At 41.1% G+C, this 280,677-nt stretch overlaps 28 protein-coding genes and 1 non-coding gene across 40 annotated transcripts; 14 read left to right on the forward strand and 15 right to left on the reverse strand.

Annotated features, from left to right (window-relative positions):
- The first annotated feature begins 239 nt into the window (after positions 1-239).
- Positions 240-4,849, forward strand: LOC103717495 (protein trichome birefringence-like 33). The gene is made up of 6 exons (XM_008805919.4): positions 240-594; positions 678-891; positions 2,210-2,381; positions 2,465-2,664; positions 2,747-2,905; positions 4,347-4,849. The coding sequence occupies exons 1-6, from the start codon at positions 327-329 to the stop codon at positions 4,687-4,689; spliced, it is 1,356 nt and encodes a 451-aa protein (XP_008804141.2). The 5' UTR covers positions 240-326; the 3' UTR covers positions 4,690-4,849.
- Positions 4,850-12,968: 8,119 nt separating this feature from the next.
- On the reverse strand, positions 12,969-14,452 carry LOC103717496 (abscisic acid receptor PYL4-like). The gene has a single exon (XM_008805920.4). The coding sequence runs from the start codon at positions 14,285-14,287 to the stop codon at positions 13,613-13,615; it is 675 nt and encodes a 224-aa protein (XP_008804142.2). The 5' UTR covers positions 14,288-14,452; the 3' UTR covers positions 12,969-13,612.
- A 14,004-nt stretch (positions 14,453-28,456) lies between these two features.
- LOC103717516 lies at positions 28,457-31,938 on the forward strand. 2 transcript variants are annotated; one of them, XM_017845283.3, is made up of 2 exons: positions 28,457-28,788; positions 29,683-31,938. In XM_017845283.3, the coding sequence occupies exon 2, from the start codon at positions 29,718-29,720 to the stop codon at positions 31,428-31,430; it is 1,713 nt and encodes a 570-aa protein (XP_017700772.2). In that variant the 5' UTR covers positions 28,457-28,788; positions 29,683-29,717; the 3' UTR covers positions 31,431-31,938. The 2 variants fall into 2 exon arrangements, with proteins under 2 accessions (XP_017700772.2, XP_026664414.2); XM_026808613.2 differs by lacking the exon at positions 28,457-28,788 and having other exon boundaries at positions 28,799-31,477; positions 31,589-31,938.
- Positions 31,939-35,251: 3,313 nt separating this feature from the next.
- On the forward strand, positions 35,252-40,141 carry LOC103717497 (protein trichome birefringence-like 35). 2 transcript variants are annotated; one of them, XM_008805921.4, is made up of 6 exons: positions 35,252-35,609; positions 36,375-36,645; positions 37,901-38,072; positions 38,575-38,774; positions 38,870-39,019; positions 39,504-40,141. In XM_008805921.4, the coding sequence occupies exons 1-6, from the start codon at positions 35,405-35,407 to the stop codon at positions 39,832-39,834; spliced, it is 1,329 nt and encodes a 442-aa protein (XP_008804143.1). In that variant the 5' UTR covers positions 35,252-35,404; the 3' UTR covers positions 39,835-40,141. The 2 variants fall into 2 exon arrangements, with proteins under 2 accessions (XP_008804143.1, XP_026664416.1); XM_026808615.2 differs by having other exon boundaries at positions 36,384-36,645.
- Positions 40,142-45,284: 5,143 nt separating this feature from the next.
- LOC103717498 (dehydration-responsive element-binding protein 2B-like) lies at positions 45,285-50,180 on the forward strand. 2 transcript variants are annotated; one of them, XM_008805923.4, is made up of 3 exons: positions 45,285-45,543; positions 48,024-48,071; positions 48,830-50,180. In XM_008805923.4, the coding sequence occupies exon 3, from the start codon at positions 48,981-48,983 to the stop codon at positions 49,779-49,781; it is 801 nt and encodes a 266-aa protein (XP_008804145.2). In that variant the 5' UTR covers positions 45,285-45,543; positions 48,024-48,071; positions 48,830-48,980; the 3' UTR covers positions 49,782-50,180. The 2 variants fall into 2 exon arrangements, with proteins under 2 accessions (XP_008804145.2, XP_008804144.2); XM_008805922.4 differs by lacking the exon at positions 48,024-48,071.
- A 1,618-nt stretch (positions 50,181-51,798) lies between these two features.
- Positions 51,799-53,195, reverse strand: LOC103717499. The gene has a single exon (XM_039124331.1). The coding sequence runs from the start codon at positions 52,995-52,997 to the stop codon at positions 52,224-52,226; it is 774 nt and encodes a 257-aa protein (XP_038980259.1). The 5' UTR covers positions 52,998-53,195; the 3' UTR covers positions 51,799-52,223.
- A 3,458-nt stretch (positions 53,196-56,653) lies between these two features.
- On the reverse strand, positions 56,654-57,077 carry LOC120110070 (auxin-responsive protein SAUR32-like). The gene has a single exon (XM_039124016.1). It carries the CDS (start codon positions 56,981-56,983, stop codon positions 56,696-56,698), a length of 288 nt encoding a protein of 95 aa, XP_038979944.1. The 5' UTR covers positions 56,984-57,077; the 3' UTR covers positions 56,654-56,695.
- A 2,553-nt stretch (positions 57,078-59,630) lies between these two features.
- Positions 59,631-60,023, reverse strand: LOC120110329 (auxin-responsive protein SAUR32-like). The gene has a single exon (XM_039125150.1). The coding sequence runs from the start codon at positions 60,021-60,023 to the stop codon at positions 59,631-59,633; it is 393 nt and encodes a 130-aa protein (XP_038981078.1).
- A 767-nt stretch (positions 60,024-60,790) lies between these two features.
- Positions 60,791-60,892, forward strand: LOC113463411. Its single transcript, XR_003387589.2, has one exon. It is a non-coding gene; the product is annotated as a U6 spliceosomal RNA (small nuclear RNA).
- Positions 60,893-64,629: 3,737 nt separating this feature from the next.
- On the reverse strand, positions 64,630-65,364 carry LOC120110071 (auxin-responsive protein SAUR32-like). Its single transcript, XM_039124017.1, has one exon. The coding sequence runs from the start codon at positions 65,034-65,036 to the stop codon at positions 64,719-64,721; it is 318 nt and encodes a 105-aa protein (XP_038979945.1). The 5' UTR covers positions 65,037-65,364; the 3' UTR covers positions 64,630-64,718.
- Positions 65,365-69,929: 4,565 nt separating this feature from the next.
- On the forward strand, positions 69,930-72,048 carry LOC103717501 (macrophage migration inhibitory factor homolog). Of its 2 annotated transcripts, XM_008805925.3 has the most exons (4): positions 69,930-70,169; positions 71,280-71,480; positions 71,567-71,625; positions 71,765-72,048. In XM_008805925.3, the coding sequence occupies exons 1-3, from the start codon at positions 70,059-70,061 to the stop codon at positions 71,618-71,620; spliced, it is 366 nt and encodes a 121-aa protein (XP_008804147.1). In that variant the 5' UTR covers positions 69,930-70,058; the 3' UTR covers positions 71,621-71,625; positions 71,765-72,048. The 2 variants fall into 2 exon arrangements, with proteins under 2 accessions (XP_008804147.1, XP_008804148.1); XM_008805926.3 differs by lacking the exon at positions 71,567-71,625 and having other exon boundaries at positions 69,931-70,169.
- A 967-nt stretch (positions 72,049-73,015) lies between these two features.
- Positions 73,016-77,162, reverse strand: LOC103717503. The gene is made up of 2 exons (XM_008805928.4): positions 74,066-77,162; positions 73,016-73,801 (listed from the first exon to the last, which is right to left on the reverse strand). The coding sequence occupies exons 1-2, from the start codon at positions 74,914-74,916 to the stop codon at positions 73,153-73,155; spliced, it is 1,500 nt and encodes a 499-aa protein (XP_008804150.1). The 5' UTR covers positions 74,917-77,162; the 3' UTR covers positions 73,016-73,152.
- A 130-nt stretch (positions 77,163-77,292) lies between these two features.
- On the forward strand, positions 77,293-78,347 carry LOC103717504 (PRA1 family protein B3). Its single transcript, XM_008805929.4, has one exon. The coding sequence runs from the start codon at positions 77,396-77,398 to the stop codon at positions 78,053-78,055; it is 660 nt and encodes a 219-aa protein (XP_008804151.2). The 5' UTR covers positions 77,293-77,395; the 3' UTR covers positions 78,056-78,347.
- Positions 78,348-84,571: 6,224 nt separating this feature from the next.
- On the reverse strand, positions 84,572-92,273 carry LOC103717505 (sorting nexin 2B-like). Of its 3 annotated transcripts, none has more exons than XM_008805930.2 (5): positions 91,048-92,269; positions 90,005-90,214; positions 89,648-89,908; positions 86,281-86,367; positions 84,572-84,882 (listed from the first exon to the last, which is right to left on the reverse strand). In XM_008805930.2, the coding sequence occupies exons 1-5, from the start codon at positions 92,005-92,007 to the stop codon at positions 84,796-84,798; spliced, it is 1,605 nt and encodes a 534-aa protein (XP_008804152.2). In that variant the 5' UTR covers positions 92,008-92,269; the 3' UTR covers positions 84,572-84,795. The 3 variants fall into 3 exon arrangements, 2 of the variants coding, with proteins under 2 accessions (XP_008804152.2, XP_038980260.1); XR_005510935.1 differs by lacking the exon at positions 84,572-84,882 and adding an exon at positions 87,501-87,628 and having other exon boundaries at positions 91,048-92,273; XM_039124332.1 differs by lacking the exons at positions 84,572-84,882; positions 86,281-86,367 and adding an exon at positions 87,500-87,628 and having other exon boundaries at positions 91,048-92,273.
- A 2,545-nt stretch (positions 92,274-94,818) lies between these two features.
- On the forward strand, positions 94,819-102,955 carry LOC103717506 (N-terminal acetyltransferase B complex auxiliary subunit NAA25-like). Its single transcript, XM_008805931.4, has 3 exons — positions 94,819-95,160; positions 100,518-100,784; positions 102,003-102,955. Exons 1-3 carry the CDS (start codon positions 95,014-95,016, stop codon positions 102,069-102,071), a joined length of 483 nt encoding a protein of 160 aa, XP_008804153.1. The 5' UTR covers positions 94,819-95,013; the 3' UTR covers positions 102,072-102,955.
- Positions 102,956-104,547: 1,592 nt separating this feature from the next.
- On the forward strand, positions 104,548-107,994 carry LOC103717518 (laccase-3-like). The gene is made up of 5 exons (XM_008805945.4): positions 104,548-104,699; positions 104,787-104,938; positions 105,173-105,417; positions 106,246-106,374; positions 106,737-107,994. Exons 1-5 carry the CDS (start codon positions 104,589-104,591, stop codon positions 107,828-107,830), a joined length of 1,731 nt encoding a protein of 576 aa, XP_008804167.2. The 5' UTR covers positions 104,548-104,588; the 3' UTR covers positions 107,831-107,994.
- Positions 107,995-117,925: 9,931 nt separating this feature from the next.
- LOC103717508 lies at positions 117,926-128,128 on the reverse strand. 2 transcript variants are annotated; one of them, XM_039124334.1, is made up of 11 exons: positions 127,676-128,128; positions 126,106-126,286; positions 125,222-125,403; positions 124,320-125,054; positions 124,119-124,175; positions 123,138-123,501; positions 122,841-123,040; positions 121,722-121,798; positions 118,748-118,849; positions 118,427-118,613; positions 117,926-118,334 (listed from the first exon to the last, which is right to left on the reverse strand). In XM_039124334.1, the coding sequence occupies exons 2-11, from the start codon at positions 126,278-126,280 to the stop codon at positions 118,245-118,247; spliced, it is 2,169 nt and encodes a 722-aa protein (XP_038980262.1). In that variant the 5' UTR covers positions 126,281-126,286; positions 127,676-128,128; the 3' UTR covers positions 117,926-118,244. The 2 variants fall into 2 exon arrangements, with proteins under 2 accessions (XP_038980262.1, XP_008804154.1); XM_008805932.4 differs by having other exon boundaries at positions 126,106-126,281; positions 127,676-128,127.
- A 5,783-nt stretch (positions 128,129-133,911) lies between these two features.
- On the forward strand, positions 133,912-136,012 carry LOC103717509 (patellin-6-like). The gene is made up of 4 exons (XM_008805933.3): positions 133,912-134,894; positions 134,986-135,110; positions 135,220-135,361; positions 135,572-136,012. The coding sequence occupies exons 1-4, from the start codon at positions 134,169-134,171 to the stop codon at positions 135,830-135,832; spliced, it is 1,254 nt and encodes a 417-aa protein (XP_008804155.2). The 5' UTR covers positions 133,912-134,168; the 3' UTR covers positions 135,833-136,012.
- A 12,372-nt stretch (positions 136,013-148,384) lies between these two features.
- On the forward strand, positions 148,385-149,456 carry LOC108511663. The gene has a single exon (XM_017845284.3). It carries the CDS (start codon positions 148,451-148,453, stop codon positions 148,895-148,897), a length of 447 nt encoding a protein of 148 aa, XP_017700773.2. The 5' UTR covers positions 148,385-148,450; the 3' UTR covers positions 148,898-149,456.
- Positions 149,457-156,420: 6,964 nt separating this feature from the next.
- On the reverse strand, positions 156,421-160,764 carry LOC103717510. 3 transcript variants are annotated; one of them, XR_005510936.1, is made up of 3 exons: positions 158,859-160,764; positions 158,205-158,244; positions 156,421-156,921 (listed from the first exon to the last, which is right to left on the reverse strand). XR_005510936.1 is itself a non-coding variant. In XM_039124335.1 (2 exons), exon 1 carries the CDS (start codon positions 160,456-160,458, stop codon positions 158,887-158,889), a length of 1,572 nt encoding a protein of 523 aa, XP_038980263.1. In that variant the 5' UTR covers positions 160,459-160,764; the 3' UTR covers positions 156,421-156,921; positions 158,859-158,886. The 3 variants fall into 3 exon arrangements, 2 of the variants coding, with proteins under 2 accessions (XP_038980263.1, XP_038980264.1); XM_039124335.1 differs by lacking the exon at positions 158,205-158,244; XM_039124336.1 differs by lacking the exon at positions 158,205-158,244 and having other exon boundaries at positions 156,421-156,961.
- Positions 160,765-169,180: 8,416 nt separating this feature from the next.
- LOC103717511 (CASP-like protein 4B1) lies at positions 169,181-171,881 on the forward strand. The gene is made up of 3 exons (XM_008805937.4): positions 169,181-169,619; positions 169,706-169,841; positions 171,487-171,881. Exons 1-3 carry the CDS (start codon positions 169,330-169,332, stop codon positions 171,676-171,678), a joined length of 618 nt encoding a protein of 205 aa, XP_008804159.2. The 5' UTR covers positions 169,181-169,329; the 3' UTR covers positions 171,679-171,881.
- Positions 171,882-177,109: 5,228 nt separating this feature from the next.
- Positions 177,110-180,201, reverse strand: LOC103717512 (WRKY transcription factor WRKY24-like). The gene is made up of 5 exons (XM_008805938.4): positions 179,728-180,201; positions 179,101-179,289; positions 178,305-178,948; positions 178,049-178,210; positions 177,110-177,828 (listed from the first exon to the last, which is right to left on the reverse strand). Exons 1-5 carry the CDS (start codon positions 180,055-180,057, stop codon positions 177,351-177,353), a joined length of 1,803 nt encoding a protein of 600 aa, XP_008804160.2. The 5' UTR covers positions 180,058-180,201; the 3' UTR covers positions 177,110-177,350.
- Positions 180,202-200,212: 20,011 nt separating this feature from the next.
- On the reverse strand, positions 200,213-211,884 carry LOC103702074 (solute carrier family 40 member 1). 2 transcript variants are annotated; one of them, XM_008784362.4, is made up of 9 exons: positions 211,378-211,883; positions 206,997-207,147; positions 206,703-206,899; positions 205,179-205,661; positions 204,537-204,708; positions 202,446-202,583; positions 201,080-201,190; positions 200,850-200,977; positions 200,213-200,719 (listed from the first exon to the last, which is right to left on the reverse strand). In XM_008784362.4, coding segments are annotated over exons 1-9 (1,494 nt in total). In that variant the 5' UTR covers positions 211,491-211,883; the 3' UTR covers positions 200,213-200,718. The 2 variants fall into 2 exon arrangements, with proteins under 2 accessions (XP_008782584.1, XP_008782583.1); XM_008784361.4 differs by having other exon boundaries at positions 200,213-200,977; positions 211,378-211,884.
- A 3,096-nt stretch (positions 211,885-214,980) lies between these two features.
- On the forward strand, positions 214,981-217,713 carry LOC103702076 (probable staphylococcal-like nuclease CAN1). Its single transcript, XM_008784363.3, has 9 exons — positions 214,981-215,257; positions 215,422-215,477; positions 215,989-216,103; positions 216,256-216,363; positions 216,460-216,647; positions 216,727-216,786; positions 216,860-217,019; positions 217,117-217,185; positions 217,285-217,713. Exons 1-9 carry the CDS (start codon positions 215,123-215,125, stop codon positions 217,381-217,383), a joined length of 990 nt encoding a protein of 329 aa, XP_008782585.2. The 5' UTR covers positions 214,981-215,122; the 3' UTR covers positions 217,384-217,713.
- Positions 217,714-218,813: 1,100 nt separating this feature from the next.
- Positions 218,814-227,580, reverse strand: LOC103702077. 2 transcript variants are annotated; one of them, XM_008784364.4, is made up of 4 exons: positions 227,048-227,558; positions 226,021-226,090; positions 225,741-225,832; positions 218,814-219,070 (listed from the first exon to the last, which is right to left on the reverse strand). In XM_008784364.4, exons 1-3 carry the CDS (start codon positions 227,390-227,392, stop codon positions 225,780-225,782), a joined length of 468 nt encoding a protein of 155 aa, XP_008782586.1. In that variant the 5' UTR covers positions 227,393-227,558; the 3' UTR covers positions 218,814-219,070; positions 225,741-225,779. The 2 variants fall into 2 exon arrangements, with proteins under 2 accessions (XP_008782586.1, XP_026658426.1); XM_026802625.2 differs by lacking the exon at positions 225,741-225,832 and having other exon boundaries at positions 227,048-227,580.
- A 7,550-nt stretch (positions 227,581-235,130) lies between these two features.
- Positions 235,131-243,239, reverse strand: LOC103702078 (U2 small nuclear ribonucleoprotein B''). Its single transcript, XM_008784365.4, has 5 exons — positions 243,083-243,239; positions 239,761-239,933; positions 239,400-239,493; positions 238,388-238,476; positions 235,131-235,602 (listed from the first exon to the last, which is right to left on the reverse strand). Exons 1-5 carry the CDS (start codon positions 243,162-243,164, stop codon positions 235,318-235,320), a joined length of 723 nt encoding a protein of 240 aa, XP_008782587.1. The 5' UTR covers positions 243,165-243,239; the 3' UTR covers positions 235,131-235,317.
- Positions 243,240-248,039: 4,800 nt separating this feature from the next.
- LOC120110073 (sex determination protein tasselseed-2-like) lies at positions 248,040-249,594 on the reverse strand. Its single transcript, XM_039124019.1, has 2 exons — positions 249,487-249,594; positions 248,040-248,994 (listed from the first exon to the last, which is right to left on the reverse strand). Exons 1-2 carry the CDS (start codon positions 249,570-249,572, stop codon positions 248,175-248,177), a joined length of 906 nt encoding a protein of 301 aa, XP_038979947.1. The 5' UTR covers positions 249,573-249,594; the 3' UTR covers positions 248,040-248,174.
- A 10,602-nt stretch (positions 249,595-260,196) lies between these two features.
- On the forward strand, positions 260,197-262,697 carry LOC120110074. Its single transcript, XM_039124020.1, has 2 exons — positions 260,197-260,861; positions 262,453-262,697. The coding sequence occupies exons 1-2, from the start codon at positions 260,578-260,580 to the stop codon at positions 262,661-262,663; spliced, it is 495 nt and encodes a 164-aa protein (XP_038979948.1). The 5' UTR covers positions 260,197-260,577; the 3' UTR covers positions 262,664-262,697.
- Positions 262,698-268,883: 6,186 nt separating this feature from the next.
- On the reverse strand, positions 268,884-269,885 carry LOC120110164 (wound-induced protein 1-like). The gene has a single exon (XM_039124337.1). It carries the CDS (start codon positions 269,550-269,552, stop codon positions 269,223-269,225), a length of 330 nt encoding a protein of 109 aa, XP_038980265.1. The 5' UTR covers positions 269,553-269,885; the 3' UTR covers positions 268,884-269,222.
- Positions 269,886-280,677: the final 10,792 nt, after the last annotated feature.

Raw genomic sequence — 280,677 nt, forward strand, 5'->3', positions numbered from 1 at the left:
CTATGCTCTTTCAAAATGCTCCCTTCCAATTTACTGTCAACTGTAGCAAGCTTTTTATACAGTAATGATACGTTAGGTAATGTTATGATAATCTCAAGAGACCTGATGTGGCCAGAAAGTCTGGTGAGAAAAAAGAGGGAATTCCCTCAAAAGAGGAAAACATGAGGAAAAAGGAACCACAATAACAAGGAAAAGGCCTCAGGCCACCAACCATACCAAGAACAATCAGCTAAATCTAGGTCCCACACACAGCAAAAAAATGTTACGATATAATTCACAGATTTAATATCTGACCCAACCTATGATTTAACTACATATTCTAGTTGATGATGGAGGAAACTTTGTATTCAAATTCTAGGAACAAGGTCCAACCGTCCAAGCTAAGGCGTATTTTCCGCTCATTAGCTCAAATGAAGCCCACCTCCTCTCCCCAGAGAAAGAGCTCCTTCTCCTTCTATGCCCTTACTCTATCATTCGTCGTCTTCGTGACCGTCCTCTATGGTGAAGACTTCAGCTGCATCTTAAGGCAACCGTTTCTGAAATCCCTACAGCTCCAAGGCGCAGAAAAACAAGAAGAATCCATAGCAACACAAGGTAAGGAAGCCAAATTTTTTGATGAACGAGATCCAGGGAGGAGTGTCTTCTTGCTTAGTATACTAACTCAATATTGGCCTTAGAGGAGGATGCTGTCTTACCATTTGCCATCGGAAGGACGGAGAAGAGGTGCGACGTGTTCAACGGTACATGGGTCTATGACAATGTAACAAGGCCTTACTACGCTGAGCCAGATTGCCCTTTCATCCAGCCTCAGCTGAAGTGCCAAGCTTATGGGAGGAAAGACAGGGCATACCAGAACTGGAGATGGCAACCTCATGGATGCTCTCTGCCAAGGTTTGTGTCGCCCACTCATAAGCACTTTGTTGTGGAAAAGAGAACTGCGTTCTTCTCTCGGTCACAATTTTGAGATGGTATAATTAAATTTAGCATGCTTTTTGCTGATCACTACAAAACTGCAGTCGAACTGCTCTCCTGACAGAAAATTTTTATTTGTCGAATGATTTGAAGAATTAATCTTGAAAAATGATATATTTACAAGTTATTCAATATTTTCCACTCAATAAGAGGAAATCAATTAATCTACTAGATATGTCTGGTTTATGAAATAGTAGAGAATTAGCCTTTTTAGCAAAGAATTGTAACTGCTAATATTAATTTTTTCACTTTTTCTCGCCTTCTTTTCGTCGCGAATGTGAGTCACTCCAAATTGCAAATTAATATCCTCATCAACCAAGGAAGCTATAGTCAGGATAAATGATAATTACTAACTGATAATATAATTAGTGTATTTTTTCAGTTTTCTAGACCGTATTATATGTATAATCCTATTATAAAGCATGATATCTTAGTTTATTGACTCATAAAGACATGCATTTTCTTGTGGCTGAATACTGCTCTGATAGTATTGCTTTCTTTCACAGGAAATTAATTAAGCAGAGAGTTAGAAGGACAAAACGAGAGCTTATTTCAAAAAAAGGAGGAGAAGAAGAAAATAAAAATAACATGGATTCTTATAGTTGACTGAGAACAAATGATTACTTTAATTTGTTTTTTCTAACCAATATACTGGCACCACTAAAAGCTTGCTAAAGCTTTTTTTCTTAAAGTCACTTGCTCTTATATGTTTATCTTCAAAAAACCCAGCTGCAAGCTCTTGTTTATAAGAATCTATCCCTGATTTTCGTTGTTCAATTTCCTATCTCAGAATTCATGGAATTTATCACTGAAGGCTTACACTAACAAATTAGCTTTTGAAAGTTTCAGAAATAAACCGTCTTATCCTCTTTTCTGATTATTCTAATATTAGAAACTAAGACTAACTGTGTGCTATATACTGTTTTCGATTTGATTCAATTGCATTTGATCAAAAAAATCAAGATGTATAGCCTCTTCTCAAAAATATATATATATATATATTTGCTTCCAACACTAGCTGAGGCAAATGGTAATGAACCAAGTTTAAACTAATTTCTCCGCTAATTTCCTCAAGAACACTAATCAACATGAAATAGCTTGATATAATGTTAAAAAAAAAAAAAATCAAATTTTATTAAAAAAAGTAAAACTTTTTCGTCAGTAATGGCAAATTCTTAGTTAATTCCAGGAACAATCCGCTGCCTCTGACTATATAAGCTCTCTGCACGGGTTACAGCTTTAATGCCACCTTTATGCTTGAAATGCTCCGAGGGAAGCGAATGATGTTCGTCGGAGACTCCTTAAATCGGGGTCAGTTCCTCTCCATGGTATGTCTCCTACAGCGTGCTGTTCCAAAGGGCTTCAAATCTATTCAAATCGTTGGATCACTTACCGTCTTTAAAGCTGAGGTAATCAACAGTCCATTCTCCGAAAGGTGTATTCTTACTACAATGTCTTGAGTTGGATTTTTCTCCTTGCTCTTAAAATGTAGAACTACAATGCTACGCTCATGTTCTACTGGGCTCCTTTTCTGGTGGAATCAAACTCTGATAATGCCATCGTGCACCGGGTGAAGGATAGAATAGTTCGTGCCAGGTCCATTGACAAGCACGCCCAACACTGGAAGGGAGTCGATATCATGGTCTTCAACACCTATATGTGGTGGATGACAGGCCAAAAGATGAAGATATTGTAACGTCCTCCTCCTATCATCTCTCTGCAACATTGTTTGGTTTGTTGTTTTACTCTTGGTCTTGACAGCTGCGCTTTGTAGGCGTGGGTCTTTCGACGGGGATTTAAAGGATATTAAGGAGATGGAAACAGAGGAAGCGTATCGTTTGGCGTTGAGGAGTATGGTGAGATGGGTAGAGAAGAACATGAATCCAGGGAAGACCAGGGTCTTCTTCACGAGCATGTCGCCTGCTCATGAGAGGTATTCCGCTTCTACCATCCGCAGTCTTTGGAACGCAGTTTTTAGAGGGAAGAATGATGGTTAGGTCGACCGTAAGCAGGTCGGGTTGAATTGGATACACAGGCACGAATCAAACCAAATCTATTTTGTGAATCAGATCAAAGAATTAAATCCAAACCTAATCTAGTTCTCTTTGAGTTAGATTAGACCGGATTTCATTTTAATTTTATCAATCTATCATTTTTTTTGGATTGAATCTGATAAAAGATAATTCCAAACAAAAATCATAGTAATCATATATAAATTGATTATCTAGTTATATCATGAGTATCGGATGCAAAAAATAATAGTATGCATTCTACATAGAATTTGATTGATAACCATGCATGATTATAATGGATAATGTAAATTATTGGCAGATTATATCATAAAAAGAAGTCTAATTTCTTATATTCAAGGAGGGTTTTGACATATATTGTATCTTAGTTTTGAATCGATGCATATTGCTTTCAATTTGGATTCTGAATTTAAGGATCCAAATCCAATCTATATCCAAGATAGATCATATTTTTGACTCTAATTTGGATTGGACTAGATTAATATTAGATCATTTTCGAATCAAAAGCTGGTCAATCCGATCTGCTTATGGCCCTAATGATGGTGAGAGCGAACAACATGACTATCAATGCTTTTAGGTGCCCAAGTCTAGGGCTAGTGGATAGCTTAAGCTTCAGTCTCAACCTAGGTTGCTCGGTCCAAGGTATGGACATCCTAGCCCAACCCAGTCTAGCCAACCAACCCTCTTCAATATTTAGGCCTATAGTTTTGTTTTGGGACTAGAATGCCATTTTGAAAGCTCTCATTTCCTTGACATTTACTATAACCAAAATATTGTTGTCTATGGATATCCGAGCCCAACATGATGTTGCCTTGCCGACCAAACCCCTCCTACATATGCTCTATGGTTTTGATGTAGCTTGGACCAGAATATCCAAATAGGCCCTTATAATTTTTTATTTTTTTCCTTGCAGCCCAAATGCTAGAATCTAGGCTAGGTTTGGAAAGGCTCTTAAAAAAGATAAAATAGATGGGCCGATAGAATCTAATTCCTATAAAATTTTCAGCCCAATCATGTAGAATATCCAAATAGGTCCTAAATGACAATTAAAACAAGAGGAATATTGATATATCTTGCACTTATTTGTCGTATATATTTATCAAAATATGATATATTTTCATCATTCACAATACCTCGACATCATCCTCACATGTAATTTTTTAGTATCAGCATCTGTTTCCCCTTTTGTGATATATCCGTTACATTTTTGCAACTTGGTATGAATTTTTGAGTAAGACCAAAACATAAAATTTTTCCAAATAATCTTCTTTATTATTAAGAATTTAAGAGCATGACTGGCTTCTACCACTAGTGGCTCGACGTGTAACTCGAAAGACTTTGCAGGAGCATGGAATGGGGAGGTGAGCCAGATGGTAATTGTCACAACGAAACAACTCCAATTCTCGACAACCCAGCATACTGGGGATTTGCTTCTAGTAAAAGCATAATGCAAGTTGTCAAGAAAGTTTTAAGCAAATCAAAAGTTCCCATCATGGTTCTGAACATCACCCAACTCTCAGAGTATCGCAAGGATGCACATACCTCGATTTACAAGAAGCAGTGGAATAAGTTGACACCTGAGCAATTGGCAAACCCTAGAAGCTATGCTGATTGTGTCCACTGGTGTTTGCCTGGCCTACAAGATACTTGGAATGAGCTTTTGTACACCAAGCTCTTTTTTCCTTAAGAGCAAACATTTATGTATGAAGGGTTATATTTTAATGACCATAACCCAAGTTCCCTTTTCTTCTAAACTGATCATTCTTTTTCTTTCTTTCTTATATCCTATGTTAACATCCATAATCTTGTGCTCAATGTTAATTTGATAGTCATAAATTGTTGATAAATCGAAAAAGAAACTGCAGAACTGATCAACCCTGCCTTCGACCTGTGCCTCAATTGCAATCAACCTCTTCAATGACTGAGGGATTGCAACTTTGTTTCCTTCGGCTACAACTCGTATTCAACCTCTGCTTACTATCATCTGCTAAGTCTCGAGCTTCAGCCATTATCAAGAAACTATATAGTGTTGCTGAGTTGAGAGAATGAAAGAATATTTCTTAATAGAAATTTCTTAGCAGAATAGGCTTTTCTTATGTTGGTGGTAGCGGTGTTGCTTGGAGAAAAAAAACTCTTACTCGACGGAAGAAAAGGGACTTTGCAAGATAATGCATAACTCTAGAATGTTCCTTAACAAAAACTTAATGGAACAAAAGGTGTTTTGAAGTTGGCTTGCTTTTCAAAAAATGACAATCTTTTTTTTTTTTTTTGTTCTGGCTTATACACAACTAACATATTGTTATCTTCTTTGCTTTCTCATGGGTTTGTTTGGTTACAACTGACATCTGCAGTTCTGATCTGACAAACTCTCTACTTCCTGTAACTCATCCTCTCTGTAATTACCAATTTTTTTAATAAAGTCTTGGGTGGCTTTTGCCTCCCTTAGTGTCCAAAAAGATAAATCAAGAAAATTATAGATGTTATGTGGAAGCTTTTTCTCTAGCATAAATCATTATAATGCCTTTGTAACAACAAGTTCTTTCTCCAATCAATTTGCACAACTAGAAACGAAAGATATTAGTGAAGCAAGTTAAGTCTAAATTGATGTAAATTTAAATTTAAAATATTTATTTTTATGAAAATAACTAAATTTAAATGAAAAATATTTGATTGTTGTATCATCAGCATATTAAATAGATGAATTTAAAAACTCCGCGCAAAATTTTTAATCAATATGATTGTAATTTCTGACCTTGTCCTTCTTTCTGTTTTCCAATCCCTTACTTCTCTTGGCTCTTCTATGAAACTTTAAAATAGGGCCTGGTTGGCAATTAGACAACTGCTTCAGGTTTTCTGAGCAATTATCTCGTAACATGTAACGTAAGTTGGAAGGTTTTGCCAACTTACAAATTTGGGATTGCAAGATGATTACATGTTCCTTGAGGGGTCTTTAGTAATTTTTTGTGATATACGGGAGTCCCTAGCGCTACCGCTAGCACCAGCCGGTTTCATTTGAAACATGTAAATTTAGAACTGATAGATGACTAAAATACTATTTAGGTGCTTCCAAGCAATTCCCTCATAAGTCGCCGCAACCTGCCGACTTTTCTGGGTACTTGTAGAGTTTGCCGCTTTACATAGCACTTGTAAATGTCGGACTTCAATGTAATTATAATTCTGATTAGGGTCTCTAAATAATTTTCCCATAACTTTTCCGTTTCGCACCCAAGAAGAAAATGGTCTCCCCTAGTTCTCCTTCATTTTCTTCTCCTCCAGTCCGTGAGCCTTATCCATTAACTCCTTCCTTTCCACAAACCCTAGCCTCTGGCTTTTCCACAAATCACCGAGCTCTGCCTCTTCTAAAATGGTCTAGTGTCCGATGAGATATCGCTTGTCGCTTTCGAAGCCACCGTGTTCTTTGGATCTTCTACTCACTCCCTTCGAATTAAACAAGATATTTACTCTTGATGCTCCAAATTCTCTTTCTTTGCAATCTAAAAGGAAAAAAGTTTTTTTTTTTTTCTTCATCAACTTCTTGCTATTTTTTATAGAGTTTGATATTTGAACTTATCGAAGCTTTCAATTTAGAGTGCTTCCGTAGGCTTCTTTCCTCGAAGAGTTGCCGTATAGCATTGATAAGCCATATCCTTAAATATCTTGACCAAATGCTGGTTAGTAGCTCCAGCATTCTTTAATCGGTATGATCTTGTAGCAGTATAACCCTTTATTAGAACTGATGTCAATGTAAGGACCCACATTTTTTGGTGGGCTTGGGCCGGCCCGACACATGAAACGGGAGGGAGACTCCCGAACAGAGTCTTCCCTCCCCTATTTCAATTGCTTCCTGAATCCACCGGAAGAGGAAAAAAAAAACAGAGGAAAAGGGAGATCAAATCCTACCTAATTTGCATCAATCTCTATCTATACAAGAATCTATTCCTCTCCTCCTAGGGCATCAAGCGAGAGCTCTTTCAAAAAAAAGAGAGAGAGAGAGAGATCTGTGAGAAGCTTGGGTTATTCGCCGTCGCGCTTGCTGGAGGAGCTCGCTGGAGGTGAGATGAGGTCTCTCTCCTTCCTCTCTCTTAGCCGCAGGCCACTATTCTTTGGGAATATGGCCGGTAAGCCGCCGGATTGAGGAAACCCGAACCTGCTCTCGGTGGCTTGGTCCCTTCTTCCGTTCAGCCGGCCGTCGTCGGGCATGGCGCACCGCCACGGTCCGACGACCATGGGGCATCGCCGGCCGTGGGCTGCTTGCTGCCGAGCATCTTCGCCCTTTCCATCGGGAAGAATGAAGAAGGGAGAGAGAGAAAGGGAGATTTCTTCTCTTCCCTTTCCCTTTTCTTATTATATGTTTTTCTTCTTCTCTCTCTAGTTGGGGGTTCTCTCCCTAACCTTGGATCTGGGAAGATCATTGTTTTGAGGGTTCTGGATTATCATCTATCTTGGATGATTTTTTTTAATGATGACTTGGTTATGTAGGGGAACAATCTGTTGGACAAGAGGACATTGAGTGGAGTTCTGCGCATTCCAGTCCCTAGATCGCCGTGAGGGCGAGTGAATAGTTTGTCTGAGTTTTTCAATAAGGGTAGGAATTCTTGTACGCCAACCTACATGATATAAATACTTTTGTACCATATATGTATGATATGCTATGATCCAGATAAGTTAGAAGTATAAATAGTTTTATATTAAATTGTATTTTGATCGTATGGACTTGTGATTGGTATTATGATGGATGCATGTATGCGTATAACCTATACCTACATAATTGGATTTATGGATGTGGTGGTATGGACTAACCATGTTATATTGATTGCCCTATCATGGGCTGGAAACGTGACCAGAGGTCAGAAATGTGATATTATCGATTGCCCCATCATAGGCTGGAAATGTGATACTATCGATTGCCCCGTCACATGCTGGAAACGTGATACTATCGATTGCCCCGTCACGGGCCGGAAATATGATACTATCGATTGCCCCGTCACGGGCTGGAAATGTGATACTATCGATTGCCCTGTCACAGGCTGGAAATGTGATACTATCGATTGCCCCGTCACAGGCTGGAAATGTGATACTATCGATTGCCCCGTCACGGGCCAGAAACGTGACCGGGATATAGCCCAAAGTCAGAAAGATAATTGATCCAGATCAAGTTAACATAGAATGGAAAGAAAAGGCATTGAAAATAGTAATAAAGATTTATGAGCTATCATATGCTATATCATTCATGTGTGGCTGGACTTTCATTGATGTTTGACGTACATACTTATATTGATTATTTGAGCATTTTGGAAACCGTTTATGATTTCATGAAATGTGCATCGATTTGTCGTGGTTTTTCGAATTCATATTACTATTGTGTTGGTATGGATGTGTGGGGTTCTTACTGGGTTGTAAAGCTCACCCCCCTTCTTCTTTTTCTTTTCAGAGTTGCAGGATGCATAGATATGGATAGGTTGGGCACGGAGCGCGAGTATCAAAATCATTAGCTTGTTAGTTAGTTTATCTTTTTTTGATGTCAATAAATATTTGAAGATCTTGTAATTGAACCAAATTGATTATCTGGATATGTTGGATTTGTCAATTTGAATAAATTAATTAGTTGTGAACTTATTGGATTTTTGTTTATCTTAGGCCTTGCATGATCTTTAGGATACTACTCTAGGGTCCATGCGGCCGGTCGCGTACCGATCTCAGGTTCTGAGTTCGGGACGTGACAGTCAATGAGTTGTTGGCCGTTTTTTGTATGGTCATCAATTCACTGTATAAGTGTTAGTCTCTTTTTGTTACAAGACTCCCAAAGTATTTCAATTGAATGCTCTTTAATATCTCTATGAAAGTGCTGACATGATAGACATTATCATTTGGCTAGGGAGGGGTTTAGGTAAGAGATTAAAACTTACTATTGTTTCATAAAGCAGAGCGTTTTGGAGTGAAAAAAATAATGTTCATTGCTTAGCGCTTTCGAACCTAAAAATCTAAACTAGCTTAATTGTTTAAACCCCACTGTTTAACCGTCCTTGCCTCTGGGAGATGAGCTCTGAATCCATTATCTATTGTAAATTAGCAATGAGCACAAACCACCACGTGAAATTTTTTTAATGCATATTGGTTTGAAGCATTAACTTTATTTTGGGAACACCAAAAGTGAAGCCACTCAAAAAGAGCTGCACCATGCCATTCTATTGTAAATGATTCAAAGCATGTGGCTAAAGGATGGTAGTGATAGGTTTTTATTTGTTGCAAGTTTTACGTACATGGTCAAAAGAGATCAAGTTGCTGTCTCGTGGGTGCAGAGATCCTTTTGGTGCATCTATATTGATAGATCTAAGGTGGGACAACTTCCTTGAAACTAGTCGTAGATCCCCAGTTGTAGTTGTCCTGGTGCTCGTCAACGTTGGCAGATGCAACCAAGAGTGGGCGCCAAGCTTGACTAAAGAGAGCAGAGCAGGGCATCCAAGCAGATCAAAAGCAGGGACCATAACTTAGCCATTTCCTTCTCCAATAAAGTTGCACTTAAAGTGGAAACAGGAAAAGATCAAGTGGAGCCACCATATGTCTCTTAGATTTTGATCTATCCTGGAATTTTAAGCCTTTTTCCTTGACATTATAAATGTATAAGTTTTATCCTATGCTATGATGCTAGGTAGGCTACATATATATATATATATATATATATATATATATAGAGAGAGAGAGAGAGAGAGAGAGAGAGAGAGAGACCTCTAAGTTCATTGGATATGAAATGGGAAACAGAAATACAAAGCAGTTACATGGCTACAAGCCTACAAGTCTGAATTGGTCCCAATGGACCATGCAATTCTTTAATCCATAGTTCAACTACAATTAGCAGTTTGTTTGCTTATAGATGATTAATTTGATAAGCATTTACTTGAGCCTCCATCATTGTGGACAACCTAATATTGCTTGATGGAGTACCTAGAAGGTTGGCGCTTCTATTTTTTGAGAAAAAGGAAAGAGAAAAATGAGGTTCACACTTCACCCAAAAAAAATTCATGCTAGCATGGCAATAATGTCTGAATGCGGATGCTATGCCAGGATATTCAGGAGAGGTTGACAGAGAAAATCTTCCTCTCAGAATAGTATAAGTCTACTAGAAAATTCAAGGGGGAAATAAAGTTCTTAACCTTATGCAGCAAATCCAATAATCATGGGATTGCATTTCTTGAAGTACATAACATACCAATATCTTACCGTTGATTTCTTCTTTTGTCTTCGCTCGAGCATCTCCATGACCTAATTTACATCAAATCCTATGCAACATATCAGATGTTGAATCTAAAAAGTGTGCAGCTGACCAGTTATCATGTTCGACAAGACCAAGTTTGTTCTTTCTTCTACTCATTGATCATCTATTTGTGCTCCTCAAGGAGGGCTCTTCTAGTTAAGTGTTTGTAGTAGGCCACCAGTGGTTTGCTCTGACTAACCTTGTATCAATGGCAAACCCAAAACAGAATATTTATGTACTTTAGCATAGGCTAAGATAATGTTAGAAGATGTTAATTAACTGAAAATAAGAAACTCCATTTTAGATGACTTCAGCACATAAGATCTGATTTTTTGGAGAACAATGGTAAGAGCTATCACTGATCAGCTCAAAGATATGACGTGTTGCTTCAGCATATAGTTCATTATAGTGAAATTATTACACATTGAATTACCACCGGTTGACCCTCATTTATATTCTCGAGAAAGTGCACTAGAATATGAGGTATGTTGACTTTTTTTTGGATGTATCCGTACCCGATTTGTATGAACCATCCGTTTAGCAAACGAAAAAAATATGAGGTATGTTCAGCAAGAAAAGCCATGTAATTGATGCCTCTGAGCTCCATTTCTAAGACCGACTACTTCATTGCATTTGTGCTCATAAAGCATGAGAGATACAGCTGATCTTAGCCTAATTGTAATGTGATGGCTACAATTTGCTAGCGTCTTTGTACATATTGTTGTTACCATCATTTGATGCAACACTTCAGAAGGTTCTGTTCCTGAATACATTGAAGTTTTTAGTAATTTCAGAGAACCAATCAATAGTTATATCTCATAATCAGCCATAGAGAAGTTCAGACTTGGATATATCAGCAGTTGTTTATGTGTGTTTATTATTGGAGAATGGTTTCACCTTCACAGCAATGGGCAAAATGGGTATTCTAAAATAGCAAATGGAGAGGGTGGGGCTACAGGAGTTGCTATCAGCAGTTGTCCACGTCAAAGATTGAATACTTCAAGATTGTTAAGAGTCGCTGTAAAACTCAAAATTTGACAAAGAGAATCTGACTTGATCAAAGGATTTTAATAACTCTTTAATCGCATGGATCACGGTAAGCTTGGAAACTTGGTGCTGACTGAGACCAAGTTAAATTGGTGTTGAATGATCTCCAGTCAATGCAACTTATCTGATAATGTATTGAATTATGCAATTTTTACTGCATTAGTTTGGTTAAATAAACAGAACAATCAATAGCATCATAAGACCGAAAGCAGCATTGGTTTCTTCATCAGTTCTCCTCCTTTGAGACTGAATCCACTCTTCACCTACCCTGGCAATCCCCATGTTGCTCCTTCTAAGTAGCAAAAATATCATTTCCAGGTAAGGCACCTTGAATTTTCTTTTGAATGCAACAAATAGCAGACAAATGAGTAATTTTTATGTGAGACAGACCATTAGTTCTCTTCTTTCAGAGCATCCATCCATTGTCTAAGTTGATCTGAGAATTTCTCTGTCTTTGGATCAAATTGCGCACCTATGTTTTCCACTGAGGACTGACACTTGGATTCCCTTTCTTTTTAGAGGACACTAGAGTTGATCCTCCCTCTCGATCTCTAGCCTTAATTTATGCTCAAGTCCGCTGATAAACTGAAGTTTGCGTAGGATGAACCGGGGGCCAGTGATAGCCAAGAATATTTTTGGCGGTGAATGACTGTGCGGTCAATTTGAAGAGAGGGCTTGGAACGTGACCCACGGAGAGGGTTGTGGCGAGAAAAATGGGTGGGACGAGAGAAGGTTTTATGATAAACAGGAGACCACGGGGATCTATTAAAGGCTGCCTTACCAACTTGCAGCGCAACTTGCAAACCATGCCAGCCATTATTCAAATTGAAACAGTACGCAAGGGAAGAAAAAATAAGAAGAGAGAGACGGGAACTTAAGCTTGTCAATAGAAAAGGCCCCCAACTTGCCTTTCTTTTAAGAAAGTAGGGGACAAGTTGGGAGTTATCAAGAACAAGTTGCACGGCCAGCATCGCCGATCTCCCATCGATAGAAAGATGCACTTATGGTGGTTCATGCGTCTCCATGCATAACATTGACAGGGGAGAATGTCATATATATATATATACACACACACACACATATATGCATATATGCATATATACATATATATATTTATGTATAGAGAGAGGCACAGAGAGTTTTCTGACCTTCAAATTTTATTACTTGGAAACTTTATTCAGAACAATACGGGTAAACATTCATACGTATATGATCAGGACTATCATTTGGTCACAAACGGGCAGTGATTATATATATATATTGGGAGGGGGGGGGGGCAATATTTATATTAATAAACAACCACCAGACATATTTGCTGATGATCATTAAAAATTATTTTCCAGCCATTCTTTCTCTATCAAATGCACTGGCAAGGTTGCATTTGTATGACATCATTGATTTGATAATAGCTCAAGGATCACGAAGACCTGCATAAAAAAGGCCTATTTGTTGGAGAATCCAGAGATGTGATTTAGTTTTATAGCCAATATTCGTCCAAGTAATAATAAATTTAGTCGATTCTTGTATTAGAGATGATGAGAAAAAGGAGAAAAAGATGGTGGTAGAGTATTAAACTCATGCATATATATTATGTAGAACCAGAGAGGCCAGCAAAGCAATCAAACCAATTGAGAAGCCAACTTTAGCACCCTGACTAATTTACTAACATAGGCTCCTTGGAGTAAAAGGTTTAATGCTCTCCAAAACAGCTGCCATCTTTGAGCCAAAAGAGAGGACGTTCTATAACATTTTTTCATGGTTCAATGTAACCAGGCAGCCCCCTTCAAGTTCTGGCAGTTTTCAGCCACAGTTTTATTCTAATGCAACTCCATGGCTCTAATAGGCCACTATCTTCACACTCTCATTTGTAAATCTTAGTAAAAAAAGTTGTTATAATCGAATGCAGCATCCATCGCATGTTGCACCTTGGATCACACATATAATCAAAAAGATAACCTTGCTTTAAAAGACAAGTATGAACAAATTAGAGATTGTACCAAAAAAAAAAAAAAAATTAGAGAGAGAAAGAGAGTGAGTGGGGACATTATTCACAATAGTCTATAGTACTTGTATCCTTAAAAAAGAGAGAAAAATAAAAATCAAAGAGAGAAAAAGGGGAAGAAGAACGGGAAAAAAAAGAAAGGAAAGAAGGAGAGGGAGAAACGAAGGGCATGGCTATGCGGTACAACGTAGTCGTCGTCCCATTCCAAGTGGGTGGGCGCGGTGGTCCCCGCGCCCGGGGACGAGCCCCAGGAGACGAGGAAAAACCAAACGATCCAGCTTGCAAAAAAAGAAGCCCCCGCACCCGGACTTAATTACGAGTCTGCCCACCGTCGGCGGCGCCGCGCCGGGCGAGGCTCTCGGCGGTGCGAGCCAGCGACTGGAGGTTGCACTTGACGATGGTGTCCACGAAGACCTGCGTGTCCTCCGTCGTGTTCCCCGCCGGCACGTCGACCACGTACGATTCCACCACCACGGTCCCCCCGCCGGCCGCGTGGAGGGTGGTCACAGACCGGTAGTTCGCCAGCCTGTGCTCGCCGCCGACGACCCGGAAGCTGAGAACGTGGCTCTCGTCGTCGAGGATCTCGAGGCGCTCGGTGCTGGTCACCGCCGGGAGGCCGGAGATCACCTGGACCTCGCGGAGGGTGCCGACGTCGCCGTCGCCGACGAGGACGTGGCAGCTCTTGACGAAGTGCTTGTAGACCTGGGGCTTGTCGAAGCGGCGGACCACCGACCACACCGTCGGCACGGGGGCGGCGATGGCCTGTACCACGGCGGAGCAGCACTGCCGCGGCCCCACCGCGTGCTCGTGATGCCTCGCCACCTCCTCCGGCACCGCGTGCGCCGTGCACCGCTCCCCCGCAACCGTCTTGCCGCCGGCAATCGCCCCCTGGGTCATGTTGCTTCCGTTGGTGACACCGCCGCCGGGTGTGGTGCTGAGCCTCTGGTGTTGGACGCAGGACTTCGGAAGAGGAGCGCAAGGCATTACTCGGTACGACGGAGAGATGGTTATCGAGTTTGCTTGGGGAGGTTTGTATACATAGTGATGCGTTGGAAAAGTATGGGGTTAGACGATATTAATTTATCTAATGATTTTTTTATTGGATTCAAGGTTTATTATTGTTGGTTGCAGTGCAAATTGAGCAATTGGGGGGGGAGGGGGGGATTTTGGCCGGGTTTCCAAGGGGGTTTTTGTAATGCGGAAAGTGGGGAGGAAGGGGAAGAGGGGGGTGGTTGGATTAATTAAAATTAAAGAGATTGATGTTTGTGAGTGATAAAATAAAGGAGCAAGTTGTTGGTTGGACGCTAGCATAACTTACCATTTCACCTTTGATTATTTTTTTTTATCTTTTTTGAATTCTGAATTTTGTTTTTTATTATGTTGAAATTATGGCTCTACTTATCTGGAAATTTATTTTATTTGGTATAAGCATTGTTCGTTCTATCTGTTAGGCTTTAATTGTAAATAGAGGTTTTTTTCAGCAAAAAAAATAATAGAGAGAGGTTTTGGATATGGATGAATTATTATAGCATCTTTCTTGAACATGTGGACTTGATGAAAAATGCTAGGTTATGAATACATCAGATATCTCAATACTGGTTATTACTGAGATGATAGTTGCCTATATTCTTGTCATATACAAATTTAGTTAGTGCTTCAGTTGTTGTCCTACGTGGGTTATGGCTCGTCCACGTAGAAAAGTCTCATAATGGATAATGTAAATATCTAATAAGCTCATCTCTGTCCTTTCTTGTATGGCTTGTCACTAAAATATATCTAGTAAAGTTCTGTCCTTCTCGATATCAACTATCCAAAGATAAAAAATTATAGTGCTAATTGTTATCTCAATTTGTCTATGATATGCATAATAAAGCTACTCCTTTTTTGAAAAATATGAAGCCTATGGATCGAGGATCGTAAATATGCCAGATTGATCAAGTCAACCAAATACATATGGTCAATCAAGAAAAAAAAATAGATTCTTTAGTGGAAGAACTTAATTAATTTTTTAATAAGATACAAATATTGCAAAAAGGAGAAAACACTAAAAGGGAATTAATAACTCACAAGTAAAGAAACACAGCAAAGAGATTAAAGCTGTTTGACTCTTTGGTGGCTGAATCATAATTTTTTTAGTTAAAGATTAGTCATACTCTGCCTCATTCTCATATAGATTCAAAATTACTCCCGAAAATGTAGCAAAACATTGTATCATAAATCATTTGCACATTTTAATATTCCTCTTAGTACCGATCTTGGTTTAGACAGACTAGAGCAATGTAGGTTCTTTTTTAGCCTCAAAGAAAAGGACTTAATATTGCTAAATGATTATTATAAAGAAAATAGAGAGAGAGAGAGTAAATGGGTTTGATCGATATGATTTTGATTCAATATATATGTAGACAAACTAAAGATCTAACCATGACAATATAGAGTAACTCGGTTCATTTGCTTGTAAGCAAGACTCAAGACGCTTTCTTGACGATGAGTGACTTATTTACCATCGAGGAAGATTTTGAACCTTGAAATTTAGAACAAGGCACAGTATACTCTATAGGATATTGGATTGAGGTATAGCGATGCATGGGATTGATAGAAGTGTTGTTGTATTGTTGAAGTTGAGAAAGAGCCTCCATGAAATCTTCTTACTTCCTTTTATCATGAAAGAGGAAGTTATTTCCGGCTATAACTTTTCCTCAAGTGACTAAATATAGTCTTTCCAAGTATTATGTAAAAATTAATTAATTAGACTTTACTCGATCTAATAATTTTTATCATTTTTTCAGTTGGTAGATGCCCGATTAATTTATGAGTGTAAACAAATATTACAATACAAACGCTAGGTGCATGTCCACCCTAAAGTTTGACCCTTCTCTCCTCGAATGTCCATTGTAAACATACAATATCCCTTAAGAAGCAGAGTCTATTTTGGAGTTGTTTGGGTGCTCAACATGCATCTTAGCACAACATGAGCTACATCTAAGGTTGATGAGATTCTCTAGCTGGCCGGGCATCATCTGACTATCTAGCAACGTGCGGCCACTAGGGATTGCAGCGGATTAGGTACGGGTCAGATAGGCTATTATCCATATCATTTCGGTGCAAAGTGGGGCAGGTAGAGTTATACAGGATAAGTTGGACAATATGGATCAAATAAAGCTGCAAATTTTTTTTACATATTAATCAAATAAATAAATAAAATAAAAATAAACTTTGATGCTTCATATAATATTAGATAAAATAAAAATTAAATACATAAAACATAACAAACTAAATTTTTAACAATAATAGAAACATAGCAAATAAAATTATTTGAGAAGTCAAATATCTCATGAACTAAGAAAGCAAATAACTAAAATAATAAGCAGCTAAGCATCATGGCATATAACCTTTTATATGTTCATTTTTTTCCTCCTGAGTGGAGCGACTAGAGAAAACAATGAAGAAAAAATTTGTGAAGAGTAATTTATATCTGAGTCGGGATTGGAACAGATTTTAGCATTTTCCACACCCATCACAGATCCACTGTGAGTTAGATAAAACTCATTCGATTAGGATCAGGTTAGGTCTGAGTACCCAACAAGGTGAAGTAAATTGCCATCCCTAATGGCCACAAGCTTACTGTGGACGGCTAGGGCCAGAGAACCCGTCAATCAATTAGCTGGCCAAAACCATGCATAAAAAGCTTCGACTTTCTAAGGATCCAGGCTAATACAACTAATTAGCCAAGGCCTAGCTTGGAACTTTCTGATTCCTCTATAGTGTTCCATTTGTTGTGTAAAACGACCGAATAAAGATACACCTTTACAATGCAGGTGAAATGCCAATCGAAGGCATCCTCTGCAGTCACTGATCGACAAAAGATCCCAAGCCAAAAGAGGAATTATTGGATGGACTAGGTCCAATGGACCAGTCCAAATCTAGAGGCATGTGTATGATGATAATAGAATGAATTGTCATCCCAATTTTGATTTTGATCTTATTTTTTATTTTTTTTTGGTACAATGGCGGCTCACACATAACGAGTGTGGATGCGACCAACAAAATCAGAAAACAAAAGGCTACATAAAGGTCCTGGTACGGACCCACTGTCCAACCAGACAAACCTACAAAAGTGATAAGCTGCAAAGGAGACAATCCAAAATTTTGAACTGTTTAAATACAAGAGGGGGTAACATGGTGAGTGCCTATTGAACTGGTTCACTTAGCCTAGTCCATCTAATAATTTCTCGCCACAGCCACACGTGATGAAAGGAACATTCTAAGAAGGAGATGCACATGACCAACAATTCAGAAAATAGAAAATTTGCTTCTTGTGATCACCAACGGGTTGACAACTATTACTTAATTAGACTTTACTCAATCTAATATTTCGCATCATATTTTCAGTTGGTAGATGACCAATTAATTTATGAGTGTAAACAAATTTTACAATACAAACGCTAGGTACATGTCCACCCTAAAGTTTGACCCCTCTCTCCTCGAATGTCCATTGTAAGCATACAACATACCTTGAGAAGCAGAGTCTGTTTTGGAGTTGTTTGGGTGCTCAACGTGCATCTTAGCACAACATGGGCCACATCTAAAGTTGATGAGATTCTTTAGCTGGCCGGGCTTCATCTGAACATCTAGCAACGTGTGGCCACTAAGGATTACAGTAGATCAGGTATGGATCAGATAGGCCATTATTCATATCAGCTTTGTGCTCATCTCGGTGCAGTGTGGGACAGGTAGAGTTATACAGGGTAGGTTGGATAAAATGGATCAAATAAAACTGCAAAATTTTTTTTTTTACATATAAACCAAACAAATAAAAATATAAAAATAAACTTTAGTGCTTTATAAAATATTAGACAAAATAAAAATCAAACACATAAAACATAACAAACTAAATTTTCAATAATAATATAAACATAGCAAATAAAATTATTTGAAAAATTAAATATTCCATAAACTAAGAAAAGCAAACAACTAAAAAAATGAACAGCTAAGCATCATGTCGTGCAACTTTTTATATACTCAATTTTTCTTGCGAGTAGAGTGACTAGAGAAAACAATGAAGAGAAAATTTAGAAAAAGTAGTGTATATCTGAATCAGAATTGGAGCAGATTTTATCACTATCCACACCCACCACAGATCTACTGCGAGTTGGATAAAACTCATTCTATTAGGATCAGGTTAGATCTGAGTACTCAACAAAGTGAAGTATGGCCACAAGCTTACTGTGGATGGCTAGGGCCAGGGAACCGTCAATCAATTCGCTCGCCAAAGCCATGCATAAAAAGATTCGACTTTCCAAGGATCCAGGCTAATACAACTAATTAAGCAAGGCCTAGCTTGGAACGTTCCGATTCCTCTATAGTGTCCCATTTGTCGTGTAAAACGACCTAATTAGGATACACTTTCGCAATGCGGGTGAAATGCCGATCCAAGGCATCCTCTGTAGTCACTAATCGACAAAAGATGGACCGGTCCAAATCTCGAGGCATGTATATGATGATAATAGAATGAAATTCTCACTCCTGTTTTGATTTTGAATTGTTTAAATACAAGAGGTGTGACATGGTGAGTGACTATTGGACTGGTCCACTTGGCCTGGTCCATCCAATAATTTCCCGAGCCACGGCCACACGTGATGAAAGGAACGTCCTGAGATGGAGATGGACATGGACCAGCAATTCAGAAAAAAGAAATTTGCTTCTTGTGATCACCAACGGGTTGACAACAACATGATCATTGACAACCCTTGGGAGACGCGGGCTAGCTCCAAATAAGTAGCCTTTCTCGAGATATTGAATTTGCGTGCATTTCATGGCAGGCTGCTGCTGCTTCTTCTTCTTTTCTTCTTTTTTTTTTCTTTTTTTCTTTTTTTTTTTTTTTTGTGCACCGGCGTCTAACTATATTCAGCCATGAGTACATCCGAATCTCTCTCAAGAAAAACTCGTCGAGCACTCAGATACATTCTAGCCTGAATGAGGCCCTCTATGGCGGGCTTTTAAGATGCCTATTTCAGTTAAAGTTATTTTTGCTTGTAGTTTGAACGATTTTCATGAATCGAGTTTCTATTAGATAACGATGGGTTCGCCGTGCCCACCCCCTCTTCTTCTCAAGATGGAAATTTCTAGTAGGCACAAGGAGGTGACTCAAACTCTTTTACAATTCTAATTGTAAGACATCCTTATTAACAAAGTATTTGTTGTCAGCAGGAAGAAGCTCTAAGAAAATTGGCTGCGAAATCTGTCACATACCCATTTTATTTCCTATGACTTGTGTTGCTGGAAATTGGACCCGAGGGCCGCCGTGAAGCCGGGGAAGGAGGAGCTCCGCTGCTGCAGGGGGCGGACGGCGGTGCGCCGGCTGGCTGCATCCTTCGCTGCGGGGGGGGTGTGCAAGTCCTGCAAGGAAAACCGGTGGCCGGGCTCCCCGGCGCCGGCCCTCCGATGCCTAAGTCAGAGGGGGCAAGTATGTGGAGAGAGCAGGGAAGAGAGTATATGGAGAAGACAGCAAGGACATTTGGATAAGATAAAGAAGACGAAGAGGATGATGTCCTCAATTGTGTCTGTGCTTCCCGGCGGGTTCAGTCCCGGGGATCTGTTTCCGTTTTTGTCGTCCTCCTCCCCTTGGTTCTCCCAGGTTCCCTTTTATAGAAGGGGATTACGTTACCTGGGAGGTAACCGGGGGATTTGTCCCTGTCTGTGATAATTGGGCACGATTTGGCCCATTTATGGCGTAGTGGAGAACGGGGCCGAATCAGACCGGAACCAGGGAGTTGTCACGGTCGATCGGACCTGTTGGAGTGGTTGAACCGCCGGCCGTAGCAGGCCTGGGGTCTGTGGATGGTAAGTGCATTTATTACCGAATGAACCGGCGGCCAGGTAGAGCCATACGCTCTGATGGTTCAGTGATCCGGAGATCGTCTTGGGCCGTGTTCATTAAATACCTGAGTGCATCGGAGACTTGAGAGAGTCTCATGCATTAATGGTAGGTCGTGCCGAACGCCTGCGAAGATCTTATGCCTTGATGGCTTGGAGATAGTGGCAGGTCGCAAGCCGTAGGAGTTGTCAAGTCCCTTGGACTTTAGGCGGAGGTTGAACATTTGGTTAAGGCATCGGCTCGGCAAGGGTGCCGAGCCGAGCTGGTCGCCCAATGGGGCGCCCTGTGGCGGGGCTGCTTTGAGTACTCCTGGTCAGCGCCCTTTAGGCGAGCACCTTCTAGCAGAGCGCCTTGGCGCTGTCTTTGGTCGGCACTTTCTAACCGAGCAGCTTATTTTGGGTGGGGCACCTCTTGGCGCGCGCTCTGGTCGGCGCCCTCTAGTCGAGCGCCTTCCTGGTCGGCATCCTTTGGCCGAGCAGCTTTCCGGTCGGCACTCCTTGGCCGAGCAGCTTTCCGGTCGGCGCTCTTCGGCCGAGCGCCTCCGTGGATGTATGACTTGGGGTTTTTCCCCTAACACTACCCTCCGACTTCCGAGCTCCAGTTGGCTATCAGCTGGAGCGCGGGAAGTAGCTTTAATTGGATTATTACGAATTCCGAAAATTTCGATTTACTGCGCGTTTTGAGCTATCGAACGCTTCGAGGTGCCTTTAATAGGCGGCGTCTCTTCTTTTCCGAAGAGCCTCATTATTGGGACACCTTTTGCGAAGCGTCCTCGCGTTGTGGGCTCATGATGGGGCCGCACGATCTTCGATTGCGGACGCCTTTCCGCGCGATCCAATGGGGCGCTTCGACGTTCGAAGCGCTAGCCCTAATTAAATGCGTCGTTCTGTTTTTTAGATCGACACGTGTTATCATCTAACCAGGACGCAGCGCTTTCTTCGCTGATCCGGGCCGTTGGGGAGGTCTATATAAATTCTCCCCCGGCCCCCTGTTCTCTTTCCATTGCTTTCTGCTTCCAGCTTCCTATTCTCCCAGTCTTCCTCAGACCGAAGTCCCTTCTCTCCGGCTTCCTTCCCAGGTCCCCCTTCTTTTTGATTTCCCTCTCTTGCAATGGGTTCTTTGCCTAGCGAAGTAGTGTCCACCATGAGTGTCCTGGAGGTCGAGATGGCCGAAGAGTGGTTTTTCCCTCTTCACGGGTTCCGTTTGGAACCCGCCAGGCGAAGGGATCGGGTAACCGATCCTCCGGTAGGCCGGATCGGAGTGCACTCGGAGTCACTCTGGGCCGGCCTCCGATTTCCTCTCCACAGCTTTGTGAATGAGTTGCTGGCGGTATGCCAGTTGGTTCCGGCGCAACTCACTCCAAACGCTTGGAGGACAGTGATGGGTTTCCTGTCACTGTGTTTACTACAGGGGATTCCTACCTCTGTCAACGTCTTCCGGCGACTTTTTATTTTCAAGTCGAACCCGGGAGACGGGGAGTGGCTCTACATCGCCCTCCGGGCGGGTCGGCCACTTTTTCATGGTGCCCCCTCATCCATTCATGGTTGGAAGGAGAAATTCTTCTTCCTGGAGGCCGGCCCAGCTTAAATCCATCAACAGGCTCCCCCAGCTTTCTCCGCGTGAGCAGGAGATCTTTGACACCATCCGCAGCCTTGGGGACGGGATTTTGCTGAACGGCCTCATTAGCGAGGACGCTCTGGTGAACGTGGGCTTGAGCTCGGCACGTCCTCAGGGTAAGGATAGTTACAGCAACTTTTTATTTCCTTATTGTTCTAATGTTCTAATTTTGCTTATCTTTGCAGACATCGCAAAAATGGTGACCAAGAGCGAAGTCCTTTACGCCCGCTTCCAGAAGAGGGCAGCCGAGCTCTCGGGGGAGCCCGCGGAGCCGAGAAAGAAGCAGAAGGTCTCGGTAACCTCGACTCCCTCGGCGGCGGTGGTGGCCGAGGCGGGTCCTTCCCGCCCTGCGCATCCCGAGGCGGGGCCTTCTCGCCCCGCTATCTCCGAGGCGGGGCCTTCTCAGCCCGCGCGCCCTGAGGCTGATCGGAGAGAGGGCGCGGGCTCCGGGGGCTCGGGCTCCAGAACCCCGATGGCGCCCCCATGCCCGGCGCCCTTGATGCAGGTCCCTGGTCGGCAGGACGCTCCAGTTGCCGACCAGGGGAGGAGTTCAGCGGGTCCCGTGCTTGCACGCCCCGCTATAGTTGTGCGGCGGTTAGACCAGCCGCTCGCCCGACCCCAGCCCCTTAGCTCCCAGCCGGGGAGCAGTCAAGGAGCCTCGGGGTCGGCTCCACCTAGGCCAGATGGCGCTGGCCTCCCGGGCCCTTTGAGCTCGGAAGAACGAGTGCCCTTCGCACCCACCTGGTCGGTGTTCGAGGGCGATTCGGCCCTCGAAAACCCGCGAGTGGCGCGCGAAGTTTTTCGGCTCGCCCTGCTCCCGGCCGACCGGGCCATAATGCAGTCCATGAGCTACAACGCTTTTATGGACGCTACGCGCTGCAACTCCGTCCGGGTAAGCAAAATTTTTCGCCTGAGTAATCTGTATTGTTTTTCTACTAGCGGCGCCTTATGTTTTCCTTTTCGTCTTCTTTACAGTATTTGCACGAGACGGAGATGCTGATGCACCTGGTTCAAGAATACCGGGAGAAAGCCCGGAGGTGCCAGCGCGGCTATGAGGAGGCCCAGAGAAGGTACATGGCCGCCGAGGCAAAGTACCAAGCCTCCGAAGAGAAGTACCAGGCCTCTGAGGCCGAACAACGGGTGCTCCAAGAGAAGGTCGGAGCATCCGATGAAAGGATTCGAGCTCTGACCGCCGAGCTCGATGAAGAGAAGGGCGCGCACGCATTGGCAAGGTCCGAGCTGCGCGCCGCGGAGGCTCGATTGGCTAAGGCCGAGCAGGCGTTGGCCTCCCGCGAGCAGGAGGTGGGAAATGCCCGCCTCCGACATTCGGAGCTCGAGCAGGAGCTGAGGGGCCTCGAGCGGAGAGCCGCTTACCACGAGGCCCGGGAGATAGAGGCCCGGGAGAACGCCCAAAACGCAGTGAAGCTCTTCCGTGAGTCGGAAGAGTTTCACGAACTCATGGCTGAGGAGGGCGTGAACGGGCTGATCCAAGGCTTTCGGGATTTCCGCAATCAGCTGCGGCGGCTTCTCCCGGATTTTGATGTTAACCTGCTCCAGCCGGGAGCAGGGAGGGCGGAAACAGAGGCAGAAACTCCGGAGGCGGAGGCAGAAACTCCGGGGGCCGAGGCGGCCGTAGCTGTCCCCGAAGTGACCGAGGTCGCCCCCGAGGCTACTCCTATTGCTACCGAGGCCATCGAAGAGGTACCGGCAGCCGAGCCAACCACTCCTGGTACTGCCGAGGCCGAGGTGGTCGAGCTCGAGCCTCCGATGTAATTTTGTCATTTCTTGTAAAGTCGGGATGGCTTCCCATACTTGTCAGGGCCAAACCCGGATTTTGTACTTAGCCTACGGGCCTTTTTGAAATGAATATACATTTCCTTTTTGAAAACTCGTCTGTCGTAGCCTAAGTTTTTCTGCTCGGATCCATTTTAGGTTCCGAGGATATGGGCTCTAGGGCCTCAGCTTTTTCCGCCACAGGGTTTGAGTTTGAGTTTGGCTTGCCGAGCTCCATTGTTCGGTTCTTCGACTAGTGGTATAACAACGCTTGTGCTTATACCAAGGATTTGGGCTCGGAAAGTTTTTCCGAGCCTAGTCCAGAATTCGACCAAGCCCTAGGGCGGTCGTTAGGACTTAAGACTTCTTAATGCGGCGAATTTCGAATCCGGGCCTCGAGTTGCCGGGGCGAACCGGATTCTTCTCTTGCAAATGGATTGGATACTCGTCAGCTCGTGACGGGGATTCACCGGACTTAGTACAATAATATGTCGGTGTCATGAGCACTCCTTCGCCGAGGCGATTGAAGACGCTCCTCTGCTCGGTGTCCGTTCTTTGAGGACATCGGCAGAGAAATAGATAAAATGATGTAGAAACATTAAATACATGGGTACCTTGTACCGTGTGCGTCCTGGCGCCGAGGCGACTGAAGACGCTTCTCTGCTCGGACTCCGTTTTTGGAGGGCGTCGACAGAAATCCAATAATAGGTAATGTAAAGACATTAAATAAATCGGTACCTTGCACCGTGTGCGTCCTGGCGCCGAGGCGACTGAAGACGCTTCTCTGCTCGGACTCCATTTTTGGAGGGCATCGGCAGAGAAATAGATAAAATGATGTAGAAACATTAAATACATGGGTACCTTGTACCGTGTGCGTCCTGGCGCCGAGGCGACTGAAGACGCTTCTCTGCTCGGACTCCGTTCTTGTACCGTGTGCGTCCTGGCGCCGAGGCGACTGAAGACGCTTCTCTGTTCGGACTCCGTTCTTGGAGGGCGTCGACAGAGAAATTCAATGACGAAGAGCGGGCCGGACTCGTTGGCTGAAGCCGATGGAGCACGAGCCGAGCTCGTCCGGTCAGAGAGGACCGCTAACTCATCTCGATGTCTCGAGCATCCCTATAGTTGGGGCATCCCGACGTCTCGGGGCATCCTGACCGTGGTCAGGGTAGGAGCACGAGCCGAGCTCGTCCGGTCGGACCGCTAACTCATAGCCGATGGAGCACGAGCCGAGCTCGTCCGGTCAGAGAGGACCGCTAACTCATCTCCCGACGTCTCGGGCATCCCTATAGCCGGGGCATCCCGACGTCTCGGGGCATCCCGACGGATCGAGGCATCCCGACGTCTCGGGGCATCCTGACCGTGGTCAGGGTAGGAGCACGAGCCGAGCTCGTCCGGTCAGAGAGGACCGCTAACTCATAGCCGATGGAGCACGAGCCGAGCTCGTCCGGTCAGAGAGGACCGCTAACTCATCTCCCGACGTCTCGGGCCATCCCGACAGATCGGGGCATCCCGTTGCGGCAGGGCATCCTAATATATTGGGGCATCCTGACGTCTCAGGGTAGGAGCACGAGCCGAGCTCGTCCGGTCAGAGAGGACCGCTAACTCATGGCCGATGGAGCACGAGCCGAGCTCGTCCGGTCAGAGAGGACCGCTAACTCATGGCCGATGGAGCACGAGCCGAGCTCGTCCGGTCAGAGAGGACCGCTAACTCATAGCCGATGGAGCACGAGCCGAGCTCGTCCGGTCAGAGAGGATCGCTAACTCATATCCCGACGTCTCGGGCGTCCCTATAGCCGGGGCATCCCGTTGTGGCAGGGCATCCCAATATATTGGGGCATCCTGACGTCTCAGGGCATCCTGACCGTGGTCAGGGTAGGAGAACAAGCCGAGCTCGTTGGCTAACCTGAAAATAGATAAAATATTGAATTTATTTGAAGCCAAAGTGGCGTCCTGTACCTTTTGGAGATATTTTGATAGCTCTCGAGCTTCGAAGTCCCTCAGGACTTGGTTCGGCACCGGCCTTCTTTGGCTTGATTTTTTAGGTGTTTTGCGCTCGGGTTTCTGAGCTCGGTCTGCATGAGCTCGGCGGGGGCTTCAGTGATGGCGACGCTCTGAAAGGGGAGCAATGTCGCGGGCGCCGTCCCAAGGACTTACGCCCGTAAGGAGGGAGTACATGCTGGTTTCTTGCTTGCTGCCGGAAGACAGAAGACTTGGAAGGATAATGAGATTTAATGGGGCTGTACCCTTTGTCACAGAGGCTTACAATCCCATTTTAAAGCTCCATAACTTCTCCAGACCTCAGCTTTTATTTCTCTTTCCCCCCAACTCGTTGACGTGAGACTTGGACTACTACTTCTCACTGGTTGCCCCCACATACGTCGTTGCAACGGGAGCCATGCCTGATTCGAGATGGCTCGGGAGTCAGGAGAAAGTTTCTTCCTCTGCTTCACATGATTCCGTGGAGGCGGCACAGGAGGGGCCTCCACTTGTTGCAGGCTTTGGGCTGCAAATAGCTAGCGCTTGGACTTGCTGCACAAGCACATCGAAGTGCTCGAGTTAGACTTGTGGAACTTGATCTACCGGAGATCTTGATGGTGAATTTTGGACTGAGCGTTTGGGACTTGGAGCATGATACTCGAAGGGGAAACCCGCTTGTAGGGGGCTCCGGTTGAACTGGAGCTGGAGGAGGCGGTGCCATTGGGATGCCCCTGGGTTGCAGGCTTTGGACAGCGGTAGCCAGGGCCTGCACTTGTTGTACCAGGGCATCGAACTGCTCCGGCCGAACTTGATGAACTGACTCGGTCGGAGGTGATGAGTTCCGGACGGAACGCTCCGGACTAGGTGGAGGTCGTTGAGAGGCATTGGAAGCCCCTTTGCTTCTTAGCTTCATGGCAGCGAACTCGGGCCCTTCCTCTAGCGCCAACTGTTGCTGGAAATTGGACCCGGGGGCCGCCGTGAAGCCGGGGAAGGAGGAGCTCCGCTGCTGCAGGGGGCGGACGGCGGTGCGCCGGCTAGCTGCGTCTTCCGCTGCGGGGGGGTGTGCAAGTCCTGCAAGGAAAACCGGTGGCCGGGCTCCCCGGCGCCGGCCCTCCGATGCCTAAGTCAGAGGGGGCAAGTATGTGGAGAGAGCAGGGAAGAGAGTATATGGAGAAGACAGCAAGGACATTTGGATAAGATAAAGAAGACGAAGAGGATGATGTCCTCAATTGTGTCTGTGCTTCCCGGCGGGTTCAGTCCCGGGGATCTGTTTCCGTTTTTGTCGTCCTCCTCCCCTTGGTTCTCCCAGGTTCCCTTTTATAGGAGGGGATTACGTTACCTGGGAGGTAACCGGGGGATTTGTCCCTGTCTGTGATAATTGGGCACGATTTGGCCCATTTATGGCGTAGTGGAGAACGGGGCCGAATCAGACCGGAACCAGGGAGTTGTCACGGTCGATCGGACCTGTTGGAGTGGTTGAACCGCCGGCCGTAGCAGGCCTGGGGTCTGTGGATGGTAAGTGCATTTATTACCGAATGAACCGGCGGCCAGGTAGAGCCATACGCTCTGATGGTTCAGTGATCCGGAGATCGTCTTGGGCCGTGTTCATTAAATGCCTGAGTGCATCGAAGACTTGAGAGAGTCTCATGCATTAATGGCAGGTCGTGCCGAACGCCTGCGAAGATCTTATGCCTTGATGGCTTGGAGATAGTGGCAGGTCGCAAGCCGTAGGAGTTGTCAAGTCCCTTGGACTTTAGGCGGAGGTTGAACATTTGGTTAAGGCATCGGCTCGGCAAGGGTGCCGAGCCGAGCTGGTCGCCCAATGGGGCGCCCTGTGACGGGGCTGCTTTGAGTACTCCTGGTCGGCGCCCTTTAGGCGAGCACCTTCTAGCAGAGCGCCTTGGCGCTGTCTTTGGTCGGCACTTTCTAACCGAGCAGCTTATTTTGGGTGGGGCACCTCTTGGCGCGCGCTCTGGTCGGCGCCCTCTAGTCGAGCGCCTTCCTGGTCGGCATCCTTTGCCGAGCAGCTTTCCGGTCGGCACTCCTTGGCCGAGCAGCTTTCCGGTCGGCGCTCTTCGGCCGAGCGCCTCCGTGGATGTATGACTTGGGGTTTTTCCCCTAACAACTTGGGATCCACTCTTGGAGGTGACCCGTTCCCCTTTAGCTATAGAAGTTTGAAACTGACCTTGGGCCAAACTCCGCTTGAATCGGCCCACAGCGTTGTTGCACGAGACTCTGGAACAACCTAGACCAGGCCGGCACTACAAAAAATGGCAAGCCCAATAGTCACCAACTTAGCCAGATTCTCATGAAGCGTTGATCTGGTAATGAAGTGGTATCCCTTGTATAGCCGATATCCTTCTTTGTATCAATTAGCAGTATTGGGAAATGGGAACCCTAATACGATACATGATGAATCTTGGTCCTCAATAATTTGGTTAAAAAACAAGAAAGAAGAGTATCAAAGTATTAAGCAATATGATATACAATAACATCAGTTGATATATTCAATTACCCTTTTTATTTTTAAGTATAATTTTAATTAAAACATTTATATCAACATCTTCGTACATAGTTGCTAATCTTGGAATTGCCATATCATCTCAGACTTTGATAAATTATCCTGAAATATCTGCCAAGGTCTTATTCCTTTCGACTTGTCCGATGTTCCATATTGGCCAAGATAAACCAAGTATTAGATTCATATTGATTTTGGGGGCATCCATAATACCTCTAATCCATGGCCTTATATTATAAACAAGCACAAATACCATTACATCCTCCTTAATTTAAGTATAAAAAGCCAATACTTGAGCACACCCAGAATATATAGGCTGGACCCGGAAGCCCTTAGAGCCGGGATATCCTGGGATGGAGGAAGATATCCACGTGATCCATGCTCCTTAGAGCCGGAAGGAATTTGGAATTCCAGTTTTGTCTCCGGGGCAGGAGATAGAAAAGGCGCGTTTTATGGAGGAGGCAGTGTTTATTTATTACCATGGGAGGGAAGCTCCGAACCTGCGGTTCGCGCGGCGCGTTTGCCGGTTTCGCCTCGCCCTCTCTCTCTTCTCTCAGAACCTGGCGAAAGGGGAACCGTGGGATTTTACGGGAGCTTTTTTTCGGGGGGCTTAGGGATCCCCATTCGCCCATTCTCCTTCCCCTTCTTTAGATTTTGCTCTCTGTCTTCGAAGCACAAAAACATGAGAAATTAGGGAGAAGAAGAGCTAGATTCGGTTGTCTTTCTGTGAGAAATCTCTCTCTCTCTCTCTCTCTCTCTCTCTCTCTTCTGCCTCTTTTCCATGTGAGTATCCCACCTATGTCGTTTCAGTACGCTCGTCTATTTCTTATATTTGATGATGTGGGTGCGTTTTTATATAAAAGATTCGATTTTGACATCGATTTTGACATCTGTTTATCACGTGGGAGTTTTTTTCACCAAAAGTTTTGATTTTGATCGGTTTTCTGAGGTGAGGGGGCTTGTAGATTGTTTTTCTGGATGGCATTCATCCTTTGGTTCTGTAGTTCTCCTCGGTTTGTTGAGTGAGACTAGCTTTCTTATGCGGAAGAAAGCTAATTATTTGGTCTAATGTTCGAATTTTTTCCCCTAATTTTTTGAATGGTTTGTTGGCCTGGCATTTATTGAGATTAGATCCAAACGCTTCACCCATTGCGTCAATGTTCATAGATAGAATCATAGAAGTAATTGAGAAGATCTTAGGATGAGGCTGCTTGCTTTTATACTTCAATCTCGTTTGTTGGTAAATGTATCAAATTCTTTTGTTAATGGTGATGATTTTCTGTAAACAAATGTTTCATTCATTATTCTTGAACTTTGATAAAAAAAAAAAACATGGTATAAAGGAGGATAAAACTGTTATTATTGGTTATGACATGAAATTGCTTGTGTCTTTATCTCTTTATTTAATTATTGTGTGTGGTATTTGATTGCGAGTGGTTGATTTAGGTTGGCCTTCAGCATGTTTGTTAGAGTAATAGAAGTTTGTTTTCTTAAGTGAATTTAGTTTGACCTGAGTCAGTACTTCACATCTTATTTCCTAGAAGAGAATTGACTTAATTTTCTCTATTCTCTTTTTTTTTTGGCTGGAAGCGTTAATCTTAATGTTCTACTTCTTGCCAGGATATTATTAAAGAAGAAACTATAGAAAAAAGGATATGGCATTTGGGGCGAAGGAAAACATTTTATATATCAGAAGACCTAATTACAGATTGTTTTGCAATCATCTGTTCATTATCAGTTTTTTCATCGTTATACTTTACAAATTTTTTCCTACTCTATTTGCTCTTCTTGTCACTTCCTCTCCCATCACTATCTGCACTGCCCTTCTTCTTGGAATCATTCTCACTTGTGGTGATAAAAAAACCCCTAAAATTGATGAGGATAGGAAGACTCAGATATTTTCTTCTCATAAGACTAGGGTTTTTCCCAATGTGGAAAGTAGAAGAAAGGTTAAAAAAATGACAGTCAGAGAAGCAGTTTCTCATGATGAAAGGGCTACTGATAATAACAAGGCAAAGGCACAAAATGATAGATATGGCTCGTATGAAAATTGTATGGCTGCAAACTCTTCAGTCAAGCAAGACAAGAGAGGGGCTTATCGTGATAAGAAGGTGACTGAAGAGAGGAAAATTCATGATTGCGGGTTTGCTAAGAAGAAAGAGGTTTCTGCAGAGGGGCTAGCTAAAGGTGTATTGAAAACAAGAGAGGATATTGGTAGTCTAACCACCTCGGACCAAAAGAATTCTGAGGGTCTTAAGTTGGAAGGTGAGAAGTCCACTTTGAACACTCGCCGTCATTCTACTTTGCGTGAAGCTTGGGATCATCTTGACCGCTATGATGCTTCTTCAAGTTCTGAATCCGATCAGGCAGAGTGTTCATCGCCAGATGCTGCTTCTATGGCTGACATCATGCCAATGCTAGATGAGCTTCACCTGCTTTTAGACTCTGAACCTCCTCAACCTGCTCTTGTATCCAAAGAAAACTCAGATGTTGCTTCCATACAGTCCTCAGATGTTGGTAGTGTGGAGGAAGAAGCCGAAAACGTGGAGGATGAAGATGATGAAGAAGTGCAGGATGAGAAAGATGACAAGACCAAATCTGTGGTATCTTGGACAGCAGATGATCAGAAGAATCTTGTGGAGCTTGGAAAATCTGAGATGGAAAGGAATCAGAGGTTGGAGAGCTTAATTGCAAGACGAAGAGCAAGAAAATTTCTAGAGAAAAATTTAATATGCTTGGATAATAACGACTCACTGCCAAGCATAGAAGATCTATCGCGCTTTCAAATAGAGATTCCATCTGTTTTTCCACCAAGACGAAACCCTTTTGATCTTCCCCATGATTTAGATGAAATTCCTCTTTCAGCTCCTCCTAGACTGGTGCCAGGACGAAACCCTTTTGATCTTCCTCTTGACCAAGCATATGAAAGTAATAGCCCTCCAATGGAGAACTTGAGCCATCAAGAGGTTGTCACAGATCCGCAAAGGGATATGTTATTAAGAAGGCATGACAGCTTCACTTCAGGAGCATCATTTCTTGGGGATCTTAGAGAAGAGAGGCGTGCCTCTAGGTTGAAGCCCTTTTTTGTTGCAGAGAAGAAGGATGAAGAGGAGACAGATTTCAATGTCCCAAGACAATCAAGTGAAGGGAGTGATTCAACAGTGATCTCTCCAAAATCTTATACAATTCAAGATCCTCTTGCTAACCATGACACCAGTCCTGCTGAGCGAGGAAGTCAATCCTCTGAGGGTGTTGATGAGGTGGATGTCAAACAAGTAGAAAGCAAGAAAGCAAAACAAGCTGTTGATAGTCATATTACATATCCCGTCTATGATTCCAGTTCATCAGCAACTGAGAAAACCAACTGATTTTTTAGCACTTGATGAAGTTTCCTTTAATACATGTACCAGGCTTAGTTATGTTGAGCAAACAATAGCTGCAAACTCCCTTTATTATCAAACTTTCTATTATGCAGGTAAAAAAGGTTTCAGTTCTAATTATTCTTCAACATTCCACATGCTAACAGATATCTCAGAAGTGGGTTCACCTCCAAGGACAGCTGAGAGGAATGTTCTTGGGGAGAGGAAGCGCAAGAGGGGATCTGGCATCTGCTGAAGTTTGGGCTGCATTGAGTTTAGCTTCCATAGAGGAAAATAATTCAGGACCAGTGGAGGAATTCTGAGATCAGATAGCATGATTCTAGGTCATCCAGTTGTACCAATATTACTAGAGGCAGCTGCATGTACTTCATATCTTGTTAGATGTTCATCCGAAGATTTGTTGACAGAATGTAACTATGGCTGATTCAGATTAATTTCTTTTGTATAATCAGATTTTGATACTTCAATTTTGTAATTAAGAAGTCTTCCTTCGTTATGATCATGACCTTTAGAAAACAATTTAGGAAATATGATAACAAACATTTTCACTAATTTAGGCCGTAGACAAAAGTAAATCTATAACACTTGAAGATATCACAAGCCCTGACTTCAAATCAAATAAAAAAGAAAAAGGGAGGGATAAATAAGAATCAGAGGGAAGTGGCTTTGATTGTTTTGGTTATTTCTTTTGATTGTCATTCTTCGGAACATGCAAACTCCTATCAGAACAAGAGAAACCAAAATGATACGCAGTTCAGCATTTTTAAATTTTTGTATTTGTCTTTATTTGCTCTCTCAATCAAACAAGAGCCTCATTATGGTTGGGTGAAACAATGAACTTGTTGCAATGGCATTTATACATTGTCTATCAGATTCATATTGCTAGCTTCATTCACCCACCCATTTGTAAGATTCTTGGACTCGAGCATATATTACAAAGCCAAATCTTAGTGTCGGTATGTGAGAAAACGGATAGAATTAAGGCAAGCTTTCTAACTGCAAATCAAGGAATTGCCGAAACAACATTAGTAAACCTTAATTATCTGAAGATATGGAGATTATAGAAATACAAATGTCGACAGTGACTGCATTTGAGTTGGACTAGAAGAGTCTGTCTCCTTCAGGTTTTGTATGGAAGTCTACTAATTTTCACCTGCAAATGTTTGCTTCACAAACCAGCGTAGACTGTTCATGATATCTCAAAGGATAAAGGTTGTTTTTCACATTGAAGTGGTTGTCCTGTAGCCATATGCTAACTTGTTTTGTTATTTTCAGATTTTGCCATTTCATTAATCAAAGATGGTCAGTATCTGATTTAGTTTTCTGTAATAGTAGATAAGTATTAATTACTTGATATATTTATCTGCCATCAAAGAGACTACGGGTTACTTCGTTGTCCATCTGTAGTTTACCAAATCACTGCAAACACTCATTAATAAAAGAAATGCTATCATGTGCATGACATTACAAATATCAGACAACCTCTCGTCCTAACCAAGAAAAATTCCGAGTTTTAAAGCTTTTCACTCAAACCCATCTCCCAAGCATGAATTAGTTTGGTTTTAAATAATATCTAGTCCGAGGATAGGTCGTATTCGTCGTGTCATTACTAATCAATGTGGTCTTTAGTAATTCATTGCATGATGAAACCAGAGTTAGCATAGATGAAAGGTGTTTCCAAATCTCGGGACACCACAAAAGGTTTCAGAATTCAGACGCATATCTGGGTTCCATCCCAAAAATCCTGCTCTTAAACAAAGCACGAAAGCTTAAGGAAAACATTTGCAATACATGTTCCAAATCTTAGTTACGAATAATTAAGTGGAGGTTTTGCGTAGCAAAGAAATGGGCACTGAGACAGGAGCGGCTCACTGCATTTGGGGGCCTAAGGCAAACTCACTAAGAGAGGTTTTTTTTTCTCTTTTGTCTTTAAGACCTTCTCTGCAGTGGACTGGTCTAAGACAAATTCACTAAGAGAGACTTTTTTCCTTCCTATTTTATCCTTAAAGCCTTTACTGCGATAGACCTTCTTTAGGCCGGGGCTTTAGGCAACCTCCTCAATCGCTTAAGGATTGGGTTGGCCCTGCACTGAGAGACAGACTGAGGACCAAGTAGGGGGGAGTTTCTCACTCCCTCCATTTTCCATCAAAAGAAAGGGATGACAAAGCAGCAAAAGAGGGAGCAGCCCTCTCTTCAGGGCGAAATTGTTGTACCTGCCTTCATGCCGGACTTTGCGACGCTTGGTTTCTTCTATGGAGACTACATGACCCCACATGAAACCTAAACCAGATTTTTATAGCCACAATCATAGATAATTTGAAGATTTATACTTTATTCGCCTAAGTCTGATCATACCCATCGGCATCCTCCCACCGACACGCAGGTTTTCTCCGCTTGTGCTTTCCATATGTTGGCGGAAAGTGGGTGCACTTACACTTTAGATACTAGAATAATGATATGACAAAGAGTAAGTAGTTCGCAATGACACTTATAAAGAATTTTTAAAAATGAAAAGGAAGGATAAGAAGAATGGTGCTGGAAAATTTTGAATTTTTTGTTTTGAGATTGTGATCTTTGCATATGAGAGGAAAGAAAAGAAATTTTTTTTTTTTTTGCATGAATATTCTTCTAAATATCGAATTTTATATTAATATCTTTTCAAAATTGATATTTATATGTATACCATCGTAAAATACTTATTTTGCTATTGTATTTTTTTTTATTCTTATTTTTGCATATGTACCTACACCATCTAACGCCGTTAAACGGTTTCAAATTAAAATGACTAAAATATTTTTAATAGGTACACGTGTAAAAAGAAACATTTATAAGATAGTGGAAGAAAAAAAAAATGCAATTTCAAAATTTTATTTTATTTTTAATTAAAACAAATATGGTTTTTATTAACTATGTTATAAGAATTGTTATATTTGAGTCATTTGTAGAAACTAATGTTTTATGCAGATATAGTAATAAATATAAACTTGAAGAAAATATTCATATAAATTTAAATTGTTAGAAAGGTATTTATGAAAAAAATCAAAAAAAAAAAACAGCAGAGAGGAAACAGCATGGGTGGATCTTCATGTAACTGAAGCTGAGAATTAAGCGTATGAAAGTACGATAGACCAATGAATTCTTTTTAACGGGTGCAAGTGTAACAAGACTTTAACATGATGAAATTAATGAAGCTGATGTGCAACTTTCAACCTAACTTGGCTCGTATTGTCGTACATGACACGCTTTTATTAGTGACAGTGGCGCGGTCTTGCAAGCAGGAAGAGGACAAATTTTGAATAGATCCGGTCGGCTGGCTCGGTCCAAAACAACATGAAAACAATATTCTAAATCAAAATAAATTTCGGAGTTGTTAAGCACCAGGAGGTATCAGCCATGGGCCCATTGTTGGAACTAATGGAGGTCAACCACGCCTAGCTTCCAAGTCAACATCCAATCTAAGCGGTCTCGAATCAAGCAGACTCAATCATCCCAACTAAAGATACAAAAAACTGGATCACAAAATATTATAAACTACTAAGAATCTCAGTGGATAATTTTCTTTAAAAAAGATAAAAAGAGAGAGCTTGACACGGGCTTAGATTTTAGAATGCGAACGGTCGGGCCAGGGTGGGGGACCTTCCAATGAACTAAAATGTTGAGGCTCCGGAGCATGCGAACGGTCGTTGGTCCACGTCAGCCAACAAATACCGTTCCATTGTCTCATGGGTGGACAGCGGGGTCCACGGCAACCGAGTGACTTTTTATATTATTTTATTTATCTGGATTCTCTCAAGTCTCAATCTCCCCGCAGAGCGTCTGTAAGAAAGAGCCTGAAGAGCGCCTGGCCCTTTTGCTGATCCCAGACTACCGCCATTAAACCCCTTTCCAAAACCCAGGAAACCTTGCTCAAATAGTAAGGAACGACTCTTCTCTCTCTCTCTCTCTCTCTCACGGTATCCAGAATGAAGAAATGGAGCAGGAAGAAGACCCAACTCTCCCTGTTCTTGGCCTTCTTCTCCTTCTTTATGTTCTCCTCTTTTCTCAACGATCACCGCCAGAGCACAACTAGAAAACTGCCGGACTCGAAGCACTCCTCCGTCCAGCCTTCTTTTCCTACATACTTCACCATCAACACCTCCAACCCCGGAACCAAGAAGCCGGTCTTAGGTAGGCCGGTTCCTTTGGAAAAGCTTTACTATTTTCTTGGTTTCTGTGCTTTTTTATTAAAAAAAATGGTTTCCTTGGCTGCGATGTCGATATGAGTTTTGGGGGTGTGGGTGCTTCGATTGATTCACGTTGTGATTGATCTATTTTTTAGAGCTCTTTTTTTTTTTCCTTTTGTTTTTCCGATCTTCTGTGATGAAACTCTGAAATAGATTTGAGTTAGTATGGAATATCTAATAAAGATTTGAAATTTTTTGATTTCTTTTTTTTTCCGCGGAAATGGGTTTCGAAATTTTGGGTATCACTGGTGGTCCCCTGAATTGATGCTTCCAATCTCGTTTGATTTCGCTGGTTTTGACGTTATTGGATTGGTACGTGGATTGATGCTTCGAGTCTTGTTGATTTATTTCGTTTCGAAACTCGTTGGAATGAAATGCTAAAATAAGATTTGGGTTTAGATGTGCTTTGGGTTGGTAATATAATCATCTGGTTTCTATTTGCATCTTTAGTTTTCTACTCTGAAATGGTCAAATTGGATCTCGGGGTTTGACGTGCCTCGAAGTGGTCCATGTATTCATGCATCGGTTATGTTTATTTCCTTGGTTTTCAGATGTCTTTGGGCTGGAAACTTCGATGCTAAAACAGCTATTGGGTTTAAGTGTGCTTTTGATTGGATGCGGAATTACTTGTTAATGCATCAAAATTACGTTGCTTTCTTTAGTTTTTGATCTATTTCCACTCAAATTCTGAAGTGAGTTTGTCATTTAGGTGCTTCAGATTGGTCCAAGGCCTGTGCTTCTGCCCGGAGCTACAAAGGCAAGTCGAATTCAGTGATGGAAAACCAATGGCAGCGTGAGAGCTGGTCAGATGGGTGTGATGTCTTCTCAGGAAGATGGATCTATGATAATATCTCGTACCCTCTGTACGATGAGGGCACATGCCCTTATATGTCTGATCAGCTGGCATGCGGGAAGCATGGCAGGCCGGATAAGGAGTACCAGAAGTGGCGGTGGCAGCCCCATGATTGCAACTTGAAGAGGTATAATTCATAAGAAAGGTGTCTTTTATGTGCTCAGACTGTCATATTCACTGCTGAGGCATGCACAGATTCTTCTTCCAGACAGAGATATGTGTGGTTGGTTTTAGTCACTGCGGTCACAATCTGTATAAGTTGATTAGTGGGTGTTGGTTGGTGATGGGGATACTGCCTTACTAGAACATGCACAATTTGAAATAATGATACTGATATTTTTAATTTAAAATGAAAGGAAATGGAGGAGCTTATCTGTTTTCGTAAATGGGATTGATGAATTTATGAGAAAACTCCATGGCTTCTGGAGGGAGAAACAGGAAGATATGCCAAACAAATCTGTCTTGACAAGATCTGACAGAGAGTGTTAGACACAACCATGATGGATAAGTTGGGTATTTAATGTTGTGATCATTATTGATGCACCTGTCTGAGGATAGATGCTCTTAACTACCGAATCATTATAGTATTGTTGTTTATTCAGATAAATCAGCTAGAATTATAAAGTACTGACTATTGAGTTGTTACTGGTGTAATTTTTGTGTTTTACATTGTGTACTTGTTTGATTCAAGCTTCTTGGGAAACATGTTTGTTCTTTTAGAAATTTATAAAGACACTTGTTCGTGCTTCCTGTTTCATGCATTTGTTTTTGCTTTTAGGTAACTTGCTGTTCACAGAAGTCATCAATGTACTGTCTCTCACTCTCATATAACCATGTTTTAGCTCCAGTTTAGAATGGCTGTTTTGGGTTAAGTATTTTCTTTGCAAATGATTTGTGCTGAGAATGGATGTTCTGTAGATCCACAAAGTTTACGCATTGTATTATTCATCATCAAATGAATAAACTATAAATATGCGAGAGTAACTGCTAGATAATTTTGTTATATGTATATATAGGTTAAATTAATAGGTTGTTTAACTGCTTCTTTCTTATGTGATATAATATTTTGGTCTTTTCTGTTTTATGAAACAATTCCCCATGTGGTTATATATTCTTTTGAGAGGCCTTAGATATTAGATGAAGTGGAACTTTTAACCATGAAGAATCGATATCTATCTACCTTATATTGTTGGCTTATTTTCAACCATTCCTCATGATTTAAAGACTCTTTTAATTCCAGAAGGAACATATCAATTTTAATGTTTGTGGTCCATGTAATAGACACTGCTTACCATGTAATATCATTTTCCTGTTTTAATTAAGGCATGTAAGCAAGGAATGTGTAGGAACAGTTACCAAGATCTATCTTATGTTTTATGAAGGTGGAATGCAACAGAAACGCTGGAGAAGCTGCGAGGCAAGAGGCTGATGTTTGTTGGTGATTCTCTAAACAGAGGCCAATGGATATCCATGGTATGCCTCATACAATCTGTGGTTCTGGCTGACAAGAAATCAATGTCACCCAATGCTGCCTTAACCATATTCAGGGCAGAGGTGAGCTGAATTATTTGTAATTGTAGTCCCTTCTTTTTTAGATGAGATGACATAAGCATACGACAATGTTTATGATCTGAAAAGATAGAATAGCTCCATGATGATCCTTCATTACACAACTGTCTGAAGCAGGGAGGGGTTCACTTTATGTGACAACAGTATCATGATTTGCATGCCATGAAGCATTGAGTAATTTTCAATGATTAACTGGCATATTTCTCTGTTCATACAGAATAAGCTATGTTGATATAGAGAGGTACTGCATAATTATCAATTACTTTCATTACAGTATTATGTTCATACCTATCTGTTGCTCTATTTATAGAGCAAATATTTTGTTTTTCCTATTGGTCTCACAAGCTCGCAAGCTGAAGTTTGCATAATAACGCACTCTTTAGTTCTCTCATATTTGGGGCGCATGTGTTTGATGAACAGGCAATGATTGGGTCTGAAGTGGAAATTGGCAGTCATAGTATCCTAATTGTGATTGTTTGTTGTGCAGGAATACAATGCTTCAGTTGAGTTTTACTGGGCACCGCTGGTTGTAGAATCAAATTCTGATGACCCAGTTAACCACAGATTTGATGACCGGATCATCCAACCAGATTCAATTCTCAAACATGCATCTCAGTGGGAGAAAGCAGATATTCTTGTTTTTAATTCATACTTATGGTGGAGAAGTGGTTCAAAGATAAAGTTACTGTAAGCTTAATTCCAGAACTTGCTCATATATTAAATTACAAAAAAAGGATGTAAGATGGCATAGTTTTTGATGTTTGTTCATAGTTTTAACGCAGATGGAATAGGGATGATGTGATTTGTGAAGAAGCCAATGGACTGGATGCTATGAAGTTGGCCTTAGAGACATGGGCAGATTGGGTTGCATCCAGTGTTGATCCCCTGAGACAGAAAGTATTCTTTGTTACCATGTCACCTACCCATCTCTGGTGAGTTCATAGATTGTATTTGCAGATAGCATGTCATATAGTGTTACTTATGATACTTAAGAAGATTACTAATGATATTAAGATTGGCAAAGTATGCTATCTTATATTTGGAACTAGACCATTAAATTACAAATTTATGAACCACGGGCATTATGAATATCATAGGACAATATGGTACTCCACTATATCATTTTAAAAGATTAACCCATTTTACCAATCTTTCACATGTCCTGTTTTATAGAATGATATAATCATTAATGCTTGTTGCAGCTGTATAGAGAACTTTTGAATCCTTATTCGGCCATCAGTCCTGTGAAGGGCAGCCTCTGGTTATACTCTTTAGCTTTTCTAAATACTCTCTGACTGCTTTAGTTGATCTTTAATCAGTCTATAAAATGATATTATTACCTATGTGGGTTTTGGGATATTTAGTTTGCCAAGGATTTTGAAACTGCATGCTTAACCTCAATCTCATCTTTTCCAGGAGCCAGGAATGGAATCGAGGAAGCGAAGGTAACTGCTTTCACGAGAAAACTCTAATTGAATCAGAAGGTTACTGGGGAAGTGGGTCTGACCTTGATACCATGCGAATGGTAGAGAGCATATTGGACAGGTTGGGGCCAAAGGTTTTGGTTATCAACATTACTCGGCTTTCGGAGTACCGAAAAGATGGGCATCCATCAATCTATAGGAAGTTCTGGGAGACGTTGACCCCCCAGCAACTGGCGAATCCTGTTAGTTATGCTGACTGCATACACTGGTGTTTGCCTGGCGTACCTGATATTTGGAATGAGTTGTTGTTTAATTTTTTGTGAGCTTTGCATACAATATGATTGGTATCTACCTTTGCGAACAATCACGTTAGGGAGTATAATTTCTACATCAATGGAAATGCTGCAATGAGTTGCCATGTGAGGGTCACTTGATGATGCATTCTGAAGGTTAGTATATCGAACATATATACTTAATGTTCTTTTAGTGGCTGCATGTGTTCCGGACATGTGGTATACTGCTAAATACAATTAGCACTCAGTTGTCTTCATGCTGTGATACAAAAAAACATGAATACTGATTGGTTCCTTAGAGTTGGTTTGGCGATTTTAACATGTTCATTAGGGTTGCATATTCTGGTTGTATCTAATGCATGCTTAGAGTCGATTTGTTATTTGAAAACAACAAAAAAGAAAAATCTGTAGAATGGATGAATATTGTCTCCATAAATATCTGTTTATACTAGTACATGATCTCTTGTTGATACCATCGGCTTCTATCTCCTTGCATCTGAATCAAGCAACTGCACCTTCACTCATTTGTATTCGTAGGTGCAAAGACCATGCATCAATTCTTTGTGCCACCACCGACGGCAAAATGTCCAAAAGGTTGTTTGCCTCAAAATTCAGTTCCACTGCCAGTGAAGTAATGTGATCAGATCCTATGTGTAAACTGGCTTCCTGCCCCACATGAGATGTCGACCATAAGACCTCTTATTGTATAAAGGATCTGCTCATCAAACTGGGGAAAAATATCCTGCCTTGGGATCAAGTAAATGTAAAATATATGAAGTCAGCAGGTTGGAAGCAAGAGCTTGGAGTACCTTACTGGTCATCTCTAGGTCAAACAGGAAGACAAAACCAAGACCATTAATTCCTTCAGGATTGAAAACTGAAGGATATGAATGTTTCATATCTTTCATTTTCTTTGCTGCAAGAACTTGGGAACCCAAGCAGGAAGTGGGTGTGAGTGGGTTTGCATGTGGTAAGAGAGGGAGCAAACTTCCAAATAACATAGTTTATGGAAATGCCTTCTGTAATGATATAATAGGAACATATCAATTTGATTATTGCTAGATCAACTTTGATGAGATAGAGAAGGCACATGCAAAGGAAAAGGTGAGATAGAGATTTAAATAGTTAGAAAATAAATGACATTGCTAGATCAACTTTGATGAAATAGAAGTAAAATCGAAGACGTTTGTTCTCTCGAGTCTCGATCATGGGCACAATGAAACAGGAGACAGTGGGAGCAAGATTCTTGAGAGGGTCTGGCAGCTAATTAGGAAGTCCCAGATACCTATGTTTGACTAGAAAATCCTGCTGTATTGAACTTTTTTTTTCTTTCAAACTGAAGTAATGTTAAATAAACTATGATCGTGAAATTGTTAACACATGCATACAGATCCTTGCATCCACTTTTGGTGTTTGGTGAACATGACATCCTATAGCCACTCGTCCATTTTCCATGAATTTATACTGCATAAAAGACAATATGTTAAAGAGGAGAAAACCGAAACGCTGCCTCATATTCTGATGATAAGTAAAATGAGACTATGATGGCCATGGAAAAATTTGCATGATCACAGAGCAGGATGATATGGACAATCTCTTAGTTATATAATTATGATGCAATGAGATTCCATAATAGATATATATGAATGTGGAAGCAAAAAAATAACTCGCTTGTTATAATAGTTAGCTATTTCAATATCCTTGTTTTCCATGACCACCAAGGATACATATACATAAAACCCTCTCCTGAAGCTTCTAAATAGCCTGCATAAGAGCAAAATATATTACAGAGAAATTATATATATTACAAGCAACCCCATGCAAAATTAAGATAGTCTTTCTGAAAATTCTAGTTCTCACCGAATATGATATTTTTGCCCTTTTCTGAGCAGAATCTGCTGCCTCCTTGAGATGAAAACTACTGGGAAGGTTGTGGAAAACACTATATAGAATTTTCTATTGCGTCTCCTGCCAAAAAATGATTAATTTGGTCTCTTGCTCACTTGACAAGATTACAGAAGCCGAACCTCTGGAGGAAGCATATGGCTTATGTTACATAAGAAGATATTCAGTGGCGGTCAAGTCAGTAGTCTTGCTAATTTGAAGGGGAAAAATATTCATACAAATGGATATTGTCGAAAGCTTCATGTAAAGAGCCACCAAGGTGGTAGCACGGTTGGAACGGGACTAAAATTCTACCGGAGTGGCCCAGGTTCGAAATGCATGGGCATCGATTAAATGTGGGGACCGGATGTCCCTTGTTTGGTCAGTCTGGTGGAGTCGCCATCTGGTCCGCCGGTACTGAGATGGCGCTGAGGTGACGTACTCACATGTGGGGCAACCCATATGTTGAGGAGGGTTTGAGTAAGAATGGCCATTCTGTCTACTCACATCGAACATTTTCTGCTGGAAGAGGGGCCAGTAGAAGCCGCTACGCCAGCGGAATTTCACCTCCCCCCTCCTATCTTTTAGTGGAAAAAAAAAAAAAAAGCTTCTTGTAAAGTATCCTTAAGATACTTGAATAACCTGTGACTTTCTAACCCGTAGCATCAAGATGATTGGAAATATTTTAAATCTATGCATTACTTGAAGAAATAATTGGATGAAACAACAAAGAGGAGTACCCACAGTCATCATGTATTCAGTGTTTTAGAATCATCCAATTCTAGTTTTAAGAGCAATGCTGATATATATTTATGTGTTTGAAAATATGATAAATCTTCTATACAAACAAATGGCCCATTACATACTGTGGTTCCTGAAAAGGTATGGCTGAACAGTGTAGGTGAATCATTGTCAATAATGGGTGAAAAGAAGCTGACAGCAAGCGGACAATCATATTGTCCTTCAGGTAGAGACTCCAAACAGCATGTGAATCCATCAGTCATCAAAATCCCCTGCTTTTTCTGGCATCCAGATATATAAACCTCTCCCAGATGCAAGATTATAGCTGCAATATCGAAGTCACTGGAAGGAATAATAAGACAAATTTATGAAGGGATCCTAGCAAGGGAAGAAAAAAGAAAGCCAAATTGCACACGCCACATCTTAAGCTGATAACAAATCACATTTGTCCCTATCTTCCATTTAAAATTTATAAATAGGTTCTTAGAACAAAAGCAAATGTATGAAAAGACTGTCATCATTAATCTCTGTGAGCTCTATATTATACTAGTTGTGGTGTAGGTATAATTGCATGTGGCCGCTAAAGAATTTAGATGTAGGATAGATCAAAGAATCTAGACATGGGATGGATTTTTGAAGGGATATAGATCATGTTAGAGACCAGTAACCGACTATTGAAATGAAGTGAATTGGGATCAAGAATTCAAGCATAATATAGAATTGGGAGCTGACGCCATAGTCAATTTCAGCAATAGTGCATATAAATCAATAACCATTTTCATAAGGAGAAAATCCGACAACAAGAACTCATAGGCATATTGTGAGGATCCATATAGGCGTGTGTTTAGTCCCACATCGGTTATTCGCTCGGCAGATCTTAGGTACTTATACAGGATCATGGAACCCGAATAATACCTTCCGGCTAGCTTTTTTGATTAAGGTCTTGGATTGTTATAAATGATATCAGAGCGGACCCGACCCATAACCTATGTGGACTAGGGGATACTACAACACGGATCCATTGAGGCTGACCACGGGTCGATCGTGGTGTTTGTGATTAGATTTGAATGGATTTAAACTCTTAGCCTGATAAGAACATCAGGACTTGAACAGGAAGAGTGTACGATGACCTGTGTGGGCGTGTGTTTAGTCCCACATCGGTTATTCGCTGGGTAGATCTTGGGTACTTATACAGGATCAAGAAATCCAAATAATACCTTCCGGATAGCCATTTTGGGTAAAATTCTGGGTTGTTACACATATGATCATAGGGATATTATGTCTGAACTAAAGGGCAAGAATCCAACGACACCGGACACCATTTAGTTTCAGCAACAGCACTGGAAGTGTCTAATCTTGCTCCCACAAAGTAAGTAGACTACTATAACCAACATCAGAGTTTATGTATGACTAACCTCTGAAAGATTATCAGCTAAAAAGCTTTGGATTAGGATGGTAAAACAAAAGAGGAGGAAAAAGGAGGCAAAAAGTGTGGCATGAGGGACCCAATTGGTGCCCCTTCTCGAGCCTGTCGTAATCAGCACCATATGAGATGTCAATAGTTTTATAATTCTGTCACACTATTTAATTATCCCAAAATTTAAATCTTTCTGATCCGTCAAAATATGCGGTCAAGTAAAATCTAGTATCACCGTAAAAAATGAAAAGGTCAACTAGCACTTATGTTCACACAACCAAATTCCGGAAATATGTCTCCATCTGAATCTATATCAGGGAAGAATATAAAACTAATGAGGATATGTTTGGAAAATTCAGTAAAATTAGGCTGGATTTTCTATTGGATCATGAATTAGATAGTTTATTTGATAGAGGCTCATATCAACTCCATACCTCCAACCCAAATCCTATAAGAAAAAATTTATTACTGTAGTCCAACGAGCTCATAAATAGAATTTAGGCTAAGATTAGGATATGCCTTTAAAAGAAAATGGGCAGAGCAAACTGACAAGCTCAAATTTTGTAAAAAAATTAGTCTAATTCTACTAAATTTTCAAATCCTAACTTCTTGTCCAAAAGATTTTCTCGTTTCTACTACACCTCAAAACAATTTCTAATAATATGCATAAGACAATACAATCATAGTGGTTTCTAATATAAACAATTAAATATATTTTTATATAAATTTATTTTCGATGATGGTTAACTAGTTTAGAATTAGTTGTTTAGTTTTACTCAAAAAAATTAATATGTCTAGCTACAATGCATAAAACCAGATTCGATTACCATGGTTCAGTGTAATGCATTTCAGACTAAAATGCATGTCCATAGTTTTAAAGCTCAAAATCGTATCACCATTAAAAAAAAAGCATTTCTACCTTTTTGTATTTTTTTCCTTTTTCTTTTTATAAACAAGTGTACTTTTTTTTTGTGTGGATGGTAACGCACTTTCTAGATTCAAATTCAATACTTTTCCATCCGCAATTCAATCCACCGGCAACCATGTTGACCAAGGGGACCCACAGGAGACCGGGCCATCTCCATCTTAGCTTGACCCGTCCCCTTTCCTCGCATCAATTCCTGTTCAAATATTAAAAATAAATATAAAAATTTCAAGCCTTCCTTGGCAAACGGATAGGGTTGCTGACCACCGCACCCGTGCGACGTGTTATTCTTACTCGCTCCTCGCGTTACTCGATGCTTCGGGGTCAAGAAAGCGATACGTAGCAGCGGCTCGTCGCGCTTCCGGAATGTTCGGCGTACACGTGCCAACGGCTACGGCTGGTTCCTGGACACGGCACGGCCCACGTCACCCCGATATTTCCTGCGGCGTGAACCAGGCAATTCCCTTTCGGAACCATCCGGATCGGCGAGTCCTATAAATAGAGGTGGCGCCCTCGGGTTCTCGATGTTTCCTTCGTCGCCAAGCACCCAAGCACCCCAACTGTCTTCAGAAGAGCCGGGGAAAAATTATTAAAAAAGAAAAGAAAAAAAAACTCTGCCGAGAAGCCCTATAAGAAACCCTAGAAGAATACCGCAGCCGCCAAGAAAGGAAGACGCCCTAGAAGAATATCACAGAGATAGAAGAAAAGACTAAGGGGATCTAGAAGAAGATCACAAGACGGGGAGAAGAGTAGAGATGGCCGAGCCAGAGAGGTGAGAAATCTTGTTCTAATTTCTGTGATTTGTTTTAGCAAACTAATTCTAGTGATTTGGATTCTGTCTTTCTTTGCTCAATCTGTTTTCGCTTGGCTTGCTATTTCTTTTCTGTTTTTTTTTTTTTTTTTTTTTGATCTGCGACGAGGGTTTGAGTTATTTTGCTCCCTTCTTCCGTTACATAGTGTTTAATTTGATAGGTTTTGTCGGGGATTTGGGGGGTTTTAAGGTTGTTCTTTGATCTGGGACCAGGGTTTGAGTTATTTTCGTCCTTTCTTTACGTCCCATAGTGATCAATTTGATAGTCTTTGTCTGGGATTTGGGGGTTTTTTAAGCCTTTACTTGTTTCGCGTGGATCCTGGGGGCCTTGGGGTTTAAGCTTCGAGTTTGATTTGGTTTTCATGTCATCAAGTTAGCTGGATGCGGATGTTCTTTTGAGGACCGGAGTTCTGGTCTTACTGAAGAGGGAAAACTAATTCCAGATTACCGAGTTGGGAATGTTTCTTGAAACTGAGTAGAACCAGGCCTCCATCTTAAGTGGTAATCTAGACCGGTGTGTCAGATTGCTGGTTCTGAAACTTTTAGGTATTCGATAGTTTTCTGCCCTCTGATTGCCTGTGGTAGTTATCATCATTTTAAAGAAAGTACACGAGGAAGATGATGAGGACGTAGCAGTTAAACTTTATGCTGTGAGAGGTAGTAAAAGTTGTTAATTCCTTGAAAACCTAAAAATAAGAGGAAGGCTATCATATGGAGAAAGTTGTAAAGTTCATTGAAGATGGGTTATTGTTCGTGCCATTGATCCAACCTCCTCCCCCTTACGTTGGGGTGAGATTGGGGAGTTGCAAGTTCACTGACATTTGGTAGTTTGTCTCTTTTTCAAGAAGGCCCGTTATGCTCATCAATCTAGGTAGAATTTGCCAACCAGGTGTTCTTGCTTGTAGTTTACTTTATAGTGCAGATAGGTGTGGTTTTGAGAGACGAGGTTATAGAGTTACATGCTGTCCAGCCATGGATGATTTGGGACTGTTTTGAGATTCGAAAGAAACTGTGTTGAATTTTCACTTTGCAGAGATGCACGTTAATATGCATTTTATGCTGGTGGAGAGTGGCTGTCTATTGGCTTAGAAGGAAGGGTTGAGATACATGTATGACACATGTTTGATAAAGAAAAATAATCAGTTTGTGATGATTGACTTTCTAGTTTTGGTGACTCAATCATGCTCAATGCTGTGTGTTATATCAAAATGATTATGAAGAGATGGAAGTACACGAGATGTATATGAGTTGAATTTCTATGGTGACTTTCTTTAAACATTCATAATAAGCATTTGTGACTTGACTTTTTTTCCTAAAGGGTTCTGGGACTGCATGAAAACATTTGTGATGAGATTTGACATGGGAACATATTTGTATTTTGATAGTAAGATCGACTTCTCATTTCCAAAACAGTCTAAAAGTTGTGCAATTGAAGTAGTGATCAATGAAATCATTTTGCTACATATGATTCTAGGGATGAGTGCTGATTTAGAGAGACTTATTGTCCAAAGGCATGCTGATGAACAATCAAGGACTAACTTCAAAAATAAAGTTGTGTGTGTAAAGGTCAAAGAAAGTTTCCAGGATCGAAGGAGGAGTTGGAATAGGTAATTCATCAAGGTTTTAGAATGTTGGGATTGTGTAAAATGAATATAGATATCCTCCTAATCTCAGCGAATGCAAGATTGAGTGTACTCCTAGCATGATGAATCTGCTTGTAGGTGAGGGAACAGTGCATGTGCAGTGTCCTTTTTATTTTTTTATTTTTTGCCCCCATTACTTAATGGTTGGTAGCATATGTTTACTTAAGAAGAATGTGCCATAGAAAAGACAGTAAGAAGTAAAGAATGTTAATGGAACACAATTTCCTATGATCCAGCAATTTACCTACTCTTCTGTTCAATCTAATAAGTTATAACAAAGAGGTGCTGAACCTTGTCTCATTGTCTTACAATCCAAGTGGATGACTTTCCTCTGACGTCCCTGAAGCCCTATTTAGAGGGAATGTTGAAGGGTATGAAGGCATAAGATATTTAACAATGTTTTTGTGCTCTTGGATGGTCACCGTATGCTTTTCTATGATTTACCGTGCTTTTCTCTCATCACTCTAGTTAAATTGCTGATTTGCGGAGGTCTGCAGATTTTTGCTCATCATTTTTTTACTTTGCACTTGTTTTTCCATGGCATATTCATATTGGTTTATGGGGTTTATCCAGAGTCGGAGGACGAATGGAGATGAGAGGGAGGAAAGGGGAGAGGGAGAGGGTTGGGCTTTTAAAGTCTGTCCTTTTTTTTTCCTTTTTTCTTTCTTTTCTCTCTAATTTTCCAATTATTTTAAATTTTTTATAGTAATTTAAGCTGCACAATTATACTTTTTTATTCTGATTGATCACATGCTTTACTATTGTATTGCATCTGTGCTGTGATATCCGTGGAAATAGAGTTTGGAGCAACAAGGGCTGGGTGTATTGATTGCATCAGGTCACTAGGTATGGACATTGATAAACTTAATTCTCCAGTCTTTCTCTCTCCTTTTTTTTTGTGGATTCATGTGGAACTTCCCTCCAGATCAATAACTTCTTATAGTTGTGCCCCAAGGAAATGTGTCAAGGACATGGAAATGGATTGAGGCCTCCAGTTGAGAGAAACATTGGTTAAAACAAAATATGTTGTTTAGGTGTGCTCAAACCATTAAAAAGAACCTGGCCTTCTGCAACCAAAATCAGGTAGTGGTAATTGTCTCCTTGAACCAGGGAACTAGCTTTCCAACAAATGCAGAGGTCTTGGTGTTGTATGCTCGGTACGCGTGAAGATTTTTCTATCCATGCTACCCAGGCTTTGTTCTAGTTGCAAATGACACCCAGAGATGGTGACCAGAGAGTGTCATTCAGATGTGAATTTTGAAGACATTAAGAACATCTATATAATATACCCAGGTTTATTGGAGAAAGGATTGATAGTTGAATGCCCTATTTTGGTCTGTTGTCCTTTGGATAACTTCATCATCATGGGCGCCTTGCAATGCAGATTCTTTTTGATACAGTTACCAAGTAGATGTGTGTGTGTGTGTGTGTGTGTGTGAGAGAGAGAGAGAGATAAATTTGGGAATTTATTTCTGAGGTTGGTGCCTTCTGCTCTCTCTGTTGCTTTTCTCATGATCATACCTTGTTGTCAAAGGTTATTTCCAAGTGATGTGCTTTTGTTTCATGTCAGCGTACTGAACATTTTCTGTTTTTTTTTTTCCCAGGAAGAAGAGAGTCCGAAGGAGTCATAAGGGGCCTAATTCCGTTGCAGAAACTATTGCCCGGTGGAGAGAGCAGAACAGCCAGCTGGAATGCTCTTTCAATGGCGAGAAACGAGCACGGAGAGCGCCTGCAAAGGGTTCAAAGAAGGGTTGCATGAAAGGCAAAGGAGGGCCAGACAATGCACACTGCAAGTATCGTGGTGTAAGGCAGCGTACGTGGGGCAAGTGGGTTGCTGAAATCCGAGAACCCAATCGAGGCAGTCGCCTGTGGCTAGGGACTTTCCCTACTGCCCTGGAAGCTGCTCTTGCTTATGATGAAGCTGCAAAGGCTATGTATGGCCCCTATGCCCGTCTCAATCTTCCGCAGTTCAATGGTGCTGCCAACGCTCAGGTGACAACTTCAGGATCGTGCGAATCTACCACCACATCACATCACTCTGATGTCTCTCATGATTGGAGCCCTCGGTCACCTGAGGTCAAAGTGCCCAAGAAAGAACTAGAGGAGGAGATTAGAAATGATAGCCTGCCACCTGCACCAGTGGGTGCTGCTGCAAAGGTGGAGCAGCCTGGTGAGGAGTTGTTTGGGCCCCGGGATCAGCTGGAGGATCTTCCGGAAGATATGTTCGACATTGGAGACATGTTGAGGATGATGGATGCTGACCCGACAAATAGGGGCGTTGGCGGCGAGCATACGGACGGGAGAACAGGCCATTCTGGTGATGTTGATGCTGACATCAACTGGCAACTTAGCAGCCCTTCTGCTCTCTCGTTCCAGTTGCAGAATCCGGATGCTAAGCTGCTGGGAAGTCTGCATCATATGGAACAAAACCCCATTGCCATGGATTATGGTTATGATGATTTTGTCAGCCAGCTGGAGCAGGATTGGAAGTATGGGCTGCCTGACGATGATCCGGGGATGTGGGAGATGGGATATCCTGAGTCGGACTTGTTTTAACATGATTCTGATGGAGGCAAAGTCCGGCTGTTCTGTCACACCCAAGTGCTACTGAAGTAGTTTGGAGTTCTGATATCTGACCGTTCTTTTATTCATGAAAACTGACGGGCTTCAGCTAGTTCGCGCTGTTTTTTTTAAAGTATGGGGACTGAGCTTGCGGCACTGTCAGTATAGCTTTGTCTATTATCCGTTTTGCTTTATTTTGATATTATGTTTCAGGGACGATACTAGATCATTCACCTAGTTCATTTTGTATGTTGGAGCTTTCTAAGCATCGAGTTAATCAACTCTGTATATAACGGAATGGAACGAGGTTTACAAGAAAAGCAAGTAGTAGCTTGATGTTTTCGTGTAGAATCAGGTGCCTGATGAAAATACAAATTTTGTGCGTTTGCACCATATCCTGCTTGAACTCTATTTGACTTTGACAGCACCATATCCTGCTTAAACTCAAATAGCCTTTGACAGCGTCCACTTCTATGATGACTTGCCTATGGCAGTCGGATATTGGTGCCAAACATGGTGGGTTCGATGGCATCAAGTTTGGAAAAATTAATTTTTATATAAATATGATAGAATAAAATTTGAATATCGCAATAAGAGTTAGAATTAGATTTTGGAAAATTGAGACATCACCCTTCTTGTTTGGGGGAAGGGGCAAGGGGCAATCACTCGTTCCCATTATAATTCCCGCGTTGAGAGATACCGGTAGCGGGAGATTAGGAGTTAAACCTGCTTCCAGCTAAAAATTGGTTTTTCCAACTTTTGATAGTAGAGACCTTATCATAAAATAATAACTTGGCTGTGAGCCTGTGATATTCGCACCAATTTGAGCATGGACGTCAACCAAAAAGAGAGTCCAAATCCATATCTCTTCTACCAAGCAAATAGGAAGACTGGATAAGAACCATCTTACCTTTGAAACTAGAAAGCAAAACAAAGTTGCGGTGACTATATTTGAACTTGGAAGATTTCTCATGCTAATTTGTTCAACATGTGTGATGGTATCCACTCAAAGACTGCAATGGATCTATTGGTGAAAAGTAGTTGGATATTGCTACCTGCTATCCAACTGGAGAGACAGGGGAAACCGCTAACCATGTCAGTGTTGGATAATTTGACAAGAAAGGCAACAAATAAGTAGATTCTGCAGAAATATTGGTGTTGCTCAGTCCATGAGCTGAGGAATTGTGTACTATAATATATATCAACGAGAAGTTAAGGAATCTGCAGCACATTTTCTCAGCAACCACTCTGAGAGGAAAAAAAAAAAAACACTGAACTTGGGAATGTTAATTATGTTGATAATATTAGCAAGGATGAAGAAAACCAGTCTGAATAAAACCACAGATTTTTTCCACACCATTAACCAATTAAGATTTTGTCTGTGAAACAAGGATTATGAAAGAAACAATTTCTGTTCACCATCTACATGTTTCTTCTTTTCAACCATTCACTCAATTACACTATGAATATTTTCATATTTACGTTTTTTTTTTCTTCTTTTTACTCCTTTCTTCTTCCTCTTCATTGTTTTTGCCTCACTTTTCCAAATATGAAAATGTCATCTTCTTAATGTTCTTTTAGCAGTCAGAGCATCAACCTACAGCCATCCTTCTCTTTCGAACTCAACTGATTTTTACTTTTTAGAAGAATCAAATCTGAATTTTGCATCTCTCCATATTTTTGCCTTCAATACTTTCTGTCATCCATTGAAACATAAAGCCAGTCCAATTTGCATCTATTTTTATGACTTTTGATGATTAAGTCTGTATTTGCTCCAAAACACTTTCAGGGCAATGCAGCCTGACGATTGGTTACACCAAAACACCCCCCTTTATATGCATAAAACGCCTCTAAACTCCTAAAGTAAACCACATCCATCTACATGAACGAAACATACCATGTAGAAATAATTACACAGTAAGTGCTCTGCCTCTAAATTTGATTAAATGATCACAGGTAAGTACAAGTCTTTTTTTGTTCCTCAGAAAAAAAGTATAAAAGTCTATGAAAATCCATAAAATAGGAATCCCTTTCCAGAATTCTAAGTTGAAACTTTCCACCATCAAAGCCAGTGATGTTGCGAAACATGCATCTAATCACATTTTCACATCGATGCAGAGACACAAGATATTTACACCAGTTATTTGACCATGACATCTTGTATTCAACTTGTAACACCTAAGACATAACCGATATCCAAGTTGTAGGAGTTGCAAAAGGTTTAACATCTTATTAATTAATGAAATTCCAAAAGAGAACCCATTTCGAGATTTATGCAGCATCGTGCTTCAAAATCCTTCAACTAAAACATCAGAATGCAAGAGAATAGATTAAGGAACTCCAACCATTCATCAGAGATCAAATATTAAAAAGAAATCCATAATCTCTGAGCTCAAGAAACCTCGTTTGTTTCGAGAAAAAGAAGAACTCGTTTCTTCACCGTAGCTTCTCCTTCACAGTGTACTTCTTGGCAGCCTCCCTGACCTTCTCGATGTAGCCCTCAATCGGCGGCGTTAGCGTGGCCATGTACCGGTTCGCCGGGAAGGGCGTGAAGTCCGGGACCAGCGCCGCCTCCCGGAGGTGGTCCGGCAGGGCGGCGATGGCCTCCTTCTTGAGCCGGAGGAGCGTCGTCTCCGCCGCCTGCCGGGCCCGGTGCTTCCGCATCAGCACCCGGCTGTATTCCTTGGCGAGCCGGCGACCATCCTCCACCGTAAGCTCGTACTTTGGGATGGTCTCCTTGTCGACGAGGCCCAGGGTGATGAGATCCAGCCCTGGGGTCCCCATGATGATGGGCTCCTCCTCGGGGGCGGCGCTGCGGCCCTTAGCGCGCGCCTTCTGCTGGTCGATCTCGCGCTGGCGCTCTTTGGAGATGAGGCCGAGCCTCTCGCGCTCGGCCTCGCGGGCGCGCTCCTTGGCGGTGAGGTGGCGGACCGGGGTGGGGGCGTTGAGGCAGGAGTCGACCATGCGGTTGAGGCGCTCGATGGCCTCGTTCCGCGCGCGGCCGCCTCCACGGGAAGGGGAGGAGTCGCCGCCGCCAGGCTGCTTCCTGCGGACGGTGGAGCGCTTCAGGGGCTGGCCGGACTTGAGCTTGCCCTTGCCCTTGGCAGTGCCGCTCACCGGAGAGCGCTGAAGGAGCTGGTGGCTGGAGGACGGGATCAGGGTTTTGAGGGAGGCGATCAGGCTCGAGGAGGAACTAGGGTTTCGCAGCATCTTCTCCCCCGATGGAAATGGCTAGGGTTTGGCGAGATGGAAAGATGGGGGTTAGGGGTTTTCCTTCATCTTCGATTAATTAAAGAATTGTTTTTACAAATAAGACCCTGTAAGATATGGATTTTGCCAAATTTCTAACGCTCGATCCACGTGACTGTGAAATTGGAGGCCAATCATGTCTCCCACAACTCCCTTTGCTCCTCCTAATGACAGATAGATAGTCCGCGTCGCTTCAGGCCTTACCATGGCGACGAGCCATTGAAGGGCGTAAAACGAACCATTTTGGCCACGTGATAGCAGCCTCTGGGTTACGCGAACTTCTTGGGAGCATGTAACCGGCTTCTTAGCGCGTTACTAGATGGGATTCGGTCATGAGGTTCCGGTTTCTTGAGCTTGATCTTCTTGGGCTTGGTATAGAACTTCTTCCGCGGGCTTGGCCTTCTTTTTCTATAACGGAGTCTGCCCAGTGATTTGGGCCTTTTGTAATGAGATCTTCTCGGCCATGCAAAATGGTCTGTTTGGATCCTAAGCTGTCTTGCTTTGTAATCAGATATTTAAATATTAAAATAATGAACTTTTTCACTCATATCTTATTTTTTTTGTGATGCTTAAGTGTTTAATTTTTCAATCAAGTGTTTGAGGTCGTCTTTCAGACGTCGAGATCGGCTGAATGAGGCCGAAGCACTTTTGCAAATAGATTCAAGTATTTAAGGTCGTCTAGTGGATGCCGAGGTCGATCGAATAAGGCCGAAGTCCGTTTGCAAATAGGCTCAAGTATTTAAGGTCATCTAGCGAACATCAAGGTTGGTTGAATGATGTCGAAGCAGTGGACTCCAGTCCTTTGTGGGCCTCCTCCAAGCCTTTGACTCTAGTTCTCGACGTTGTCAGACTAAGGTAATAGACTAGAATTCTTTTGGAGTTGACTTTCGGAGAGGCTTGTCGTATCTACAATTTTCTACGGCCAAGGTGGTGGACTTCAATCCTTCATGGCCTTCAAGCCTCTGCCTCCAGATTTCAAGGATTAGACTACGATCCTTGGTAGCCAACGGGCCTCTGCCCCCAGTCTCAGAGTTTGGACTATGGTCCTTGGTGGCTAACGAGCCTCTGTTCCTCGATCTTAAGGGTTGGACTACTATCCTTGGTGGCTGACGGATCTCTAACACCTAGGTATTAGGTTGTCATGCCTCCTCCCATCCGAGCCTAGGTTGTACTAGGACTTTTGAATGAAGGTCTTAGTTAGGATGTCTCTACCTTCAAAGTCGCTTTTATGAAAAACATACGACTTGTTACACTTTGATTTTTTGGGCCAACCCTTGGAGAAGAATTGAAACATAATTTTATTGATTGTCTGTAATAAAAGGTACAAAATCTAGTAATATGACTATTATTGGTTGTGTGCCCTAAGATTGTCAAGGTTTTACTTTCAAGATATGGGCACCCCTCCGAGTTTCTCGAGCTCGGTTACTCGATGTGGACAGTCCTTGCTCTATGGATTTCTTCCGCTTGGATAGCTTGATCATTGGCCTCTTAATTTGAAGCACCCAATTCTTCAGCTATAAATCCTCCAGAGATTATAGTGATTACCCCGGTATGTGGCCGATCATCACTTCACCTTTCACAAGTCTCGTTATCTTGCCGGTCTCACTCTTTTCAATAGAAGCCTTCATCCTTCGAGCCCAGCATAGATAATGCAGGTCTCTGATCTCAATCAAGATTTGAGCCCTTAGGATGTGAAGAGGAATATACTTTTTCTCCCTTAGGATGGGAGAAAAAAAGAGTTTGGAAGAATGGAGAGTAGTGTTCTATTAGAGAATGATTACAACTTCTTACTCAGTTGTTTAGCCAATAAAATACATTCTCACTCTTTCCATAAAATTCTAAAAAAACACCTACTTACTTTCCAAATATATAGTCCCCTAAAAATTTAGTTCATCTCTGGCTCTTTAGGGTCCTTTTAATAAGGGAAATATGCATCAAGTATTCGATGGAATTGCATGAAATGCTCGGTATGTGACAAATGTGGTGTAATTAATGCAGCTTAAGCCAAACCTAAAGTCTCATCCTTTTGACCAGTTCATTGAGAAATGTGGTGTAATGCAGCTTAAGTCAAACCTGAAGTCTTGCCCTTTTGACCAGTCCATTGACATCCTAGTCGTCATTTTGTATCAGTATCACTCTCATTGATATGATATATAAAAGAGCAATGATATCGTGAATCAAAAAGACCCAGCTCTCGTTACCTTGTTCAATAGATCTATATAAATTGATATATAGCAAGAAATTTGTTTATATAATATTGACAGGGTTGGAAATGGACCAAGACTAGTCATGTTTCTATATGGCCTAGACCCGACTTGGAGAACCCAAGCTTCTTCCTCGCATGGTGCAAGGAGAGATATGGAGATGGCAAGATCTCAATGGCGGCGATGGAGCCTGAGCATGGAGCCCAAGCACAATAGAGGTGGAGGGAGATACAAGGGAAGGAGGATCTCTGCAAAGAGCATTGGACGCAGGTTGAAAAATTTTTCATTGAGCAAGAAAAATAGAACAAGAAAAAGAAAGAAAAAGAAAAAACTAAGATACGATCTTTCTGTCTCAATCTTGGTCGCAACAAATTCTGGAGCTTACCAGCTTCACTTTGAACATCGACGCCACCTCCAACCAAGGTACAACAACCACTCATTCCTTCTCTTAACTTTCTCTCCTCTCTCTGTCCCTAAGAAGTGGCTCCAAATCGGAGGTTTTTGAAGACTTGGATTGGCCTAGATCTAGCATTTGAGGAATAAGAGTAGTGTGTTTGGGGATTGCTCTGTGTCTCCATGGGTTTGCGGGGGAAGAGGAGGTGAATGAGGAGAGAGTGCGTGGATTGCGGGAAGGGGAGGAAGAGAGAGAGAGAGAGAGAGGGGGGGACGTGCAGGCCATCGAGGGAATTGGATGTTTGTGGGTAAATTGGATGGCATTTGGATCTAATTTTGACCATCTAACTAATAACTTTGTCCATATTTTTGAGAGAAAAAAACATTTTTGTTTTATTTACAATCTTAATTAATTTGATATGATACTTACTAACTTTTACAAGAAATAAAAAATTATATTAGTGTAGTATTAAATTTGGCTTATGCCCATATCTATATCTATTTAAAATAAATATAGATTTTTAATTTAAATTTTTGCATTTGACAAATACCAATCTCCACAAACGTATTGGCCAAATAAAAAAAAATATGGATATGAATAAATTAATTTTTTATTAGATGTTTTCTTAAAAATCTAGACCTATCCGACGGCCCAGTTCCCACAATATTTTCAATCTTTTTATTTCCTTAAACTAACTTTCTAATCAATAAATTTCAGAATAACTACAGAAAAAGTTGCTAACTGGGATATTTACCATGGGGGCCAAGATTTTTAATTAGATCTTAAATTTAACCGATCAATGAATTTCACAACAAAAAAAAAAGTCTGTTCATCAGAAAAGGAGAACAATAAAAAGAAAGAAAGAGAAAATAAAACGAGGCACGCAGTTTCAATCTCAACTGTCCATTCATAATATATTGCTCACCAACTATTCATAACATGGCAATCAGAACACCTTTCAATTTCCAGAAAAAAAAAAAGAAGAAGAAAAGAAAAAAAAAATAACTAAGCCCTTGTTCTATGTTTTGCCGTCAAGCCCTAAAGCAACCGGCGAAGTAGGCCTAGCCGTGGTGTTGGCGGTGCTGGGCTCGTCGACCGGCACTGCTCTCGCGGTCGATGATGCCCTGGACGTAGCGGAAGCGGTCGACACGGCATGGGATGGTGACGGCCCCCGGGTTGTCGAACCCATACTCCCTCTCCGCCTCGTTGAGAAGCCCCACGAAGAGCGGATGCTTCAAGTACTCCACCGGCACCATGAATCGCTGCTGCTCTTCCTCCCCTTCTATCCCCACCTTTACTCCCACGAACCCTTTGGGCGGCTTCCTCGAAGCCCCCTTCTCGCTTCCCATGTGGACGCGGAAGCTAATTAAACAGCCGGTTTTGATGGTGGTGGTGATCCTTGCCTTCAGTCCTTATCCCCAAGGAAGGAAACAAACAGCACGATAAGAAGAAAACTAGAAGACAGAGATCAGAGAGAGACTAACTTATGGACTAAAGCGAGAAGGGCCACGGATCGGAACTCGATATTGCGAGGCAGAAAAGGGTGAGCGAGGACTCGCAGAGAGATGTTGGGACGTTCGACATGATGGAAATTTTAACAAGCGTATTAGAGGCGATGCAAGATGATATATAGAGAGAGAGAGTTGGAGGCCTTTGGAGGAAAGCAACAGAATTATAGAGATATACTCGTATCAGGTAAACCAGGATTTGCCGTCTCAGGTTGGTTTATTCTCTCTGTATCGCGTCACCCGGAAGTCTCCCGAAAAAGAAGGATTCACCTTTCTCTCGCGAATCCTACGCGTGATTTGAGATATGTGCAGTCGTGATCCAACGGTTGATGTTCTGAAAGAAGTCGTGATGCAACCCGAAGTCCGCTCGGAAGCTGCGGGTTCCGGCCCTGCGAATCCGCTATATCCGTTGAATTCACAACCATGGTGGAGTCGGAATTTGAGTAGGATTCCTCCAGGATTCCTCCGGCGACGCCGCCAGGCGTTAAGGAAGGTAAACGATTACAACGCGGAACAGCTTATTCCCCAACGAGAGCCTGACGCGTAAGTGCTAAGATGCAGGTACAACGTTAAATTAGAGCTTTTTTTTTTTTTTTTTTGCTAAAAAAAAGGGGAAGGGGGAGGCAGGGACAAGTGCACCCCCGCGTAGCAGCCCCCATTGGGCTATCGCCCCGCCATGGCAGTATGTTGGGCACCCCAACCAGTTTTACTCATACCCTTCCCACTCATAGGTCCGGCACGGCTACCGCTCTGGGCTCCGGCTCGAATCCCACATGTGAGTACGTCACACCTGGTACCACCAAAGCTACTAGAGGTCCAATAAATATTTATAAGCCCCATGTTCAAGCAGTGGCCAAAGCCATATTTTAATCGACGCCGCAGCGGCTCGAATTTGGAACCATGAGGATAGAAAATACGCCCAGTACCACTAGGCTACACCTTGGTGGCAATTAGAGCTTCTTTTCACTGGAACGGTGTGTGAGGACCGAATTGTGTAGATTTTCTCTAGGTAGGCGCGTAGTCGTCTCTATGTTCCCGTCCGCTTAGAAACTCAAGCAGAGCATTACGTTGATTCGATTTCCAAAAGGTTCCAACTGGATTCACCATAACCGCAGGTGCTCAAAGCAATATCTGCCAGAGATTCGCGTATTAGAAAGGGTTCGGAAGGATCTTGGATCATAAATAATAAAATTTTGAATGTTCCGAGATCTCGGAATTATTAAAATCAAAAAATTGAATCTTGGCCGCTATACAATCATTTTTTATTTTAAGCTATTAATTTATATAAATTATTTAAGATTATTTAAGGTTTCATATGAGCAACTACAAATTCTCAAATTCATATATTAATGGAGAAATCTACGGGAGAAGGTGTGACGCAGTGTGGATGCTGTCATCCCTTTACACTCATCATTCGTTTGCTTGCATAGATATCAAAGCAAGCAATAGATGATCCAATGGTGGATAATTCTTTTTTTGTGCGCAGGATATACCTAAGATCCGAAGAAGAAAGATTTTTGAGATTGATGATATTGCTTATACTTTTCATATGCATGATATTAAGATACATGTGTATTTGATAATATTATCTTTAATCTATTCCATAGTGCTTGCTGATGAGCATTTTCTACCTTAATACTCTATTGGCTAATATCTTGAGATACATGGTTTATATTGATTGAGATCACAAAGAACAGTATCTGCACTATATATTATTGAATAAGAAAGAAATATGCTATTTAGATTCTATAGAATATGATTAGCATTTCTCTTCATGAATATTTGTATATAATCCATGTGCAGCTCTGTGTATTCTTGAGACTTTCTTAGATATTCCAAACTATTTTAACTCTGTTTTGTTAAAAAAAAGAAATCTGTATCCATCTCTAAGCATATTCCCAACTTGTTAAAGTTTTTTTAAAAAATAAAAATTAAACAAAAGCATTAACAAAAACAACATCCACATATTTTATTTCTCTTATCCATTAATTCTTAGAGCTTTTTATATTTTTCAAAATATAGTGCCTAGTTGCTAGAGTCAAGTTATATTAATCTTGTTATCTTTTTTTTCTAAAGATGTATTGCACCTGTCTGGTTGCTAATCTCAAATTATACTGCCTAATATTGATTAAAAACTAGTATTTTGATAGAGATGAGCCTACCGAGCTCAAGCCAAGGCATTGATTAAAAATCTGGTTTTTTTTTTTTTTTTTTGGTCGCACGGCAACAGGGCATTGATGCTTTATATTATGGCCCCGGGGCTCTTAGGAGTGCTTTTTGTTCCTTTTATTTTTGTTTCAAATTTTGATCCCCTGGTTTTTGGACCGCCGGATTCACTCTCTCATGCTCTCCGGCTCCCTCCCCTGGTGTTCTCTCTCTAACTGATCTTGCCTAATCTGGTAGGCATGAATTTCACTATCAATTTCAAGAACAATAGTAAAAACAAATAAACCCCGATTAGTTATCTACCCTTGTACGATTCATGCCGTCAAGCCCTGAAGCACCCGGAGAAGTGGGCCAGGCGGTGGTGGCGGCGGCTGCGGTGGTAATGCTGGCGATGGGCTTGAACGGCAGCACTGTGCTCACGATCGATGATGCCTCGAACATACCGGAAGTGTTCGACGCGGCAGGGGATGGTGATGGCCCCCAGCTGGTCGAATCCGTACTCCCTCTCCGCCTCCTTGAGAAGCCCTACGAAGAGCGGATGCTTCAAGTATTCCACCGGCACCACGAACCGTTGCTTCTCCTCCTCCCCTTCCGTCCCCACCCTTATCCCCATCCACCCCTTCGGCGGCTTCAGCGGAGGCCCCTTGTCATGTCGAGTGTGAGAGTAGAAGTTGAGCGGTCTATCGAGGTGGTACTGCTTGTCTACAGGCCTCATCGACGAAACGGGAAACAAAGAACAGTACAAGAAGAGAACTAGAAGTAGAGATGGAAAGAGAGAGAGATAAAGGAACCTCAAGGACCGGAGCTCGAGATGGTGAGGAGGAAAAGAGAGAGAGAAGAGTGGCAGAGAGACTCCGGCACGTTCGACATGGTGGAGAGAGCTAGAGTTATGGAGACGAGGGAGGGAGGGAGGGTTATATATAGATAGAGAGCGTAGGAGCCTTGGGAGTGGAGGAAGGGAACCGATAGGAACAGAGATGTAGCCGCATTAGGGAAGGCGGTAGGCACCGAGACGTGAATATCCATCCCAAACAAAATTTTTGGAGTGGTAAGCCGCAAAGGATGCCACCTAATCTACCGTACTATTTGCTTTACGGAAAACATAGGTAGAAGACAGGAGGCGCGAGTCACGGCCCTTCGAAACCGCCATATGGTCTAGGCTCACGACTGGGATCGGATCGTTATGCGATTAGGATTCCTTTCAGTTTCAGCCCGTGCTGGTGGCTTTATCCAACGGCCACGTCCTCGCAATGCCGTTGGGGACACTTGGGAGCTGGCGATTGGAAGAGGACTGCGGGTCCCAGCTACATTCGCGGAGGACACGTGTCAGAAGTAGGGATGAAGCATTTTTGATGTAAAAATGTGCAACTCTTTTTCTCTTTTTCTGATCAGATATCTAAAGATGTCAGAAGTAGGTATTTTTACTAATTTGAAGACGAACAACAAACAAGAAGATGGTAATGGCGCCGATTAAGCTCAAAAGTCTATTCGGAGACATCCGATAAAATTAGAACGGTACATAGAAGAATAGCATACCCTTGCGCAAGGATGACATGCATAAATCGAGAAATGATCCAAATTTTTTCGTTATTTTAACGCCCAGATTTGCTTTTTTTTCATGGGTGCCTCCATCCTTAGTCATCTCAAAGATAATTTCAATGACGACATGTCGGCGGATGGAATATATGGAGAAGTGGAATTTATGATCGGAGACCACCACGGCAGAGATGGCGGTAGGTGGTCGGCGCACCCTCGGTCGGACTGTTATTGAGGCAGAGCTTCAAGCAGCATGGAAAGGCATCTCCTATGCGAGGAGGGTACCTGGTGCAGATAGGATATGTCTCGAGGGGGATTCCACTACGGTGATCGATTGGATACGGAGAGCTGATCGATACGGGGATGGTCACCCACTGATTTGTGAGACTAGTGGACTGGTCAAGGGTTTAGCTTCTTTTCAGATAGTGCACATATATCGGAAGACGAACAGAACTGCAGACTGGATCGATCGCCTTCTACGTGGCTCGGCACGCTGAAGAGATCTTTTGGACTAGTGTCACCGAGACTCCCTCTCCCCTTATCATTTTGTCGCTTTTAATTTGGCGGATTGTACTCATGTAAAAGCCATATGAATGTCGTTTTTTATAAAAAAAAAAAATAATAATAATAATAAGCCAAAGCATTTCAGTAAAAATACTATGTAAGGGTTCAGACGTCCCACCAAAAAAAAACAAAAAGGCATTCACCTCCTCATACGAAAGTGCGGCTTGCATTAGGATTGGGAACTATGATTGCTGCAGAGATTGGCTCGATGTGAACAGTGGACATAGTAGAGATTATGAGAATGCGAAAAGTGTGTATGGTCTCCAAAGTTGGATAAAAGGCTGGACAGTAAAACGAGAGGATGGATGATGGATCCCCCTTCCCCAACCCAAAAAAAAAAAAAAAGTAAAAAAGAAAAATAGACTTCACATTATTATTGAAATATGGGGACTTTGAGGTGATACCAACGCTTAATAAATCATCCTGCCTTTCTTATACGGTTGGTATTATTCTGTTTCTTTTCTTTTCCCGGTTGCAATAATTGCATGTTTCCAAATTACTCTCCTTTGCACCCTCTTTTTGTATTCATATTCATTAATATATTACATAATTTTTTACAATACATGCACAATTGTCAATTTTGAAGAACGGCATTAGCCTTTTTCATATTTGTGTAATCATTAAGCAATTAGTTGACAATCATGACTTTATTGCAGATTTGCAGTGATGACAGCTTGATAGGTTGCAACATAGTAAAATAGTTGTTCTAATGAAAATGGTAGTATAAATATGTAAGATTTATGTTCAATAGAAAAATATTATGTACTTACAAGTTGGACGAAAGTTGAGTTTTGTTAGATTAATCAAATTTAAATAAAAAATTTTAAGCATTCGTTTCTCATTATAGATACCTACAATTTCATGTAATAACTATCAAGTTTGAAAGTTCCACCGCTTAACCTTAGGTTCAATTAATTTCGGCATGTCTTGGATACAATCCATGGGCCTTATGTATTTCATTGGGGTGAAATGTGTCGTGGACTAATAGTTCAAAAGCATAAGTAGCTAGGGGGAAGACCTATCCAGGCTAATAACCATGTGGAAGTCCTTTTATTAGTTGATATGGGACTATGACCATCTCTCCCACTCAACCTCACGATGCCTCTATCACGATTGGCTCCTACTCCAAGGAGAAGGGGTCCGCTTATGGCGTGCAGGTTTTACTCTATCCATCGCATCCTTCTTGATCCTAGTATCTCCCAATTAGGGGCCTTCATAACTAATAAGAGTTGTGATGCATATAAAGCCCGGCTCTGATGTTGCTTATCATAGATTTATTTCTTTAAGTATCTGTGCAACACTTAGAAGCTTTGCTTGCCTGCAACCACCTCTAAGTCAACATATCACTTGGCCCCTTCAAGCTAGAACTTTTAAAAGAAAAAGAGCACGTAGGAGAAAAAGAGAGAGTTTGGAAGAATGGAGAGTACTGTTCTATTAGAGAATTATTAGAACTTCTTGCCTGGCCGTTTGGCTAATAAGATACATTCTCACTCCATAAAATTCTAGAAAAACATCTACTTACTTTTCAAATATATAGTCTCCTAAAAATTTAGTTCATCTCTGGCTCTTTAGGGTCCTTTTAAGAAGGAAAATATGCATCAAGTATTCGATGGAATTGCATGAAATGCTCGGTCCGCGACAAATGTGGTGTAATTAATGCAACTTAAGCCAAACCTAAAGTCTCACCCTTTTGACCAGTCCATTGACAAATGTGGTGTAATGCAGCTTAAGTCAAACCTGAAGTCTCACCCTTTTAACCAGTCCATTGACATCCTAGTCATCATTTTGTATCAATATCACTCTCATTGATATGATATATAAAAGAGCAATGATATTGTGAATCAAAAAGACCCAGGTCTCATTACCTTGTTCAATAGATCTATATAAATTGATATATAGCAAGAAATTTACTAATATATTATTGACAGGGTTGGAAATGGATTGAGTCTAGTCAGATTTCTATATAGCCTAGACCCAACTTGGAGAGCTCGAGCTAGGTTCATATCAGGCTCAAACTGAGCTCGTTCCTGGCATGGTGCAAGGAGAGATATGGAGATGGCAAGATCTCAATGGCGGCAGTGGAGCCTGAGCATGGAGCCCAAGCACCATAGAGGTTGAGAGAGATACAAGGGAAGGAGGATCTCGACAAGAAGCATTGGAAGCAAGTTGAGAAATTTTTCATTGAGCAAGGGAAACAGGGAAAAAAAAAGAGGAGAAGAAAAAACTAAGATACGATCTTTCTGTCCCAATCCTGGTCGCAACAAATTCTGGAGCTCACCAACTTCACTTTGAACATCAACACCTCCACCTCCAACTAAGGTACAACAACCACTCATTCCTCCTCTCTCTCTCTCTCTCTTCTCTCTCCATTCCTAATAAGTAGCCTTCAAATTGGAGGTTTTTGAAGGCATGGATTGCCTAGATCTAGCATTTGAGGAATAAAGGTAGCGTGTTTGGGGATTGTTCCGTGTCTCCATGGGTTTGTAGGGGAGGAGGAGGTGAATAAGGGGATGATGATAGCTTACAACTACCATAGTTGTTGGCTAACTCAAAGACACAGGCATATTGGATGTTTGTGGGTGAATTGGATGGTGTTTCGGATGTTATTTTGACCATCTAACTAATAATTTTGTCTATATTTATTCTATTTATAATTTTATTTAATTTGATATGATACTTACGAACTTTTAAGAGAAATAAAAAAATTATATTAGTATGGTATTAAATTTGGCTTATGTCCATATCTATATCTATTTAAAATAAATATAGATTTCAAAATTTGAATTCTTGCACTTGACAAATATCAATCTCTACATATTGGCCAAATAAAAAAATATGGATATAGATATATTAATTTTCTATTAGATGTTTTTCTAAAAACCTAAATCTTTTCAAGCCTAACTGAAATCTGATGGCCCAGTTCCAACAATATTTTCAATCTTTTTATTTCCTTAAACTAACTTTCTAATCAATAAATTTCAGAATAACTACGGAAAATGTTGCTAACTGGGATATTTACCATGGGGGCAAGATTTTTAATTAGATCTTAAATTTAACCGATCAATGAATTTCACAACAACAAAAAAAAAAGAAGAGTCTGTTCATCAGAAAAGTAGGAAGAAAAAAAAAAGAAAGAGAAAATAAAACGAAGCACGCAGTTTCAATCTCAACTGTCCATTATTCATAATATATTGCTCACCAACTATTCGCAACATAGCAATCAGAACACCTTTCAATTTCCAGAAAAAAAAAGAAGAAAAAAAGAAGAAAAAAAAAAACAATAACTAAGCTCTTGTTCTATGTTTTGCCGTCAAGCCCTAAAACAACCGGCGAAGTAGGCCAAGCCGCGGTGTTGGCGGTGCTGGGCTCGTCGACCGGCACTGCTGTCGCGGTCGATGATGCCCTGGACGTAGCGGAAGCGGTCGACACGGCATGGGATGGTGACGGCCCCCGGGTGGTCGAACCCATACTCCCTCTCCGCCTCGTTGAGAAGCCCCACGAAGAGCGGATGCTTCAAGTACTCCACCGGCACCATGAATCGCTGCTGCTCTTCCTCCCCTTCTATCCCCACCTTTACTCCCACGAACCCTTTGGGCGGCTTCCTCGAAGCCCCCTTCTCGCTTCCCATGTGGACGCGGAAGCTAAACAGCCGGTTTTGATGGTGGTGGTGATCCTTGCCTTCAGTCCTTATCCCCAAGGAAGGTAACAAACAGCACGATAAGAAGAAAACTAGAAGAAAGGGATCAGAGAGAGACTAACTTATGGACTAAAGCGAGAAGGGCCACGGATCGGAACTCGATATTGCGAGGCAGAAAAGGGTGAAAGAGGACTCGCAAAGAGATGTTGGGACGTTCGACATGATGGAAATTTTAACAAGCGTATTAGAGGCGATGCAAGATGATATATATAGGGAGAGAGTTGTAGGCCTTTGGAGGAAAGAAACGGAATTATAGAGATATACTCGTATTAGCTTGGTTTATTCTCTCTGTATCGCGTCACCCGGAAGTCTCCCGAAAAAGAAGGATTCACCTTCCTCTCGCGAATCCTACGCGTGATTTGAGATATGTGCAGTCGTGATCCAACGGTTGATGTTCTGAAAGAAGTTGTGATACAACCCGAAGTCCGCTCGGAAGCTACGGGTTGCGGCCCTGCGAATCCGCTATATTGGTTGAATTCACAACCATGGTGGAGTCGGAATTTGAGTAGGATTCCTCCGGCGACGCCGCCAGGCGTTAAGGAAGGTAAACGATTACAACGCGGAACAGCTTATTCACCAACGAGAGCCTGACGCGTAAGTGCTAAGATGCGGGTCCCACGTTAAATTAGAGCTTCCTTTCACTGGAAGGATGTGTGACGACCGAATTGTGTAGATTTTCTCTACGTAGCCGCCTCCATGTCCCCGTCCGTTTAGAAAATCAAGCAGAGCATTACGTTGATTCGATTTCCAAAAGATTCCAACAGCATAACCTCAGGTGCTCGAACCAATATCTACGAGAGATTCGTGTATTAGGAAGAGTCGCAGCCGGAAGGATCTTGGATCATAAATAATAAAATTTGAAAATTTTTGAATGTTCCGAGATCTTCTCGGGATTATTAAAATCAAAAAATTGAATCTTGGCTGTTATACAATTATTTTTTATTTTAAGCTATTAATTTATATAAATTATTTAAGATTTCAGATAAGGCACTACAAAATTTCAAATTCATATATTCATGGTCTACCGGAGAAGATGTGACGCAGTTGCATTTTTTGCTCGCAGAAAGTCATCCACTTGTGGGTATCAAAGCAAGCAATAGATGATCCATGATGGATAATCCTTTTTTTGCGCGTAGGATATATCTAAGATCCAAAAAAGAAAGATTTTTAAGATTGATGATATTGCTTATACTTTTCATATGCATGATATTAACATACATGTGTATTTGATAATAATCTCTTTAATCTATTCCATAGTGCTTGCTGATGAGCATTTTCTACCTTAATACTCTATTGGCTAATTTCTTGAGATACATGGTTTATATTGATTGAGATCACAAAGAACAATATCTGTACTATATATATATTATTGGATAAGAAAGAAATATGCTATTTAGATTCTATAGAATATGATTAGCATTTCTCTTCATGAACATTTGTAAAAATATATAATTAGGAAATTGTATATAATCCATGTGCAACTCTGTGTATTCTTGAGACTTTCTTAGATATTCCTAACTATTTTAACTCTATTTTGTTAAAAAAAAGTAATCTGTATCCATCTCTATGCATATTCCCAACTTGTTAAACTTTTTTTTAAAAAAATAAAAATTAAACAAAAACATTAACAAAAACAACATCCACATATTTTATTTCTCTTATCCATTAATTCTTAGAGCTTTTTATATTTTTCAAAATATAGTGCCTAGTTGCTAGAGTCAAGTTATATTAATCTTGTTGTTTTTTTTTTTAAAGATGTATTGCACCTGTCTGGTTGCTAATCTCAAATTATACTGCCTAATATTGATTAAAAACTAGTATTTTGATGGAGATGAGTCTGCCGAGCTCAAGCCCAAGGCATTGATTAAAAATCTGGGTTTTTCTTTTTTGCCGCACGTCAACAAGGCATTGATGCTTTATATTATGGCCTTGGGGCTCTTAGGAGTGCTTTTTGCTTCTTTTATTTTTGTTTCAAATTTTGATCCCCTGGCTTTGGACCGCCGGATTCACTCTCTCATGCTTTCCGGCTCCCTCCCCTGGTGTTCTTTCTCTCTAACTGATCTTGCCTAACCTGGTAGAAGTTTCCAAGACGAGCCCTTAATCTTAATTTCAACTAATATAAAAAGCACCAATAATTTCTATCCACAAGCCCTTATAATCCTTGGATTTAGCTTAGATCATCACAAGCATTCAAATTAAAACCCCAAATTTTTCTTATAGAGATATGCTCACTTGACTTTTTTTTCGACAGGAAAGATGGGAAGGACCCAACAATTTATTTCATGTTCTTGCTTGAATTTTTCGTTTCCAACTCAAATTACAGTCCAGAAAAATTTCCAACAGCAGATGGACTCTGGATTAGATCTCTCCCACTCGTATCGCAATCCTCCAACCTCCCGACCCAAATGTTTCTTTGTATGTCTATGAAATATGATGAGTTCTCGGAGGACTTGGAGAGTAGTCCAATCACCTTTCCAAGGCCATATTTCGGAGTTTGAAAGAGAAAAAGGGAATAAGTGGCTTTCATTCTAGCCGTTTGGTTAAGAAAAATTTTACTTCTATTTTAATTTTAGAAATAATAAGAATTATATCCCAATTTTTAATGACCAAATCTCGACTCTCTTCTGATATTCAAATCTTATCACGATTGAGAATATATGGCCATGCTAATTTTTACACCGAATCTGATTTCGATCGTGAACTAGATGCATCATATGAGTCAACCACACCCCAACAAAGTTGGAAAAAGAAAAGCATTAAAAAGACGGTAATTATTTTTGAAAATGTTCTGCTAGAATCCAATCATTTCATTTAAATTGACCCAAACAACGCCATGAAGTTACTTCTGCGACTTTGTGCCTAGAGGAACCGGATTCCCTTGACGTAGCATCTGAGGCCAGCTCCCATGTCGCCATCCTTGGAGCCACTCGCGGGCCAGATTTCTCTAGATCTGAGCCATAGATCGGTCGACCTTATCCCGTGTCATGTCATCAATGGCTCTGATCAGAGGACCACGGGTAGCAACCGATAGACGAAATGCATCGCAGACGAGTGCATTAGTGCATCGATTAGACTGCGAATTGGCTTCTATCGTTGCCTTCGGTTTGGCGAATTTTGCCTCCCTTGGGTCGCACCAGATCGCTTTCGCCCCGCTAACTACCAACCAGGATTCGGGATGAATGCTTCAAAGACACATATTTTTATAATATTGTCTGCTTATCTGTTACGATATCATTTTCCTAGTTATTTTTTTTCTTCTTACTTTCAGTTTGAGTAAACATCGCTCATACATCTCCTTGTGTAAGCCAGATTGTGACCATCACGTGCCTTTATTTTCTTCCAAAATAGTCTTGGCTGAGAGGATCGTGTTCTCATCGGTTGACCTTTTTCTGCAGGTGTAGACTTTAGAATATGCAAAGGCAAAGTTTCATTATGAGTGGGTCGTGTTTCCCTCTCATATCAGCATCGGTACAACTTAAAATCAGCTGTTGGGTCAAATTGGGCTACCAGAAAACCCAACACACTCTTTTTTCTTAGGCTCGTTTGGCTCGCAAAAAAAAAAAGAAGGGAAGAAAGTGTGGTTAACTTAAAAGTAATGAGATGCTTCTCGATTAGTTGGAGTTTTCAAATGAGAGAGACGAAAAAATTGTATTCCTATAAGAATATGATTCCCACATTTTATGAAAAAGTCTTTTTTATAAGAAACATGGAAAAGTTACTTTCCCATGAGTTGAGAATCACTCCATTTTTGTTTTCTTCCAAAAAAGCTCTTCAGCATGAAAGAGGCATTAAAGACCTAATTTTTATTAAGGGTATAACAGAAATTACACATAACTTATCCAGAAAAGTGAATAATCAACCAAACATGCCAAAAGTACTTTTTCAGGCATCCTCTTCCTAGAAATCTGTTTTTCAGGAATCATTTTTCTAGGCAAAAAAATGTTTCCCGCGAACCAAATGAGCCCTTATTGTATCCTTGTCATCCGGGGAGTACACATAACGGAGAGCCCTCAATCAAGCTAGCCTAGTGACCATGTATACATTAAGTTCATCTTTTTTTATGATAATTTCTCATTTAGATAGTATATATCATTATTTTGTCAATGTTATGCACAAAACCATATGCTTGGATTTTCAAAAGGGTTCATTCTATAAATTTCTTCTTTAATTGAATACTAATAAGTCGATTAAATGTTGCTCATATATATTTTTTACAGGATATTTAAATTTAAAATATCTTTAAAGCAAACTTCATTTTTCCGTATGTTCATTTGTGCGCACATCTCTATCTAGTTTTGCGAACATCCTGTGTTTTATGACCAATCTCTTGCATGTCAGTCCCCTCGTAGGCAAAATCTTCAGAAGAAGCAGTCAAAATGAATGAAAAGGAGAGTGGGCAAAGAGTTAGAAGAATGCTCCCGTTATGAAACAAGAAGAGTATAATCCTGCTTCTGTTACAGAAAGATTTCTACCATGGAGAGTTAGGTTAAAAATATGAATCTCTTATTTTTATATAGATTTAAGCACAGAGCTAAAAAATTTTCTGCCTACCATAAATTAAACGATACAAAATAGCTATCAAGAGTGTATGCAAAATTAAATTATACAAAATATTACTGAAATATTTGCAAGAGTTCTAGAAGACTCGTAAAGCTTTTCAAGTTTCATAAGTTTTTTTACTAAAATAAATAATTTATGTAGTTCTGATACAAATACATCAAATAAAACCAGAATACAATGACTTTTATAGACTCGCCACGCCACACCATCTCTCTAACCTTCCTTAGAAAGGCACGTGTATAGCACGTGCAGTATACTAGTTTCTTATAAGCGCGGCTAGGTCCAGGCTGTCGAGGGTGCAGGCTAACCAGAAAAGCGGCTGGGTTTCGAAGAATATCGCGGTGGGGACTCGAGAAGAAGCGACGAAGAAGAGAGTGGAGAGGAGAATCGGAGATGCCGTGCCTCAATCTCTCCACGAACGTGAGCTTGGATGGGGTCGACACCTCGGCCATCCTCTCCGAGGCCACCAAGACTCTGGCCAAGCTCATCGGCAAGCCCGAAGCCGTCGGTGCCCCTCCTCTAAACCCCTCCCTCCGCTCTCATCTCCTCCTAATATCATATCTTTTCCTTCCCATATCTCCGGATTCTTTTGTGCTTTTTCCTTGTCTTGATGCATTTGAGCTGCTTTGATGTGAAAGACGATATCTTGCTTGAGATTGGAAACGAATTTTTCCTATTCTCTCGTCTTATCCTGTCAATGAGTCCTTCAGTATACGTCTTGGTCTAATTCTTGTTTGGTGTCTTTTTTTCACCATTTAGAAGTCACATGGTTTCGATTAATATAAGAATGATCCGGTTTCTCTATGAAATGGAACCACTGCATCGGGTTCTTATCTGCGTTGGGTTACTGCCCTATTTCTGTGCGGTGAAGACAGAGGTCTTGTTTCTTCAGAAAGTGATCCTTTTATTCGTGCTAGTTGATTCGGTTTGGTTAATGTGCTTCCCTTTTGCTATTCAGTGTTTTTAATGCATTCTCCGATAGATTTATGTGCGTACTGGAGAATATTATATATGATCGAAGAAGTTCAATTTATTATCTGGGGAGGTTTATCTTCACTTCTCTTATGCAACCTAACTGGTTGTTACCAGTTAGGAGTATAGCTTTGGTAACTTATAATGGCAGGTCAAGGAAGCATGGATTGACACCAAAAGGAAAGGTATTTTCTATAAAGCTATACCACGGTACTTCAGAAATATCACTCAAAAAAAGTCAGGGAACACTTTGCTTCACTCAATGACACCCTTCACGATGCCAATTTAAAGGGACAAGCTGTTTGACTTTTGGAGTGGCCTCTATAAGTTAATTGAGCATTTTCATCTTTTATATGTTGAGTTAAATACTAATCTGACGCCCCATGGAAACTTGATTCCTTATTTAAATACTAATTTCCTTTTCTTTTTTCATAAAAATTTGAAATATTGTTGCTTCAAACTAATTTGCTCCATTTTTTCCCATCCTAAATTCTTTTATTGCATGTGGTTGCCTTGATTTGACATATTTTAGGTTAAGATTTAGTTGAGTTTTGAATTTAAGTTGCCTGAAGAAACTAGTTCTTTTGGACACCATAGTTACATATTCTGAGTGTTTTACTTTTATGTTCCCTCTGTTGACAGTACGTAATGATAGTGCTCAAAGGGTCAGTACCGATGTCATTTGGAGGGACTGAACAGCCAGCTGCATATGGTGAATTGGTTTCCATTGGAGGCCTGAATCCCGATGTAAACAAGAAACTGAGTGGTGCTATAGCTTCAATTTTGGAAACTAAGTTGTCCGTTCCCAAGTCACGATTCTTTCTCAAGTTTTATGACACAAAGGCAAGCCATCCGAACTTCTCTAGCTGACCCTAAAATGGGTCATTACTGGTTAATTGTTTTTCTCATTGCAGTTTCCTGTCTTTTAGGTCCACCAAACTCAAGAATATGCACAATGTTTGCATGCTTTGCATCAGCAATAAATCATGTAAATAACCACTCACTGTTTAGATATTCCTAGTATTGTGACCCATGTTTATCACCATTAGTTCTAGTTTTGAGGATTTTTTTTTTCCTTACTTACCTAAAACATAGGTATTCATGGATTTACTTTTTCTGCTTTGCAGGGCTCAAACTTTGGGTGGAATGGTTCTACTTTCTAGGTTCAGTGCTTGCCTGGTCTGTTGCATGACATGTTGGAACATATGCAATAAGCAAAATGACTATTATTAACTTGAGATTTTATTTGGTTTGGTCTAACTGTGGTATTTTGTTTTGAGCTTATCTACATAACCATATCATGGCGAAACATTAAGCTGATAGTATAATGATCATCTTTGTCTGAACCAATGGTGTTGACAAGTACTAGATTCTGCAAGATTTCTATTTCAATTGATTGTGTCTTTGATTATGATAAAGTATCATATTTTGATGATTTGATTTCATTACTCACACCTCAGGTAGTTGAATCCTATGAAAAATGTCTAGTTGCAGGGCAATTTTTTAACTTATGGTCATAGTGTTGCTTTATTTTATTAGTCACTGTTAATATTGAAAACCCTCCAGAAAATGACCAGGTCATAGCGCGAGTCGAAAAAACAGGGGGACTGCATTTTATGCATTGGTCAACTTGAATGTTGTGTCATGATGCTGGCTCCATGTAATCTGTATACGTCTTGTTGTTGCTAAAGAATATCACTAGCTATAGCAAGAGGCATGAGTGGTCAAAACATTTACATAAACTCTCTAGCTAGAATTTTTGTTTTAAAATGTTTCTATTAGCAGCCTCACAGTGGTTTAGTTGAGTATTTTTCTGATGGTTCTTGTGCTCACATTACGAAAAGCTTGTAAGAAATGGTTAATTGTTCCCCAATACTTGTTCATGCATTTTTGTTGACTAGAGCATGATGTGTGTGATGCATGCAACGTGCAGTTGTGGAAGGAGGGAGCTTCATGAACAACCATTAGAAAAATTTGAATTAAGTAGTAGAATAAACTCTGTTTCCAATCTCATAGTAGCACAACCCATCCAATTCTGTGTCCTTTTGTGCCCACTTTCTTATCTGGACGGTTGTCACCAGTTCTATAGATGTTATATGATCTAGGAGAACAAAAGAATAAGCTTCCTGGCTGGAGAAACAGATGCGTTTGTAATACAGAAATAAGGGCTGTCTCTTTGACAGTGCATTCTTCTTTAAATGTTTAGCAGAATATGATTCGCCTGTTTACTCTAGCTTATAGAATGAGGCAACTCCTCTCACCTATCTTTAGGCTAAAATATTTAGGACTGATGTATGTTAGTGCTAGTGGAGCAATAGGATCACCCATCACCATTACATATTTGGGAATTTGTTTATCCTAGCATGGATAATTAGGTGTTTAACAAGTATAATGGTGATGCGTAATTTCATAGTTCATGCATTACAACCATACAGATCATTGTCTAAGCACAAATATACATGATAGCAACACACTCTTGCTGTTTAGACACAGATGAGTGTCATGGATCGTGATCCTATGCTACTTTTGGAAGGGGAAGATAGAGCATTTCTCTGAACTCCAACCTCCTTGTTTCGCTGTAGAAGGTTCTTTGTCTGTTGGGCCAGTAGGTTAACCAAATCCAGCCTTTGATTTCCCACTCCATTTTCTTCCCTAAGGCTCCTCCACACACCTTCCACCACACACTCTCTCCATACTCATCTCCTGCAAAGATTACTCCTCCTCGTTTTGTAAAGGGCCTGTAGGCACTAGAGTAGCGGTCTCTAAACCATGTCCTTGGTTGAAGTAATGACAATTTTGAAGGCTTGGAAGAGAAAACCTCTCTGCCGTGCACCCCATCGCGAAGAAACCAATTCAAAATTGCACTACCACCATGTGCTGATTGTTCAAATTTCCATGGTTTCATGCTCATAGTGACAGTTTCTGTGGCTGAAACTTTGAAACCCAAATAAGAATTTGGGGGATCAAATGAGCCTTCAAGGGTCTTCTCGAGGCCAACTTCATGAATTGGATTGTCAGAAGATTTGCTTACTGAAACTGACATCACATCAGACTGCAGGGTTGGTGTGAGTCGCAAAGATATACGAGATGGAAAGTGTTTCTCCTCAGTCCCATAGCCTCGTTCAGCCATTAGAGTTTCAGATACCAGTGGGTTCACATCGCATCTGGCAGAAGTGAAATGAGTAAGGGTGCATCTAATTGGATTATCACTTATTAGATAACTAAATTCTACAGAGACGTGCAGTTCAGCTGGATACGATGCATGCCTGACATTATAGTATAGATACGGACTATTAGGGTGCTCAGGATAGATTCTCAGGATTGTCCTATTGTTTACTATCTGCAACTGGGTTATTTAGAGCTAGATGATGCACGCCAGTTCATTCATAGATACATGTAGGATTTGAATTGATAAGTAGTGCACTAACCTTACGTTGTCCACATTCACCACCACATCAATCCAGTTTTCCCGTATGATGACCTTGTAAGCGAGTTGGATCACCCCTTCAAGCTGTTGGTACTTCAAAGAAAAGAGCAGACGTTCATCCTGAGTTGCAGCAGTAGGATTTTCAATGCTCATGGCAATGATTGGGCAATATAACTGCACTTTCCATAGCCCACTAGCGGAGAAAGCATATGAAAACAGAGGTGAAGGTGTTTTGAATGAGTGATTGAAAGGTTGAAACTCTTGAATCCAGTTTGTTATGGCAAGGTTTAAGGATCTCATCCACTGCTCTTCGAGGTTGGATCCGAGGACCCGCACGAGAAGCTTTGATGCTTCTCTGCACCTTGAGGAGGTTAATTGAATCCGCAAAGTGTCCAGGCATCCCTGGCGAAGGTTGTTAGGGGCTTCATAGATGCAGATGAGGAAAGCAAGTGTGAGGAATGCTAGATTGAACACATCTCTGAAATCTTCTGTGGTTTCTACTGCAGGGAATCTGAATGAAGTTTTCTTAACGGGACCATACATAAGAACGCCATTGATGATATCAAAGAAGAGATGGAGGACATCTTCTTCTTCTATAGAAGGCTGAGTTTTGTTTTTCAGGTGAATAGGACTGGATGTCCAGAGGGGGATCGGCATATTAAAATCTGCATAGATAGAGAAGGAGACATATGGGTTTTGGCTTTGGGAGCTTCTGGTGACTGAGAGATTCATAGAGGGATGTGTTGATCCTATGGTACAGATGCAAAGAGACATGACATTTGTGTTCCATTGGGTGATTGCGGGAAGGTTACTGATCCATCCCCATACATCAGGAACAAAACTAGAAGCCATGGAAATGAGTTTGTAGTCTTAGAAATCCCTCCGTCTGATACATCCAAAACTTAGGCAAGGGATTATATAGCTGCAAACTAGATATCCACTGAGACAAAGAAGTCAAAAGGTAACTCAACACTGATTCCACCACGTGAGAGTTTGCTATCGTGATAAAGTAGATTCTTGATGTGCGAGAGGGGAACTAAATATTTAGTGCAGTATTAACTTTTTCTTCTTTTCTTCTCTTCGGAATGTATAACAGAGAAGTGGTATTTTGAATGACGACGACTATCTGTTTCTAATACCATCTTCTCTGGCTTCAAATTCCCTTTGACAAAATCATCAAACTTATTCATGTGTCTCGGATATTGCATATGGGAAAACTTAAAAGTATTCTCTAATACTGATAGTTTAAATCTATCCATGATGTTATCCTATAAGTTAGGCAAAAGAGATAACTTTGTACTTTAATTGGTGGATGAGGAACAATGTGCTGTTCCATACATGCTCAGAAATATTCGATTTAGATAGGAAAGTGAATTTGGTCCATACCCATTGCACAATGGCTTCCCTTTTCATGGAATCGATTCTGTTCCACTCTTTGTGAGCACAGCACATGTATCTTCCTCATTAAGCTTGAACAAGCTTTTTCTTTGAAGTGAGCCTAACTTATGCATTATTAGACAAGTTAGGATTATATTCTTGACTTTTAGTACTTCTCTTGTTGATTTTGAGTCTTAACAGATTTATGAACCAAGGCTTGAAAAGGGACTCATTTATTGATGTGGATTACCATTCTGAGCAGCAGCTTTTCTTGTTATCTTGTAAGTACCCTTTCTGAGGGAGCAACCGTTTGCTTTACTGATAAGAGCTCATTAAGGTCATGCTGGAGAAAGTGCAAAAATCCACCAAATGGACAAAGTTGGGGGATTTAGAGTATCTGTGTTTTTCTGCTCTCAATCAAGGTCTTGTACCGGATAGGTCCAACCCCATATATTCTCTCTCAAATATTTCTCGTACTAGTATTTGTGAAGTACGTCCATAAAGAGATTTTTTTTTTTTTGCAGTTTCCTGTAGTTTTGATTCGATTAACAAGTTCTTCAGCTGGTTTTGCGCAATATGATTAAAATGAATTGATATCATTTACTGCTTTCTTGGTCTTTCTCAATAGAAGCTTGGAATCCAGCAGTTTCCATCCTCTCCCTCTTTATTTCGGGTGAGCGGCTGAAGGTCTGGATGGTGGATGTAACTGCAGCCCCTCTACCGCTGCCATAGCTGGCCCGTGAATTTTTTGACAAAAAGCTCGCCAGATACCAGTGATGACATCAGCCCAGAGTGATTGAAAACGCTTTGATCTATGGTGGTCTTATGCTGTATCGCAATCAGATTATGGGGCATACCAGAACATCACATGACTGCAAGATTAAAATCGAAATTATAGTCATGAATGTGAAAACTAGAACAACTTGCAATAGATGAACACAGAATAGGAAATATCATGAAAAACTATGAACCGGACAAATTGACACAAATTCGAGCTTGATTCAAACTATTCAAAATCCATGAATGTGTCTGTATAATAGATTGTATTTGCTCTATGACTTGTTGAGGGATTAGCTGGGTTGGTCAAATGAATCTGCTTAAGGTTGATTTGGTTGTCTGTAACTGATATATGAACCTACTTCATGTCAGGAGGAGCCTATTTTGAGTATTTGATTGGCCTGGAGTGGAGCTACAGCAAGTTTCCGCAGCACTCCAATTTAGATAAAAATGTCTCAAGTGGCGGATAGGGCTCACGAATCCACCGTTGAATCACGCATCTCATAGATTTTAAAGCATTCTGAACTTTATCATTCACCCGCTTGCACATGTCCAAAGCAGCCGATGGGTAATCCAATGGTGGATTTGCATGAAGAAAGGTGGATCCTTTCGTGAAAGATACAATCCCCTATGCCAAAGTGGCTTCGATGTAGGGAGAGATTCGAAGCTATTTTAGTGATGCGGGAGCCAGTTTAGTTTACTTGGAACAAGCCAAATGGTGCTTATGACTTGAGTTGTACTTCGTTTCAAACCCAAAATTATGTGCCCTACTTGCACCCTCGGGTGAAGTGAAAAATAAAACAAAAGCGCCGAATGGAGATGAACTAAAGGAAAGAATGCTTCCAAAGGTCAAGGGCATGGCACTTGACGCTGGCTGTGCCGCCTCGTAACAAAAGAACAACTTGTTTGGTCTGCAAGTTACGAACTTACGATGCCTCTCATCTCCGATCCGGTTGTATTGCAGGATGCAAAACATTCTATTATTTTTCGACAGGGTGGAGCCGATTGGACTCCAATTTGTTAGAATTCGGAAACCATCAGGTCTCGTTATATTTTAACGTACAAACCACCAACTAAAGCATTAGACCAGCGAAGCCGAGCACAAGTCCAAAACCACTTCCCCTCCGTCTCCTCCTTTCTCTCTCGGAAGTCAAAACCGCAGAGACATTCTAGTCTCATGGACTCCAACGCCTCGCCGCCCATCCTCCCCCTCTCCGCCGGCCAGCCCGCCGCCTCTTCCGCCGCCGGCGCCGCCTCCACCGCCCCGATCTCAACCCCAGCCTTCCGCCGCGTCATCTCCCGCCTCTCCGACTCCACCCGCCGCTCCCTCTCCAACCGCCGTCCCTGGTCGGAGCTCATCGACCGCTCCGCCTTCTCCCGGCCGGACTCGGTCTCCGAGGCCACTTCCCGCGTCCGCAAGAATCTGTCCTACTTCCGTGTCAACTACCTCACACTCCTCGCCGCCGTCCTCGCCCTCTCCCTCCTTTCCCACCCCTTCTCCCTCCTCGTCCTCCTCTCCCTGCTCGGCGCCTGGTGCTTCCTCTACCTCTTCCGCCCCGCCGATCCCCCGCTTGTCATCCTCGGCCGCACCTTTTCTGACCGCGAGACCCTCGGCGCCCTCGTCCTCCTCACCGTCTTCGTCGTCTTTCTCACCTCCGTCGGATCTCTCCTCATCTCCGCCCTCATGGTCGGCGCTGCCATCGTGGCCGTCCACGGTGCCTTCCGCGTGCCGGAGGACCTCTTCCTTGACGACCAGGAGCCAGGCGGTGCCGGCTCAGGCTTGCTGTCCTTCCTTGGCGGAGCCGCCGTCTCCGCCGGCCCTGCTGTTGGCGTCTGATCTGGATCTGACGGTTGTCTCCGTTGCGATCGTTGAGGTTTGTAACTTAGGTTATCCCCTTCTCTTCCCCTTACCTTCTATTGATGCTTTGGTAGGTAGGAGAAGATATTCTTGGATAACTAGGGTTTAATTAATATTATAAATTAGATCGGGAGAGATTTACGACTCTGGATTCATGTAACTATTTTTGGATGATCAATGCTTACAAGTTGTTCTCTCAATGTATCAGTGGCTTTGTTTCAGATCTATGGAAGAATCTTTGCTGATTTTAATTGCATTTATTCTTTTGTTATATTTCTTATCAAGAAATTATCTTTCCTTATGCTGATTTAATGTGGTTGTTCTGTGGGAATTGAGATTAGATCTAGCTGTTTTGTGTCTCTTACTCCTCTCAGATTCATCTTTTAATACTTAGCATTTATTTTATATGAAGATCTAATGATTAATAACTGGCAATTTCAGATCTGGGAACAGTGATAGGAATTTTAATTATAGCTTCTGGGACTTGAATTCTAGATCTTGATGTATCTGGTGTACAGGCTGTTGTGTTTTGCTTAGAGATGAAAATGATTTTGGAATTTATATAATTTCCAAAATTTTCATGGTATATGCTCAAGTTTTCGAGTTACCACAGACACTTTTTCTGCTGGCTGTTTGACATGTGACCAATAGGGCCTTGTCTTTTATTATTGTGTTTGGTAATCATGATCTTTTTGTTGGCATAATTTTTTAGTGCAAGGGATTTATTTTTACCTGTGGGTTGTAAAATCAGAAGATTCTTATGAAATTCGCTTCACAAACATTGCTGTTTGTATTATAACTACTGTTGTGTTGTCACTTTTACTGTGATGCAAATGACTGAGGACATCTTAGATACCTTGATGCTCATATAGGGTTTATCAGTCATAAGACATCTAGCGAACATAGGCTTGGAAACTTATGTCAGGGAGTTGTAAAAATGATCTGTTTTGGTAGGGAAGTTCGAGTAAGTTTTTCCAGTACATTATGATGTCCTGTGATTGTCAAGGAAAAAGGATTCCAAATTATGATGCATCAGTGACTAATTATTTAGAGCTTCTTAGGTATAATTTGTTCTGCTTGTTCTGCTATTCTGTTTTGACTATATTGTAACTTATTTTGACTTTGATATGGATACATGTGGTGGAAACTGCTGCATGGATGCTTTTGTTGAAAACATGATATGCATTTTTTGTTAGTTAACTAGGGCTCTTCCTGTAAGTTTCTTACAAGAGCTGATGCTGATTGATACTCTTTAATATTGATTTTATAAAGAAGCTGTTGAGCCGATCAGTGATCTCTTATAGACTTTTTTACAAGGCTTCCATTTCCAAAAGTATAGATAGTTTATATGCAGGGAGAAAATTTTGGATTTTATACAGAAAATTCTGTTACAGCAGTGTAAGGGGTGCGTGCCCTCATTGCTTCTTTGGACAGGAGATTACAAATCACCTATTGACTGGAGAACTTTGATATGCCTACAAGCACATCAAAGAAGTGGTACAGGGTAAGTGGCTGTCCTATATCCTTTTTGGTCTCGGAAGCAGTACCTCCTAACAATCAGCACCTTGTGGGCCTATTGCTCCTTGTCAGTTTGGTAGGGGCTGTTTGGTTGACAGATTTTAGTAAAACAAGTTTACAAAAAAATTCAAAATGAATTAGTTTACAAAAATGATAATTTATTTTTTATCTATAAAATCTGTTTTGCCAAAATTGTTGAGTCATAAGACCTGAAAACTGAGTTTTATATAGGTCTCTCCCTATATTTTTAAAAGCTATTTTAGAGAAAGTCATATTTGGTGATTGTCTTTTTAGAAAAACCCACAGGCACCAAACAGCCCCTTAATGTTATAGCATAATTGAAATTGCTACTCCAGAAAAATCTGTCAAGTTTACAAGAGATTGTGCCGGATATTGCCCAAAAGAAAATCTTACAATGAACTGGTGGAATGAGGGACCCAAGTAGAAAAAGAAAACTGCTGCAATGAAAGTTTATCCACTGCAATTATCTCTTTTTCAGGTTCCAGAAAGGCATCTCTATCTTCTAGTTTATTGACTTTTGAGTTTATGATTTAGGTCTTTTTTGCTATATTAGGTAAATTCTGTAGCTAGTGATCTTGAACCAGATACTTTGTTTCTTGGACTTGCTTTTGGTGCTTCGTTCTCCTTTTTGATAATCTTTTGGATGATGGTCTGACTGGACTCATGCTTCGGTCCTTGTTTAGCTGTGAGGTGACCTCTCGCCTTCATTTTCCTCTTATCTTTTTTTCTCAAAAAAATAAGCTCCATCTTTTTTTTTAATGAAGGATTGGTGTTGAAGGGCACCCTCACCAATAGAAAATGAAGTGGAGTGTGTGGAAATAAAGAAAGGGAAAATCCAGAAAATGATATTTTTTGAGGTTTTTCCAGCACTAAGATACCTAAGGCAGTGGTGGCGAAAGGATGAATGAAGCGGATATGCTCTTCTACGGTGCTGTGAGTCAAAGAATGGCAGTATAGTTAACAGCACCAAGCATAACTGAGGTTATGATTATCTTAAGCCTTGGAATGTCTGGTAATTTACATAGATGAGGATGCAAGAGAGATGATATTAAGATGATGGATGTGGCCATGTGGTGGTGGTGTTCAAATCTCTAGAGAACAAGAGGGGGAGACCGGCTATCTATGCTGAAGTCATATGAGTAAAATGGAATCCATATGCATCAGAGCAGACTAAGATTGGATTTTAGTTTATCGATTCTTATCTAACATGTTACAGGTTTCTAGTTGGTATTATGTCTCCAGTCTCGTTCAGTTGTTTGTTTTAAAAAAAGGAATTGGCGCTTTCATGATGTGGAATGACCCTTTCTAAGTCCATATTCCATATATGATATAGGTTTAAGCCATACTTTTCACATCATCATTCTGTTCCTGATTAGTCGAGGAAAAAGAACTGGTCGCCCATTATTTGTGTACATAATGGATAGTTATGTCTTTCATGCATATGACTGTGGTCGCTTTACTCAGGATCTTGAAAAGCCAGAAGTTAGGTCATGACTATCCTTTAAACTTAACTCAAAAAGAGAGCCTACAACTGAAAAGTCTTCAGCATGGTAAAGTTAGTATGGAATTTCAAAGTCAGTTGTGCCTGCTATAATTGAATATAGACTGCAGGTCAAAATTTACAGAAAGCCACACTGGGAATGATGCTTTTTATTTGTATATGGTATCTGGACGAAGGGTGACAACGCGATATTTTTTTTAGTTCTTTCCCGTAAAGTCAAGGTCCGGTGAATAAATGTTCGGTTTATTGTCATCGTATCCGGTACCTCTTTTTTGGGTTAACATGATATGCGGTACTTTCCCTTGTGTTCTTTGTACAATTATATGAATGACTTCTTTCTTCTTTCTTTCTTTTTTGCTTTTTAATGGGAAGTCCAGCAACGATTTTTTGGAATAAGTGAGAAGAGGTAAAAAGGTCAAAAAGTCTTATATGGTGGGTACTCATTTGATCTTCTAGTTGAAAGGGAATCTTCCTGTTGGGTTTAAAATGGAATAAAACCTATTCACCAAGCTCATTTAGAATTTTGTCCCATTACGTAACATATGTAATGATATGGTGGTTGCTTTTGTTTATATCACAGCTAGTAGAAATGTGGTGAATAAAATTACATACATGATCGAGATAATGAATTATTTGGAAGTAGAGGGCGAGCTTCTTTAGTTCTCTGTCCTTAAGGTGGGGGATTAAATTTGTTGAAGTTTTTGATAAAGGAATGTTTATCTGAATGTAGTTGAATTTTAAGCAAGGCCATAGTTCTTGAGTTTTGACATTGGTCTTGTAGATAATCGATTTCTGACTTATTATTTTGGATCCTTTTTCATTTAGTTGAGTGATACACTCAAATGGTTGCAAGTAGGTGGATAACTTGCAGCCTGTTTGGTATTGTTGTTTTGTGATTTGTTTATCTATAAATTAGTGAAATAACATGGAGATTGATGTTGAAGATAGCTTTACACAAGATTTCTGCCATCCCTTGTTTTTACTTCACTTTTTTTAAAGTAATAAATCTTTGCTCTCAAAAGTTCTAGACATTTTACAAATATTTTTAAAAAATAAAAAGTTTTCATCATGCATATTCAATCTAGCTTGTTTTTCATCTAGTGCTGTCAAAAACGAAAACAGGACAAAAGCAATACCAATCTAGCTCTCATGGATTGATTTGTAACTTGAAGCTTCTAAGCTATTTAACATTATTACAGCTACGACCATGCAATGTTTTAAACAATTGGTGGTCATGACATACTTAGGGCGATGGTAGAACATGTTTGATCTATTGTTGACCCATGGGCTTGTGGTATGGTTTCCTCCGTTTTTGAGAGAGAGTGTAACGTGGACTCCAGCTGAAGATAGGCCTACCAAAAGAACCAAAAAAAAATCATTGCTCGTCTACTATATCTATCTCAAATGGAGGCTAGCTTGTGCTGAGCTTTCCATATTAAAAAGATAATGTCATTAATACCCTTTTAATATTTGAGTAAGACTCTTACAGCTGATATAGGCGAAAGATAGGCATATAATGATACTTGTTTATTATCCATCTATTATTTATTATTTATACATATATCAAAAATGGAGGCTCGATTTGAGATGGGCTCTCTATCACCATGTGGATGCGCATACTAATAATATTAGTAGTATAGTTTTTTAGTTTAAATGATAAACAAGACTCAAGAGAAAAATAGATATATAATAGTCATTTATAAATCTGTTGTAAGTGAGTATTATATTATATATTTTTTAAATGATATGGCAGTGTAAGTGGTAGTTTACCATTTGTAAAATTAAATATCAACCATACTTATATAATTGATATAAGAATATTATTTGGTAAAAATAGATAAGTATTATAGTTATCTAAAACAATATTGCCATATTTGATGGAAGTTTCAGCCCCATCAACATTAAAATTACTTACTTAATATACAATAAAAAAAATTAGCTATTTAAGTTTTTTTATTTATTATAATTTATCATATTATTGTATTATATTTTGAGAATAGTTAAAAAAAGGAAAAGAATTATATCTCGATGCATCTTAGGATTTGTATTGGTGATTACTAATATTAATGATGATAGATTTTTCATGAAGGTAGCCTATTTTTGGTTCGGTATGTAGATGATGGTATCGATGACCGAAGTTTCTGCTCAACAATTATGAGACATTGCGGCGAAGGCCGGAAGGCTGGAGCTTTGGGATGATGAGGGTGGGGCAGTTTCGACAAGGTGTTACTATACGTGGAGGGCATTGGTTGGGAGATAGGAATGGGGCTACGCCTCCCCAGGCGCTGGTGACCAAACAGCCGGGATCCCATCGATCTTGTCAAGATGCTGACCTCCACGATGACAAGCATGGAGGCTCTACGAGGTAGAGAAGATGCCAAAAGAGGGAGGGACATAGCCTTATGTCATGGACTCAGCTGAGTAAAGGTTTAGCTGGCAGGATAGTTGGCCTAGACTAATAAATTCAATATGATATTTTTTTTATTTAATTTTTTAATATATTTTAATATATTTTTTATTTTAATATATTTGTCACGGTTTGACTTTTTCTCGAAAGGGCTCACCTATGGCTCGAGTCCTCTTCGACCCAATTAGGCCCTTCTTGACCTTAGTGAATAATCTACCTGGCTAATAAAATTTGCAACACATAATAAACCCAACTCCGATTCTTCTTGTTATGGATTCACATTCCAAAATGATCATATGGCCCCGCTCCCTCTATCCGTGGCCCACATCTTCCCTTTTTTTGCTCTCTTTTCTTTTTCTTTCTTTACTTTTGTTAACATAGGAAAGGAGCCCATCAGAAGGCGTTAGGAGATGGGCTGGTGGGTCCAAATAATATCCACGTGGATTGAGCCGGACCAATATAGAGCTTGTAACTGAGAAACGGGCACACAGAATTGGTACTCCTTCGAATCAAATCATTCCTATCAAGGTATGCCGTACCGGCTCCGCCCTGAACCGGTATCGAATCAGCATAGAATCTGATATCGGAAGCTTATCGGGAATGCGGAACCCTAAAACTCGGCCGAGAGTGGTACAAGTTGGTACAAAATCGGTACAGTGCCGATATCGTACCAGTTTGGGCCGCCATCAGTAGCTGATCGATACCGGTATGGTGAACCTTACTTTCAACTTTACGTTTCCCGATGCTAGATTCCATCTGATGATAATTTTCATTCATATGTAAATTCTTCATGATGCTCTGACCGCAGGGGTTTTCCAGTGTGAAGCAGTTCTCATGCGCAGATAGCTTCTGCAGATAGATTTTCAGCACACTAACAATTCTTGTAACCTATTGGTAGGAGGGTATCTCGCACCAAAACGCAGGTACAAAGACACGGTTAAGACTGGAAGAGACAGGGTTAGGACTGGGAGCCACAAAGAACGAACCTATCACCACTTAAATGTTACAACAGAAACACACCAAAACATGGCGCTCGGACACCACGGAATTTTGTAGGTCAACAATAACTCCTTCCAACTGTTAAAATATGCATTCACAATCATTTCTTGTAACAGCACCCTCCCCCTAAAGAAAAAAAGAGGGCTAAAGAACCATATACCCAAAGTAACGGAATGAAGTAAAATAAAATAAAATAAAAAACTTCACCAAAATCTGTTTAAGAGTAGTTGGTTCGGCTAGAAAAACACTTCGATTTACATTTTAAGTCACATTTTAAGTCTTGTTATTCTCTCGAGCGTACCCCCTTGTTTCTTCCGCCACCGCTGCCCAAACATTCGCACCTTTCTCTGCATAACCAACCTGTTTAAAATGCAATATGTAAGTGCTTACAAATGGCCAAGTTCCATACCGAATAAGCAATAACAAATGAAACAAATTTATGATCAAACGAGAGCTTCCTAATAGCAAATGTCAACTAGATGGTTGATTGTTCCATTTCATGTTCAATACCAATTGTGAGCCAGCCCAGGTAAGGACGTAGAAAGATCATGTGCTCAGTGCAGCTTCATTGAGGCATAAAGTGATAGTGCGCATGATGACCCTTGCAGCCCCCATGCCAGTCAAATCATGAATACACTATGTAATTCTGACAAGGTATCATGTATCATGTGGGGAAAACTGTCATTTAAGCGTTACTGAAAGAGGTGGTAAATGTCCTAGATTTGCTTAATTCCTTCAGCTAAACAAACAGTCATCCAGTTTATGCTTCCATAATAATTCCAAAGCATTAACAGCGTCAGCTGCCCTAAAAGTAGATCTCCGTTACATTATTCATGAAAAAGAGGGATGAGACAAAAACATAAGGGGTTGTAGAACTGTAACCTTAAAACAAAACCATTATGTTCTGTTCAGAAACCTTCTAAACTGCAATCAATATGTCAAGTTTCGCATTAGTTTTATTTAATAGAATTACAGCACTTGTATTCAATATTAAATCTTAAATTTCTTCCAAAGGATCATTGTTCAAGGAAGATTAGTGTCCTGAAATATAACATCCCTATGCACCCAATAAATACCAAAAAAGTACAGATTAGATGATACTAAACAAGGGCATGAAAGAAGAGATTTAGGATATCTAGGAAGATTATAGTTTTCGATCCTAGTAATGTTTGTTCGATGACCCTCAGAAGATAGAAGAGAAAGGACCACCTTAAAATGAACTTCTACATCTTATAATTTAAAAGTTTCATGCTAACACTAATGAGCAACATATTCAAACAAAGAAGGAAACCTTCAACCAAAGTACATTGACAAGCATAGTCTCTCAATAAAAGGATGAATTAACCTTTTGTGAGTTTCTGTCAATTCTTTTAACTAACGCCCTGCCATCAGTCATCAGTTTTCATTTTGCAACTCAAATAAGAGTTTCCTACCGTCCTCAGTAACCATCAAACACTTGGAGACTGGTCCATATGAAACTGATGAATTACTTCACAGACATAGAGCCTTACATTTTTACTTCCTTTTTTAGAGAGTAAAGGTAAAGCATTTTCGATTTCCCAATGGCTATTCTATATATTGTTCTTGAAATGTTTGGAGACTAGAAACTTAGGCATAATTGAGTGAACAGAAACTAAAACTTGATTCTATGCACTATCCGACAATCATCAGGGTTAAAAGAGAATGGAACATACTTCACTGAATATAATTGATAGTCAAACATCTAATATTTTGAAGCCATTCAGCAAAAAGTAGTACCTGATTTATTACAAAACCCTTCAGCATGCTCAGAAAATCATCATGCCTTTCTCTGTCTAATCTCTCAAGTTCACTCCGGTTATTTTCCTGCATTACATTAAAAACTGAATCAGAGATGTGCATCTCCAAGTTGAATCATAATCCTAAAATCAAACATTCTAATTCGTAGAAATACATGCATCAGATATCTCAATGTGGGTCCATTTTGGAGGAATCATATCAGGCAAGAAGCAACAGGAGAGGGGGATCAACAAAGACAAAGCAAATAAGCATATTGTTTATGTTGAAATATAAAAAGTAACATAAAAAAATGAAGTACAGAAGATCCCAGATTTCAGATTTGTCAACAAATTTACAAGCAAAATATATGCATTTTTAGATGTTAAATATATTAAAATAATGAATGAAAACATGCTCCTATTGAACTATCTTACACAATATTCTGAAAGAATTTTTATTTTATATAAAAGGCCAGCCTCAATAGTCCATTCAGCTGAAACAAATATCATTTCTTAGCATATATAACAGGAACTCTTGAGCACCTATCGATTATCCATTATACATTCCATGGTTTCCTCACATATCACATGAGAAAAGAAACATGATCTCTTTTAGCATATCTTTGTTGGAATTCCAATGCTACATAATCTCTATTTCTAGAAAATGGTTGCTGCATAACTCTCCCAATTCCACCTCTCCTTTCTCTCTTAGCATATTAAAAAGTTTCTATTTTTAGAATAAACAAGAAAAAACTTTAGTTACAGCCAACCATGTATGCATGAGTAAAATTGTCTTCTTTTCAATTTTATGAGGTAGCAGTATGAATGATGCTGCTACAACAAACACATCAGGTCAACATTTAAGATGAGCCATAACCAAGAACAGACCTACTAGCCCATAAGCTTACGGAGGCACATAGTTGAATTTAACCGCTAGAGAAATATATATATGGCTAATGTTAAGAATTCAAAAGGGTAAGAGATGAAAAGCAATGTGTCTGAATTTGAAGTGACATATCATGCACCAAAAAGACAGCAAAACTAACCAAAACGTAATGCATAATGACAGATGAACTACAATGATGATGACATTAGATTCAGCTTTATGAAAATAGAGTCATTCTTTTTAAGTAGACTAGGTGAAAGGAAATTTCTGAAGCACAGAAGAGAGATTCCATGGTCAGAGTAGACCATATTTTTATCAGATAGTTGGATCAGCACCTCAGAACACATTCGTGCAGTTATAATCAAGCTCCCAAATATGCAGCTAATTTGCAGCAACAGAGTTGTTATAAGAGATGCGAGCAAGCAAGGACCAGTCATATGTATGGAGTCCTGGTAACAATAATCTTGAAACAATTTCACTGTATCAAGAAAAGGCTCATCATAAAACATTGAAATTTAAAGCATAAACTTTACTTATCAAAACGGAGTGCTTCTTTACCAACTCAACATATTTTCAATAGACAAGATCATCGAAATTTGGCTGTCTTCAAGATAGATATTGTCTGGAATAGGAAAAACAGCAGTTTGAAGGACGAAATCAAGGCCAAAATGTTAATGATAATTAAATTTATTCTATAACAATCTAAAACCTTTTAGACTAATCTTCCATGAGATTTTTTTATTCAATTTAAAGCCTTTCAACTTACAAGGAAACCACAAACCCTTGCCGATATAAGATGATTACATGCATACCAATTTGTGGTAGTTATAATGAGGAATAGCGATCACATTTACAGAATGGGGTGCTACTGCAGTCTGGTGTTCTAGTAAACTACTATAGATTGGCTTTTACATATAGCTGATTCCAGTATCCTGCATGCCCAAGTAGGTGCTTTGCATATGTTGACCAGCCACCACTTGTGGGCATTCAAAATGGTACAATTGGTGTTAATTTTTTCAAACATTTCGCATAAACTGAAGAACAGCACAATGTTACTGGGAAGACCACCATATCACCAGTTTACACAATTTTACAAATGAGATGTTCATAAGGGTTACTACAATTAACATATAAAATAATAGCCAGATGATTGTTACAATCATGTACTTTCATCCTTCACAATAGTGGTCAATTATCAAGAATGATGAAAAAGTAACAAAGAACTTAGCCATTGAAAGTTATAGAAGCATATTCGATAATGACACAATGTTAAGCATTGTGAATCGTTAGCATGTGAATAATGGACTAGTCAAATGTGTCAGCTCATTGCATTGTCACTGCAGCAATAAGATCCAAAAAGGAGGAGACTGATTATTTACCTAATGCAAGCATTCTCTAACAATTGTAGTCTAATGTATATGCAAAACAGCAGCTTTTCCACTTAGATGTAGAAGAAGACAACACCAATTCAGATTAACACACCAAAAACAAAATAGACCGATGTTTTATAGCTATTTAAAAAATTCCAATTGGTTCCACTTATTAGATGTGTAAAGCATGATAATAGGACTCTTGAGAAGAAGGGTTATGTTTGACTCATTTATTTTTCATACTGTCATGAACACTGCCAATGACAATATCAAGCCATGAAACATGTGTCACTGACATTAGACTAACAACCAGTCACAAACAGAAGCTGAAACTATGAAAGAAGTATTAATTTAATAAGTTTTGAAAGTAAGGAACCATAAAGCAAGCTCCAAATACTTAATATAGTCATGGAACTAATATAGTCATGGTTCAGCACCTCCTGAATAACTCATGCTTAACTATGTACTGATATGAGTCAATGATTTGTTATTAGATAATACTAGTACTAGTCATCTAACTCTTTCAATAATGACCGGTTGTACACTGCAGATAGCTGAAAATGTTGGGTCATCTGGCAAAAATAATATTATAGAAATTTGACAAATGAGTTCCTTACATGCAGCAACCCCATGTCTTCTTAGTTATGCTCATAATTTTAGCATGGTTTCTGCCTATAAAATTCAAATTCATTTAAGCAATCTATACGACTAAAGAAATGCTAATTGGCTCCAATAAAGAGAGGTGCTTTAATTTATGTTGAAGACTGTAGGAAAAGGAGACGGAAAGAATTACGATAAAGGTTGCAAAGGAAGACATGGCGAAGCTTGGAGTAGCATTAAAGATGACCCTAAACAATAATACTTAGCGAATGAGGATCCATAAAGGCTAGGTAGTTGGAAAATTATTGGTTACGGCCATTTCTGAGTTTAGTTCAAATTCTGACATTCTGAAGCTTGTTGGTTACAACCAAAAGGGGTGAAATTATTCTGAATTTGGCTAAATTATAATTAATCGACAACTGAAAAACTTGGTAAAACTGACATTTCATTCCATAAAGCATAGAGTAGCTGTACTTTGCCCCGGGTTTTTTAATGTCAAAAGCAAACATTACCTTGATTCTTTCATACTCTCTTGATGCACAATATTTAGCATCTTCAGTAACTCTGATAGTTTCTTTCAGCTCTTCCACTTTTCGCATTCTCGATCTGTCACCACCAAATATCTTTGAGGATGCAACTTCAAGTTTCTCAATCCTTGTGTTCAAGGAAGACAAATCTGACATCAGTGTTTGTACAGTCAGCAGTGCACTGGCCCGGTCTGAGAATGCACTGTGAACAGCTAACATCAGCCCTAGATATTCATGCAGAGTGTCCTACCAAAAAACATTTTACAAAGAACAATAGATAATCAGAAACAAAAAGCCCAGCTGAAGAGCCTTTAACGTTTACTTAATCTATTAGATTATTACCAGATGTTTGACTGTTTGAGCATTTAATTCTCGATATAATCTGCTTGCTTTTACAGCAGCAGTCGCTACACATTTGGCATCAGCAGCTTGTACTCTCTGAGAATTATATACAGCTTCCTCATTCTCAAACTTAGTCAGTTTGATGAATGCCAATCCCAATTCTCCCATTGTTTCACCAATATCCTGTTGAGCTTTAACAAGTGCCTCAGCCTGCACAAAAAAGAGTAAAATTAAACTTAATGGAAACATGACATGCTGCTTGCTGATGTATTCTCTCTATTCACATGCAAAACAAATTTCAAGCTCAAGATAGCTATAAACATGAAAGAACAAAGGGATAATTTAAAAGAAAACAATGTAAAACAAATGAAGGTAAACTTATGTTATGTAACGAAATAGATCCGTTAAAAAATAGAAACAAATGAGAAAGGGTAAAAGAAAAAAAAATGTTTAACATGCAAGTGTATTCTTAAGAACTTCAATACCAATTAATCTCCAACATCTCGTGATTATGGCGAAGCAAACAATAAAAATGGATCATTTCTTTTCCACATTTGATCATTTTTGGCCAGACTATATATCTCTCTTCCAATGATAGCATTATCAGTCTTCAGAATTATTAGATGTAGCATTTGTTAGAACAGCCCCCATGGGAGAACTACCATAACATAGTTTTCCAGATTTAGCAGATCTAAGAACGTTTCAGATATATAAAGTATTGCAAATAAGAATAGTTGAAAATATTCTATAATCATCACCTTCCAACATAAAGGTAGACTGAACAACAAGTAAGCATCTTAATTCTTACAGTTACTTATACACATTACACTTACAAGTTGGTATAAATACCTCTCCACTCAGCATTCAACATGCTCACAAGATCCGATTAAACATAAAAAAAGCGTAGCTAAATATCATGGCTAACAACATGAACCCACTCAACCGAATCCATCCAAATTTGCAACTTTATCCAAATTCAGCCATAAGAAGATCGAATAAATCAGGACACAAATTCAATCAGGAATGATGCAATTACTACCCACCTGCTTGGAGGCTGTGCTGAGCTGCTGCTCTAGATCCTGCATCCTGTCTTTCCTTTCCAAGAATTCCTTGTCCTCCTCCACCACCGGAGGCTTTGCGCCTCCCCAATCATTCGCTACTGACTGTTTGAGCTCCTTGAATATCCTCAGCAGGTCCCTTCCCCCCTTTGCCGGCTGAACCGCATCCTGCGGCGTGACATATCCTGCCTGTCCCTCCCTGAACAGCTGCTTCGGCAGCCTCACGGCCCCGTCCAGCATCCTCGAGGCCATATCGGTGCTCGTGGGCAGCGGCAGCTTCCCCTGAACCTGCAGGAACACCCGAAGCTCGTCGCTGTTCCCGATCACCGGGTGCACCGCCAGCCTCCACAGGTACTTCTCGAGGGCAGATCGCCGCTGCTCGACAAAATCATGCTTCTGCATCACCTGGCTCTCCACCACGTTCTTGTCGGGCCGCGGCGGGATGAAGAACCCCCGGTAGGCCTCGGCGAGGCGGTCAGCGAGGGTCACCACGTCGCGGAACCGCCGCCGGACGCGGAACTCCGCCCCGCCGGCGCGGGTCCGGGACGTGATGAGGTAAGTGACGTAGGCACCGCCGCCCGGGACGAGGGAGTTGACGGCATCCTGCTCCTTCTGGGGATCGGAGACGGCGATACTGGCGTACTCGGAGGCAGCGGCGCGGTCGGATCTGTGGGAAGGGAAGTCGCGGCAGAGGGAGGGACGGTCGGGGGTGGCGTCGTTCTGGCCGTCGAGGGACCTGAAAACAACGTTAGAGTAGGAGGGGGGATCGAGAAAGGAGGAGGAGGAGGAGGCGGCGGCGGAGAGGGGGGGATCGCCGCCGTCAACTGCGGTGGCGACCGCGGAGAGACGGGAGGACATGGCGCTGCCGTAGTCGGAGAGGGCGAGGCTCTCCATCTCCTCCCGGGGCGGTGATCCAAACCCGGGGTGGGTCTCCGGACCCATCATCTTATTCAACGATATTAAACAATAATTTGGACCCTTTGGCTGGAAAAAAATGGGGTTTTAGAGCGGGAGGGAGAAGAAGGGCGGTGGAGATCTAAAGAGATCGGAGACGGAGGAGGGGGTGGGCATGGTACGGTGAGGCCGTGGTTGTTGGTGAGAGAGAGGGGGGAGGAGACTGCGAGCTCTGCGAGGCAAACGGGCACAGGGCTCGGGTGCGAGGCATCCGAGAAAAGCGAGACCCGGTCAGACCTGGGTGCGGGCGAACCTTTTTTCAGACGGACCGGCCCGTGGATTTCTAGAGAAGGCGACCGATGCTGGGTGATTTGCACGTTATTTGTCATCGGATACCACGACGCTAGAATAACGACAGTAAAAATCGAGGGATCTTCGGTACTTCTATTATTAGTGCTAAACTTAGAGCTATATAAGTGGATATCACTTATGCGGAATTTATTTTATATGCGGATCACATTCTTCTCGAAAGGAGACTCGGCGATGGTGATCAAGCGGATTTGGAGTCGGCACACTATTGGTGGGATGATGCTGTTTTATGATATGTGCAGGCCATTGAGAGAGTGTGACTTTTTTTGGGACACTCATATCTAGCGGAAGGCAGACAGTATTTTGCTGGCCATATTGTCTTCTATAGACTCATTATTTTAGAGATTTTTTCTATGAGAACTACATGTCTGCTTTTTCTCCCTTTTTTTATTTATTTTATTAACTGCAGCTACACCTGCCGTGTGTAAGGCATCGTTGTGAAAAAAAAAAAAAATCTTCGATTTCGAGGCAGACCGATTCAGTCTAACCATATATATTGATCGATTCCAAATACCGCATACGTTCTTCCATCTCGTTTGTGATATCCTCCATGTACTCGTCCTCTTTGTGGCGTATCATGGGAACAACTGTTTCAGCGGCAGCCACATCATATTCCTTTATCTCTGTCCTTTGCTCGACTCAAAAGGAAAAGAATTCTCAACTGGGCTTCACTCAAAAGCATAAAGATCTCAAAGATGAATAGCTTCCCAAGTCCCTGTCGGCTTTATCCTTGACTTGTTTTCCCTCTTGCACATTTATCCCAATCATACAAGTGGTTCTATTCTTCTCTCATACCTCCCTTGACCTGGCTCATGTCCACGCCCCAATCACCAAGGACAGTGGCCACTATCTAGACTAACCTCCCATTTTGCCATCAAAGAAGATGCCAACTTGATCGATAGATTCCAAAATTATGATTGGTTTCTTCAACCTTTAGATATTCCTTGGCCGTGAAAGAGGTTTGGTGTCCCCATAATGCTCAAGCCTTCTAACCTTCAATTTGAGAGGCAGCGGTCTCCATATGGTCACGTATGAGGCACTTGCACCCTCAAAAAAACGTATGTGGCACTCATTGATTGGCTTTCGTAGAGAAAAGGATGCGTGGATACTGTCCCTCTGAAGTGATAAGATTAGTGATGGAAATCTATTGTAGTGGCGGAGTCAAAACACACTGATTTCTATGGAGCATAAAAAAACATTGAAGCATTGAAATCTAATGTTGAATTGGTCGTGCCAATAGTTACAAGGAGAGGATGAGGAACAGTAGATGTGATGAAGTAGGTGAGATGGAGAAAAAAATAAGAAAAAAACAAAGGACTGGATTGATAGGAATTTCGCCCTCGTTTAGAAAACTCTTTCACTTTATTATTGAGCAGAACTCAACATATTATTGAGCACAATAAGTGGCAATCGAAAACGCTCCGCACAAAAACATAAAGGAAGGGAAAAAATAAATAAATAAAACAACACTCAACCAGCTTTATGTTACCTTGCTGACAATAATTTTGGAAGATATCTCATATTTCTGCTCTCACTCTTAAATATAAATACTTTATAGAAAAGTGAAAAATCTTGGAAAGATATCATGAAACGCCAAGTATAAAAAAATCCACCTAATTTAACGCAATTTAACAGAAGAAAAAGGCCACTGACTTCTTTTATTTGGAAAAGAGGCAACTTTTTTTCTCGAACGACATCCGATTATACTTCATTAACTTGCTACTAAGGAATTAGTTAACTAAAGCAGTTTTACCGATTGAAAGGTACCAATCGTAGGCCCAAAATCGGATCGGATACGCAGTGGGTATCAGTATATTCAGATCCATATTTATTTTGTTTACTAATATAAATACCGATATGAATATTAATCTGATTCAAAAATTTATATCCATATTTATTTTAAATATATAAATATAGATATAAATTAGATAATTAAATTTTATGACCATAAAATTAAAGATACTACAAAGTGAATAGCAAATCAAACTAAAAGCATGCTAATATGGTTATATATTTTTCTTACAGATTTATAGATATTATATTTCTTAAATAAGGTTATAAATAGACTTCGATAATTGAATACAGATCGAATAGTTGTCTATCTATATCTATATCTATTTTTATTTGACAGATAAATATAAATATGAATAGTTATTGAATATTTAAATTTTTATTTATATTCGAATAGGTATAGATACGAAAATAGGTGCGGATAAGTGTTATCGGTTCACTCCCACCCCTAACCAAATTTAAATATAACATCCGGTTTTGTCTCATTGAGCGGCGCCATGATGGTCAAAGAAGAGATGAGAGAAAACAGGACGGCGACAAGAGCTAGATTTCCCAATTTCCGCCTCGGAGCGGAGCCCCAAACTTAACTGGCGGAGTCCGCCGCGCCAGACCGCCAGTAGAACGGGTTCCTTCGGCCTGCGCACGTGCGGTTCTATCATGCACTCCCGGTGCGTGCGCCGGGACTTATCGCGCGCTGCCTATTTCACCATCAAAACCCCCGCCTCGCTCCCTCCTCTCTCCGTCACCCGTCCCCCTCTTCGCTTCCGCCTCACTCCTCTCTGCTTCTTTGGAAAACCCGAGAGGCATCAAGAAATAAAAGAAACCCGAGGAACTCTGTCTCTCTCTTTGTTGCCCCTTCCTCCAAAAACCTAGCGCCAAATCCTGAGCCCAGCGCTAATGGCGTCCAGGCTTAGGCTCGCCGGAGGGATACCGGAGCAGCGGGTCCGGCAAATATGGGACGCCTTCGACTCTCGGCAGTTCAAGACCGCGTACAAGCTCGCCGTCGGTCTCCTTGCCAAGTACCCCAACTCTCCTTACGCTCTCGTGAGTTTCGGCGATCTCTACTAATTTTCTTTCTTTTCTTTTCTCGGCTCTGTCGGATTTCATCACCTTCGTTCTCTTTCTCGACCCGTTCTTCGATACGATAGAAATCAAGAACTCGGTTCCAGGGCAGAAAGATTTGTAAAACTCTCTGGAATATATTCCACGTGTAATCTTTCATGGCTTTTCTTTGATCCTCATGGGAACGTTGATTTTGTTCTATGGAAACAGATGTACCATTCCATGAGTGAAAAAGAAAAAGCAAATATTTTGAACTGTTGCATTCTTGAAAGGTAATTTGAATGAGTTGGACCTATAAACTGTTGACATGTTAAAGAAAGAATGTTTCTTGAACTTTTTACAGCCCAAATTCAAGAACCGACGTAATGACTAAGCAGTGTTTTGCTTAATGCTTGCAATCATCAAGAATGCATGGAAAAAGAACAAATCTTGAATTATCTGTATGTTCCTTGCAATAAACCCTTGTATTTATTCTCAGAATTCACATTCTATCTTTATGTCACTAAGTGCGAGATTCTTATCACTGTCAAAAGGCATCTGTTCTTTTATTGTTTTCTAGTCTGTTCTGTGGTACATCTGTCATATTCTTCCGAGTCCTAGGAAGCAGTAGCATGCAAAGTGAAGATTATCATATGAAGAGAATAATTTAAATTTTGATTCTTGTTGACTTTGTATCAAATTTTATTTTTGGGTAAAAATTTTCAAGACCGTATGCTGCATTTTTAATTAATATTATATTTGAAAACGTTCTAAGAAATTTCAATTTCCTTGATTGGTCAACTTAATCAAGAAGTATTGCATCATTTTATACCACTAAATGGATTGCTTGGTCTTGTACCAAAACACATTTTCTATAAAGGTTGAAGGACTGGAAACCATAAAGGGATTTGTTTGGACAGCCTTCAAAAATGGATATGAGTCGAAGAATCTGCTGGGGATAATTGAAAAGGCATAGTTGACATGAATTGGTTCTAGATGCCAAACCTCGCAAGTTACAAGAGACCTTCAAGAGAAGGGTGACATAGCAAGCTTTAGTAAATATATGAAAAGAAAATAAGTTAGAATATGGCAAAGAAAGTTACTTATTAACGCAATTAAGAAACTTGGCAGGAAAGAATTACTATAGGAATTACTTATTATCTATTACATTTGAAGTTATGGATGTGCAAATTGAAAAGTGAGCCAAGTTATTTTGTTCAAGGTTGACAATAAAAAGGTTTATGATAATACATCAGGAGATTTTTGTATGGGTTCCCACAGGAGAATCATTTGTTACTTTATAGGCATAGATTGATTGGATTATTGTGTAATGAAATTGAAGTGGTCATGGTCTTTACCTTAGTAAATGGTTCATAAAAAAAGATCCAATTTTGTGCATGCAATGCATGCGAGAAGGAGGTACACTTTTTCTTTTATTTTCACATGATTGATGAGGGATAATTTGTAAGATTCATGAAGGAACATTGTGTTAGTAGGGGAGGTCATCATTTACAATTTGGATTTTGATGGTTCAAAGTTTGTAAAGCTTGACAATACAATGATCTTTGGTTTTCTAAAGTGAGAGTTGAAATAAGAAGGAACATGTGCACGAGCAAGGAACTGACTATCATAGAAAGCAACATGACAGGACGATGTGTAATTTGAATTGATTTTATTGGCTTTGCATGTCAAAAATTTTCATATTGTACCATTTCTAGAAAGTCTTAGTTTATGTTTTTGTATATCACTATGTGGAGGCTAAACCCAAGAGTATGTCAATGCAGACATCATTTTTAGAATAGTTAGACCCCAATCTACATTGCTTGGTTCTGTTTGGACTCAACAAGTACTCCCCATCTCTCATATCTGATGGTCTTATGAGATATCACAAAGTAATATTATTAAATTCTCTTTTAAGATTTTTTTTTCATGATTCTGAAACCTATGGAATCTTAGTAAGTAGGTGCTATTTTTTTAACTAAACTCATCAGAATCTTTTCATATTTTTTCCTGTTCTAAATCTTAGGGATACTTGGATATAGAGACCAGCAGATTCCTTACTCAACTGAACATTTTGTTACCCTCTTCCTCTCACCATCTCAATTTTCAAATCTGTACCTAGCAACCAATGACCATATCTATCACCTCTCTTTCTGTAGTTGGGTTCCTTCTAAAAGAACTTTTCTCATCTCTCCACTCATGGCTTGCTTTATATTTTGCTTACAGTCTGCCTCTAGCTTCCCAAATTCTTTAATGGAAATAATTATTTATTGGAAATCGCCAATTTTACCATGGAAAGTATTTCTCTGACTCCATATTCTTTTCTGAAAAGTTAATATCAGTTATATGCGATCATGGCTCACCGCAATAACATGCACCACTTATAATCAATGTTCAGGTACTTGGCGTACAAAGAAAGGGAAAAATTCTTTTTTCTGCTTAATATCTGAAAATTGATTATGTCTAAAAAAGCTGAAAATTGCTTTGCATCATCAATCCATGTCCCTTTATCAAAAATTTTATTGCGTGGTTTTTGAAAATTTCAAATTCTTCAATTTACAAATATCACAAAGATAAAGTATGCTCTATTTTGTTCAAAAGGATAAATGACAAGTTTTTAAGGAAAAATCTTGTAATTGATCATACCAAAAATATTGTAGTTTCTTCAATCCATATCCTGTTTTCAGTAAATAACTTGAAGCCCATCCACAGCAGTGTAGAGGTATTAGTATGTTCCTTAAAATTATTTTAGACAAGTTTTTGGTTGTAAAAGGATGAGATAAGATGCTGTTGTATCAGGTTCTGCAAGTTGACTGTTTGGTACTGGCTGGTTTGTAGCCATCCGAAAGTTCTAATTCCAGTTTGTACCCCCTAATTCGGTAAGTCAAATTAGATCATTATTATTGTAGGTTCAATTTTTTCAAGGTTGGATTTACACCACTGCTCCTCTCTCTCTCTCTCTCTCTCTCTCTCTCACACACACACACACACACACACACACACACACACAAGTACACCCCAAATGGACTAGAAAGTACTCCATGAATAACTAGAATCAGCAAAAAATACACGGAAACCTCATTCTCTTCGTGCACCCTCACTCTTTTTTTTTGAACTGAATCTGCTAAGAGACTTAAAAACAAAACAGCACGTACTTGTCCCTGAAACAACCAGTCATAAGATGTTCATATAATAAATTTAAGTCAAATTTAAGTTCTATTTATTTATTTCATTTTTGAGTTTTATTTTCAATTGTTTTGCTCTCTTTATTGGGTCTTAGGAGTCTTTTACTTAGGTTTTTAGGAAATAGGTTACTTATTTCTTATTTTACGACAGTCGTTCTATCAAGTTCTAGTTATTGTACTAGGGAGTTTAGTCCTAATACAAATAGGACTGCCATCTGAAGGTCCTCCTTTGGGTCTAGGTTGGGTAAGAATTAGGTTTGTTACCGAAAAAGTTAATGATCTTTTATGCAGGATTCTGCAGAAATCTAGATTTGCTATCTTATGGGAAGCGTTAGTTATCTTTCATTAGAAAAGTGGATATAATTTAATAATAGAGTTTTTGGTTGCTTAAAGACTCCAATTATGAGTCAATAATGTAAGTTAGAGTCCTAGGTCCACTATAGGTAAGTTGGGAGTCCTTTTGTGATCAGGAAATATTGTTCTTGGTTTGTTTGTATGTCTAAAAATATGGGTTTGTGGGGAGGGACGAATATATATGATTTATGTATTTATTGAATGAAGTAAATCCATTGTGGAGATTCTTACCACACAACACTAAAAGTAATCCCTGTGAGAAGCACTCAGTCCAATACTATTTTCTGGGCATTTTATGGGCCCTATTGCAACATTGGCTGAACTGAGCTTCTTCTATCTACTTATCTGAGGATCCAGTGTCCAAGCAACAACAGTGAGAAAGTAGCTGCAATGGTACTAGTGGGTTTAATCAATTATTATTTGTGCATCCTACATGTATATGAATTTTCATGAGCCTAGAGGTCTTAAACTCTGTTGTTTGTGCATGTAGTATCAAACTATTAATTGATACGGTGAGACCAAGGGTGACTATTGAAATGGGATTGAGTGTGATCTGGTAGATATGGTTTTGAAGGATAAGCGAAACAGGATAGGATCCGTGGAATGATACTGTTGCCTGATCAAAGTTGCCAACCTGTAGATATCTATAAAAAAGGGCTATAGTTCTTTTGTCTCTTAAAGGGGGAAGAGTACATTGTTGAAGGTTCGTATTAATTTATTGCAATCATCTCGGCTCTTGCAGTTCGAAGATGGGACAGATAGAGATGATATCTTAGAAACTTTAAACATAATGAATGCATCTCTCAGGTTTTTTTTGGATGTTGTTTGCGATATGCATGTCAATGAGATTTAATAGAATATATACGAGACCACAATAATGAGTTTGAAAGTTGGGCAATAAAAAAGATGCTTTTGCATGGATTAGTGTCGGCATTGAGAAAGCTGTGGTACAAAGGAAAGGTAGTTTGGATAAACTTGCGAGTAGAAAGAAAGTGAAGAATTGTAATAAAGAATGAGGTTGGTATGGATCAATTAAAACAAATCACAGTTTTAGACCACCGGAAAGCCAGATTTATGTGGCTTTGTTGGTTAAAGCAGCTCCATGATTCATGGCTCCCAATACATTTCTCTTTATCTGGTTTTAATCTGCACAACTTTATAGATTCAGCATCAATATTCCTCTGTGCAGCAAAGATCTTAGAGGCTTCTTTAAGGAGAGGTGTTTGCATTATTTTGAAGGGTCACGAATTAGAGCAGAACTTAGAGCTAAATGGAAGTCGAGACAGAATTTTCAGAACGCATAGGTTTGACCGAGTATTTTAACCTCAATAGGATGTGGAGATGCTAATCGAAAGGCAAACTATGAGGACCAGCTTGCACCCCTCAACAGAATCATAGGCTTGAGAAAAAACAATATGTAATAATTGAAAAAATGATGAAGGCAAAGAGCCTGTACAGAAATGCTTAAAATGTGTTGTTTATTATGGTTTTCATGTAGTTGTGATCTCGGCGGCTGGAGATTAATATGCACATACATGTTAAGTGGTTCGTGGATAAGTTGACGTGCACACGAGCTAAACAATTGTCATACTGAGAATAATATGCAAGTGCAAAATAAGAAAAACGACAATGATGACAATGATGATGGATGAATTTGTAATGGCTTTTCCTCTCAAAAAATAGAAATTGTATTTAATTTTGCTCAAGTTTTATTTCTTTGTTGATTATCCATAAATATGCTTCAATAATTAGTTGTCATACTGCCTTGTTCAAGTTTTTGTTTCTTTCCAGGTCATTGATGTTTTTAAAATTTTTGTCCAGTATCAGCACAAAGTGGGTGAGAAGGAATGGATTGCGCGAAAACATATTGAGACAGAATCCCTTATTCCCCGATTACTTTATCTGTCTATCCAGTCCTTTTCTTCTTCTCTAAAGGAAAAGTTTGAGACTAATGGTTCTGTCTCTGATACAACAGTCATTGTTGAAATGAAGTGTCTGCTGGAGAGATATGCAAGGAACATTGGTCTTCCTTTTGATGATGCAATTGATGTGATTCTTGCGATAGCAAAGGGCCAAAAATCCTTCAAGGTATTTACCTATTTGGATTACTTTTAGCTTTCACAAGAATTTGTCTTACCTTGATCTGTACCTTTGGTATTTTAAAATTTTAGAAAATAGAAAGATATTGCCAAGCATGTCATAAATGGGTCAAGATGTCCATCATTCATAGTAGTACTTCTACTGTGCTTTAGAATCTGCTAGATTTAGTAACACTTGTTGCATCATGACTAGTTGTTGAATGGATCAGGTCCATGAATGGTTGAGGGCATGAAATTTATATGTTTTTTGCTTTTAAGCATGAATGGATAGTCAGAGGCATGCACGGATGGTTGGTTCATATATATATATATATATATAATGTCTATTTTTATTATAAATTGCACCAAAGAATTGATGACCATTACAAAGTTTAGCTATTTTTATGGAAAACCGACTTTTATATTTCTTAAAAGTTGAATAATAAAATATAAAGGACTAGTTGTATGTGTGTGTGTGTGTATGTATATGTGTGTGTGTGTGTGTGTGTGTGTGTGTGTGTGTATGTATGTATGTATGTGTATATATATGTATATGTATGTATGTATATGTATATATATGTATATGTATATGTATGTATGTATATGTATATATATATATGTATGTGTATATATGTATATATATATATGTATCACACACACACACACACACATATATATGTACAGTGTGTGTATATATCCAAAAGGAACCTGCAGGTATATATATGTAATTTCAAAGTTTATCAAGATGTTAATTGAAAATGTATTATTTTATTATAAATTGCACCAAAATATTTATGAACATCACAAAGTTCAGCTATTTATATGAAAACCAACTTTTGTATTTTCTAAAAGTTACATAATGAAAGGTAAGGGACTAGTCGTATGTGTGTATGTATATCCAAAAGGAAACTGTAGGTATCTGTATTTAATTTCAAAGTTTGTCAAGGTGTTTATTGCAAACGTCTTATTTTATTATAAATTGCACTAATGTATTTATAAACATTAAAAGTTTGGCTATTTATAAACATTACAAAGGTAAGGAACTAGTTCAGGAACTAGATTTGATGAGGATTTTGAAGACAAACTTTTTCGGCTTTCATGGCCTGGCTATCATGTCCAGCCACACAAGGCACTTGGGTTTTATGTCGGTATGAAGATGCATTTCTGTCAATGCATGGAGTTTGTGCTCCCGTCACCCTGGGCTTGAATCTCTACTCGACTTTGTCAGCTGGATAAACTTCGCCATTTTTGTCAATGCATGGAGTTTGTGCTCCCGTCACCCTGGGCTTGTCAATGAAGATGGATGCAGTCTAAGATCATGGCATGTTGTAAAAATATTTGGTCAAGAGTTGCATCGCTGAGCTGTTGATGCAGGCACAACCGGTGCTGACAAGTCCTGGAAGCATTCTTCTAGTTCTGGTGCAATTGGTAACAGAATCTTTTGCTTGGCACATTCTAATAATCCAGTCCTGTATAAAAGCAATGCTTCCATCTCGAAAGAAGAAAAAGAAAGGTGGTGCAGTGGATCAAACAAACTTGCCGCACTTGCAGGCTATATGCGATTCAATTCAGTGTTTAAGCGATGCAATACAAGGAATCCAAAAATGGTTAGATGATCAAATCAATATGCCCGAGGATCAAAATTTGGATATTCTATTGTCTCGTGCAATTGAGGGACTGTGAGGAGGGGCCAGGCTATGTGCTCCAGATTTTAGAAGAGAGTGCATCTGCAGACAACTCTGAACTTGGTGATAGGATATCCAGAGCTCTACAATCATGGAATTCCGCTAATGCAGTGAGAAAAATAGTAGTGGCACAAAATAAATTGCTATCACATTTCCATTGCATATGTGGTTCGAAGTTGAAGCTGTTGGAGTCATTGAAGCAGTCAATGCAGGGAAGAGAATTATGGCAGGACCATCAGGTGGTGCACCATTAGGGTTTCTGCATCCATTTGGTTCTGTTCTGGTGTTTGGTGGGAGAAGTTCCTGCTGAACGGCTGTTGGTATTGACCTCCATGCTTTGTACCTTTGCGGTGAGGATTTTGATTTCATCATTTTTTTTTCAATACTTTTTCCTGCTGGTGGTATACCGCCCAGTGGCAACGAATGAGGTGTGTACAATGAATAAACCATAGATCTCAGGTTTCAATATAAGAACTTGCCTTTTGATGATAACATCCTTCTATGTGTGTACATCTGTCCGTCAATCTCGGGCTCACTTTATTCGAAAGTCAAGCTTGGTGGAACATCTGCAAATTAGTTACACCTTTGTCAACCTTTACCTCACCAGAAAGGTACTTATCCAGGTGCTGGCGATTCGGTTTGAATTTTTCACTGCTTGAATATTATATGAAAATATTCAACTCTGAATGGTTCAAATATCGTTTCATCAAGTGTCACTGTAATTGTGCTGGTGATGTTGTCCACTGCAGCAAGTCAATGAGGTGATGAGAGCAGTGGCAAATTTATGTTTCAAACCAGATTAACGTGTGGACCGCTATGCTCTGGCGTCTGCTGCAACAGATGACTCATTAAGCTCTAGGTAGATCATATCTTGCGATCCCACTAAATTAATAGCCAGCCCCATCTGGTATTCCATCGAACTTGATAATTTTTGCTTCAGGTTTATTCCTCCCAAGTAGCCTTTGTAACCCCTGATGCTCGCAAGCTGTTGATTCTAGATATGTGATCAAGGTTAAATATAAGGAGGATTAAGAAGATTCAATTTCTGCTGAATTGACCATTGGGCTCGATTCAAGTCATGGAAGATCGTGGACCCGGATTGAGTCTAAATTTACCGACTTCGTTGTTAAAGTTGATTCACAGTCGTAGTCGAGTAGAGATTCGTTCGCTTTCAGGTTTCTTGCCAGACAAAATGCAGGCGATGACCCCAGCTGATATCTTTCATTCAACATGAGAAAATGCCAGAGAAGAAAAAGTTGTGGATATGAGACGTTCTGAGTCTTCGGACGGTTTTTGAATTCGTCTTGTTTCTACCTGGCAATGAACAGGTCAAATAAAACTACCATTTAATCTAGGAAAAGATGCATCGCCTCTGCTAACAACCCCAACCATGCCTCAGCCGGAATGCCATCCTTAAGGAACCTAATCGTTGGAAATATGGGTATTATTCTGTTTTCAATCATAAAAGATTGTTTGACTAGTGGACTCGTTAGACTTGTCAAAAGAGCAAGCCAGTACTTGTCCCTTTCCATGTAATGTAGGATCTTGTAAAAAGATTTTCAGAGGTTCTTGTAGGGGCAACCAACTAACCTCAAAATCTTCAGCTACAGGCAATGGATCAATAATCTATATCAAAGCTTAACACCTTCCTTCATGTCAGAGTAATTAGCATGAAAGGGATTCAAACTCGCGAACCTCTAGCAATCCTCAACTCTGATACTAATTAACGTAGAAAACTTAAGCTAATAAAGAATGGGTCAACAATGCATGCCGGACTTGTTGGACATTAAAAAAAAAACTTATATCAGATCAAAACAAATCTGATCTAATGTTAAAAGAAAGAGGTGCCTAATTTGGTATTAGATTTGTGGAGATCTCCAACCACCCCAGTAAATAGTTTAGTGCGTGCAACAACTCCCCCAGAGTTGATCCAAGAAGTGCCTAGAAGCTTGACTAACAACTTAAAAAATAGCGGTTTGTCTCCACAATCAAAACCTAATATTCCAACCTCAAAACAACCCCGCTGTCTTTTTTATCCTCTGTGTGTATATATAACAGAACTCCCTCCCTTGCATTGCATCACCAACTCGGATATTTCAAACAACGGCGGCAGAGGACATACTCACGAAATGGAGACTCGCATGCGTGCTGCCAAATCATGCTGCTTCTCTTGCATTCTCCTGTGGCTCTCCTTAATGTTCAATTATGCCAATGCGAAAGTTCACTATTATGACTTCGTCGTATGCCTTCTCTCCTGCCACTCTTGTTTTCTAATCATATCTTCTCCTTGATGGACTCATGCTCTCGACTGAATTGGATTTCAACAGATTCAGGAAACGCCAGTGAAGAGGCTGTGCAAGACCCACACGATCATTACGGTGAATGGCCAGTACCCTGGACCAACCCTGGAGGTCAGAGATGGAGACACGCTCGTGATCAACGCCGTGAACCGAGCCAAGTACAACATCACGCTTCACTGGTAAGTACTAATTTCACATAGACATACGTATACTATTCATACAGATATAGCATGCATGCACAGATATATCCATGCATGCATGCACATATTACTATGTCACGTTAACCATGCACATATATATGAAATAAAGCTGATCTACAATTGTAGTCAGGACAGAAGAAATCCTTCGAAGCATGTATTATTAGCACGAGCAATGTTTTGAAGGGCTACTGTTTCTCTGGTTTGTTGTTTCAGGCACGGTGTCCATCAGAACAGGACAGGATGGGCTGATGGGCCGGAGTATTTGACTCAGTGTCCCATAATGCCCGGGGGGAGCTACACATACCGGTTCACGATCGAGAACCAAGTAGGGACACTGTGGTGGCATGCTCACAGCTCCTGGCTCAGGGTCACCGTGCACGGAGCCCTCATCATCTATCCCAAAGAGGGTTCCTACTATCCCTTTCCTAAGCCCAACAAAGAGATCCCAGTTATACTCGGTACTCGCAGTCTCTCCTTCTCGCGCACGAACACACACGTCATGAAGAGTGAACCACCCAAAAGTCGGTAATCTCGACAAAAGGTTCTTCCCGGATGGGCGGAGTCGCTTGTTCAATAAAATATTCAGATTTAGATCTGAATTTTTGAACCATTCAATAAAAATATAGGATATGGATTGATATATTTTTGACCTAATTTGTATCCAATCTGATCCGTATTTGATCCGACTTGACCCGATTGCTACCCACAAAATTAAAGCTAGAGAGAAAAAGAAAAAAAATAAATAAAAAAAAGGGGAGAGGAAGGGTTAGTCAAGAAAGGATACGCATGTTACGATTGGGTTGGACCTTAGTGTTTCCAAAATGTTAAAATAGATACTCAGGGTTTTCTTTTCTTACATAAATCCCTAACAATATTTCATTTATGAGCAAGTCTTTCACCCTCCGACAGTTAATTAGTCATATGGAAAATCTTTACTGAGTTGTTTTTTACAATATGTTTTCTATATAATAACTCCAATACTTTGCAGATTTTTTTGCATGCATGAATAAAGAGCTTAATTTATTATGAGCAAACAGAGCTGCAGTGGAAAGGGAATTTGTATTTGAACCTGGGGAGGTGTTTCTGTGTGTGTTCCGCATGAGTTATTAATCCATCTCTATCTAAGAATCGATTTATATTGCACCAACTGTTGTTCCAAAGAAAAATAAAAAAAAGTTTGATCCAAGTAACTTCAAAAGCTATCTCTTAGAAACTCAATTTTTCTGTACCAGTGATGATGAAGCAAATAGTAAAACTAATAATGCAATGACTATGATGACGAACAGGGGAATGGTGGAATAGGAATCCGCTTGATGTTTTGAGACAAGCATTGAAGACTGGAGCTGCTCCAAATATTTCTGATGCTTTTCTAGTCAACGGCCAACCTGGCGATCTTTATAACTGCTCGAGCAAAGGTTTGCTAACATTTGCTTCCTCACATTTAACCATTCATCACCCATACTACTACTGGTGATTAAGGAGATATTGCCACCGGACTGAGTTTATATTCTTAAGGCTCCATTTGGCAGAGTTGTTGATAGTAAAACTTTCGAAAGTAGAAATACTTTTAGCAAGTCAAAAGGTATTTTCTGACCTACCAAAAGCTCCGCCAAATGCATCTAAAAACTCCTATAAAAAAGATGGGCCAAAAAGCCTATATCTCAGAATGAAGGAAAAGTGGTTTTAGCTTCTTGTCAACCCATTAGGCCAAACAATCCTACTCAAAAGGATTTTTAGAACACCGGACTAACATTGGATTGCGTATGCATCAACTCAGACACGACGATCATTCCGGTATCCTTCGGCGAAACCAATCTCCTCCGAATCATCAATGCTGCCCTCAACAACGAGCTCTTCTTCACCATTGCCGGCCACGAGATGACCGTGGTCGGCGCCGACGCCGCCTACACAAAGCCATTCACCACCTCGGTGCTCAAGATAAGCCCTGGCGAGACCACGGACGTCCTCGTCACCACCAACCAGCCTCCTGGCCGCTACTACATGGCTGCCCGCGCCTACGCCAGTGCGCAAGGCGTCCCCTTCGACAACACCACCACCACCGCCATCCTCCAATACAACGGCAACTGCCCGACGACGAGCAAGGCCGGCCAGGCTGCAGGGATCCCTCCAATGTTCCCGGCCCTCCCGGCCTTCAACGACACCGCCACGGCCACTGCCTTCGCCGCCGGCATCAAAAGCCCGCATCCGGTCAATCTTCCCGGCCCCGTCGACGTGCACCTCTTCTACACCGTGGGCCTGGGCCTGTTCAACTGCCCCCCCGGGAAGCAATGCGGTGGACCAAATAACACCCGGTTCGGAGCCAGCATGAACAACGTCTCCTTCACCTTCCCACGCCTCGCCATTCTGCAGGCCTACTACTCCCAACGCATGCGAGGAGTCTTCACCGCCGACTTTCCCGCATTCCCACCAACCCAATTCGACTACACAGCTAAAAACATCAGCCGCGCCCTCCAGCAACCTGTTCGAGGGACGAAGGTGTATCCACTGAAGTACGGATCGGTGGTGCAGCTGGTGCTGCAGGGCACCAACATCTTCGCCGGCGAGGAGCATCCCATGCACATCCATGGTTATCAATTCTATATTCTCGCAGCGGGTTTCGGAAACTTCGATCCCCAGACGGACGCCGCTAAGTTCAACCTAGTGGATCCGCCGCTGAGGAACACGGTCGGCGTGCCGGTGAACGGGTGGGCGGTCATCCGGTTCGCCGCGAACAATCCGGGGGTGTGGCTGGTGCACTGCCATCTGGATGTCCATTTAACTTGGGGCTTGGCGATGGCGTTCCTCGTGGAGAATGGAGTTGGAGAGCTGCAGTCTCTGGAGCCCCCTCCAGCTGACCTCCCCAGGTGCTGAAGAAAAACTTTAACAAAGCCTCTGCTGTAAAACACTTGTCGCTCTTGTATTGTGTTCCCATTTCTTCTTCTCGTTTGATTGCTGTATTTTAGAGCCCTTAATTATGAAAAGGGACGATTAATTGGATCCACAATTGCCAATTGCCACGACTATCTTCATCTGAACTGAAATATCCAAAATAAGATCATGCGTTTTCACCTAATCTTGTCCCAAAATCTATTCGATTTTTGACCCCATTGGGGCAGAAAGATGGATAATGATTTTTTTTACCCCGGACATATATTTAGTCTCACATCGATTTTTCATTATCTATATTTTAGATATTTATATACAATTAAAAAAATCTAAATAATAATTTTCGGCTAGCTATTTTGGATCGTATTTTTAGTTGTTACAAATAGTATCAAAACGAACTTGGCCCATAACCTATATAGATTAGAGGATACTATGGCACATGTTCATGAAGGATGATCGAGCTGCACAAATGGACACCCATTAATGGAGGCATGGACGGTTAGTGTATCTCATGATTTAATCGGCTTTCGACACAATTAATCTAAACTGTGTACAATAGTATAATTGATGAATCTACTGGTGCCAGATGAACCGTGTAAAAACACTGTAGGATTTGAATCACATTAGATGGAGAGGTTGCTAAGAGGTATTAAGGTCTTCACATTTTCGACTACTGAACAACAGAAACATTTATCCAGCACTTCAAAAGTCCCGAAAGTCACAATCCGAAGCTGGTGCAAACCTAGAGAATGGAAATCCGGTCTACTCTCTAGTTTACTAATACTAGCAGCCAGTCTGCTCTTCTAGTTTCTTAATAATCATTCTGCCACTCATCTACATTCCTGCGAATAGAGGCCCAACCTCTTTCCAAATATTGTTGCTATAACCTCGAAATAATATCCAGTGGATGTTCAACCTACTGTGGAGTTTACCTTATAATTGCATACTTTCTCATAAGCTTTTGTTGTCATTATAAAACTTATCTTAGTATTTTTATCTTCTTCTCTTGCGTATGGAAATAATTAAACCCCCCTCTCCCCTCCCCTAACTCTCTCTCTCAATATACATCTACGCAGTGGATGCACTTCCATCGAGGACAGTTATTTTTGTATCTTTCCTTTATTCAGCATCTAGTTTCCGAAAAAGTAATAAAAAGCTCTCTCTTTAAGACATCGTATCTCAGAGGTTTGTCACTAAACAATGGACACTATTGCTCCGTATACTTTAGAAGTAAAATTTTCAGGAAATAATTGCATGGCTGCAACTTCTGCATAAATATGTGTAGATATTTTCTTTATATTTATGTATTGGGCATCTAAATGGCCGCACCTCTTTGCTTAGACTTCTAAGAGATCTCGAGTTTGAGATTTGAATAAATAAGATTATCTTCTTCAAGATTTCGACCTGTTGGAATTTCCCAATAAAAATTCTGGATTGGTGCGGAAAAAAAAAATCTCAACATGCCATTATGATTCTTCTATTGTTGGGTGCTCCCCCTTCCTAAAAGAAAGAACTAAATAAATAAAATTTTTAAAAAATTCTTCCGGTACTCCCACCGCTCTCACAGTGTAAATGGTGGAGAACTAAATGAAAATCAGACCGCAGATTTGATGAACCAACGAAACGTTTATGCGGATGCCTTCTTCATCCCATTCGCCTTGGATCCCGAAAGACGAGGAGGCGAACCCTCGAGAAGCTAGCTCACCCAGTACGAGTTGACAGGAACGGTAACCGACCAATTCATGAAATGACCAAAATGTCCTCCTTCGGATCCCCTTTCCGATGCTATGAATGGGTCGTCTTCCCTTCCTTTCTCTCTCGCCGTCGCCGTCGCCTCGAGGCGCTCGTCGCCTGCGACGGGGCGGCCCTCTGCGATCGGCCGCTCTTGGGGCTGCCGTCGCGGAGCTCTTCCTCCGGATGGTTCGAGGGCCCCATGCCCGAGGGATTGGCCGCCGAAGCCATCCCCGTTGGCTCTTCTGGCCTCGGCGCCCTGATGAGCCTCCGAGACGCCTATGGCCAGGACAGTAGGCTGCCGTGCCTTCCTCCGCCATCTCTGTCGTCGTTGGCTTGTCTCGCCTCCATGCCGTAATGAGTCCCATGGCTCCGTCCGCCGCCATCGCCGTCTTTGTTGTCTCTTCCGGCCTCCATGCCGTGATGGGCATCCGAGATCCCCATGGCCGTGTCGGCTGGCCGCCGTTCCATCCGCCGCCATTGCCATGGCCCCGGCCGTCCTGATGCCTCGACCATGGCTATGTCGCTTGTCCGCCGTACCCTCCGCTACGATCGCCGTCATTGTTGGCTCTTCTGACCCGCAGGGTAATGAGCATTCGAGACACTCATGGCCATATCAGTTGGCCTTCATGCTCTCCGCCGCGGTCGCCATCATCGTTGGTTCTTCTCGGCCGGTGCCCTAACGAGCATCCCGGATGCCCATGGCCATGTCAGTTGGCTGGCATGCCCTCCGCCCGCATTGCCGCCGTCATCGTTGTTTCTTCCGGGTCCATTGCTCTAATGAACTGAGCATCTGATATGCCCATGGTCGCGTTGATTGGCCTGCCATTCTTTAGGCCGTTTTGGTGGATTCCTCCAGCCGGCACTCTCATGAACCTGCTCCAATCCGACTCAAGGGTCGCATCTGCTCAGCACCCTGGTGGTCTTCCAAGACCGGATGGCCGCATCTGCTGGCTGCCGTTGCGCTGTCGCTGTCTTCGCACAGCTCCTCTGGCTGAAGTATCCTGATGAGCCTCCAAGATCCCACGGCTTTATCGACCGGTTGCTTCCCTCTGCCGCCATCGCTGTCTTTGCGGAGCTCTTTTGGCCTCAGGCCCTCAGTGCCCTTTTGAGCTCCCAAGATCCCATGGCCGTGCTTTGTCTGCGGCCTCTCCCTCAGGCACCATTGCAGCCTTGCTCCTTTCTGGCCCAGCGCCCTGAGGATGACCTTCTTGCTCCTTTCTGGCTCAGCGCCCTGAGGATGAGCTTCTTGCTCCTTTCTGGCCCAGCGCCCTGAGGATGAGCTTCTCCGGTCCCAGGCTCTTCCTGCGCAGTGCCTCGATGACGAGCTTTGAAGGCTGCAATAGCTGCTGTCCCTGCCTTAATCTATACAGCTGGTCCTCCCAAGAGCCCGATCTCCAGCCCGAGCCCTAGAAGACAAGTACCGTCGTCCCAAGTCTCCTCCACCTCACTTCCTGATACCGCTCAGCGAGTGCTCAGAGTCGTTAGGCTTCCACATGGAGAGCCTGAGGAAAGACGACTTGGTTTGTCTCATATGAAAGGGCCCTGTTGGAATTTTCTGGAGGTGAGCTCCCACCCTCAGCCGAATTCTTAGGGTTTGAGTGCTTATCTGTTTGATTAGATTCAGGAGTTATATTATTTTGATCTGTTTGAGGAGATGCTTGTGTTGGCTTTTGATCCACAGAAATTTATCTTTTGCTATGCCATTGTAAATCTTCTATTTTTTTCCTGTTTTTGTCATGTTAATTTTTCCTTTATCTTATATCAATGTAATCTTTGTTACCCCTACTGCTCTCCTGCTTGTGTTGTTGAATTTCATTATATAGGTCTAGAACCGTGCTTCAATTTGACACTATCTTATAGTTAGTGCCTTGGAGACTGTTGTTTGGTGGATAATAGATTATCATCTTTTCTTTTATCTTAACATTTTCAAAATATAGAGGATGCCAGAGTGCTAATTTTTCTATTATTTTGGTCTCTGTTTTGGTGGAGGGTGGAGGGAGGGGCGAGGAGGGGTTGGTTCTTTTTATTTGTATGCAGCTGATAATCGAATAGAGACTGCAGGTTTCCTCTAGGGCTGCATGATATTTAATAATGACTAATATTCTGGACTTTGTAGGCTTCATGGCATTCTTCCTTGTTTTGTAAAGTTGTGGTGCTCAGGATTTGGCATCACAGCACAGATATTTCATTATAATAGCAACCAGTTGTAAAATTCTGCTCAGTCTTTCTGTAGAGCTGTCTTGATTCCGGAGTTCTGGCCTCACAGTTTGATGTCAAAAGACTTAAAATAACAAATATTATGATGGTTGTTCCTATACCATGTGCAAACATATGTTTATCAAGTAATTTGGGTAATGCCATCATGCGCTTGTTATTATGCAGTCATGCATCATTAGTATGCAATCACACCTTATTATTGTGCAGTTGTGCATTCGTATGACATTTATGTTGTGCATGTAACTACAAAGCTAGTTTTAGTAAACATAACTATAGAGATGGCAGGTTTGAAGTAAATTTATACAATTGCTTGATGGATAAATTTGACTGATATTTTTGTGGCTTATGGAAAGTTTTTGTTACTGAACGCTTGCAATTTAGGATAACTAATTAATTCTCTGGCAAAAATTTCTCAAATGTGGATATGTAGTTGGCTATGTTACTGCATAGTCACTGGAGATCATCTTGCATGTGCTATTAAGTGTGTCTCTGGAAACTCATTAAGGTTTCATTCCTTTTGCTGCCAAAGTAGTGGCAATGACATGGAAAACAATGTGGAGACCATTGGAAACTGTCTATTAACAGACTGAAAACAAAGAAATTGATGGTAACTTTTCTCCAAGTTGTTCCCATGGTACTCTCTGTTTTTTTTCCTGTACTTGTTATCTCATGCAGCTGGAAGCATTTTCCTCATCATGGCTTTGCCCATCTTCCTTTTGGTCATTTGCTGTTGTGAATTTGAATCTCTACTGTGATTAAAGTATGCCTTCTCAAAAGTTACTCAGACCATAAATTTATGACAGGAAAATTCATATGGGGCTTCAGCAAAAAAATGCAGGTGCAGTTAGCTCTTTTCCTGTTAGGCAATCATTTTGATGGCAAAGGTATTCTCTTCAATTCCTCTGAAATTTATGTTAATTTTTAGATGATACTGCATTTCTTTTAGAAAAGTATAGAATGAGCCCCACGGCACAGTACATTTGCTCTGGCCATGCTTCTCATGTTGTTGGATATATGATTTCATAAACTCATAGGTTGATAGTTTTTGTCAAGCTTGTGTCAGTCATTGTCAAAATTCAGGAGCAAAAACCAAAATTTAAAAAGCTTAGGCTTTTGCCCTTATACCATGTAATGTGGTCCAGGTATATTTTGCTTTTTAGTTTCATATGTTGTTTGATTCTCACTTTTATATCCATCAGAAATTTATTTAGCTTTTGGGTGGCATTTGATGTTTTGTTACTGCATGCAAATAATGTGTCTCATTTGCATACACTTGAAGTTTATGTTCATTATTGTCATTGTAATATGTTCTGCATTTGTGAAGATTAATTCTCAGTTATTTTCCCTATTGATTGGTTGTTTTTTATGTTATAGTCATGTCGAGGAACTCCTTAGTTTGTGACCATCTGAATGTGTTTATCTATTCATTGAAGTCAATTTTTAATTCATGGCTTTAAACTATGACAATAAGGAAAATGATTTTTTTCCTATTTATGTAACATACATATATACAAACTGATGCATATGTTCATATACGAAGGTGTTAATTGCTAGCAATATGTTATGCATTGGCAAGGATTTCTATTGATGGATCTTCACAGGCTGTATTTTGTTGAATTGTTAGCAAAAACAGTCTGTTTTGGAGGCACCATAGTGGATCTGGTTGCAGGAGTTGAAAGTAAAAAGGGAATCAAGAATGATGCTTAGGTTTTTGTTTTTAAATGAAATAGTTTTGCTAGTTTCAAAGATTACCCTTGATACATGAATTTCTGAAATATAAATAGTATAGATTTAATAAACTAAGAAAGAGATGTTTGTTTAAGATGTGGATTAGAAGTGTCAGGGAAATAATTAGAGAATGGAGTGTAATAGCCTAAGTAGATGTTTTTGCTATTTACCTGTCTACAAAACTAATATAGCCCTTAAATCAGAAGTTTGAACGGCTTCAGCACAAAAAAAAAAATGTTTGACTCGAGTAGCTCTTTTTTTTTATTATTATTATGTCAAAGCAGAAGTGGATATATGGAGCAAAGTATCTAGTTGTGCGCTACTGTTAGTTATCAGAGATGTGGAAGTAAATCTCAATAATGTACTTACCATGATCTTGTTAGTGAATGGCTATATATTTACGAGGATGATTTACAGTTGCTTGTCGTTCAGGGATTACCAGGAAGTAATTGAGAAGCTAATGCAGACAAAGATGATTGGGAATCACCAGGAAAATATTTGGGCTTTGAGAATGGTAAGGCCTTTCGCTTGATTGTTCACTGATCAGGCAGGCAGTATGCTTTCAAAAAATATTTGTAGGAATTATTCTTTGTAGAATACATTGTGATAAAAGGGTCCAACTTCTACACCAGCATGTATGTTAAGCTATGCTTATGGAAATGTTTTGTATGAAATGACCACTATATCACAGCACCCAATCTTAATCCCTGCAGACAAAAGCCTAGTTTATAGGCTAGCTTGAAGCTTTTTCTTCTATTGTTTTTGGGTGTAGTAGGTTTATATATGTGACTGTGTATATTAAGTAGTGACATTATTTCCGGTAGTGATATATATGCGCATGAAATACTCCCTTCCCAATAGATTGTATCTTGAACATTATTTCCGGTGCATGCCAAATTTTCCTTTGTTTGTTAGATTTGTAGTTTTGGTAGTAAATAGATTCATCATCTCCATTGTCATTTTTTTTCTTCTTTCCATACATGCCCATTAAATAGCTTGCAAATGTAAAAAATTGACGGTACTGAATGCTATGCATTTTTCTACAGGTGGTTTTTGTGAACGTGAACTTAGAGAGGGACGAGGATGTATCGTAGCAGCGGAGATGCCACGGTGCTGTGCGGTGTCTTGCACAGCGTAAGGCGTGGTCTTCCAAGTGCCCGTCATGTGCCCACAGGACCCGATTCCTCTGCAACTTAAAAACCAGCTGCTGTGACTTTTTTTTCTTTGCAAAGAGTCGTACCTTACGTGTCTGAAGGCGCCGTCTGTAAAGTTGGTGCCAGAAGCAAACCAGAAGTCATTTGCTCCGTAACTACTAAGGAGATGACAACTTGTCGTAGCAGCGGAGATGCCTAGTTGTTCTGCCGAGTGTCTTACATGACATAAAGGTGTCTTATGTCATCTGTGAAAACTGATGGTGTTATATAACTTTTTTGAAATTTCCGTCTGATGTTTTGTCGGCCATGAAGAGGCAAGGACATGAATTTGTCGAAGCTATATTGCAGCTGGGGATGACATGTCGTAAAGGGGATTATTCCCTTCAGGAAATTGAGAGGCTAATACAATGGAAGTTACGATGGAAACATGATCGCTGTACAGCTACCGAGTGTTACTTGGTTGAATAGATAACCAAGTAGGGCTCGGAACACGAGCTGCTAGGCTTGCAATCAATGGTAGTGATTCGCTTTGTTGAACGGTCAATGTTAGGTGCTCGTTATGTCGTGACTCATGCAGACGGTTATTCTATTGCAAACCCAAGCAAGAGTGCCATGAGGAAGTATCAGAAGCTACCAGGATCTTAAAAGCTGAAAAGAGGTGGCCGCCAAGATTTGGATCGTAGGTGACTTTGACATAATAATCGGTTGGCTGATTGCAAGGCATATTTGGTTGGTGGCCGAAATCGAAATTAACTGAAATAAAAACTGGAATTACCATTTTTTAATGTTTTAATCATAATAAGATTGTATTCCCATTACCTTTCTCGAGTTGGGAATAGGACTTTCTTCAATTAAATGGCTGGAACAGAAATCATTTCTTTCCATTTCAGAGTCTAGCTTTTTCTAAACAAATATACTGTTATAAATGACCAATTAACTCTACCTAGTTGATATTTTTAGATACTCCTGGATCCCGTGAAGTGTATTTCCTTTGACACATCTTGTTCTATTGAGATGCAAATCATGTTGCTGGCTGGTTATACAAGGAAAGGCTCAGTAACCCTGGCCCGGTACCCTGTTCTCTTAAATTCTACGATATTTGAATACTCTTCTCGTGATTGATAGAGGACTCTGTTTTGCAGGGCGGTTGAGGTTTGGCCTCACAACCAGAAGTTCTATAATATATATATATATATATATATATATATATATATATATATATTATGACTTACATCTTTGTGCAGCTCTTGCCTGTAAATATTTGGTGTCGGCTATCACCATTCATTCGACGCTAGACAAAGACATTTATGCAAATTACCTACTCTAGAGATATATGTCAACCAATTTGAAAATGTGTTCAGGTCGCTGGAATCATCATAATGCATATGGAAAGATAGTTGTGGAAGTAACAAGGCTCCTGTAAGTAAAGAAATTTCTTTTGTTTAGTTGACTATCATATTAAAAAAAAAATTTATAGACGACATTGGTTCATTTGTCATGTACTTTAGTATTTCTAGTTTTTATGGGCTAATCATGATTGTTAAATTATGGCAACAAAATCTAATTAATATGCTTGTGAAACAACTACATATATTCAGCAATCGTTTCATGCACGCGAAATGTTTCATTCTACCATATGGCACAAGAAGGTCGGTATCAATTATAATCCGCTACGTGAGAGATGTTGACAACTGAGTTACAAGCCACATATTAGTAGGCATATGCAATTTTTTTCTTTTTAATGTACGTAGCCTAACCAGTATCATGACAGGTGTTCCAGAATAGAATCAAGTCATGAATTATATGTATATGTTGTTTGTATTGGTTGAAGGGATAAAAGGTAAGTATGCCTAATGGTGAATACATGAGAATGTATATATGATTCTTGAATCTTGTCAAGAAAATAAATGGCTTCACCATCCTTATCTTGGTTTTTAAGCATGTAAACTGATTAAGGCATCCCCTGCCCCACCACCCGGGCTTTCTTCTCGATTGCATTTACAAAATCTTTCAACACCTAAGCAAGCAAGAAAAAAAAAAAAAAAGGCATTCAAAGCTGGCTTGAATAATTGGTCTGAAAATTCTATAGAATTTGTAGGTTGGACTAGAACAACCAGCAAGAATATAAGAATACAGGCTGGGCTTGATCCATATTCATAAATACCTAAAAATAGATTTGAAGTGGGCCGGTCCGAATTCCATAGAGATTAAATAAAAAACTGCTGCCCACAACCTGTGTAGTTACGAGGGGTTTACGGTAAGCCAGGTAGCAGCTTGAGACGGGCATCAGCATTCAGCACGCACTGTACCTATCTCAGATTTTCTTTCCCACGTTTTCTAGACTTGCTTTTCTTTCCATCTTGTGTTTCTGAAAGGAAACCAGAGGCTGAGAGACGTAGATTGAAAAGGAAAGGCCAAGGAGATTCCACCGGACACCTTAGAATCTGCTTGGAATTTTACTCTCGAGCACGTCTCCGGTTTCTTTTTAGGAGACCGGACGGGAGGAAGACGGAGTCTAAGCATGTAAACCGCACCATGACCAAACAAGTTACGGTTTTGCAAACATCTTAATATTTTACTCTCCCAATGCACAGACATCAACTTGTGAGCGAGCTGTTTACCCACTACACATCGGGCACGCCGGCCAAATAATGATTACGGTGCTCTTCACAACAGACTTTTATACACTCTCAAAAAATAAAAAATTGTAATGACGTTTTCAGATTGGAACTCTCAATTCCAAACAGATTACTTCATAAATTAAGGTCCTAGAAACTTCCTTAACTTGCCTTTTATTCTCCCCCTTTTGTTGTACTGGAATGCTGCAGAAAGCAGTTGAAATAGTAGAGATTAATCTGCCAGCGTACAACATATTAAAGTGAAATGTTTCTGGAACATAAAATACGGCATCGTCAGAAATTTTGAACTTACATCTCAACATGATTTTTCTTCGTTAAAATTATAGCATCTCTATGCATAAATCATTGAGGGGAGATACATCTTTGAACCGGGTAGCCACACCATGCTACACCTCGGACTTGCCTAGTGCAACCGCAGCTCATGCATGACATGCAATCATGCATGACATGCATCCTGATAACACGTTACTGCTGCCAGTCCCCGTCTTACCTTGAACTGCACCAACAAAGCAAGCAATAGGACATCTCACACACATGGGACGACATTGCTGCTAACCTTGCTGCACGCATTCCCTTCCCATGGATAATCGACACATCAATACAGTAAATCGCAAAAGTTATTTTTGGATATCTAGGTCTGCATACTTAACTACACCATCAAGATAGTACGTTGATAGGTTAAAGGAAATGCCCGGTTCCATTCCTTTTTTCATTCCTCGCACCAATTGGATGTCATACGCCATGAATGCGATCTATATTATGGCTTACAACGGAAAATGTTGCGGATCACCGAGCAAAGCAACAAAAACTGCCGCAACTGTACATTAGTGCTTCTCAAAAATATTTCACCATCTTTTGTTGGGGGAATCAACGAATGTTTTAATATCAGTTACCAAAACCTTGCAGCAACAAGCTTAACCATTATGCTCATAGGACAACGGCGGAGAAAAAGCACCTCTTCCCAATTGCCTTAAATCCACATGAGGACCAACCAGTCCCCTCCTTGTAGGATTCCACCTTTCAACAAAAAGCATGACATAAGATTAGTTGGTTTGCCCATGCAGATCACTCAGCAAAGAAAAATAAAAGATAATGTCAAAATCACATGCCGTGTCTAAAATAGTTTGTCCATCTTTAAGCCCACCAACAACAAACAAGGTGTCACCAAGCACCGCAGCAGCACCATATCCTCTAACAACATTCATTGGTTCTTTAATCATCCAAGCACCAAGATGAGGATCAAAGGTTTCAACGCTGGAAACCATTTTCTCACCATCATACCCTCCAGTCGCATATCTGAACCAGAAATGAAATGTCTAATGAGCAAAGCTTCTTTGTTTACCAAGAATAAAAAGATCAAATAAACAACTGATACATGAATGAAAGCTTGGAAGAAAAAATCCAGCTCATACAGTATGGTAAATACTTACAGCTTGTCATTGAAGACTGACAATGAGTGAGAGCCCCTTCTCGTATTCATGCTTGGAAGCCTGGTCCATAAACCTTCCCGTGGATCGTATCTTTCAGCTGACCTGCACAAAAGAGAGAGCATCTTGGTGATCAATTGTTCTAAAAAGCAATCAAACTCGAACTCAAGAATATAGGTAGATTCATATGCAAACGCAGTAACGAGTCATCATAAAAATGGAAATATTGATGACATCGGAGAGCTGCAAGAATGCAAAGGATCACTAATACAGATTTGATGATTGAGTATACAAACATTGCATTCCAAAGACAAGTTCATCAACAGAAATACTCATGCTTAGGACATGTTTGGTAATGCTTCAAAAAAGTACTTTCATGACTTTCAAATCACAAAAAGTACTTTTCTCAAAAAAAAAAAAAAAGGGCGTTTGGTATCAAGTGCTCCTGTGAGGAGAAAAGTCAAAAAAGTGCTCTTAGCATAAGTTAAAAATCCTAGTTTCCACCTTCTCATCTCATAAAGCAGAAGGAACATCAAACACATCCTTAGTGCATTGAGGCAGGATACAGATTCAATGATTCAATCCCTTAGTTCAACCAATCTCCTCAAGTTTGCAAATTCATGAAAGGTTATGCAGATGCTCTGTGCCGTTATAGATGGGACCAGCAGATTGCACCAAGTCTTTCACAAGACAATGCTACAACTAGCATTACATGCCTAATTTTTTATCAAAGAAAAACCTGACATGCCTAATTTACCCAACAAGTTATTCATAGAATTTACATGTAAAGGCCATATCTTCTAAAATTTTAACCCATCCAAGCAAAGGGTGTGCTCTTAACCATCTTTTATCTCCCTCATCTACCTATTTTTCTAATACTACATGTTTCTGACATGTCCTAAACCACTTAAAAATTTGGAATAAAGCAATGAGATTGGCAACTGATGGTTGAATACTAGGATATAGTGATACATTAAATAACATATCATGTATCGAATATCGACACTTGATGGATATGGCTAGGATCTGTGTTGAATGCCTATTCTAAGTATCATATGTTTTATCAAAAAACAAAGACTGGCAACTTCTCAAGTACCTCCATGGATGTTGACCTTTTATCAAAAAACAAAGACTGGCAACTTCTCAAGTACCTCCATGGATGTTGACCTTTTAATGATGGGCATCATGGATGGTTAATTTTAGATTGTATAACACAGATGTTATTGTACAGAGTATGAAGTGAGATCTATGAGGAATGGCAATGACCAAATGATGGAGTTTGAGTGCTGATGTCTAGAGCAAGGTTCGCCGTCTTGGTACCGGACCTGTACCGGTGCCGCACTAGTACAATATCAATATGGTACAGAATTTTTTTTGAGGTACGAGTGTCGGTATGCCATCCGTACTGGATTCCGGTACCAAACCGGTACAGTATGCCCTGTACTGCTTAGTTCGGATCAGTACGGCGTATCATGGTCTAGAGTATGGATTATATAATTATGACGAGCCATTATGCTTAACGCATGACTTTTACCTATGTGAAAGAAGTATATAATCATTTAGTCTCATGTCTTAGCTATACCATATCCTTCTTTTTTTCAAGACATCATATTGGCATATCTTTTTCATATTCATATTCACATCTCATATTCATGAATTCAAGTCCATGCTTGATAGAAAATGTAAAATATTGTTAATATATATAAGCTACATGTTGGGGTACGGTTGAGGCCAGCCTAGCTCAAACTAATCTCAAAATGCCAATTGACCAGATTTGTCCAACCCAAACAGGTTGCCGGTTAATTAGACCAACTCAAACCACCATCCAACTAAAGTGGATCAAAGGAGAGGTGGAGCAAATAGTGGATGACCGACTTTGGCAGGTTTGTAGGGTTGTAGGTTGCAGTGAGGTGACGAACAATGGTTGGCAAAATTTAGCACAGTGCTCAACAACAATGGAACACCACGATGGTCAAGGCCATGCTGACAATAACAGACAAGATGTTGAGAAAAGGATGGGTGAGAGGGGGTTCAACAATCATAATAAGATATTTAAGGCAACAAATAGGGTTGAAAACAAGCAAGATGCTCAAGGATATCTTCTGTTTAGCTCAAAATGACTGGCAATCAGCTCAATAAGTAAATGAGCCAAGCTAGATCTAGGCTTGGCTCGCTATAGCTATGCTCAATTAAGCTCAAAATACAAATAAATAAATGATTGGCATATATTTATATTTTAGTAATTATTTACAAATTAAGATATTTTATTTTTGAAAATAACATAATTTTACATAAAACAGAATATAGAAAGAGAACCATGGCAATTCTCTCAAGTTACATATATAAAAGCTGCAAGGGACTAAAGGCTCTCAACAGATCTCCTAATTGAGTTGTTCACTAGCATCTCAAGTTAGGCTCAAAATTAAAGAGCTGGCTTGATCTTGGCTCAATTACAATATGAGTCGAACCTAAATTAGACCTGGCTCAGTTAAGCTCATATCCTTTACACCCTAGCAATAGACAAAGTTTCCTACATTTCGTAGATCAAATCCATGCCCTAGCATGAACACTTCGAAAAACCATGTGCACAGTTGCGCAACACCATGTTCCAAAGAACTGCTCTTCCTATTTTACTTGAACTGATGAGGTGAGCCAATATTGGCACTTACATTTTCAGCAAGCACACTCTCCTTGATCCTAACTTCCTTTTTGTTTTTGAAGGGCATCCAAAAAAAAAGATTATCAAATAAATTTTTAAAAAAAACAGCAAAAATTCTAACCTTCAACATGTCATTATTTGGGAGGATCATGACCATACATAAAGTCTCCTTGCTGAACATTCATGTGCATTCACACACACAAATGTACAAGTCTAGAGGCCAGAAAAGAACATAAACTTTATCCCAACTAGTTGGGTTCAAGAAATGCAAAAAAAATTAATTTTTATGAAGAATTGAAAGGTGGTTAGATATCTTACAGCAAGTATCCTCTTCCATCATATCCACCAACAGCATAAAGGACACCATCAAGTTCCGCTGCGGCAGGAGCAAACCGCTGAAAAAATAAATTCAACATACTAGTGAAATAAAAAACTTTGTTACATAAAGAATGATAGGACATAAATATAATAGTGAGTTGGTAGAAGAAAACACAGTAGAATGGCATTTAAAATTTTATGGTTCAATTCAACAATGGTGAAGCGTATTGGGTCCTAATGCATGCCAAATTTGAGACTGGGTAGAACTCGGAAGGCTGGCCGGGGTTGTGTCCTTCCGAGCGGACGAGGTCGGCTCGGTGGTTCTTAAGATCAAATGTATATTTCATTCAAGCCTCTCTATGTTTGCATGTGAAAATTTTTGAACTAAACTATTTTTACATCTACAGGCCATTTCATCTTCACTTCTATGTGTTGGTATATTTTAATCACCTTGGGGCTGTTTGGATGCATGCATAGTTTGTCTGGAAGATTTCCCATATATAGCTACTGCTAAGAACAAGTCCAAAATGGTGCAACGGATGTTTCCTTCCTAATAGGGAAACTTAAGATCATGAAACCCAAGAAGAACTAGGGCACTGGAAACCTCCTTTCTAATGGAATCCACAATCCTATTGGGATTAAGCGCTTTGAGGAAGGCCAGACTACATTGTTGCCTCCTCAATTTTTTTTCTCTCTAGCTGCTACCCCTTCCCTTTGGCCAAATGGAAAGCTTATCCTTAAATATCTTCCAAACAGGCCCTTAACTTGCAAATGTCAGATTCAGGGCTACAGTCTTTTCTGCCTCAAAATAAATATTTTTTAAAAAAAGTTTCTCATCTGTCTTTCGAAAACTTACGTCTTATCTAGCAGAAAAGAAAGGTGACATAATAAAAAAAAATGCATTTCACAGATAAAGAAACTAAAATATGAAGACGTGCTTGTCAAAGCATAAGAAAAAAGGCTAACAGATGTCATATTATTCAGGAGAATTCCAACAGATGACTAAAAAATTAGGTACCACAAGTGAAAATATTAACAATTAGGTCCCCTGTAAACATACACAAAAAAAAACCTAAGTAAAACCTAATAACTAATCAGAGCAGTTACAAATGAACACACCTTCTGAAGCATTGACTGGCTGCTGATCCACCTTCCAAGAACTGGATCAAACATCTCAACATCTGAGAAACATTCACATCCATCTCCTCCGCCAATAGCATATATCTTGTCATTCAAAGTAGCTCCAGCCAGACTTCCTTTTGCACGATTCAAGTGAGGACACATAGTCCACTCATCATTTCTTTGGTTGTAACACTCAACTTCATTGATGCATAACAACATTATGCCCTCATGAGATTTACTTCAACTAGCAGCATATTAAAGAGAAGTTGGTAAGGCACATCAAGTAATTAGTACCTGTGTGAAACCAAGAATTCCCATCTCCGCCACCAAAAACAAAAATATTATCATTTAATGCAGCTGCAGATGCATAGGAACGAGCACATCCCATTTGTTTAAGAGGTGTGAGTGTGTCCCTTGATGGCGAAAATGAGTCTAAGGATGATAACCAGGATATGCCGTTAAAACCACCTATAAGGTAAATAACTTTCTCCAAACTCAAATATTGCTTAACAGAATTGCTAGATATGCCATCAACAAGATATTTAGAAGGATTTAGCTTTGATTCTAGCTCCTCAACTCGGTCCTTCAATTGTTGAATTTTTCTTCCGGAGTCTTCAATCACATTCCTCAAATGTTGTATTTCTTGATCTGATTCAGTCTGCAACATAACGTAATCAGAGCAGGGACAATCACAGAGTAGTATACAAACCAGCATTTAGTACATGCAATGCACACGAAAGTGAGTACGGATGGCTGTGATTCTCCATAAAACATTTTTTATTTTTATATTAATAAAGAGCAAAATGATGTTGAACGCCGCACAAAACCAGACTCAGGCATTCACTTTTCATTGTGTGGATGAAGTATGTTCAAACAAAAGCATATTTCCAAATTATTTTTTCCAGGTCTTATTCAAAAATTTTCAAAATTTTGTTGTTCCATTTTAGCTCATGGCAGTAACTGTTTCAATATAGCTTACTTTCATACCATTTTCACGATCACAGATTGATAGGCTAAAAGTACTAACATGACAAATGTTGTTGAGACAGACATAAATTAATTCATTTAGTGAGTTGGAATTTTAACATGGTTAATACCTGAAACAATCACCCATATTCGATGAAATGCAATTTCTTAATAGTCTCTACCAATAATATAGCTCTGAAACCTAATTGCAAGACAAAGGGTTCCATCTTGAGTTTTGCCTTATTGCAGCTATTTACAACAATGCCAAAGAGGAAATGGTACTTGCATAATTAAATCAAAAGGCAACACCTGCTTCTTCTCCAATGCTGCAGCTCTTTTTGTCAACTTATTGATGATCTGCACCAACTATAAAGAGAAAGGGTAAATTAGCTTCAGGTCAAAAGAAGAGTGAAGAACAGAAAAAGAAAAGAAAAGAAAATATAAATATAAATATAAAGAAGAAAAATAGGAGGGAATCTACTTTAAGGAGGGAAAAGTTGGTTAGACTACCTCAGCATTCCTCTGATATAGATCAGGTGTGGTTGTGATTTCCTCAATCTTAGCTGAAACAAAGTTATCCTCAGGAGGCCTACTTTCTTCCAGTAAATTTGTAGATGTGCACGGAGTTGAACCATCAATTACACACTCCTTGGATGATGCAGTTGATTGCTTATGCCCCGCAGCCAGCTCTTTTAGCTTATGCAACACGCCCTGCACTGCAGTCTCTGGTTCCTTGCCAAAATGCTGTTCTGAACAGCTCTGGCTCGGATCATCCAAACCAACACTAGCATCTGAATGAACACCCTGAACACTGTCATCCCAATCTTCCCAATCTGAAACTGGTTCCTTAGGTTCCCTCTCTTCAGGAGCACTAGTTGATGTTCTACTTGAGCTAGCATGTTCCCTATCCCCATCATCGCAGGTAAATGAAGAAAACTTGTTCATATCTGACAAACCAGCAGGTGATGTAGAATCCTTCTTTAGTTCCCCAGCCCCATTGTTCGCATGCTCCATATTAGCAATTGCCTTCAATTTTGTAGACGGAAATGGTGTAAAAGGATTAGTCTTGCCTGACCCACCAGGAGCTAGCTTGACTGAAGGTACGAACAATGAAATTAAGCCTCTCGTTTGTGCATGATCCAGCTCAAACCAGAAGTGATTAACTTTATGATAATTATCCCCAATGACTTTCTTGTACTGGTTTTCCAAAAGAGGTTGGCATGGCATCTTGATGTAGATATGAACCTTGAACAAAGTAAGCAGCCAACGAATGAGAAGGAATGATAAATAAAAAAAAATCTTTTCTTGATCATGCCCAAACAGAAATATGAGCATTGCAATTGTACTTCCAAATGACAAATATTATGTGAAAAAACAAATAAAAAGAAAGCTATATACATCATCGATCATACCTGTGCAGGAAAAGGAGTTCTGTGTATGCCATTATCAGTCCACGCATATGGGTCAATGTTCATCTGGCCATGGCTTGCAGCCTCATATATGCCATACATCTTCCGATCAGAATAATTGAAAAGAAATAATGGCAGTCCATGGTCAATATTCTTCACATATGAGAAATGCGAGGAGGGTAAGCCTGTAAAACAAATCAGAACATGCATTGCTGAATCACTGACGATGTTTTTGATGATACGCATGTCCTGACAACCAATATAAACTAGGAAAATATTTGTATCCCAACACATTTATTACTCCACATGGATGGACTGACAATTATGATATAAATCTGTTGTTTGCTATTCAGATATTTGGAAAAGGAAAATAGAAAAAAGGAGAGATTTGCCTAGGAAAAACAAGACTTTGATTTTCTGGTTAAATAGTCTAGCCAAATTCGGAAAACCCATTCTCATACTACTTTAGCTTTCCCGCCATTCAAGCAGATGGAAATTTCAATTTTCAAAAAAAAAAAAAAAGGTTTTTCTGTATCCTTTTCCAAGCAACCAAATGACATTAAGGCCCTCTTTGGATGCCGGTTATCTGCTGATTAGGGGCAGTTTAACCAGCCAGGGTTGAATCTATCCACCCTCTGTTAGCTGTTCGGCATTGAGAAAAAGCAACCTAAGATGCTCAATAGACTTACTTAGTTGCACTGACAAGCAAAGAACCTTTCTAAGGAAATATCGAATTCATATGACCAAAAGCATACGCAAGTAACTGTTACATGCGCAAAAGAGAGAGAGACAATATGGAAACTAACAAAAATTTCCACATGAAAAAAAATTGAGCTCAAATAATTTTTTGTAACACAAAATCATGAAAGCAAAGGTCACTGCCAAACCAAATAATTGCTTTGAAAGACACTCCTTCATGGTGTTGTGCTTGCATCCAAAGATTACTCCTCCTAGATCGCTCTTGTGCAAGTTCCTTGCAGTTGCAGAGCAGTTCCCACCACTAGGAGACCGTGGTGGTCGCTCCGGCATTGTGATTGTCTGCGTTTTCTTTCCTCTCCCCATGCTTTTCTCAAAAAAAAAAAAAAAAAACAAAATAAATCAGCCTAAATTCATGCAAAGAAGAACTGATTCAAACAAATTATTCATAAATTAACATGCTGTAACATCAGCTTAAAAATTAGACGAGGAGAAGAGGTAGAGAAAGAAAATCCTATGTCTTGAGGATGGAAAAAAAACCCAAGAATTTACTAATTCGGTTAAAAAATACTCAAATAAATATGGAGCAACCCGCAGATTATCCTTATTTTAGCATTCACCATCATATTACTCAATGTAGGTCGCATTAATAGAAGAGCCACTAGTTAATCACTAGTGTCTTTAGATGCTAACTAAGAGACAACTAAATGTAGGCACATAACCCTTTGCACCGACTGACTCTAAAAACTTAAAAATTAGGCAGCTAATGCAGACAAGAGAAAATAATTAGATAAAATATAGCACCATCTTAATAATTGAAAGCATCGAGTGGAGGGAGAGAAATCAATCAAAAACAAAATTTTGTTGAATAGAATTTACCAAAGGAATAAAACAAATTGGTACGGGTTTTCATATAAAGATGGAGAAATTCAAAAACAGTATACTTTATTAACATTCAGCAATCATAAACCTCAACGGCAAGCTGCATGAATAAGGGATATACTGATTTATGACCAATGCCTTAAATGATAACTAATTAAAAATAGAAAATAAGCTTTATGAACACAAACCTTTCCTATAAACCCTAAACGCATAAAAATCTGCTTGCCTACATATCAGACGAAGAGCGCATAGCCATACATACAATATCAAATTAATAAGCAAAAGCATAGAGAGAGAAAACTTAAAAAAATCTTGTGGCAAATAGAAACCCTAGAACATACCAAAAATAGAACAAATAGGCATTTGTTCATAAAGTAATCAAGTAATTCATGTTAATCGCTCTTTTACTAAATTCATCATTCAACAACTTCAATCCGAATCTGCATTAATAAGAAATTCACTATCAAAATACTAGAATCATTAGATGCTAACTTTTTTTTTGAAAAAACGACAGAATTGATTATAGGCAGAGAAATCATTGCATCCATAAAACCTAAAAACTTAAAAATTCGTCAGTCAATGTACACAATATCGGACAAAGAATAAATAGCCATATACTTAAGATCGCTCACTATTTAAAACCCTAGGAAACAAAGATAAAAGATAATTTAAACAAAAAAAACATAGTTCTTGATGTTGAACAAAAACCCAAGAATTCGCCCAAGAATGCGGGAAAAGAATTTTTTTAAAGAAATTTTTCCTCGATTTTCCAACCCGCCCGCGACTTGAATACAAGCTAGAGGCCCGAAAGAATAACCACATCCATAAAAACCTAAAATATTACCCAAAACAAAGAGAGGGAGAGGATAGGGTCAATACCGGCGATGGCGATCGTCGAACAGAGAAGAAATCGGCCCTCGTTCTTCGCGTCGAAGAGAGAGCAGAGAGAGAGACCTCGATGAGAGGGAGGGAGAGAGGAGGAAAGGGTTTAGGGTTTAATGGGGGAGTAATCCGTTTGGATCGCAACGGAGGGACTTCACCCCAAGAGAAGGAGAGAACGAGGATGGAGGGAGAAAGCTTCGTTTTAAAATCGCTTCAAGAACCCTTTCCTCGTGCCCATTCCCGGACCAGCGAGCGAGCGAGCGCCGCTGCCTCTTAAACGGGGAGCGTTCGGGATCGGATCACCGCCCGGTTGGTTTAACGATGGCTTTTTTTGAAAAAAAAATGCCTGGTAGGCTGGTACTACCACCGGAGCATGGGGAGGAGAGGACGCTTCGTGAGTCGCGTAAGAGAGAAACGGAAATTGCAATGGTACGATTACGGGAGGTGAGAAGATGTGGTTATTAGTTGCCTGAATACACGTACTTGCTGCTGCGAAGTGACTGCCAGGTGCCGGCCGGCAATAAATATGGGCGGAGGCTTTGCCCATGCTTTGCCCATGCTTGCATTCTGGGGCTTGCCTGGCTTATCAGGGAGAAGGACAGCCAGCACCATTCGACTTGACCATAGTCTACAGGTCTGTAGCCCAACCTAAACGACGCAAGACTCGCTCACTACTGCCAACGTCAGTGATTGCGGGCACCGATACTCCTGAGCTCCGGGCTACCATGTCCTTCCCAATCACCATTGAAGTGTTGCAGACTTGCAGCTTTAGAAGAGCATGAAAATTGCATGCCAAACCTCAAAAAGCTGGTGTTTCATTAACCATTCATCGTTACAGAAGCAAAAGACAAGATGAATTCATAGCAACAACAGCAACAATAATAACAACATAGGCACGAAAATTACCAGCAATAAAACGAGCTAACTTCGATGCTGGAGACGTCTATGGGATGAGGCCAAAGCCTAGAAGGAGATGAGTTTGGATCGCATGCAAGGAGGACCAAGAACGTCAAGCCTTAAAACCGGTCTGGGTACAAAAGTGGGCTCGTCTTATTGTTACTACCAAACGATGAATGGGCCCGGCCTGATTGATATGGGTATAAGGATTCCTTTCCTACCACTATTCGCCTTTGTCCAGCCTAGTCAGACCGGCCCAGCCCATTGACACGAGAGCTTGCAAGTACTAACCAAAATGTTGACGAAGGTTTCACATGCACTAACTAACCGAGATGAAGGCCCTGTTTGAGAGAGCTGTTGGCAGTAGAGCTGTTGGAAGTAGAGCTGTCTGAAGTAGAGCTATTATAAAAAGCTGTTTGCTGTTTGGTAACTACATTCGTAAAGTGCTGTGGTACTTTGTTTTGTGTTTGGTAAACAAACTGGGAAAGTACTTTTGTATGACAAAATTACTATAAAGGACATTGCATAGTATTATACAATATAATATAATAAAACATAACATATATTAATACATAAATATACGATATAGTATAATATTTTTGTAATATAAAATAATATTATTATAATATAGCATAATAGTAATATAATTATTAGAGTAAATTAATATTTGGTAATATAACATAATATTAAATTATTTAACATAACATATTAATGTATTATGATATAATGTAATATATATTATATTTATAGTATAATACAATAATAAAGACATAAAATATTATAATTATTAGTATAAATTAATTTCTCATAATATAACATAATATTAAATTATTTAAAATAACATATTAATGTATTATAATGTAATGTAATATAATATAATATTTATAGTACAATACAATAATAAAGGTATAAAATATTATAATTATTAGTGTAAATAATTAATAGTGTTGAAATATATTTATTTATTATCTTATTTATTCATTCATTCATTTATATAAATATTTATTTATTTATTTATTTATTTTTTAAATTTTCTTTTCTTCTCTTTTTTTTCTTTTTTTTTCTTTTTTTTTCCTTTTCTTTTTCTTTTCTTTTTTTTTCTTCTCTTCTTCTCCTTCCTTCCTCTCCCCCGTTCTCCTTTCTTCTCCTCCCGCGCGGCCGGCGGCGCCGAAAGGGGGCCAGCCGCCGCGGCCGCGGGAGGGGGCCGGGCCGGGGCCGGCGGCGGCCGCGGGAGGGGGCCGGGTCGTGGCCGGTGGCGGCCCCGGCGGGCCCCCTGGGAAGTGCTCTCCCGCGAGGCCGACAGCGCCGGGCCGGGCCGTGGCGGACGCGAGAGGGGGGCGGGTCGCGACCGCCGGCGGCCGCAGGAAGGGGGAGAGGGAGGGGGTGCGACGGCGGGGCCTCGCAGACGCGGGAGGGGGGCCGTGGGACCTCCTCCTTCTTCGGCACCGTCCCTTTCCGTGACGGGGACATCGTCGCCAGCGGCGGCCGCGGGAAGGGAAAGACCACTTGTCTTCCTCTTCTTCGGCACCTCCCCACCATGGGGGCGGGGGAGAGGGAGGGGGTGCGACGGCGGGGCAGAGGGAGAGGGTGCGGCGGCGGGGGAGAGGGAATGGGGTTGGGTGGGAGAGGAAGAGACCGTGAGAATGTGAGAGAGAGGTTTTTGGGAGGAAATTTTTTTTTAAATGGGGATATTTTGGTCAAAAATATAGCTTTCCGAAAAAGCTGAAAACAGCATTTTCGGAAAGCTCCAAATTGGAGCTTCCCCCCAAAAGCTGTTTTCAGCTTTCCGCAAAAGCTGAAACAGCTTTTCAGAAAATTTACCAAACACCATTTTTTAGCTAAAAGTACTTTTGGAGAGCCAGAAAGTGCTTTTTGGCCCTCCAAAAGCTCCCCCAAACAGGGCCGAAGGCAAGCAAGCAAGCTAGTGAAGGGTCAACGAATCTATAGATCACTTGGCCCATGTGAGTTGAGTTTTTTCTTTTTTGGTACATCATGGGAGTCGAGTTTGATCTCAAGCCAGCTGACTTCAACCGTAGCAAGAACTGAAGCTACTGAAACTATTTTTATGTTATCTAAATCAAAATTTAGATCTACCATGCATGCAAATCCATGAGGGAGATCCTGACAGCGATTGGTTTGGAGCACTCCCGTTTATCAAGATTTATAGAAACATGAGATTGTCTTAGCTTAAACCATTTCATATCTCGGCAGCCAAACTAGAGGTTGCGTCGCTCTCTTGATGTTCACCAGATCTGGTTGGTTTTGTCGGTAAATTAGGACGTAAGCATATCAGCTGTCAACCGAATTGTCAAGCTGCAATCCCAAGAATATGATGAAGAAATGACCGCTCTTTGATTTCATTATATGCTCCAAAATTCTAGGAGTTGAGGTCCTTTCTATCACAAATATTAACTAATTATTAAGTGTTGTAAGGATCGAATGAGCATATACACAAACTTGCTATTAGAGTTCTTCATGAGTGTCGTAAAGCTCCATAAAGCCTAGGATTGTTAAAATGCTAAGTTTACTTGTCCAAGGGGCCACTAAAACATGGAATTCAACGTTAAAGAAGGATATATAGTTTGGAGTCCCTTCATTGTTAGCCAACCGTGATTAAATCCACAAGCTGCTTGTTGGACTTATATAAAAGAATGAAGAGGAAAAGTTCACTTCTTAGTCCTTCCTATCTTGTTGATTTGGAACATTTAATACTCGAGTCCGGATCTGTGCTGCAATACTGCAAAATCCAAGATGTGCGGCTTACGCATCTCCTCGACATTTTTTTTTCTTCCAAATGTTCACTAGGATCACAGAAATGTCTTAAATGGATGGGCACTCTTCTCAAAAAAAAAGAAAAACACCCTTCCTTTTTCTTTTCAGAATTTGTACATATTGTGAGAGAAGGGGTAGGCAAGATTCGAAAACAAAAGAAAATTGCATTCTAAGGAAACTCGGGGTGGAGAAAGAACATGGTCTTTAACATACTCTTCGTCCTCATTCAATGCAGCAGTGGCTAACCTTGTCTGTCTTCCTTGGAGACACGCAAAGTTCTAAAGACTTGAAGCACTCTCTTTAGGTACAATGCATTGATGATAGTAGAAATTTGTTGGGGCCTTGAGGCTTTGGATGCAACCCGAAGTCCCGAACCCCCTGCGGAAGGCCACCCTGCGCGAGCGTCGATCCGCTGTCTTGCATGAATAACCCAAGCAGGTAAAGTGGACGTGTATCCAACGCGTCCGACTACGTGGCTACTGGGTAAAGTTTAGCCCCATTTTGCTGTTTGACATCGTAGAGCCGATTCACTAGCTATCCCGAATTCCGAGAAGGAAGACCAGAGCCTCGCCCGGAAACCAAGGAAAGGCTGTTTTCGTGGTCATTTTTATTTCACGCACAGGTTGCTTTCACACCAACCAAGTTTCCACGACGTTTAAGGAGCACAGCTTTAAGGGACAAGCTCATCAGGACCGTCTGATCGATGGGACAAGAGCAGTTTCTATAACCTGCAAACACTTCCCTGCTGGGAAGCAGACGGAAGCGGACTTCAGTCCATCTTGTTCCATAAAAGCGAGGAGGGTGACGAAATCCAATTCACGTACAGTTAATTGGGTGGACCACCTGTCAAGGTTTGGTACATCCCAATTGCTCCCATCTAATCCGAATACACGGAATGTGGCTAAAATTCAAATTCGGAAAGTGGGCTCAAGCCATGTTTTTAAATGAGCTCGGATCTCCAAGAAGGCATTCACACGCGCTGCCCCAGTCTTGCCAACTCTGGACTCTGGACATGGCCATTCCACGATGGATTTGTACGCATATCGTAGAATATACTTTCGAGCACGGAAATGAAGTTATTCGGGCGGTAACAAAAGAGCTGTAAAAGTTTTAGGTTGGAGCTTAATGCTGAGTCTGATTGACGAGGCACCACAATTGTTTAATAGAGTGCTTTGAGTCTTTGGAATTACACCCAAGTAACCGTCAGAATTATTACCTCAATTTCAAACCAAAGCTGTCATGAAGCCATGACCATATGCGAGTTTTACTTCGTGGCGTCCCTCTTTTTTTAAATCACTTAGCAATCACCTGTTACTCTGAATAGAATCCAAAGTTCCAACCCAAAAAAAAAAAAGAATCCGAAGCTAGATCTTATGATTCTTATCACGTGTCCTCTCCTTTCCGTCAAACAACTTTAAACTTATTCCACCAAAAAAACAAAAACAACTTTAAACTTCTTTTTGTCTGTTCGAATTTTAGCTTTAGGCCTGCCTGAAAGACACGATCTCCGCGTGTTAACGCTGCTTGGCCGGCTACGCATCGCGCTCATACAACCAAATGGTGTAAATCTCGAGACTTCGGTTACACGCAGCCCAGTTGGCACGAGTGAATTTTCTCGTTTTGAAAGAATTATCAGATAAATTGGACGGTCCAGATAGGTAATCACAAGGTAATTTGTAAGATCGGTGGCTTGATCTAGATGTGGGAACCAGAAAGGAGCCTCCAAACTTAAAAAGGCTCTCTAATCAAGTGATTGCGAGTTCGAAACGCACGGGCGTCGATTAAATTGTGCAGACCGGATGCTCTCTGTTCGGACACGAAATCTAAAATGACGTATTGGCCTGCTAGTAGCCTCGGTGGTGCCGAATGTGACGTATTCACATGGAGGGTTCATACCGGAGTCAAAAGGGATAACCGAACCGGACCCACGAATGGAGAGGATATAAGTAAAACTGGCCGGGGTGCCCAATATACGGTCATTTCTGTCCGCATCGAACATTCTCCTAGCAGGATGAAGGCTGCTACGGGATGGGCTTGTCTTTTTCTTCTCCTCGTTTCTCTTTTCGATGTAGCAAAAAAAAATAAAAATAAAAAAAAGCTCCCGGTGGGGCCCACCTCGGTGCGCCTCCGCCAAGACGCGCTCCTTTGTACGGTTTCTCATCCTGGAACGTCATATACACTGGAACAAGCCATCTCCTAGTGGTGCACCAGGTACACGACATGCATCAAAATAAGCGCCCCGAGATTTCCCGTTCGATGTGCCTTGAAATCCTTCGGGACCGTCTGATGAGTTGTCGATTTCGTACTGCTGGTCCACTGTAGAGGTGTGGCGGGGCCGTTTCGGTTGGCCGGCTCATCAGAGCAGACGCTTCTATTTACCGAGCCGGATTCCCAGATCAGAATCCAAATGGGAACCGCGATGTGCATCGCCCCCTTCTTTGGTCGGTGGTCCCGCCCAAGTCCGGCGGCCGCACACGGAATGCCAGATCGCCAGTCCGTCCCCACCGGGCCAGCCATGCTCCCAGGCGCTCCAAAATAAATATTCCACCCCGAGGCCTCATCCATCATCATAATTGTTACCCCTCCCGACTGCAATAATTTTAATTTTTTTTTCTTGTTGGACCCTGGCTGCAAGAATTCATACCTCTACCTCTCCTCTTCAACTCAAGCCTGTCCCCTCCCGCTTCTGTCCCTGGAAACCAGTGTTTCACAGGGGTATAAACCAGCGAATCCCCAAAAGAACTCCAGCCTTCTCTTCCTCTCCTTCGCCTTGTATCTCTCTCTCTCTCTCTCTCTCTCTCTCTCTCTCTCTCTAATTCAAATGTCAATGGAGCAATCGCCGATCTTTCGGCCCGAGCCGTCTCCCAAGCCGACCAAGAGGTCCCTGATGAGCTCTCTAATGGAGGCCGGCGCCACCACTCTGCAGCGCCCCTCTTCCTTCAAAGAGGACTCCTATTTGGCTTCCAATCTCAAGCCCGGAGAGCAAAGAGCCCTCCAAGAGCTCAAGAATCTCCTCTCTTCGTCTTCCTCGTCGAAACCTCTCACAATGTGGGGGGTTCCGCTTCTCGGGCCGGCTGCAGACGAGAGGGCCGACGTGGTTCTGCTGAAATTTCTCCGGGCGAGGGATTTCAACGTGGCCCAGGCGCACGCGATGCTGGTCCGGTGCGTGGAGTGGAGGGAGGAGTTCGGGGCGGACGGCGTCGTCGACGAGGAGCTGGGATTCAAGGAGCTGGAAGGGGTGGTGGCCTACCTGCACGGCCGGGACCGGGCCGGCCACCCGGTCTGCTACAACGCCTACGGCGTCTTCAAAGACCGCGAGATGTACGACCGGGTGTTCGGCGACGGGGAGAAGCTGAAAAGATTCCTCCGCTGGAGAGTCCAGGTGATGGAGCGCGGAGTCCGGCTGCTCCAGCTCCGGCCGGGCGGGATCAACTCCATCATCCAGGTTACGGATCTTAAAGACATGCCCAAGAGGGAGCTCCGGGTGGCCTCCAACCAGATCCTCTCCTTGTTCCAGGATAACTACCCCGAGATGGTCGCCAGAAAGGTAGATCTTTGTTGGATTCTCGGAGGATTTAATTTTTCTTCTTTTTTTTTTTTTTACTTCGTCTAGGTTTGATTAATTCTCATATGTGCAGGTGTTTATAAATGTGCCGTGGTATTTTACTATGCTGTATGCGATGGTCAGTCCCTTTCTGACGGAGAGGACCAAGAGCAAGTTCGTCATCGCCAAAGAAGGGAATGTGGCCGAGACCCTTTACAAGTAATTTATTAACCAACCCCTCCTGTATGCGACTCTTTGGCGTCCTTGGATGGGTTCTATACTTTGCAACCGATCCATTCTTAAATGCTGTTCTGATTCCTTAAACTAGGTTTATAAGGCCGGAGTTCGTGCCGGTCCGGTATGGAGGGCTGAGCCGGCCCGGGGATCTGCAGGACGGTCCCCCCAAACCGGCATCCGAGTTCACCATCAAGGGTGGAGAGAAAGTAAACCTCGAAATCGATGGCATTGAGGTATTTTTCTATCTCTTTAACCGAAAACTCTCCTCAAAATTTTTGAATCCTTCGACTCTTATAGTCTCATTTGAATGCCATGCCAAGAGCGAGATCATGTGCCCTGTTCACATGGTAGGGCTGTTGTGTTTTGTGACTCTGTCACGGGACGCCTATATTTCCTTAACTACTTGCATGTAGGGTTAATGTGAGATCGTAATTTGGATTAAGGCTGGAGCCACCATAACTTGGGACATTGCGGTGGGGGGATGGGACTTGGACTACGGCGCCGAGTACGTGCCGAGAGAGGAGGGGAGCTACACGATTCAAGTGGAGAAGACGACGAGGATTCCGGCGAGTGCTGAGGAGCCGATCCACAACGTCTTCACGTCGAAGGAGGCCGGGAAGTTGGTGCTGTCCGTAGACAATACCAGCTCCCGGAGAAGGAAGGTGGCGGCCTACCGATACTTCGTCCGCAAACACGCTGTTTAGTTACAGAGTTGGGAACTTGGGACTGATTTAGCTTCTTGTTTTACTTGATAACTAGGATAGCTGTTTTCATCTTTTGATGTTGATATATGGAGATGCACCTTTTTTTCCCCCTCTGTTAAACATAGCGAATAAGTTGAATATTTTATGTATTACCCAGAAAAAATGGTACTTTGTTGTGAAGTCCTCCTGTGTTTGTGCTTCCGAGTCCTCATTGCTGAGGCCAAGGCAAAGCCGGATGTGCGCCTAATCATAACTTGTGGGTTTTAATGCGTGGAAAGGGTACTTGACAACAAAAATAGATCTGCCTTCTGAAAAAAAAAAGACAACAAAAAGAGGGCTTGGGGCATGTGTTGGTGTGCTTTTTGCTAGCATAAGCAAGTTAGGGCCCAAATGTGGAGACGTAGAGTCATCATTTCTATCACAGTTCATGGTCTCATCCAAACAAAAATTAGTTGAAAAATATTATTAATTTTTTAAAATTTTATATAAATATTCAAAAAAATTTCGCTACATAGCAAATATAAAATTAAAAATACATCCACATAGATTTCTATATTTTTTTTGTTTAAACTTGCCTCGCTAAAAATTCAAATTTAATCATAAGTACCACAATCATTCTATGATATTATTTAGTATTTCTTAATCCATATAATTTATGGGCTGAATTTCAGAATCTCATCTAAAAAAATAGGTATAAGATATTATTTGGATTTTTTAGTCTCATATAAATATTCAAAATTTACTTAGTGCATAACTGATATAGGGCTAAATATACGTCCACGCATATTCTTACAATTTCAATTATATTTAAAATGTAAATAAGATAAAATATTTATAATATGAATCTACTCGCCCTAAGGATCTCAAGGCACCTAATTATCCTACTTTAACCTGTTCTCGATTTAAGTATAAGATTAATGCACCAGATAAATATTTAGAATTACAGTTTCAAAAAGGGTCGCACTAGGTTTTCAGATGAAGGTTGGCTATGTAGGTAGGGAGAGATTGTTTTCATATTTTGACACTTAGATTATAATAGAGCGATGTCGTTGCACCAACCCTTACCTTCTTAGTTACAGTTCAACAAATATCAGCATGCACATTTATTATGTTATGGTTGAAGCATGAAAAGCACAATTTTACCTACATGTCAGCTTCTTATTTGGTTAGGCTGTCTCAATATTAAACCAAATTCTTCATTTGTTGCTACAGCTTAAAGTAACAAATAGAATTTATCCATTGGTCTAACCATATATGTTTCTCGGAGAGTTGGCACGCCATGATTTTTATTAATACCCTGTTTGGATGTCGGATTAAGATGCCCCGAGAAAAGATGTTTGCTCCTGAGGAAATCTTAAGAGCCGAAAGAAAGCGGGTGAAGAAATTTGAGAAAGTTGAGATTGGAGACCATTATCATTCTTTTTTTTTTTTTTGAGGCAAGTCATTTCCAATTGAATATTTTACCCAAAATCTTCAGGATTATTGATTCCTCGTGTGCTCCTCAACTGCCAAGCAGAGTGGGGGAGTTATGTCTTTATATTTAGAAACAATGTGCTGATATAAAGGAGTAATAAAGATATTGGATTTGGGATATAGTTACTGTAGTCTTAATACTGGATAGTCTTAAATAATTAATTTATAGTTAATAATTCTAATGCAATATGTCTTATATTTTTTCCTTGGTTTAGAAGCATCTCTTCCGTTTTAGATTTTCTTAGTTTATGTATACTAATATTTGTTTTCAAAGTTTTTGAGTTCTCTCTCTTTTGCTAAAATCTGGTGATCCCTCAGAGTGCATTAGAGGAATTAGAGTGTCGAGCACCATGCATAGCAAAATCTATAGTATAAGCAGACGCGGACTGCGATACTTTTCGGATTATGTTAATGATCCTATCACTTAAGCTTTTTTTACTTGGATTAAAAAAATAATTATTGGCTAACAAAAGTGACAAAAAGAGAGGAAAATATATATTTGAAGATCTCAAATATATATTTCGAAATAAAAAGGAAAAGCTTTGAGACGAAAAAGGAAAGGACGGTTGGTCACGGTGCTCGGCGGGCAGGTCACGGGTGATATAAGGACAGCGTGCCGTCGATTGGCGGTGTCCGCTTTTGCTCCTCACAAGTCGCCGAAGGCGGTGACAACAGCGGAATTGAATGTGCCTCCTGCACCCTTGCTCGACCCGGCAAGGAAAAGGTTCGATCAAAGGACAGGAAGTGGGTTCTGTTTGCTTGAAAAGGACTCACTGATTGGACCCATCGTGGCCGCTTCTTCATATGAAACTGGTCCTTCCATTGAAGGTACTGGGCATCGAAACGCCTGTTGAAAGGCTTGATGTAGTGCATGAATGTTTAAAATCAAATGCAACCATCCTAAAGAACGTTATCGTACTTACAAGTTTGTAACCTTTGATGTGTTTGAGGCTTGGGTCAGATCTGTCAAGGGCCCGGTTGGTCTAGGCAGGGAATAAACTTTAAAAATTGCCATAGTTTCGGCTTGTAGATCCGTATCTATTGTATGGGCTCTTTGCAGATGGTTTGGGCCGTGTTGGGTTGGCTTGTGGGCAGCAACTATCTGATTGCAAATTGACAAGAAAAAGGGCATGGCAAAGACCCATAAGTTTGGTGGAGCACACCAAACTTAAAGATTACCGAACTGCATGGTGCACCTAGGATTTAGCCGTCTATCTATGGATATAGGTCCGACAATTCTCTTGGGGAAAAAAAAATGAAGTTCAGGTAACATTAGTAACTTTTGGTACAAAATTCATGAGATTTTTTTTTTTTTACAACAACATTCATGAGGACTTTGATATGGCACCATATATATTAAGGGTGTTTGGTACGGAGTGATTATTCCAAGATCAAGCATAATGTGAGTGGAGATGATGAGATTACCGCGTTTGGTTGCACCATGATGATCCCATGCGGCAGTTATTTCCGTCCTTGAGGTCGAGAATCTATGATCACCCCAAGATAGTGAACTTGGGCTAAAATTTAAGAATAAAAATATCTCATGGTCCAATAAAAAAATAGTATATTAATATACCATTAATATATTATATCAATATTATATATGTAATATAATATTATACTAATATTATATATATTGTATTTATGATATATTATATCATAATATATTATTAATCATATTATTATGCAAGGATAATATTAAATTATAGTAAAAATATATCGTTATACTTTGTATTTACATAATAATAATATTTAGTATATTGCTTCTATTTGCCTCATTTTTCTAATCAAAATAAATATTAGTACTAAAAATAATATATCATAAATATAAATGAATTATTAATTCTATAATAACAATTAATATATGTTTATAGGACTAACAAATATATTAATATTTTAATTATAATATATTTTATATGATTTTTATAAATATATTTTTATGGAATATATTAGAGATAGTTTTAGTATTATGTGGTTAGTGATCTTGGATTCTTATGCAATACCAAACAAGTTGCTTATATATATATGTGGGAATCTTTAATTATTGGAACATAACATAACAAATACGATGATCTTAGATTATTAGGGATTAGAATACTCCGAAATAAAGACCATTGGCGATCTCATTTGGGTCATCAAATGCCACCACTCTATGTAAAAATGCAGCATTCGCCAGAAATTGCTTTTCGGCCAAAAGCTACAGCATCCCAAAAAACCCCTTTGAATCAAATCAGTATTGAGATCCATATGCATCCAATAAAGGTCAAACAGCAAGGATAGAAATAAGCTTTTAACTCAAAAAGATTTTGTTAGATAATCATTGAATACTGTATACATCTTAACGTTTAAATGTGGAGGCGTATAAACACAAGGGATGAATTTTGCATGAACGAAAGATTTGATAGTGCATTCTGTTTTACAGGATTACTTTCGCTAGAAGACAGTAGCAATGCATGACCCCGAGCAGGTTACGACTACTGAATGAAAGTGATTAGGCTGGAGTGATGTAGAAGAAGAAAGGAAAACGAAGTCAGGTTAGTACTATTTGCATATCTGAATACCAGGTGTGTTTTGTAATAGAAAATTTCTTGTAATCTGGAAATGTATATGCTCACAAAGTCTTTGCCACTGCTAATTTGATCATTGTCCTTCAAATACTGAAACAAATTTATGCAATATGCAACTTTCTTCTATTCCTGTAACCTTTTCCTTCATGTCCTAATCTGTATTTTTTCATACTTCTAATGAAAGATGGGGAAGTTCATCTTCCTCCATTGCCCATCAAAATAAGAAGACCCTTATTATTCAAGGCTGAGACAAAATTCAAGCAAATTGAAGAAGACAGGCTCCCAGAATCAGCTTTCCAAATTCTCAGAAAGCGGAGCGAAACGAAGTTTTCCAGTAATTCTTGCAAAACCTAGCAGCTCGTGATCATTGTATAAAATGGACCAGTCCGCAAAAAGATGTTTTGTTTATGAATATTCTTGAGTTTCTTTTTTTTTTTTTTCAGTCCAGCAACTCCAACATATAGCAGCAACTAGCATTAGCAAAGCAGGTCTCATGAATTTTTCAATGCTCTATTTTCACCAGGTGGAACACAGTTCAATCAGATTATGTGGCATGAGAGGGGCATCCATGGCGTCACAAAAGAAGCACCAATCTGCAAGACAAGAGGACATGATGTGAAGATTTGGTTTGTAATCTACAAAAATTTCACTTTCACTTTTACTGATGTCATACCACATGATTCATGTACTAATTTCCATCAACACTTAAGGAAGATCTAAACCTGAATACTTAACAAAAAGTTTTGGCAAAAGTCTATATAATAAGGTCTCGAGTTCGATGATCGGAGGTAATACCAATTAAGTGAATATATAGAATGGCCACATGATAAATTAAAAGATTCACATCACCTTACTGGATTGGTGGTGCGGATGGTTGTTAAAAACGAAGCATCAGTCATGTTCTAGTTCTAAGTTGCCTTCAGTCCACAAAATAAGCTATATAAAAGGTACCACTAGAATTCCATCTAGGTTATCCTTCTTTTTTTTTTTGGACCTAAGTTGGTCTTTTCCTGAGAATGTCTTGAAATTAAGAATAATAGGTACCTCTTCTCAATTTTCGAAATGACTAAGTTAGATGGTCTTTTTTTTCCCCTAGTTATTTGCTTAAAGGTAACACAGCAGATTTAAATACAAATGGAATTAGAATACAGCATTAAGATAACCAATCACTCCGATCTTTTTGAGAGAAAAGGAGAGAGACATCATCTACACTATAATTATCTAGGTCTAGATTTCTGATCTAAGAAACAATCCCAAAATTTTTGGTTGCTAACTGGAGAGATGTTGCAGTTGAGGCAATCCCGAGTTCAAGTCAAACTGCTCATGTCTTTTGAATCATAAGTGCATTTTTTCCCTTAAAATGTGTAATCCTCCTCATCTCTAGCATGCAAGTTGACAAAAGAAATGACAGAAGGATATGGTAATGAAGATAACAACATCTTGATATTGATGCATATTGCGAGCCACTTATGAAGCACAGAGTTCCTAGCACTCTGTTCTCTTCAGCAGCTTCTCTTCTACAGCTTTGAAGGCCAGCTCCAGCTTCTCCAGCTGCTACATAATAAAACAGAGGCTTAAATGGGCTACCTTAATTGAGTGGCCTTAGGACAGTTCTCATGTCAGAAATCATACTTCCTCATTGCAAACTTATTTCGTGCAAACAGACCAAAGTACAGATCAAAACCATCCTTCATGGTGCTGTCTCCCTGCATGATCTCAGTCAGCCAAGCTGTGATTTGCCTACTTTTACCTCTCAATTAAGAAGTGCAATCCATTGCAACATAGAGACGCTGTTCTACGTTGCATGACACCGTATTGCAATGGATTCCACTTCTTGTAAAAAGACAAGAGTCTCACATAGGCATCAAAAAGAGGAGCCAGTTGAAGAAGTGTTTGAAAACCTCCTGTGTCCGTCCTTCGGTGTGGACTCAGACTCCCCTTTCTGCCAAAATTCTGGGAAGGAACAGAAGTGACAATAGAAGACATGTTTGCATGATTAAAAGGGAAAAGTGGGAGGGAAACAAAAGTACCTGCCCGAGGTGTGACATTTCACCATTCTGCAGCCCTATGAACAAACTAGTAATTAAATCACTCATACTTAGAGGAATAGAGTTTAACACTTGAATGGAATACCAAATTATGTGCCATTGCTGCTCTTACCTCAGCTTGGAATATGCCCAAATAGTTGTTACAAGCAGTATGCTCCCTTGTACGGACTTTAGAGGTAGCCCATTCCACTCTCTGGCCCAAACAGGGGGTGGGTGCAGAGCACATCAGGTAATAACTTAGGATTAACATGACAGTATGACACATGAGCCTTTCGCATGCCAACAAACAAGAAAAGAAAAAAAAATATGATTCGAATACCCTCCTAAATATCGAATTTTGAATGAATACCCTTCCAAAATTAATATTTACATATATATACCCTCATAAAACACTTATTTTGCTATTCTACTTTTTTTTTTATTCTTATTTTTGCATATGTACCCACGCTATCAATACCGTTAAAAAATTAACGGTTTCAAATTAAAATGACTAAAATACTCTTAATGGGTAGATGTGTAAAAAGAAACATTTATAAGGCGATCGTGATAGAGGACAAAAAAGTAATTTCCAAAATTTTATTTTATTTTTAATTAAAATAAATATATTTTTTTAACGGTATTAGAAGAACCGTTATATTAGGAGTATTTGTGCAAAAACAGTGTTTTATGAGGATACAGAAATAAATATAAATTTGAAGAAGGTATTCATGTAAATTTAAATTTTTAGAAGAATATTTATAGAAAACCTAAAAAAAATAATGAAGTACACACGGTATCCCATTAATTTAATACCTTAGGGTTTTCTATAGCCACTGCTCAAAGAAGCGAAGAACAGGACACGCCAACATACTTCTAGGAGGAGATCACTCGGTATTCCTCCATGGGCATTCTGTGAGAGGATCAATGGGGATCGAATGAATGGCATCACCCAAGGACAAGATGGATGTGCACAACAGGATAACTCCGCTACCTACCTCAATCTACTCATCCACATCTCTGCATAACATAATTATTTTATCGAACATAACAAGCTCGACCATTTAATCAAAATATCGTTAAAATTATTTTATCAAATAATATAAACTATAATTTTCTTTTTTTTTTAGAAAATGCACTGAGGAGTATTTTCAAAATTATAGATAAATCTAATCACTTTGCTGGAATCCTTCGAGATCTAATATTTAAAAAAAATTAATTTTTAAACTAACTATTGTCTTAACAAGGAAAAAGAGCAAGTTGGTTCTGTTTTGGTCTGCAGACTTGACTGAAGCCGCTTGTCGTAATATTTTTTGGCTTGCGCCCGTGAGAGGGCTATTCTGGGTCATTGATAGACCCTACCTCTCGTTCTGTTTGTCGGCTGCTCGGAATTATCTTAGATTTTGGAGAAACTGATCGACTTTTTGAAGCTTGCAATTTGATGATGGATCTTGTTGAGACATCAAATTAGGCTTTTTTATATTTTTAATAATTTTTCTTTTGTTTGTGGTTGCTCTTTCATACTTGACATTTGTCAACCTTTTTCTAAAAAATAAAGTATGATGGGCAATCGTTTCTAGCGCATGCACAAATGAGAGGTTACCAATTGTCGGACACAAGGCTAACTGGCCCTTCATATGGGTAGATTAAAATCCTGCCCCTTATATCTCTTAGTTCCGAGGACACAAGAAGGATAGCTTGAGCTTGAACGCAATGAAACTTAGCATGGCTTGGGTTGGGTAGTTGGACACATGGATTAAGCAACTTTCATCTCTTTCATGATGTGGAATGTAGCTCACCAGCTGACCTATCTCCATGCTGACAATTTCAGGTCTGTTCTCTAATCAGGCTGAAGAGCACCAGATTTCTTGCAGTGGAGCCGTGCCCTTTTTCAGGAGGCCATAACTTGTTAGCATAGATCTTGACGATTATGCTTGGTTGGAAGTATTGAATAAGAGTGATGAAAAGTAGCATTTTTTATAGGAATAAGCTTTCCACCATCTATGGGAAATAGAAACCCACGGTATAAGAAACCTAATTTTTGATGGCCGGAAACCAGGATAATTTTTTTTTTCAGAAATACTCTAAAACCTAGGAGATTTCTTTTTTTTTAATTCTTAAAAGCAGTTTGTTAAGAACACAAAGATATTTTATATAACTTTCTTTTAAAGTAGATGCCTAGCCAAATATAAATCACTTCAAAAGATGTTCTTTCTATGCCACTTTTGTATTGCGAATCAAACATACCAAAAGTACTTTTTCAAATATAATAAATCTGGCATCGACTTTTCAAAAAATACATTCTAGTAAGATGAAGTTATTCCCATGGTCCAAATGAGTCTACTCTGTTTATATGCCTCATATTGTACTTATTTTAAAATTTTCATCTACGACATTTCACTGCCCGTCATTTTGTCTGTTGTTAGAGCAGGGTTGGCCTAACCCTTAGGCGACTGAGACGGTTGCCTAAGTCCCCGGCCTAAAGAAGGCCCACCGCATGGAAGGCCTTAAAGACAAAACAGAAAGAAAAAAGGCCCACTGCAAGAAAGGCCTCAAAGATAAAGTAAAAAAAAAAAAAAAGAATTCTTTTAGTGAGTTCACTTTAGGCCTCCAAATGCATTTGGGCTGCTCTTACATTAGAGCATGATTTGGTTTATCTATTATTAGTCTTTATGCGCATATGCTCAATATACACCATACAGACTCCCATGAGATCTACCATATTTTATGCATCCAAAAGCTATTAAGACCCAACTCTGGAGACCTTACATTAAAATATTTTCACCAATCCGTGTACTTGTATAAAAAATATTTCAGCCATATGGGCCCTTACTGATGGATAAAGACAAAACCACCATAGCCTCTCCATATTTAGGCTCACACGGGTACCCTTGTTTCTCTCCCATACTGCTGCTCTTCTAAGTTAAACCTAGATTTCCCTAGTGGAATTCATTCCTAAACCCAACTCAATCATATCAACATCTGGCCCACCAAAATGCCAGGTGCACTGCAAGGGCCTGACACTACCTAATACATTACCTTTATACAGCTAGATTTGATTCCACTCCACATATTTACTCTCACAAAAATCCTCCCTTACCTCCACCCTCCATATCCACTCAAATCCCACACGCCACAAGGCCAACCAAAACCTTGCCTTCTTCCACAAAAGAATGGCCGTAAGATCCAAACTCAGATAGAAGAAACCAAAAGATACGGTAAAAACAGAAAGCCGACCGCCGAATTACGCTCAACCACTAGCCACCAGCTCCTGGCCCTTCGAATACTGTTGCCATAATTTATTGCACCCATTCTTTGTCTTCTTGTGGCCTGGCAGCCCCCGTACCCAAGAATCTAACGTTCTTAAGCGCGTCGGGTGGGGGCACGGATAGAGCGGAGACGTGAGAATAAGACGACCTGCATGCCGGTGCGATTGGCCGGCCAGAAGCGGCTCAATGTGTCTGGAGAACTAAGATGAACTTATTGTGAGACTTTTTTTTTTTTTCATTTTATCTTTAAAGCCATTCCTACCGTAAGCTTTTTTTTTTTTTTTTTTTTTAATCTTTGAAGTCTTTTCTGTATTGGACTTTTTTTGGGCCGGAACCTTAAACGACCGCCTCAGTTGCCTAAGAGTGGAGCCCGTAAATACCCAAGTAGCGTGAAGTTTCCATCCCCACTCTCTCCTCCTCGCGGTTGCGTGCACGTGCGCGCGGACGGCCGTATAAACCTACCGTCCGTCCGACCTTTAAAATTACCACTCCTTGTCTTCATTATTTTTAGATTGTTGTCGAAACCTGGGGGAAGATTCCTGAGGAGAAAATTTTATCGGAGAATGGGATGGATGGAAACAAATGCTTTCAGATCTTACCGGCCAGAATTTGTGTGGATGCGTCAGGCAAACAAAACAAAAGAGTTTATTAAATAAGAAGGGTGAATTCCGGGCACGAGCAACACATCGCACGTATAAAGGAATCGACCATCGATTTAGGCGTCACTGGTTTCTATGTTTAAGTAGAGTTTCGAATTTGGACTGTTTGTTTGCATGCAAGCATGTAATTTATTTGAAGGGTATATTCGTGTATATATATCAACAATGTTGAGAAGATCGACCAAAACAATGAAAGTTGAATCACGGTCAAAGTGAGAAATTGTAGACCACCAAGCTGCCACAACTGCGTGCAGTCGCAATTGAGTGCAAATGGTGGCATCTGCACTTATCTAACAAGAATTGTCGTATTTTAAGTTTCCTGTATCCCTAACATATTGAGATCTTAAATTAGTGGGGGATTACTTCTTATTTCTTTTGATACAGCTTCTGCATTAGATGATATGCAAGTTTGTAAAAAAGTTTCCATTTTTCTTTTTTCTTAGCATGAACAATATTTTGCTTTCTAAGATTTTTTCTCAAAAAAATAATAATAATAAAGGAGGTATCATATATCATTCATTTACGTAATATATTTGAATGATACAGAGCTGAATCTAGAACGAAGACAAACAATCCAAGGGGAGTCAATATGATCTCCTGCTCAAGCAATCCTGACTCTTTTACATCGTCCAATCTCTTCTCCTTCCTCGGGTGCGCAGCTAAAGAGCTCTTGAGCTGCACAAGCTTTGTACAGGACGACATTTCTTACGGTGCATGCATGAAGGCACTTCTCACCTCCACAACAGTACTGACTGTAGATCTATTTTTATAATAATTATTTGACTGCAATGGGAAACAGGCTGCTGCATGCACCAACTACTCAGCCCCTTAGGTTGCTCTTGGGTTCGTCGTAGAACCAGGCTTTTTAGGTTTCGTAGGAGCCCACCTTTCCCGAGTGTCAATAAGATTCGAGCTCTGTTTCCATGAAACCTTGGTTTGCACAATGTTACAATCATCTGTTCTTATAAAAATGGATATATCATGCATTGAAATCAAGCTCGATCGCAGCTTCCCCCTAAAGCTATATAACACTGGCCTAGGCACAATAATTTCAGAACTAGAGGGTTGAGGCTGTATGATTAAAAGCTATACATTAGCAAATAATTAGTGGACCACACCTAGTATGACACGGCTGGCTCAATATTCTGTAGCCTTGCAGCTGTTAAAATAAAACAGTTATTTACGTAGGCCGCAAAGTGCAGCAGTCCATGATCTCTGGAATTTTTTGGGCACTACCATTAATTCAGCTCCTTCCCATAGCCAATGTTACTGAAGTGGCTCTTGGTGATTACGGAGGGCGGTCTCAAACCCGCCCGGAACCAGGGAGGGGTTGCAGGATGAGATGTCTCCTATTTGTATTTATCCGACGGCAATGGAGGACTGTCAACGACTCTCCCATGTCTGAATGCAACCCACTAGCATGGAAGGATCCCTGAAATCGGTCAGGGGTGTTGGAAAAGAAACAGTTCATGCATGGCAGGATCCACTGCTCTCATAAAAGAAACAAATAACAAACAGTTTTCTATGTCAAATTAAAATTTCTGTCCCGATATTTCGATAATGAAATGTAGAAATCATTGCCTTTATTTGGGCAATTAAATCTTGTATAACAAATTCCATTTTAGCATGATGCATCTCATCTCATCTTAGATCCTTTACTAGTTTTCTGATCTGTAAATTAGCTGAAACGTATATGATAAAATTGGCATTTTCTTTTTTTGTTCCTTATAATAACCTGTTGACATGCACAAAACTAAAGGAGTTAGGTCACATTCAACTATAATTCAATAGAGCCAAGAAAGAAGTTTCTTTTTTTGATATTAAGGGAGGCAAAAGCCACCTAATTAAGACTTTATTAAAAGAATTGATGATTACAGAGAGGATAAGCTACAAGAAGTATAGAGCAGATCAGAACTGCAAAAAAAAAAAAAAGAAGAACAATTGGCTTCTTGAATTCTAGGTGGCAACCGTGGGATTAATCTATGATGCTACAACTGCTGCCCCAGTTGAACATTGCACAGAACATGTACGCCTACTTAAAACTTAAAATTAATCAGTAGGCACATTTATATTCTTTTCTGCCAAGAACAAACATATTTTGGGTTCCTTCAGTCAACCTGATGGTAATTAAAAAAATAAAACTAGGGAAACGCAATCATATTGGGATATATTATCTGGGCGGGGCTTTGCTCCGCTGGTCTCTCTACTGAGGGTTGTTGTGCTGCTTGAGCCATACTTGCAACCACGGTTAAAGTTAATTCGATCTAGACCGCCATTAATTACTCGAGATTACCTCGAGAAGAAAGAGATCAGGTCAAGGTATAGAATCGCCAAAAACCTCTTTAAACTCTAGCGAACGTGGGGAGGTGCCTGTGTCCTTTAATTAGTACTTAGATAAGCTTGGGAAACACATGAGCCCGCCTTTTAATACGGATTAAAATAAAGTGCATGGAACTCCACCTAATCGAAGCAAGGGCTCGTTTGTCCTTTTGGAAGCATGGCTTTCATGCTAAGGTTAATCGGCAATTTGAGCTCTTGTTCCTATATAAACCATGGCCATCCCACATCTGGAAGAGAGAGGAACAGGAAGAGAAGAAACGAAGGAGAAGAAGGAAGGAAGGTGACTATGGGCAACAGCCTGAGGTGTTGCTTGGCCTGCGTCCTTCCCTGCGGTGCACTTGACGTCGTCCGAGTTGTCCACCTAAATGGCCAGGTCGAAGAGTACAGCCGCCAAGTCTTTGCAGGCGAGATCTTGGCGGCGAATCCTAATCATGTCTTGAGCAAGCCGTGCTCTCAAGGTGTTGCTCGCCGGATTCTGATACTGTCCCCGGATTCGGAACTCAAACGAGGTGACATTTACTTCCTGATCCCAGCATCATCGGTTCCAGAAAAGAGAGAGAAGCTTCAGAAGAAGAAGAAGCAAACTGAGACTGCAGCAATTGTTAAGCCACCGGATCAGAAGAACTATTTAGCCGAGATCCTCTCGGAGACGAAGTCCGGCCACCGTCGGCATAGGAGCGGTCGAGTCGGGGTGTGGCGGCCTCATCTCGAGAGCATACATGAGGATCCATGAGGCAATCGAGCACGGCAATTGATGACAATTCCGGGCCGGAGTGTGGCCGGCGGTGAGGCCTAAGAGTGGTTCGATTGCACGAGGGGTAACGTTTTCTCTATGGTTGGTCTTCTGTGCATACTCGTGTAATATTTTTTTCCCCCCAGCCGCTTTATGGAAATGAGTGGAAGTTGTGGAATTTTTGTATTTTATGACGATCTTTCCTTTGGAAAGAGAGATCGATGGATCTACTCGAGGGGCAAGAAAAAGAGAGAGAGAGAAGATTTAAAAAGGTGAAAACCGTTTGTAATCATATGGCGATGTACTTTAAACAATGCTAAACTGCACAAAATATATTCAAAGTCGTGCGCTGCGTTTTGCCATGGTTGGCAAAAGGAGACTACTTGAACATCACTTCACCTACCAAGTAGTAGACTCAAGAGACCACAACATGCTGCTCCATCAAGCTCCCCATTGTCATGATCGACCCAATGTTGCAATAGTTCCTGTAGCACTTAATCAAATTTTTTCTAACATGCCTTGGAAAGGGGCTATTTGCCGCATGAGTGGCAGCACTAAATGATGCTTATCTCATTTGTCATTTTCTTTACTCATATTTTGGTATTCATTGTACCTATTTACCTGGAAACTTTAGAATAAAATGGAATGATTCGTTGTTTGTGATTTTGCATCCAAAATTAGTGCAATTCACGCATTGGTGGAACAAATAGCAACCATCTTGGTTGCATATAAACCTCATCAACATACCACATAATTAATAGTCATGGTGAGCTTGGTATTGCTTTGACAAATGGCACATGATCATCTCAAAATGCAGCATGGTCACTTTGTACTTGTTGTAGCAATCGCTATGACCATGCTAGTTTCTCTTGGCTAATTACTTCCTCAAAAATACAGAACGAAATTATTTTGGTTTTGTTTGATTATTTGAGTGCCATGAAACTTGTATTGCTTTGGAATCTTTACAATATTGAAGCCAAATAATCAAGACAAACCGAGTGCTTCCACCTTGCAAATAGAGATGCATTCTTGTTATTGAAGCTTTGGGAGGTGTTTCTTCAAGTGTGTGACTAGAATTAGTCCTATACTACTTCATGATTTAATTGGTGGACTTCTAATATAATTTGCTTGGAGCACATCTTAGCAAATCTCACCGTGTATGGAATACTTCCACCTCTTACCAACTTCAATAAAAATTAATCTTACAAGAACTCGAGTTTCTCCATGAATCTTCTATATGGAGTTAGATCGATCGGGGACCCTACCAATATATGCCTCTATCATTGCAGTTTGGTTTAATTTATCAATTTATTATATACCAAAATTTGTAGAATACTCACCAACTTGGGTAAAAATTAATTTCACAGGAACTTTAGTCTTCTACAGTGTGTCGGAGTTTGGCTCCTACCTCCTATCATATGCCCATGGCTGCAGCCAATTGGTTAACAATGTTCTATTGCTTACACAAAATTTCTTGCCAGGGAAAGAGATCAAATTCGGTTCTTGTGCCAGAAGTCTTCCTTGCTTGGAAGAAAGAGCTTATATAACAAAGATATAAGATGGTTTGTTTGTTACAGCTAATATGGTCCTTTCTTTAATAGAAGCAATTGACCGATACTCTTGGATCAAGTTAACACTGGAGAAGCCATATAGGTAACATACCTGCCAAAAGATGTGTATCATAACATTATAGGCGAACATGATTCCGGGATAAGGAAAGGGATTATATTATATAGGGACAGCTCACAACCTATGAATATTAGCTAAGAAGCTATGAATATTTATAAAGATGAGGGATAGAATAAAAAGTGTAGAATTTTGGATCTTCTTAAAGGGTATAATATTTCTCAATGATTGAGTCTAATTGCCCTGGTATAATTGTGGGAAGGGTCTGTTAAAAATACATACGGAGAATGCAATCAGGATGCCCTATCGACCGAGGCACACTAGTATTTCTCGTGTCCGGACATCTGATTCTTTGTTTTGTGTATGAGTGGCTTAGATGCATGGAGAGATTCTGATCTATCTATCCTCAAACAAAAGAGATGCGTGTTATATATATCACAATGCGTTATTGCCTATACTCATACTTCTGACGTGGAGTACTAGATATATATATGTGGGTAAGATTGAAAAATTAAACAGGAGAGGTATGATTCACGAATTTGACAGTAGTTACAGCATTCTCTATTTCAGTTTCTAATCTATCCATTTCAATGAATCATGATTAAATTCATCTAAAAATGACGGATGATTTTGGACCTAGACAAGATAAGATATCGAATCACACAAGTTATAGCTTAGATCACACATACCATATTTATTGGAAGTGGTTTAATCCCTAAGAAAATGAAAACCAAGTTTCCACTTTGGACCTACCATGCATGGCAGATTTAAAGATTTTATATCAAGGCTGTAGTAGAAATTTAGTCACATTAATTGTATCTCGGTTTTATTTTAGTACTCAAATATGGGGAGGCGTCACCCACTCCTATTCCACTACAAGAATTATAAACCTGGTTTCAGGCATGCAAACAAGCAAAACCTTTTTGCATGCACGCGGGCAAAGCTTTTCTAAATAGACGGTCATCGGTAATTCTTCGTTAGGTTGGGTTATGAACAGTATTGCCGGCCTCCAATTGGCTCAAATAGCTAAACTCAAAGCCTCCTCGTTTTTTTTTTTCAAAGAAAAAGAAAATAAAAGAACTCTAGGCCATTTTGACCCTGTTCGAGGTGACCCATTTGAGCTGCTTCTCCCCTTGGCCCGAAAGAAAGCATAAATTTAGGATAACTATCACCATATGAGGAGGTGACTGTAGAGAGAATTAAAAGAATGAGGATGGAAATTTCCGATCTCAGAAAAAGGGAAACGTAGGAAGACTTTGTTGTGTTTGTCGTGAGTTCCGGGAACAAAGACAATGTTTGTTGTTTGTTTGTTTGGTACATGGCAGCTAGCCTCTTCGATTCTTGGATACATAGGGTTAATTCACATGTCCTGCCCCTTCAAGATCACTGCACACAAAGCTGGCAAAGCCATGGTAAACTTATGGCACATTAACAAAGCCATCTCGATCGCATGGAGAGCCGTTTTGGTTTTATTAGCCTGGGAAACAACGGGTCTGTAATAAAATATAAAATATATAAATAAATCTATCTCATCCTATCAGCTTAAGCTTTTAGAATAAGGTAGATTTATTTATATATTTCATATTTTCTTACATACCCGAAGATCAAAAGAAAGGTGACGACGTATAATGAGAGATTGGATGACTACGATGCACTGAATGCATAATGTAAAATTTATCACTTGTCCTAAAAGCTTAAGCTGATAGGATGAGGTAGATTTATTTATATATTTTATAGTTTCTTATAGACCCAAATAAGTATTTATTAATATAAATTAAGAGTCATTAATTAATACTATTAATACAATTATACATACATTATATATTACATTATCTAGACGAGCATAAGGTGCCTAAAACTGAAACTATGACGAGGAAGCTCCAACTCCGCTCTCTCAACGAATAGTTGTTTGCCCAAAGAGAGATTGGGTTTGAATCCAATGAGGTGCTCTATGAAATTAGAGTTTTGCTTCTTTTTTTTTTTTCTTGCCTTGGAGAAATCCAAAACGAGGGGGTAATGATCCCAATTCATTTCCATGGTGGACCTAGGAAATAGAATTTAAGGTCCGATTGAGTTTGGACGTAATCACTCATTCTACCTGGACTTTTTCTATGTATCGAGATTCATCTAACATAACCTAAGGCCAATCTACGTGATTTAGACCTATTTTAGGTCCAAAGTTGTTTATTTCTAAAAACTAATCGGTCATCGACCAACTATGGTTTTACAATAAAAGAAATATTAACCTGAAAATAACAGCATTAAGTTTTCTCTTAAAATAATATCAACAAGATTCATTCCGATAGAACTGAAGGGATTTTCATAAACACTTCTACTGGAAAAGAAATATTGGGCTACGCTCGTTATGAATATGAAAGTGATATGTCTTATTGTTGCTGATCTAATTAGGCTGACCAATGAAAGCCCACCATGTGGCCTCTACTAGAGGCACCATAAATGTAGTTAAAGTCATCCAATGGATGACCGTTAGTGCTCGACCTACGAACACACATCCCACCTACGAATATTATTCACCGAACAGTTAAGGTGCACGTCCCTCTTCTCGCTAATCAATATCGATCCTCATCTTATATGAGCTATATTTAGAAGAACTCTTAAGTATATTTACACTGCTATACTTGGTTTCATAATTCTTTCAAATCTCCACTATTTCCAAAAATTTGGTCCTAGGCAACCGACAATCTTCTGTTGGATAAAGTTTGACAACTTTTTTTGCTCATCTTATTCTCTTTTACAGCTCCACCTTACCATTTCAAGCTCGGTCCAACCTTGCAGATCAGACCTGTAACCTTGCTAATCAAGCAAGCATTAATCTTAAAGTGCAGCTAAATCTGATCAGACCTACGTTTATAATATAATTTCTTAAGTTGAATTAGCCAGATTTTATTGAACTGGATGCGCAGTTAGTTGATACGGATCAACTAACTATAGGCCATCTTATCCACTATAGGCCTGTCTTTGTGCCAAGCACGTGAATGGGGCCACTAAATCATGTGCTCTTTTTTCCCTAAAGAGCTGCTTGGATTGGAAGTATGTACGTGGATCCAGCCTTGGACATGGGCCCGAAATTTAGACTGCAGGGCGCAACTAATCAAGCCCAAGTAGTTTTGCAAGTCCATAGAATCATCAAAAATGCTTAATAACGCATGCTGATACGGTGTATTCTTGATGTTACATTTTAATTGGCACCGCAAAGTGTGTCATTTACATATCATCCTTGAGGGAGTTGCATTAACAGTTGTGAGGCAGCTACCTAGCTCTTTACCTTCACAAATCTGTACTCATCCTTTAAAGATAGGGTTGTTGGAGTACGAAGATAACTCAATATATTTTTTAAGTGACGCATGCCTATAAAAAGGCTAACAGTGCCGTCAATTATATGATGATATATGCAGCTGATCATAATGGATCTACTGTATGGATAACTGTGACAAATATTTCTTCTGAATTTTTAGACATTTTATTTTTTTTATTTCCTATATATGTATTTATTTTGGATTGGTTTAATAAATCTAGTTTACCAAAAATAAAAAGTTTGTTTTTTATCATCTGGATGTCTGCTATGAGCTTGGAGCTCAAAGTAGACAATTATCATAAGAACGGCACCTGGCCTAGTATAGGGCAATTAAGGTCACAATTCTTTATGTGTGTTTGCTCGGAATCTCCTTTGCACATATTGTAGAAGGATGTAGAAGTTCAATCCCGATAGATCGCGATGTGGCTTGGATTTATTACTTGTCACCATTATTGACCAGACCGGCTATCCAATAACAATATGCCATGTATCCCTAAATAAAGTGCACTAACAATAGTTAAAGCCCATTAAGAAGTGTGATTATAGCCCCTCACACTTATGAGGAACGTTTGAGAGTTTGTCCTCTCCACTCTTTTCGGGCAATGGCTCCTGTTGTGGTTGAAATCTGGCCTGAGGGTGACCACGCCGGAAGAAGTCGAGGAGACATCGACCGGAACGGAGAAAAAGGACCACCTCCTGTGCTCCGGAATGTCTACACATAGCCTTGGCTAGGGAAAGCCCTTCGATGGCTAAGTTAGCCGGGCTTTTAGAGAGGTTTCTGAGTGGGATGGGGAGGAATGGACCATCCCACAAAATACAATTAAAGCACCTGAATCCGACGGCAGATGTAATCTCGACAAGCATGACCTCGACAAGCACGACCTCGACAGGCATGACCTCGGCATGCATGGTCTCGGATGAGCAAAGCTTAATTGACCTCAAGCCGACCCCGACTCTACCAACAATCAAGTCGGTCCGCCTAAGGAAAGGACCACCAAATTCTCCATATCTGGAATCAAATTCTGCAATCTCCGCCACAACTGCTGTCAATATTTGAATCCGTGCAATTTCAACCGATCGCCAGCTAGCCCGAAATCTCGAGCCATTTAAGGTAATTTATTTAAACCAAGATTTGCGTAATCACGTCTGATTACGTATAACTGCTACACCCCCTCCTATAAAAAAGGGGGGGACTCTAGGGAGAGGATCTTCTCCCCTCGCCAGCTCTCCATTAAAATATTTTCAAAGTCTCTCTTTGATTTAAGCATCGAAGGGCCTTCGTCGGATCCCCCGGCCAAAGGTTTTTTGCAGGTCCGTCGGAGACAGCCGTCTGCCATCGCACTGCAGCAGAAGCTCCTCCTCCTCGGTTCGCAGTCACCCCCGGGTCTATTTTCCAGCAACAGCTTGGATGACCTCTTGTAGCTTAAAATAGCTTCTAATGGCTTAGTAAAGGGCTTTTCCCACCATTCTTTTTATAGGATGAAGTTTTCGGTCGTTACCTAAACTTTCGAGTCGATTCGTACTTTCTTTTGATCTGGCAGGATGTACTCACACTAGAGCTATATGAATTGCCGTTTTCAAAGAAGAAGAAGGAGAAGAAGGAGGGAGGAGGTAATTCGCCCTCCCACTTGAAACCCACTTCGCTTCCCTTGCAGCGGCGGTCGGGAGCAGCGGGTCCTGGATGGGGTAGAAGGCCGCTGCCCGGGAGGGCTGGAGCTTTCGCTGCCTTTTCCTGCGGCCTCCTCCCCGGCAGCGTCCCAGGCGTGTGCGGACGTGGAGGTCTATGGGGCAGTCGACAGGCGCTGGATATTGTTTTTAACATACACTCTGCATGTTGGACGCAGGTTGGCTACGGCGTTCTCTTTCTGAGGCCTCCTTTTCTTCAAATCCTGCAAACTTCTGATTGCTTTGGCACCATTTGATAGTGGACAGGCACGTGCCTACTCAAATATTAATCTCACTCTCTTCTAAGTTTTCGCTAAAAAATAAATCCCTCTCCAAGTTTGTTCTTGAGGGGGGAAAAGAAAAAGAAGAAGAAAAAACACTCTCTCAAGCGCGCCAAAGAGTCTCGGCTTGGTATTGCCAGCCTGCTCACAGTTAATGCATATGTCAAAACTCCAGATTCTCGAGATCAAATAGCCGAATGAGCTTAATAAATTCTCTACGTTTCTCCTATATACCAGAAGAATCATGAACTCGCCCTCCGCTGTAGCCTAAGCCGATAAATAGTTGGATCTAGTTTAAAACAATGCGCATGAATACTCTCTTGGGAGTTGGGCCACACGCACACGTTGGAACAACGCACGGCCATTTTTGTCGAATAAACGAAAGAGGAAGCCTTTACATCGCATATGTCCATGCCAACAGGCCGGCCGTGTGGCTGGTTGCACCCTCGCATGCACTTCAAAGAACGTGGAGCTGGCATCCAGTCCATGCCAACCAACCCTCATCATCTACAGCCTCCTTGAAAAAGAAGGCCCGGGAATTCATTAGAAAAGGGATGCTAGGTCCCAAAGGGATTTGTTACAGCATCACATGAGAGGGAAACCGAGGGGCCGAGCAGCAGAGCGAGGAACCGCAGTAAATGGAATGGTACTGTAGACTGTAGAAATATTTATGATACAAGATGGGACGCTACATTTGTCAGATAGTGGGTGATAAATTTCTGGTACGGTGTGACAGAGAATTAGATCTCTCTCAGAGTAGCTGTTGGGAAACAGTTCTAAAAAGTTTTACAAACTACACTTTACACGGGGGACGGATTAACACTTTCGGGTTCTTTCAGGAAGAGTAACCGGATCTACAGTTAGTTTGTGGAGCTATCGGTGTCTGAATGGTCTGTGGAGGTATCAGTCTCTGAATGCCCTGCACATTATGCCGCTCGCCGTCTCGAGACTAATCTTAAACAAATATGAAGTGTTTTTCTTAAGAGAGAGCTAAAATAGGTGTAGCTGTTTCAATCATATGGATTCATGCTCTTTCTATCAAGAGAGAAACCATCATTGAAAATTCCTGAAATAACACTTTCACCCTGGAATTCCACAGTTTCCTCTTCATTTACCCGCGTTTCCATCATAAGATCCTGTTTAATCACCATAAGTTTAGTTTCCTCTTCATTTACCCTGGAATAAAGCATTGATATAATATAGGATTTAGACACATAATAGGTGCAGCAAAATCACACAACCAATTATCAAGCAGACCATAAAACTCATTCAATCAACCAAATAATGCAACTGTGTTGGCCTGTACCGAAATCATCAAATCACTGCTCTTGATGATAAAACAACTCTCTCTCCATCCAAAGAAACCACAAATTCCATGTCTCCATCTTAAAAAATACAGAGATATCAATCCTTTTAACAAGAGTTTTTAAGTATTCTATTTTCCCCCAAAACCTGCCAGCGAACAATCACTATCCCAAAATTGTCGCTCACATTATCACAATCCTTCTACCTAACTTTCCAATTACGCATCTCGCCATCTCCTAACAGACACCAGATTTTGGAACCCAATAAGCAAAGCTTCTCTACTTAAAATTTTTTGATCTTTATTATTTTCTAGTCAAGCAACCCCTCTATCAGTTTCTGTGGAGTATTTCTCCAAAAGAGTTCTGCTGGTGCATTTCTTTTAATTATTAATTTGATATTCGTAAATTTTAGGTTGGTTCTCATGCCAAGTGCTTAGCACTTGATAAAGTAATCCATTATTGTCATCATTTTAGTCTGCTTTATAGCACAGTTGTCCACGATAAATTCTGGAGGAATTGTACGTTGTTTCTTCGACAAAGTTTAGATGACAAATGTGAACTTTATGGGGACTCAATCTATCCACTGTACTATAATATATTCAATTACATTTGCTAGCATCATGTTTAAAATTCCATAATTTTACTACGAATGTTTAAAATTCCATAATTTTATTACATTGCATTTTATCATGTCTGCACAAAACAGAGAGCATGGTCATAATTAATCAACCAACTAAAACATTTTAAGACTCAATACCGCCTTTCTATTCAAGGAAACCTTCAACATTTCCTTACAGTCCTTTGCCTATGACATGAACAGAAATCACATCTAGTGAACTGCTATAACTACATCATATCACCCTTCCCCTCCTACGTTACAAACTTCAACGCCATGAGGGTAAACTAATCTTCATAGAAATATAATAGTTATCACATATCGCTATTGCTAGCAGGCACATAAGTCCAAAAGTCATCCACAGACCGGTTCTCATATGTACCAATTTAATAACCACAATTGTTGAAAAATATTGCTCTGGCATTTTATGCAAACAGGTAAAGAAGTTTTCAAACCATTGAGTGCTTTTGGTGCTACACATACATATAAAAGCAATTACCTGAATAAAACTCCAGGAAACTAAACCTGCATTTTCATCCCTGAGAATATGGAAAATACAATCTTAATTCGTCTCTCTTAAAGATCAAACGAGTATATACAAGAAAAAATACAGAGAATTCAATAAAAAATTAACAGAAATCATTGTTTGAAATTTTCCAAGAGGTTTAAGCTCTTTAGATGAAACAACTTCGATAATCAAACCCCTACAAGCTTGAGCTCGACATCCCTACCGTAAATTTCCAAAAGGGAGCTCAAGAGATGTAATATAAGGGAGAAGCAAAACTGAGTTTGTGCGAATAGAAATATTGCACATACCAATGTGTTGTAACCGCCATAAACAACAACTCTATATTTTACTGTAAGCATTCGCATATAAAACACATACAAGCAGCAACAATATCTTAAATAAATAAATAAAAATAATAAATAAAGCAGATAGCTGAACTGCACCAGTAAAGACCCATTAAAAGATATTCAGTGTTCAGAACATGAAATATTGAAACGAATTGGGTTCTTTATTTGCTTAGTCGAAGCTACACAATTCTCAACTAATGTAGAAGCATTAAAAAGGAAAAAGGAAAGGAGAAAGAAAGCAATTCTTGCGAATAACCCAACAAAAAAATGATAAAGAAGCTGGAAGTGTGATTACGACCTTGCGAGTTTTTGTAATCGGTTACCGATCACCACCACTGATGAACAAGAACGCCGCTCTTCCTGAGCGAAGTGAACAGCCTCAGGCACTCTCCGTAGGTGTTCCTGTACTTGGGCGTCCTCTCCCCAGGGCAGCACCTCTGCCACCGGTTATAGTGGCACTCCAGAAAGAGCTCATCTATCAAAGAGATGACCCCGGTCTCGAACAGCCTCGGCACCAGATCGAACTCTGTCCCCTCCACGTCCATCTTCATGACCACAAAATCCTTATCCGATACCGTCCTCTTCAACCACTCAGCAAAATCAAATCCATGAATCGTATGCAGCTCCCCGGACGACACACCTTCGGAGGGCCCACGGACCGGCCTAATCCGACCCATTCCACGGCCACCTTTCTCTTTCTCGGCATCATGCTGCTCCGGGTCATGATTGATCTCGAACGTCAGGGTCTCGTTACGCACCCACGCAGCGAAGGGCAGCAACTTGACATTCTTCTTGGCCGCATACTCGTCATGGAACGCCCGGTCGGCCTCGATGGCATAGATATCGAAGGTGTGGTTCTGCTTGGGGTACTGCTTCCTGAACCAGCTCCCAATGCTTGAGCCGTAGCTCCGGGAACCGACGTCGACATACACGTACCTCCGCTTGAAGCTTATATCCGCCATAGATGGAAGGTATTTGATGTTTTTGATGTTTCTCTTCAGGGCGATCCATGGCTTCAATGGCTCCTCTTTGATCAGAGGCTCCGCGGATTTTAGAATTTGGAGCTTGTGCTCAGGGATGGAGAATCTGTTCGCGGAATTGCCACCGGAGGAAGGATTGGAATTCTCTCCATTGAAGGAGAGAATCTCACTGTCGAATTTCTTCTGGAATACGATCTCGCGGAGGGCTGAGGACGAATCTGGGCCGTCGATCTCGCGGGAGCGGAGCTTCACGCAGGAGGGGAAGAGATCGGCGAGGGAGTGAAGGCTGTACGCGTCGCCGGCGGAGGTGGTGAGGACGGCCAGAAGCCCTTCGGGCTTCATCTTCCGCTCGATTTCCGCGGCGAGATCCGCCGGCCGCTTGGACCGGTCGAGGCTACGGCCGGCGAAGACGAAGTCGAAGGTGCCGTTGCGGAACGGCAGGTGGAGGAGGTCGCCGCCGGCGACGACCAGCGGCGGGGCCTTCTTCTTGGCGACGCCGACGGCGTCGGGGACGCCGATCTCCTTGAGGGCGAGGACCTCCTGGCCGACGGGGGTGTCCACGCAGAGGGACTTGGCCGTCTGGGAGAGGAAGCCCTCCACAAGGAGGTCCTGGAAGATAGCGGAGTAGTAGTCCACAGCCTTGCGCCACTCCCGGGTGGTCCAGAGGGCGGGCGTGGTGGCGGCGGAGCCGGCGGCGACGCGGACGAAGGCGGCGGTGCCGGCGGAGACAGAAGCACCGGCGCCGGCGATGCTGAGGCCGTCGCCGGGGAAAGAGAAAATGCAGAAGTCGCCGGATTTGCAGGGCCCACCGTACACGGTGACGACGTAGACGAAGCGGAGGAGGAGGACGAAGACGCCGAAGAGCAGCACGCGCACCACGATGTTCTTCACGGAGCTGGATCTCGCCCCCGGCTCCATGGCCGGAAAAGAATAGCAAAGAATCAGTGTTAAAAAATAAAAGAATCCAAACCCTAAATCTAGTCCCAGCCGGAAACCTAATCGCGTAGTCGAAGAGGATTTAGCGGGAGCAGAAGCGGGCGGAGGTGTGGTTAGCGCCGACGAGGGAGCGGGGGGGAGGCGAGGAGCGGATAAAGAAGGGTTTCTTGGAAATAAAATGGGAAACCATGGTGTAGTCCGTTGGGTTCTCTAGCCGCTTCTTTCTCTCATGAGATCGTCGCCGGTCCTGGCACTCGCTTTTTTCCTCTCGCGTCGCCGGTCCCTTTTGTGGACGGTTTCCTTACCAATGCGGATTTATAGCATACAACGGCCCAAGAATGCAAGTTCCAACGCGTCCCTGCCCGAAACCGCGTCAGATATCGCCACTGTCTTTCGCGTAAATATCCACAATGCCATCACTTTCGGAGGAGGGCAGGGTTCGCTGGAATTAATCCGGGTCTGACGGTCTGGGCCCCGTTCTATATTCCCAGAGCGGTAGGTCAAAAGGTATTCAAAAAAAAAAATAATTTGGAGGTAACCTGAGGTCCACTACTCTGATGTGATCTGGACCGTCCATTAGGTGATCCACTTATGATGGATGAACCAGATGGTGTTTTCTTTATCACAGGACCCCGTGATCTTGATTCACGAGGGTCCCAACGGTTGCACGGGAGAAAAAAAAAAAAAGCTGCCAGAACGCCAAAAGCTGGGGAGAGGAGGAAGGAACACGAGGAGCAATCCTCTTGAATGGCAATTTAGGTAATTAAACAGCAGCGAAGGGTTATTATTCTTAGTAAATTCCCCGGCATTATCGGCGTGGCCGTCCCCGGAGGGAAGCAGCCTCGCTGGCACTGACTCATATCTCCGATGCAGCAGAGAAAGGTCGCATAGATGGGACCCACCACAACCCGGGCGCCCATTGGATTCTTTTGGTGGTGTCTCACCAGGCGATGCAGCAGGCGTTGCAAAAGTTCTGAGAAGGAAGGAAGGAAGGAAGGAAGGCTCCCTGTTCGCTTTCCCAATCCGGGGTCAAAGTGGGACCCGGCCGCTGGAAATGGAAACCGAAGGCGCGCGGGTTTCTGCGGAAAGGCCGCCGACCATACGTGGGCCAAATGCTATAGAGAAGGTTGGGTTATCCACGCTTTCCACCACTTCGTTTTCGTGTTTCTCTCCCGCTTTTGATAATTTCGTTTTGTCACACGCTATTCTCCATTAAATTAAGCAACAAAGTTGTCGAAGCTTCTCATGGCATTACATAGGTCTTAACTCTTTTAAGTTCATGCTAACATTTCTGCTATCATGTTTGATATGTAGATTCCGGTAGCATGAGTTTGAGGGAATTAAGCCTGTCGATCTATTTTTGTCCAAAGACATGCTGGCATCTTCCTAGTAGGCGAGCAGAATGTATGGCTAGGACTCCCAATTAGGGATGGCTATCCTATCCATCCAAAAGTTGAATAGGATTTATTTAACAAAATTCTATCAAATTTGAAAAGAATTTGAAATTTAAAATTAAAATTTGTTAGAATTTTAGATGAATTTAGAATTTGACTTTTAGATACTGCTCAAATCCAATTATATAATATATATATATAAGGGCGTGAGAAGAAAGTACAGAATGAATGGCAAAGACTCCGGCTTAGTAGCTTTCCTACCAATACAGAACTTTACGATTTATTTAGCAAAATTTTATAAGGTAGGTTTGGAAAGGAATTAGGATTTTAAATTAAAATTTGTTAGGATTTCAGACAGATTTGGAATTTGACCCTCGAGTACCCTGCTACTCGAATCTAATTATATATAATATATTTTTATAAAATTTATATATATATATATATATATATATATATATATATAAGAGAGAAGTGAGGGGACTTGAAAAAAAAACTTCAAGAACATCTAATCTCTACCATGTATTATTGATTTTAGTTTGATGTATTATTAGTTATATTATTGATTTTTATCTGATACTAGTTATATTCAAGTCAATATGCAAAAGTCTATTTCTTTATCTCCCTCACTCACCATGTCTCATTTTTTATTTTTTTTTGGAATATAGGATCAAGTATCCGACTCGATCAGAATAAAAATTAATCAGATGGGTTCGGAAGCGCAACGGATTTATCATTTTCTAATAGGACACGTTTGTAATTTTTGGATAAATTTTTAAAAGAACTTGGACTGGGTTCAGATGGTAGGATTTTAAACGGGTGATGGATGTGTGGTTTTTTATAGGACGGGTTTGAAATTTTTAGACCAATTTTTAAATGAATTTGAGACGTGTTTGGAAACAAGTAGAGCAAATTTTGGTAATAACCTACTAGTTGCCATTCCTACTCCCAATCCAGTTCAATATTTCCATTGCCATTTGTATAAGTCTATATATACATTTAAAAATCTTGAAAGATTCCTTTCTTAAACCGAATGAGGAGAGAGTTCGCTCGACAGAAACGTATCTATCAAAACATACCTACCTACTCAGGAGAACCGTTCTCACAGCGGTGGCACAAACGAATGTTCCAAAGATTACATTTTATAATTTCTTTTCCATGGAAGCAAGTAACCTTAAAAAATGCCAGTCTTTGACATTGTCAATCAGTCTCAATATTCGTGCTATATGCCGGCAATTCAACCTTGGTAAGTAGGACATACATTGTGATAAGGCCAGCATTCAGTCTCACGTAGATAAATAGATGTTGTGCTTATTTTTTTTGGCAGAAAGAGAGATTTTATTAAGATATTCTACAGAAAATACATCCAGATACATACATTCAAACAGAAATTTTGAAGCATGTAGGAAGCCGGTTCAATAAAAAGAAGCATCCCCAAGCACATTGTAGTATTAACCTATAATAAAATATGCATCATAAACAGGTTTTGCCAGCTCGTGGAAAAAAAGGTTTCCAGAACTCCGAGAGATGGTGGTTTTAAGCATAATGGGTTTGATTCTTGGAGATCTTGAGAAATACTAAAGCTATTTCGACTTCGAAGTAGCATCATCTCTAAACGACTCAATTTCAATCGTTAGCTTGATTTCATAACAATAGCATTTCACAGGAACTTATTATTTGGAGGTCTCACCAATATCAAATTTTTTAGCACTTTCAGCTTTTTAAATTTTTCTATTAGAGCTAGTGAAATTTAAAATAAGTATTTAGGAAGACATCAAGGCTATTAATTTGAATGCTTAATCTAGCATGGCGGCTAGAATTAAATGAGACCAAGAAATGCGCCTTGGCGCCTTTGCCATCAGTCTCGATCGAGTGGGCCAAGTAATTGATGTATGGTTGCGGTCCACACCCGGTACGCGCTTCCACCAGGACAGGACATGGATGATATCATAGGAGAGGAAGGTTAAAATCTAGACTATGCCACATAATAAAGGCCATTCAATCGCCTTAGGGAACTTGTGTAGTAGCTGTAGCCTGTATAGGTTTTGTCATGTATGAATTTTGCACTGCGCCTCACATGTCCATCAATGTTTAATCCCTCCAATGGCTTGCATGACTTGGGTAGCAAAAGGATGTCTTAAAAAGTGGGTGGCCTCTTTAATTTGCCAGATTATAGCTCCCGTTCACCCTTCGCACACAATAAAAAGAGTATTGCGACAGGAAGGAGGAATAAGAAAGCAAAAAGGAAAAAAGAGAAAAGAATCAGAAACAAACAAGAGCATACGATATTTATATGATTCGGTTTACTTACGTTCACAAGGAGAAAGAATGCATAAGCTTCGCTTACAAAAAATGGAGATCACAGAGTACAAGACTACCTCATAAACTCTAGCACCCGATATATTGATTTTTAGAATACTCAATTGCACTTTTTTCTTAAGATTACAAAAAATATATATAATAAAATAAATCAATTTAGGCTCGAACTATTATTCCTATAATAATCAAGTTAGACTAAGATATAACTGGTGTCTTAAATCGATGTGGACTTGAACTGGTGCTTAAGTCGACCTTATAGAATTGATGTAGATTTGATTTCCTAGAACTTATAAACTTGAGATATATTCAATAAAAAGTGATAGCGAGCAAGAACACACATACAGAGAGAGAGGTGGGGTATCAATAAAATTGTGTCATTAGTAGCAACAATTATATTACAAGTCTTAAGGCGGAGCTTAATCAATCAGCATTATCATCTTCCTTGATACATGGAATTCTTGACGAGGTCATCTATTACTGTTGAGAATCAGTTTGACCAAGGTGTCGAGCTGGTGATAATGTTGGAGGGCTCGGTGTTCAATTGTTCAAGCTGTGTAGATCAACAACGCATCCGAAATGGTGCTAAAAAATTGAGGTAGTGCTTGGATCTTCGCTCCAATGTCAGGTTAAATCTACAACAACAAAGATGAAAAAGTTTTTCTATTAGAGGATGTCTGATGAAGGCCCCTCCAATGTCTAAATCAGAGAGACTCTTAGGAAACAGCGAAGATTGAGAGTAGCAAAGCGACAACATGGTGGCATGTGAGATCTCGAGAGTGGCAATCGACCTAGAAGATTCTCCTGAGATCAGATTGTATAAGCGAAGGCTGATGCATATCGCCGGAGCATTTTTGTCATGTGGGTCAGCTGTCTTTGACAAGCCACCGTATGTTCCAAGGATTATGTGCGGTCGTTTCGCACACGCATCACGCTTCGTGCATCTTGCGGGCGCTTTTGGAAAATCGTCCGTGAACGTGGCCGAGGTACTGCCAGCTGGGGAAGGTTTTGAAATTCAAAGAACTCGCACGCTTTTAGGTTGGCCACATGGTGGGCCTTAATTGATAGGATAGAGCCTTCATGGAAGAGTCTGATTGGTTGGTCTTTCACGTCGGTTGTGGTTGGTTTTAAGATCTATCAATATTCATCCTTTATTCCGCACACCACTGATTTAATTTTCTTCTTCTTATTAGGAAGCTAGAAGGTGGTTTCATGGCACAATAGATAGAATAGCAAAATTCATTTAACCTAAAGAGCCAATAAGAACGATATATTTATGGCGAAGGTTATCAGCCAACTTTGTGATGGCCTGGCGAGAGACTGGGCCCTCTGCAACAAACACAACCGAAGCATGTGAGTGACAAGGGTTGTTTGCCGACTATGGCCTGGGTTGCCCCCTTCTTTGCCTTTTGCATTAATGAGAAATGGGATTAGGAAACAAATGGGACCCTCTAAAACTGCACCCCATGAGATGAGAAATGGGATTAGGAAACAAATGGGACCCTCTAAAACTGCACCCCATGAGCTCACACCACTGTCCTTCTATGCATGCGATTTAGTTGTCAAGGGGTCGATGTTTTCAATTAATGGACGCACCGCTGATAGACTCAAACTCTGCTAGAAATAAGTTATAAATTTAGTCTTACTGTCAATAATAATGCTATCAGCAAAAAAAAAAAAAAAAAAAAAAAGAGAGAGAAAGAAAGTTGATAAATAGAGTAAGAGTTGGGATTTATTCTAGTCGTCATGCTCCTTCGTACGGCAACATAATTTATCTGTTCCAGTTTCTGATGACGCACCTCTTGTTAGCAATATATCAGCTAAATAAATAAATAAATCTAATACTTATAATTAATAGACAATTTTAAATAAAATAATATATATATATATATTATTTAGGATCAAAATAAATCTCTTTTATCACAAAAAAATTTTTTCTAGCACAAAATAAATCTATTCATTTAATAAATTCAAATCATAAAATTGCAAATCTTACGGATCTACTAATATTAAATTTAAAACAAAAGTTAGAGGAAATAGCCTGATTGAAGGCCGGTCGAAGCGCGTAGACACTGTCCCAAAAAAGTGTTTGCCCCCACGTACAGGTCTTCCGGCAATCCTTCTCAAAGATACGATGACCTTAAACTTCTTCGGAACGTCTCGAAAGAAGCCAAATCGAATCCGATCGAACTTACAGATTCAGCAAAGAACGAAATAAAAAAAATAATAAAATAAATAGAATAGAATTGCAAAAATAAAAATCAGAAGTAGCTAAGAGGAAGAACTTTTCTCCAGAATTTTTTCGGTATTTTTTTAAATTTTTTTGTGTCCCAAATAGGATAAAATTGAGGAGTATATATAGGGTATTGGTCAGAAGCTTTTTGGTCATTTTTGCGGACGCGTCCGTAGTAATTATGCGGAGGAAAACCGCAGTGAGCGCCAGCTGGCTATTGCGCATGCGGCCCGAGAATGGCCGTGTGCGCATTTAATTTTTTCAACAATCCCCCACAAAAATTAATTATTTTAAATAATTTCAAAATCAAAATAAAATGCTGGATATCTTATATTATATAATGGGTGTAGGTACCTTTCGTTTTGAACCGTCACTTAGTGACAATTGATTACATCTGTGGAGCCAAGGTTGTCTTAACCTTGAACTTCGGTCTATGGCTCAGATTAAATCAACAGCATACCTAATATAGCCCGATCAGGGTTTTAAGCGGGTTGCGCTAATAGAAATCTACCCCAGGTCTCTGTGTAAAACTTTGGCAACCAATCTAGCCTTAAATTTATCTACAGAGCCATCAGGCCTAAGTTTTTTCTTAAAAATCTATTTGCACCTTATAGTTTTACGGCCAGAAGGAAGATCAGTCAGTTTTCAAGTATGATTTTGGATAATTGACTGCATCTCATTGTCCACAGCTTCTCTCCAAAAGAGTGAATCCAAGAATTTCATTGCATCCTCAAAAGTAGTTGGAGAGTCCTCTATAAGAAAGATATAGAAGTCATCTCTAAAAGTTTTCTCTACCGTAGATCTCTTACTCCTCCTAGGTTCTGCTTCTACTTCTATTTCTCTTGTCCTTATTCTACTAGATCTACTAGCTATACCACTATCTACCCTAGTCCCTAAGTAGAAGGTGTCTTCAAAATATGTTGCATCTCTGGCTTCTATAATAGTGTTGTTACTAATACAATTTTCTTCTGAATTAATCACCAAAAAACTATTGGCATTACTATTGGCTGCATATCCTATGAATATGGCATCCACTATTTTGGGCCCTATTTTTTTCTCTTAAAATCATGTATTTTTACTTTTGCCAAGCACCCCCACACTTTTAAATAGCTAAGATTAGATTTTCTATGTTTCTAAACTTCATATGGGGTTAGATCATTATTTTTGAAGAAAATCCTATTGAGGATATAACAGGCTGAAACTAGAGTTCCCCCCACAAATTCTCTGGTACTCCTGAGCTTATATTGCTCTTCAATTCTAATCGAGTTCAAAACTTGGGTTAGGGTGAGACCTCCTTGGGTATGGCATAGAGTCTTAACAAAATCAGACCAAGAATTGAATAGTTTGTCTATCAGACAGGCTACCTGGAATGATTCATTCAAATTGGTTTCATTAGCCCTAAGCTGGTGGATCAGGATTTCAAAATCATGGATTTGGTCACTCATAGGCTTTGAGTCCACCATCCTAAAGTTATTGAAGCCGGAGACCTTGAACCTCTTTACCCCAGCATCATCAAGATCATATTTGCTGTTTAGGGTGTCTCAGAGTTTTTTAGCACTTTTGGCTGTGTAATAAATGTTATACAAGAGGGCACTTAGGATTCTCTAGACGCAATGATAGTATATCTTATCAGGTGTCCTAGAGGGTGTGCTGGTGGAGGCAGAAGGTTCAGTTTGGGAGGGTTTGGGTTTTGGCGAGTAGCAGGTCATGAAGTAGTTGGGTTGGACCCATTATCAACTTCAGTAGTGCTCTCACCTATGGCTGAGATCAATCCTAATGTGGCGAGCCAAAACCGCATTTGGTTTTGCCACCTCCTAAAGTTATAATCATCAAATTTTTTAGGTTTAGCATTAAAGTAGTTACTAGTGTTTGAGGTCATAGGTTCAAGATTATAGAGAAGGGACAAAAACCTGAATGAAGGCAAAAAGTTTATATCAAAAGATTGCACTAAAATTTGTATTGAATTTTGAATGTCTAGTTGATATATCCAAAAAAATAGTAGCTAAATCAGCTCTAGATCGGTGGTGAAGTACTACGCTCACTTAAGTACCAGCCTTTCTTAGACACGTATGCCTTTTTGACAAGCTTTTCTTTGACACTATTAGTTAGTGGATATAATTACTAGAAATCACATAAATTAAATTTTTACAAAAGCCTAAGTGCAAACTTAAATCTGTTATTATGGTTTAATCAACTTTTGAATTTTTTGTTTGAATTTTCTGAATTAGTAATAATTAATTATTAATTTAATGCTAGCTAGACAATTATTGTAATTAAAATCTAATATGTCAATTCAATGAATTATATATTAGAATTTATTTATTACCTTATTAGAATAATTGATTACTAATTTTGTGCTAGTAAATTAATTATTGTAATTAAAATTTAAAATGTCAATTCAATGAATAATAAAATTTATTACCTTATTAGAATAATTGATTACTAATTTTATACTAATAAATTAATTATTGTAATTGAAATCTAAAATGTCAATTCAATGAATTATAAGATTTATTATTTTATTAAAATAATTGATTACTAATTTTGTGCTAGCAAAATAATTACTATAATTAAAATCTAAAATATTAATTCAATAAATTATAAAATTTATTATTTTATTAAAATAATTAATTACTAATTTTGTATAATGTAGTTGTGACCTAGAATATCAATTCAATGTATCAAATTATTTATTACCTTATTAGAAAAAATAATTGAAATTTAATAAGTTTCCTTGTCCTATTCCCCGACTCCTTCCCGGTCGAAGGAGATATCCCTAACCCTCCGTTCTCCTTTTCCTCTGCTCTTAAAAGGAAGAAGAAACCAAGGACCACCTCCAACCACCTCCTCTCTCTCTCTCTCTCTCTCTCTCTCTCATTCTCTTTTCGGACCCATCGAATTAGACTCGAAACGATGGCCGCCGCCGTTGCCGACGGAATCGAATTGAAGCCGAGCGCCCCGGCGGAGGACATCGAGAACGGCGCGCCGCGGAGCGTCCCCTCGAACGGCGCTGGCACCGTAGGCGAAGACGGGGGCGCGGTGGTGACGTCGGTGGTGCGGCGGTGGAAGCGGGAGGACCTCCTGGAGAAGAGCACGCTGCTGCTCCGCGCGCTGGGCTGCCTCTTCTCCCTCGTCTCCCTCCTCGTCATGGCCTCCAACAAGCACGGCGATTGGAAGGATTTCGATCGCTACGAGGAATACAGGTAAACATTAACGATCGTTGGAGCCAAGAAAGAATTCCATCTAAATCAAATTATCAAATGATGAATTGTATTGGTTTGTAAAATAGGTATGTGTTGGCGATCGCCATCCTGGCGTTTCTGTACTCCATGGCCCAGGTGGTGAGGCAGGTGCAGAGGTTCAACACGGGAAGAGATCCGGTGCCGAAACGGTTTTCGGGGATTCTGGACTTCGCCGGAGATCAGGTGGGTAATTCCCCTTTAGTTTCTAAGTGTTCTTTTTTATGTTCATCTTTCTTATTTGTTTAGAATCAGCGCCAATGTCCATGGACCATAGCATAGCGATCGATTCGATTCATATAGTTGTTGGCCAAGGAGAATTTTGGAGGAAATTCGTATCGATTTCCATGGGGGACGATTAGGTGGGATTGAGCGTTACGGTGGTGCTGGAATGCTTGAATCTTCGAGAATTTTGCAGGCGGAATTCGCTTGCGCCCATCATTTTGAATCCAGGCTGTAGTTGCGTGGGTCCCAGCGGGACCCACGTAAGCAGCCGTGGCGTTTAGTATTTGAGTAACACCTTGCGCGTACCCAACCGCATAAACTTATCCACTAAGTCCAAAAGGTTTTCTTTTGGAAAAGAAGCACGGCATGCTCCGACAGGTGGTCTTATTGGTTTGCACAAAGCCTTTTCATCTTCAGTTTTTTTTCTTTTAATTTTCTTTTTGTTAATGTTGTGTGATACATAACATGTTTGGGCAGGAGTCATGTGCAAAAAGTGTAGATGAAGCATCCTTGTTAGTGGCTGTAATTTGTGCCAATCATCTGCATATTTTAGAAATCAGATTACTAAAAAGAAAAAAAACTTCATCGTTTATGATCTGGGTCATCACATTATAAGATTTTTTTTAGAATTTCTGCAGCGTCACTATGTTGTTGATTGTGTTGCTGCATGCTAGAAATAGAGGACTAATGTAACACCAAATTATTATAAGATTAACTTTTCACCACGAAATTCTTGGACTGTGGTCCTTGATCTATTGGCACATTTACGGGCTTGTTGCAGACTTATAGTGGACCTGAATTCTAGTTTATTTTTGAAAAGAAAAGGTAATGAAGAAGTTTTAGTTAAGCAACAATTAAGATTTAAGCCACTACCAGAAACGAACCACAAGATTCTGTTAGAAAGCTCTCTATTCTTTATATGACAATATTTGTCATAATGAAGTTGGTTTTTTGCAATTAATTTGGAACCCGGACATTATTTGTTTCAAAAGCTCACTTGCATATCTGAAAAGGTTATCTTAAAAGTATAGAGACACATAGGAAGCTAAATTTTTGCTCATGGCAGTAGTTGGTGAATGTTCTCAATCCATGCTATATTTCTCGCAAAATTCCTCTTGAGCTGGAAAGATTGATAGGGTCTGTTAATTTTTGATTGGTTAATTTTTCTATCTGATATGCTGTGATACATTTTTACATGCACATTATAGGAACTGGATGTATTTGCTATATTATACATAATGCAAGGTGCATTGAATTTACTTCAAACTGAAAAAGATTTTCGTTTGTGCATCAGTAGTTTTTGCAAGCACTCTGAAAATTTCAGACAAAAAAGTTAATGGATTGAAGAAAATGGAGGGATCATACCATATTCATTCGTATGTTGTACATGCTCTGCTATTACTAATAAAACAATTTCTTGCTATGACTTACTAAAGAGGATTTGTTGCTCTTATACATGTGAGGCTTTGCAAAATAATTAATGATGGTTCATGAAGAGACACCACTATGAAATTATCAAGAATAATGGGATATGTTAGAAATACATGATTTGTTCCGTTTTCATTTGATGAATTGATCTGTAATTTCAGAATTTTTGGTCTCACAGGGCATTGCATACCTGTTGATCTCGTCGCTATCTGCAGCCATCCCACTTACTAATCGTATGCGAGATGGAGCGGATAATATGTTCACGGATGCATCTTCAGCTTCCATTAGCATGTCCTTCTTTGCGTTTATAGCCCTTGCTTTATCCGCTCTTATATCAGGGTACAAACTTTCTAAACAAACTTACATATAGATGCACCCTCTTGTTTGTTTTTTTGTTTTTTTTCAGTACCTTGTGTCTGTACGTTCAGTCTCTCATAGCACAGTGCATGTTGCTCCATTCCTAGTACCATTCAGAGTTTATATTTAAAATGTGTTTCTATGATAATAAGATCTTCTGGAAGTAATAATACTTTTATTTGTTTTTTTTTTAATTTGTAACATTGTCTTAATTTAGTGCATCTACCTTTGGTTTGCTTATTCTTCCATTCCGGCTATACCCTTTTCTTCTGAAGTGGTAATTAAGGAGAGATGTTTTGTTCTGGTTACATGTAAGAGGATTGCTCTTCCCCGGAGATGGAATGATAACACTGCAATGACATGCTTCATTCAGGGTGCAGAAGGCTGTGTTTGATGGGAGAAAAGATTCAGTGGAGGTTTGCTTAAACTGTGACCTCCTCTTGATGGGAACAATTTAGTTGGGATGAGATTAATATGTCAAGAAAAACAACAATAGACGATATAAATAAATCTCCATTTTAATGATGGTCAAGCCTTTCTTATATAAACCATTCATGTCTCCTAAATAAGTCACAGGGCAATAAGATGTAGAACAATTTAGTCCTATAAAATATTAATTTAATTATGCTGCATTATGCAAATATAATTTAAAATTATTTAATTTAGCAAATCTAAAGAATTGCTCTAAACCATTCATCGAGGGCTTCGACTGGGTGTGGCCAGTGCGCAGCCAACGGATTCAATTTTTTTTTTTTTTGTCGGGCAACAATCCTAACGGCTCCTAAATGGAAGGTGCAGCAGCCCTGTCTAAAGATGCAGCAGATCCAATGTGACCATCGCTGATAAATCACATTGTGCTTGCTATTGAGTTCGACGCTCAAATTCTCTAGTTTGTGACTCAGGGGTGAGACGTGGATGGCCATGGACGGTGCATTAGACTTATTCAATTTAATCCCCTCAAAACCAGGAGGCCGTTTCTCCATTGCTTTGTCATTTTTTTGCTTTTGATTCTGCTGACTGTACCTATATCAGAATAGCGTGAGCAACCGTTATACCAAAAAAAAAATAAAAAGAAAACCAAACAACTTTATGAAAAATTGTTGGATCGGAGCTTGTGAAATTTGAGAATGGGTTTCAGTTTGATGAGAAACCATGCATTCAGGCTCGATTTGTTCTACGATGTTCTGGGCATGACGTTGGAGACGTAGCCTAGATGTGGGACCCTAGCAACCTACTAAGACCCCCAGCTGCCGGAGTTAGGGCAGCCGGTAGACCAGTTCGGCCCCAGTGGCTCAAGGATCTAAGCTAAAACGGGCATGGCGAGGGCGAGCAATTCAGGCCAGCCTTGAAAAGTACAAAGCCCAAAACGTTTGGCTAGCGCCAGAATTTTAAGGCTATAAAACACGATCAGGCATGAAATGAGACAAGCTTAAATCCAGCTTGTTGGGTCAAGTTCAGGTTGAGCATACTTGTTTGGACCATGTTTAGCTTAGACCCGAGATTTTAATCCTATAATAGATTCGATCCTTGGCATGACCGGCCTATTGACGCCCTTGCAGGTTAAACATGGCTCGTAAGAGTAATGGGTCAGCCTACTCGTTATAGCATCAGGCTATTAGAAATCTTGTCATGCCAAGATAAATGAGACAAGTGAACCTAGGTTGTAGAACCATTAAATCAAAACCTTCCTTTGGGTCATGTAAAGTCAAAGATGTACAGCTCTAGAGCTTGACTTTACTGACACATTGAAACTAGAGTTGTGACTAAAGAGTTGACACTGTTTCATATATACAGACGTACGAACTAGTCCTTATGACCACATTGAGTCACTTGGTTGCGACAACCCTTTTATACAAGGTTTAGTACATCTCAGACAAGTAAATTGAAGATCTACCCGGTCACTGTTGTATAAACTACATAAGTATTTAGTTAATTGTTTGTTTAATATTAAGTAACGAGTCTTGACCTAGTTGTTTAGTCCAATCTGACTGACTTGACCAGATACATCAGTTTTGATAATGAATTACATAGTTTAGACGATTGGAAGACATAAGAACATGACCGGTTCTGGTCTAACTCTGTTCAACTGGTTAGTCCAGATTAGCTTTCAAAAGACTGGAGTCTATGTTCCGGTGCAGGACCACTAACCTTGCTTGCTATGTGTTTTGATGTCATGCGCCATTGGGTGCAAAGGAGTAATATGGCGATAAATCTGAATTCTGGCCTAACATTCATTATATAGGAAAAAAATGAATCCAGATCTGATTGGAGATACAAGTGCTGGACTCGGTGCGTTTATGGAGTATGGACCCCAAAACAGAAAAAAAAGGTATGATTTTTTCGTGCTAGGGCATGGTTTAGATTGCAAGCATTGTCCTTTATTTTCATAATTTTACTAGCTTTTTGCTTGGCTCGATCAATACATGCATGGTCCAAAGGGTTTGTTCTCTCGCATACCAAAAGCCAAGATGACGCTGCTTAAAACAAAGTGGTCACATTTGACAGCCATCAAGTTGTTGTTATTGCTGCCGCCAAATACGAGCTGGGACAATCGGATGAGCCATCAAATTGGAGTGTGGCCGGTTGTGCTCGGATTGCTATAGCCGGACGAAATGGTTTGCTTGGAGCTAAGAGTCCGACTTAAAAATAAGAAAGAAAACGCCGAAGATTGCCAGATTTTATCGGGTAGGGTACCCTCTGATGTTTAAATCAAGCAAAAATTTTTAAAAACAATGGAGACTTGAAAAAAAAACCAAAAATAGCATGAAAATAAAAACAAGCATACCTGGAGGTCCTTTGGATCTAGATTATATAGAGTGAGAGTCGGTGCCCATCATCGAATACGGTAGATGTGTGTCTTAACTTTTCGATAATTGCCTACAAGTTAAAGCATATCGCTAGGCTTAATTGCACAGAACGTGCATTTGTGGGCCGAGATGTAATCATTGGTCGTTGGAAGAGTTTTAAATGGCTCTACTGCATTTTTAATAGAGGCCGTAAGGTGAGCTACTATTAGCCGGTTTTATTATCCTGATGGTTGGATCTGAGACATATCAAGTACCTTGTTACCAAAAAGGATATATACGAGTTAGGTCACGTTATTGAATCATATTTAACTGCTTTGAGCTTTCACGTTATTGAGGCATATCGCGTCATTGAATCACGTTATATATGAGTTAGGTCTTTTTTTTTTTTCCTTTCCCATGCATAGGAGGGACAAACACAAATACTGCCCTAATTTTTTTTAGGACGAAAGCGAGATTTAAACCTAGATCTCTAGTATAACCAATTCCTAGTAACTTTATCAACTTTGTTATTGGCACTTTCTTTTTTTTTGATGAACGTGGAGGCTAAGGGTGAGACCTCCACTAGCCATCAAATTTATTGAAACGAATTGTTTGCACATTCAAATTAAGATTTGAATCAACCTAATTTGCAGCATATGTTTTTTTAATATGTGATTCTAGTATTTTTTTGAATATTCTTATTTATCACCCTGTTTTGTTCTGTCTCTCTCCAGACATGTGAGCATTTACATTGTGATGGGAATTTACACTTATTAGCTATCTGTCTGCATCTTTAGATCTCCATCTCCAACAGACGCTTCTCTACTTCTCATACCACGCACACAGGCTTAAGAGATTGTTCAATTTGTTGAATAGCTTAACATGTCTATTTACAAACTACTATCTTTTGTAAAAAAAATTTATTATTTTTTTATATTTTTCTTTCTTGCAATTTTTTATAAATAGTTTCTATAAACTTTTCTTTTTTAATAAAGACCGGATAGTTTTGCCTTCCTTTTCATCGAAAACAATACACATGGCATACACAGGAAACACCTTCAATACTAAACAGCAGTTTGGAGAGTTGGGACATGGTCTTGTGCTCGACCTGAAACATCTTTGGGTGAAACCAGGCTTTCAACGTTCCTACAAAATTATCATGAGGGACGCTGGAAAATGACCCAAGTGAGAAACGTCCATGCTCTCGACACCACCCTGGCTTTTACGGATATTCAGTCCAAATTGCCAACTTTAATTGCTTTAGTATGATGAGCAAGCGAACAAACTTCGAGCCAACTTTTCCGATGTTTAGAGGGGAAGCAGCAGTGATCATCCATGGCTTTCACACAATCTCGACAAGGCGGCGGACGTACGATTCCAGCTATCTAAACCCACCAACCAATACGTCAAGCCGTGCCCGGCAAGACATATCTTGTAACATTAAAAAAAAATATACACATACATACATAAAATATAAGTATTCTGATAACCTAAGATTCATAGAGGGAAAAAAATATCATCAAAATGTTATTAAGCATGCTGCAAGGCCTATTAAGATATGTAGATCTTAAAGTTATATTTTAGCTCCCAAAGCCAAGTTGGAACCCTTCTTGAGCCTTTCTAGATCTCTCCAAGAGATGTCACTTATCTTGTTTTTACGTGACCTAGAATTTTAAATGCTAATGAGCAGAGAGTAATTTGATCGACTGGATGGGGGTATTTTCGTCGTAGAAAGGCCAAAAGCACGAAAGTTGTGGGCAAGTTGCTGAAGCTTCTCATGGAGTCAGAAAAAGGACGAGTTGACAGACTAGACTTGTGAGGCAAAAAAAAGACATGAAGCAGGTGGGGGATCCTCGTGCCAAAAATCTCGGACTTTTCAAAGTTTCGTATTCAAATGAGAGTTGGTTGCAGGTGTCAATTTAAAATGTCCCACTAACCGTAGTGATTAAAGAAAGTAATCTAAAACCTGTGACACATCATGCAATTTCGTGTGTGGCCTGGCAGGAAAAAACTCCAAGGTGATAACAATATGACATCTTTTTGATAGCTATGGAAGAACTAATTTATTCAGTCAGGTCTTCTGCTTATCTTTCTTTAAGTTGGGGGACTTATTTTACTCGGATTGCTCTTTTCTATTGTTTCTTTCTTTCCTCTCTTTGCTGACTTCGTTGTCTCTCATTTTGCATGCTTTGCTTCTGAACTCCAAGATCAGCAGAACAGAATCTACCTGTAAATTCATGCTTTTCACAGTTTAAAATTATGTCAATAGATTGTGAGCAGATTACACAAAAATCTAGAGATGTTTCGCTTCAGGGTTCATGACTACTAAAATTCTCCAATTCAACGCAGTGTCCAGAAGTACCAAGGTTCCACTCTAGCTAGTCTTCAGGGGCATGTTATTGATTCACTTTTTGTGGATCCGGTTATCAGAAAGACTTGGCTGCTAAATTTTTTGCTGCAGCAAAACAAATAAATTTAATCCCAACCTCCTAGAATACATCCATGTTTCGCTTGAAGTAATTTTGGTGCTGCTTTCGTCTCTTAGCTTGCACTCTACACGAGTCTGAGGGCAAATAACCTTCTTCAGTCTATCCTTCAAATGGTGGGGTTCCTGTGCTCCCAATACCGTGTTAGATTTCCTTTACGGGGCAATGGAAATAAGATGGAGCCATATAACATATTCAAATAACCTGTGTTCTCCTTCCTCTGTTTTACAACATAGTGATATAGGAGCATCAGAGGCCTGGTCTGGAAAACAAAAGCGCCTCAAACAAATGAACAAATGACACTAGGTTTTCTCTATATCACTTTTAATTTACAACAAAGCCCTACAAAATACGCCAAATAATCCTGATCAACACAACTGACTGTGATCCTTCCGAGTTCCCTCAAACCATTTTCAGCATAGCAATGACTCGAGAAACATGTCCTCTCTTGGTTCTTCTTTAGTTTTAGGGAACATAATCTCCATGTGTCGCTGCTGCTGCTGCTGCTGCTGCTGCTGCTGCTGCTGCTGATTCACGAAGGAATTTATCGAATTTTCATATCCAGAGTAACCGTAGTTCCCCGTGCTCTGCAGCATCTCTAGTGTAAATGGAGATTGGCTTTCCGATGCATGGAGCCGGCCCCCGAAGAGAGAGCTAGCAGCGACGTGGTTTGCATGGCTGGCTATGGCTGAAGGCCTTATTGCCATGCTGAAGTTGTTGTTGTTGTCTGTCAAAGACCTGGTAACTGCGTGCCCCCCGCTTCCCCGAGCTGCAGGAACATCATGGTTGTGCTTGCCCTCATACGTCGTGATCACCGCCCTTAGATCCTGCGATGCCCTCTCCACATGCTTCCTCACCGGGCAACCCATAGTTGTGCATTTGTAGTAGCTCCTATTGATCGTTAGCAAGCGCTTAAATGGTAAGAATGCAAACCAGGCCAAAATTTGATGTAATAAATATACTATGAGAATTACCCAGCAGAGCTAATTAATTTAGGCAGAACTTCATATAAAGCCAGGGTTATGCTTGGTTAGCTTCTTGCAAATTGGCCACAAGCCTAGTTTGTGCAACATGTTTCGCATGTTGAGAGCTAGATGAAGTGTTTCCTCACCTTGGGTTTGGATTCCCCTTCACCACCTTCTGCCCATATTTTCTCCACCGATACCCATCATCAAGGATATCGATATCGCTCGTGGTCTGAACCACCACCCTAGGTTCCCTCACTGTCTTATTTCCTGAAGCTGATATCCCCTCATTCTCACCTTCTTTCTTCCTGAAAACAATAACAAGGCCTAATTAATATCTGTTCCAATTTAGAGCACTTCAAGTCAGTTCACCATAAGAGCAATTCGCCTTGAGAAGCTTACCAACGCTTGGCATCAGGCTCGTCTTCGTCAAAGTCATCTCCCCTGGAATTGCTCCTCTGCGAGCTCATATTGTTGTCATCATCACCAAAGGAAACTGAGGAATTGTCAGGTGTTGCGACGGAGTCGATCGGGGTGCCTGCTTGGCCCCCGAACGAATGATCATATGCTTCAGAAGGGACGGAACCCTGAATTGCCTGAGAAGAAGCTGAATTCCTTCTAGTGGGCTGAGGCTTTGGGTGGTTGTGGGTGCCCTTGTACACAATCTCAGTGATCTGCCCGTCCATGTTTCTCTCCACCTTCTTCTTTGTCGGGCAAGTCGGGTAGGTGCACTTGTAGTAGCTCCGCGGATTCTCGCTTCCTTTCACCTGTTTCTGTCCATACTTTCTCCAATTGTAGCCATCATCCGACCTTCTATGCTCCCGAAGGGTCTGAGCAGCTTGACTGCAGTGCTTGTAATCTGATTGGCACCCGCCGTTGTTGTTTCCCTGGGAATTAGCCTGCAGATTTGGAATTTCTGAAGAACTAGTTCGGATCGGCACCATGTGTTCACCTTTAATGTTGCTTTTCTGTGAGGATAGCTCAGAATTATTGTTGCTGGTCTCATGGTGACTCCATAGTTGATGATGTCCTTTGAAGGCCTCTTCCTATATCGATAAACACCAAGACATAACTAATGAATGACAGGAACATGCAGAATTGTATATGGAAATCACTCAAGAAGTCGAAATTGTGATGCGCTTTGTGCGACCAATCATGATTAAACTGAGAATCGATAAGGAGAGATCAGAACAAGTACCGTAGTAACTGCGGCCGAAGAAGGTTGGAAGGATGCGAATTGGGAGTTCATGGGCTTTGTGTGGGGCTGGAAAGAGAAATCAGAGCAGGCCCTGTTTTCCTCCTTGATGCCTGGTTGAGGATTAGCCGACTTGGTTCTCCAATTGAAAGCCAGCGAAGGAAAAGTCCCAGTGGTTGGAGATGGCAAGATCTGTTCCCGACCAAATGAACTGGTTAGCACAGCAGGAACTGCTATCCAGTTATAGAAGGAAATTGGAAAGTATACGTCTAGAGAAATAATATTAGATCCACTTAGAAATAAAGACAGATCCATCAGCTAAAAAAAGAAAAGATAAAGGCAAAAGGAACCCAGAAAGATCGAGTGATGAGAAGAGACGTTTTCTCATGCTTCATCATCATCATCATCCAAAAATAGAACAAAACAATAAAACAGCACCATGTGTTCCATCTATATGAAACCATCAAAAGCCACCAACTTAATCCCTATAATTACATCAAAGCTGAAGAATAGAAGGCAGCAGCTCATCTAACTAATAACAAATAGAACCTCTATTCTCATATTTACAAAGGGCTATATGATAAAAGAAAGTAGTCGATTTTAAATGAATTACTTCATATGCATACTTACGTTAGAAGAGGAAAGGAGGACTGGAGAGTCCAAGAGCTCAGCAGGGCTTAGACCAGCCGGGATGGCAAAATAGGAAGAAGGAGAGAAAGGAGGAGGGGAGATAGGCAGCGAGGGCGGAGGTATAGACTTGAACTTGGGTATGCCTCCCCCGCCGGAGCCTGCCCGGTCCGACAGCCCTCGCCTCGCCGGAATCCTCGATCGGTCATCGGCGTTATCATCGCCAACTCGAGCGAGGAGCTCGGAGGTGGAGGTCGCAAACGGGGAGGAGAAGGAGAAAGAGGCCGGGTGGGAATTGGATGAGGCATCTAAACTCCCGGTGGAAGAAGCCATGAGGAGAAAGAAAGAAGATGAGACAAACGAGTGAAGAAGAGGGGAAGAGGAGGAATTTAAGGAGTTGGGCGAAGGTTTGGACGGGTTGGTCTAAAAAAAGTGTGGTGTCAAAATGTGTGCATGGGCTTATGAGAGATGAAGAGAGCGGAGAGGGGAGAGAGAGAGAGAGGGGGCCATACGTGTGGGATGGGCTAAGGCGAGGCATCTTCTGAGAAGGTGAGGGTCTGGGGAAAGTTTTGACCGTGGAGGGCGGTCAAAGCTCGTGGGTTTGACTGGAACGAAGGCGGCTGAGTGCTTCGGTTGTAAGGCCAGGCGAGGGGACTTCACGTCACTCTTTATCAAAAGACCGAGGCTGCCCTGGGCCTTCTGTGTTTTGGCCTCGCTGTCATATCTGACTTAATCTTGCTCTTCAAGCTGCCCTTTAGACTAGTTTAAATGAGACCATTGCTACACTTCACTAGTGAACGTCTATGAATGGGAGGAGCACGGCTAACTTAATTAACTAGTTTCAATATAGAACATGAACTTGAGGGTATCTACTAGCATAGATATTTAATTCCTTATTAGTAAAGTCCATGAGAATTGGGGTAAAAGCCCTAGGTTTGCATCTAATTCAGAGACGTGTGGAAAAATCTATCGAATTTCAAATTCTCTCCCTAACAAGCGATTCCTCGGCTACCGTTGCGAGCGATTTTCTTAATTATATGAGCAAGATATACGGAGCATGATGCGTGAGCGAAACACTTGCGTGTGATCTTTGGGACGTGCGATGGGCTACTGAAGACGACAGATCTACACGCCTGAATCCTTCGGTGATTATTATCGACCTTCGTCTATATAAACCATTTTCTGAGGACCCTCTAGATAAGTGTTCTCGAGCTCTTTTACACACCTGTGTTGTTGCTCTGCTACTGTCACGACAGCTCCACGATTTCTCGAGCGTCCATTTGACTTAGGCATCGAAGGATCCTCATTGGACACTCTCTGACAAAAAGATTTTTTCGTCTTTACTATTTCACGTTGGATCTCGAGTCGAAGCAAAGGTCCGTCTACATTCTCCTCTTCCAAGCACCATCTCAGGAGTAACCAGCATTGGAGCCATAGCCATTGGAGCACAATAACCACTGCCTTGCTACTCGAAAGACACATCATGATCTTTTGCCAACCTCTATGGTCTGAATGGCCTATCATCTGAGTCCTTCAGGAACTTAACCAACACAGCGTCTTAGTCGGACCGATTCCCAGCAGCAACATTTTCCATCATAGTTCTCAAGAAATACGTAAATTGAACTTGAAAATTTCAATTCATAAGTCATCTTATCTTACCTATAACTCTTATCTATGCCCCCCCCCCTCCTTTACGACTTCAAAAAGTGTTTCACTCCCAACCTTCCAACCGCTTTGTATTAAATATGCTTCCCTCTTCTCTTCCTTGCCTGAGACTCGAAAAGCAACTTTCTATTACTTGACGGAATGAATCGAGGAACTGAGGACATTTTCAATACCAAAAAAACGGCACCGCTCATTGATTTTGCACCTTCTAACATCTCGAGACGATAATTTTCTGCCTTTTCCATATGCAAAATAAGCTCTCTCTTTTTTCCTTGTGCGTGATAGGGTCATGAGCGGAAAACCCTAGTGCCATGAGCAATCTCCTATCCGTCCATGTTCTCTCTCGTGTCTGTCGTCACCTTTTCCTCTTTTCTAGATAACATCCATTACACATACAATATTCTAATTTATAATATATTGCTAGTCACAGAAAAAAAAGTCCCGCTAAAATTAAAAATATATACTTCTTTTATTCAAAGCAAGATTAGCATTATGACTTTTTAATACCCACTGTGCTTTATCTTCCCAAACATGGTAGGAAGAAGCATTTTCTTGTCTACACATGGTGCTGGAATGATTCCTGCTAATAATAACAAAGAGCCATTATTCCTGCTAAGAATGCTCAAGGAGCAATATATTTAATGAAAAATACACATTGACGTCGAGAAATAAACAAATGGAACAATTAACCTTAATCATAGACATTATACCTTTTCTCAACTACATCAGAACAGTTTTATAAATCCTCTTTTACTTTGCATTTTTGTTTAAAACTGTTTTTTATGTCCTGAATTATTACAATTCTCACAGAAAAAAGAACAAAAAATTTACATGATTCATGCATCTAATTTAATTCTTCCATTTATTGAACCTCGACCATACCACTTGATTTCATTCCTTTATGTTCTTTTTGAAAAATAAAATACTTATTGACACTTTTTTTTTAAATGATAAAAGACAGCAAGCCACTTACAGATTACCATTTCATGGTCCCGCACAGGCAACAATACATCATAATTAAGTATAGCGGATGCTGTAAGAATTTTAATCATTCGGGATACATTGTGCCGCACCATACTTCCATCTTACTGCAGTACAGCCTAATCATCTCTACGATCGATGACGACTCCATGGAATGGCTGCAACCTTTCCTGCTAAGAAACGTATCGGTCCTGGCCTTCTTATCTTATTTGAGGTCCCAATATTATAAGCGTATTCCCAGCTGCTGCTTACTCGTATTACAATATTACACATCCCAAGTTGCCTTATCATTTATGATTCATCCCCAGCGTAGATAACAATATCTATCTTTCTAGCCCTCGGAAACCCAAGTTACTGGGCGACAGAGATTTGGTGTGCCGCCCGGCAACAAAATACGGTGAACCCGAGCCAACGACAGATGCCCAGTTTTGCAGTCTAATCAATGTTCTGATGCACGGGTTTTGATGCAAGCCAACTACCTCTTGCTACTCGTGGTCCTGTGATCAGAGCCGTTGATGACCTGACACGAGAAAAGGTCTACTGAAGGACGGCTCATATCCAGAGACATTGATCGGGGATGACAATTTATAATCTGATCCGCGAGCGATCTGCTTTAAGCTACTTAAGTTTAATATAAATAGGCTAGCATCATAAACAGATTAATTCATTTTAATTTGTTTATCAAATAAATTTTAAAATGTTAATCAGTTTAATCTTTTTAATAAGTAGATTGGATTTCCAGTTAATTTGCTTTAAACTTACTTAACATATTTCCAATTTATTTAATTTAATTTGTTTAATTTATTTAATATATTTAAATTTATTTAATTCGTTAATAACCTATCAAATCTAATTTAATTTAATTTAATTTATTTAATAAATAGATTATGGGGACCAGAATTTGTTTTGGTCTAGTTAAAGGCGGTTAGCTTCAGACCTAAAATTTTAATTTGTTTAATAAATAAGTCGGTTGGATTTGACCAACCCGTATGGCCGTATCCGATCAGATCCGCAAATGATCCAAAGATGGTGACGCACGTGCTGACCTCGATACTACGTCGAGGGAATCCGTTCCCACGAGGCCCAATGCTCGAGGAGTAACTGGATGGGTAGTTTGGTCATTGTGGAGGATGCGAGTACCTTGCGTGGTATGGCGGCGTGCGTCTAGGTGAGCTGTAACGCGGAAGGAGCGACTTAATTGCATCCTTATCCGTCTCTTTCGAAAATGTCGTCATCAATCCCGATTTTTACGGCGCTGCCCTCGGAGAGGGGAGATGGTAGGTGAGCTCAGCACGCCAAGCGGGGGGGATGGAATGCTGCAGGGATGGACGGTGATCCAGGGGGTTACCCATGGAATCCACCATCTTCATCCCATGTACCGTACCGACGACTGCGAGGTTCCGGGTGTGAGTTGTAGAATCCCAATTCCTCTCCGTCCATTGCAGGGTAGTGTTTGATATTGATGGCGAGCTAAACCGTCTCTCAAGTAATATTAAGGTTTAAAGTTGAAAATTGGAGCATAAATCATGATTATTTTTCTAATTTGAGCAAAAGCTCACAAGTGTATTTTCGAATTTTTACTTTTTTTTTTGGACATTAACTTTGGGATTAGTAATAAAATACATAAAGACGATTACAATTTGGTTTGTGCCACCCCCTAATACATAAAATTAGGTTATGGGCATGCGTGTTCTCAAAGATGATCTCAAGAGTTTCTATTACTTTTTAGCATTTTTCTTCTAATTAGGTTCATTGTCAAACTAGAGCCTTGTCTTGTCCTTGCACCAAGGGAAATTTATGAAGTTAATATGATGATGGATTCTAAAGAAAAATAAATTTCTACCCGAATCTAATAAGAATGCACAACTTAACTTGGTGATGATGTTTATTGATTGTTATATTGGAAATTTTAGTTTGATGCAAGGTGTGTGCTCGGTGCGGACCGTATCCTCCACGAAGGAGACTCAGCCACGATGATCGAGTGGATCTGAGATCGGAGACATCGTGCTGGCAGTATGCCATTGTCCCACGACATTCGCAAACTTTTAGATGAGTGTGATCCCTATCGCGCTACATATGTCTATAGGAAGGCGAATAGTGTTGCCGACGTGGTTGTCGCTTTTGTAACTCACCACTCTGAAGATTTCATCTAGGAAGACTACGTGTCTATGCCTTATCCTCTGTACTATATTTTCTTTTTCTATTTTGTTGGCTGCATTCACACTCGTCGCATGTGAGTCGTCGTTGTTCCAAAAATTAAAAATCCATCTTTGTTAGGATTTATATGAGGTGGGGATTTATTGGAGAGCATTTCCCTCTTGTTACGTCGCCCATTGTCTCTAGAACTCTTTTAAGAAGGGAAAAGAAAACTAATTCAGTGAGTTTCTATTTAAGTGCCAAAATGACATGGGAGTTTGCATTAGTGTTTAATTGACATCTAGGTTCTATAATAACGACCTAGCTCCACCAAAAAGGTACAAACGCCGAGGGAAAAATTGGCCACATCATCAATGTGGTCTCATATGGACCCAAGTATCCTAAGGACTTGGACTTTGGTCAGAAGTTGCTACATTCACATTAGCTATGGTCTGCCAAAACACTAGAATAAAGCCAGAGTATGCTTATATTTTAGTGAGACCACTCTTCCCACTGTTCAATTCGAGTGACACATACCCGGTCTACATGATTTAGTCCGAGTGGTTGGTTTTGTAAGGCTTAGGAATCAGCATCATAAATGGAGTAGATTTTTGGAGAAGGATTTGGAAGTCCATGAGAGGAATTCAAGTTGACACATGGGGGAACATCCTTTCCTAGCCTCATGGTATCTAAGAATTGACTTGAGATTCGTTGCGGTGCGCATTTTGCACTATAAAGAATCGTACAACCTTCAAAAACCGCTACATCATTTGATTGTGAAGACGGACGACTATCAAATAAGGCACACGTATGAAACACAAAATGCACCGTATATGACATTGAACAACCATCCTGTTTGATAATCGTTCGTCTTTGTGGTTGGATTATGCGACAGCCATCCAGATTTGTAACATTTTTTGCGCTGCAAACCGTGCACTGCAAAGGATGCAAACTTCTAAGAATTATGTCAAATGGACGAGAATTCTGGCATGGAAAAAAGAGAACCCTTCTGGAATGAAAAGGCCATGCATGCCGCGTTTTGCTGGTACAAGACTGTTGCTGAAAAGCACATTAAAGAATAGTGGATCCAAAAGTTTGCTGTGGCTGCTTTAATGCTCAGCAACAAAGTCCAACGAATCGGGGAATACTTAGCCAGCACTCGTTGGCTCAACCAATCCTTTCCTTCTAAAAATATGATTTGTCAACAAGAGGTTTACATAAGTCTTTCATCCATGAGGCTGAAATTGAAAATTTGGCTCGGGTTTGGCTATATTATACCGAACCAATGGACAATATATTAATGTCCTGCTGAGAAGACGACAGGGACAAATTGGCCTGTGATAGATCAGGTCAGTGGATGACTTTGTCCGCATGATATTGATACAAGCTTAATGCTTTGTTTAAGTGAGAACTTCTTGTGAAAAGGACTGCGGTGAGGGGTGGTGCAGCCAAGAGGAGGGATATAACCCTAGACTAGATCTGCCTTATGGTGAAGTGCAGCAGAGTCCATTTGTTTGTTCGGAAAATCTAGTGGTCTCTGGTCCACGTCCTTTAAGATTTGAAAAATTCTAGTTAAAATATCTTTAAGCACATGATACTAACTCTGGAGTCAGGAACATGGTTCAACTAAGAATAAGATTTGCTGGAAGAAATCATGGGAGTCAAATGGCATCCGACATTAGGAGATTTATGTGAAGTCTGAGATTCAACAGAAGCTACGGTAATAGTTTTGGAATATTTTTAATTTGACACAATTCAATTCATCGTGTACAGTTGTTTGGATTGAGTGGTGTATATGGTGCCATCCCCCATTTCTGGTTATTGTGAAATACATCATCATAATCATCACCGTTATTTTTATTATTATGTTTTAACTTGGACAGAGTCTCATGCTCATAAACACCTCAAATATCAGTACAATGATTTAATAATTTCTCAAACTTTGAGAGGACCTGAACTTAAGATCTCTATCCAGAGAAGGCTACCGACATCATGAACTCACGATGGTTTGTAAATTATAACCTACTTAAGTTAACCGAGATTGCTGCTGCAACATAGCTAGAGCCGAAGATCTTCATCAAAAGAAATTTTTTTAGGATCATAGTTTGTCGAACCTGGCCAAACCATCTGGTTCATCCTATGCTGACCCGAATGGATACGAAATCGGCACGGTTCGGTGCTATTTTTTTGGAAAATAGCATGAATCGCCCCAAACTATCCAAAATAGCATGAACTGCTCCGAACTAGACAGCTTGAAGTAGAACCAATGAGAACCGCTCGGTTCGCACTGATTCGAACCGGTTCGCCTTGATTCGAACCGGTTCGCTTCTCTCCCATCTTTCAATATCTCAAAAAATTTGAATTATGGTTTGTTGAATCGGAGTGAACTGTCCGGTTTACCTTATATCGAACCGGCACCTAACTAGTATATACATATGTCGGTATCAATTTGGCTAATCTTTGCTGGGATATTCTAAGTTGGTCATAAAAATAAAAATAAAAATGTGTGCGTGTGTGTGAGAGAGAGAGAGAGAGAGAGAGAGGAGATTGTGCCAAAAAAAAAAAAAAAAAACTTAGTAAACGGCAATAAAGTTAGCAACCATGCTTGAAGAACAAGTAATATACTTTCTTATGGTTGAAGAAAGTATAATAACGTCACCTACGACGACCGACAGGTACATCCACCACATATGACAATGATCCCATAAGAAGATACGTATAGAACTATCCTAGCAAATGGGCGTTGGATTGAAGAAGACAAACCTTTTAAAAAATGGCAGGGAATCTTGTTGCGTGGAGCTCGATGGTTAGACTTCCTTGATTATCTGAAATTTTGTAGATGTTCTCTTGGACTATATGGACCCCACAGCGATCAGCAAGAACGCTGGGAACTCCAAAACCCAGTGGCCTTCTCAAGGTTGTTTCCATATGACATCATCTCTCACTGTTCAGAGTTCAACAGCACCGCACACCAGATGGCCCCCCATATATTTATACCTAAAAGGATGATCATTCATGTTGGGGGGAATAAAGTTTCCCCCCAAATGACATAAATGCCCCTAAGAAGCCGTACAACCTCCGACCTCGGACAGCCGAAGTCAGCGTCCGACCTCGGAACGCTCGGCCACAAGACGACCGACCCCGAAACCTCCGACCTAAGAGAAACCCCGATGTCCGAGGACCGTACTCTAACACCCCTCCGGCATTTATCGCGCATGGCCGCTGTAATCTTCCGGCACACTCAACAATAAATGCGGATCTCCGGCTTACTCCACCATTAATGCGGATCTCCGGCTTACTCCATAATAAATGCGGATCTCCGACTTACTCCACAATAAATGCGCATGGCTCCTGACATCTACGGATCCCCAGCTCTCCACGGCAAATCGACCCAGCAGGGTCTAGTCGACTATGATAAGTCTCTGATCTCGGCCATACCGCCGACATCAGTGCAATGATTCGCCTGACCGAGCGCCGACCTGAACAACATGCTAAGCCGTACTACGGCCTCGCCCTGTTACATCACAGGTAAACCGACCCCCGCATATAAAAGGGAGCCTTGGCCTCTCAAGAGGGGATTGGAACATTCATACACCCAAAAAATCACTGTTTATCTCCTTCTCCCCACTATTTGCCCCCTCCCTGACTTGAGCGTCGGAGGGCCGGCGCCGGAGAACCTGGCCACCGGTTCGTGTGCAGGCACCCGGACGGAGGACGCCGCCAGCCAACGGATCGCCGCCCCGCTGCGAGGACCTGCTGTTTCTTCTCTCCGACCGCCCCGGACGGAGGACGCCGCCCGCCGACAGACCGCCGCCCCGCCGTGAGGACTAACAGTCGCTCCCTCTCCTCGACCGAAGATTGCCCCCGGGTCCAATTTCCAGCAACAGTTGGCGCTAGAGGAAGGGCCCGAGTAGCAGTCATGAAGTTGAGAAGTAAGGGAGCCTCTAACGTCTCCCGGCGTCCCCCGCAAAGTCCTGGACACTCCGTCCAGAATTCTCCAACTCCGGTTGACCCAGCTCCTCAGGTCCAGCCGGAACAGTTCAATGCCCTGGTACAGCAAGTCCAGGCCCTGGCCGCCGCCGTTCAGGGCCTGCGGCGCGTGGAGGTTTTACCGGCACTTCCCCCGCAGGCCCAGGCCCCGCCGGAGTGTCTCCCCAACGGCCCGGTTCTCCCCAGCCAAAATTTGCATGGCTCCTCCAGAGCCAACAATGGAGAACGAGCTTCTCCCCGGAGAGAGTTACCGGGAGAAGGTTTCGACCGGAGACCCCAACTTTCTGAGGCGGAGTCAGCCCCGGATCACCGTGAGCTGGCGCAAACCACAGCGACAATCCCACGGGTGGGGGAGCTCGACCGAAAAGTCGAGCATCTGGAGCGCCAGATTGCGGCACTCCACAGCAAGAAGGCAAGACAGGAAGGGGGCTTTGAGTTCACTACCAAGTCCCCCTTCTCCCGCCAGATCGAGGACGAGCCAGTTCCCGCGAGGTTCAAAATGCCTCAGGTGGAGCCCTACAGCGGAATCACCGACCCCCTCGACCACTTGGAGAGTTATCGGGCCCTCATGGCCCTACAAGGGTCCTCGGAGGCCATACTCTGCAAGGCCTTCCCAGCAACCCTCCGAGGGACCGCTCGGCTTTGGTTCTCTGGTCTGAAGCCGAACACGGTGTCCTCTTTTGAGCAGCTCGGCAGGCAGTTCGCCACCAACTTTGCTGCCAGCCGGCGCCAGCGACGGACATCAGACTCCCTCCTGGACATCAAGCAGAAGGAGGGGGAGTCCCTCAAAGAGTACCTGGACCGCTTTACCGCCGCCACATGGGAGGTTTGCGAGCTAGACCAGTCGATAGCCATGTCGGCTCTGAAGACTGGGGTCCGCTCCTACCGATTCCTCTTCTCCATCGAGAAGAGCTTCCCGGCCGACTTCACCGAAATGCTGGCCCGAGCCCGGAAGTACGCCAAGGCCGAGGAGGCAGTTGCCTCCAGGCGGGGGGCAATCGAGCCCACCTCGAAGAAGCGGAAGAAGCGCCGCGAGGAGCGCGGTCGACAAAGGAGCCGGTCTCCCCGCCGAGAGAAGAATCTCCCCAGACTGAGGAGCCCGCCCCGTCAGCAGGGGCGACCTCAGCAGAGGACACCTCCTCGTCCGAGGTCTCCACCACGGCCCCGGACGTACCAGGCGAGGTACGAGAACTATACACCCGTCAATGCTCCTCGGGCCGAGATCCTGATGGAAATTGAGGGTCGGGACTTCTTCCGACCCCCGCCTCCTATGCGAGACACGGGATTTTCCCGAAATTCCAGGAAGTACTGCCGCTTCCACCGAGATCGCGGGCACGACACGGAGGACTGCTTCCAACTCCGGGACGAGATAGAAGCGCTCATCAGACGGGGAGTACTCAACCGGTTCGTGAGGAACCGACATGAGGAAAGGAGGCCGGCGGAGAATGTTGCACCAACCGAAAATCCTGGCGGCAACAGGCCTATCGCCGGCACCATCAACATGATTGGGCGGACCTCGGCAGGAACAGCCGCCCAGGGAGCACCCCCGAAGCGTCCACGCACTGATGAAGTCATCTCGTTCTCGGACGAGGACTTAGAAGGGGTCGAGACCCCTCACGATGACGCTGTGGTCATCTCAATGATTGTAAATAGGTTTGATGTAAAGCGTGTCCTAGTTGACAATGGAAGCTCAGCCAATATTTTGTACTACCATGCCTACCAAAAAATGGGGTTGACAGAAGGACACCTCCGGAGAATCAATGCCCCGCTGGTCGGGTTTACCGGAGATGCGGTCCCGGTTGAAGGTGAGGCTAGCTTCCTTGTCACAGTTGGCCTCGCCCCCCGGGAGAGCACTGTGAGGATGGACTTCCTGGTGGTCCGTCTGCCCTCGGTCTACAACGCCATCCTTGGGCGCCCAGGGTTAAACGCCCTTCGAGCCGTGGTTTCAACTCGCCATTTGCTCATGCGGTTCCCCACCGGCCAAGGAGTGGGCGAGGTCCGCGGAGACCAACTGGTCGCCAAGCAATGCTACATGGCGGCCCACACAGTAAAGCAACCAGCCGAGGCACCAGACCGCCCGATGGGCCCTTCACTGCCCATAGAAACCCTCGATGCGAGGGACACCCTCTGGAAGAAGCAAGTAGAGCCCGGTGAGCTCCTTATTCAAATCCCACTACAAGAAAATTTTCCCGAGCTAACCGTGCAGGTTGGCTCCGGCCTCGGCGCCCATGAGAGGAATCGCCTCGTCAGCTTCCTGCGGGACAACGCTGACGTCTTCGCCTGGTCGCCCGCGGACGTGCCAGGAATTGACCCCGAGGTCATGGTCCACCGACTCCAGGTGAGGCCAACCAGCAGGCCTATAAAGCAGAAGAAAAGAGGCTCCGCCCCTGAGCGACAACGAGCTGCGGCCGAGGAGGTGGACAAACTCCTCGGAGCCGGCTTCATCCGGGAGGTCTCCTACCCGGATTGGCTCGCCAACGTAGTCCTCGTAAAGAAGGCCAACGGAAAATGGCGTATGTGCGTGGACTACACCGACCTGAACAAGGCCTGCCCAAAAGACAGCTTCCCTCTCCCGAGCATCGACCAGCTCGTCGACTCCACTTCAGGACACCAACTGCTAACTTTTATGGACGCCTTTTCAGGATACAACCAAATCCGAATGGCGCCAGAAGACGAGGAGAAGACGGCCTTCATCACCGACAAGGGCACCTACTGCTACAAGGTGATGCCCTTTGGCCTGAAAAACGCTGGGGCCACCTATCAGAGACTGGTCAGCCAAATCTTTAAAGACCAGATCGGCCGGAACATGGAAGTCTATGTGGACGACATGCTGGTAAAGAGCCAAGCGGCGGAACACCACATAGCCGATCTCAACGAGACATTCGCCAAGCTCAGAAAATACCAAATGGAACTCAATCCGGCGAAGTGCGCGTTCGGGGTCACCTCGGGCAAGTTCCTGGGTTTCATAGTGACCCAACGCGGAATTGAAGCCAACCCGGAGAAAATCCGGGCACTGCAAGAGATGTCGCCTCCAAAGACAGTTAAGGAGGTGCAGCGGCTCGCGGGGCGGGTAGCCGCCCTGGGAAGGTTTGTTTCTCGATCAGCCGAGCGTTGCCTCCCCTTCTTCAAGAGCCTCAAACGGCCGAAAGACTTCCGGTGGACAGAAGAATGCCAGCAAGCCTTTGAAGAGCTTCGGAGCCTTCTGGCCTCTCCCCCGCTGCTCACCAAGCCCCAGAAGGGCGAAATTCTTTACTTATATCTGGCCGTCTCCCCAGCTGCAGTAAGCTCGGTCCTCGTCCGGGAAGAAGACAAGCTCCAAAAGCCGGTCTATTACACCAGCCGGGTTCTCAGGGATGCTGAGACCCGATATTCTAAACTTGAGAAGACCATCATCGCTCTCATCATCTCGGCTCGGAGACTCAGGCCTTACTTCCAAGCCCACACGATAGCTATATTAACCGACCAGCCTATGAAGCAGATATTGCAGAGGTCGGATCGTGCGGGGAGGATCGCCAAATGGGCGGTCGAGCTCGGGGAATTCGACCTAGAATATCGGCCCAGGCCGGCTATCAAAGCTCAGATACTCGCCGACTTCATCGTGGAGTGCACCCTTCCGGACGACCCCGAGCCGCCATTTGAGTCCGTGGAGGAGACCCCAAAGCAGCCATGGGTCCTGCACTCGGATGGGTCTTCGACCCCGGGGGGCAGCGGGGCCGGACTTATCCTCACCAGTCCAGATGGAGTGGTGGCCGAGCAAGCTCTGCGCCTCGAGTTCCCGGCCTCGAACAATGAGGCCGAGTATGAGGCTCTCATCGCCGGGCTCAAGCTGGCGAAAGAACTAAAAGTGGGAGACCTGACGGCCTTCAGCGACTCCCAGCTGGTGGTGAACCAGGTCCAAGGAGATTTTGAAGCTAAAGAGCCATTCATGCAAAAGTATCTCCAAAAGGTGCGGGAACTCACATCTGCCCTGAATTCTTTCAATATTCAGTATATTCCCAGAGCGGAAAACCTCAGGGCAGACCAGCTATCCAAACTGGCCACTTCCCGCATGAGCGAGCTTCCCAAGGGAACAGCGCTCGAGTATCTTCGGGTCCCCAGCACGGAGGAACCCGAGCCCACTATGTGCATCGACTCCGAGCCAAGCTGGATCGACGGGCTCGTCTGCTATCTTCAGGACGGAACTCTACCTCATGACGAGACGGAGGCTCGCCGAATCAAGCGCCAGGCTCCCCGGTATGTCTTGTACGAGAATAAACTCTATCGACGATCATTTACTTCTCCCCTTCTCAGATGCCTCCGCCCCTCCGAGGCGGACTACGCCCTCCAAGAGGTCCATGAAGGGATCTGCGGAAATCACCTGGGGGGTCGAGCCTTGGCCCATAAGATCCTGCGGCAGGGATACTACTGGCCCACACTCCAGAAGGACGCAACAGATTTCGTCCGCAAGTGCGATCGGTGCCAACGAAACGCCAATATCCAGCGCCGACCTTCAGCTCTGCTGACCTCCATCATCGCCCCCTGGCCGTTTGCCCAATGGGGGATCGACATCCTGGGGTCCTTTCCCCTGGCCACCGGACAGAGAAAGTTTCTGGTCGTCTCCATCGACTACTTCACCAAATGGGTCGAGGCCGAACCTGTTGCCCGGATCACCGAGCAAAAGATGCGGGACTTCATGTGGAAGTCTATAATCTGCCGATTCGGACTACCCCGTATCCTTATATCTGACAATGGTCGACAATTTGACAATGTTCATTTCAGGGAGTTTTGCTCTGAGCTCGGCATTGATCATCGCTTCACCTCGGTTGCCCATCCCCAGACAAACGGGGAAACTGAGGTAACTAACCGAACTATTTTGCAGGGACTCAAAGCTAGGCTTGATCGGTCCAAAGGACAGTGGGTTGAGGACTTGTACAATGTCCTTTGGGCGTACCGGACCACGTTCCGACTGCCCACGGGAGAGACCCCCTTCAACCTAGCATACGGCACTGAGGCCGTCATCCCATTGGAGATCGGCTTGCCTTCTCTGAGGGTGGAGCATTACGACCCCGATACCAATTCCTCCCAGCACAGGAGCAATTTGGACCTCGTCGAAGAGACAAGAGAGGTCGCCCGGGTGCGCGTGGCGAGATATCAACAGCGAACGGCCCAATACTACAACTCCAGAGTTAAGCCCAAGCTCTTCAAAGTAGGGGACCTCGTCCTCAGGAAAGCCGAGGCTTCTCAACCAACCGAGCAAGGAAAGCTCGCCCCAAACTGGGAAGGACCGTATCAAATCGCCCGGGTACAACGGCCAGGGGCGTACAAATTGAAGTCCCTGGAAGGGACTCTGATCCCACGAAGCTGGAACTCCGAGAATTTACGAATGTACTACCAGTGAAACCCCAAGGGGTTCAAGATAATCAGGATAATGGACTCAGCTCCTTTTTCTACAAATATTTCTCTCATTTTGATGACTGTAATCCTCTTCTAATATTGGGTCGTCTGTGATCCTCAGATTTCCTGGCCAAAATCGGGATGCCTCGAGGCTCGACCGTAGAGTCCCAAACTCCCTCGACCTCGGGAAGAATCGCAGGACGGTGAAACGTCGACTGGTGCAAGATTCCTCGACTAAGGTCGAGATGCTCCGAGTGTCGACAGTGCGTGCCCAGACCCCTCGACACTTCGGAAAGACGGGGTAGTACCTTCGCAGTCCCCCGTGGCGCTCAACACCAACAACGGGGTAGTACCTTCGCGGCCCCCCGTAGCGCCTCCTCGACTAAGGTCGGGATGCCCCGAGGGTCGACCGTAGAGAACCAGACTCCCTCGACCTCGGGAAAGCGCCGTGAGGGGTGGAAAGGGTGGCTCCACCCGGGGCGCCACAAAGTGGACCCCCGGGAGCGGTCGACGATCCCCGATCCCCGAAGCGAGCGATCCCTCGACTAAGGTCGGGATGCCCCGAGGGTCGACCGTAGAGAACCAGACTCCCTCGACCTCGGGAAGCGTCGCCGGTCGGTAGAGCGTGCCCAGACCAGCCGACCTGACGAACGATCCCTCGACTAAGGTCGGGATGCCCCGAGGGTCGACCGTAGAGAACCAGACTCCCTCGACCTCGGGAAAGCGCCGTGAGGGGTGGAAAGGGTGGCTCCACCCGGGGCGCCACAAAGTGGACCCCCGGGAGCGGTCGACGATCCCCGATCTCCGAAGCGAGCGATCCCTCGACTAAGGTCGGGATGCCCCGAGGGTCGACCGTAGAGAACCAGACTCCCTCGACCTCGGGAAGCGTCGCCGGTCGGTAGAGCGTGCCCAGACCAGCCGACCTGACGAACGATCCCTCGACTAAGGTCGGGATGCCCCGAGGGTCGACCGTAGAGAACCAGATTCCCTCGACCTCGGGAAGGCGCCGTGAGGGGTGGAAAGGGTGGCTCCACCCGGGGCGCCACAAAGTGGACCCCCGGGAGCGGTCGACGATCCCCGATCCCCGAAGCGAACGATCCCTCGACTAAGGTCGGGATGCCCCGAGGGTCGACCGTAGAGAACCAGACTCCCTCGATCTCGGGAAGCGTCGCCGGTCGGTAGAGCGTGCCCAGACCAGCCGACCTGACGAACGATCCCTCGACTAAGGTCGGGATGCCCCGAGGGTCGACCGTAGAGAACCAGACTCCCTCGACCTCGGGAGGTATCACAGGTCAGCAAAGCGTCCACGAACCCGCCGACCTGACGTGAGATCCCTCGACCAAGGTTGAGGCGCTCCGAGGTCCGACCATAGGGTCTTAAGCCCCCTCGATCTCAAAAAGGGCTACAAATCAACAGAGCCTCCCCAGATCCTCTCAACTCCGGCAGGAGTCGCCGGGTCCATGGGAAGCCCGAGCCCCTTTTACAAGTCAAAAATGACTCCGGAGGTCGACGAGGAAGGGAAGCGACCTACTCCACCATGCGAAGCATGACCCCGAGAATGCAAGAGGTACACCCAACTAGACGCCCTCCTTGTCAAATTTTATCTACATATTGCCGAGCGGGATCTCGTCCAATGTTGGAGTCTTATTTTGCCCCAAAGCCGGGCTTCTTCGCTGGGTCGGCTTAAGACCGACCTCCCAACTTCATTATGCCTGCTCTGTTCATCAAGTCTCCGCAATCCGTACTAAGGCTTCATAAAGTAGGGCCCAACTCGGCTCTTCTAAGTAAACTCCGACGTCCAGCTGAGAAAGTGGTCCCGGCCACGAATGTACCAGCCAAGCACAGGTACCAAGGCAATCTTTGGGAATCCCAGCCTTGTTCACCGAAATCTCGGCAGGGTCCGAGAATGATAACTATGAAAACCTTCGGCAGTAACTTGTTTATTAGCCCGCGCTCCCTATGAGAGGTTCGGAGTTGAGTTCGGAAACCCGACTAAACTCCCCGAATAGCGGCACGAATAGACCTATTCCGGTCCCACTTGAAGGGCTAAGGCCCGACCTCGGTGCCTTAAGATTTTCCTAAAGGCCAAACGTGGCAACTCCCACGACTCTAAGATCCGAGTTATAGGACTTAGAGAAATTTTCTAGAAACCTAAGCTCGGAGCTCCCTTTGGTCGAGACGACTGGAATCCGAGAAGGCTAAGATATAGCCAGGGAAAAGGGCAGCTTCGTTAAGCAGCCCAAAGATTAAAATACGAAGTTAGAGGTCGTCGAGGCGGTTAGCTAAGGTTCTAGCCTCATCCACGACAACAGAGGGAAAGATGAACACAGAATGACAAAAACATTTCTTCATTAACAAAGGGCCGGAAGGCCAATTACAAAATTGGAAGTCGGCCACTCAAGGGCCGACCCCGGATACAATGAAAAAGAAAAGAAAAATATGCTAAGTCCTAAGCGGCGGGAGCCACATCCGGGGGGTCATCCGGCACATTGATGACCTCAAGATCTTCCTCCGGAACAGGCTCGGGGCCGGGAGCAGGAGCTTCGGGCGCCGCCTCCGGGACAGCGTCGATCTCGGCCGCCGGAGCCGCCTCCATGACACCGTCCGCCTCGGCTACCCCCGTCGAAGGCTCGGCGGGGTCCTGCTCGTATATTCCCGCCTCGGACGTCAGGATGGCAGGAAGGGCTTGCACGTCGGACCCCCAGCCCCGGTCCTCCCTCGGACGGACCGTCGAGAAGTCGTACTGAGGGCAGTACCGGCGCACCTGCTCCCGGAAGTTCTCGAAGCCTCGAAGGAAACCGTCGACCGTCTCCTCCTCCAACATGTCGCGGAACTCTTGCGACTCTTTGAAGAGTTCCACAGCATGCTCGGCTCGTTCGAGGGCCCTCCTCTCCCGGGCCTCAAGTTGCCCGAGTCGGAGGCGGAAGACCCCCTCCTCATACTCGAGGGCCGCGACCCTGGCCTGGACCTCCCCTAAGCGCGCCTCCGTGCCGCGCATGGTTGCCCTGGTCAGGGCATGAGCCGCCTTCTCCTCCTCGAGCGCCCCCACCATGGCAAGGCGCTCAGCCTCGGTGGCTGTCCACCGAGCCTCGGCCGCCGCCAACGCCGCCTCCAGCTCGGCGACTCTTTTCTTGGCCGGCTCCAGTTGCTGGCCGAGCTGTTGAACTTCTTCCCGATACCCATGGGCGATGAACGCCATGGTGTCGAGCTCGAGAATATGCTGAAAAGAAAGAAACGAGGGTATTGTGAGTTGAAAAGCACATATGTACGCTAAAAACTCGGGGAAATTAAGAAGGAAGCTTACCCGGGCGGTGTTGCAGTAAGCACAGCCGACGACCTCCTCCAGCGAAATACCCCGGAACACGGCCCGGTCCGCTGGAAGCACCGCACGCCGCAACATGGAGCGTGCGACCTCGGCATCTTGAAAGGTCGAGCGCCCCTCGGGAATAGAAGAGTCCGGCTCGACCGACTCTTCTCGGAAAGCCCGGGAAGAGCTCGGCACGATCGAACCCGAGGTCCCGGAGCCGCTCGCCTCGGTGCCTCGGGTAAGCCCGGGTCCTGGCTGCTGCGGCCGGACCACGGACGGCTCCCCCCGCTGGGCAAGGGGGTAGGGCAAGGAGGGGCCGACGGGCCCGCATCACCAACAACCCGCTCCCGCCTCGGGTCGGCTGCAGGGGCCCCCGCCTCGGGGCCACTCGTCCCGGCCGACGAAGAAGCGCCGTCCGTCCTCGCCCTCTTCCGAGGCTGGGGCGCAGCACCCCCGGCCTCGGCCTCTCGCCTCCTCAGGCGAGAGAAAAGTGATGTGTTGCTGGTCGGCATGCGTGGAATATCTGAAATCAAGAATTTTGTTAAGAGTCAGACCAGTGACCGTAAAGACGGAGAACAAGAAATAAATAAATAGAATAATGCAACCGCCCTTACCCTCGGGGCGCGCCGAGCTCAGACCCACGCTCGCCAGGGCGTCCTCCCGCAGGAGCTCGGTCAGGTCGTTGCCCCTCCCGAGGGCTCGCAAAGAGTCCAGGGTCCTCAGCTCCCTCCCCGTGGGCTCGGAGAGTTTGTTGAGGGCCTTCAGCCGAGGGTGTCCCCACCTTGGCTCGAACCCCCAAGGCGCCGTAGACGCCAGAAAGAAAAACTTCCTCTTCCACTCGTGAATCGAGGAAGGGGCGCCCCGGAAGAGTGACATACCGCCCCGAAAGGCGAAATATAACCACCCTACGTCCGCCGGGTTTTTCTTTAACAGAAAACACCGGCGAAAAAGGCCTACCGAAATCGGGATCCCGTGCCCGAGGCACAGGGATAAAAACCCGATTATGGTCCTCCATGAGTTCGGAGCCAACTGCGCCGGGACGAGCTGGTACTCGGCCAGCAAGTTGCTCACGAACTCATGGGCAGGAAAACGCAGGCCCGCCCAAAGTGTCTCGCGGTAAACCGCGATCCGACCTGGAGGCGGCTGCGTCACCCTGTCTTCCGGCCCTGCGGTTTCAAGGCGAAACCCGGGCTGGAAGAAGAAACGGGAGCGGATTAACTCCAGCTCCTCTTCCGACAGACTCGACCCAACCTCTTCGGGACCGGAACCCATTCTCACGGAAGAGTGGAGCAAAAGTTAAGAGTAGAAAATGGAAGTTGACGAGGAGGAGAAAAGAGGAAACCCTAGTGAAAACAGGAAGAAAACCTACTGGACATTGCCGGAAATCGCTCCGGGCACCACCAGCAAGATTCAGCTGAGGGAGGAAGCAGGGGGGAAAGACGACGAAAATAAGAGGCAGCCAAACAAGACCTTTAGGGCAGACTCGTGGGGTTTATATAGACCCCCCTGATGGCCCAGATCGACGGGGTCGGTTCCCATCCCCCCGACCGGGTTGCGCCACGTGTCGACCTCGGAAGCCGAGGCACCGTATTCACTCCGGTTTAATAAATCGGATACGAAATCGAAGCGTTGTCCCATCGGATCTCGGGGCCTCATCATGGGTCCACAGAATCAAATCGTCTTGAGGAACGAGCGGACGTAACCCCCGCTCCCCTCGTTTAATAAGATCTGGGACACGTGGAGCCCCGATGAGGCCTCCACTTCTTCGGAATTATGATCCAGTAACATGAAATCGAAAGCGTCCGACCTCGGGTCGCGCCGCGTGTCCGTTTCAAACCCCGTAACGGCACACTCATTAATGAGCCAGAAACGTCGATTACGGAATCGAGACACCGCCTCGACGAGCTCGAGGTCCCCCATCATTAATCCGCCGTAAAATGATCCTGGCGATTCAAGAAGCATGATGATACGAGCTCCATCATTAGCTCACCGAATAAAGCAGCCTCGAGGCGCCAAAGGGCGCATATCTCACCATGAAAGCTCCGGAAAGCACAAGGGGGCGGGCGAGACCTTCCCCCCAACCTTAGTGACAGACTTTACTTCCCACGTCCGAGCCCCACAAGCCGCTCGAACTCGGAAGTCGGGGGGTAGTGTTGGGGGGAATAAAGTTTCCCCCCAAATAACATAAATGCCCCTAAGAAGCCGTACAACCTCCGACCCCGGACAGCCGAAGTCAGCGTCCGACCTCGGAACGCTCGGCCACAAGACGACCGACCCCGAAACCTCCGACCTAAGAGAAACCCCGATGTCCGAGGACCGTACTCTAACACCCCTCCGGCATTTATCGCGCATGGCCGCTGTAATCTTCCGGCACACTCAACAATAAATGCGGATCTCCGGCTTACTCCACCATTAATGCGGATCTCCGGCTTACTCCATAATAAATGCGGATCTCCGACTTACTCCACAATAAATGCGCATGGCTCCTGACATCTACGGATCCCCAGCTCTCCACGGCAAATCGACTCAGCAGGATCTAGTCGACTATGATAAGTCTCTGATCTCGGCCATACCGCCGACATCAGTGCAATGATTCGCCTGACCGAGCGCCGACCTGAACAACATGCCAAGCCGTACTACGGCCTCGCCCTGTTACATCACAGGTAAACCGACCCCCGCATATAAAAGGGAGCCTTGGCCTCTCAAGAGGGGATTGGAACATTCATACACCCAAAAAATCACTGTTTATCTCCTTCTCCCCACTATTTGCCCCCTCCCTGACTTGAGCGTCGGAGGGCCGGCGCCGGAGAACCCGGCCACTGGTTCGTGTGCAGGCACCCGGACGGAGGACGCCGCCAGCCAACGGATCGCCGCCCCGCTGCGAGGACCTGCTGTTCCTTCTCTCCGACCGCCCCGGACGGAGGACGCCGCCCGCCGACAGACCGCCGCCCCGCCGTGAGGACTAACAGTCGCTCCCTCTCCTCAACCGAAGATTGCCCCCGGGTCCAATTTCCAGCAACAATTCATGCTTCGCCATTGTATGGAAAAACTTAAAGCTTTTTATTCGATTGGAGGCCATCCATTCAAGTTGGGCACACCAAATGGATGCTAATCCATGCATAGATCAAGATTTTGGCTCAATAATCCCTCTACAAAAATGGATTTCTTAAATTTCCATACACAGAGTTTGGCTAAACTACTCTGATCCTGCCAATCCAAATAGGGAAATTTTGATTACTTCTCTAGAATATCTTCTTTGTAGAGAAAAGCTATTGATATGCTGGCTTCCATCAGAATAAATCCAAGATGCAGTCAAGTGCTTGAAAGCTTCTGCAGCAAATTTGTCTTGACATATCGGTATCCAGGGAACATGGATTGTGAGTACACATAACACAAATAACTCAACTGAACTAAACGCTCTGACCCCTTGGATCAAGAGCTAAGCAAAAGTTAATTGGCAGTCAAAATCTTTTCAATGGCATCTTGCAAGAAAATCCAGTTGACTTTATACTCCAAAGATTTCAAGCCAGGAAAACTGCTCCTCTGTAGAAATGTACAATAGGAAGTAATGACAATGCATGATGTGTGGCTTGCTATTGCTCCAGCAATAACATTGCGGTAATATACATGGGAATAGCTATTTCTTCAAGATGATTAAAGAGGATTTACCCACCAATTGATTTTTGCGAGCAGCTTGTCGAAGTGAAAGAGGTGTTTTCGAACACGATATATGTGGATGGTATACAAGACTGCAGATGATGTTACTAACAAAAATGACATGAGCACCAGCTGTCCAAAATCCTGTTGAGCAGAAGAAGAGAGTGAGAAACAAAGCTATGGTGCTAAAAGACTGCTTTACTTATGAACCAAATCTAAATCCATTCTTTATTTTGCATGGCATACTTTTGGGTCTGAAACAATTACACCCATGATGTAAGTCAGCAAGTCCAGCATAGATTGAAGCGAGTTTTGGACCCCTCCAACGATGCAGCGATCAGATTCAGGAACATGATCCTAGTCAGGGAATAACTTTAGTGGATAGAATAATTACTAAACTTTCCATAATAGAATTAAGAGCAACAAAATACTTCACTCTGAACACAAATACTGATCAGAATCCTATAAACATCATCACTGAAGTATATGCAGAGGACTAATAAACACTTCCTGATTCTGTTGAATTTTGTTCTCAAAATTAACACAGAGACGGAAACAATATCCAGATTCACTAGAATGGTCTTGAGAGCTGATAGAAGCTGTTTAAATTCGTATGTTATATTCTCTTTAAATTCCCTTCCATCTCAAAGAATTCATGGCGAAATATCTGGGTAGGCAAGACTTAGATGTTGGTCTGCTAGGTTGTTGTGACCAAGGGTAGTTGGTTAGTTGTTTGAGGAAGATGGATTGTGGCATTCATTATCCTTGAGCCATTTATTGGATATGACGCAAGGTTGTGGACACTGGGCCAATGACTACTGAAACGTCATGGTTAACATTAACTGTTGTGTCTGGATCATTTGGACTCTTTTTGGGCAGATTCCTATGTAATACTTGGTGGGTATATGGTGTGCGAGATAGCTTTCGAAAGGATATTCTGGATTTGGATGTGATAAAACATGCTTACTTCCCTAGTCATATATTAAGGATATAACTCTACATAACCAACAGGACTACTATACCTTTTAGGTGGAACAGTTACTTTTGAGCATATCATTATGGTTCCAAGATTTGTGAATTCCTGTTCACTAGAATCTCTCTCTCCCATTGGAAAGGGTATTTTCCTTGCAATCTATTATTTCACTGAGTTAAGCACATGCCTTTTCCATGAAAATGAAAGAGGGAATAAAGTATTTGCAAGGAGTATCGAGATACTTGATATCAGATTGATTTTCAGATGACATGAAAACCAATGAATCACTATAAAAATTAGCCATTCAAAAACAAGCAAACGTCTGCAAATAAAAGCATTTTTTTATAGCAAAATGGTGGGAAAGCTCACCTCAAACCAGTGCAAAAGTTAGCTATTCATGGCAGAAAATAGAAGATTTCAGATTCAACCCATTCATTTATCATGCTGATATATAACCAAAATATCATGGGATTGAGTTGTATCTCATACGACTTTAACTACGTTATCCAACTGAAAGAAAAAACCCACTAAAAAATGTCGTTAGAGCAAAGGCACTCAGTAACCATAAGAACGTAGCACCACAAGACATCACTTTGCCTTAATTTTTGAGGTAAGGTGAACATGTTAAATGAATTATACCTGCATTTGTTGTATAACAGCTAAATCAAACATCCACAATCCAAGACGTGATGCTGCAACTCCACCCATTAGCATCCATGCTGAAGTTATGCTGTTACGAACCCAGATGGAAGCAACGCAAACCAACAAGAAGCACCACTGGAGAAGACAAACTAACATCATTACAATTCTTCTTTTAAAAATCAATAGCTTTTAGTTACAGAAACAAACAGCTGCGCTAAGGCTATTTGGTCACAATTTTTTTGACTCAAACCAGCAAATTCAGATTGAGCATGTGAAATTTTCAGTTTGAGCATGCATGTGTGTCCCATGGACCGAAACCCAACCCAGATCCCCAAGAAAGTGGACTGACTTACTGCTGGACCAGCCAGGCCTTGATACAAACTATACAAACTTAAAGTTGAAATCTAGCAACTACAACATCTTATCCTTGTGGGCTTGGTTATCATTAAATATCAAGAGGCAACAAGACAAAAGGAATGCCACCACAAGTAAATGAGGACAAAATTTCATCAAGAAGCAGCTGTAGAAATTAATTCCAAAATCTCAGGAGGCTTTTATATAAGGGAGACATCATCTTGACTCAAGTTTTAACCAAGAATCAGAACTCATTTTTAATTTGAAGTGACATCTATCCAGGATCTAGAGCACCAATATTTTGCAGCAACATAGAGCATATACAAACATAACATGAAAAATAGAATAAATCTCAAGATTCACCATCTCGAACCGGATCTTATACCGGTACCCTTCTATTACAGTATCGATATGCCCTGAGTGGGGCTGATTTGGTGTACTAAATATTAGTACGCCTCCTGTACTATATATCGGTTCGGTACTAATATGGTACAGTATGGTCGGTACGCACCAATACTAACTAATAGAGCAAACCTTGATGGACCTCCTCAAGAAGAATAAGAGGAAGAATATAATAGAATAAAGCAAGTTCTTGCTCAAAAATAAGCATATGGCTCCTTCATGGACAAATTCTCCAACAAAGAGAAGTATCACTTTCAAAGTTTTGTATTTACAATCATCAAGTGAAGATCACTTGAATATTTATTCATTTATTATTTCTTTTGAAAAGATGGTTAGTCCATCACATTCATGAACATAGTAAAATAAAGACACTACAGATCCCCAAACTGCTGTTGAGACACAAAAAAAAAGCTAAGATAACAAGTAAAGCAGCAGTGTGGGACTACGTTAAAGTGCAATTGCCCCCTCATACTGGTGCAAATGCCACTTAATTCATATTTTCCCTAGAACATGTAGAAGGGATGTTGCCATGAACAATGTTTTCAAAGCTGTTTTAGGTAATCTTATGGCATCCAACCAGCTTCATGTGCTACAATCAACAAGTTTTTTCTGATAATGCCTAAGTGGCTAATCATCCAATTCAGATAAAGAAGCACCAAGTGTTAGTACGTTACTTGCATAGAGCCTGAGCAATGGGAAAGTTTTGAGTGTTACAAATCTCCATAGGCATCCACAAGAGCTTTAAAATTTACTGTTTGTTCTGCAAGTTGGAGATGGAGCAATACTAAAGATGACATCAAACATAAGTGAAATACAATTCAAGGACAAGGTTACCCACAGCATTCTTCCTTTCTTTTGTCCTCCTCAGGTTACTCTCAGGTTACCCACAATATTCATTCTAATAAGACAAGATAGGGGGAAAATTCAATATATGATCTTTAAATTTAGAAGTAGAATAATAAAAAGGCAGAACCTACTTAGCTAAAACAACAGTATAAGCTGAAATTGTTTAGTGGCTCAGTAGCTGCCAATTTGAGTTTCATACACTAATGAAGGTTCGTGATCTTAGGTGGCTTCAACCCCATTCCGGTTCAGACATAAAGAGAGTACCACTTGTCGTACCATGCATCCAACATGGCATGTCATGCCATGTCGTCCCTGGAGACTGATTGTTAAGTAGTCCAAAACTTTAAAAAGTGGTTCACTAATCAACATAGCATATAACCATGTCACTTATTGCTTAATATCTCAAACATAAAACTGGAGATCATATTATTATAAAAATAATAAAAAATAGATATTCCATGGCAAATTCTGTATAAAAGGTCATACCTGAGTCCATATAGACCATAAGCCAGTCCTTAGTGTTGAAATATGTGAATGTAGAACTGGATACACTACTGTTGCTGCTATTCCTACGATAGCGCTTATCCCACGTGCTATACCAATAATGTATGCAGGGATACCGTTCCATTCCAACGTAGCTGTCATCAATGTTCCAAAGCTGTCAAGAGAAATAACATGCATTGGTTGTGTTGCTTCTTGCTCCATTATAGATAACTCGAACTAGTTATATGACATAAAAATTAACATGTATGATAACATTAAAAAGAATCAATTTGCATGAAAAGAAATAAAAGAGATGGAGAATGGCTTGTGATTGATTGCAGTGATTTGATGTAACTCTGCCTTTCTAAAACAAGCCCCTGCATCCACCATTTTAGGTCTTCCGCATGAACTAAGTCTTCATGAATCTTCTTAAGTTTTACTCTTTTTCTTTCTCTCCAAAATATATATTATGAGAAAAGTAGAGTAAAAGGAGAGAGAAACTAATGGCTTTTCTAGTTTGTCTTAAACACTTTTTGTTGGAGTGAATTAGTCACTTGTGATGTTTGTAAAGTATGAGTTATATTAAACTTTCTAACACAAGAATGTGATGTTTATAAAGGTTAGCACCATTTAAGAGATAATCACCTTAGCACAGTAAAATAAAGCAAAGCCAGAGCTATTCCTGGAAGCACCACTTCCTGCTTTGAATAGACTATCCAAGCATCGAAACAGGGTATTATCGATAGTTTCTCAATTATCCTCATTTTCCATTCAGGTGCTTCTGTCTCTATATTTCTTCGTTCAGGGCAAACTGAGATCTCATTCACCTCGATAATAGATGAACTCTCCAGAGGATCACTGGGAATGAGTTTCAGGTTCCCCCTTTGGCTGCTTTCGTTAAGAGCAGGAATACCATTGTACACAGATTTCAGAAGCCAATATTGTAACCAGACTGATGTTGTATTCCATAGTGCCAAAATCACTGCTGATGCTTTCAACGAAATAAAGCTAATGATGAAGCCACTGAAAACAGGGGCAAGTAGTTTACAGACTAGATCAATTCTTCGAATGACCGAGTTCATCTTTGTCAGTACTTCTGGAGGCTGCCCATTGGATATCACAACTACCCTGCAATTAAAAAGAAACTAAGAAATCATATAGATCAATGTACAAGCAAGTTATATAAACATATCATTATGCTGTGACATGATAAAATGTCAAAACAGCAATTTTGGACCTACTCTTATAATTCTACCATAAGAATTATTTTATAGGTATAGAGTGGAAAATCAACAAACAAAATTGTGCAGACATCAATCTTAATTCATGATTACACAGTCTAAGAGATTGGACGGTAAAATGAGAAAGGAGGAACAGTAAGGAGCAGAAAAAACCACATTTTGACTTCATATATTTTGGCAACATTTGAACCATATACTCACATCAGATGCCCAAAGACTGCTAAGGCCACCGCACAGACAGGATTCAATATCTTGAAAACATTATATATACCACCATCAATATTTAAGATGGGTAAATTTCAGTGCAATCTTGCAGTTTACCAGAATATGGAAGATGACAAGCGACAGCTAGGCTTCCACATAAAATATAACTTCAGAAAAATCATATACCTCCAATGTCTAGTATATTCCAGTGCATTGATGATTTGATCATACATCTGCTATTTTGAGAATGAACTTTATACATTGATGATCTTTTTAGTTCTTGTTGTAAAAATAATATCCAACTTTTTGTCATAAATTATTTAAAGAAAAAGAATGGTGGCATTGGTAACAATCAATAGAAGCAAATTCAGAAGGAGAAGATTACAGAGCATAAGCTTATCAAGTACTGCTGAAAGATAAACAGCTCTAAGTGATCTTTCTACTCGACAAAAAAAAAATAATATTCATTCCACTTCATCCTTCATGTGATCAAGGCCTCAAATTGATCTTGATCATCCAAATGAAATTTTACTTACTGTAGATAGAAAAATATAAATGAAGGTAAACATGGACAGAGTACCATAATCCATGATAGAAATCTTTGTGGAAATAAATGGAAGAATCATAGAACAATCAGAAACCTGACTCTAGTGTTACTTATTTATGTTAAAACTACATAAAGTCATCAGAGACCTTTACTAAGCATATCAAGATCTTTCATTACCATTCTCTTTCTATCAGTATAGTACCAGCAAGAGTTGACAGTACCCCAACTGCTCCAGAAATATTGGTTATAACAACCAGTAGCATAAATGTCACAAATGCAGTCGACATCAGATGATGGTATATCAGTAGTGCAGTCACTGACCCTCCAGCAACCATAAATGAGAAATTTTGGGTCACCAGCCAAAGTCGGAGAACCTGCCAATCGATGGAACAAAATTTGAGTTTCCTTGGAAAGTGATGTATATCATCAAACATCTTGAAGATCATTAACAGTGTCAAAACTAGTAATGACCTGCAAGTAGGTCAATCTGTCCACCCATGCTCCAACAATTGGACCAAATAATGCTGTAGAGGAGGACTCCACAACACCATAGAGGGCAGTGAAGAGTAGAGAGTCCGGCCATATGTTTATCATGTACAAACCAACAGAGAATTCCCACATTCTGTAAGCAGTGAAATTTCATGAGAAAATCCTTATCAGTATTGAAACTTCTTGACTTTATTTAGAAAAAAATTGTGGTTAAACCAGCTCAAAGAGAGGATCTTTTCACACCAATTTGCATGAGTAACTTTCCTCTCACTGGCCCGAAAACATTTTAACTAATCCAACTAAAACAACCTTATGACAAGGCAATCTAATTGACATAAATAGGTATTCCCGGTTAATGCGTTATGTGTAAGAACAATTCATGCAAAAGGGACCATTGTTGGTAATGATCTCTTAACCACTCCAGTTTCATTTGACAGCACCATTAGAAGGAAATGTGTCATTTGAATAGTTTCAAACATTAGCAAATAAAAGTAATGTTTTCCTCATCCAACTTGTGTCCCTCATCACATATATGCAAGTGACATCATATGAAGAAGGAACTGCAAGAAATATTTAAAGTAAAACCTGCGGAGCGAAAAAGAATAAGACTGGGTCAACACATGACTGACTCTATGGAGTTGGAAAATAGCGAAAGTATATTCTCCAGAAGTTTTACGCATCACCTTTGTAGAGGGGGCACATCTAGGAGCTGCTAAAGGCTGGGGTGCAAGCTAAATTCATGAAGCTGGACATAGCCTGACCATGGAGGAACTTTAATTCTGAATCCAACATTCAGTCCAGAGTAGGCAAATATCTAACCTTTTTTTTTTCAAGAAATAAGATGGAAACACCACCACTAGGGTTCGAACCCTTGACCTCTCACAAGTTGGGAGGAGTACCAGGCATCTAACATAAGGCTACTCAGCCATATATATAACTTGTTGCCATGAAAAATCTACAAATTATAGGACCGGACATTACACTTGATATGATTTATTTAGTGATAAAGAGGATGATTAACTTTTGCTTTCACTGGATAAACTGATTTATAGTTGCAGAAAAAGTAAAACTAGAAGATGGACATAAAATAAACAGGGGAATTATATGCATCAAATGAATAAAGTATCATATGGCTATGGGCAGAGGATGCACAGGATACAGATGTTGCAAATTATACAACCAGTAGCAGCAAAGGTGATACTGCTTAAATGTGGATATAAGATACATATACAACTGCCTCCGACGGAGAGAAATAGAAGGATATTTGATCTTGTTCTTATCGTGGAGTTTGAAAATAAGAAGTTTTCAGAAGTAAAAAAAGAAGTTTTCAGAAGTAAAAAAAACACACTGCATTTTTACTGGAAAATAAATTGCCTTGTTTTGCTGCAAAATTAGTAGAGGTAGCCTGCATCAGAGAACTAGTTTTCAAAGAAAATCAGATTATAGATCAACAAAATGATTAAGCATATATCTCTGACATCAAAGCTGTGCAGCCCAGAATCAAAACAAGTAAAAAGAAATCCGAGTTGAATAAAGAACTCGTTCTTTTATAGATTTGTTTGTTGACCATTGAATATAAAAAAAGAAATAGAAACACTTTTTTAAGGCACGCTGCATTGGCTTCATTTTCAAATGCATGATTTCATTTGGACAAGATGATCTGGTCATCAAATATTTAGCTTTATGCTGGAGTAAATTCAGACCAGAAATTTTACCAACATTTATTTTCTTCTTATTGTTTTCTTTTTTAGGTGACAATATTCTAGACGATGTAGGCCTGAAGATATTACATCATGTATAGGAGTGCAAGAAGTCAAATTCACCATCAATTATCACTTGGTAGATCAACACTCAAATCCTTTGTTATAGTTTTTTTAAAAGTCAGGCAAAACAAGAATAACATTAGCAAGATAGCATCAATAACTGAAGTAACAGATCATTAGAAATTGGAACCAATTTCAATATAACATGGTAATGAACTTGGAAGTAAATAAAGGGGTAAAAGCATAACTTTTGGAAATGTAATTGTTTTCACATTTCTAAATACTTCCACTCTATGATCATTCATGTCTTAGATTGATCAGAGGTACCTGTATTTTTTTTTTTTTCATGCCTCAAGTAAGAGGGCTTAAAATTTGACAAGTAATTGATATGAAGGAAATAAAAGAGAAAGAAATGTAAAAATAATAAATAAATTTGATTAAGAATGATTATGATACAACATGATCAAAAAAAATTTCAGAACAAGATGGGGGCCGTTGCTCTAATCACGAACGACTCTAGATGGAGTAAGTTGACTCTTTTGCTAATAGGTGAGAGTTAAGCTACATTCTTGATGATAGAAAGATGTCCGCCACCAACTTCACAAGTCACTTGGACTCCATTCATGAAAAGATTGACCATCCACTCCATAAGTTTCTCAACCTTTGCATGCGAATAAGTTAAATCTTTAATCTGTGGATTTCTTGAAATCTATGCAGAAGTAGGTTGAAAATTCGCTTTGGGCCACTTGATGTCCATATGAGAGCAAATTGAACCTTAACTCTTCCAGTAGAATTGAAGCTGCATCTATTGATGTTTGGAATATCATTTATTGTCAAGAAAGATTTTTGAATCCTAGAATAATAGGATAGGATCGGACCAAGTGCTCCATAGCATTGCAAGAGAAAAGATGATCGGCACTCGGTAGTATTGTTGTTGTATGAAATATATTTTGGAGTGCAAAAAGATCTTTTTTCCTCCTTTATCATACAGATTGAAATTTATTTAAATAACTCATTTTTGGATAGTTACTTGCAAGTAACTACTCTATATCCTGATGACTTTTTTTAGGAAGTTAATTTCAGTGGCAAACTACCCACATATGGTCTCTTATGTGAATAAGAAGTATCCAACCATGAGCCTTCCAAGTGTCACAATAAAAATAGTTAACCAAATCTCGATTGGTCTAATATTTTTGACTATTTACTATAGTTGATCTATGGGCCATTAATTTTTGGGTATAAACAGTAATCTAAAGATGAAAATGTAGGAGGAACAACTTACAATTATAACCCATCAACTACTAAAACCTTGACAACATTTAGGGCTGAGCTAAAATCCTAGAATCAAAGTGACATAAGACTTTGTCCAACAACTAAAAGCCAAAATCATTAACCCATCCTACTAACTCGCTCTGCCTAACTTACACCTATTACCTTCTATTTGATATTGTCTAAATTGTTCGCTACTACCATCTCAGTATATCTCAATCAATGGAAGTAGAGACTGCAAGCATCTTATTAATCAATGTTTTAAATCTTGTGGGATGGGGGCATTTTAGTTTCAAAAGAAACTAGGATGCCCCACTATCTCCTCCTATCCCAACAACGAATATTCCGGTAGATATTGAACATTCCAGTAGGTATCATTTCTCTCTATGCCCTTCTTCTTTTCTTTTTGAAGCTAGGATGCCCCGCTATCTCCTCCTATCCCAACAACGAATATTCCGGAAGATATTGAACGTTTCAGTAGGTATCCTTTCTCTCTGTGCCCTTCTTCTTTTCTTTTTGAAACTAGGATGCCCCGCTATCTCCTCCTATCCCAACAATGAATATTTCGATAGATATTATACATTCCAGTAGGTATCCTTTGTCTCTGTGCTCTTCTTCTTTTCTTCTTTCACTCTTTTTTATTTGTTTGTGTTTTTTGTTTTTCTTTCCGTTCTTTCTTCTTTCCTTCCTTTTTTTTCTTTTTCCTTCCATCATTTCTTTCTTTTGTTTTTCTTCTTCTTTTCCTTTTTTTCCTTCTTTTCTTCCTTTCTTCCTTTTTTTTTTCTTTTCCTTCTTTCATTTTTTTCCATTTTCGTCTCCTTGTTTTTTTTCCTTTTTTTCTTCCTTTTTATTTTTCTCTCTCCTTCCTGATCTTTCTTCCTTTCCATTTTTCCCTTAGTTCTTTTATTTCTTTTCTCTTTCTTCTTCTCTTTCATTTGTTTCAGAGTCCTATACCTATCCTAGTTCCCGTTTTCTCACTGGAACCTAAACGGGATCGCTAGGACGCCTTGCTGAGATTTATGAAAGTGCCATTGACCACTTTGCACCACTATCAGTACTCGGCTAGGGGAAGCACCAAATATTTACATTTTATTCAAAAAAAACGATGAAACCAAATAAATAGGCAGGCATATACAACTTAAACATCATTTTCTACCAAAAATTCGACTTCAAGAAATCAAAAACATTTGGAATAGATGCACTTATGGTGGAGAGATTTTATCATGCAGTTCTGATAACTTTTCTACTTCATAGCAGATAGCTATGTCTAGATATTTGGGGGAAAGAAAGCAGAAAGAAAGTAAGGGGTTTGACAAGAAAGAAGTCCTTACCTGGCTCCCCATCGGGCAAGGAAGTGGCCAACATACATGCGTCTGATGAGGGATTGATCGAGAGATATCTGAGACGAGCCTGGAAGGAAAGGCTGCCTCACGTTCTCCTCCATAATGTTATTAGCCACCTTTTCTCCCTGTTTTCTTTTCTATCAAACCCGGGCTTTGGGCTTGGATTTCTTCGCAAAAGCCTTCACGGATTGCTGCGTCTGCCCACAAGCGCCGCTGCGAGGATCGTATCTACATTAACGGTGACAGCGGGGAGAGTACTAACTGCGAGACCGAATTCCAAGGCGTAGGGTTGCAAAACTTTTGGCCTAGGAGTCAGGGCTTGGGGTAGCGGGTCGAGATCATAAATTTGATCGCTAGCATGGATGCATGCAAGAGAATTAAAAAAGAAAAAAAAAATCTGTGAAGTGAGATCGAGGGTACAACACGCACACACGAAAGAAAAAGCGACATCGAGGAGCCAAACCAACTGCTATCCCTGTGGGATATCCCATCGGCGAGCCAGAACAAATGAGTAGTACCGTCGACGACATGGACACTTCGGATTTTGGAATATTTTGGGGTTTCTGTAGTTGGACCCACCTTGTGATCATTGTTTATTCCTCAGCCACATGATTAAGAGGGAAGCCGTTGGATTGGATATACGTCGAGGATTTGATATGAGGATATGAACGGACTGGAGGACTGAACTTGGGAACCTTTGGGAAAGAGTACAAAGACACGACATATATGTACAAAATATTTGGTGGAAACTTCTCGGATCTGCTGCCTTAAAATAAAAGTTTTAGAATATGATAGCATGAAAAAATTAGAGTGGTTGCCTCTTACCCGCACTTGTATATTGTGGATCTAGTAGAAATCTGGGGGAGGGTGGCTGTTTTGGATGCCCTCAGTATTCTGGAGGGGATAGCCGTATGGTCAACGATTGGAAGTCTCCGATCACATTATTGGCGAATCCCCCCCCCCCCCCCCCCCCCCCAAAAAAAAAAGGCATGTTCAATACCCTAGGTCTCCAATGGGTTTGCTGGGCTAGAGGGCTAGTTGGCTTCAGGGTATACTTGATTGGTTAGCTATTTCATTTATTTTATATTAGCCTTAATTTGATATATGAATATTGAATTATAACTAATTTATTTTAGGTGTCATTCAAAGGTAATTTTTTTGGGGTTCGTGCTAGTCCAGTTTTTAGCCTAAATAGATATTTCGACATGGGCTCTGGCTTGGGCTCGGGCCCGAATTTTTCAAATATTTTTGAGCCTAAGCTCGGCCTAAAGTCTGAAAAATTTGAGTAGAGATGTGGCTCAGCCCAGCCCTACCTCCATCTAAAGAGTGATAAGATCCTTCTCCTATTTCTTCGTTACCATTCCTTCTTGCTTCAACTCACTCTCCTGGAGCCTATTTAATTAATGAATAGGTTAATCTCTGTCGAGTGAAACAAAGAGAAATAACTCGAAGTAGGCTTTGGCGGACCAAATTAGTGGGTTAGAGGGCTAAACCTGCTTCATAGCTTATTATATAGGTGCCTCTTCTAACTCAAACGCTGACACACGTGCACCCAACTCCATGCGCACGGACAAAGTAACTGCCTAGGTTTAAATGGGATAAAGAAGTCCTTCTGAAGTCCTCTCTTGTAGCCTTGGACAAATTTTTCCTATTGCACAGCAAGAATTATTATTGGGACCAATCATGCAATATCCTTCAACAAATTATAGTATAATTGTTAGATCATGAGTCCAATTTGACACCTCACACCTTATAACCACTTATTTTTCCTTGATATGACAAACTTTGATCCAGGGCAGTTGGTGCTCATCCAAGTCTTGCATCTAGGTGATGCATCGGAAAGGTTAGCTTTTAGTGAACATAGGTGGGGCATACGAAAATTAGGTTGAAGCTAATTAAGCAATAGACTTCTGCCAATATATAAACTCCCCCTTCTTGTATTCTTCTGTTCTTTGATATGCTCAATGAATGAAGTGGATATGCTTGCTTATTATTTTGCCGAGAAGATTATAGGTTACGAGTGAAGATGCCTAAGTTGAAATGTTCATGAGCTTATATATTTAAAAATTCTAACACATGTGACATCAATCTATCTCACAGCATGTTCGGCAGTTATTAGACTAATACAAAGGATTAGAGCTGATGATTGGGCAGGTCTCAAGCTTAAACTATATTCATTTTTAGCTGAGCTTCGGGTGGGATAATTTCAAAAATTGATATTTTTTAGGCCCAAGCCCGGCCCATGATGAATTTTAATAGGGATAAGAAATGTTGTTTTTGTTTTCTACATCTTAATGCCTTTAAATTAGCATTCAAACATGTTATCAACATTTGTATCGAGTTAAAAAACTCGTGGAACTAGGATTTCTTAAGTAGGGGCTAAAGTGATAGTTGCACCACTTGGGATTAAACCCTCAATCAATTATTTAAAAGGTCAAAGGCAATACCATTCGAGCAAGCACTTGATTTATGTTATGATATTTAATATGATATCATCTCTGAGGCTATGAAAGACTCCCAAATGCATTAGATTTGATGTCCCAAAGTTCTATCAATTTAATAGGCATAAAAGAATTCAATGATCGGCTCCTTCTTGCTTAAGAGAAAGTTTGATTAAAAGGGCACCAATTTAGTTGACCTAAGTTATTTGTTTTTTAATCTCTTGCTTAGATTACACTATCTCATAAAATATATTAAAAAAAGAGATTGTTCAAAGGCAATTAATGACCCAATGAACAAGATTTGGATAACAAACGAGTAATGCATCATACGAGGCCACAATTTAGTAGACGTCCAGGAATCCATGATTACAGTGAACTTCTCATGTGAGATGAGAATAGATCTTACGGGCAAGTGTAATGTGGGTGACGCAAATGACATAAAATTATATATATAAAAAAAGTCATGATGGTATTAGAGGAATGATAAATATTTTTTTTTTGTTTTTGCGTGCATACCTTTCTAAAATTCAAATTCGCATAAATACTTCTTTAAAATTTATATTTAAATTTATGTACTCTCATAAAACACTATTTTTGTACAAATGACCCTAATATAACCGTTCTTTTAACACCATTAATAAAAACTATATTTATTTTAATTAAAAATAAATAAAATTTTAAAATTATTTTTTATTCTTCATCTTATAAATATTTTTTTCACCTCTATTCATTAAAAATATTTTAGTTATTTTAATTCAAAACCATTAATTTTTCAATGACGATAGATGGTGTGGGTATATATATATATATATAAACACAGATAAAAAAAAAGGAATAGCAAAATAAATATTTTATAAAAAATATTTATATAAAATTTAATATTTAACAAAGTATTCAATAAAAAATTATATTTAAATTTAGTAGTATATCCTTCGGCCATAAACAACAAGCAGTCGGCAAATCCTATTCAGGATTTACTGACTCTAACGAGAATCTAAAATCGTGCCAATTAAGTTTCCGTCTGGCATAAAATAAAAAAGGGCACAAACTCGCACGCAAAGTTTCAGTTTGTTTTCCCCTCTCTTACATCACTTGGGCAATTAAGGCTTTCCACGTGTCAGCTCCTTTTTTTTAATTACCTCCGCTCCTTCCTTCAACGTTCGGCGAATCAGATTAGATTCCAAAACCTCTCCCCCAAAAAATTCCGTCCCCCATCCTCCCTTTTCCTCTCTGTTTGACAGAGCGGGAGGAAGAAGGAAACAGAGAAAGAAGAAGGGAAGGAAGGAAGAGAGATGGGAAACAGCCTCTTCAGATTCCTCTGGGGGATCTGCTGCAAGCCCACGCCCACCCATGAGCCCCAATCTTTGGGTCACCGGGGAGTCTCAGCTCTCGCTCATGATCTCCTCCATTTCGACATCACATCTCAGGTATTAAATCATATGTATCCCATCATTCTCATCAACATTATCCCCGTATTCCAATCTTTCTAATTCCCGAAAATTACAAGCGTCTTACTGGAAAACTCATTACTGTTTGGATGCTTTTCGGGGATGGGAATCTGAATCCAGCTTCTTGAATTTGTTGACCCAAGGTTCCAGAAGGGCTGAGCCCACATGTGGTCTCCTCCAAGAAGGCACAGGCAAACTGGTACTACCATTTCTTATTATTATTATTATTATTATTGGTGTTGTTGTTGTTGTCATCATCCATATTATTGTTATTATATTATATTTGATGGAAGGGGAGGGCGATTGCCAACAATTCAGCAAATAAACATTTATGATCTTATATCATGTTACGTGTATGTGTGGAAAGGCCTTTGTCTGTTGTTCAATTGTGATCGATTGGGAGACATCTCATAGATAAAAGAGATCGTAAATAACTGCACAGAATAGCCTGTTATGGTAGTGTAGAGAACTGACGGCTCTTCAAGCTCAAAGACATCGCCTCATTTCCTACTCTTGCTAAATTATGCTGCAGTTATAGTTCTGCTTTGGTACTCTTGCTAAACTAGAGTAAGGTCAGCATTGGAGGGGCAATTCCCTACTAGATTATTTCAGAATAATACAAGAAGAAGATACTGCTTGTTTTTATATTTGATCCATGAGATTTATTTTTCCATTGATTCAATTGATCGACTAGTTTTATGTCTCTATAGGTATAAGAAACTTTTGGAGGCATGGAGGGAGGCAAAGCCACCACCAAAAACACCAGAAGAAGCAACAAGGCTTGTTGTCCAAACCTTAAAGAGGCATCAGAAAGCAGATGTGGAGGTATATATGGATACTGTGAGAACCATTAGCAGTAGCAGATATTTCACCCCTTTTACCATCAAATTAGCAAAGATGTCACCAATATCTCTGTACCTCAAAGTAACTGAAGCAATCCATTTGCATGGTCTGAATTCTTGACTTTTATTCCTCAGGGCCTGTTGACTTACTATGGTCTCCCACTGCCCCACACACTCTCAGAAATCCCAGTGATTCCATTATCTAGACCTGAAGGAGTGAAGTATGAACTGCAAACGCTTCCTGTGAGACTCTCATAACCTTCAGTATCCTATCCTATAGTAAGAATCTGAAGACATGCACCTGAATATTTATCTAACAAAGCTGCCTGCTAGTAATAGGTGGATGCAAAAGCTGTTGCAGATGGAGATACCATAACAGTGTACGTGGACACTGCTGATGCAAGAGAGTCAGCCAATGTTCCCCGAGGAGTACAAGAAGCAGCAATCAAGAGGACCAAAGCCCGCGCTGCGAAGAACTACAAGAAAGCCGATGAGCATCAGAAAATAATTATCGATGGAGGATATAGGTCGCCAACTTGGAGAATTCATCCTAAGTTCATTTTTAGCCTGCCCATGATTCTTAATTTTTGTGTTCTTCTGCTCCAGGGTGATAACTGGTCCGAAGGGCGAAGAAACCTTGGCACGAAAATACCGAATCAGACTGAGGTATGCATTAATTTTGGCTGCCAGTGAAAGAAAGCAAACTGCAATGCTCATTATAAACCTTACAAGCCAACAGGGGAATTGATGCACCAGAGAGCTCAATGCCATATGGGAAGGAGGCTAAGGAGGAACTGGTGAAGCTGATCCAAGGAAAGCGTCTAAAGGTTTATGTGTATGGAGATGATCGATACGGTCGTTGTGTTGGAGATGTCTACTGCAATTGTGCTTACATACAAGTAAGAAAGATTTTTTCCTAAAGTAGGATAAACTGTCGGACTGTGCATTGGATGCTGTAAATGTATTCCTCCCCCCATTATCCTCTTTTTTCCGCAGGAGCATATGCTGAAGAGGGGGCTTGCATGGCACTATGCTGCCTACGACCAACGACCACAGCTTGCAACGGTGAGCCTAATGGCTTCTAGTTTGCAGCGAACTTGCATTGCATAGTACTAATCAAATTCATCTGCACTAATATTGGATTGAAAATGTGAGAGATTGTAGTGGGAAAAAGAGGCGCGTGGTGCTCGTGTTGGCTTATGGGCTTCATCAAACCCTGAGAAGCCATGGGAGTGGAGAAAAGATAGACGCAATGGAGTGTGAAGACAAGGATCTAAATTGACGAGGACAAGAGGTAAACAAGCTTCAGATTGTTTGAAAGCCCAAAGCAAATAAGGGAAGCTTTGACAGTGAGGCTTGTCAGATTAAGAGTCTGCAAACTAGGAAGAAATGGGTGGAATATACTTCTGCTCAGAATTGAAATATCGAAGATACATCAAGAGGAGGAGCAACTAAAATGTATTTAACTATTTCTCTCTGAATGACATTAGAAAAGTTCAGAGCCATGTTATTTGTACTTCCGTAATGATCCATTACAAATGTATGACAATGATCAGTAAGGACTAACAAAAGAAATGCGCTTTGATTTTTATATCTCCAAGCAAAATTGGAATAATGGCCTATTTCGTTGAAACTAGGACATATGATCAGATGTACATTCCCCTAACAGCTAACAGTGTCTTTTTTTTGAGGAAAGAATCCCAACAAAGTCATTGTATTACTTCTCCACCTTGTTTTCTGGTTAGATTCCTCACCCTTGATGACAGCACATTGATATAATCTAAATCCTTCGAACACAATTTTTCTGTCACCTTCACATCATTTTGCGATCAAGATTCTTTTTGTTCCATTACATAATTGAACTTCCATACCTCCTCAGGGGACACATTTCTAGTCATATTCAACATATTTAATAGTAAAATCTCAACATTGCACCAACTTTTCAACACCTTCAGTGTTTAAGATTCTATTTTTCAATCAGCATTATGATACAAACTACATCGCCAGCCTTACGTTAACATTATGATTCGATCAGACAAGACAAAATAATCTAATCTGAATTAGTTTTTATTTGCGTAACCTATTTTTATGCAATGGAATACCGAGTTACTAGCCACCACGCATCATGGACCAAAAATCATATGAGCATCTGAAACCTTTTCATCTTAAGAGTCGGGGCCTCATAAAAGAAAAGGATGAATTGAGTCTAGATTGCATTCGCATTGAAGCAATCAGCAAGCTGCATTTAGCCATTTCAAGACACCAACATAACCTTCTCAGTTCATCTTTGACCTGTTGTTCGATAACAAATTCGAGAGCAAGTCTTTCCTGTCAAATCTTTCACAATAATTTTTCCCATCAACTGTTGATTACAAAGGGGCCTCACAAAAATTAATGCCCAATTGAAGTGATCCCAAGATCATGGAGAAGAAAATCTCATCTAGTGTATCACCACTGTTAAGTCAGAAACGGAGCAATGACTTCTCACTTTCAGATTAATTTAAAGCTTTACTTGCTTGCATGCCACCTTGGCTTTCTCTGGTACTTTGCACCTGCTCGTGCCTGTAAAACATTGTCTGACATGATGTACCAGCTCGTGATCACTGTTAATCCTTGCATTCAAACCATGGAAATTATCCAGATCACACAGGAAAGCGCACACAGATCTTCCAACAGGTCATCATACGAAGATCAATGACAAAAAAACTTTGACAGCTTAAAAAAATGTTTGTGCATTCAACAAAAATGAGATGAAGTAACATCTCTGTGTCCAAAAAAGGGATATCAGAAGATGATCACAACAGCACAAGTTGATTATGATCTGTAAAAGAATTCTGTTTACTTAATGGGAGCATGCTGACTGATACACACTGGATTAACTCAAAAACAGTAGATCTGGAAATCTGCAGCCACAGAACAGGCACACATTTCCCACTGAAAAAACCAGACACTGCAAACAAAATCCAATAGTCAGCTGCCACTGAATATGAAAAAAACCTTAAAGAACAAGCATAAATGAATCAAGCAACACTAATACAAATCAAACAGATAAATATATGGATAAGTAGAAAAATTTGACATTCTTTTACATTACTAAACCACACATCAGTTCAAAACTTACATTCTTTTATTACCAAAACATAGCATGGTCAAATCTCCCTTGAAGCCAGAAGACAAAACAGTACAATATTAGTAAGACAAAAGGTCAAGCGGATCCGATCCTGGTGGCAAACATGTCCATGACAATGCCAAACAATTGATATTGACATGCAACGAGGTTCCATAATGGTCAGCACAAAGATTGTCCGGGAAACATTATCCAAAAGCAAATTAACATGAATCAGGTACTGCCAATTACTAAATAACCAAATCAATACAATTATACAAAAGAAAGGAAGAAATTGAGATGCACCGTTGACCTACTCCTCTACAGTTCTGCATTTATTAACAATATTCATTTCCTTTGCTTGTGTAACAAAAACAAAAAACAAGAACTTTGCCATAAAGAGAGCTGCTTGTTGAAAAGCAATACTAACAATTGAAAATACCATCCAAAGTAAATTTTGCTCACAAACATAATAACCAGGCACAATGGTTGGTTCAGGTTCAGCTTTTTTTCAGAATATATATATAGTGGACAGTATTTGCATGATTTGTTTTAAACCAATATGCAGGGCACTACAGGTCCCATAAATCAGCTATTAGGTGAATTATTCTCTCTTTTCTTAATGGACTGCACCAAATAACTTTCACCATTTTCAAAGTGAGCAGTGTTGGGCACATTATTGAAGCAAAACCTAAAATTATTTAGACTAGCTACGCTCATGTTCTTATAATGTATGAGGAAAAGTTGACTGCATGGGACAAAAATGAAGCTGTTAATATTGCTGCTAGATAGTTTTTTACAGGGAAAAGAAATCATGCATAGCTTACTAGGGATCTTCAACCTCCCACACAATGCATATGGAAGTCCACTTAAACCTTTGTTGCAAAATGAAGTTTGAAATGATACATTGAAGGGTGATTACTCAATCTACCATTTATGGCCTGCCAGTTTAGTGCCTATGGGCAACGGCTACTCTGTCAATAATCAATAGTGCTTCTTACAGAGAATAAAATGCAAGTGTTTTGCCTTTCATGGGCATTCATCCTGTATGTAACGTATAGGCAAACAAAGATATCTTCACCATGATAATCATTGTTATTATAATTTGCAGTAGGTCACTGTAAGACAGATGGAAGAGACACCATCCTGTATGTAACGTATAGGCAAACAAAGATATCTTCACCATGATAATCATTGTTATAATAATTTGCAGTAGGTCACTGTAAGACAGATGGAAGAGACACCATTCTTCACAAAGATCCCTTGATAGCATAGCTTCCTTTTTTTATTTCCACTTGATGAGCTCAAACAATACAGAAGGTATGAGGTTTCAAGAACTTTAAGGGTTTATATCTTACCTTGGTAGTCACCATTGTGGTAGGCTACAATATTATTCTTTTTTGCATAATGCAAGTGATTCTATTAGCAACCCTGATAACGATTACACAAGAGCCACAGTTGATAATATGATCATCAGTAGAAGTTTCTCTGTGTGGCAGTCATCCTCAATCTGGGGAGACCGTGTAAGTATTGTCCGTGATGATGCCCCCCATTACACACCCAAGGAACAATCTCCAATTCCATTTTGCATAGAAAGAATATTTCATTGATCTAAAGGAAGGGTAATCACACCCATATATTAAATTAATAGGAAGTACCTTGTAAGTGCTTGTGTTGCAACTAAGATTATTTGGCAACATATTCATTTACTTTCCTGTAAATTAGTGATCGATGTTGCTTCCCTGTCACCTTCATTTTGTAAGTGCACGTTAATGAGACTTAAGTATTTTGTTAGTGCTTGTGTTGCAACTAAGATAGTTGGCTCTGTCACCTTCATTTTGATTTCGCATCAAACTTTTTACTTCCATGTCTTCTCTATTATAAAAAAGTTAGCAATCAATCAGCACCGCAACTTTTAGATGTCTACTACTAAAGGCAACTAGTGCTTTTCTTTTAAGACTCCTATAAGCAGTTGAACTTGCAAGCAACCATCATGAAGGCAACTTTTTCACCAACTAATGATTTATTATCTGCAATGATTTTGGCATGGTGCTAGTGATATTAGTTGTATGTAGTTTGTAGTGTTGCACATACATAATATTCCCATGTGATATACATTTAACATAATATTCCCATGTGATATACATTTAACTTGTATAAAAAGGGAAAGCTAATGAATATGTTTATAGGGAAACAACATCGATCACTAATTTATTGTGTTCATTAAAAGAAGGCCTCCCCCTCAAGTGTCAAAGAGAAAAAGCTGAAATGGTGCAACAATGTAGCCTACATTTTTTTTGTGTGTGTGTGTGTGTGTGTGTGTTCGCGGGGGGGGGGGGGGGGGGGGGGGGGTGTTGCGTGTGGGGAGGGGATGGGGGGATATACGGAACTATCACTAAGCTAAAATGCCAAATAGCTTCAAATCTGACTGACGAATGTTTTTAAAGAGAAATCTTGCAGCTGCTTGCTCCATATCTAGTTCTAGATCAATTGAAACAGACATACTTTGCTTGGTAATGCAGAGTTCCATCACAACTAAGGTGGAACAAATATAAGGAGAAAAGAAGAAAAGATAGAAAAGGGTTTTAGAAGACACCATGAGAAAGTTTTGATAAGAAACCTTTTAAAAGGTTTGGTTGAGCACAAATTATGCCTCTACAAAAACTCTTTAAGAGGAAACGCAAAAATGCTTCAAGACCCAATTCTGGTAAAAAAAACTCCATCGCCATGTCTCATGCAGTGATTGGGGCTTCACACCACAAATCGACCATATAATTTACAAACCCCATTAATTGCACTAATCCCCTCATGCTATATTGCATGGAGCTTTTCTTTGAGGCACATTGGATGCTCATGGTCGGGCTCCATAGCATTACTCAAAGGAAATAATAAAGCTTCAGACCTGCCAACCATTGTTCTCCTAGACAAATTATTGGGTTGGCCATATTAATTTCCTACCTGAAGCCTTCTCGGGATTCTCCAATTAATACTCTTTGGATTTGGACACTTAAAATTTCTTGAAAAGAAAGGTTTTAAATACTATACTAAACCTTGTACAATTTTTCTGTCAGAACGATATGGTATCGGTACAGTACCAATATTGATAGTAGAATGTGAGGACCCGTACGGGTGTGCTTTAGTCCTATATCGGTTATTCGCTGGAAAGATTTTGAGTACTTATACAAGACTAAGGAATCCAAAAAAATACCTTATGGCTAGTCATTTTGGGTAAGATCCTGGATTGTTACAAATGGTATCAAAGCGGACCTAGTCCATAACCTATGTGGACTAGGAGACACTGCAACACAGGTATATTTGAGCTGACCAATAGCTGATCATGGTGTTTGTGATTGGGTTTGAATGAATTTGGATTTAGCCTGACGTGGATATTAGGGCTTAAACGAATAGTGTATGTGAGGACCCATGCAGATGTGTGTTTAGTCCCCTATCGGTTATTCGCCGAAAAGATTTTGGGTATTTATACAAGACTAAGTAATCCAAAAAATACCTTCCGGCTAGCTATTTAGGGTGAGGTTCTGAGTTGTGACAGTATCTAACCGAAAACATCAAAAAGAGTAAAAGCCATCCATACCGATCAATATAATCCGTATGGTAACATCGGTAGCATTGGCATAGACTACTATAGATCGGACAACAAGTACATATCAATACAAATGAGTTTGATGTCCTAGCACCTATATTGGTGCCGACTTTTACATCGGAATAACCCGATACTCATACCATCGTCCCATTCCGACAATTTCAAACCCATTGCAAAAGACTCCTAATTGACAAAGTTCGTAAAGAATGCTAGGAGGTGCTCATTCTGTTTACACAAAATGTTCATCCTATGACATGGCACAAGAGCATTGGTGATCCTCACAAGAATTGGTGAAATGGAGAGGAATGATTGAACAACAAGCTGTCAAACCAGTAAGTGGGCCCAATAATTTTTTGTGTGCACTAAGAAGTTCACCAAGAATTATTTACTTTATAAACAATCTAAGTATTATTTGAATAAGATCACTTCCATCTCAAAGCCACTTTGCCTATAGGGATAAGGGGACTAGCAAAGGCTTGACTGAATTAGTTGTTTCCTATTCCCCGTGCACCACTAGAGATAATATTAGAAATTAAAAGGGCTTAGTAAATAAGGGACCTTTACAAAAATACATAGCGAGAGCATAATGATGAGTGGCCTGGCAAAAAAGTTTGCTCTTATTTTGACTAGGTGAGAAATTAATTTAATGATGAAGACCAGCAAGGAAACCGTCCAGAATAGAAATAAACAAAGATTGAAGCACTAGTGTTAGTACAATATTAACCAAACCAAAGTTAACCCTTCCTACTTATGGAAGGGTTACATATGACTTAGGTAGCATGATTAGATGCTACTAACCTCCTACAAACACTGCCAACTAGATATGTGATGGCTCTAATTATTTACATGTGCCCGTTAAAATTTTGAGAACTACTGAACAGAAGGCAGCCTATAGTTTTACGGATACATCACTCATGGAGGCATTTCATTTCAGATTGAGTGCAATAGATGGGAATATTTCATTTATCTCTATAGGATGATCAGCATGATTATTTGGACCAGCAGACATGGAAAATTATTCATGTCTCATCCTCTTAAGGGAATTACTCCAATTTCCTCAAACATTTCCTACTGAATCCCCATTGGCAGTAATTTCAGTCTATTTCCACAATGTTACCACGATTAATGTCACCTACAGTAACCCATCTTCACGGAAAATGTCTATATTTCATTCTGGGTTTTGAAAACATAAGAGTCCCTCGAGATAGCAAAGCATATTAAGCTAAGAGACGTATCTAACAAAACCTCCCTAATAGTAACCAAGTTTAAAAGATAATACTGTAATTGAGGTTTACCACAATCATCTCAGCTTAGAAACAAGGTAAGCCTTGGCGCAATGATAGCATTGCTCCATTGTGACTTTGGTGTCATAGGTTCGAAACATGAATACGGCCTCTTTGCACGTGAGAGTAAGAGTGTATACATCTAACCAACCCTAAACCTTAGAGTCGCAGGAGTCTCATGCACTGAACTGCCCTTTTTTCTCTCAATTGAGAAACATCTTTGCAAGAGAAGAGAGAGAAAGAGGATATTCCCTATTCTATAGCAATTGACAAAGAATGATGCTCCATTAGAAATACACAAATCAAAGATAATGATGCCATTTTATCCTCTCAATGATCTCCTCCGCTGAGTCAATGCAGCATTTATCTCTTCTATGTTTCTTCCGAACCATCTTGTTTAGAGTAGCAGCCCATGAGTTGCAATACATGTTTGAAGAAAAAATATGAACAATAAATTTCAAAAAAATATAATATACAAATTACAAAAAATGTTATTAAGAAATATTATTATGTAAACATGATTTTTTTGAGCCACATAAAGAGAGGAATACTTAAATGGGAAACATAACCATATTGGGATGGAATATTTTAATTTCAAAAATTCTTGAAATCAAATATTTAGAACTTAAATGTTAATTTAATCTTGAATGGTATAATTGCATCATAGAGAGATTATTGAATCAAGTGATTAGAAATAAGAAAGGGAAAGACAGAAAAAAGAGACTTGAGAACTATTAAAGTACCAATATCCCCTACAGGTATGGTGTGGACCAATATAGTATGGGTACAAACATGCTACACCTTTTGGAGTTGGAGCAATAAAATAGTGGTGAAAACAATGTACCAGTATGGTATCGATATGGATGGTAAACCATAGTAGTGCCTTACAATACGATCCAATATGGTCAATAAAGGACCAATATGCCAATACTTAATCCTTGATTGATATGCTACCTATTGATTGGCACAATCTCCATTCTAGCAAAAATACAATTGAAGAGAGTAGTAATTTGCAGAATTCTAAGGACATTTCATTTGAAAAGTTGGCACAATGAATCAAAAGAGGAATATGCAGAAATTCAAAATTCTCATTTTCAATAGTAGTACAGATAAACATCCATTTACATACTACAAGATGTGTAAGCATTAAGTCACATTTTTCATAATTCCCAAAGAATGCATCATGACAACTTCACACCTCAAAGGCCGCATTGAATACTTTATTGCATGGCTCAATTATCTGTGGTTTTAATAAATAATGAAAAACGTCCAGACATTCAGAAAATCAACTCTATATGCATTATAAATTTATAATAACTCACCAAAGAAATATGTGGCTACTAGAAGTTAAACAATATGTAACAAAATCAGAACACATAGTTAAGAAACAAAGCTCTCTCAAATCTTAATAGCTTCACATGAAACAAAACATGACATTTTTTTTTGAAACACCAATATACAGCTTGTTTTCTAGCTAGAAGAGATGAAAGGTTGATAATTCACCTTCAAAAAAAAAAAGAAAAAAAAGAGCAGACTTTGGAAAACAAAATGGTTGTGGACCTTCAGACATAAAATGTAAACCAAATGCGACAGATTGGAAACCTCTATATCTGAGACTTTTAAAACTCACTCTTTCATATTTGTTGTAGATTCAAATTGCATGTGTTCATCACTTGACATCATCCTTCACCTCATCAGTATCCGAGTCACTAGCATTATAACCTAAATAAATTGTACGGTGAGACCACAAGAAATTTAAAACCAGCAAGGAAACTTTGAAAACATTGATGAAAATAAATATTTCAGCCAAAGAAATTGGTAAGACTTTTCTTTAATGTCATATGAACTTTTGCAGCACCTTCATGGAAACCAAAAATAAAAAATATAATTATTATAAAAATAGTGACTACCTGGATGCTTGTCGCTGACCTTCCAAACCGCTGATCGATACTTTGATGCTTTTGCGATCCAAGCTTTTCCCTGAAAACCAGATGAAGATCCAAATTCTCAGTGAAGAAAGGAATCCAGCAAATGTGGGGGAAAATGGGTGGATCATCAACCAATCAATAATAAAAGAAACTATTGTCGGGTTATGATTAGAGCAACCATGAACAATTCAACAACACTGAATCAGATACATCTAGGGCAATGAAAAATAGATGCACATCAACATCAAGCAAATTTTTAGTTTAAGATTTCAAATTTGGACCACATGCAGTTTAGTGCTTGAGATAAGTTTTAAAGATGCATTTGAACATGATTATAAAAGAAGGTAATGTAAGGTACGTGTCAAAGGCCACGGTAGGACTTCCACATCTGTATGAAAGAGAGACAAAACTGTTTCAAAAGAATGTTAACAGCTGAAGAGTAATATTTGGACTTTGGAATAGACATCATTTAAAATTCCGAGAGAGAGAAAGGGAGAAAGTAGAATTGTATGAGAAAGGAGGACGATTACCGAAGTGAACACTTTTTTCCTAATCATATTATTATTGCAATCAATCGAACTCATATTATAGCAAAGGCAGATATCAGGAATGTCAGGGTACCAGACAAGACTCAAAAAAAAAAAAAAAAAAAATCTTCACATAAATACTGTCTATAAAAATCCAAACTGATAAAAAAAAAATTCCTCTTTCTGCTGGGTCTCAGCTGCTGACAGTCTATCTTCAAACCAAAATGGTTAAAAGCACTAGAAAGGGACCAAAAGACAATATCATCAGTGAAAGAACTCTTCAAACCATACACTGTCCCCGATATAAACCCTCACCATCAAACTCTTCGAAACCACAAAGTTCTGCCGAAAAGACAAGAACGACGGTCAAAAAGCCCATGAAATCACCAAATTCACATCTCCAGAAACCCTAGAAATCAAATTCCGAACAAAACAACTACGCCCACCAAGGGAAACACAAAAAATCACCATAAAGACCTCACCTTTTGTTCGTTCCGCGGGCAGCCGTAGCCACTGTGGTACATCTGGCCCACCAGCACCTGCATCGCCGCGTCCCCGTTCTTCGCCTCCCTGAGCGCGTCCTGGAACCACCTCCTCACGCAGTCTGACACCACCTCCGACAGGGGAACGCGGCGCTCCTCCCGCTCTCCGTTCTCCATGCTCTGCACCGCCGGGCGTGGACCCTCGGCGCTCGCCCGGGCGGCGGCCTCCTTGTTCGAAGCCAGCGATCTGAGGGCGCGCTTCGCGTGCTTGGCCCTCCTAATCCCCTCGGTGGCGACTCGGGCAAACTCCTCAAGGTTCTTCGCCGAGGGGAGCCGTTTGCCCATAAAAAGAGGAGGCCGAGGCGGAGTGGAGAGGGAGCCGGACGCAATTATGGGAACAGTAAAGATGCTAGTTTAGAATTAGGAGAGAGGTGGGGGGCTTGGGATTGGATTCGGAGTACTTCGAAGCGAAGGAGCCCGAGAAGAGAGAAGAAAAGGGGCGGTGGGAGAAGCTTATATAAAGGGCGGAGAACGGGAGCTTTGATGATCCGGGGCCCTACGCTATTGGTTGCTGGTGATGCCGTGATGGGCTCGATTTATAATAACCATCTGATCGAGATGGGGGAGGACAAGGAGTCCGTCCGGATATAGGTGTTCTCTTGGGTACGATTACCGCTGTTCTGTCGATCAAAAGAACGCGTGAACTTTCCTTGGAAGGATCCTTGGATGGGGAAGTTGGAGCTCAATATAAATCCAAACACTAGGGTTTAAAGTTTAGGACTTAGAATTTAGAATTTAGAATTTAAAATTTAGAGCTCATTGGCTTATTAGGTCAGCAAGATGGCTTTACTAACTAATCTTCCAAGGTTGACGATCAAATTGTCTTTGTTTATCTAAACCTTGTGCATATTTTATATGATCGTAGAGGTAAGAACATAGGACTTTGACATGAAACTGAAGAATTATAATCATATATGTCAAGCTTTATCTCAACTATTTAGTATTGAGGCTATGAATTCTTGTCGCAGATACATCCAATAATAAGATAAATCATAGGATTAGGTTTTAGCACTAGAAAGACATATAAATTGGAAAATGCAAGGAGAAAGTGTTGGGGAATATAGATGGCATGAACATGTCATTTTGTAGTCCTTTCGGAAGGTAAAGAAGCGAAGAAGGCTGCGGAGTTTGGAGAAACATGCGGAGTTTGGAGAAACATGAGCTGAAGCTAAAAAGGGAAGATGAGAAGGAAAACTTCCAGCAGAAAAAAAGTTAAAAAAGAATCATTAATGTAAGCATTTGATGATGAAGGGCCCATGAATCACAGACAACCAGCTAAGTTTCTTGGTTATGTTTGTCATCATGGTACAATGTCTGAGGTTGCTATAGGGATGCTTATGATTGTGATCAAATAACAAGTATTGACTAACATTATATGATTTTTTTTCTTAATTGACTTACCATATGAGGCAGAGACTTCCAAAATGACTAAATTACTCATATGAAGTCGAGAAGATCTCATCAACTCTTGTAATTTTTTTTTCATGTAAGTTAATTTATTTATTAACCAATATCCATTATCTTGTTTTTTTTTCTAGGAGAACCAACCAATACTCATTATCAATTATAGACCCATCAAGCCATTTTAAATTATGGACATGTCCGAGGAAAGCATGGAGATTTGCTTCTTTTTTTTTTTTATTAAATGGGTGGCTATGTCATCCTTTATTTTATTAAATAATAATTATGTACATATTGGATTGCTTTGTCAATGATAAGATGCTTGCCGAACCCATAGATATTGAGAGATGATGTAAAGATCCAAGTGAGGATAAGAAAAGGACTAATCCCCACCCTTACAAAAAAAACAACCGAAGACACGAGTTTGTGGATTTATGACTTCAACTATCTCGTTCTTCCTGAATAGCGTGCTTTGTTGTCTTTTCTTTTGTACGTTAAGGAAGTCATGCACGTAGGCTTTCCTCTACTGCTTCTGTAACAGTATTGTAAATCTCCATCATCGTTTCTTTTGCTGCACCATTTAAAAGGACGTTCAATCTTGGAGAAGGGATTTTGCCTTCTAAGTCACAAGTCCCGGAGATGTAGCATGAAATTCAAAACAACCATCTCCATGCCTGCCACAAACCCATTATGCTGCATTCCAAAACAAGCTTCTCTATCATGTATTCTTGTCTGCTGAAACTCTCTTGTAAGAAAATATAAAATATATAAATAAATCTATCTCATCCTATCAACTTAAGCTTTTGGAACAAATGGTGATTTCAATATGGTATCAGAGAAGAGGTCCTGAGTTTCGAACTCTGTCTCCGCACTTTTTAACCCAATTATTAAAAATTTCACATGTTGGGCTCAACCATTAAAAAGAAGTCCGGCCCATATGTGAGGGGGAGTATAAGAAAATATAAAATATATAAATAAATCTACCTCATTCTATTAGCTTGAGCTTTTAGGACAAGTGGTGATTTCAATATGGTATCGGAGCGCCTATTAAAGAAAAGTCCGGCTCACATGTGAGGGGAGTGTAAGAAAATATAAAATATAAATAAATCTACCTCATCCTATCAGCTTAAGCTTTTGGGACAAATGGTGATTTCAATATGGTATCAGAGCAGAGGTCCTGAGTTCGAACTCTGTCTCCGCACTCTTTAACCCAATTATTAAAAATTTCACATATTGGGCTCAACCATTAAAAAGAAGTCCGGCCCATATGTGAGGAGGAGTGTAAGAAAATATAAAATATATATATAAATCTACCTCGATCAGCTTAAGCTTTCTGATGCACTTAGTAGAAGAAGGTGATAAGCATTCAGCATAACTTCCAGAAACTTCTTTAGGAACACTTCCATCTTGTCTTTGACAAAGAATATCAGCTTGTCGGGTACTCTAATAATGTCTGTGACATCTTTTTAGAACTTGCTCGACAAATTCTTCAGAATTAGATTTCTCAGGGGTATCATCTTTGATCAGAAGGGGCTGATCTGCCATGTGTCACAAAGAACCAGAATAATCGTCATAGTTTTTGGAAAATTCTTGACAAACTAAATAATTCTTTTCTTCAGAAGAAAGTACAGAGGTGTCTGTTTTACATGTTAATTCACCATCCATATAGCTGGGAATTCCAAGGGTATATTCATGGACACGATAATTTGACGTGCAAGTCTGCAGTTGGTTGGGTTGATACTGATGTTTGCATGCTGATGTCCATGAGGAAATAAACTGGTAGAAGTTAAATTTGTAATACAAGAACTACAAGATGCTTCCCCATTTTCAGACTGGAAAGGAAGGATTACTGGGGCTTGGAATTCAATGTTCCATTGGAAAGCAAATGCTCCAAAGATTTAAGTTCTAAAACCTCATCATATGTCTTCTCAAAAGTTTTATTACAGGTCTCATCTAGGCAGACATCTGTATCTGCAGGCACGTCAGAACTAACCATATTCCCTTGAAGCCACTGAGTATCAATCCAACTACCTGAACTATCTGAGGACATGATATAACTTCATGTATAAATTGCACAACCCCAACGATGAAGTAGAGTTATCAACAGAATCTTATTCTGGAAATTGAGCTTGCAACTCTTGTTGCTCTTCAACAGTGTAAGGATACCTACCTTAGGATTCCATGCCAAACAAATCCAGAGCTGGTTTACCTTTATTCTCAGAATCTGTTTCTATTTCTGACCCAATGGTAGTCAAGGCACCCATGTAATTGTCAGCTCACTACCATGTCATCATATCTATAGCCATCAGAAATACCTTCCTTTCAGCATCCACAAAATTTTTTTGATCAACCTCCTGAGGGACTGAAAGATTTGATTTTAATATATTGGACCAACAAACATCTGTACAGCCTTCAGTTTTGTTTTTCTCTTGGTGAACATCTCCTTTTTCTCTGATAGAGAATAAGTCGGTGATAAGTACTAAATAATGCGTAAATTAACCTCTTTCTCATTGCACTTATCGTTATTTTCACTTATGCATTTTAATAAATTATCAGAAGTGATTCGAGTTTGATTGATTTTTTTGTCATATTGGTCGAGTTTAATGTGTGCAGGTTGAGTCGAACCCATTCCATCTTAGGCTAAGACCAAGTCCAAGGTGAAAGGAGGACCAAGTCTAAGACTTCCTTGTCATCATGGACTCTTGGAGGCGTACACGATCAAATTAAGAAAGGGTTGAGGCGAGATGCCATCTCTAAAAACGTAATAGCCAGATTTGGAAATTATCAGCATGTGCAAGTATTGGTATTCTGCCCTTAACTTTTGGCATATATCTCTAATAAAGCTGAAATTATATCCATTGAAAAGTTAACTTAAAAAGAAACAAAAATGTATCTCACGAGGATTTCAAAATTAGAACGTTTACTGGGTCAAAAGTGGACCGCAATTAGGGACACGAAATTAGGGGCGGATTCTGAGGTGATTCTATTCCAAATCAAACTCTACTTCGTGGATACATTGTATTAATTATTCTCCTTTTGTGGAGGACGAGGAAGCCACCTCCCGCAGCCTTCCTCAAAGCCCTAGCAGCCAAATTAGGTGTAGACTCTTCTGATTTTTGTCTAAATCAAGCTGTGATCTCCAAAAGATGCTGTGCTGATTTTTCTTTCGAGAAATCAATTGATTTCTTTCCACACCAAGCCAACCCCCTCCCTATAAATTGAGGGGCACAGAAGCAAGAAGGGGACGTCAGAGAGAGGAGGAAGAAAAAAGGAGAAGCCAGTCTTAATGGAAGAATCCCTCTACGCTGCTGTTGCCCAAATCTGCATGGAAGGCTGACCTCTTCACTAGGGCGGGATGAAACCCTAACAAAGGGTCAAGGATTTTATATCTTTAATTTCTGTTCTTGGAGTTTTATAAACTTTTTGTTCTTAATTAATATCTTTTTTTATCTCATATTTAATTTCTGTGATCTTAAGTATGATGTTTATACAACTGTTTTTCATTATCACTAAGTAAATATAAGATAATCCATGCTTAAGGAAGATGTGGTGTCCTGCCATATTAGTTTAGGGTAGACATCTCATGCCAATTGAAGATGGATTTTTCTAAATTACTTTTATGAATTTTTATTTGAATGCTTATAAGGCTTGTAGCCAATTTGCATGTTAATCTAAAAATGAATTAAAATACAATTAATCATTACTGCTATGTTAGTAGTAAATTTCTTGCCCTAGGTTCTTCTATTCATATCATTTTCAATTGCACTTCTTATTGGATTACCATAGTTTAATCTTCTTCACAAACTCTTCTTTATATATTTTTAAGAAAATAACTGCTCCCCAATCCCTGTGGATCGATATCCGTAATTAGCCACTATCCTACAAGATACATGCTATTGTGTGGTCTTTAAAGTTGACTATCAGTCGGATCCTTTTTTGTACTTCATCCATTGGCATATGCAGTATCTCTGGCAAGTCTTTGCTCTTTATCTGCTCCTCCAATTCACTTTTGGATAACCTTGTCATGTGTTTCTTGGTACAAGACAGAATTGGGTCCATTTTTGCTGATTCATGAACTACAGTCTTGTCTACTTCAGTAGCATATTCACTTGAATCAGTGGATATCATCTGAGGGAGTGGCTGATAGAAATTTCAGACAATTTTTTCTGCTCTGGTGCATGCATTTCAGGAACATGCTCCATATAACTTCTCACACCATCTGTATCTGATTCATTAAGCTGCCTATATTTCAATCTCACGTGCCTTACTGAAATTCCATTAGAATCTGGTCAGAAGTAGCAGGCAATCAGTTGCAACCAAACAACAAATTAGGCCAAAAAAATTATATAACAACAAAGCCCAAGCAGAAGCATAACAAGGGATAATTACTTCGATTCGATGTCCTGTATCAGCAAAAAATTGTGGGTTTCACCATTGCTCCAATGTGATTCCATCTGGCAGAGACAAAAGTGATTTCTCCATATTCAGTTATTCACCTTTTTTATTAATAAATAGTACAAGCTGGGTCTGATGAATGGTTTCCTTCAATGGAAATAGGTTCCGCAGAATGAATGGAAGTTGGAAAAACATCAACCAAAGAAAACAACACGCCAGATGGAGGGGAAAAGGACATAACTATAGCATTAGAAAAACAAAATAGGCAACATTAATTCTAATTAATGGGAGTTTATTAGAATTATAACAGAAATCTTATCGCATCTATTTTGGGTCAGTTTAATGGGCAGAAGTATACTCATCAAGGTTCGAGGGTACTGCAAGGACCAGCTCTCAGCCTAATGCCAACTCTTTTGTGTTTTAGTGTTGAAACCACAGCCAGAAATCTTTTCAGCAGGAGAGGGGCTGCATATGAAAAATTAATGGGGAAGAAAGAATTATTATAATCCAAGAATGGGAGAGAGAGGGCGTGGGCCGGGGGGGGGGGGGGGGGGGTGGGTGTTTGAAAACGTTATACAAGAAAAGATTGGAATATCCATTGTGCCAAAATAATTAAGAGATTTCTCCAAAAGGCATGTCAGAAATGCACTATGAAAGATTGCAGATCTGAAATGACTTTAATATACGCCAAACTCCTTGCAGAAATAGAAATAGATTTGCATCTATAACTGTCTAAAAGAGCCCAAAATAATAATTTTGTTAAAGTTCAATGGGCACCTGATTTTCATCGTGAAAGCTCTCACAGCTACCTTTGCATCTAATGCCTCTTCCATAGCCGTCCTCGCACGTTGCCTTCTCTCCAGACAAGATGCACATCTTTAGAGACCAAGATGCGAATCCTCAGAGGCCACCCTTTTAGGCCATCGGAGACACGAGCGTCATGCACATGGGACATGCAACTATTAATCAGAAGGCCGAATTCCCATATCGAGAACTGCAGACCAAGCTCCCATGTGAAGTACTCCAAGGCAAACTCCCAGACCGAGCACTCCCAAGTTGAGCAATCCCGGGCCAAGCCTCCTACGGCCAAGCTCTAGATGGCTGAGCCTCTAATAATCAAGTCTTCAATGGCCGAGCCAGGCCAGGCACTCTAGATCGAGCACTCTAAGCTAAGCACTCAAGGTCTAATGATTTAAGAAAATCACTTTACTTTCTTTGTGATTTCTTCCTATTGTTTCAAAGCTCTGCTTGACTTAAGCTTCAAAGGAGGCTCGGTCTAAGCCATCCCGAAGGATTTTTTTCTTTTCTTTGTATGCAGATCCATGACTCTCCATAGTAGATTGGCACTTCGTCTTTCACTATCATGTACCGAACGGATTGATTTGCACCCTCCGCGCCACCAAATCATCAAATCATGGTTGAGCAGGATTTGGCAACAACTCCTATCGCATGTATGCACTGGTAAACATGAATAACATTTTTTTTTTTCTGCTCTTTAAATATGGTAGTACAAAACCATTACAAATTTTTAACCGGGTACCCCGTGCTGCGGCCTACTGCGAATGCTACATTGGTGAAAAGGGAGCGTTGTGGTCTTGTCCCTAAGCGTTACGTTCCATTATTTATTGACTTACGAATTTGTACCCTTAGTTGGGTTATTCATTTGCTGCCGAGATCAAAGGATGGTTATACCAGTGTTGGTGGCCCTTTCTTGATGTTGCCATAATACAAAACAAAGAAGACCCAGGTTACATCCCCAGCATCATAGCTGCAACAACTTTGGAAATGATTTGCTCTCTATTTTATTCTAAGTGGGAGGAAAACATTATTTCTCTTTGCCTTCAAGCTTTTGTTTCCCCAGAGAGACACCTAAAAAGAGTAACAGGATAAGCTTCCCATTTCCTCGCTCATATATACTTCAGGCATGCCAAGAAACCCAACAGGAAGAAGTTAATTTTTTTTTAAAAAAAAAGTATTAAGAACATGTCTAGGCACCAACCAAAACTGGTTTCGGGGCAAAGCTGCTAAAGAATCTGAGCCACAACCAGTGCCAATAACCGTGAACAGGTTTTGGTTGGATCAAGTGGGATGAAAACTTTATGAGCTAACTGGTGCAGTTGGACAGGCAGAGATGGTAAAGGAAACAACCACCTGGTGCAACCGCCACATAAAGTGGTGACATGTCGTTTTTGTGTTCAACATAAGAAGCAAATATGAGTGGAATTCAGAATAAATCAGCAAAACCTTTTAAGCGAGCAAACCGCACCAGCATAGACAAAAGTAGGTGGAGCGATTATACCAGTACAAAATGGTGGACGAGTTCCAGTCTTTGGTTCCTTCATTTCGATAAGAGTAAGCGCTTAAGTTTTACACTCAAAATTTCTTGAATACTAGACAATCCCAATGGAAGGTTATCACTTCTTTGCATAGGTAATCGCCATTGGGTTTTGAGGGGTGATCTTGAACCCTTGAAGAGCCTGCATAGCAATGGAAGCCTGCATATCATCTCCAAACTCTACAAAGGCGATGCCTGGCTTTGCTTCGATCATCCTGACTTCCCGGAAGCCAGGGTATTGTTGGAAAAGGATTTGCAGCATCATGCTTGTTGTTTCATGAGGCAAGTTTTGGATGAAAAGGATGTTGTTGGGAGCAGCAGCAGGCTCCTGCGAACTTCCCCTTCCTTGTCGAGAAGCTTGACCCTGTACATATTTTAAAAGCAAAAACTATTTAAGAAATTGAAAAGCTCAAAGGAGTTGGTTGCAAATGAACTTCAAAATATAAGCAGAATAGGCTTAACCCTGTGCAGATTTTAAAAACAAATTGCTGTTAAGAAATTGAAAAAGCTCAAAGGGGATACAAATGAACTACAAAGCATAAGCTGAACTAATCCAGGATCATTAACAAGATAATCTGATACCTGACACTTCAAACTAAACCTACAGAATTTATGCCCGTTGTCCACTATTGGATGGATAATCAGTATGCATTATCCTATCACCAACACATATAAGTTCCCTAAAAATGGCAACATATGCCAATGCTAAAAGCAGTTTTAATATAGAGCAAAAACACAAAATGACAAATCAACCATAAGCATCTTGTTTGATACGTTTCATGAGTGCAAAGCACATGACACGAGAAAAATGAGGGAAATTAAAGAGAGATGATACAGATTTGTCGAGTTAATAAAATGATTAAGGAGGGTTTTGCAGCAATAAAGGAATTGTAAGATAATGGGAGGATTCTTGGGAAAACCCACAAAGACTATATAATTGTTTTCTTTGACATGGTATATACAAAAATTGCTATTTCGCAAAACCATTTAATCGATGCCACAAGTCCAATGCACTTGGTGATCAGAAGCTTAGGAAATATATGCTCCCCTCACTAGTATTTCAAGCAATCAACTTTTCAAGAGAACCGTGCACTTGATTTGATCCAGGGCCAAATTCAGGCCTCCAAGAAGCAGCCCTAGTATCTTGCATGGCGTGTAATTTAGTCTTAGGAGTAAGGACATTCAACAAGATTGCCTCATCCATAAAAAAGAGCGTACAAGTTCAGACAAATGATCTCATAATCCAAAAGTTGATCTCAATGAAATGTGTCGTCCTAAAGCTTTTTCCTTTTCTTTTTTCCTTTTTATCGCAATCTAAACTAACAACGCCATTACCAGTCTCAAGCATTGATGAGAAAGGTGGAGGTTTACGTTAGGTTGACAATCAACCATAAACATATAACAAAAACTATGAAATAGATCCAAATTTTTGCGAATGAGGATCCATATAGCACACTCCAAATAGTTGGAAAAAGGAATCGCAATCTAAACTTAAAAAAAAGTTAAAACATGTACACCATTTTTCATCCCTATTTCAGCCCTTTATATGAATATTGACTGGTTTTCTCTCACAGAATATGAGTTTGGATACTTTAAAAGTCCCAAAGAACACTAGAAACGCAAGATTATGAATGTGGTACTGATGTTAACCTCATTGATACTTTTCACAACTATTTGAAATTCAAAGTTATTGCATCATGAGCTGGTTTGTAATTCTATTTAATAATTTATACATGTATTTGTGACCCAGCATTTCTTACCTTAAAATAACTCCTCCTACCAATTCAGAATACACTAAATGCGTGTAATATACAAAGCCATCATAAATCAAGCCGGAATATGCCTTCAATCTTTTCTATCAAGTTCTTAATTATGTTCTAAATTTTCCAAACGTATCCCGATTCCATGCATTCATTGTAGTTGCTAAGATTTCTTTTTCTCAACTTATTTCAGCTAGAACACTTTGGAACAAAATGAAATGACAGAGAAAAAAAAGAAAAAGATTAATCTAAGGTTGGAACTCTTTTAAGATAAAAATCTTAAAATATTGACCATGTGACCTTCAATCTTAGCATCAGAAGAAGTTGTGTGAGAGGTTGAATCGGACATTCCGGAGTGATGGATAATCATGCATGAGTTGGTTGAAGGAAAGCAAGGAAAAATGATAACCTTAGAAGCCGGACTCTTAGCACAGGGTAATTAGAGATGGTCACTGAGAAGGAAAAGTTGCAGCTTGACACGTGACAACTAGGAGAAATGGGTGAAAGCAACCACAAGAATTGCATGAAAATGGTCCAGTGGCTAGATGTTTGCACAGTGATGGGCATGCTGAAGGTTTAGATCAAGCATCAAGAGCTGAATACAAGTACTAAGAACTTAAAAGGTATGGATAATAGTGACCTTAAAATAGTGTTGCCAAAATCTTTTTCACATTCAACAAAGGGGATGGGCACAAAAGATGACTCACAGAAAGGGCAAGTGTTTCTTAACCTTTTCTTTTATTAGTCTTGTGCGCAAGAGAGGATCCTTGTTATCCCAGTTATACTGCTCAAATATTCAAGTCAAAGATTTAAAGCAGATGGTACTATTATCATATCACACTTGTTGAGACATGACACCTGAATTGCATAAATCATAAGTCAAGGATTTGGTCTCTGGTGATGTTTGATAAGATAAACGACGATGATTCTAACATTTTGTAGAAAAACATGCAAGCAAACATGCACTGCACACACATTTACAACATCAACAACCTTTTAGGGACGTCCATCTAAATCACTGAAGAATCCAACGGCTCACCATCATGGCCAATGTCAACACAAGTTTGAGTGCACAAAAAAATATAGGAGAAACCCATTTCTTCAGTCCAAATCATTATGACCAATTAATCCATTGCCATTTACTCCAGATCATGGGACAGAAAGCTATCAAAAGCTATCAAAAAACTTTCAGCCAATAAACTCCTATATTTCATTTGTTGACACTAAAGGTATAATAGGATTTATCCTAAATCATGCTTTACATTCCTTTCATCCAACGGTATGCGGGTTGTAGAGTCAAATGCACCGATTAACAAATCAAACATGAATGATATTTGCCATAGAAAACAAGATTCAATTTCCAACATGGTATGGCAGCAAGATACTTACAGGAAGCCCTCCATTAGTTTGAGCACCTGGACCACTAGAAGCAGAACCAGATTGCTGTGCCTCCTCAGCCCGACGCTTTTTCTCAGCAGCTGCAATAAAAAGGTTTAAAAATACATGGTGCATATGGAACTCGTAGATAAATTGAAGAGCATACAGAAAATTATTTAAGAAAAAAGAAAAAAAAAAATTGCCAAGTGATACACTCGGCAATGGATGAGAAAGGAGGCCTACCTTTACTCCTCTAAAGCTGCAGATGGATTGAATCAGGTCGCCATGTATAACCCAGATCTGACCCAAGGTCTAAAATCTAGACCCAGCCCAAGACTTGGAAAGTCTAGTTCATGTCAGATCAAAGTCCATAGGGCTACAATCAGATTTCTGAACTAATTTTTGTCAGGTCAAATCAGATCTAATAGAGTCAGGTTCAATTTAGGAGATAGACACCCCATGCAAAGGAAGGAGAGGTCTTAGTAATGGGATACATGTGTGGCTCATCTGTCTAAAATCCAAGTATGGTTGGGTCTTTGGGTTACAATAAGTCAGATTTGAGTTCACCTGACCCACCTGCCCACCTACCAACCTTATTGAGCACATAGTTTAAGCTTATGCAACATTGAGTTCTCAGACACTTATGAGCCAAATTAAAGCACAATCCCTGACAATAGCAGGCATAGTGGCACAATACACACAATATAAGGAGAGAAAGCACTATGATGCAAGATTCTGAAAACATGGTTGACATCATTGTTATGGAATCAACCCAGCTATTATACAAAGACTACTGCTGCAAAAGATAAACCATTTATATGTGCTCACATGTGCATGACATTTGTGCATGTGCATGTCTGTCTTGGTTTATGAAATATTCAGAAGAACCATATCATGTAAGCACATAGTTAAGATGTTAGTCAATGAAAACAAAAATAAAATAGTTGCCCTAGAACTCGGACAAGCCCATGAATGGAAATTTGAGAGGATAAAATTTATTCAGAAATTCACAAGATCTGCATACCTTTCTCTTCTTGTTTCTTCTTTTTCTCTCTTGGAACATATGTTCCATCTTCTTTCGCAACACAATCTGATTTTGTTTTAGCATATTGTATCCTCTGCGCCAAGCAGTGAGATAAACATGTATCAACTGATTTACAATTCATTCATACATTTAGTATTTCCGTATAATGAGCTTGCATGCTTAATAGGAGTCTCATATCATATTGAGATTACCAAATTTAAAATCAGCACCACCATCTAAGTAAATGAAATTAACAGAAAAGAGAAAGCAGCAAATTTTCTTTCATTTGTAACATGTGAATAAGAATATATTAGAAACCAGAGGTTCACAACATAGACTGCCGTGCTTTGATAAAACTCACCAATGGCTTATCATAGAATGGAAAGTTTTGCATTTGGCGTACAGCATTACTAGCAGCTGTAACTTCAGTAAATACTACCCATGCCTGGCCTCGAAGTTTGGGTGTTTTCAGGGCCACCACATCCAAAATCCTCCCATATTGAGAGAATAAAGCATAAAGAGATCGCTTCAGCTCTGCAACATAAATTAAAAGAAAGAGCATATGAAACCCTTAAGCACTAATAATAAGTATTTACAATATTATTGCACTAACTTTAAGGATATTCACAGCTAGGCATCTGACTTAAGGAAGCTTTTGTCTAAGTGACAACGGAAGAAGTTCATATAATATTAGCAGTACCAGAGTACACATTTTCATCCACAACTATAAACATAAAAACGAGCATTCTCTCACTTATTTCCAACTGCTAACAAAATGTAGTTAATTATGTTGCATCTACCAGTAGTGATAAGACATTTCAGACAGGCATGTACCAAATGAGCAAGAAGACACCCCGCAATTATGAAGAGCCTTTTCTCCATGCACTAACAATTCTATATTCAAATCGCAGCATCAATTCCAAGGCTATGTACCACAAGTGCTTCTCTAGACTCACTAGACATTGATGCGTCGATCCACAGTTTAGCAGCAGCATATCACTTCAGTTCTAATAATTGTAGAGGAATAGACAATAATGAGAGATTGCTGCCAGAAGTGGCAGATGCTGTCTCAAGTTGATGCTATTGGAACTCATGGTTAAACTAAGGGAAAAATACAATTTGACCCCTACAAATTTTCACGAATAACACAGCCTCCAAAATTTTAAAAAGTTTTAATTAACACCACCAGGTTAATTTACCATAGCAACGTGGTCCAGCCCATTATCTACTCCTTGACATTGTTAACATACAGGCGCAAAAGACTAAATGCCCTTTTATTTCATGGATATCTACAAGAAACCTTTTATTAGGCAGATTACTAGACCCTCACCATCCCACCCATGCTTGAAGTGCTGGCAACAACCGAGGAGGAGGTGGAGACCTCGGAAACGAAGTTGTCAACAGGGTTCTTCACTTCTCCTCCCCCTCTTCGTCTTCTTTTTCCTCCATTAAGCATGGTCAGCCTGTGTCATCTCCACCTCCTAACATGTGTCTACTTCCCCTTGTCGCCACCACCCTTCCTCATTGTTGTTGGCAACCACGGCTCCTCCTGCTACTGTACCCGCTAATCCCTATCTTGTCCGCCATCAAGAAACCTTAGTTCATCTACAAAGAAACTTTAATTTTAACCCTAGATTTGACAATGGGAAGGTTCAAGCTCGATCCTTTTAGTCTCCAACTCATCTATCGCCATTTTCTCTCTCAATCCCTCATGATCAAGAACCTCCTCATTTCCACTACTATCACCGTGCTCCCCATCATAGCCTCTAGGTTCCATTGTCCTCCTCCCCAACCTCGACGACCACTACCTCTGTTTCCCTCACCTCTCCTCTCTTACCACCAAATTCTCCCCCTACCCCACTGATGGCTTCAAGGCCGCCCTCATCCACAATCCCTTGAGATCTAGGTCCATTGGAAGGAATTGGGCGAGCTCGTCCTCTCTCCCAATTCCCATGATCTATTCGGCTTCACACAACTAAGGGACAAGAGGTACGATAGCAAGGGCTAGGAGAAGTGCAGGAGTGGTTCCTAGGCCACAGCAACACTTGCCCCAATGGTCCTAGTCAATCGGCTTTGACATCTCCTTCCATGGGACCAACTTGATCTACATCACCCTTAAGGGGAGTGGTTTTGGGGTTTCAAGCTTTCTTCCTAGTGGTTTTGGTGACAGAAGTGGCATTGCGAAAAAGATGGCATTTTTGGGTAATGTGGACAGGTTTTGAGTGGGGCTTTCGACTGTGGAAAATTTGGTAGTTGGCTTTCTTGATTCTGGAGTCATTTAGGAACGGCTTTAGGGGGATGGGGTAGATGGGATAGGGAGAATGGAGTTTTTGGAGGAGGTTTCACCTCCCCCAGTAGCTTAGGTTGGGGGGCAGACACCATTGCTAGCCCAGGAGGCAAGTCAGTTGTAGATGAATAGAAGGGGTATTTTGGAACATCGGAGGACAGGTATTTGGGAATATCAGCATTTGCTAGTTATCACATGATAGTCATGTCATAACATTTCCTAACAAAGGTAGATGGTTGGACAAGAATGACCAGATAAAATAACTTTTGGAGGTTAATTGGCATTTTAATGTCTTGGTGGCTAAATGTTTCTTGCAGCTGCTTGAAAGGGTTAAAAAGCACTTTTCTCTTAAACTAAATATATATGTTTCCTTGTTATGTTCTATGCTACTTGGATCCTTCAATAACAAATTGTTACCCTATAGTTTTGAGCTCTGGCCTTTAAACATTGATAATGGCATTACCAAATAAGAACTACTTGCATATACATATGCATCACACTAACTAGAAGAAACAACTATGTTTGAAGTACTTAATATATTTCTCCTTCAATCTTTGAGACAATGAGTAATAATTACCTGCAAGCTATATATATGACTAATGTTATAAATACTTTAATTTAAAAGTTCTGGAGACTACAACCAAAGATCGCCCTTGTGGAGCTGAGGGTACTAATACTGCACAGAGCTGGAGAAGTCAAATCTCGAATCGTCTGGTCTTACTAGAGATTTTGTTATTGATTAGAGTCAGGTTTAATTGACAAGATCTCTACAAATAAACCGACAAAGCATGATAGTAGATGCCACTAATTTGATTGAAGAAGAACATAAAACCACACTATATTAATTTCCAGTTCAGTCACCTCAAACTAGCACAGATTGTAGAAGATCAGGGCCACATACCCTAACATGGAAAACTTGAAAACAATGGAACAAACGAGGGTTATTGCACGAGTGCATCCTGAGCATCGATAAATTTTGGGACTACATCCAGATTTATATCATCTTCTTTTCCAGAAATCTCAGAACAAACTCCCAATATTCTTACTAGTTTAAAGTTAGTAAGATTATTCCGCATGTTTTCTGAACAGTCCACTACAGCAACGTTTTACGTTTTTCCTCTACATTATCTGTACCCTAAAATTCTTAGGACCAAAATATGAAAAGAACCCAATCTCGATTTCGTCTAATAAACAGTCATGATCAAGAGAAAAAAACCCTAATGCTCGACGAAGAAACAAATAAAAGATTAATTTCAAAGAAAAAGGAGCCAATACGACTCCTACTCGTCTAAGAGAGAAAAACCCTAGAGCTCGACACCAAGAACGAACGAACAATCTAAAAATTCGGAGAAAGGTGTATCAAAGGGGAAATTGGAGAAGGATTGACGGATTTCACCTTCTTTTTTGACCTTCTCGTTGAGATTTTTGATGTAGATCGTCTGGTTCGGAGGAATATCGCCGGAAAGCATCGCCACCATCGCGTGAGAGCAAAAGAGAGTTGAGAGGGTTAGCGAGCTTCTTGACAGGCCGACCTTGAGCGAACCTTATTGCCCGAGGCGAGTTTGCCGATATCTCAAAATAACGGACCCTCTCCGATACCATTATTCACCGTCACGGAGTTCAGGCGAGTAAAATCGGATGAAATACTAACATATTCATAATTAAATTTATTTTATCTAACAAATATAAATATAGACAAAGATATTAATCGGATGAAAAAAAGTTCATATTCATATTTATTTTAAATAAATAAAGATATAAATTGAATATCAAAAATATAGATATAAATATGAATTTAAATCGGATAATTAAACATTATGACTATAGAACCAAAGATATTACTAAGTGGATGATAAATCAAATTAATAGTATATTACATTTATTTTTTTAAAAAGTTCATAAGTATTATATAAAATTATATAAAGTTACAAATAAAATCGGATATTTAGATACGAAGCGAATAGTTGTCTATCCATATCCATATCCATTTTTTTTTATGAATACAGATATGGATACGCATATTAGTCGGATGCTTAAATTTCTATCCATATCCGAATAGATTCGGATACTAAACGAATTTGGACGAATATTATCTGATCCACTTTCACCTCTAGGGCCTGCATTATATGCTGAAATTACCGATAATGTTCTTAACCATTGTTATAAGTATTAAACACAAAAAATTACAGTAGTCAGCTGGCATAAAAATGTAAATATAAAAATATTATTCAGAAAACAGCCGTCATTTCGTTCTATAGTGCTCTTTGTTAGAGAATAAAAGTTGGATATATCTATAGAAACTCCTGTATCATACAAGGGATGATGTTATTGGATGTGTTTTGTTAAGTGCTTAGACTCCTTTTCCCAAAAAAATAAAATAATAAAATAGTAAAATAGTGATTCTTATTTAAGCATATATGAGGAACTTATGATATAATGAGCGGTCATTATAGTAGCAAATGTTGTAAATCTTGACTTGAAGATTTGTTTCTAAGTCAGCATGCCGCATGAATCAAACTAATATCGGGCATGTATGATTCATCTTGGCTGAAGAAGCACCAGGATAACAGTCAATATAACAATAAGTGGATTAATAATTTCAAGGTGGTAAAAAAAAACTAATTTCTTGTAAAGCACATACCTATTAGTTGGGCAAATAGAATCTGAGAGGGGAAAAAAAAAGAAAAAAGCCTCCATAGACCATGATCAATCTTCTGGGACTTTTCATCTGAAGCCTAACTGTGAGGACAGGAATCCTATGAAATATGCCATATGAAACAAGAATTCCTAAACCAACTATTCTTGCTTGTCTGGCGCCACCAATCGCAAAAAGATTCAAGCAGTTCCTGAAGCTGGCGTATTATGTTGATGACACTTTCTATGAAAATAAGAGTAAAACTTACTACCTTGAGATTGATGCGAGATGCAGTTCCATATTGAATGCAATCCCATCGTATGCCACGAGGTGCAGGTGGGGTTTGAACCAGGCCATTAGTATAGCCAACCAGAGACTTTACCGACATGATAAATTAGTGATGTGATTAGTTTTAACAATAAATAATTGAGTACAAAATGTAGTGGGATCTTGCTTCTTGGTAATCCTTGACATACAGAGGCGCCTGTTGACTCCATACCGTCCTTTGTCTCTATTTAGTTCTAACTTTATTGCATCCTACTTTCAAATAGGAAAAATTAAAAAAAGGGGGGAAAATGCGTTATAAAATTGATTATTGTTATCGACAGGCTCATGTACACTAATTTATGTTTTATAAAAAGGAATTACGGAAGAAAATGTTCATGTTCGGTGGTGACAGCATTCTAAGTTACACATGTACCATTTGTTAGCTGGTTGTTTAAAATTAACCAATTAACGGCTCCCTGTAAATTTGGTGGGGTCTATCTCTTCAACCCTTGCTTCTCTTCCGAGAGGCAAACAATGAATCCATGGCCCACACAGCATTACCGCACTAGACAAAATCAGTTGCATGCTCATGTAATTAGGTATATATACGTTCTTTTTAAATTTTACATGAAGCCCTTTTGCTTGAGGAATTCAAAGCTACTGTCACACACCCCCTAACGGGACTAGGTTTTGTTAGAGCCAAAAACGCAAAAAAAAAAAGAAAAAGAAAAAGAAAAAAAGAAAGAAGATTGGGTTTTTAAAGCTGCATCAAGACACTTAGCACTAGCTTGAAAAACGGCAGTATCCCAACCAGTTATATTATCGATAAGAATACAGATTGACAACATCCTATCCCATCGCCAGCTTCTTTTTTCTGACTTTACTGGCTGTTCGATCTCATATATGTATTGCGTGAGGCGCCGGTGTACCAAAAAAAAAAAAACAAATATATCATCGGGAGAAATACTTGACAGCATCCTACCCCAAAAGGTGGTCCTCATTTACACATTCAGAAAGAGGATGCTTGTTGCGCGTGTGAGAGAGAGGGAGAATGAGAGTGAGAGTGAGAGTGAGAGAGATAGAGAGACCAAAACAAGAAGATGCTTATCAAAGACACCAACATACCTATCTCGATTAGGATAATCAATGACCTAACTACTTGGCCAATCCCAGATTCTCGACTCTGAGAATGAAGTGGCTCCTCTCATATCACATTGGCAGTCTCAAATAAAAACCTGTTTTTAATTACCAAAAAAAAATAAAAATCTTATTTCCTTTATAAAAAAGAATATAGCAGAATCACCAGCAGGCTATTGTTCTAACCTTCACTTGGAAACCCAGTATCGCAGACTGCGATCTTTGACCTTCTTCATCATTATCTGCCTCTTTGTCAGCTCGCCCTAACTGTTCAAGTAAAAGTCTCCTGTTGTTTTGGACGTGTGAAAGCTCCATTTTTCCTAAGCCTGATGCGTCCAAATTCTCTTATACTAACTCCATTGTTCCTAATTAAACGATGTCACAGCACAGTCTCTTCTTGCTTTAAAAAAAAAAAAAAGATGCATCATTAATTAAGTCATCAACCTTAAATACTAAAGCAATTATAATCCTTAATATTCAGTACACATGGAGCCACGTCTCTCCCAGAAAACAGGAATATGGTTTTCCAGGACTTCATGGTGTCACTATAGGTCATGGGCTGGAAGATTCAGTATATAGCATAGAATAAAGGATTTCAAATATTATCAACAGGCTCGGTCGGTATTAAAAGCTACCTCACGTAACTCATGCTACGGTTAAAAAATGGATTTGAGCTGCAGAAGGTAGCGGAATGCTCACCTCACGGTTTTCAATGCTTTGAACTTTAATTATTCGATTACTCGAGCTGTGCTTAACCTACTTCCACTTTCATTTTTTAAATCTCCTAGTTGTATGCAAGCCAATTTTCTATTGAAGCAGAACGACAGTAGAGACGGAAGGTTGTCAGCTGCTTATAACCAATATCTTTCTTTTTCTTAAAAAAAAAGGGGATATAAATTAACAGAAACTTTTGCTTGTGACTAATGGAACTTCTCCTAACAAGTGAGGTTGAGATAGGGAAATTAATAGGCCATCCCTAACTTTTGATGGCACCTTTTGATTTTTTTAAAAAAAAATAGTAAAATGGAATCATCCACCATGGCTTTACTTCTTTTTTTTCTTGAAAAAAAAAGAATGCAACCACTAGAGCTCATGTGTATATGGAGACCGTGGCTATGCTTGCAGCATCACTAGCTCCTTTTAGCAAACTTTTCCTAAAAGCTAAATACGAGGCTGCAAAAAGGGATTAGTGAGTTCCTCGCTTTGGGTGCAAATTTTTGAATTAACAATTTCTAGGGCTTTGCTGTGCTTTGAAAGTCAAATACTAGGTAAGGTCCTCCTAGACTAGCCAGTTCATTTTCTTCAGCAACCTTTTGTTTTTTTGAAAATAATGGAGGAGTAAGGTACTCCACCATGTTACTTTATATTTCCTTCGGCAACTTATCTTGCCTTAAAGGCGATTCCATCACCATGACAGAATCGTACTGTTTGATCTGGTTAATATTCCAACATCTCATTGGAGTAGTCAAATGCCATGACAGCTCCACCGGAGTACAAGTTCCTGAATTCTTAACATGTTGGCTTGACTTTTCACTCAAAGAGCTTAAGTAGCTGTTTATCAGCAATTATCAAATATTCTAATGGTGGCATCTATTCAAGGCGTCTCAGGACGTTCATGTAGGTTGAAAGTTTATACGGTGAACTAGCCCAGTCTGAAGTCAAAATGATTACGAGCAACTCATTACTTATGATCAAAGTGCTTTAAGATGTTGATATAAGCTGCACAAGTACAGAGAAGGCAAAACTATAAGTTCCCTTGGGGGAAAAAAAATGGCATACTACTTAACTTTTTGTCCTTTTCTCCCCCCTCCTTTCTTCTTTTAATTTGTCATGTTACATGTTTTAGAATTTGATGTGAATTATGATCAAATATTTGATTGCACATTGTGCATTAATTCCAGTTAGAAGTAAAATTGGAATATGCAAACTATCAGTGAGGGTTTCAGAAAACAAAAGGAGATTTTTGCATAAACAGATCCGGGCTTCAGGTAACTTACCTCGACTAATTAAATCATCAAATCATTTTCTTACATTGATCTGATGATGTATTAAAATAAACAAAAACTTTATTATCTTTCAAAATTGATTCAACTTAAAACTAGTAACTCGGTTGGTTGGCACCCCTAGCTCTCTCCCTATCTGAAATCTCAGGTTCAAAATTGAGTGATGCTTGAGGTCTCCGGTCAAGGAGAGCCATATGGTCTTGTCTTGAAAGCTGTAACCAAATAACTCGTCAGCATGTCTTGGATTTCGTTCCATCTCAATCACATCGAAATACTCCCAAGAAGATCTAGTTAGCAAATCAAATCAGAGATAAAAGATCGCAATCTAGTGAAAGAAGATTATAAAAGAAGCTGTAATTAGAGTTTCTCCTTCGGGTGACATGGAAACAAATCAATTGCTGCATCAAAAATTAATTGTTTGCATCAAAGAACACTAGTCCTCGTAACTACAATCCAATAAGATTCCTCGAGGTGGTGACACCTCCGTCCACCACAAGGTTGTGCCCGCTGACGTACTTGGCGTCGTCGCTCGCCAGGTACAGAGCCGCCTCGGCGACGTCCCGCGCCGTCAGCGTCGGCCCTTTGAGATTCGCCAGCCCCCTTACAAACTCCTCCATCTTCTCCACCTCCGCCGCACTCGGAATCCCGAGATCCACCCCTTCGCCGTCGTCCCTCCATGCGTTCACCAGCATGTGGGTGGCCACCCCGAACGGCGAGACGCAGTTGACCCGGATCCCGTGCGCGCCCAGCTCGCATGCCGCGTTCCTGGTGAGCCCCACCAGCGCGTGCTTGGACGCCGTGTACGCGTGCGGGCCCATCCCCCCCATCACCCCGGCCACGCTCGCCACCGACACGATGCTCCCCGCCCGGCGCACCGCCACCATCGCCCGCGCCGCGTGCTTCATCCCCAGCGCCGCGCCCCTCACGTTGACGCGCATCACCCGGTCGAGCTCGTCGGCGTCGAGGGACAGGATGCTCTTGGCCGCGTGGGCCTGCTGACCGAGCACGCCCGCGTTGTTGACGAGCACGTCCAGCCGGCCGTGGCGCGCCAGGGTGCGGTCCACGAGCCGCTCGACGTCGGGCTCGAAGCCGACGTCGCAGTGGACGAAGGTGGCCACGGGTGCTAGCGAGGCGGCGAGGGACTCGCCGAGGTAGTCCTCGATGTCAGCGATGACGACCTTGGCGCCGTGGCGGACGAAGAGGCGGACGGTGGCTTCGCCGATGCCGCGGGCGCCGCCCGTCACGATGGCCACCTTTCCTTCCAGCCTTTGAGAGAGAAGTAATGGAATTATATCATTACATGGAGAAAGAGAGAAGAAAAGAAGAGAAAAGCATCAATCTCCACAAACAAAATATTCTGGCTACGATACAGCGTGCAAAATTAGCTCCAAACTATGCATTGATCTGATCTGGTGTATATTTATATCCATAAAATTCGAGATTTGACAAGTAACGGAGCTGACACCAAAATTAAAGACCATGTTACCGGAGCTCTTTTGGAGTGTACCATGTTTCCACAGCTCATGAATGACAGCATCGCTGAATCGTACTTAAAAATGTACGTCAGAAATGTTCTTTTCGTGTATAGATGACTACATTGTTTTGCAAAAGAAACGTGGAAATGGGTTATGATTGATCTTTTTGTGTTCGAAAAATAAAGTGATCGGTGGGAGACTGGGAGTGCTGTGGTGCTCATCAAAGGGAAGAGAAATGTAGAGAGATCAGTGGAAGATATATATATATATATATATATAATACCTTTTGTACTGGGGAACGCCAGTTTCCCATCCCCGAACAGGGATCCCTTGGTGGCTTTGCTCCGGCATTACTTCCACAATAGTCATGCTAACTATTTCTTAGACACGCACTCGGAGGGGAGAGAGAGAGAGAGGGACTTGGAGGGGTCTTGGGAGTTAGTGGTATTGGTTTACATACATATATATAGATAAGGGGAGGGTTTGGTCTTCTGGTGATGAAGAAGAGGCGTTGATGAAGTCGAACCACCTGCAGGGAGGCGATTGGGTGGGGGCTGTTCCTAGAAAGTACCGGCGGCTGCATTCCGAGCGCGCATGTGAGCCTCTGAGAGGTCACCACATAAAGGCCTTAAAAAAATGACAATCACCATATTATTTCCGATGGTGCGGGAGGATAAATTAGTAGTATCACCAGCCAAGGAAAGATGAAGCCAGTAGAACAGAGACGTTGCAGCTAGGCAATTATTGTCGGACGGATTCGATTAGGATTTTCAGGAACTTACTATCCCTTGTACTGTTTTTATTAAATGCAGACTTCCCTTGGACGAGATGCATAATTGCATAAAAAACTAGCAATTATTGATATGATCCATGCAATTATGATCTTTCTCTCATAAAAATTTCTGCTGAGCTGGGTGATTATATGACCATTTAGATAAATGATTATATGGCTAACATATAGTATATGAATGATGATGTGGCATGTACTGTATATGAATGATGTGTTACCATGTCATCACTTGCATATGATAAATTATATTTTTGATCCTCTAAGTTTCACAAATATTTTTATCTATCCTCATAGTTTAAATATCTCTAATTAGGTCCTTTGATTTTCAAATACATCTAATGTAGCCTTTTCGGCTAATTCTAACCATAGTTTCTGACACCGAAATGCTCGAGAATCTCTTATTAGGATCCATATGCCTTCCTTCCACCTCCTCCTCATTGGCCTCTTTTCTGTCTTCAGCATTCAACCCCCTCCTCCTCTTTCATCCTTGAGATGACCCAATCCCCCCATGCCCTCCTCCTTCGCCCTTGGCATTGACTGGCCCCCGCCTTTGTGACGACCTAGTCTCTCTACCTCCTCCTCGTGTGGTTGTCCTTCTTTCGCTCCGTCCCGCCCTCTTCCGCTAGGTCTTTACCCTTCTTTTATTGTTGAGCCTAGTGTCGCCTCCTCCCAGTCGAGCCTGCAATGGCATAGTCTTCCTTCTTCTCATTCTTCTCCTTCTCTCTCTATTATTATACTTTGATGTTCTTTTCTTTGCCAGTGGGCCAAGAGATAAAGAGAATGAGGAGGAGGAAGGTTGCGTGATTGCAAGCTTGAGTGGGAAAAGGCGACGACAGGCTTGAGCAGCATGCTCAACAATGGAGGAAGACTAGAAAGGACCCGATGGATGAGGTCGAGACTAAGTAGGCACGATGCCACAGCGAAGGCAAAGTGGAAGGAGGACAGCCTTGCAAGGAGGAGACTGGGGGATCAATCTATATGCCATGTCACGGATGAGGTCAAGACTAAGTAGGCACGATGCCACAGCAAAGGCAAAGTGGAAGGAGGACAGCCTTGCAAGGAGGAGACTGGGGGATCAATCTATATGCCATGTCATCACTTATATGTTGCATCATGAAAATAAAAAATTTTAGTTGTCATGCCATGTCATCACCTATGTGCCACATCCTTATCTATATGCCATGTCATGATCAATCGGTCACAAAAGCTTTTAAGGATACATCCAATAATATACTATTTGTAATTTGATTTCGCTGGATATGCGGTTTGCCTCTCCTCTCTTATCCATGTTTTGATATATTCAAATTACTTATTCCATCTTAAAGATCCTTGGAGACACTTGTGATGATAGAGAAAATATATGAAATAGCAAAGTTTTAGACACAAAAGAAAAGGCAAAACGACGGTAAAAAAATTGACGTAGGGCATGCAAATTAATATACCGTCCATATTTTGAAGACAAAAGAGTTTCACATGCACAGATTACACATCAAGTCATTCATAGAAGCCAAACTCACGTCAGATATTGAGCTTATACCACCTGATCTAACATGATCTGATCTTATATTACTGCGGTAAAGCATGTTTTTTTTGAGTGTACCATGTTGCCAGAGCTCATGCATGATAACATTGCTGATTCATACTTAAAAATTAATGTTCATCAGAAATGTTCTTTTCTCGTTGAAGCATGCATGACAATATGTGAATGGCTACATCGTTTTGTAAAAGAAATGTGGAAATGGGTTATGATCGACCTATGTTTGTGTTCGGAAATAGAGTGATTAGGGGGTGTGCAGTGGGTGCTCGATCACTAAAGAGAATGTATAGAGATCAATGGAAGAGAGAATATCTTGTGCCGGGGAACTCCATTTTCCCATCCTAGAACGGGGATCCTTTGGTAGCTTTGCTCCGGAATTCCTTCCATAACGTTCATACTAATTATTTGTTACACACAGAGTGAGAGAGATCCGAAAGTGTCGTAGGACTTAGTAGTGTTGGTTTATATACACATTAGCATATAACCTATGCAATGCAAAGATTAGGATTTTTTTCCCCATTATTCAACTATTTTTGAAATATAATATAGCAAGATAATAAATTATAGAAATAAAAAAATTTGATAATCGATGAACTTTAATTATGACCAAGCAGAAATTTCAATCATTAATACTGACATCATTAATAGTGGCCTCACAAGATGCCAATTTTTTTTTTCCAACCATTTTTAAAATACAATATAATAAAATAATAAATTACAATAAATAGAGGAGGTTAATAATTAAATTACTGTTGCATATTAGGTTATGAATTTTAATGACGGCCAAATATATTAATATCTGCATCATTAATATATATATTTTTTCTATCTTACCTATGTTTTGAAATTCAAATTACTTTTCCATCTTTGTTTCATTTGATTGAGGATAACTTATAAAAAATTAAATTTTATGTCAGATAATCATGTTTAGTAAGAAAAAAAGATGGAAAGGATAGTAAAATAATTGGTGGATCCCATGCTTATTTTATTTGGAAAGAATGTAAAACAATTATTACAAGAGGTTGGCATTTTTTTCCAAGACAGATTACTAAGCGAGGTAATCTGAAATTGTCATTACTTGATGAAAATATTCTAATGATTTTGTTGCCCCTTTTTAATATTGTTAATCCCACAATAGTTCTAATCAAGGCATAACACCAGCTGATTATGTAAGAAATATATTTTATAAAATATGTTAATTAATTTAAAGATATTTATAAACTCATGTAAATATATTTTAATATTTGAAATGGCTCATTTGACAACCTTGATATAAATGGGCCATAAATTGCCAACAAATAGGCTGAAAAAAAATCAACAATTGAATGCTGAAAATTTGGCAATATTTGTATATAATATTACCTCCAACGAAGCAAAGTAATCAATAGATAGTTTTTTAAATTATTGGGTGTGAATCATCTGGCCATATAGTATGTACTGATAGAAAGCATGCTCTGAAAACTATCTATCGATTTACCGTAAAGTGTGTATTGTATCACTGCCAGGTATGCATAAGATAAATTTGTAGTATATTTCAAAAAGTCGATAAGTGCATATTACTGGCTATGTAGTATATATTAATTTGCATAGAAGTGTATATTGGGTTGCAAGATGACTAAATTGCCAAACGTATATCATCTGATCATGTACTATGTACCGATAGACACCATACTTTAGAACTTGAATATCAATTTACCTAGATGTATGTATTGACTTGCTAAATAATTAATTTACTTTGTGTGTATTACTTGGCCATATAGTATATACTGTATTTTTTTTTTTTAATCATGAAACCGATGACTCTGTTAGTAAAAAAATCAACAATTTTTAATTTTTTTTTTGTAAGATGTGTACTAAAAAAAATATAGCAAAATACGAAGTCTGGTCTATATTTTACTCTTTCGTGTCCGTCCATGTAATTTTTGTTGGATGGGGAGCAATCTGTCCTTATTTCCAAGACAAAAGATTTTCACATGAGAGATTACAGATCAAGTCATTGATAAATTATAATGACAACGATGCAGCAGCACATCCGCGTCATTTGCTGAGCTTATAGCTCCTGCATCCAAGCGGCACGATGTCCACACTTGAATCCTCGAAGAACGTTCTGAAGTTAAAGGCAGGACTACTTCACCAGGAAGCGGACAAAGCCAAGCAGTCAAGATGCCGTCGGGGATACGGTGAAGTACAGCATCTAACCTTGGTTTTAGAGAGCAAAGATCTATTGGCAAGGATTGCGGCCTTAAGGTGTATTTGGTTCATGACTGAGGTTAAAATCAAAATCAAAATCAAAATTTAGTTTGTAGCTAGAATCAAAATTAAAGTATTTTCATTGTTTACTAAACCGAATGAAAATATGGCTTCTCCCAACTAAATAGTTGGAATGAAAGCCATTTTTTTCATTTCTATTTTAAAATCTAACTCTCTCTTTAATATTATCAGCTATTGGTGATCGCTAAAAAAAATGTTTGTTTCTCAAAAAAAAAAAAAAAAAAAAAAAACATGATGGCAGATTCAGTTTTGTGGCATGGCAGTGGATTTTTTTTTAATTTAAAAAAATTGGATTAGATTCACAGATAACGAGCTATGCATCTTAGGCCTTATGATGCTGTGGGTTTATCCTCGTATCTCTTGAGCTCATCAAAGAAAACATCCAAGGCAAGCTGACAAACTTTTTACCTAATCTTTGAATGCTGTGCTAGAATTGACTCATCTTAACTTATACCAAACTTCCACCGAGGCTTTATGCTCTAGGGCACTGGTCAAAAATATAATGGGCACGTACTATGACTTGCAATTCATCGATCCAAAAAAATTATTGGTTGGATTAGTTTCACCTACCCAGTACCACAAACCAACACGTACAAAGATGAGAAAACAAGAAAGAGATACAAATAGAAGCATTCAACAGTAAATTTGGCCTAACTAAAAAGAAAGGAGATGTCAAGTGCCAACACATTTGAAAAGGAACCAAAAAAGAAGAAGAAGAAGAAGAAAAAAAACCTTTGCATGCTTAACGGAAATGAATGCTCTTGGTTTATTCTCAGTAGTAGGTCCTGGTCTAAGACCAATAGAACTAGGTCATCCAATCAGGTAAATCTGGCTTAAATCGGCCTGATATACTGTATTTGTCCCAGGTCTCACCTTTTTTTTTCTTCTGTTTGTTTAATGACCTTGAATGATCCTTAACAGTGTATGGGTAAAAGTTATTTATTGACCTGAACTTAGTTCAATCAAAAAGCAGAGAGCTCCAGTCATTTCTTGGGCTGATGGGCTCATATCGCTCGATCGGTGGCAATTTTTAAACCTTCGATAAATGAGCTGATTAAAAATAGTAAAATAATAGGAGCTCAACAATAAAAAATAGTAGATGATTCCAAGATTTGGAATGATGATGATTAAGAGCAAACCTAGCTAGAGAAGATGCTCTAAATTTATGCTGCCAATATATATATGTATGAGAAATTTGTGATTAATTAATTGAAATCCCGTTGTTTTAGAAAATAAAACAATAATTTAGTGGAGATAGAAAAATTCTGCAAGAGTTAGGACTATCATCAAAACATATTTTGTATAGTGGCTGTTGAACCTGCCACATGGCACAAGAGGATTGGTGCTTTATATCATATTATTCTCTTGTCAACTGTGAAACGCATCAAGGCAGGTTGCAAGCCAAGAGAAATTTTTATTAGTGAGAGTTGGTCCATATGACAGTACACAAAGCACCAGGAAACCAGTCAATAAAGTCTCTGTCATCTAATCACTAAGCAAAGAGTTTAACTTTAACAAAGTGTTTTGAACTTTCCAAACTCCTTAAATTATTCCTCTCAGGTCAAACAAGGGCAGAGAACTTTTATTAATAATAAGGCCGAGCTTATAAAATGGTGCTCGGAAGACTTGCGTCTAGATGAAAAACCAAAGGAGGACTGGATATGCTACTTGTCGGTTCGTTATATAGAAGATGTCAAGGAGTTCCTTTCTACCGTATTGATCATGCAAATATATATCATCAAATCATTCTACAAACAAAACCTCAATCAATCTTGGATCAAGTCAATTACTTATTACTTTATTTCTTTTTGAGCAAATGTGATGGAAACTCACCCATTTCATTAAGATAATGCAATCCTATTTTTTTTTTTTTGTTTTTTTAGAAGGAATATGAGCAAACAAAACAACAAAACAGCAAGAAAACGGCAAAAAATAAAAGAAAAAGCTCTCGAGCAAGGGAGATATAACAGGGTGTAAATAATGATGATGGGTCGTAATGAAGCAAGTCAAGGCATTGCATTCAATCCATTTTTTCGAGCAAGTTGGGGGGGATCACAGCGACATCCCAGCTCAGTCGCTGCTAATTATTGCTTCTCTTCCTGTTCCACGTAATCTAAGAGAATACTTACAAATAATTTTAGAGAAAGAACAGTACATCAGCTTTTAATGCTCGATAGTCAATGTACGTATTATTTAAGAACGCGTAGCGTGCTAATCATTATTCTGTTCCTTGGAAAGTCCAAGCAAATGGGAGACAACGGCAAAAAAATCACAATCCCTTCCTGGTTGACATGGGATACCAACCCAAGAGGAACCTAATAATTGCGAAGTCAATCTCATGGCGATGCTTATAATTATTTCCTTGTCAATAACTCCTTTTAAATTTTTTTTAGTTAATAAAATTGGGGAAAATGTTTTCTTTCTCTTTTGTTTTCTAAGGAAGAAAGAAAAAGGGAGGTCGGATACGTCCGAGCAGCTTCTTCTGAAGAAAATGGAACAGCCACACGCAAAAGAGTCAAGGAAAATAGAAGAAGAGGAGAACAAAAGCATCCCTTGCCGACACTGCTCATATCATCCTTTACAATATGCTTGGTTAGAGAAAGCTCCGTTTCTATTTTCATTTCATACTTCAACTCTTGAAAATCTAATTCTAGCTTTTTTTTTTATATTCAAATCCCATTCTGATATGCATAAAAAAATTAATTTTTCAAAACTACTCCTTTATTTAATTGATTTTTCAAAAACATCCGGCCATTTTGATTTCGATACCAATTTCAATCATAAACTAAATGCATTGAAAAATATGGCTATTCTGATCTCCATTCCAATTTTGATGCCCATTTAGATTTTGATCACAAAGCAAATGCACCCTTAATTCTCTGGGCCATCACGGTTGGGGATAGGTGGGGCGCATGACGGCATAGATGATACAGTCAAACCAATCTATTGCTCGGCTAATCTTGAATTTTCAGCAGTGATCTTTAACATTTTAATTAGAATAAGTTGAAGTAGTCTGAATTTCTTCTTTGTAGACCTTTGATCCAATCATTTGCATGGAACTTGATATGATCGATAACCTGCTGAACTGAATTCTTACTGTCATTGAAGATGATGTTTTGTATAATTGAAATTAATGGTTTTCTCGGTCCTTTCCAATGTGGTATGCATATAATTGTAATTTATTCTGTTATTCTAGTATTTACGATAATGAAAAATAATTAGTGGACCAATGTTTGTAAATGATTTAGAAGTAAGAATATTAGGGATATTATACATGAAGAAAGAACTATAGAGGGCGTTTGGTAACCCCAACAAGATCATCATGGTGATTTAATATCCCCGGTGATCCGAATACTGGGGTGATTTGATCCCCAGTGATCTAAGATTACTGTATTTGGTAGGCCATGGTCTAGTGATTAAAAATCTCCGGGTATCTATCAGTAACTTGTTTGGTATAATACGGGGATCCAAGATCACCGACTACATAATACCACAAATACCTCTAATATATCTTAGATAGATTTTTTATGTGTTTTTAATTCTCATGAATCAAAAATGTAACTCAATATGCTAATTCCTATAATAGCTCCATAATTTGGTCATATATTCTATTTTTAGTAGCCCTTAATAAGTTTCTTTTGCTTAATCCCCTGTAAAAAATTGCTTTTTGATTCTTTGACGACCATTCATGCTAATAAAATTTACTATAGATCTTTAGCACTGTTTCCATCTATTCATGGTTGATAGCAATAGTGCTCTAACCTTAGATAGCAATAGTGCCTCTTCAATTTTATATGATTCTGGAATGGAAGCACGGAAAAGTAATTACTCTAAAAGAGGCCCATGAAACTGATTAAATAACTGAGATAATGCTTGGCAATACTGTTTACCATGTCAAGCAAGAGCAGAATAGGAAAAGGTTATCCCACGACACTTCATGGTCAAGGTAAAGGAAAGAATTTGTCTAGAAAGGGACAAATTCACTAGAGAAGGCAGGGGCATTATGAGAAATTCACTCCATCTAACTAATAAAAATTCCATCCCACCATCTCCCCTTCGAGTCCCCAAGCAGCAACTGCAACATCACAGCACAGCAACCATTCAACCCCAAGCAGCCATTCAACCACAGAAGGAAACTCTCCACCTCCCTTCCATCAAGGGGGAAGACCCGTAGCCAACTCCTGTTTCCGTTTTATATGGGGCCTTTGCTTTCTCAAATCTCACGGCCAGACATAGAAAACAGGGCAAAGAACCCCCTACCCCGCCCCCCCCTCTCTCTCTCTCCTCTTCTCCTATCCTCTCCTCTCTTTATTTCATCGCAAGTCGGTGCTTTTTTGCGTCCTCCCTTCCTTTGGTGGTTATCTTCTCTTTGCCTCCCAGAAGCCTTCCTTTGGACGGAGGCCTTCCTTTTTTATTAGCATTCAGACTCCTTTCTTGCGCTCGCTGGAAAGGAGAGTAGAGAGATGGGAGAGATCGGAGCGGAGATAGGAAAGAGATAACGACTCGAGTGTAAAAAAAAGGTTGAGGGGTATTTTGGTCTATAATTTTTAACCTAGGATCACTGTCCTGATGTGATCTTGGATTTCCGACCTTAAGGTCGGGTATTTCATCATCGGGTTGGACGGTGATTTGAGGAGTGAAGGTAATTTAGGATCACTGCCACGTAGGATCACCGTAGTACAACCAAATGCGGTGATTTCATCACCTCCACCCTCATCACCCTTGATCCTGGGCTGATCACTCCATACCGAATGCCCCCATAAGCCCCAAATTCCCTCCGGGTTACTAGTATAAGTGTCATTTGTTAGTTTACAATTGCTCTTAATTTAAAGCATTCTCTCTTTTTCCAAAGGACATGTTTAACGTTCTTCATTGTATATTATTTATAAATTGGTTTATTTGGTTCTAATTTGCAGTGCTTTATGATTTCAACATCTTATATCAACTCCAGCAAGCATCTGAGTGCATAACACTTGGGTGTTGGCCCAAGAAGCATGGCAGTTTTCCAGGCTTAGATCATCCACAATGATCCAAGATTCATGACTCCCGCGTGCCCAGTTGGGCCTCTATTTCAGAGGTCCAGCCCACTCAATCTTAAAGGGCCATTCTTCAGATGTTACTAACGTAGCAAACTAGAGCTCAACCAACCCATCATGTATCACACTAATTTCTATATGTTATGCTAATATCTCGTACCATATGGTAAGATAAATCGTTCATTGCGTGATACCGGCAATACTGTAACTCAATAATTGTCACAATGTTCTTTCCATTGAAGGTTTGCAATTTGAGTCTCGGAAGGAGCAGTACGTGGAGCAGGAACATGTAAAGAATTTGCCAAAGCTGACATGCAGGATAGCCGAGCAACGCCTCAGTTCGATGGGCCAACAACATGAGCTTAACCTGAGATACCCTGGACAACCTATATTCTCTACAATGCACTCTTGCACTATTAGCTCGTATCCTTGTGGGTTATAGTATGAACACACTCCAATTTTTTCTTAAATATGCTCTCTTAGGGTTATGTGCTACATGAAAAAAACTAAATTATGCTATATAGGCAATGAGAGCTTCACAACTTTATTTAGAAGGCGATTCTATGATGGCTATCAGATGGTTTTTTAATCCATCTCTTAATAATAGTGGTTTGCATTCACTATTATAGTGTTGTTAGAGAATGATATGCTCATTGCTTGCTATTGATATCATATTTACAGAGAGAGTAACGATGCTTCTGATTGAATAGCATCCTATATGGCTAACCATATAGAATCGATATTATGAGTTTCTTTGGCTGAACTTTCTATTTGATTTTTATTTTTTTATTTTTAGATTTTCCGGGAATGTATGTCTAGTTTAATTCAATGCGTGGAATGTAGTAATAGAAAATGAGATTGGATGCATATTCTCCCTTCTACCACTTGGCAAAGCACCCGAATACGGGTGCTAGCCGAGTGCTGCAAGTTGCCAGATGGGCTGGATAGCATCACCAAAATAGGACGGATAAGATAGCAGGAGAGGATATCCCGAGGACGACAAGCAATCCTCCGGTCCGTCCAAGCTGAGTAGCCCACCACTGCCAGCCGGCATTTCTTTAGTGTTCGGGTTGTATCCTTGGCGCGAAACAATGACCGATTTCTTTCGCGACGTCAACCGTTGTCTCGCGCTCTGCACAGATTGCAAAGCACTCCGGATGCGCGGTTTAAAGATCATTGTGCGATGCAACGGTGGATTCGCGCGAAGGTGGGTGAATCGTTCTTTCGCGCGAAGGATACAATCCCTGTCCTCCATTTCGCACTGAGCGCTCGCCTTTCACCTCTCAATCCCGAATTCCTAATTCCAAATTCCAAATTCGCCCTTAACCATATCGTATTCCGCCGCAGAATCCCCGGGGATGCGCGGTTCCCCTGGAAGATCCGACATTCCCGACGCCGAGATCAAGGCTTGCTCCTCGTCTCCCCTTTAGAAAATTTCCACTCTCGTTCCCTATAATTCTCGCATCAAACCCTGGAAGAGATGAGGTAGATGGGTTACTCTCACCGATATCTACCTTCTGGAATATGAGATTCTTAAATTTTACCATTTTCGATCGGGAATTATTTGTTTCTCAGCGTCAGGTTTTGAGAAAGATTCGATTTTTATTGGTGAAACAGTCGTTTGGATCACCGGAGCTTAGGAATTGAATAATTTCCGATTTTAGTTTTTGGAGGTTTTGGAAGAGATCGGTGGTTTAATGTGGGTCACATTGTTAATTGCATGAGAAGAGAGGGTTTTCAATGGATTCAACTGCTGGGAAAAATGATGGCATTCATGGCAAGAACGGTTTGGAGAACAATGGAGATTTTGTGGTCAATGTTGAGTGCTGTGGAGGAGAGACAGGGGATGTCGGAGGCTCCGGTGGTGCCGAAAAGGAGGAGAAGGTATGCAGGGTTTGTCAAATGAGTTCAGACTGCGTGTCGCAGTCTGGCGATCTGATTCAGCTTGGTTGTCGGTGTAGGAACGATCTCGGGACGGCTCACCGCAACTGTGCTGAGCTCTGGTTTGCCATGAAAGGGAACAGGTCAGTGTCTCTTTTAGCTGTTGCTGCTTCTGTTTTTAGTGGCGTAGTCTCTGTGCAAATGCATTTATTCTTTATAATGGTGGTTTGCTCTCTCTCTCTCTCTCGCTTTTGGTACAAGGTGGTTTGCTCTCTTTACAGGTGGGAGCAAAAGGTGGTCTCCTTTTAGTGGGTACTCGACAAATAGGATAGCTGAATGGGATTTTTGTTTATAACTTTCTAAATCGAAGATTGATCTTTTGTTGTGCGAAAAATCAGTAGCTCGTTGCTGTTCATGCATGGGACACTTAAAATAAGAAGGCAAGATAGCTCACAAAAATCACTCAAATAAGTCATTCAGCTGTCTTCCACCTTAAAATATGGATTTTTTTTTTTTTCTGATACAACGGTGACTCGCACTGAGCGAGCATGAGTACACCAAGTAAGATCTTAAAAAAAGAAGTTGATAGATAGGAAAAGGAACGGACTTGTAACTCTTCTAGATGTTCTCTCCCGAATGATGCGCAGCATAGGAAGTAATCCAGTCAGCATCACTATTCATCTTTCGATAAACATGAGTGGAGCTGAACCCTTTCGATAAACATGAGTGGAGCTGACCCTGAATCCAGTTGATCATCGTAGCCGAGTCACATTTAATGTAGATACTATCCGCACCTAGAACTAACCTCGCATGGGTGATGCCCTTCCTTGCAACTTTTAGCTTCGCTTCGATGGCAGACTGTCGAAAATGCACCGACCTCCGGTTGTGATAAGTCTGGAGTAATGATCTCTAATCATAAAACCCACTCTTCCTCTGCCTCCATCCTCAAAAACATGGCCATCAAAGTTTACCTTAAGAAAGCTGGGGGTGGAAGCTCTCAGGAGACAAAAACAATCATAATCACTACACAAACTGAGTGGGAGCCCCAGATATCCCTAGCCGACCCTGATAAAACCACAATAGTGGTACTAGTAACTTCAGTAGCATGAAGTAATGCTCTGTCCACCACTGTGTTTGGGTGGATCCTTTTGTCCTCGAAGATCTGGGCATTTCTATTCATCCATATGTGATAGGCCACGTAGGCACATCTGATATTCCACTCCACGGTATTGGGCCTCCGCAAGGACTCTTTCAATTGACCTAAAAAGTCTTTAAACAAGGCTGCAACCTGTGGTGAAGCCATAGCGCCCCCCCAAATGTGGCTATTACAAGATAAAATGCGCTTGTAGGTGATGCATTGAGCGCGAGAAGGCATGTGAATTATTAAAATGGGGAGAAGGCATTAAAACTAATTTACTCATTTTATAGTCTGTGCCTTTTAGCATAACACTGTAACTAGATATGCGCATGGCTAAAGAAGTGTCCAATGTTTGCATTCAGGCTTGGAACCAGTATTAGCATTGTTTGCTTGAAATTCTAAAACACGATGGTGATGCAAGGCTAATAGTTTCCAAGATAGTATTGTATAATTAATATTCAATTTTTCATGAGGCTAGGATATTCCTCTTCTATGATGGTTATTTCCTTCTTTCTTGACATGTACCTTGAAAATCAACAGAATATTGTGATATAGAATGTAATATCAGGTGTGTCTAACTCTGGATGATTATGCAGAGTTTGCGAAATTTGTGGCGTAGTTGCAAGAAATGTTACAGGAGTGGGAGACTATGACTTCATGTTGGCATGGAATGATATGCCTAGAACTTCCCACTCCTACAGATCAATAGAATGGAGGTGTCATCCTGTTTGTAGTTGTGTGGCAGCAATATTATTTATAGCCTTGACAATACATTGGATTTTACAGCAAAGGCATCACTCACTGTAGTTCTTTTTGCTATATGAAAATAAATCTCAAGGAAGTTGTGCAATTCTTTTATATTAGTGGGCAATGCGAGAGAAAATATTCATTGGTATTCGGAGAATAAAATCATTCTGAATATCTTATAAATATTTGCTTAACTATTTTAAAAGTCTTTTAGCATTTACAAGTTTATGAGGTGATGAGAAATAATTTTTAATTATCTCAACCTATTGAGAAAATAAGCATACGTGGAGTAATGTGGCGATGAGAAATAACCTTTAATTATCTCAACCCCGTAGCAATGGAGAAAATAAACATATGTAGAGTAATGCCAACATATAACTCCCACTGACAGGTCGTCGAAGTGCCAACATACAACTCCTATTGACAAGGTATCGAAGTGCCAACGTACAACCTCTGCTGATAGGGTATCGAAAAATATAGTCTGGCTATAAGTTTAAATTCTTTTCGAATCAAAACTCTTTTCTTCAAAAGCATTTTCAATACTGCAAATTGTAAGATACATAAAATCTTACAACATCGAAATCAATCAAGCATAATTTCTATCAAAACCAAGCGTTCAATCAACAATCATATAATATTCTAAAAAAACATATATAGTAATAAAACATCGTGCATTAAATTCATAAATCAAGAAGAATTCGATTAACAAAATATTTATAATTTGCCGATGAATTTAGAACAAGAGTTACATTACTTATCTTATGAGCGAAACCAGACTACATGTTCAAATAATTTTTAAAATTCTGCTTGGAACCCAGGACTTTTGCAAGCACCGTGAGCCAAGTAAAATGATTGCTAGAAAGTAAGATGGTGCGAGTAAAAATCGACCTTTGTTGGGCAATATTTACAAGATCACCTACTGAATGCGAGTAATTGGAGAGAATATAATGAACAATGTGATTTGTGGACCGCAGTAGATGTGATGGCATGCGTATGCTTTGTATGATTCAAGATACCCCGGCGCGTTACGTGCTCGGCTCTCATGTCTATTAACCTCAATGCCATACTTTGCGTGTGGAAAGATAGGCCAAACGATTGCAAATCACGTTCCTAATTTGATATAGAAATGATAAGCGAGTCATTCCTCATACCTAAAAAACTCGTGCGTGTGGTTCTGAGCGGTCTTGGATGATTTGTGGATGTGCCATGGTCCACCCTAATGTGATGTGTTAGGTTCCGGAAGGCAACCAATCTGGTAGCTAGATATGCCTTAAAGAATACATGCCCGTGTGTTATCTGATATTGAATCCTGTGCTCCTTATCTTCTCCGAAGAGGTTGCATCTTGTGTTTGGTTATTTTTTGACTCGTTCCAGATGTGTGAATTTTGTAACTAGTGCCATGATTTTTCAAATGTGTAATACGCTTAAGTGTCTTGTGATGGTCTTTTGGGTTGCTAGTTTAGGTTGATCTAGGTGTTTGGAGGATGTGTATTAAGATGTACATATTATATCTTGCTCTTTGATGGTCAAAATGGTTCTTATTGGACTGTTGTTATATCTTAGGCATCAGCTAGATGGACCTATCAATATATGAGGAAGAGGATGTCAATTTGCCGGGTTGGTAAATTTTGTTTGTATTTATATAAAATACCTGGATTTGATCCCGTCTTCATGCCATCATCTCTCCATTGTTTTCTAAACTCTAGAGGTGTTAAATGGGACCTTGCAAATGCACTTTGGGAAATTAAAGGTCCATCAAGAGCTTTTTTTGTGTGTGTGTGTGTGTGTGTGTGTGTGTTTTGATTGACCATCAAAAGTTAAAGGGTTGTCTCTGGCTCTGTCTTCTCAATAAGCTTAATACTAGAGATAAGTTTTTCTTTCTGAGATTTCCATCTAGCTATTTGCATGCTTATTGCTGTGGTTGGCAGGAAAGAAACACGCAAATTTTCTGTTAGCATAATTTTAAAGATCATGTAACAAGCTACATCAACCATAATATATTTTTTTTTGTTAGCATATTATTATTTTTTGTTAGTATAATTTTATTAAAGTGATTTTAGAAAACACATAATAACCTGTAATATTATTTTTTATTAGCATAATTTTATATCAGCCTATATTATTTTTTTTTGTATAGAGTCTGTACATAAATATATATTATCTCTTAGATGCACCAAATGTGATGGAACAAAAAATTAAAATTATTTTTTTTTGTTTTTGTTTTTCTCTTTTTTACCAATATTTTAACATCTTTCTCAGCCTGGCCTTCCGCCGTCCCTTCAAAAATTATGCTTCTCTTGAATGACAGGTCTATCGTCCCTTCAGGAGTTACCCGGTTTTGGTAAGATCTGGGAGAAAATTAAAAGCATCTCTATGACTTCTGTATGACCTTCTACCTAGGCTTAGCCACACGAGCTCCTACCTCTGCGACATCTTCTAGCTGGGCGTGCATACACCCGTCTAGATCACATTGCCTCGTCCTCCTCTGCGCCATCGAAGATTTAAGCCTCCTGGTTGTCGTCTTTACTCTATTGCTGGTTTGATCTCATTGCCTACTGTTGGTTCTGCCAATATCCTATTTCTACTGCTCTGTCGTCACATTCTTGTGCATTCTTCAATAAAATTGGTGGCTAATAGAGGGATACTCTCCTTAACCTCCTTTTCATCGAGGGAAAAAAAAAAAAAAACTATTTTAGTTTTCCTGAAAAAAGAAAAAAAGCTATGACAATGGTATTAGTTTCTCAAGTTCATGGAGTTATGTTCCAGCTTAACGTTCCATACCTGGATTAAATAGATCCCAATGAAGCACTAATCTGTCCATCGGATACTTTCTCTTTCTTGAGAGCAAAAAGCAGGCCAACGTGGCTACCCACATCAAAATTTGTTACCCAAAGGGTTCAGGTTAGAATGAATCGGAACCGTCTCTTAATTAGCGGATCAAGATCATGCCTTTAATGATGGTTAATTACTTTAAATACATTTGAATCACATATTACCACTACTGGTCAGCTCATTTTGATTGGCTAGTTAGTTCAAGTCGGCACTTCAGTAAACACCGAGGTCAATAGTTCCGTTGATTACCGAGTAAGCTAGTGGCTCACTCGGCTACTAAGATTGTTAAAATAGTTGCAGAAGTAGAGAAAAAAAAATTTTATTTTTTCATTTCATCATATTCAGTACACCTTAGAAGTTATATATACTCATGTACAAATTCTATAAAAAAAATAATATAAGTTGATATAAAATTATGCTAATAAAAAAAAATAATACTCGCTGATATAAATTATCGTGTGATCTTTGAAATCACTCTAATAATATTATGCTAATAAAAAAATAATACTGACTGTTACAGAATCATGCTAATAAAAAAAAAACTATACCGACCAATATAGGATCAAGCTAATAAATTTTTTTAATATGAGCTAATGTAGATTATTACATGATTTCTAAAATTATGCTAATAAAGATTGACGGTCAACAAGGCCCCACTCAAATCAGGCAATCCAGGGGTTCGCATGAGATTTCCAAATCCGACTGCTACAGTAGAATGAGCCAGAGCAAGGATACTACTTCTGGGAAGATGGTTGATTAAATGATATTCCACTGGTGCGTTATCTGTTGTAAAAGTTAATTGTTTTTTCTTTTTTGAAAGGGTAACTCATTGCTAGGGGTGGCAAAATATGACCCGACTTGCCAACCCGACCCGTATTCGACCCGCCATAAACAGGTTTGGATTTGGCCTAAACAGGTTCGGATCGTAAACAGGTCGACCTGTTTAACCTGTTTATTAATTGGGTCGGATACGGGTTTTAGATGTCTGACCCGTTTAAACATTTAACCCGTTTAACTGTTGGGCAGGTTAAACAGGTCTAAACAGGTTAAACGGGTTAAACAGGTTAAACTGGTCTAAACAGGTTAAACGGGTCTAAACAGGTCGGGTTGGACAGGTTAAATAGGTTGGGTTGGACAGATTAAACAGGTCTAAACAGGTTAAACGGGTCAGGTTGGGCAAACAGGTTAAACAGGTCGGGTCGGGTTGGGTAAACAGGTTACCTGTTTATTAAACAGGTTAAACGGGTCGGGTCGGGTTACCTGTTTAATAAACAGGCCAGGTTCAGGTTTGCAATTCCTGACCCGTTTAATAAACAGGTCGGGTTCAGATTTATAGTTTTCTGATCCGACCTGTATTTGACCCGACCTGTTTATGCCTGATCCGACCCGATTGCCATCCCTACTCATTGCAGGCCGATTTGTGGTGATCTTAAGGACAGCCGTGTGCAAATTTAAATGCGGCTCTAGAGTTTAACAGTACCTGACTTTTCTTCGGCTCGAGAGGTAGCATCAAACGCAAAAGGCGTCTAGAAAGCCCAACTTAAAGACAAACCTGGTAGATCTCTCCAAGTTATCTCACGTCCCGTCAAGATCATGGAAGAAGTAGGGCGGCATCTTACGGCTTCTTGCACGCTCGATTTATTCTTCCCAAGGCTTGTTTTGCGGTGCATCTCTTTTTTGTCATCAACTTCTCGATTGGCATCTTTTGTCATCACATCATGACTTATTCCTTAGTGAATATCAAAATATGCTCTCATGTTGCCAATTGGATCTTTCAATTGGAAATTTGAGAATATGCTCTCCATGGGGAGAATATTGGATATCTTGATTTCGACTCCAATCAGCCCCATTAACTTCAGCTATAATTGAGGCGAATGACTTCGGAGTAAACCGAGGTGCTACTTTGGTCACAACGATAAAAACTAGCAATTATGTCAACATTGTATTTAATGCATGATCTACGTGACTGCCACTATGTATTGCTTGCGTGAAACAGTTACCACGCTATTAACATATAGCTGATTATTGCCACACAGTTAAGGACTTAAGGCACGTCGCGCCAAATTAGCTAACGAACGCATATTTTATGCTATATAAAGAGATAGCTGGAGGATCCTTACGTAAGCTGATTTTCACTCTTCTACACTGTTGTTCTAGTATTCTGACTTAAGCATCGAACGATTTTTTACCAGAAACTTTTTTGCAAATAGACTTCTTGCAGGTTGTCATTAATCATGATCAGTTCTTATTCACCTCGGTCTCTCCCGACTTTACTTTTCTTTGATTTTTACTGATCATAGAGCATACCGAGCAATGGCCGACCTCTGCTCAAAATTTAACGGCAATAAGTAACAATAAGATTCGTCTCTAATGCTATAGACTCCACTTTTTGTATCCCCTTCCCCAGCCATCTCTGTGATCCCTCCACCAACATAGAGAATGCTGTTATCCTAGCATCCGTATCCTCATCCCAGTTCTGGGCATCTTCTTATCACAGACGTGGAACAAGCGATCGACGAGGTTCGCTGGACATGTATACCATAAATAAAGTAGATTTGTGACGGTAACAGCATTGCGGTGTTTTGACGCTTCAAAACATAGGGAAGTTTTTATATGTGACAAATAGTTAAGAAATTGAAATCATGGAGAAAAGCAACACAAGAAATTGGGGTTTAATCAGTGACGTGACAGCCCATTTAAACTCTCCGACATAATTATCTGTTCCAAATAATTGACCATGGATGTAGATATTGATTTAAGATGCAAATATCAATTCTTTATCTAGTACAATCACAACCATTCCTACGAAGCATATGTGCTCGGCCCATGTATTGGTTATATTTAGCTTCGTAAAACTTACAAGCGCTGGGTTCTTTAGTTCTTTCCGTGGGTCCATGCGCACGCAGCTCCAAAGAATCATCCAGCCGGCAACAACCTTTTGGTTTTCACTTTTTTTTTTTTTTTCCTCCTTGGACCCCACATGTTAGTGAGTGGGTGGCGTGGCGGGCGATTTTAGGAGCTGGTGCCTGCTGGTATGGTTGTTCTCTTCTTCGTAAAAGTGCGGACGCCCCTTGTTTTCTACTGTTCACACGATTATCGACGGGGACTCAACAGCTGGCGCCAGGTCGCGACCGTACACGCGTCGGGTCACTCCCAAGGTTTCCGAGTTACCGCCGGTTAACGTACGCACGGTTATTCTTTTCCTTCGCGTTGGACTTGGGAGAGGTATCACATCCTCCTCGGTACGGCAAAATGCAAACAATAAACACGCCGAAAAAGTTTTTTATTTTCGATCAGAGCTTGTGGTGGTGATAGCTCAACTCTATTATTCCTTGACATTTCCTTCTACCAAAGTAGCATCAGAAGAACCCGCTGCTAGTGGTTTCCCAGGCCGGTTAAGAGCTTCGCCGCCGGGCCTGGCCTCACAGAATTGTTAATATTTAAACAATTACACAACTCCAGTTTGTTTATTAAAATGACGACACAAGCATCTTTTATTGAAGACGAAATCAAACCAGCAGGCAACAACAGCAGAGGAAGAAGAGAGACAATCTCTCTTCTTCATCTCTAAAAACACACACACAACACAACACACACCTCCAAGATACAAGCGTACTACGTTTAGCCCTCAAGCACTCCCAAAGCTTACTACAACCCCTGATTCAAAGACAGACAGGGGGAGACACCCCCAGACCTCAACCCATCCAGCAACCACCGGAACCAAGGCTTCACCCTGCTATTATTATTATTATTATTATTAGTCCACCAGCTTAACTCGTTATGGCAATTAGATGGCAAGGACGAGGCCGGGGAGGGACTTCCGGCCCCGGTCGGGGAGCCTGCTCTGCCAGACGGGCAGGCAGTGAGGGTTGGGCACGTTGGAGGTAGAAGAAGAAGAGTCGCCGGAGCCGACGCGCGTGACGGTGACGGAGGTGTCGAAGTACTCCCTCACCTGGGTGATTATCCCATCCGCGCTCACGGTCCAGGCGTGGACCCAGCAGGAGGAGCGCGCGCGGTCGGTGCCCTCGACGAGGACGGTGGAGCCGAAGGCCTCGATGGACAGGGGAAGGAACTCGAATGTCTCCTCGGGAGAGGCGCCGGTGAGGAGGCGCATCATGTGCTGGTGAGAAGGAGGGCCATGGAACCACCACTCGATGTCCGGGGCCAACAGCTGGTGCACCCTCTCCACGTCCCGCGAGTTTAAGGCCTCATACAGCTCTCCCGCCACCCGCTTGTTCCTCTCTTCCTCCGCGTCCGCAACTTCTATCTCGTCTTGGTTAGCCAGCTCCGAACGAGCCCCTGGGCTCTAGCTTCCCCAACAACAACCGACGAAAGCGTAAAGAAAAAAGAGAGGTATGGAAGCTAGGAAATACTTGACCAAAGGCTTTGGAGTTTAGGCTTTGGTCGAGCGAGGAGAAGGGTGCGAGGAACGAATCAGGGAGGAGGAAGTGGGGATGGGGGGCACGGGGTTTTATAGATACTTGGATGGGGTGCGTGTGCGTTCCCCGGGGCCCACACAGAAGTGGAGCAGGTCTTTCTTGGCCGACTAGTATAGGTTTTGTGTTAAAAAGTGTTTGATGATATGTGTGAACTGGCGTGGAACCCATTGTCTCTGCTTGTGGTCGGCTCGGCTTTAGTGCGCATCTGGGCTGTGGCATGCGGGGAAGGCAGCTTAGCGTGGGGTTCTTTTACAGGACAAAGTGATTTGTATAAGGCAGTGGAGCCCTGTGGTGGGCGGCGATTGGTTTCTAGCATGCTGTCCTTATTATTGTTTGGCCGGCATGCGTATTTGCTGGTTTCACTGCTTTACTTTGCTGTTGGCCACTTCTTAACCCTCCTGAGGAGTTAATTTGGGAAAAGCTTCTTTTAAAAGAAATCTAGGAAAAGCACCAACATTTTAATCTGTACCTAACTTTTCGTTGAATGAATTGACATCATGCCACAACTTATTATTATTGTCCTCAGTCCTCATTATCAGCTTAGCTGTTATTATCGTCCACATTATCACTTGTAGTGCATGCCCGAGCCATGCTAAGCGGGGAAGGTAGATCGTTGTTTAATTCGTATGTAAGAAAGCGATCGGTGTTGATATCGACTAGTTTATCGGCTAGTGCATTCAAATTGTCCAATCCTTATTAGGGACAATGGCCACATATAGTCATGCTGATTCATTAGTCGTTAAATATGGTATCCTTTCTCTTGTGGCATCTGTTGCTTATTAGACAATCTTAGCTTGTCCATTGATATGGGACAAGTAATGTAACATTATTAGCTGATTGCATCAGATTGCTCTTTATTTACTGACTCATTGCACAAAAATTGGACTGGAGCTATTCTTTGTCTGTACTACATATCCTTGACGTGGAAGACATCTTTTATCATTCAGTTTTATCCATGAAGGTTGGTTGATTTCCATAACATGAACAGAAGTGGTACGATTGGATTAGATGGACGAGATTATAACTCCACATCCTAGCACAAAACATGTTAATTAAATTTTTCTTGAGCATAACATGGAGCAATAAGAACAATTGAACCAGAGAGCGACAATGTTTAAACTCCATTATTTGATGGAACCCCCCCTATCCTTGGGATCCTCAGGGCGAGAAAAAAGCTATCTTGAACATGCTTTACTCCATCCATTGCTTCAAAGATGAGCAAGAGTGAGAACAACTCATGCCGACCGAGACAGTAGAAAGAAACGGCACTGGGGGCCCTCCAGCTGTCATCTTACTATGGCTCGTGAGAACGACTTCTGAGCTCGCTAACTATGATGTTACTGAGGCCAATATCTATGGGTTCTTCCTTGATTAAAAAATTTACAGGGCACATCATCTTATTTTTATCAAACAATTGGATTTTCCTTTTAAAAAAAGTATTTTTATCCACGATCTCCGATCTTTGTAGGCCAGCAGATCCATTTATCTCAGGGATCTAGGGGTCCACTTCATTAAGGATTCTGGTCCAGCATGACTACGGCTTGACCATGCCCATCCTTTATTTCTATCATGGCCTACCAGTTGGTTCGGTGTTATTCCAGTCAGGTCTAGTATTTATTTATCTTTTTTCTTTTTGTTGAGGTGTAGGTCTAGTATTTATCTATCGTTCGGACCTTTGGACTTCTAGAGGTTTTGTTAGTTCAATCTGGTCTTTCGTCTAACTTAACGTGCACGCCATGTTCATACCTTTTTGCCAGGCAATTAGAGGTCTTCGATTCAAATTCTGAATGCTGCATTCCGAGTACTAGGAGCTGGGTAATTTTAATATGTACAAGTCTTTAATTGTCACCTTCTCAGGAAAAAAAAAACGAAAAATCTATTAGTAAGATGTTAGGTTGAGACATGCATCATCGATCGATCGGCCCATCTTCGAGTCCATTTGAGAGAAGGCTAACGGTTGTTCAAGGGGCATACATGTGTAATTCAACGGTGCATGCATGTTTATATTGGCTTTCAAGTGAGCTACTCTTGGGAGAAGGTTCTCCAACTTACATACAGTACGAGCTCAACAGATTAGCTCGATGAATTAGTATGTTGTTTCCAGAATTTTCTGCATTAAGAATACCTCTAATGTGGATACATATGCGAACAACAAATAAGTTAAGAAAACATTGAGCTTATGTGTAAATTCCTGGTTGGTGTGTTTGCTTGTGGATTCACATGCCGAATTTTCGAAGCAATCATCATGAAATTGTACAAAGCTGGAGCTTTTCATACTGCTTCTTTTCTTAGATTGATTCGGGGATTAATTCTATGTCAAGGGCACATAAGATTGTTCTATCAAAGAAAAGAGAGAGAGAGTACCGTGTGAGAGAGAAGAAAAATGCTGTTGCGGACCCTAATAGCCGGAGGCTTGGGTTGTATCTTTCGCGCAGGATGATTTCCTTTCTTTTATGATGTCAACTGTTGGAACAAGCAATAACCATGTCAAGATTTGTGCAGAAAGGTAGATGAAAGAGATTAGAGTGCTTTAAAATTTGTGCAAGATATGATGCAACAGTTAGTATTGTTTTTGATGTAAAAGGAGGCAAGAAGAAGCCGCCCGGCTTTTATTGAAGATTAATCATATTTATAACAGCAATGAGTTACATTGTCAAAAGGAGGAGAGGAACAGATGTGAAAAAAAGAAGCTAAATGGCCCCAAACCAAGTGTCTGATAATTATGACAGAAAATGTTGATCTTCGTAAGAAGTAGTGGAGGAAAGGACTTCATCCAGACCTACAAGTAGGAGCATTCATTTCCTGAAAGTTCCAAGCAATTTCACAAAAATTTTCAAGCCAATATTTTTTTGTTGTACCATTCTCTTTTGAACATGAAGAACTCTATTTTATTGATCTTAGAAGACTAAGTTGTTGTACCCCTTCTCACATCCGAATGAGACTTAAAAAAAAAAGGCAGTAGAATGCAGAATGGCTACAAGCTCCAAATTTTACAGGAAAAAAAATCAAACTACATTAGTCACGCATAAGCTTAGAGACCGTATTCTTTACTTTGGATAAAGGTCTTTCTAGCTCTATCTACGTAATAGGATCGCATACGGTTAGCATTGTGAGAAAAAAGATCCACCGTTCTTTTGCACGAAAGACACAATTGGAGGCATAGATCTATCATGAAATAGGAAAAGTTTGTTGTTTGCCCTGGCTCTCGGATATATTTGAAAGTGTTTTCCCTCCCTGAAGCTAAATTATCGAGCTATTCATGTTTCCCTTGGACACTAAACAATCGAAATATGAGACCGAATTTTTTCATGAAAAAGTTGTTTGGTAGAGGCCAATCAAGCTTTGCACTATAACCATGAACTTTAGGGAGCTGATGTGGGTGCTGATGCACGACCCTTGGAATTGGATAGCCATCTACCAAGAGATTCGCATTGCTAAGAGAATCTATGCTTTCTATATTTTCAAACTTTATTCACTGTTTTAAAAAGACGGAATGTTCTTAGTTGGATGATACAGAGACAAATCTTCCAAGTGGGAAAATTGATTCCATCACTACGTTGTGATCAGATATTTTTTTTTTTGTTCTTTTTTGAGAAAAGTTGTGCTTAGGAAAGTTATGGATGTCTACTCTCAACATAAAAGTTATAGATGTCCACAATGACCGGCCACTGATAGGTTAAGACGTGTAAATTCTGATTCATTTTGCCCAAGATTACTTTCGTTTCAGGTGAAGTCTTCACCTAGTAGATCCAAACATGGAGAAATTATTAGCTGGACCAAGTTTATCATGGACCATAAATAAATTCATTCTAGCACGTGTTGCTATTACATATATAAAGAAGGAAGAGGAGGAAAAGGAGATTACTATTATATGTGTTACTTTCTAGTTGGATTTGTTCATGATCGATGTGATCTAACTAATATTTTTCTGGATTTTAGATGGACCCTCCCATCTCCACTTGTGTGAGAATCTAAGCTAGTGTTGGTTTCCTTACTAAAACAATTGATTGAAAATTGGATATAGACATATGGTATCACTTTTTGATGAGCCAAAGCAAATTATTAATCGTATCAAACGGTTAGAAACATGGGCGGTCTCCATGCCAAATCTTACTTTGATCAGGTTCAAAAACTAACAAAAGAAGCTAATCACAGAGAGTTTATTTTTCCATGCCTATGTACTATGTCAGCATCCGTTATGAGTGGAAGAGCATAAGAGAAATTTTTTTTTTTTTTTTTTTGGTAAATCGGCCGCTCACACATGACGAGCGTGAAGCTGGCCTACAAAATCAGAAAACAAAATGCTACGCAAGGACGCAGGCACAGCATCGTGGCCTGTCCAAAGAAAATCTCCCGAATGATGAGCCGCGAAAGAAGCAACCCAGTCAGCCGCACCATTTGCCTCCCGATATACGTGCGAGGCTTGGTAGGAGACAGTCTCCCCCAACGCTCTACGAATATCGAGAAGCAGCGGCCGGTCGTCGACTGAGTACCCCCCTCCCCGGATCCACCCAACCACCGTGGTCGAGTCTCCCTCGAGAAGGAAGTGACCCTCACCAAGTACCCGCCTCGCATAGGAGACACCCTCCCAGGCCGCCTGAAGCTCTGCGGTCGCCACTACTGAGTCAAAAATCCTGCGTCCACCTGCCGCCACAAGTCTGGCATCATGATCCCTAATGATAAATCCCACACCTCCGCAGCTCCCATCCGCTGATACACTGCCATCAAAGTTCACCTTGAGAAAGCCAGGGGGTGGGGGCACCCAGGATACAAGTATCGTCCTGGACGCTGCAGTAGCAGAATGGGGCCCCCAGATGTCCCTAGCCAACCCAGTAGGTGTAGACTCAACAGCGCCGATGATCTCCGCCGCAAGCCGTAGAGCTCGATCCGCCACCAACCTCGGATGGTGGCTCTCACCATCGAAAACCCATGTATTCCTCCCCAGCCAACAATGATAGGCCAGGTAGGCATCACGAGTCCCCCTCTCCTCGCGTACAGACCCCCGGACCGAGGCCTCCAAGTGACGGAGGAACTCCTCAACGGACGTCCACAACTGCCTCTGGTCGGGCTGAGCTGAAGCATGTCTCCATATCTGACTAGCTCTAGGGCACTCAAAAAGAACATGATAGATGGTCTCCTCTGTCGCCTGACAAGCTCCACATCCGGCCTGGACCCTCACTCCTCGTCTCACCAAAACCCCACAAGTAGGTAAACACCCCCAAGCCACCTTCCACAGGATCAAGGCCACTCGAGGGTGAATGTGCATCCTCCAAATCCAGCCACAGTCCATCTGTCTCGCAGAGGGCCCTCTACCAATTGCTAAAAGGTCCCGAACTCTCACAGTCGTCCTACCTGTCCTGCTCCATACCCTCCTATCCACTGCCTCCCCCTCCGGGATCGGCAGAGCTAGGACGCGCTCAGCAAGGTGCTCCCCGAATACCTGTCGAACAAGGCTCGTGTCCCACCTCCGCTCTCCCTGGGCAAATAAGGCACACACTTTACGTCCCTCCATCCAGCCATGGTCAATCTCGGTGGGCCACCCCTGCAAAGCTACCTCAGCCAACCATCTGTCCTCCAAAATGCTGATCGACCGCCCATCCCCAATCTCCCACCTGATCTCTGGCAACACTCCTGGGGCGCGAACGCAGATCTCTCTCCAAATAAAGGAAGCTCCTCGGCCAGTACGTAGGACGTAGTGGGGGGCAGGGTCCCCGTACTTCGCCCTCAATAGTGAGCCCCAAAGGCCCTCAGGCTCTAGAAGAAACCTGGCTGCCAACCTGGTCGCCAATAACTCCCTCCGCTCGACCAATGAATGAATACCAAGTCCTCCCCTGTCGGTCGGCTGGCAAATAGACTCCCAAGCCACCAGGTGAACACCATCTCTGCCTCCCCTCCGTCCCCAGATGAAAGTGCGAAACATCCTCTCCAATCCCCGGATCACAGCAAGAGGGACTAGGGTATTGGAGAGCAAATAAATGGGGATAGAGCTCAACACTGACCGTACCAAGATGACTCGGCCCATCATCGACAGTGCACCCGCCTGCCAACCCTCCAAACGGTGGGTGATGCTCCGCTCCATGGATGTACACTCCCTCCGACGTAGACGGCGTCCCGTAATAGGCACCCCGAGGTATGTAAGGGTCCCCACCTGCTCTCCAATCCCTAGTAGGCTCATAATAGACTGCCTCGCCCCATGGTCAGTCTTCGGGCTAAAGAAAATGACAGACTTGGTCAGATTGACCTGCTGCCCCGACATACCACAATATGCCCCCAAGATCCTACTAATGGCCCGGGCTGATCTGCTCGTCGCGCGGGCTAACAGTATACAGTCATCAGCGAATAGCAGATGCGAAACCCTAGCCGTCCCGGCCCCCGGGCCATAGACCTGCAACTCCTGCTCATGGACTGCCTGTCTGAGTGCACGGGACAAAGAATCTGCACATAGAATGAACAAAAGTGGTGACAAAGGGCAACCCTGTCTCAATCCTACCGACGACTCGAAGAAGCATGATGGTGAGCCATTAAACAATAAGGCAAAGGACGGGGACAATATGCAACCGAGCACCCATCTGACCCACTGTGGGTGAAATCCAAATCCCTCCAGGCATCGCCGCACAAACTCCCATCTCATCCTGTCGTATGCCCGCTCCATATCAAGTTTGACTCCCATTAAGCACCTACACTTAGGCACTTTCTGGAGGTCAGTCATGAACTCATGAGCAATGAGGACGTTATCCAAAATGGAACGCCCCCCAACGAAAGCCCCCTGCTCAGGGCAAATGAGTCTGGGTAGGATACCCCTCATCCTCTGGACTAGTACCCTCGCCACCACCTTATACAGGGTGGTACACAAGCTGATCGGTCTGTAGTGGCTCGGCTCAACAGGGTCCTGTCTCTTAGGAATCAGTGTAATGAAAGTCCTCCTCCACTCCACAGGCATCGCTGTCGACACAAAAAACTGCTGGACTGCCGCGGTCACCTCCTGTCTGACTATGTGCCAATACCTCCTGAAAAAGACAGGGGGGAAGCCATCTGGGCCCGGGGCTCTGTCCTCGCCCAAAGACCAAAGGGCCGACTGTACCTCATCCCCGGACACTTGACTGACCAAAGCTGCGTTCTCCTCCACTGACACCTGCCTCCCTGGTACCGGTCCGCATGCACCTCCATCTGTACCTCCAGACTCGGTCCATCTATCACGAAAAAACTGCATCAAGGTCCTCCTGACTGTCTCCTGATCCTCAGACACCCGCCCACTGCTATCCCTAATCCGGCCAATCCGGTTCCGATGTCTCCTGATGATGGTCGACTGGTGAAAGAATCTGGTATTCCGATCCCCCTCCCTAATCCACTGGATCCTGGACTTTTGCCTCCAAAACACCTCCTGCTGCCTCAAAAGGGAAGCGTGTCCAGCCAGTAGTCCCCTGAGCTCCCCCTGATCCACATCTGAAAGACTACCCCCTCTGTCCTCAAGTGCCTGTAACCTAGTGATGGATGCCTCCGTCTCCTCCACCCTCCTGAAGATATTCCCCACCTCCTCCTTATTCCACCTTTGCAATCGGCGTCTGGTTAGCTCAAGTTTCCGGGTAACCCTATACATCACATCCCCCCTAACCGGCATCTGCCACGCCTCTCTCACCACCTCCCACGACCGTGGGTAAGACAACCATACCTTCTCAAAGCGAAAAGGACAATGAACTGGAAAGGTATAAGAGGTACTCACCAATACTGGGCAATGATCAGAAGCAATCCTGGGCAGGTGGCGCACCAAGAAGTCCGGAAATCTCTGAAGCCATCCGGGCGTCACGTACGCTCGGTCAATCCGCTCCCAAACACGTGCCATCCCCAGCCTGTTGTTGCACCAAGTGAAGCGCGGATCAGTGAAACCAAGATCCGCCAGCCCATTGGACTGTATAAAGTCCTGAAACTCTCTGACCTCAATGTTGTTGGAGAAGACCTTACCCCCTCTCTTGTCCTCCGGGCAGTCAATGCAATTGAAGTCCCCTGCCATTATCACAGGGTGGCCAAGCTGAATGAGGCTGGTGGCCTCCTCCCACAAGACTCTCCTCTCCCGATGGTCTGTACTGGCATATGTGGCTAAAATGACCCACGGAGGCCCAGCCCCCTCAGAAATAACCAGGATCACCTGTTGGTTGCACTTGTGGAATACATCAATGCCAACACCCCCCAATCTCCATAACACAATGATGCCCCCTGAGAGGCCCCGTGAGTCCACCGCATATGTCCCCCATGATCGCGGGATGGCACGCCTAGCTCGTTCCAAACTAGATCCCGACAGTCGGGTCTCAAGCAAAACACAAACATCTGGGTCATGCAAACTCACTAACCTACGGAAGGCCGGCCGAAAGGAAGGCTTCTCCGCTCCCCGACAGTTCCAAAGAAGAACCTTCATAACAACACTTGGGTGTTTTGATGCATGGCCACCCCTTCGGGGTCTTGCAGCCCTCCCTCCTTACTACACGCCGCACCCTCTTCCGGCCCGGCCATCTCAAGCACCACCTTCAATTGGTGTACCAAGGCTTCGTGTGCAGTTCCTCGTGGTTGCCCGGTGCTCACAGGCTCACTCTGAACTTCCATCTCCCTGGGCTCCTCTGCCGTTCCCCCCTTAGGCATCTCACCTAGGGTCTTCTTCCCAGGTGAGCAGACTGTGGCAGTGGGCAAGATTTCATCCCGCACAGTCTCGGCCCCATCACCGACCTTGGTTCCTCCGCAGACCGACTTGGGAGAAGACCCAAGCTCCGCTGACGGGAGGCCACCTCGCCCAAGCTCATCCACCGCCCGAGCATCCACCCCGCCTGGCGCCACCGGAAGCAGACACCCATCTCCACCACCCGCCGCCATACCCCGTCGCGGAACGGGATCCGCAGAAGATCGCTCCCGGTTGAAACCACCCTTGCCGCCCCCGCCGACCGGCCTCCCAACTCGCGGGCCTTCCGCAATCGCCGGAGACGCGCTCCGACTCCTGAAACGCCGCCGGTCGCCATTCTTGCTCGCCGCCCCGGCCACCGACACGCGGAACCCCGGCACGAAAGACCCAGGCACCGGAGGGGCCGAGTGGTCTCGGGCCAGACCTCGCTCCGGCCCGAGGGCCCCCCGCCGCTTCGAAGGGCTTCTGGCCCTTTTCATTGGGCTGGGTCCGCTGTTCAGGTTGGGAGGGCCCAGCCCAGGCCCCTGATCACAGGCCCCGGTCTGGACCGGGCCCGCTTGGGTTTGGACGACTCCCTGCCGAGTTAGACTCGGTGTCGACTCGGTCCGCTGCACCGGTGTCGCCGCCACGCCCAGCACCGGTTCGACTCCTCCCGCTCCCTTCGCCGGCGAAATGCGCCGAGCGACCTTCTTAGGCTTTCGCCAGCCCTCAGAGTCCGGCGATGACTGAGGCTCGCTCGCCCCTCCCTTGGCCGGACCCGGGCCCGAGTCGGTATGAACCGGTTCCCGAGTCGGCTCGGTGCAGGAAGTCGTCGTCCCCTTTGGCCTAGCCGGAAACCTAGCCCCACCGCCACCTCGCTGTGCCGGAAACCTAGAAGAGGTCATCCATGGGCCGAAGACTCTCGGCCTACTCCCCCCGGGTAGGTTTCCCTCCGTAGACGACGAAGAGCCGCCAGGAGCTCCATTAACCATCGGGATCGATCTCCCTTCCGCCTCGCAGAACCGGCACTCCCCCGCCTGATGACCGGTGCGGGCACAGAGGTAGCAGAGGCTCGGCAGATCCTCGTAAACGAAGGCCTGCCAGAACTTATTCTTCCCCCATTGAACTAGTGTACCAGGAACCAGTGGGAGGCTAGCGTCGATCTCGACCTTTGCTCGGGCATAGCCGACCCTCCGCCTCTCGCTTGACACCGCATCAAGCGTCAGTGGCCTGCCCGCCGCCGCCACCATCTCCAGGATGGATGCATTATCCCAATATTCCAACGGCAGCCCCGGTAGCCTAACCTAGACAACTGTCCGGCTAACCGAGTGGACGCCTGGGGTGAAATCAGGCCGCCAGTCCTCCATCGACATCAGCTGGCCCCCCACCAGCCAAGGGGCCACTGCCATTGCCTTCGCCCGCTCCTCCCCTGACCCGAACCGGATCGTCAGAACACCCTCCGCCATTGGAAGAACCTCCACCGGTTGCAGGAGCTTAGCTCGTCCTCTGAGTTCACGAGCCACAACCTCTGCCGGAATGCGCCGCCCCAAACTCTTGGCGTGCACAGCTCTCCCCTCCCAATCACTCCTCGCCTGCATCACCCTCTCCGTCGGCAACGTTACCACCCGGGGAAAACGACGCTCGAGCTCAGCCAGCTCCTCCTCGGTAAACCGATGGCAGCCCATCTCCGGTTGGGACGGAAGCCCTCGCGCCACCCCAACCCACCGTGGAGTGGTCTCCGCCCGGCCTGGCAAGGGACCATCCCGATTCCCCCGATCAGAAAGCCCCCCGGCGGCTGCCATCCGGCGAACCCACCAGCTACTCGGTGGAAAGCCAAGTTCCCCTCTCTCTCCTCTCTCTCTCTCCTCACTAAGAGAAATTATCATTTGCTCAGTTACAACTGGTGTGCAGGTAAGTCTATTGGCTTGACTTATTTGTGCATGACCAGTGATTTTTCACATATTTGATTTTCTCTACTTATTTATTGTGCATGTCAATGTGATTGGAGGCCCATCCAAGTTGTTGATCCACACTATTCATTCTATTTTACATTGTTAAAAAATATAACAAATGGAATTACATATTTCTTAATCTCCAATTATATATCAAAACCCTTTTCTACTACGTCTAAATCTTTCATTTATTGATCACTTAATACA

Source organism: Phoenix dactylifera, chromosome 3 (assembly GCF_009389715.1).
Source record: "Phoenix dactylifera cultivar Barhee BC4 chromosome 3, palm_55x_up_171113_PBpolish2nd_filt_p, whole genome shotgun sequence".
In the NCBI taxonomy this organism is placed as follows: domain Eukaryota; kingdom Viridiplantae; phylum Streptophyta; class Magnoliopsida; order Arecales; family Arecaceae; genus Phoenix; species Phoenix dactylifera.

Excerpts from the sequence above, each read along its gene's own strand:
- LOC103717508 (XM_039124334.1), bottom strand. The coding sequence starts at position 126,280 with ATGGGGAGAGGAAAGAAAACGCAGACAATCACAATGCCGGAGCGACCA. Across the intron at positions 125,055-125,221 it reads GAACTCCTTTTCCTGCACAG|GTTCATATCTACATCAAGAT; the intron begins GTATGATCGATG and ends ACTTTGTTCAAG. Across the intron at positions 121,799-122,840 it reads GCCAGTCAATGCTTCAGAAG|CGGTTTGCTCCTGCCGCAGC; the intron begins GTGTGTTCATTT and ends TTATTTTTTCAG.
- LOC103717504 (XM_008805929.4), top strand. The coding sequence starts at position 77,396 with ATGGACTCCAACGCCTCGCCGCCCATCCTCCCCCTCTCCGCCGGCCAG.
- LOC103717496 (XM_008805920.4), bottom strand. The coding sequence starts at position 14,287 with ATGCCTTGCGCTCCTCTTCCGAAGTCCTGCGTCCAACACCAGAGGCTC.
- LOC103717518 (XM_008805945.4), top strand. The coding sequence starts at position 104,589 with ATGGAGACTCGCATGCGTGCTGCCAAATCATGCTGCTTCTCTTGCATT. Across the intron at positions 105,418-106,245 it reads AGAGATCCCAGTTATACTCG|GGGAATGGTGGAATAGGAAT; the intron begins GTACTCGCAGTC and ends GATGACGAACAG. Across the intron at positions 106,375-106,736 it reads TTATAACTGCTCGAGCAAAG|ACACGACGATCATTCCGGTA; the intron begins GTTTGCTAACAT and ends GCATCAACTCAG.
- LOC103717497 (XM_008805921.4), top strand. The coding sequence starts at position 35,405 with ATGAAGAAATGGAGCAGGAAGAAGACCCAACTCTCCCTGTTCTTGGCC. Across the intron at positions 36,646-37,900 it reads CATGATTGCAACTTGAAGAG|GTGGAATGCAACAGAAACGC; the intron begins GTATAATTCATA and ends TGTTTTATGAAG. Across the intron at positions 39,020-39,503 it reads ATGTCACCTACCCATCTCTG|GAGCCAGGAATGGAATCGAG; the intron begins GTGAGTTCATAG and ends CATCTTTTCCAG.
- LOC103717506 (XM_008805931.4), top strand. The coding sequence starts at position 95,014 with ATGGCGTCCAGGCTTAGGCTCGCCGGAGGGATACCGGAGCAGCGGGTC. Across the intron at positions 95,161-100,517 it reads CCAACTCTCCTTACGCTCTC|TATCAGCACAAAGTGGGTGA; the intron begins GTGAGTTTCGGC and ends ATTTTTGTCCAG. Across the intron at positions 100,785-102,002 it reads AGGGCCAAAAATCCTTCAAG|CTGGATAAACTTCGCCATTT; the intron begins GTATTTACCTAT and ends CGACTTTGTCAG.
- LOC120110070 (XM_039124016.1), bottom strand. The coding sequence starts at position 56,983 with ATGGGAAGCGAGAAGGGGGCTTCGAGGAAGCCGCCCAAAGGGTTCGTG.
- LOC103717495 (XM_008805919.4), top strand. The coding sequence starts at position 327 with ATGATGGAGGAAACTTTGTATTCAAATTCTAGGAACAAGGTCCAACCG. Across the intron at positions 2,382-2,464 it reads TTACCGTCTTTAAAGCTGAG|AACTACAATGCTACGCTCAT; the intron begins GTAATCAACAGT and ends CTTAAAATGTAG. Across the intron at positions 2,906-4,346 it reads ATGTCGCCTGCTCATGAGAG|GAGCATGGAATGGGGAGGTG; the intron begins GTATTCCGCTTC and ends AAGACTTTGCAG.
- LOC120110071 (XM_039124017.1), bottom strand. The coding sequence starts at position 65,036 with ATGGGAAGCGAGAAGGGGGCTTCGAGGAAGCCGCCCAAAGGGTTCGTG.
- LOC103717510 (XM_039124335.1), bottom strand. The coding sequence starts at position 160,458 with ATGGAGCCGGGGGCGAGATCCAGCTCCGTGAAGAACATCGTGGTGCGC.
- LOC103717509 (XM_008805933.3), top strand. The coding sequence starts at position 134,169 with ATGTCAATGGAGCAATCGCCGATCTTTCGGCCCGAGCCGTCTCCCAAG. Across the intron at positions 134,895-134,985 it reads CCGAGATGGTCGCCAGAAAG|GTGTTTATAAATGTGCCGTG; the intron begins GTAGATCTTTGT and ends TCATATGTGCAG. Across the intron at positions 135,111-135,219 it reads GTGGCCGAGACCCTTTACAA|GTTTATAAGGCCGGAGTTCG; the intron begins GTAATTTATTAA and ends TCCTTAAACTAG.
- LOC120110073 (XM_039124019.1), bottom strand. The coding sequence starts at position 249,572 with ATGACTATTGTGGAAGTAATGCCGGAGCAAAGCCACCAAGGGATCCCT. Across the intron at positions 248,995-249,486 it reads GGCGTTCCCCAGTACAAAAG|GCTGGAAGGAAAGGTGGCCA; the intron begins GTATTATATATA and ends TCTCTCTCAAAG.
- LOC103717511 (XM_008805937.4), top strand. The coding sequence starts at position 169,330 with ATGGCCGCCGCCGTTGCCGACGGAATCGAATTGAAGCCGAGCGCCCCG. Across the intron at positions 169,620-169,705 it reads GATCGCTACGAGGAATACAG|GTATGTGTTGGCGATCGCCA; the intron begins GTAAACATTAAC and ends TTTGTAAAATAG. Across the intron at positions 169,842-171,486 it reads TGGACTTCGCCGGAGATCAG|GGCATTGCATACCTGTTGAT; the intron begins GTGGGTAATTCC and ends TTGGTCTCACAG.
- LOC120110164 (XM_039124337.1), bottom strand. The coding sequence starts at position 269,552 with ATGATGCGCCTCCTCACCGGCGCCTCTCCCGAGGAGACATTCGAGTTC.
- LOC103717505 (XM_008805930.2), bottom strand. The coding sequence starts at position 92,007 with ATGATGGGTCCGGAGACCCACCCCGGGTTTGGATCACCGCCCCGGGAG. Across the intron at positions 90,215-91,047 it reads TCAGCACAGCCTCCAAGCAG|GCTGAGGCACTTGTTAAAGC; the intron begins GTGGGTAGTAAT and ends TTTTTTGTGCAG. Across the intron at positions 86,368-89,647 it reads GAGAGTATGAAAGAATCAAG|GAAAATAACCGGAGTGAACT; the intron begins GTAATGTTTGCT and ends AATGTAATGCAG.
- LOC120110074 (XM_039124020.1), top strand. The coding sequence starts at position 260,578 with ATGGATTCAACTGCTGGGAAAAATGATGGCATTCATGGCAAGAACGGT. Across the intron at positions 260,862-262,452 it reads TTTGCCATGAAAGGGAACAG|AGTTTGCGAAATTTGTGGCG; the intron begins GTCAGTGTCTCT and ends ATGATTATGCAG.
- LOC103702078 (XM_008784365.4), bottom strand. The coding sequence starts at position 243,164 with ATGGTGGCGATGCTTTCCGGCGATATTCCTCCGAACCAGACGATCTAC. Across the intron at positions 239,934-243,082 it reads CGAGAAGGTCAAAAAAGAAG|AGCTGAAGCGATCTCTTTAT; the intron begins GTGAAATCCGTC and ends TTTATGTTGCAG. Across the intron at positions 238,477-239,399 it reads GAAGAAACAAGAAGAGAAAG|CTGCTGAGAAAAAGCGTCGG; the intron begins GTATGCAGATCT and ends TTTTTATTGCAG.
- LOC103702074 (XM_008784361.4), bottom strand. The coding sequence starts at position 211,490 with ATGGAGGAGAACGTGAGGCAGCCTTTCCTTCCAGGCTCGTCTCAGATA. Across the intron at positions 207,148-211,377 it reads CTTGCCCGATGGGGAGCCAG|AATGTGGGAATTCTCTGTTG; the intron begins GTAAGGACTTCT and ends CACTGCTTACAG. Across the intron at positions 202,584-204,536 it reads TATGGTCTATATGGACTCAG|TGGTGCTTCTTGTTGGTTTG; the intron begins GTATGACCTTTT and ends TGTCTTCTCCAG.
- LOC120110329 (XM_039125150.1), bottom strand. The coding sequence starts at position 60,023 with ATGAGGCCTGTAGACAAGCAGTACCACCTCGATAGACCGCTCAACTTC.
- LOC103717499 (XM_039124331.1), bottom strand. The coding sequence starts at position 52,997 with ATGCTGCGAAACCCTAGTTCCTCCTCGAGCCTGATCGCCTCCCTCAAA.
- LOC103717516 (XM_017845283.3), top strand. The coding sequence starts at position 29,718 with ATGGCATTTGGGGCGAAGGAAAACATTTTATATATCAGAAGACCTAAT.
- LOC103717512 (XM_008805938.4), bottom strand. The coding sequence starts at position 180,057 with ATGGCTTCTTCCACCGGGAGTTTAGATGCCTCATCCAATTCCCACCCG. Across the intron at positions 178,211-178,304 it reads GAGCCTGATGCCAAGCGTTG|GAAGAAAGAAGGTGAGAATG; the intron begins GTAAGCTTCTCA and ends TATTGTTTTCAG. Across the intron at positions 177,829-178,048 it reads AAGGGGAATCCAAACCCAAG|GAGCTACTACAAATGCACAA; the intron begins GTGAGGAAACAC and ends AACGATCAATAG.
- LOC103702077 (XM_026802625.2), bottom strand. The coding sequence starts at position 227,392 with ATGGGCAAACGGCTCCCCTCGGCGAAGAACCTTGAGGAGTTTGCCCGA. Across the intron at positions 226,091-227,047 it reads GCCCGCGGAACGAACAAAAG|GGAAAAGCTTGGATCGCAAA; the intron begins GTGAGGTCTTTA and ends TCTGGTTTTCAG. Across the intron at positions 219,071-226,020 it reads GGTCAGCGACAAGCATCCAG|TGTCTGGTTTTTTCAGTGGG; the intron begins GTAGTCACTATT and ends TTTTGTTTGCAG.
- LOC108511663 (XM_017845284.3), top strand. The coding sequence starts at position 148,451 with ATGGGCAACAGCCTGAGGTGTTGCTTGGCCTGCGTCCTTCCCTGCGGT.
- LOC103717503 (XM_008805928.4), bottom strand. The coding sequence starts at position 74,916 with ATGGCTTCTAGTTTTGTTCCTGATGTATGGGGATGGATCAGTAACCTT. Across the intron at positions 73,802-74,065 it reads GTGAATGTGGACAACGTAAG|ATGCGATGTGAACCCACTGG; the intron begins GTTAGTGCACTA and ends CACTTCTGCCAG.
- LOC103717501 (XM_008805925.3), top strand. The coding sequence starts at position 70,059 with ATGCCGTGCCTCAATCTCTCCACGAACGTGAGCTTGGATGGGGTCGAC. Across the intron at positions 70,170-71,279 it reads TCATCGGCAAGCCCGAAGCC|TACGTAATGATAGTGCTCAA; the intron begins GTCGGTGCCCCT and ends CTCTGTTGACAG. Across the intron at positions 71,481-71,566 it reads TCAAGTTTTATGACACAAAG|GTCCACCAAACTCAAGAATA; the intron begins GCAAGCCATCCG and ends CCTGTCTTTTAG.
- LOC103702076 (XM_008784363.3), top strand. The coding sequence starts at position 215,123 with ATGGGAAACAGCCTCTTCAGATTCCTCTGGGGGATCTGCTGCAAGCCC. Across the intron at positions 216,364-216,459 it reads ATGAACTGCAAACGCTTCCT|GTGGATGCAAAAGCTGTTGC; the intron begins GTGAGACTCTCA and ends TGCTAGTAATAG. Across the intron at positions 216,787-216,859 it reads AAATACCGAATCAGACTGAG|GGGAATTGATGCACCAGAGA; the intron begins GTATGCATTAAT and ends ACAAGCCAACAG.